The sequence below is a fragment of the Spea bombifrons genome, chromosome 1 (assembly GCF_027358695.1).
Source record: "Spea bombifrons isolate aSpeBom1 chromosome 1, aSpeBom1.2.pri, whole genome shotgun sequence".
In the NCBI taxonomy this organism is placed as follows: domain Eukaryota; kingdom Metazoa; phylum Chordata; class Amphibia; order Anura; family Pelobatidae; genus Spea; species Spea bombifrons.
The window spans coordinates 58,868,810-59,157,167 of NC_071087.1; the positions used below are offsets into that span (position 1 = coordinate 58,868,810).

Below are 288,358 nucleotides of genomic sequence, written 5' to 3' on the forward strand. Positions count from 1 at the left end.
TTGCTGGAGTCAGCTGACTAGGCTCAGCCAATCAGGGGCTGCCCCTCAGCCCTAGCCTCCTGATTGGTGGGTGATGTCACCTGACCAGGGCTGACCAATCAGAGAGAGGGGAAACTGGGCAGGCTCCTGATTGGTTGCCGGAGTCAGCTGACTAGGCTCGGCCAATCAGGGGCTGCCCCTCAGCCCTAGCCTCCTGATTGGTGGGTGATGTCACCTGACCAGGGCTGACCAATCAGAGAGAGGGGAAACTGGGCTGGCTGCTGATTGGTTGCTGGAGTCAGCTGACTAGGCTCGGCCAATCATGGGCTGCCCCTAAGCATTAGCCTCCTGATTGGTGCGTTAAGTCACAGAGAGAGTTATCATATTGCATGGCACTTTATGATTATTTAATAATTATTATTAATTATTAATTTGTTAAATGAATCATTAATAATGACAAGTTTTTTTAGCCACTTGAATTTACGGGCACCAAGGTAATTACAACACAGTTAACAATTACCACGCCTGACCTCACTGGTGTGGGAACAAGCAGGCAGTAGCCGGATTTGAACTTACGAGCATTGGGGTGGAAGTCCAACACCTTAACCACAACTCCAAGTAAGAGACACTGGGAGTCACGTCTCTCTGTAGCATATTGGGTTTGGTGTTAGCATGTTCTGCCCCTGCAAGCCACCATACTTTAATTCATATAGTGTGTTTGATTGCAGATCTTATGTCTAGTCTCTGTAGCCTAATGGCTTAAGTGTTGGACTTGATGTTCTGAGTTCAATTCCCCTAGGCTTCAACTGTGGCTCTTCAGTTCTTTTTTTTTTTTTTTTTTTTTTTTTAACTAAGCCCATAGACCAAAACATAAACCATCTTGTCTTTGCCCTTACAAGCCACCCTTCTTTAGTTTATTTAGTTTATTTAGATATGTCCAGGCCAGGGCTTATCTTTGTACAGTATTTCCCCTGTCTCTTCTTTTGTGTTTTAGTTTTTTTCCTGCCTCCACCTTTGCTATCCCAGTTTGGAGTTAACCAAAGTATGGAAAATGCTACACCCAATCACAAATGGAGTCTTGCTGAGCCAATAGAGACGCAACTCCCACCTAGGAAGTGACTTGACGTGGCGCATTAAGGAACTTCACATTTTTTATCCTTAATGGAAATAAAATTAATTATTTAAGTGTGTGTGTGTTATTATTATTATTTTTTTATATTCCTTTGGTACGTAGTTGACACTGCAGATTGTAGGAAGTGCTATTGCCTGTACCTTTAGAGGGAGGCTATAGAGGGAGGCTATAGAAAATGCTAATTTAACCAAAATGCTAAGTGAACCAGCTGGGTGAAGCCTTCTGCTTTCCCTCCTCCAGTGTGAGGATTCGTGGACTGTTGTACAAAAGCAAACATAGGGGTTTAATGTGAGTGAATTTGCAGCTCTGGGCAAGATTGTCCGGGCTATTTGTGGATTGTTGCTATAACAGACCACCTCAATATCCGAAGCAAGTCTACGGCAGAGACCTGATTTAAACTCCTTGACTTTGCTATACATTTTAATTTCCAGATTATTAATACGTTTCTGCTGGGTAAAGAGCTTGGCTGACCCTGTATAATGCATAGCTAAGTCAATCTGATGTCGCTGGAAAATCCCTGACCTTTTAATTACGCACTATACAGGAGCAGCTCAGCCATTCTAGCAAGAGGAACCTGTAAGTATGGGCCCTATGGACTCTCCCGTCAACCCTCCTTCCAGGGAATGCTCTCCAATTAAGGAAGTGACTGCTGGAGACTTTCTCCTGCCTGATGAGCCAAGACAGGCTTATCCTAGTCAAGCAGCAGCTGCCCCTCAGTCCTAGCTTCCTGATTGATGGGTGGATTTACATGACCAGGGCTGACCAATCAGAGAGAGGAGAAACTGGGCAGGCTGCTGATTGGTTGCGGGTGTCAGCGAATCAGGGGCTGCCCCTCAGCCCTAGCCTCCTGATTGGTGGGTAGTGTCACCTGACCAGGGCTGACCAATCAGAGAGCGTGGCAACTGGGCAGGCTGCTGATTGGTTGCTGGAGTCAGCTGACTAGACTCGGCCAATCAAGGGCTGCCCCTCAGCCCTAGCCTCCTGATTGGTGGGTGATGGCAACTGATCAGGGCTGACCAATCAGAGAGAGGGGAAACTGAGCAGGCTGCTGATTGGTTGCTGGAGTCAGCTGACTAGGCTCGGCCAATCAGGGGCTGCCCCTCAGCCCTAGCCTCCTGATTGGTGGGTGATGTCACCTGACCAGGGCTGACCAATCAGAGAGCGGGGAAACTGGGCTGGCTGCTGATTGGTTGCTGGGGTCAGCTGACTAGGCTCGGCCAATCAGGGGCTGCCCCTCAGCCCTAGCCTCCTGATTGGTGGGTGATGTCACCTGAGCAGGGCTGACCAATCAGAGAGAGGGGAAACTGGGCAGGCTGCTGATTGGTTGCTGGAGTCAGCTGACTAGGCTCAGCCCCTCAGCCCTAGCTTCCTGATTGATGGATTTACATGACCAGGGCTGACCAATCAGAGAGAGGAGAAACTGGGCAGGCTGCTGATTGGTTGCGGGTGTCAGCGAATCAGGGGCTGCCCCTCAGCCCTAGCCTCCTGATTGGTGGGTAGTGTCACCTGACCAGGGCTGACCAATCAGAGAGCGTGGCAACTGGGCAGGTTGCTGATTGGTTGCTGGAGTCAGCTGACTAGACTCGGCCAATCAAGGGCTGCCCCTCAGCCCTAGCCTCCTGATTGGTGGGTGATGTCACCTGACCAGGGCTGACCAATCAGAGAGCGGGGAAACTGGGCTGGCTGCTGATTGGTTGCTGGAGTCAGCTGACTAGGCTCGGCCAATCAGGGGCTGCCCCTCAGCCCTAGCCTCCTGATTGGTGGGTGATGTCACCTGACATGGGCTGACCAATCAGAGAGTGGGGAAACTGGGCAGGCTGCTGATTGGTTGCTGGGGTCAGCTGACTAGGCTCGGCCAATCAGGGGCTGCCCCTCAGCCCTAGCCTCCTGATTGGTGGGTGATGTCACCTGACCAGGGCTGACCAATCAGAGAGCGGGGAAACTGGGCTGGCTGCTGATTGGTTGCTGGAGTCAGCTGACTAGGCTCGGCCAATCAGGGGCTGCCCCTCAGCCCTAGCCTCCTGATTGGTGGGTGATGTCACCTGACATGGGCTGACCAATCAGAGAGTGGGGAAACTGGGCAGGCTGCTGATTGGTTGCTGGGGTCAGCTGACTAGGCTTGGCCAATCAGGGCTGCCCCTCAGCCCTAGCCTCCTGATTGGTGGGTGATGTCACCTGAGCAGGGCTGACCAATCAGAGAGAGGGGAAACTGGGCTGGCTGCTGATTGGTTGCTGGGGTCAGCTGACTAGGCTCGGCCAATCAGGGGCTGCCCCTCAGCCCTAGCCTCCTGATTGGTGGGTGATGTCACCTGACATGGGCTGACCAATCAGAGAGAGGGGAAACTGGGCAGGCTGCTGATTGGTTGCTGGAGTCAGCTGACTAGGCTCAGCCAATCAGGGGCTGCCCCTCAGCCCTAGCCTCCTGATTGGTGGGTGATGTCACCTGACCAGGGCTGACCAATCAGAGAGAGGGGAAACTGGGCAGGCTCCTGATTGGTTGCCGGAGTCAGCTGACTAGGCTCGGCCAATCAGGGGCTGCCCCTCAGCCCTAGCCTCCTGATTGGTGGGTGATGTCACCTGACCAGGGCTGACCAATCAGAGAGAGGGGAAACTGGGCTGGCTGCTGATTGGTTGCTGGAGTCAGCTGACTAGGCTCGGCCAATCATGGGCTGCCCCTAAGCATTAGCCTCCTGATTGGTGCGTTAAGTCACAGAGAGAGTTATCATATTGCATGGCACTTTATGATTATTTAATAATTATTATTAATTATTAATTTGTTAAATGAATCATTAATAATGACAAGTTTTTTTAGCCAATTGAATTTACGGGCACCAAGGTAATTACAACACAGTTAACAATTACCACGCCTGACCTCACTGGTGTGGGAACAAGTAGGCAGTAGCCGGATTTGAACTTACGAGCATTGGGGTGGAAGTCCAACACCTTAACCACAACTCCAAGTAAGAGACACTGGGAGTCACGTCTCTCTGTAGCATATTGGGTTTGGTGTTAGCATGTTCTGCCCCTGCAAGCCACCATACTTTAATTCATATAGTGTGTTTGATTGCAGATCTTATGTCTAGTCTCTGTAGCCTAATGGCTTAAGTGTTGGACTTGATGTTCTGAGTTCAATTCCCCTAGGCTTCAACTGTGGCTATTCAGTTTTTTTTTTTTTTTTTTTTTTTTAACTAAGCCCATAGACCAAAACATAAACCATCTTGTCTTTGCCCTTACAAGCCACCCTTCTTTAGTTTATTTAGTTTATTTAGATATGTCCAGGCCAGGGCTTATCTTTGTACAGTATTTCCCCTGTCTCTTCTTTTGTGTTTTAGTTTTTTTCCTGCCTCCACCTTTGCTATCCCAGTTTGGAGTTAACCAAAGTATGGAAAATGCTACACCCAATCACAAATGGAGTCTTGCTGAGCCAATAGAGACGCAACTCCCACCTAGGAAGTGACTTGACGTGGCGCATTAAGGAACTTCACATTTTTTATCCTTTATGGAAATAAAATTAATTATTTAAGTGTGTGTTATTATTATTATTTTTTTATATTCCTTTGGTACGTAGTTGACACTGCAGATTGTAGGAAGTGCTAGTGCCTGTACCTTTAGAGGGAGGCTATAGAGGGAGGCTATAGAAAATGCTAATTTAACCAAAATGCTAAGTGAACCAGCTGGGTGAAGCCTTCTGCTTTCCCTCCTCCAGTGTGAGGATTCGTGGACTGTTGTACAAAAGCAAACATAGGGGTTTAATGTGAGTGAATTTGCAGCTCTGGGCAAGATTGTCCGGGCTATTTGTGGATTGTTGCTATAACAGACCACCTCAATATCCGAAGCAAGTCTACGGCAGAGACCTGATTTAAACTCCTTGACTTTGCTATACATTTTAATTTCCAGATTATTAATACGTTTCTGCTGGGTAAAGAGCTTGGCTGACCCTGTATAATGCATAGCTATGTCAATCTGATGTCGCTGGAAAATCCCTGACCTTTTAATTATGCACTATACAGGAGCAGCTCAGCCCTTCTAGCAAGAGGAACCTGTAAGTATGGGCCCTATGGACTCTCCCGTCAACCCTCCTTCCAGGGAATGCTCTCCAATTAAGGAAGTGACTGCTGGAGACTTTCTCCAGGGCTGACCAATCAGAGAGAGGGGAAACTGGGCAGGCTGCTGATTGGTTGCGGGTGTCAGCGAATCAGGGGCTGCCCCTCAGCCCAAGCCTCCTGATTGGTGGGTAGTGTCACCTGACCAGGGCTGACCAACCAGTCAGCCCACCCAGTGGGCCTCCGTACCCGTCAGCCTGCCAGTGGGCTTCCTGCCGTCAGCCCACCCAGTGGGCCTCCGTACCCGTCAGCCCACCCAGTGGGCCTCCATAACCGTGAGCCCTGCCAGTGGGCATCCTGCATAGAGACTACTGCCTTTACTTGATGGTGATATCCTACATCAATACAGTACCTTTCCTCGTATTCTGTTGTGCTGTGTGTTATTTCGCCTGTCCGTACCACATCACTTACCGTCATGCATCGTGGGGTGCAAACAGAACCCCTTGTATCCCCTGCTACTGGGCTCCTACCCGACCTGCTTACCAGGGTCCTGACACCCAGTGAGGCGGTAACAGAGCAGGGTCACGTAACGTGAGATCACATGACCCTGCGGTTAGACTGCTTACAAGCAGCAAAGAAAACGTGCAGCTGAGCCAAGGAGGGGTGAGTGAGGGAAGAAGGAAGAAGAGAGAAAGTGGGAAAATGTATAAGTGTGAGCTAAATTATTTGGTTAAAAGCTATTTGAAAAATAATAGAAGTTTAGAACAGAAAACACATAAGGGAGAGAATGGTTTTCAAAGATGCGGTACATGTCTAGCATGCAGAACAATTCAAGAAAGTACTAGAAATAAGATAAAGACCTTCACTTCATTCGTAACGAAGCAAAAACATTACATTAAACAACAATTGACTTGTTATTCAAGAAATATTATCTATGTCCTCACTTGTCCATTTGGTTTACAATATGTGGGTCGTAACACAACACCATTACATATTAGGACAGAGGAACACATGCTAAATATTAAAAATAGTACCCACAATCACAGTGTACCTCTACATTTCACAACCCACCACAATAAAGATCCAAAACATCTAAAGTTTGTAGGAATCACCAAAATGAACAAATTCTGAAGAGGAGATTTTGCTCATTAATTAAAAACTTTGATACCAATGGGGTTGAATAACGATTTTGAACTCTGCCACTTCCTTTAAAGAATTTGATCTAAAGTTATATTTTATATATATTTATTAATTTCATTTTACATATTTATATTTCCAATCTTAGACATATTTCTCATGCACACAACACCTTTATAAATCCATTTCATACTATACGATCATTTTAAGTCATCGAAAATTGTTACTAACATAATTGTTACTTGTTAATTGCTACTTGTTGCTGATTGGCAACATTTTATATTTATATTGGAACAGTAGTGATGTGAATGTCTACGTGTTACCTGTTTAAGAAAATTACAATTAGATTCATCCAAAATAAGTATATAAATATTTTATTAGATTTTTCTCTGCCATATAACAAAATGCCACTACGAAACTACAATACTACTACTAATACTATGGGTTAATGATGTAGTAAATAGGAAGATTCTTGTTTTCGTTTGGTCCCTATATGTGTTTCCATTTATATAATTTACCTCATCAGAGTTGCTTTTTATACAGATGATTCTAATTAACTTGAATACCCAGGAACCCTTATAAATGAATACAGAAGGAGGTCCCTTCACGTACCTGAAGAAGTAGTACACGAAACGTGGCGTACATGCAGACACAGGAGGAGAGAGGAGCGAATTTTATTCTCCTCCGCTATATACATTGTTCGGACTCAGAGTTATGGAAGTTTGCGGGACGCAGTACATCTGAAGATTCCTGTTACACCGAACTTTTAATTTAATTTATCATATTAAAGTTTCTATTCTTACTACCGCCGACTCCGAATCTGTATTTGAGGTTCCATTTGCCATCACAGAGGAGAACACAAAAACCAGGGAGACGAAAAAACCCTCCCGCTCACTCACATCGCGATTTGGGCTTTTGAAAAGCCCCACCAAACGTAAGGGTCCATCTTTCCTTTATCATTTATTTATATTTGTTTGGCACATTACACTATTTAATTTGTATCTTCCTTTACATGATTCTGCTGGATACATTACTTGCATCATTTTGAATAAGATTCTGTTGGTATTATATATGTATCAATTTATTTATTTTTCACACACACTTGGTGTGAAGGGAGCCGTCACCTATGTATGTTTTTTTGGTCTATAAGGAAACAAATTGGGATTTGTTTTAAGGTGAACCAGCAGCATTTTCACAATTCCTGTTAATTATCTTTATTTTTATTCACATATTGATATCATTTTTGGCGCACCACTCAATTGATATTTTGCTTACCATTGATAGTATATTGGTTGTGTTTCCAGGTATTAATCTAGTCAATCGTCTACATATGGCCCACCTGTCAGTATACACAATGAGCGACTGCTGATTTATCCTCTATCACCTGTTTTGTGCAACATTGTTTCAGAATGAGGATCATAGGCAGCTGCAACCCATACTCACCCCTTACTGGTTATAGTGGTGGATCCATCAGTGAACCAAGCCTATTATCTTTCCTTCATTGTGAGACAGTTCCAAGCTGGTGACTCATTATCGTAGAGGTTGTCTCTCTCTGTCTCAGTTGATTCAGCTTTCATGCCATCAGCTGTTTACTGATGTAAGCTGGGCCCTGCCCTGAAATTCCTCCTCTGTCTGCCAAATACCATTTCCATTTTTGCTATGTTTGTTTTTGGGTAATTGCTCTACAAGGCGTAAGGCCTTCTTAAAGTACCAATTAAGCAAAAATCAGTTTGTGCGGTGGCTGGATACATCCAAGATAAAATGTTGGTTTGGTAAGATAGGGCCAAAGCTATTATTGGCACGAACTGCTTCCTTAGCCTATTCCAGTGTATCGGCCTGTTCTGCTCCCCATACAAACACAGCATTTTTGTGAGTCACGTTAGAGATCGGCTGCAAAATAATACCAAGGTGAGGAATGAAAGAGTCTGTTGGTTGGGGGAACAGAGAAAAAGGCCCTCGCCTATTCTACAATGACATGCCAATGTCTTACAGGCTGTGTAATCACCCCTAATAATGAGATCATGACGTTCACTGCTGTCATGCTACTTCATTCATTCCACTGTAGTCAATAGTCAACTTCCGGCTTCCATCCAACTTTTGTACTGGCCATACAGTGCTGTTGTACAGGCTTGTGGCATGAAGAAACACCCCTGCCTGCAGAAATATTTGTGATTTCCTTGCATCCACCAGGAATAAGATATTGTTTGACAGACTGAGTGGGTGGTGGAATGTATACTGGAGTCCACTTCACATGTTTATCTGGCAGACCTGATCAGTATTGTACCTGATAAGCAGGTGTACTATGCCCTTACAACCCATGACACATCCCTTTGTATATTTCATAATTCATGAGTTTCCCTGGATTAATGGAACCTTTGCCCCAGTGTCTAATACATAGGTCACGTGTCCCCAATATAACTATCCACTGCAACTTCAATGACTTGCAGTGCTGGGGACCTGCCTTCCCTTCATAATGGCTCAGAAGGCCATGTTTGTTGGTGTTCCTCCAATTTGCTGAAGCATAAGGATGACAAATGATGCAAGGAGTGTGTTTTGCACAGTGGGTGGGGCAGCTGGAAATAAGCGTGGTTCTCTATACCCCTCCACCACTTTGTCCCCACCTAAATCACTACGCTACCCGCTTGAGTCTGTCAATCTGTAACTTCAATCTTTCCTCAGTTGGTGCTCATATCTCACCAGTACATTAGTAGGTTCCCAAACCTATCTCTCCTTTAAGAACATTAGTTTGTGTGTTAACTTGAATCATGTACTGACCGGAGTCCCTCTCCTGTCTTTCAGTTTTATCTGGTGAACTGTACATGTCTTGGGCTGTCCAGATGCATCTAACTCAATTGAGCCATCAGAGTACAAGCCCAAAACACTATGGCAGCTGCTACTGTAAGGGTACTAACAGTAGTGGAAAGTGATGTTCAAATGTAGTGAGGTGCACTTCCTACAGGTTTATTTCCTATCCATGATTGAAACAGCTCAGTATTGGGCCCCACCCATTCTTCCTTCACTGTGTACAACCCAGCGGGGGAATTGTGCAATGGATCCCCTATTACCCCGTTAACATACACTCTTTCTCTCAATTGCTAGATATCATCCACACGTACAAGGGTTTCTTATCAAATTGTTCAGTAGGCGTTTCATGAACCTGTGATACAGAATCCCTCATCAAAGGTAACAAACAAAATACTTTGAGGTATCAGGCGTGCCTTGCATCTGCAAGCAAATGATAGGTTTCGGAAAACAGATACTCCCTAATCCTATTGCTTCACGATTTGTTAACATGATGTTGCCACCAATATCCCAGGCACACAGCAGTCAAGCCCACAAACCAAACTCCTAGTTCTGTAAGCTCCTCAGCTGCATAGCTACATGCCTTCTGTTGTAGACCCAGAGTCTGAGCTGTTCTCCTGATGCCCCCTTGTAGTGTGTGAGTGAGTGTCTGTCTATGGGATGGGCTCCTGCCTCTTCCAATTAAATCCCATGAAAATCATTAACATCCCCTGCTTCTGCTAAAGTATATAATATCACCATACTATTATAGCGACCCTTGTTTCTTCCAACTTTGTCAGCACTAATGTACTGCTTCAACAACGTGGAAATCAAATGTATAACCCTGTCTTTTTTTTTAAAAAAATGTATTCTCGCACCCTTTAGAGCGCCAGTTTCAACATCCATTCCACAGCAGCTTTTTGCACTGCTGGGGGCAAGCCCTGTTTCAGCATCAACCACTGCCAACAGTTGAGAGAATAGAATGGCGGGACCTAAGTATGCAATCATTGTAGGAAAGCTTCAAATGAATAATTGTGTAACAGGTGTTTTACATACTTTCTAGATAGGGTGGTGACTTTGTGTACTTATCAGAACGGACAGTGGGCCAAGGTCCATCAAGCATCCTACATAAACCTTATGTCTGCAATACTATGATCATTTGCAAATATAATATATGTAATAGACCGTGTACAAATTAACAAGTAAAGCAAGAAGAAGAAGATAATGAACAGCTGCATAATCTCCAAGGATGCGTATCTATATGAGTACTAAAGAGCTATTTAAAAACAAACTCCCCATCATAAATACATACATACATAAAAATAAGGTATTGCAAGATTGTAAGCTCATTTGAGCTAGGCCCTCCTCACTTGTTATGTCCAGTCTACCCATTGTACAGCGCTTTAAAAACAATAAATAATACATACAGAATAAGTTTACCGTTTACCTTAAGACATGATATGGGAAGAAAGGTACAACCAGTTTCAAAATGTTTTGTAAATGGTTACAAAAGAGGAATCAAAACCAACAACGGGTAACTGTGACAAAAACAGGATACATAAATAGTGTCAAACATATACAGAGATGAGAAATTACAAAAACTATCCTATTGTGGCTTAATATCTGAATAAATGTTATCAGCAAAGTAATACAAATAAAAAAAACAATATATATCCACTTCCTAAGAGCTGCAACATGATTCTGTGTGTCCTCCATTGATAAAATGTTCTCAAAAATATATATAAAATACACAAGGGATGTCACTTTTTGATTCCTTACCCAGTTGCACAGCCTCAATTGTATGTGGTTATTACTTTAAACATACAGTAGCTTCAAGCATATCCAGGATTTGAACTACGTAATTAGATCAAATCAAAGATAGAATACATATCCATTTTAGCTGAAAAGGGATACCTTATGCCTACCATCACTAATAAAGGCACTTGGATTTGTATATCACATCAGCTTAACATCAGGTTTTTTGTTTTTTTTTTGCCTTCTGTATATATCGATTGACACCATGGACATCATGGACACATGCTGCTGTTACACAATTCTATTTCATACACATGTTGGATCCATTTTTATTCTCTTTTGTTCATGGGAGGTTTCTTCCTTGCAAACCTCTCCATTGTCTTCGCTGCTCTGGGGTGTATTCTGTATTCCATTATGGAATTTTACTTCAGTTTTTAAGGCTACATTGCATGGTTCTGTCTTGGTGGCAAGCTCCGTCCAAATAGGTATTTTCAAATCCAAAAACTGCATGAGTTGCTCCATCACCCCATCAACATATCCGTGAATCAATAGGTCAGCATGCCGGTCCTAAATTAATTCAAAGAGTAATGTATATTAAACAATAACTTCCATGTCTTATAGAGATATTACTAAATGGATGAAACTAAAGATTACTAGGGAAAATATTATCAACAAGGCAACTCTTGTCATGTGGTAATATAAAAAAAAAACATTTATGTGGAAACTACACAATATACATATTTGCTAAATGTTATTTAAATACCTATTGACCGATCAGCCATAAAATTATGGACCACCTGCCTAATATTGTGGAGGTCCACCTTTTGCCGCCAAAATAGCCCGACCTGTCGAGCCATGGACTTCCACCATGGAAGGTGTGCTGCGGTATCTGGCACCAAGACGCTAGCAGTAGATCCTTTACGTCTGTTAAGTGCGAGGTGGGGCATTCATGGTGCTATGTGGTCTCCAGGTTAGCAAAGCGCATGCACCCGACCATCCATGTGACATAAAAGAAAACGTGATTCATCAGACCTCCGTGGTCCACTTCCTATGCTCACGTAGGGCTTTCAACAGGGGTCAGCAGGGGCTACGCAGCCTCAAACTGCGATGCACTGTGTGTTCTGACATTTCTATCAGAACCAGCATTTCCTTTCCCATCAATTTGACCTACAGTAGCTAGTCTGTTGGATTTGACCAAACGGGCCAACCTTCACCCCCGCGTGCATCAATGAGTCTTGGCCGCCCATGACCCAGTTCATTGCTTTGATGGGTACTGACCACTGCAGACCGAGAAGTTACCACAAGAGCTGCAGTTTTAGAGATGCTCTGACGCTGTTATCTAGCCATCACAATTTGGCCCTCGTCAGTCGCTCAGATCCTTATGCTTGCCTGTTTTTCCTGCTTCTAACACATCAACTTTGAGGACGAAATGTTCACTTGCTGCCTAATATATATCACGCCAACATGACAGGTGCCAAGATTTTCAGTGTTATTCACTACACCTGTCAGTGGACATAAAGCTATGGCTGATCAGTGTATATTTAAAATGTGATAAAATATACACAAAATATATTTGTGGTAGGGGTAAAACGAGAGCGAACGTCCAGTGGGTCTGAAATGTGCCTAGACCCCCAAATCGCCGCCCTTAGTAGGTAAGATAGGGGCCAAAAAAGTATAATTTATTTAAAAACGGCTGTGTTAACCGTGATATAATTTGTGAGGGTCACATGAAGAAGCTGTGGTACTAAAGAGAAAAGAAAAAAAAAAAGATGAAAGTTTAAAATCTAGAGGGAGTTGGGATGTAATAGGTAAAAGTGCCATTATGTGATGGATCAGTCACACTAGTATTAGTATTGCAGGAGAGGGACTAGGAAAGGTGAGCTAAAGGGATATGGGAGGGCGTTAATATGCTAAGTTGTAAGCATTCTTTAAGAAGTGGGCCTTGAGGGATTTTTTTTTTTTTTTTAAATTTAATTTTATTTTTTTTGAAGGACCAAGGCAAAAGATGGATAGGCCGGGGAGGGCATTCCAGAGAATAGGGGCAGCCCTTGAGAAATCATGTTGGCGTGCATGAGAGCTAAAAATCAGAGGAGAGGATAGGAGATCATTGGATGAGTGAATAGACCACTTGGTATTTAGAGATGTGGATACTTTTAGGATTTAGGATGAGAAATTTAGTAAAAACTAGCGAAAAAAATGGAAAACAAAAAACTGATTTTTTTATATTCTCCATCTGAATCCTCACAAAATTAGGTAAAGTGATGGAAAATCCCATCCAAGTTTATCAATTCAGGTGTCCTTATTACAGAAATACCCAATTTATATAGATTTTCCATACTTTCCCTTTGCCTTCAGTCCTTCAAAAAAAAAAAAATCCCTCAAGACCCACTTCTTTAAGAACGCTTACAACATAGCATATTAACGCCCTCCCATATTCCTTTAGCTCACCTTTTCTAGTCCCTCTCCTGCAACACTAATACTAGTGTGACTGATCCATCCCTAACAATGGCACTTTTACTTATTACATCCCAACTCAATCTAGATTTTAAGCTTGTTTGAGCAGGGCCCTCCTCTTCCCGTGTTTCTTTAAGTCAAATTGTTATGTTATGTACTACTTATGTCCGGTCTACCCATTGTACAGCACTACTGAATATGATGGTGCTATATAAAACAATAGTTTACCTATTGTGAACTGCCCTACTACGTAAGAAAAATCTACTATGTAAAAAAAAAAAAAAAAAAAAAAAAAACTATAAAAAAGTGAAAATATAGTATGTATTTAAAATAAAAAAAGAAAATCCACACTGCATCAAGTATCTACTTACCACATAATTACTAGGTATCCTACTGAAAAATAACCATGGCGCACAAAGAAAAAACAGGAAAAAAAACTCAGTTGGAGCTCCCCTACAAAAAATACTGGATAACTACTGGATGACAACACTATTTTATCATCATCATAGCAATAGATCACGCTACTTGGTTCTTGGTGAAAAAAACGTATGCAAAAAGGTTGCAAGCAAGTGTACTTGTGCTTCTTTGACTTACATGTTTTGTTGGCTGAAGGTTAATAATCACCAACTTCCCACCATTTCGTTTGGTGAGGAGGGGAAGGTTCCCGCTGGGTTTGATCTGCAGGGACGTTCCAAGTGTGATTGAGAGGTCTGCTTCCCTGCAAACACAAAGAGACAATAGCAGCATGCAGATATATAACGGTAAGTATTCTAAGAAGCTAAGTATGTTTTTCTAGGTTACCTGCAAGCTGCATCAGCCATGTTAAGATCACGATCAGGTAAATGATCTTCCCAATCCAGGATTGTGTCTACCAGCTTCCCTCTAAAAGAGACAAGAAGATGAGCTGGTAAGTAATTAATGGCGATTAAACAATGTATCTTTCTATATTGTCTTTTAAATCCATCTATGCATGTGTTCCTATTCAGTAGAAAAAGTTATAAAACATGGGAAATTCAAGTTATGATTCAGTAAAGCCCTGCTCAAAGTGAAAACACATATAATACCACTCCGAAACATAACATTTTCAAATTTAGTCCACCTTTTAAAAATGTTCCCTCAAATGACTGAGGCTACCCGGAATGTCCTTACCTGCAGGCTCGTAAACCTCTGACCTTGGGGACATCACAAAGTCTTCCTGTTGGTTTTAATCCCATAGTGCCCACAACATAGTTCCGAACATATTGTCTTTTGATGATATGCAAAAAAAAAAAAAAAGTTGATATGTTAAAAATTACAGAAAGACATTTAATTTTGGCACATACCAAAAGTGACAGTGGAAATTAAAAATGCCCCAATAGTTTATGTAAAAGCTCATTATTTGACTGCCACCTAGATTATGTCTATGTATAGTTTTTAAAGTCACTCACTTGCCACATTTGCTACATTCTTCCACAAACATGTTTCCATGGAGCTCTGCAAGCTGCTCCCTATATAAGAAAATACATGCCATCAGTACACACAATGCATTTTAAAAACAGAGAAGAAATGTTTAAGGGGGGCACATACCTAGGGAATCCAGACCTCACATGTAGTCCATCAACATTTTGGCTGATAAGGAACTTCAGCATGCCAACTCTTTGTAACTGTAGTAGAGCCATATGGGTGGAAGATGGCACAGCATTCTCAAATGTTGTGTCAAATTTGGGGTCAAGACCCTTTTCCTCCATAGTCCATACGCCATTTGGGCCCCTGCAAACAGGTAGCATTAAATACATCTCAGATCTACTCATATGCAAATAATCTATTACAAATAGAGTTATTCAATTACAAAACAAAAAAACAAACTATACATACAATTATAACTTTTTGTCAGTGTTTGCTGGCAGCAGACATGCTCAAAACACCTACCTTCACATATATATACTCTTATAACCGCTTAATTAAATAACACACTTATCCTGCATCACTGACGGGGATGTAGTTTGAGCTTCTGTAATTGAATGCAACTCAAATTCTAAAGTCATTTAGCAATAAACTTTATACAATCTCTTGGTAGCCTGCTATACCGGCAAACATTTTATTTTACATTTTACATCATAATGCTATTTCTGTTTTAGTGTGCTGGTAAAGCAGTCAGATTAATAGATTAATACTAGCTTTTTCAATTTTGTCTGTTTACTTAAATAACAGGAAGTGCCACTGACCTGCAAAACATAATAAAACGCTGAACATCAGACTTCACAAATTGTTAATTTTGACAGGTAGGCCTAGGTCTAAAGCGGCATTAGCAGTGTAAATGTAATTTACTACTACATGGCTGTACTTGGCTTTGCATGTGGCACACCACATAGTTCAGCGCTTGGAATGAACACACTATAGATCTGCTCTGCACAAAACAGAGCACATTTGTTTGATGAGGTGGGTTCAACTGATATTCTTTGTCAAGATATTTAATTTGTCAAAAGGCAGCAAGGTCAATGTTAATGATGTGAGAGCAACTCATTTGATGGTAATGCTAGTAGGTATTACTCAGAATGCTCAGAAGTGTTTTGAATACATGTAGTTGCAGCAGTGATTTAGATATATAAGGGGGAGATAACAATAGTATAACTAAAATAAAGTACTTGGTTAGCTTGGATTTAGTGTATAAATGTATATTTTAAAAACATTTTAACTGTGCTTAAATAGATAGACTTTTGCCAGAAGTTTCAATCAAATTAGCCATTTTATAACACACTTTCCAACTTTGTAACAAATCAAAAAGGAGAGGGCCACTACCAATTATAAACATTTAAGTAGACTGGTCTTCCCAGTAGAATGCCCTGCAGGAGATGTATTTAGCTGATATTCTCATCTCCAGTCAGAGGAAAGTTGGGTACATGGGTCTGTAGTCACAGTGCACATGTGTGAAAAGTGCTGGCACTGGTTTAATGATTGCTTCAAACAGTACTCAGTACAGTTTCTTCTTTACAGAGGATATCATGGACATTAGACTGTCTCTTTAATCTTGCAACCTTTTACAGATGTCTAGGACTACTTTTTGTCAGTATAGAAAATGACTAATAAGTATCAATTTAAGATGTGCTAAAATTTTGCACATCCCATCATTTAACCATTTAGGTGAGGTTGTTTCCAATTGCTTTCTATGGATCTCAGTCTTAATTTAGCAAGTGTAAAGGTTTGGACAAGTAGTTGAAGCGCAAACCATGTTTTTTCCCCCACCACCATTAAGGTTTAGATGGACCACTGAACCTGTCCTTTCTCTGACCTAAAATCTGGAATGCCACACGAAGTGCTGACTCCTGCTCCGGTATGGAACACCACATATTTTGAAGTACGGATCATATGAGCCAGTTCCTCTGTTTTACGCTTCAGCTCTTCTGGTGTGTCAAAGATCTGGGTAAAAAGCATAAAAAAGAGAAAATGTTAAAAACTTAAATTGGTATCATATATTCGTTTTTACAAACACATTATATAGCTGGGCTTCGAACATCTTGCTGTTATATGTTTTTTGCCGGAAAAATGCTAACAATTGTGTTATACCTCCTATGTGACTAACTTTTCTCACTTAATTTGTCTTGCGTGGCTACATAAATAAATATATATATTTACAAATCAGGAGTTAACCTCTACTTGTACACCAAGTGTGAGCAAGATGCCTGAATGAAATCTAAGATACCGGTTCTTAGTAGGCAGCTGTCAACACTGAGGGACATAGGTACATGGACAGACTGCTGTGCTGGAATAGGCTTGTGATGATCCAGTGATCGTGTGTGTGTGTGTGTGTGATTATATATATATATATACATATATACATATATACACACACACACACACACACACACACACACACACACACATTGAAGCAGCCAATGAAAGTGGTCCCAATTAAATAAATGGGTGTACGGGGGTGAAAGTTAGACATACTCCCCCATAACAGTTGTCCAGCCAAAGCTGGTGCATGATGGTGCTAAGTATATCACCTGCCAGGTGCATTTACAAGGGGGGGCACCACATACATTTACGGACCTTACTTGTAAGTTTATTTACGAAAGATGGAAGAGAAACCGCAACAAATCAGGTTTTTGCAAAGCATGTATGCAGTACCACAAGAAAAATTAACGTAAGCTTTGGATATACCTCAGCAACTTAAATGCATATAGTCTTGCAGCGAATAAAATATTCTAAAATGCTAAATCATTTACATTGAATGTTATTAAGCATACAGGACACACTCATGTATTTAACAATGGAGAATTTCAGTATTGAAACTGTGTGTTTTTACATACCCACCAAAACGGTACGAATACATCTTAAAGCGCGATAAGTATACATAGACATACGCATCTCTAAATACTCACTTCGGGCAGCCCACATCGTCCTTTATCTGGATAGGGAGACAAGCCAGCCGCATAGTTAACAGACATCTTGGAAACTGTTCACTAAACAATAAAGCTACGTTTGTTGACACCATGAAGGCGCACTAATATGTCGTCACAGCAGGTCTCGCCCCGTTACTATGTCACGCGTTTCGTGTGGAAACTGCTTCTTTACATCAATCCTAACTGTAGTTTCGCCAAATATGACTTTAAAAATAGTAAATACCCGTTTTACGGGAGGGGTTTAATTCGTCCATTACGCTGCAGACACTAACACGTTGAACAAACTCTGCATGTGTATACTCTACTCCTCATCCTTTCCCACATTTAACCCTTTGTTGGAGTACTAGAGTTCATACCACTTTTTGACAGATTATGTTAGGTAGTACTGGAGGCTGACATTTTTTGGTACACTTTCTTGAAACTGAAGGTATGAATCTCCATAGTTCTCACTTGTTCCTCTGGGTAATTTATGGAGTCTTCCTGTCTATTCCTTGTTTGCCCCATTCAAAGGCACTTTGTAACATTAGGATCTGGATTCTGATACCCTTTTCACCAATAAGGAGTGTAACATCCAATTATGCAGAGGACCAGTAGGTTACAGACACCTATTTGGGGTCACAAATTTTAATTAAATTTGAAATTAAATTGGTATTCTGGGGGCTCCCCCAAAGACACCCACAAGATTGGGGCCCTAAACGCCCCTCCAACAGACCAACTGCCGAAGAGCAAGAGGACAGTCAAAGGGAAAGGTTGGTGGACAAGAGCAGTCCGCCACTAGGCTCTCCCTCACAAGAATCCCTGGAAGTTGGCGGGTATCATGCATCTTGTTAACTGTCACTGTGCACCAGGGGGAACCAGAGAGATGAACCAGACCGCCAACAGTTCCACCATCCCACATTTCAGCTCTACTATAAGGGCAGTAAATCAAAACCGCACACTTGGTGCACGTTGAGAGTCACACTTCGACACCGTACAGGGCGCCAAATAATCACTCAGAGGCCCAGCCCTATACATGCGAACTGGTAGACCAGGACACTGCTTGCCAGACATCTAAATCATACGACAGAACATTCAATGGAATTAATAAAAAGCACCAATGAGACCACAGACCTGGGAGACTATCCCTAACCCTCTGCTAGAGAAGCTTTATTTTTATTAATATTTCACCTACTGATACAAAAAAAAATATGTGGTTTATCCTTGCTGTGCACCATAGCATGCCTTTCACTACCAGGCAAATCTCATAAAATATGGACCCATGAAGTTACTACGAAAAGCCACTTTTTCTTCACAACCTTGAAGGTACACTGCTATCTACCGGCTGTTTTTGATATCTACAATGCTGAGTACTGACGACTCAGTAGAATATTCGTAGAATAAGTTCCCGTGTTCGGTTCAGGGGAATATTCGTACACGTTCTTTGTGTTCGTTTTCATCTTCGTTTTCACTAGTTTCCTAGCAGGGGTTAATATACGGAGTTAACAAACACATTGCCGCAGCAGCTTTAAATCCTGGCGCGATCCAAGGAGCTCCGAAGTGTTGCTTGGAGCAGTTGTCTTAGACTTAGACAAACGCTCTGAGCAACTTGGCCTTGGAGGAACGTGGATTATTTATCATATAACATCAATAGAAGTTGAATAATAGGCTTATTTTCCAATAACCTCAATTTGATAGGACAGGACTGATTAAAAACAGGACTGTCCCAGAAAAATAGGGTCTGTTGGCAGGTATGCGGATGGAAGAATGTGGGACAAAAACACGAAATAAGCTTAGACTTATAAGGCTAATGTAAGGTTAAGGATAGTAGTAGTGCACCGGTTTGGTTAAAGATCTATTATTAATATTATCTAATTTTAAATTTAATGGGTGTTAAAAATGAAGGGGTTAATTTCTTATTATATTATTAAAGTTATTCAACACTGCTGCTGCCAGCACTTCCGCTGGGGCTTCTATGAATAAGCACCGGAAGGTCATGTGACTCTGGTGCTCCATCATAGGAGTCCCGGCAGAAGTGCCGGCAGCAGCAGAGGTTGTCTGTGTGCATCACACAGACCTCCACCGGCTACCAGAGAGGAGGATCCGGGTCCCCTGCAGAGCTACGTGGAGTCTGGATCTAAGTCTTGTAGTCAGACGTCTATTTGAGGTCTGATTAGAAGACGACCTTGAATATAAGACAATGGTTATTTTTCAGAGTATTTGCTCTCAAAAAACCTTGTCTTATAATTGAGCAAATGCGGTATATACAGGAATACCCTTACAATGGGACTATCCACACGAAATATCCAAGAGGCTCATAAAAAAGGTAATAAAATAACGGAAAAAACATATGGTATGGTATGTCAAATTATTCACTTTAATCACTATCAAACAGGGCAGACCCTTACAATTTAAAGGGCATTAATATGCCCGTATGTTGAGTGTAATGGTCTCACAAGAACCCTGGGGTACTCTTCACACAAAGAGGCTTCTGTGAATGAAGAGGGTAGGCAGCGAAGAGAGTGCTTCGCTTTCTGCCTTTGTCTGGTGGATGTTTGTGACAGCAGCCAGTCTGGTCTGATTGGTGTAAAATCAATGTAAAAGTCAAACTACTGGTGCCAATAGTCCACCATGTTGGTAAGCCCTTATTATAGTTCATCTTATCAGACCCATATACACTCACTGGCCACTCTATTAGGTTCACCTGTTTATTGCTTATCAATAGTTAATCAGCCAATCACATGGCAGCAACTGAATGCATTTAGGCATGTGGACGTGGTCAAGACAACTTGCTGAAGTTCAAAACGAGCATCAGAATGGGGAAGAAAGGGTATTTAAGTGACTTTGAACGTGGCATGGTTGTTGGTGCCAGACGGGCTGGTCTGAGAAACTGCTGATCTGCTGGGATTTTCATGCACAACAATCTCTAGGGTTTACAGAGAATGGTCCTAAAAATATTCAGTGAGCGGAGTTGCGTGGACGAAAATGCCTTGTTGATGTCAGAGGAGAATGGGCAGACTGGTTTGAGATGACAGAAAGGCAACAGTAACTCAAATAACCACTCGTTACAACCAAATTATTATACCATCTCTGAACTCTCAACACATCCAACCTTGAAGCAGATGGGCTACAGCTGCAGAAGACCACACGGGGTGCCACTCCTCTCAGCTAAGAACAGGAAACTGAGGCTACAATTCGCACAGGCTCACCAAAATTTTTCTATACAGTCCAGCAATTACAGAAGGCGGCGATTTTTACTTGGGGCTATTTAAGGACACCTTAGCTGATCACTCATTGCCTGTCACAGAGTTTCTTTATTAGTACTCTGGCCTCTGTTTGCAGTTTTTGTGACTCTACAGTTTTGACCTCGGCTCGTTCCAGTTTACCTTGCCTGCTCCTGTCCTTGACCTCGGCTCAGCTTCTCGGTAATCCTGCCTGCTCCTACCCTTGACCTCAGCTTTGTTTTTGACTACTCTACCTGTGTCTGTGTACGCCTATCCTGGTATGTGTCCAGGGTCTGATTTGTGGATCCCCAGCTGCCGGTCCTGACCATTCCCTGCCGGCCTTGTACCAGCATTTCAGGATGGTGGTAGTGGTGTAATGGTATGGGGGACATTTTCGTGGCACACTTAGGGCCCCTTTGTACCAATTGAGCATTGTTTAAATGTGACAGCAATAATCAGTATTGTTGCTGACCATGTCCATCCCTTTATGACCACAGTGTACCATCTTCTGATGGCTACTTCCAGCAGGATAATGCACCATGTCACAAAGCTCACATCATCTCAAACTGGTTTCTTGAACATGACAATGAGTTCACTGTAGTCACCAGATCTCAATCCAATAGAGCACCTTTGGGATGTGGTGAAACAGGAGATTTGCAATCCGCAGCAACTGCGTGATGCCATCATGCCCATATTGACCAAAATCTCAGGAATGTTTCCAGCACCTTGTAGAAAGTATGTCACGAAGAATGAAGGTAGTTCTGAAGGCAAAAGGGAGTCCAACCCGGTACTAGCAAAGTGTACCTAATAAAGTGGCTAGTGAGTGTATGTAACAGAGTGGCTTATATACTATTAACAGCAATGATACAGCGTCCAGCCAATACAAAAAGTGTGTGCATCCTTAAGGACTAGGCTAGGAACCACTGTTCTGTAGAAAGATGTTAGCAGATGTCAAAAACAATTACAATAAAGTATATTTTGAGATCTAACATATACAAATGCACAGTTGTGGTCAAAAGTTATGAGAATGACACTGTGGTGTTTAAACCAAATATAAAAATATATCTCACAAAGGTTCGTCTACATTCAAAGGTATTTATTATAAGGTAACAACGCAGCAAACACATTTATCTCATATTCACACGCATAGCCAAACCCCACAGGACAAAAACCCCCTTTTATCTCTCTCTATACATATAACAATTCCCTTCAACACCATTTGATCTCACCCAATATTAAGCCTCCAGATCTGATAATAGCTCACTGCTGGGAGCTGACTCTTACCACATCCACCATGGAGGAAAAGGAAAAAGAACTGAAGGAGTCCATGTGTGGTATTATATACCCTTCATTTGACATCACGTCCTGTTTCATCACTTCCTTTAGTGAACTGTGGGAGGGAAGGATTCTAAGAATGCCCACCTTAACCTATTCCCTTTGTTTATGGGGACAAGACAAGTTACCACATTCCCCCACTTTACTTCCTCTATGTTGCTCAATTTTGTAATTATCCCTCTAGTAAGGAAAACCCAGTGGGAGCGAAAACCTGATATACAGGAAAAATTCAACCCACCGTCCTTCCGGAATAGTTCCCTCAGCGACATAAGTTCTCATGTGCTTTCTTATGGCTGTCAGTTCACATATTAATAGAGCTTAGGTGAGTGATTGTGTGTGAATAAAGCTTTGCAGTGTAAAACTTTACTGAAGGATGTATATGTTTGACAGAAGGAAGAGAGCACAGCAAACACATTTGTCTCATATACACACGCATAGCCAAACCCCACAGGACAACAACCCCCTTTTATCTCTCTCTCTATACATATAACAATTCCCTTCAACACAATTTGATCTCACCCAATATTAAGCCTCCAGATCCGATAATAGCTCACTGCTGGGAGCTGACTCTTACCACATCCACCATGGAGGAAAAGGAAAAAGAACTAAAGGAGTCCATGTGTGGTATTATATTATATACCCTTCATTTGACATCACGTTCTGTTTCATCACTTCCTTTAGTGAACTGTAGGAGGGAAGGATTCTAAGAATGCCCACCTTAACCTATTCCCTTTGTTTATGGGGACAAGACAAGTTACCACAGACACAAATATTAATTTTCACAGAGTCTGCTGCCTCAGTTTAGATGATTGCAATTTGCATATGTTATGAAGAGTGATCAGATGAACAGCAATCAATTGCAAAGTCCCTCTTTGCCTTGAAAACAAACTTAATCCCCAAAAAACATTTCCACTGCATTTTAGCCCTTCCCCAAAAGGACCAGCTTACATCATATCACTGATTCTCACACTCTCTCACACAGGTGAGAGTGTTGACATGGACAAGGCTGGGAATCACTCTGTCAGGCTAGGTTTCCACATGGGGTTTTGTCCTGCGTTATTTTCTTGATGAAAAACGCCAAGAAAACTGCCACTGCATTTACCTGCGTTTTGGCGTTTTTTCTGGCGTTTTAGCCTTTCTGTGGAAATTGCTTTTTTGACCATAGGCAGTTTTTCCAGCCTTTACACGTTAGAATTGTCACCCAGCTAAAAGGGATTGGGATAAATGGCAAGTATCTGCCCCCTCCTGATGTCATTTCCTTGGTAGAGTTCTACTTAAACACGCCCCGGCGGACCCTTTTGTCTCTTTTCTGTGGTTTGTAAGGCATGCTTTATTCCGAATGTCTGCTCCTCTAGGAAGATTGGCACCAAATGATGGTGCAAATTGTTTGCTGTTGCTTCTGGCACACAGGGTCCAGTTGGGTATGTTTGTAATGGCATGTTTGTTCCAAATGGTGTAAAATTCAATATGAACTTTGTTTTGTGTGAAACTGTTTGTTTCCAGCCTATTTCTCGTAGGACACACAGATACTGGGTCCATCCTCTGCATTGTAACTGTGGGAAAAAACGCCATAAAAAACGCCAAGGCAAAACCCACATGGCTTTTTCATGGCGTTTTTTTCTCTCCCATAGACTTCTATTGGAGAAAAACGCCAAGATTTCCTTGCAAAAAACGCCAGAGTGTCAACATGCTGCAATTTTGAAAAACTGCCACAGAGCCCAAAAAAGCAGAAAAACGCCAAAGAGGACTGAAAAAACGCCAAACAGAAAAACGCCAAGTGGATATGGCATTGTGCGATTTCCTATTGAAGAACAGCTTACATCTGGCTGCAGCGTTTTTTCACTAATAAAACGTCGTGTGGCTGAATTTGCGTTATTATAGGCATTTTTGCAAAAAAAAAACCCAAGTGGAAACCTAGCATTATGCTGTTTCATGCTTTAAAAGGAAGGTGGTGCTTGAAATCATTGTTCTTCCTCCGTTAACCATGGTTACCTGCAAGGAAACATGTGCTGTCATCATTGCTTTACACAAAAACGGGCTTTGCAGGCAAGGATAGTACTGCTAGTAAGATTGCACCTAAATCAACAATTCATCGGATCATCAAGAACTTCAAGGAGAGGGGCTCAATTGTTTTGAAGAATGCGTCAGGGCACCCAAGAACGTTCAGCAAGCGCCAGGACATCTCCTAAATTTGATTCATCTGTGGGATCGGGACGCCACCAGTGCAGAGCTTGCCCAGGCATGGCAGCAGGCAGGTGTGAGTGCATCTGCAAGCACAGTGAGGCAAAGACTTTTGGAGGATAGCCTGGTGTCAAGAAGGGCAGCAAAGAAGCCACTTCCCTCCAGGAAAAACATCAGACTGATATTCTGCAAAAGGTGCAGGGATTGGACTGCTGAGGACTAAAGTCATGTTCTCTGATGAATCCCCTTTCTGATTGTTTAGGGCATCCAGAAAAAAGCTTATCCGAAGTAGTCAATGTGAGCTCTATCATTAGTCCTGTGTCATGCCAACATTAAAGCATCCTGAGACCATTCATGTGCAGGGTTGCTTCTCAGCCAAGGGAGTGGGTTCATTCACAATTTTGCCTAAGAACACAGCCATGAATAAATAATGGTACCAACACATCCTTCAAGAGGAACTTCTCCCAACCATCCCAGAACAGTTTGGTGGAGCATGATGGAGCACCTTGCCATAAGGCAAAAGTGATAACTAAGTGGCTCGGAGGACAAAACATCGAAATTGTGGGTCCATGGCCAGGAAGCTCCCCAGACCTTAATCCCATTGAGAACTTGAGTGGTCAATTCTCAAGAGGCGGGTGGACAACCCTCCCCCCACAAATTCTGACAAACTCCAAGCATTGATTATGCAAGAATTGGCTGCCATCAGTCAGGATGTGGCCCAGAAGTTAATAGACAGCATGCCAGTTTGCATAAACTTAATGTAATTGTCAATAAAAGCCTTTGACACTTATGAAATGCTTTTAATTACAGTATACTTCAGTATAGTATAGCAACATCTGACAAAAATATCCAAAAACACAGAAGCAGTGAAGTCCAATACTGGTGTATTTCTCTAAAATTTTGGCCAAGACTGTAATGCACCAATTCACTGATTAAGAAAAAAAAGAAAATTTCAAATAGAGAAAAATAAATGTTATAATCCCTATTTAATTGGAAGCTCCAGCCATCACATGCACTCCATACACCCCATACACATTTCTCCCTTTCCCCAACCCCAACTATTTGCCATGCAGGAGATGTGTTCATTATTATTATTACCTTTCATAATTATTATTATTACCATTTATTTAATTTATTTATAAAGCAACAACAAATTACACAGTGTTGTACAATTTAAGTGGGCCAGTTAACACATACATAACAAATATACATTAACACATACCATAAGGCTTGCCATCAAACCTTATGGTACTTTTACACAAAGTTCACGGCTTTGAGGGCCCCACTTATGACCTTTCAATCTAAGGAAGTTGTAGGCGTAATTGAAACAAAAGGTGAACACATCCCTTCAGGGGCGGGCTGGGCCGGGGGGCAGGGGGGCAATTGCCCCCCAGGCCGCCCTAAATCCGGGCCGGTGGGCCGGACGGACGACCGGCAGACAGACATTCAATGCGGCTGCGGCCGCAAAGTTAAAAACTAAGCGGCCGCGAGCAGGATTGAATGCGGCCGTCATGCGTACCTGGCGGGGGAGGGAGGGGGGCGGTCCGCCCCGGCTGCCGCTCATCTGAGGGGTGCCACCATGCCGGCACGCCTCCAGTTTCTGGAGGCGTGCCGGCATGGTGGCACCCCTCAGATGAGCGGCAGCCGGGGCGGACCGCCCCCCTCCCGTTTCGGTGCGCGCGGCAACAACACTGAAGCCACGCCCAACATTTTCCGCGCTCAGTGCACCGGAAGGACAGGAAGAAGTAGAAGAAGAGGAGGAAGAGGAAACGTGAGAGTGAAAGAAGAAAAGGTAGGAGAGAGTGGATTGAGAGTGATGGGTGTTATGCTGAATGTAAGTGTGTGAGAGTGATGGGTGTTATGCTAAATGTACGTGTGTGAGCAGGGGAGGGCTGGCAGCCTAAGGCCTGGGGGGCAAGTCTAGTCAACTGGCCCATTGCACCATCAAAGCGGCTGCGAGCGACATTGAAAGTGGCCGTCGTGCGGCAGTCACTCCACCAGTGCCTAATGAAATTAAAGTGGCCGGCGTGCAAACACCGCATGCCTCAGCTCTTCATCACACCCCTTTTAAGACGTGGGAAGAGGAGCTGAGGAATGGCCATTGGGTCTGACAGCCGCATGATGCAGGGGCGTACCTAGAGTATTTGGCACCTGTGGCAGACCCTGTATGTGGCACCCCCCACACACACTTTAAAACTGCATAGTTTCTATGGTTAGGCAAACATTGACAGGGGTACAGCATATTTGTTATCATTATATACTTAGGGATTACGCGGTACCACCGTCAATGTGTGACTGTACATTGAGCCAGACACTGACAACCCCTATCACTATATACTAAGCCAAACATTGATGTGGTGTAGGCTTACCACTTTAGTGACTGGCATAGTATATAGTAGTGATGCACCGAAATGAAAATTCTGGACTGAAACTGAAAATTCAGCATTCACTTGGCCAAAACAGAAAAAAAAAAACAACAAAAAAAAAAACTTTAAAATACTTTATTAAAAGTAACACCAAAATTAGACAAAAAAAATCAACAATAATATTAACACATATACATATATATATATATATATATATATATATATACACATATATATAACAACAATCACAATCCTATCATGCCCAGGTTCTAGCATGTGCTGGCTGACTTAGCATGATAGGAGTGTGATTGCTGTTTGCAATTATATATATCAATATATATATATATATATTAATACTGTCATTGAATTATTCTGTCCAATAAAAGTGTTAACACACCGAAGTTGGACCAAAAAATAATTTATAACAGCAATCACACTCCTATCATGCCTAGGCAGCCACTACATGCTGGAATCTGGGCATGAAAGGAATGTGATTACGGACTCCCTATGCCAAGCTATCCCCCAACACTTACACATCCATGCTATCTGAAACCCTCATTCACAAACATTCAGCATAACACCCATCACTCTCACACACTTACATTTAGCATAACACCCATCACTCTCACACACTTACATTCAGCATAACACCCATCACTCTCACACACTTACATTTAGCATAACACCCATCACTCTCACACACTTACATTCAGCATAACACCCATCACTCTCACACACGTACATTTAGCATAACACCCATCACTCTCACACACTTACATTCAGCATAACACCCATCACTCTCAATCCACTCTCTCCTACCTTTTCTTCTTTCACTCTCACGTTTCCTCTTCCTCCTCTTCTTCTACTTCTTCCTGTCCTTCCGGTGCACTGAGCGCGGAAAATGTTGGGCGTGGCTTCAGTGTTGTTGCCGCGCGCACCGAAACGGGAGGGGGGCGGTCCGCCCCGGCTGCCGCTCATCTGAGGGGTGCCACCATGCCGGCACGCCTCCAGAAACTGGAGGCGTGCCGGCATGGTGGCACCCCTCAGATGAGCGGCAGCCGGGGCGGACCGCCCCCCTCCCTCCCCCGCCAGGTACGCATGACGGCCGCATTCAATCCTGCTCGCGGCCGCTTAGTTTTTAACTTTGCGGCCGCAGCCGCATTGAATGTCTGTCTGCCGGTCGTCCGTCCGGCCCACCGGCCCGGATTTAGGGCGGCCTGGGGGGCAATTGCCCCCCTGCCCCCCGGCCCAGCCCGCCCCTGTGTGTGAGAGTGATGGGTGTTATGCTGAATGTAAGTGTGTGAGAGTGATGGGTGTTATGCTAAATGTAAGTGTGTGAGAGTGATGGGTGTTATGCTGAATGTAAGTGTGTGAGAGTGATGGGTGTTATGCTAAATGTAAGTGTGTGAGAGTGATGGGTGTTATGCTGAATGTTTGTGAATGAGGGTTTCAGATAGCATGGATGTGTAAGTGTTGGGGGATAGCTTGGCATAGGGAGTCCGTAATCACATTCCTTTCATGCCCAGATTCCAGCATGTAGTGGCTGCCTAGGCATGATAGGAGTGTGATTGCTGTTATAAATTATTTTTTGGTCCAACTTCGGTGTGTTAACACTTTTATTGGACAGAATAATTCAATGACAGTATTAATATATATATATATATATTGATATATATAATTGCAAACAGCAATCACACTCCTATCTTGCTAAGTCAGCCAGCACATGCTAGAACCTGGGCATGATAGGATTGTGATTGTTGTTATATATATGTGTATATATATATATATATATATATATATATATATGTATATGTGTTAATATTATTGTTGATTTTTTTTGTCTAATTTTGGTGTTACTTTTAATAAAGTATTTTAAAGTTTTTTTTTTTGTTGTTTTTTTTTTTCTGTTTTGGCCAAGTGAATGCTGAATTTTCAGTTTCAGTCCAGAATTTTCATTTCGGTGCATCACTACTATATACTATGCCAGTCACTAAAGTGGTAAGCCTACACCACATCAATGTTTGGCTTAGTATATAGTGATAGGGGTTGTCAGTGTCTGGCTCAATGTACAGTCACACATTGACGGTGGTACCGCGTAATCCCTAAGTATATAATGATAACAAATATGCTGTACCCCTGTCAATGTTTGCCTAACCATAGAAACTATGCAGTTTTAAAGTGTGTGTGGGGGGTGCCACATACAGGGTCTGCCACAGGTGCCAAATACTCTAGGTACGCCCCTGCATCATGCGGCTGTCAGACCCAATGGCCATTCCTCAGCTCCTCTTCCCACGTCTTAAAAGGGGTGTGATGAAGAGCTGAGGCATGCGGTGTTTGCACGCCGGCCACTTTAATTTCATTAGGCACTGGTGGAGTGACTGCCGCACGACGGCCACTTTCAATGTCGCTCGCAGCCGCTTTGATGGTGCAATGGGCCAGTTGACTAGACTTGCCCCCCAGGCCTTAGGCTGCCAGCCCTCCCCTGCATCCCTTGCCACCTGATAGTACTCTCTATTTCAATGATAACACTTTACTGTCACTGATTCGCTTCTACAAGGAGTAAGTCAGTGGCGTGAAACATTGCACCATGGAGGAGGTGCTTCATTGAACTTCTGGAGTTGCAGGTTCTCCTAAAGATGAGTTATTAATTCATGTTAAATGAATGCATATTAAAGTACTTACCAAATACTTTGATATACATTCTTTGTTCATGAGGCTACAATGGGGTTCCTTTTAATACCTAAGATATTAGGGTAAGGTATTTCCTTTTTAAGGACTTCCTCCAGTAAGCTATTGAATGGTTTGTGTGGGTCAGAACAACAGAAGCCTAAGTATCCTGTTTCAGTGTAACTATACCTGTAACTATATCTGTAACTAAGCAGTCCTGGCTGTGCAGTCAGTCTGCGAAGACTATTACCTGTATTGCTTAGGCAGAAAGCTTTTTGCAATGGAGCTATTTGTATGATCATTTTTTTTTTCTTGTCATAACCAGCAGCTACAGACGTTGTCGATTTTCTGCACTAATAAATCCTCAGGTATGTTCATTATTGTTTATAATGTATGATATATTTGTTACAGATCTCATGCAATAGTAAATGCAAACAAACAGACAAGGGAATGAATCCTGGAAATAAAGTATTACTATTCTAAAGAGAAACCTGTATAAAACAATTTGAATAGCATAATTGTACGTTCCGACTTCCTTCTAGCTAAGCCAAAGTTCATATGCAGAATTTTTGTCTCTAGCTTCTCATTATCCAGTGCAACACCTCTAACAATACATTATTCACCCAATTATGTATTGTGTGTATGCCGCCATTGTATTTGAGGAATGAAAGTCCAAAATATGAACAATTCAGTAAGCCCCCCCCCCCAAATTAAGGCGCTCTGAGCAGAAAATGTAAATAGAGAAACAAAATGTTCTGTATTTGTTTGTGTATTGGACATTATGTATTGCGTCTGCCCATTTATTATGCCCATTTTTCCCTACTGTAAAAAGCTCAAACTTTATTTCAGTCTTTGGCTTGCCATATGTTCAGTATAGTCTAATGCCTAGCCCATGCATGTATAAACCTCCTGCTGAATGGAGGTTTCTCTTACTGTATATCATTACGTTACATTATACTGAAGCCTCTGACTATTTCTTAACACCTCCAGTACTAAAGGTTTTTAGTACCCCAAAGACTGTTTAATAATTAAAATTTTAATTAAAATTTTTCTGTGTTTGATGTACCCACACACATTATACGTATCCCCATTTTTATAAATAAAAGGGCTTTGGAACCATAGAAAAAAATAATAATTTTGAGTGCTACTATGTTAAAACCTATACTAAAATTAAAAAGAATTTTTTTTTGCAATTTTGCTTATAATTTCTTCTACATAGTAGGTGCCATTGATGAACAATGACTCAATTTATGTTTGTCAACATCCCCTGATTACAGACATACCTCACATACATATTTTTTATGTTTTAAAGGGCCACAGTCATCTTTTACATAGTACCCAATAGGGTAGTATTTTTAATAATTTTTAATAAATCTGCCTTAAGCAGTTTGGAGTAGTGAATGGGGATGGGGGTTATACTTTTTACATTAGTGCTGGGGAAATGGGATGTCTGGGGTTTTAAAAATGTTTGTGTATAACCATATGCAATATGGATAGAGATCCATTTAGGGAGTCTATCATAGGGATTGGCTACACCTCAATGATGATGTGTACATTACTGCAGGAAAAATAAAAATAAAAAGGTAGCTAGGGTTGATTCAAATTGTGGAGGGTCAGTAAAAAATAATCTACAAAATGTTAAAATTTGCTTAACATGAAGCAAATTAACATAAACTGGTTGTAACCTGACATGTCCTCCATCAAATGCAAGAAGCTTGTCAAACAAAATGGGGGAACTACAGTTACGATTCTTTGTTTATACCATCCCCCAAAATGTTTACTATTGTACGTCTCTAAAATACAGCATTTGCTTGATTATAAGACAACCCCACAAAATCTGAATGTTAACTTAAAAAGAAAAAAGAAAAAGCCTGAGTATAAGACAACCCTATAGGAAAAAAGTTTTATTAGTTAATATTAATTTATTTTCCAACCTGCCCCCCCAGTTATGCACATCTGCTCCCAGGCTTGCCACTCTGTCTCCCTGATATGCCTTATACCGCCCTATATGCCACTCTGCCTCCCTGATATGCCTTATACCCCCTATATGCCACTCTGCCTCCAGAAATGCCTTATAGCCCCTTTATGCCACTCTGCATAATAGGGGGTTAAAAGGCATATCATGGGACAGAGTGGCATATAAGGGGGTATTAGGCATTTCTGGAGGCAGAGTGGCATATAGGGGGTTAAAGCGCATTTCTGGAGGAAAAGCCTTATGCCACCCATACAACACCCCCCCCCCCCGACTTACCAGTGCTTCTGACTCCCTGGTGTCTGGTGGGGGCAGCGGGTGTTCCGCCTTAACTTCTGTGAGCACCGGAAGGTCATGTGACGCCGGTGCTGCGTCATAGACGCTACGGCGGAAGTACAAGCGGTAGCGGGGGTTGTCTGTGTTCATTGAGGGGACGTTCGCCGGCTGGCAGAAAAGAGAATTCCCCGCAGCGCTGCAGGGAATTCTCCTCTCTGGCAGCCGGGGAAGGTATGCGCGATGCGTGTAGACATCCTCCGCTGCTTCCGGCACTTTCATCGGCGCTTGGTGATAGACGCCCTGTGTAAGTGCTGGCAACAGCTGAGGTTACCAGACAGGAGGATCCAGGTCCCCTGCAGCGCTACGGGGGATCTGGATCTTAGTCTCATAGTCAGACCTCATTTGAGGTCTGATTAGAAGACAACCTTGATTATAAGGCGAGGGGCATTTGCTCTGAAAAAACCTTGTCTTATAATCGAGCAAACACGCTAGTTCAAAGTTTTTACTATAACCTTCGTTTAAAGTTGTTGTTCCATATTTTCCCCAACTTTCCTAGATTCTCATATGCACTGCTCAGCCTGCCCATCTCTGACAAAAAGGGTATTATCTTTAAGTTTTTCTAGTTTAAAGGGCCTCACTACCTCACACATATCACACATGACTCCCATTATAGTAATCACACAAAATGCCAAACTCTTTCACACTTATAACACATCATAAAGAGTGACTGTTGGTGATCAGACTGTTGTGAGATAGGGGAGGCCTTTGGAGGAATGGTAGGACTCTGTTTTAGGCAACTGTGGTATGTCCATAAACTTTTAAACAGTTTTTAAGAGACAGGGAGAAAAACAAAATGTCAGGTTTCCTTTACTTCTGTCTACATGATGCAGCCCTTATCTAGTAGTTTAAGAAGCCCCATAGTTGGAACATGACCATGAAGATACATTGAAGGTCAGTGTTCATAGAAAAAGAAACGGGCTTCATTCACTTTTTTGTACTCCTACTATGTTTTTCTGCCTCAAACAGTATGGAGTGTGATCTGTAACACAGTTTTCAGTGCTGCTCAATAATATCGGTGAAATAAAGGCTGATCTTTTGTTTATATGCTGCAAATATGTCATCCTTTGCGGGGATCCTTTTCCTGGTTTTACCCCATCTTCAAAATGACCCCACATAGAAGTAGAGGGCTATGTGGTAAGGTTTTTCAACACAATAGAAATGACCGGTTGGGACAGAACCAATACCCAGGTCTACGGACAACTGATGCAAAAATACCCCCAAGTAAATCAAAACACAGGTTCGTGAATACAGTGTTCTTACATGGGAAAAAAACAAAGATGGCAGATGCTAAAGTATGAGCATGCAGCTCCCACACAGAGAGAAAGAAAATTATAAAATAGAAAATGGTTTGAAAATTAAGAAAAAGAGCCAAACATCAATGACTAATAAAAAGAGGCATAATGCTAAAAACACTGATACGGAAATGAAATACTTTATTGTTTAAGCGAAAAAGGAAATAATGTGATACAAAATAAATACAACAAAAAAAATTCTCTATTTTATTATATTAGGGGAGGGCTGGTAAGCAGTATAAAAATAAGTATTTTAAATATATTAAGAGACTGGAAATGAGTTTCTTTGGTTTATTCACACAAATTAATATAAATGTACTTAAATCATTGTTTACCCAAGATCATTTGCACACAACTAGTATAGTCGTGCATGACAACATATGTAAAAGTGCTTACATGTGTCTCATTTTTCACAGGGACGATCTCATGAAGAGTTTAAAGGCCAAGTTCAAATGGAACGAGGTGGGTATCCTTTATATGTGTGAAAAACCTACACTGTTACATATGTATGTCTATGTGTGTATTTTACTTAGAAACATAAAAACACGTGTTTCTGTCCTAAATGGTATAGAATGATTTACTGTAAGGTACGGTTTACCCAGGGGCAGGGGCATAACTAGAAAATTGTCCCAGGGCCCTCAACTTCAACAGCTGGTCAGTGCCATCATTAACCCCAAACAACCTGTCTGTGCCTTTTATGCCCCCCTTCCAACGTAGACATATGACACAGATATACAAACACATATGAAATCACACATGCATATAAATTCGAACACACACTCCATCTCACCCTATTTACACATGCACTCTCTCACACACAAACAATTATACATCCATGCTCACATACACAGAATTACACATCCATGTTCAGACACACACGTACACATCCATGCTTACAAACAAACACAATTAGACATCCATGCTCACATACATACATACATATACACAAACACATATACATACATCCCACCTCCTTCCCGCCCCTGCTAACCTCTCACTGCTCCTGCTCCAAGCAGCCTTGGTTTCACCGTGAGGTCACATGACGTGACGTGACCCCAATATGTTCCTGTCTCCCTGTGCCGGTTCAAAATAGTTTAGAAAGGGCCTTTCGGAGCACGAACAGTGCGGAAGGACTCCTTCTAAACAATTGCTTAAAGCAAATGTGTTAAGTGAGGTTATTCTATTCAGTAATTATTTCAAAACTGCAGACTGAGACATGACCCAACTTCAATGAAGCACATTTGCCAGGTTCCATAAAAATATGCATGTGGATTGCAGTCTACATAATATAATATATATATATATATATATATATATATATATATATGGGGAGCTCAAATCATGCCTCCCAATCAATCCTGGTTGGTTGGGAGGTTAAAATAACGAATCCCCTGCTTTCCTTGCCCTACCTGTTGGGGTTAAAAATATCTAAAATAATAAATATATATATATATTTCTTTTTTATTACCTACCCCCCCCAACTCCTAAACCCACCAGGTAAAGGTGGTTTGAGTCCCATCCAATCACCCAAGGAAATGGGCCATCAAAAATGAATAACTGGCTACATGGGAGTGTTTTTTGTACGGTTGTATACCAATAGCCTTTAGTGTTAGCAACATGTTTGGGGCCCATTAAAGTCGATGGAGGATGCAATACACATTTGGTGCATGTAAGAATGCACTTCATACCTTTTTTAATCTAGTACCATCAGGAAAAGATGGATTACTTGATTTTTTTGTTATAGTGGGGCCTGGTTGATGGACAATGTATTGATTAAGGCATATTCTATAGCAATGAACTATTGCTTCTTTTCAGGGCCCAGAGTGGGGCCGCCTGGATGATAAGCTGATGGCTGCTGTGACCTGTAATGAACCAGACAAAGTGGAGCATTTGTTAAGCAAGAAGAAGCTTCATCCATATAAAATTGGGCCTACAGGGAAATCAGCGTGAGTTTTCTTTTAACAAGAAATGTTCACCCACATAAGTAAACTTTAAGTGAAAAAAAAAAGTTTTTAACTTGAGAATAAAATACAGCTCTATACACAGTAGTGTAGGTTACCCTTGACAAAAATCTTGTTTTATTTTCTTATCCTCCAATTAGCTTCCTTTGTTGTTTGCAGTCCTGGATGCTGCCATTTTGTAAGTCATCTAATATTTTGGATATTTCTCTCCATGATCACCACACTAAGATGAATCTTTATGCTAATGCTATGAAGTCTTTTCCTACATAGAACTTTCATGAGTTAGAATGTCCAGCCTAGTGATTAATAATGAGCCATTATTTTGTTTCTCACAGGCAGTAATATAACAAATCAGTGTACATACAAATATGTCAAATAACATCATATTGAGCAAAATGAAGAAAAAAAAAAGGCAGGACAATATTTTCAAAATGTATTGAGAATCTGATACTAGTAATAAAAATGGTGGGCTATCCCATTTAACGGCAGTGTACATTAAGAGTAGCACTGCTCAATTGAAAATTTTACAGTAACAATTACAGATTTTCCTAGCTTATTGCATAAGAAAATATCGATTTTATTAAAGACAGGAGGCTAGTATTATGCATTATCCTTCTTAATTTACTCCCAGCAACAAATGGGTTAACAACAATCAATAAAACTAAAAAACACAGAAACACAGCTTGAGCAATCAGCCAAGTAGCAGTAACCAATCATATCACAGTGCACAGTATCAGCTGTCCATTAATCTTCCTCTATCTTGCTGCCAACGGATTAGGAACTACAACATAACTCAGAGAAAATAGCGACCAGAAAAACTCCACAAACTCCAAAATAACATCCACAAAGTCTTCATGTCAGAGAAAACAGGAACAGAAAAGAACTTCATAATCTTCATGATGTCTTCATGCTGAAAATATAAAGAACAGAGATGGGTTATCAGGGAAGGATAAAACTCGCCTCCTGTCTTTAAAAAATCTATATTTTCTTACGCAATAAAATAGGAAAATCTGTAATTTTATAACAAGCAGGAGGCTCATAAAATAGTAGAAGAATATGAGTATCCGGCTTGAAATAAAAGTTTTGAACGTGGACTCAGAGGACCAGTCTGCCGTTTTAATAATGTCTGTTAAGGAACCACCGGCTTGGTAGACCTTAGATGACATTGAACTCCTGGTGGGATGCGCACCGAATACAGAAATGTCAATACTTGCCATACTCATCGTTAATCTAAGCCATCTAGCCAAAGTAGTAGAAGGCACAGGTAAAAAAGGTTGAGAACAGTTAGAATTGCGTACAGTAGATGTTTGATTCTCATACTCCTTGAGACATTTAACCACACACACACACAGTAGGATGATCAGGAAACATGGGATAGAAAACAGATTTAATGTTAGTTTTAGTGCACCTATGGATGGGAAACAGAACACCAGAAGGGGAATATTGTCTAGAGGCCAGATCGAGGGTTTTAACATCTGACACATGTTTGAATGATATCAGGCATAGTAAGGTAGTCAATTTGAAAGATAACATTTTGGAGATAGAAGTTTGTTATCTCCCCAAGATTCTAATAATCGGAGGAGTATATTCACGTCCCATGTACAATGGTATTTGGGTTGAGGGGGATGTTTGAACCTTATATCTTTCATTAATTTACAAATTAAGGGGTGCCTACCTACAGGAATTGAGTCAATAGGTGAATGGTTAGCTGGTATGGCGGACATTAAGTGTACGGTAAGCCTTCCCCAAATCAAATTGGAAAGAGAGGAAATTTAGGATGTGGGCTATAGTGGAATGTAAGGGATCCACATGTCTTTCCATACACCAATGAACCCAAAGTCTCCAGGCTGAGTCTGAAAACTCTACCAGAGGAGTCTGTCTCGATACGGTCTATAGGAGGGTGTGTAAGAGCCTTTGTAATTGGATCTGTTGGATGTTGAACAGCTGGAAAAGCGGCCCCTGCCTTTTTCAGTCCTCCCAAAATAAAATCGTGTTTCCGCATTTCAGAAATTAGACCAGAAGAACAAAACAATGTGATGTTTATGTGGTCATTCGTGCTGGGATTCTCTCTTTTCTGTCAGTTGCACCAAGATTCTAAATAACAGGTATATAGTGTTGAAATTACCCAAACAGCTGAACCTAGTTCAAGACAGAAGGTCCAAAGAACATTCTGGTGTTGGTATGGCTACTTTGGATATTCCTCGCCATTTCTAATCCATACATTTCATGTTCCAGCTTTCACACTGCTGCAGCACTTGGACACAAGGATTGCCTCCATGTCATTCTTTCTCATCAAGCCCAGGTTATACTGCCGGATAGTGCAGGTAAGAGATGTAACTTCTCCTACAACGGCTCCACATTTATTTCTTCCCATCATATGATGTGTGGCATTTAGCTAGTAAAAGCAGAGGCACATCTTAATACATTAATTATTATTATATACTGAATTTCCTATTATCTACATTTTTATATTTTCTAACAATATAATATCATTTTAATTTAAGATCTATTTTTGTTTTAATATATATATTCTAGCAACATGGTAAGACAATATTTATGACCCCTTCCTTCATAAAGTGACACCTTGTAATTTTACGTGGCAGGCAAGTAAGTGGAGTGGAGAAAGAGACAAATGGGAAGGAGAAAGAAAGAAAGAAAATGACGGGGAGAGAGAAGGTGGAGAGGTAGAGAGAAACGGGGGAAAGAGAAAGATTTTTGTCCACGCCATTTTAATGACAGTCAAATATGGTAGCCGTATATTATAGTATTTAATTATAGTACTGTAACAAACTTTTTTTCACTGCAAAATATAGCTGTGCCCAGCAGTAAGCCTTATTTTACATAGCCCCTTTTTCCTGTAGGTCTTCTCGCTTTGCACCAGGCTGCACAGAATGGGCATGCTGACTGTATACTCCTGATCCTACAGGTATCTGACATCCCCACTCATTTCTATTATATGATTCACCTTGATGATGTTTTCCCACCTCTTTCATGCATCGTTATACCACATTTACCCCTTTTTTATTTGTCCCTATTACATGAAAATTGTTTAACTTTTTGCTTGCAGATGAATATTTTCCAAATTTCAATAGTTTGTTGTTTTTTAATACAGGAAGGATGCCCTGTGGATCTGTGTGATAGCCATGGTAGAACTGCCCTGCACCATGCAGGTCAGAATTATATATAACACATATCTAATCTGTTTTTCTGATACACTTAATTAATTTAGTTGCATTATGGCATATGTTGTCTCCCCAAAAGACATATTTCCCATATTACTTTGAATCTGTTTAGTAAGTAATTTTCCTATTTCATCTTTGTCCCCCTCTTCCTAACAGCTGTTAGTGGAAGTCTACATTCTGCTGAGATCCTTTGTGACTTCCAGGTTCCCATCAACACTAAAGACAAGGTAATATCCATCTCATCTTTCCAGACTGCCTCATCTATGTCTGAATATTTCTAATTTTTAAACTCTGATTTTTCACTTTAGGATGGGTCAAGTGCGCTTTCACTGGCAGCCCAAATGTGTGACTTTGAAATGTGCCATCTACTCCTTCAGCGAGGAGCTGAGGTTAACTGCAGGGACCAACAAGGACGGTAAGCATCAGAAAGGGAGGTGAGATATTTAGTTTTCACCCCATCCCTCTGTTATACGACTTTTTATGTATTGACATTCCACAGAAAAATCCATGTTTTCAGAGCAAGGATGGGCTAGCATGGCATACCAATATAATAGTTGGGTATCAGCAGAATGAGATGGAACATTATGGGGTTAAACTTTTGCCATGCTCATAAAAAGGGCTCATTAATTAGCTACTTATGTGGGGTTTATGGAAAGTAAAATCAAGCTGCTTTGCTTTATATTTGTAAGACAATCAATTGGCAGCTCAACACTACTATCGACACAACAAAAACACAGATGAAAATCTGATGAAAATCTTATGACAGTCTATGTATCCTAGAAATAGAGAAGAAACTACTCATCCATAACACCTATATTCAGCTCAGAGAACACAGCAGAGATTGAGAGAGGACAGTAGGTACTGACCATCAGAAGACTCCGCACAGACCTCCTAAGTTTTTCTCCCTTCTCCGGATGCCCATATGTTCATGTTGCAAGACTAAGAATACTGTAGCCATACCAGCCACAGCCATATGCTTTTATTCTCAAATGCATACAATTTTTTTTTTAGCACTCCATTGATGCTTTGCTGTGAGGGTGATAACATACAAACAGTTCACCTCCTCCTGACGGCTGGAGCCCAGGTTAGCTTAGTGGACTCCATGGGGCATAATGCTCTACACTACAGCAAAGCCAAAGGGAAAAGTCATGTACGGAGGATTCTCCAAAGTGTCAATCAGCCAGATGAACAGGATGACCTGAGTAATTGCATAGCCTATGGTGAAGGAAACCTTAATCTTCCAGAAATTAAGGACAGAAACAGTACCCCAAGGAAGAGAAAAGCTCCACCACCTCCTAATAAAGCAAAACCGGTAAGCATTTTAGCTCCATAATTCTATGAACTATTCTGCTACATTAACCCAACGCCAGTATATTTCTATGTGCCATATAAATTAGTGGAGTACATTTTACTGATCGTAATATTCCCTGTAATTTCCTAATTTCACTGTTTATGCCAATTTGACAAGTAAAACAGGATCAAAACTGTAGTGCTTATAATACGATTTTTTTATTGATATTATTACTACAATAATTTGTATAGTACCAACAGTTCACGTGATGCTTTACACAGTGACTTGACAAACTTGAATTATCATACATGAACTATAAGATGTAAGCAGCAGGCTATTGCAGCAATGTGGCAGAATATTTTGCTTTACTTGAAGTGTAAGAGCTTTGTATAAAAGCACCAGAATTAAATGATCCTTGAAGCAATCAAAGCAGGGCAAAAAGGGAACCTGCAAGTATGTGATATAGATTAGCCTAGCAGCTGAATTCTGTAAAGAATGCATGAAAGAGTCATACAAAATGAATGACAACTGGGGGGGGTGACAAATTATTTTTATACAGGTGTAACAGAACTCTGTTACTGAGTTATAAGCTATTAATGTTATTGATGTAACCCAATTCTTACAACCCCTTCTTACTGCACTTCTTAATGTCTTGTTGTCCTAGGTTACCTCATTTTTAATAAATATGTGAAAATTAAAAAATGTTGTGTTTTTTTTCATATAACCTCTGGACAGCCACTTTGGCGATGCTACCTTAGTCATAGACTGATTCACAAGGGCTATTGTTCACAGTAACCAGTAACCTTTTTTCTATTTTTTTGGGTTTCTACCCTTAGATCCTTAGTTGTTCCATAATACACCACTGAATGTGATTCATCTTTAAGAAATATGTTCACTGCGATCACAGCATTATAGGGGGTAATACCTGTTTTGTACAGGGCTCTACTGACAGACCAGCAACAGCAAAAAATAGCCCCCATGAGCCCTTTGATCACTCCTACTGGAGTAAAGTCTAAAATAAGTGCTAAATCTTCACAAAAATTCTCCCATGGAAAAAGTTTACATTACATTCCCATGGGGTGTGTAGTTTTAAAAGAATGTATGATTTGATGGGGTAAATCGAATTGGTCGGTTTCAAAGGTGTCCCACAAACGCGACAAACCCATGCATGGGGTTTATCACTGTACTCAGGAGATGTTGCTGAAAACATATTGGGGTTTTGTTTGACAGTTACAGATACCAGGAGCTTTCATACCTAAAGTAGAATGTGTGGAATAAAACACAAAAACATACTACAGCAAAAGTTAAAATACCAGTATTTGAAGTACTCTTGGGTATCTATTTTTCAAAAATATATGATTTGATGGGCTAAATTAAATTGGCGGGCTTCCAAGATCTCCCATGGTTGACATGGGGGCAGAATTTTCAACAGGTCACAATTCCAATTTGAAAAAAATGCACAGCTCCCAAATGTGACTTTTTAGTCCCCAAACAACCAAACAAACCCATGCATCGGTGGTATTACTGTACTGTTGTTGCTGAGCACATATTGATTTGTTGTTTGACAGTGAGATATATCTGGAATGGTAAATTCATACATGAAGTAAAATGTGTGTGAAAAAATGCAAAAGAATTACTACCACAAACTTACACTACGGCTGGTAGTAAAATTAGTGCATGGAAATGGTGAAAATACTACCATTTGAAATACCGTGGGATGTCTAGTTTTCAAACATATATGGTTTGATGACGGTCAATTGAAGTGGATGGAATGGTTTAATGATGTCCCAAATATGACATGGGGCCGTATGACCATATTTAAAAAAAGAAAAAAGGGTTTGAAATAGCTGTATGCTACTTATTGCCCTATAATGTGCGAAAAAACATAAAACATTGGATATTTCTAAACTCAGGACAAATATTAGAATCTATTTAGCAGCTTTTGTAGATGATTAAAAAAAATTCAAGTAAAATTCAGAAAAATACCTTTTTTCTAATTTTTCCAACATATTTTATACTTTTTTTTATAGTAAATTATATGATACAATCAAAATAGTGGTATCTAAAGAAAGCCCTTCAATATATAGCTTGCACCGTAGAAATGTTAAACCATTGTCATGTAGAGTGCAGATAATAAAATCAGCCATTGTCATGAAGGGGTTGAGTGATGGTGTTTTTGGAACGTTATATCACTTTCGCAGTCATTAAGGGGTTAAAGGGATGGCTGCAGCTAACAGGGCCCATGTAGCCCACAGCCACATGTACTACTGCTACATCCATTTCATTACGTTCTTACAAATTATTTTGTCCTCCCATAGTGCATGTATCCAGAGATGGCCCAAGATAACAAAGAAAAGAAGCGTGAAAAGGATTGCAGCCAGACTAAACCACAAAGGAAGGTAATATTTTGAAATATACTGGTTTCTCATGATATTTGGACTTTGCAGGACTTGGATCATGCCTTGTGCAAACTGGGATTCTCGCCTTCCATCATTTTTCTCCCTTATTTACGTATTCATTTAATATTTATTTCAGACCACTTGATTGACCATATTCCTCCTTTCTTTTCTTACTTTGTCAAGTTGTAGGTTAACTTTGTTAAACTTATTTGTCATATCAAATAAAAAGTTAATCCTATCGCTCTTAAAAGCAAGAACCCCTAGTAAATATAAATATGTGAATTATGTGCAGTTTTACATTCACGTTAAACAGACACAGAGCCAATGTCGGTGCACAGTATAGGTAATGTTTATACAACATGATTAAGAGTGGGCATGGGCGTAGGAACGGGGGGGGGGACGGGGGGACAGATCCCCCCCAGTAACTCATGTGGGGGGACGACCGATAATTAAGAAATCCCCCCCCAGGGCTGTAGGAATCCCCCCCCTGCTACTTACCTGTGGGAGGGTCTTCTGTACTGCACAGAGGAAGCTGAACCCAGCAGAGCTCACGTGACATCACATCACATCCTGCTTCCTCTGTGCAGTAACAGAGAACGCAGAGGGAGGCCGGGCCCCCTGCTGAAGTCTGTGAGCGGCATCGAGGAGCTGCAATGCAGGTAAGGGGATGGGGAGGGTGTTTGAAAAAGTATGCGTGATTGAGGGAATGAATCTGTGAATGAATGAATATATGAATTAATGAGTGTGTGTGTGATAGCATGGATGTGTAAGTGCTGAAACCTAGGCATGATGGGACTGTGATTGTTGTTAGCAATCACACTCCTATCATGCCAAGTCAGCCAGTACATGCTGAAACCTAGTTAGCTGCCCCCCATGTGTATTGATGCTGCCAGCAGTATGGGGTCTGCACATCACTTACAGCCACCCTGTACCAGCATGTACTGGCTGACTTGGCATGATAGGAGTGTGATTGCTAACAGCAATCACAGTCCCATCATGCCTAGGCTCCAGCATTTACTGGTTGGATGTGTAAGTGCTGGAACCTAGGCATGATGGGACTGTGATTGCTGTTAGCAATCACACTCCTATCATGCCAAGTTAGCCAGTACATGCGGAAACCTAGCTAGCTGCCCCCCTTGTGTATTGATGCTGCCAGCAATATGGGGTCTGCACATCACTTACAGCCAATTGTGGTGTGTTACCTACTTTTTTTAAAAAATTGAGTTTTTATTATTATTTTTAAAGGTGGGGTTTTGGTTTAGTGAACCGTGAATGTTTTGGTCCAGAATTTTAATTTTGGTGCAGAATTTTCATTTTGGCACATCCCTAGAATAAATAGAGCTATTTCATTTTTAATTATCCTGAGTCCTGAATTTGTAGTCACAGAACTTTCTAGGCCCAGAAATCAGTGAGAGGAAAAGTAAAGGTTTTGTGTCATTTACTTTATTTTAATCTGAATATTTTATTAAAGGCCATATTTTCTCACAGTGAAAAATGAGTGCAATAGGGAGAGGGTAGCTAGTGAGAAGGGAGGGTAGGGAGAGGGTAGCTAGTGAGAAGGGGGTAGGGAGAGGGTAGATAGTGTGAGAAGGGAGGGTAGGGAGGGGGTAGATAGTAAGAAAGTGGGAGAGGGGGTAGATAGTGTGAGAGGGGGGAGAGGGGGTAGATAGTGTGAGAGATGGGGAGAAAGTGGGGATCCCCCCCAAATTTTTAGGGGTTCCTATGCCCATGAGAGTGGGTTTATTTGACCTGCTTATACCAAAAGACATGAAACATAGACATCAAATGCACATTTCCAAAAGTACAACATAATTTTTGACATTATTTGACATGATCTACTCAATTTTTTGCAAACATGAAAAGATAAAAGCAAACATACTAAAACCCATTACCATTTGATACACATAGTTAAACCTTAAAATATCTTCAGTGTACTAAAAACAAAACACTTGAGTCCTTTATAATTTAGGAGAGCACTGTTCTGTAAACATATAATGCAGGCAAAAGAGCAGAAGAGAATAGTGATTAATTATAGGCTATAAAGGGGTATAAAATAAAATGCAGATAAATAAAGGGTAAACCTAGAGGAGCACATATCAGCTAAACTCAGCTACTAGTAAATAAACACGTTTCACCCAAGAGTAAAAGCAATAACTAAAATGATTTCAGTTTATTTTTTAAAGGCTGTATCCAAACTCCATGTATAGGTAAGCTTCATAGCCAGTCAAGTTAAAATTATTCAGGTTGTACATCAGTAATTTAGATTCCACTTTTTCATTCATGAGCATTAAGAAGATTGTAAATGATTTTTTAAGAAGAATGTTTTCTCATTAAAGAAATGGCAAGTCTGTTTCCAGACCTGGTTGAAGGAGCAAAAATGTACTTTATTTATACATACCCCTTGCTCGCTACTCTCTCCTGCTTACAATTCAGACTTCATATTATCCTTTTCACAAATTATACCTTTAGGGGCATTGCTTACATGGCCAAAAGTTCAGGGAAGGACAAGTGTCCTCTAACGCAAATCAATGTATTATTTTTATGATTTATACTAAACTTAGTATGTTTTTCAGAAGAAGAACAGTCCTGCCCTTCAAGAACAGACCATTCATATTCCTCAGGAACAGAAAACTCCCATTGCCCATGGAAACTGCATCTCTAAAACACAGGAGCCAGTTGACCCTGACTCCCAGGAGCAGATCAATCCTGAACTAGAAAAACAAGTTACGTTAGACTTAGAGGAAAGCATAAGCCAAAAAACTCTGGTGGCATTTATTCCTGATCTACAGGAAGAAGACATGTCTCACCGAATGGAGCCATTTGTCTCTAATCCTGAAGAGAAGAACACACCTGATTCACAAGAACAGAATGATTCTACTATGTATAATCCATGTATTCCTAGCTTTCAAGAACACAATGTAATAGACATATCCAACACGGAACAGGGCCATCAGCAGCTGCTGCTTCTACAGGTTAGTTATGCCACATACCTGTGCCATTACCTCTCTTAATTGCCCCTTGTTCTTTCAAATTCTATTTTACAGTAACAGTATAGGTGTATGAAGTGGCACTAAGCAATATCTTAGTAATAACAAAAAAGTGCTGACGCTCCAAACCTGGCCCCCACAGGTAGCCAAATTATTAAACGTAAATGTAGGAGTTGCACACAATACTACAAGTAAAGATTACCACAAGATAATTGTATACCAAACAATCAAAGTTTATAACAACATATTATAAAAAAAACAGACGTACGATAGGCAGTCCTGGTAAGATTCAGGATTTTGTCATGAAGAAGGTTCTCACTCCCGTTCCTCTAGAGGAATAAGGAAAGGCTCATACTTCCGAGTCTTTGTGCTCCCAAAAGACTCAGGGAAGCTAAGACTTATTATAGAGACCTACATTTTGTCAACCACTTCCAAAAGCGGATCCAGTTCAAGATAGAGACGGTCAGGTCTAGGTTGGGAATTTTGGGTATAAATCTATAAATTGGAGCATCAGAAATTCCTCAGTATAGCCATCCTTGGCGTTTAAGCCATTGGCCGTTCAGAGCCCTGCCCTTCAACCTTTCCTCACAAAAGTCTTTGTTGTTGTAGCCCCATACCTAACACGTCTGGGAGTGACGGATTATTCTTGTAAGAAATGACCTGATGATGCAACCAAATGGAGATGCAGACTCAAACATAATGGTTGCGTCATCAGAAGGTACCCTTGTTATTTCTTGTGAAGATACATTAAGTCTAGGTGTTAGATACATGAATAGATGCATTGGGTTTGACAACATCCTGACAGTGCCCCTAGAACATCATCCAGACACAATGTCAAAAGAATTGATGTTGAGCTAGAATGCTACCAGAATACAAAGTTCATTAGCGCCAGGGAACAAACAAACACAAAGCCCAAAGTGATTCCACCATGGGCTATGTGTTTGTCTGTTCCATGGCAAAATCAGGTGTGACAGGCTAAGAGGTGAAAGGACTTCAGTGACAGGCAGGAAAAATACATTGACACAAACTCCAGGGAGTCTCAGACCAATATCACAGGCAAATAAACCAAGTAAGGCATCTAACAACTAAGCACAGGTAAATATGCCATGGTTTATACTGATATTTGGTGCAAAACATACATGTCTGTGTTCCCTTTCTTATAAAGATGCATTAGGTCTATATATTAGACGTGCCCTGTGTAATAGACCTGTCATGGCACAACACATCATCTATTGCATCTATTCTGAACAGAAGCATTGCATATGAAACCATCCTGAGAGTTCCCCACTCAAGGTCATCTTACAGAGGCTACACCCCTTGGGCATTTCAAGGTGGGCATTATGAAAACAGGTAATCAAGAACAGGACATGAAGCCAGGCTAATGGAATATTTATTGGGAACAATGCACTTTCAGTATAGCAAGTGTTCCAAGACACCTTTACAATATCAGGAATGAAAGACCTCCTTCTTCTCAGCTATTTCTCAACAAGCAAGCAAGAGTGTGACCAAGGAAGGGGACTGGGTATGCAGGCTTGGTGAGGGAGGAGTTGAAAACTGAATGACTCTTGTACAATGGAGGAAAGTTCAACTGAAATGTGACAGGACTGAGTTTTAAGATAGAGAACCTCCACATCAGACAAGCAAGCTAACTGTGTGTAGACACATGCCTGGGATTTGCAATGGTTGCAGCACAACTGGATTACTAGCCCCTGGAGGTCTGCTCTTATTGTCTCCTTTGTCAAGCTTTGCTATAGTAGTAGTAGATCCATAAATCAATGATATTTCTATAAAACACCTCCCTTAAAACAAAAGTTCTCTTCTTTGGCTTTTGACATGTTCAGAGGTATAGAACCTTTGCTGTTGTAGCTGCTATCTTCTATTAACCTGGCATGCTTCCTTGTATGGTGGGACATGATGCTGTGTATTACAATACTGACCCTGTTAAGAAGGCTAAAGATTGATCTGGGGAGGTTATATACCCTTTTTATACAACTTAAATTTGCAGCCCTACATTTCATTGTTATCCAGGATGTGATGCAGCAAGCAGCCGATAATGCTGAAATGGAATATGACCTTGATATATTGGAGCCCCCAGCCGACAGTTCTGGAGCAGAGCGGAAATTTGATGTAATGCTGCCAGCAAGTGATTATTCTGGAACAGAGCATGAGTTGTTTATACAGAGTACAAATCATATCACAGGTATGTTCAGTGAAGAGTGTTTCATTAAGTGAAATATATGAGCAAGCCAGTGGTCAACAGCAGCCTTTGTCCTAGTTGTCTATTATGTCCCAGCAAGCAGTCAACCTTTAGAATTACCAGGAGAAAATGAGTGATTCCAGATATTGACCCATTGACAACAAGTACCCACAAGAAGTGAATAACACTTATATTGCTGTCAATACAAAGTTATGCAGTTATTCAGGTTGAAAAGTATAAGCCTATTAATTTCAACCCTACCTCATTTGTTTGATTATGAGACTGCCCTGGTTATAATAACCCCCCAATATTTGAATATTAATTTAGAAAAAAAGATATGCCTTATACCCCCCTATTTACCACTCTACCCCAAGAAATTTTACACTGTTATACAGGCTGTACACTCACTACTTTACATTGTAGCAGAGTGCCATTTCTTCAGTGTCGTCACATGAAGAGATATAATAAAATATTTACAAAAATGTGTGGGGTGTACTCACTTTTGTGAGATACTGTATATGACCATAAGTATATGGACACCCCTCATTAGTATTGCATTCAGGTGTTTCAGCCACACGCATACAATGCTAATGACAATTGACATGTCTGGCATGTCATGGGGTAAATGAGCTCAGAAAGCGAGCAATTATGCTTTTTCCTTATTGAAGGATCGTAATTGGCCAACTTTAAAGATGTCACAAATAGAAACAGGATGACCAGATGTCAAAATTCCAAAACTGAAAAATGCACACGTCCAAAATGTGGCCTTTTAGCCCCCAAACAACATGACAACCGATGCCTGGGTTATATCACTGTACTCAGGAAATAAGTGGTAAAATATCACCTTTTGAAACGCCCTACTTTACTTGTACTTACTGCCCTAGGGGCAAAGCAAAGAAAATCAAGGAGCCACCAGAGATTTTAGATATTAGAGAAAAGTGCTGATGAACCAGCTATCCATCACAATATAGGATGTGCAAGTGTCTTATCACTCACATGCAAGAAATGAAAGTTTATATGAGTTAAAAAATTGCTGCTGTGTGAGAGTGTGTTTATATAATTCTGTGCATAAGTAGCCCCCAGTGTTAGGGTATTACATCTACTGTTGACTTGAATGGGGCTCCATAGATCACCAGCAAATTCTGTAGCTTTATTACACGAGAGGAGTTAAAAAAATAAAATTGACAATATCCGCAAAAAAAACACAACATTAACACACATTACAGTTAGTAGAAGAAGAAAAGGACTTTGCTCGTGTGAGCTTTCAATCTATTAGGAGCCTGGGGTGGGGGTGATACAGAAGGTGAGGGACTGGTGAGGATGATGTTATGATGTGAAAATCAGATGGATAGGAAGAACATTATTCAGATTTCTATGTCCGTTGTTGTGTATTACTCTCCTAGATATATTTTATCTGTTTTTGTTTAGACAGGCATAACAGTTGACACATTTAGATGTATTGACATTCTGCTGAGCTTCTGTGTTAATCGACACTGTGGGAATACAACCTTTGTAGTAACTTACATGACTGGTCAATTATTGACAAGTCCACTGTGATAGTATTAATTGTTTTATGGCTTCTGTATACATATTTTTACTGTATATTTCTTTTATAATTGATATTAGAGTTTAAAACTCTTTGGTTTTAATTTCAGCTTGAAAGGGCAATAGAACAAGTGCCCTCTCTTACACAATAAAACAGTCTTATTCTCCACTCAGGTGTCACAGAAAAAGAACTGGAAGAGCTGCAGAAAGAAGTGCAATTTTTAAAAGAAGAGAACAAAGAGCTGCAAGAAAGGATAAAGGTATTTTGCTTAAAACTATATATTTTGCAATTAAAGGTAAAATTGGGATAACCAAAGTTCCATTGTCCTTTGACAGATTCTTGAGGACTATGAACGAGATGGTGGTGACATGGACAGCTCTGCAGACTTTGTTCCAGTTGTCTTATTTGACTCACTGCAGCGTGAATATGACAGAGTGCAAGAACAGCTTAGGGAAGCACATAATTCTTTGCAATCTCTGCAAAACTCAACAGAGTCTTTTACATATCCCTCATGTAAACTGGCCCCAACAGAAACTGTTGAACAGCTGGATGAGGTGCAAACCAACTACACTCCTACTCTCCTGGAGACCAACTATACACAGAAGTTTCAGCACAATGAGAGTCAGAAAAATGAGGATAAAGAGATGTCAGAAAACATTATAAGCCTGCAAGAGAGTACGAAGCAATGGGAGGAAGCAGAGAAAGAGTTAAGAAGGTTGAGAGAGAATGAAGAAAAATACAAAGTGATTGAAGAAGAGTGGAAAGAGATGCAAGTTATCAAACAGCAAAATACAGAAATGGAGGAAGAATTGAAGAGACTAAAAAAAAATGAGAAAAAGTATATGGAAATGATAGAAGCTCTGGAAAAATCTAAAGGAGGTGAGAAACTGGGCATATGTATAGAGGAGTTGGGAAACATGCAAGAAAAGGAGGAAATAGGCATAGAAAAACAAGATAAAGCAAGTGTGCTGCAGAAAAATGATGGGCAAAGCACGGTTAAACTAAAGGGTGAAATTAAAGCAATACAAGAACAAATGCATATTGTTACCTTCAACATGCAAAATGCTGGGCAAAACATGTCAGATGGATGGGTACAAGTGAGAGAGAAAGACATTGAACAGTTAAAAACAGTAACAGATAAGTATCAAGTACTGATAAAGGAAATCATGGATCAGTTGCAACTGATTCAAAGGGAAAGTGATGAGGCCCAGAAGCAGCTGAGGGAAGCACATGCAAGTCTGCTGTCCAAAGATAAGCATATCAAAGAGTTGCAGGATAATCAAAAAGAAGCAGAGGCTGCCATAAATAGTGAAGCAATCTTAAAATCACAATTAGAAACAGATTATAAGAGAGCAGAAGCAGAGCTGGTTAAACTGAGAGATTATCAGAATGAGGTACAGGATCTATACAAACTGATAGATAACCTAAGAAAGGAAGCACAGGATCTAAAGGATCAGCTAGAATGTGCACAGCTCAGTGATAAATGCCTTACAAGTCAACAGTATGATCAAAGATGCCTTAACCAAGTTGAAGAACAACTTGCGCAGACACAAGAACGACTCATGAAGGCTCTTCAGGAACTGCAAATCATGCAGCAGAACACAGTAACCATCCAGGAACACCATCAGATGCAGGAATCTCTGAGTTGTGAAGTGCAAGATCTGAAGATAAAAGTAAGGCAGCTGGATCAGAAGTTAAAGAGTCGGGAGAAAGAAATAGAGTTATTGCAGCGAGAGCTTGATGCTGTACAGATAAAAGATCAGACAAATGAAGCTCTAAAGAATGAAGTGAATTCTCTGACAAAGAAGTTGAGTGAGCTAAGCAAACAACATGAGAGAACAAGCACAGAAGTATTTCAAGTGCAAAGAGAAGCTCTTTTCATGAAAAGTGAGAAACAGGCAGCAGAGGAGCAACTAGAGAAAGTGCAATGTGAAAAGGAAAGAATTCAAGGACAACTTTTACAGCTACAAAAGGAGAAATGTCACAATGTAGAACAATCAGTGGAGACGGACAAGAAGGTAAGAAACAGGGCCCAGCATGGGGTCACTGTTGGGGTCACCAGACTGTTGTCTGGTTGAAAGAAGTTTTTGGTGCCCCCTCCAGGTAGGTGTGATAACCCTTCCCCTTAACAAACATAACACTTCTAACCACACCTCTTTGGGCTCCCCAGATTCACCAAGTAACATGTCACCCACTTCCCACAATGCCAGCATTGCCCCCAAAAAGCTTGTCAGTGCCGCCATTGCCCCCAAACAACTTACAAGTGCCATATTTGTGCCTGTCAGTCAGTGACATCTCTGTGCCCAATCTGTTTTTCAGTGCAATGTTTGTACCCAAATTGGGGCGCTTATGCAAAGGGAAAAAAAACTATCATGTAGAATGTCAAACAATGTGACAAATATATATAGTGCATGTGTGGTAAATGGACTTGTGCAAACATGTTCATCTGTAAAAAGCCTTTATTTACCCATAAGAACATAAGAGAAAGGAACACCAATGTTGCAGTATCCTCATAAATAGATAATTAATATATCCAGAACATAATGACGCAAGATAAAGAAAGATTTGTGACAATGACGCAATGTAAACAGTCCATTCTGAAAATCCAAAAGGTAAAGTCAGGTCACAAAGCAGAGGTCAAGGACGGCTACAAGAATAACTGGTCAAAATCACTGAAGAGGGTCTTCTACACGGGTAGTCAAAACAGCAAAAAAAGCTATGGACAGCTGTTTCGTCCTTAATGGGACTTGTCAGCATGAGCTTGTGATACTTAATACTTGAGGCTTGGGGTAGCTGAGAAATACCATTACATAAGTTATGGTGGGTAAAGGTGATGGAAAACCCTTCCACTTAAATTTAAGGGGTAGTTGAAGCATCAAATTGGTCTGCATGGCTGTCGTCCCAGAAGGAAGCCTCTTCTAAAGATGATGCACAATACGGTTTGCTGAAGGCAAGCAGACTAAGGACATGGACTACTGGAACCATGTCCTGGGGTCCGATGAGACCAAGATAAACTTTTTTGGTTCAGATGGTGTCAAGCGTGTGTGGCGTCAACCAGGTGAGGAGTACAAAGACAAGTGTGTCTTGCCTACACTTGCCTACAGTCAAGCATGGTGGTGGGAGTGGGCCTGCATGAGTGCTGCCGGCACTAGGGAGCTACAGTTTATTGAGGGAACCATGAATGCCAACATGTACTGTGACATACTGAAGCAGAGCATGATCCCCTCCCTTCGGAGACCGGGCCGCAGGGCAGTATTCCAACATGATAATGATCCCAAACACACCTCAAAATGACCACTGCTAAAGAAGCTGAGGGTAAAGGTGATGGACTGGCCAAGCATGTCTGCAGACCTTAACCCTATTGAGTATCTGTGGGGCCTCCTCAAACGGAAGGTGGGGGAGCGCAAGGTCTCTAATTTGGACATTTCTACTTAGGGGTGTACTCACTTTTGTTGCCAAGGTTTAGACATTAATGGCTGTGTGTTGAGTTATTTTGAGGGGAAGGCAATTTACACTGTTATACAGGCTGTACACTCACTACTTTACAATGTAGCAGAGTGTCATTTCTTCAGTGTTGTCACATGAAAAGATATAAAATAGTTACAAAAATGTGAGGGGTGTACTCAATTTTGTGAGATACTGTATATATATATATATATACAGTGTGTCTATCTATCTATCTATCTATCTATCTATCTATCTATGCAATAGTTCCACACAGTTGCATAGTGTGTAACATATTCCTCTTTCATTCACTTGTTTTTCTTACACAAGATTTCAGAGTTGTCCCAAGAGATTATCTCCCTAAAGGAAGCACTACAAAGAAACACATTGAAAGCAACAGAAAAAATAATTGATGACAATCAAAAAGAAGGCCAGCAACAACAAAAACTGTTAAAAGAAATGGAATGTCTGCAGCTCAAAATTAAAACCATGAAGCAAAATCAAATTGTGAGTATCACAATGGGCTGAAAACTGGTGAGTGTGTTGTAATTCAAATGGTATGGAACAAAGATGGATTTGGATCCAGGTGAGTCTGGTAGATGGCTAACATATCAAGAGATTATATGCTATAGAACTTGAGATGCTTTTATGGATTGTAGCGTTATCACCTTCCACTATAACTAGTAAAGCTGTATTCAACCAATGGATGAGTCTAACACCAGTGGATACCCAGGAGACTAAATCTCCTAGCACTCTGGGACTCATGTAACTTTTGCCTGAGTGCTTTTTAATACAGTGAAGTTATGATAAGACATATGAGTTCTAAATGCTAAATATGATAAATATAATATACAAAGTAGAAAATGGTCACAATCAGTCAGGTAGCAAGAGTATAGTAGGTGCGCTTAATGCATGGCGTGGCAATGGAAAATACATGTGCGTTATGCTGTGTTTCCATACTTGTGTAATGTAATTCATATTGCTGTAGGAGGAAGAAAGACACCACGGCTCAGTCATTGCGATATACAGGGATTACCTACTACGTGCAGTGCAGGTGAGAATAAAACATTTTGTTATCAAAATATAAAAACATAAAAATTTTGAAATTGATGGTAGATAAAAACTATTTGACCCATGTCCCTCTTACAAAAAGAGAAAAATGAAAGAAATACTTAAATTGCTAACTCCTCCACTAAACAAACATAACATTCTTTGGCACACCCGATTTCTCCAGGTAATATGTCACACACTTTCCATAGTGCCAGCTATATAAACTCCAGCAAAATGGTTGGCCTGTGTATGGACATTTGTTAAGCTACAGCACAGGCCTAAGGAGTGGAGGATATTTAGGACAAGAGTGTTGCGCAGTAAATTACACGTCATACACATTTGCATATATCACAAACAATGCATCCATAAGCAATAACAAGCACCTCATTTGGTACATTTGAAAGTCATGATGCTACTTGTAAGTGAACTTTGAGCACACTTAGTAATGTGTAAGTAGTGCAAGATTAGCTCTGTGGTTGATATGTGGTGCATAACGTTTTAGAATTGAAAGCATTTAACGTCATTAGTAAGGTTTATTTTTGCTTAATGGCAAATGCGCAGTGTGTATATTTAGTTTAGTCAGGTCTAGTGGAGGCTAGAGGAAGGATTTGATGGTCTGAAATGTACAGGCAAACATTTATCCATTTAGGTGCTCAGACACACTGCACAACTTAAGGGCAGGGTTTTATATGGCTTCAAGTAATTGATCTTGGTTTTATTACACTGAGGGAGAACACAAAGAAACTTTACAATTAATTAATAATATTCAAAATAATAACATAAATACATTTAAAACATACTGGTACAGAAAGAGAAGATCACTTACAGGCTAATAGACTGCACATACAATAATTGCCCCATTCATGAACAGTTGAAAAATACTCTTTTGGGCACTATAAAAGAAGCTATTTGTAAAGCAGAGAGGGAGTGGGATTATAATCAGAAAGCAAATAAGGATATGGTTTATAGGCATTGTGTAGTGGTTGAATAAAATATCTAATGAGCACTTGTGGACATTTTAGATAGGTACAATAAGTAATTTTTGGATTGCAAGAGTCATCTAAACTAAATAAGGCTACAAAGAGTGGGCTTCTCATATTTTTCAATAGCAAAATATTAAAGTGGATGAATTTAACTGTGTTGCTACTGGCAAAAATATCCTGGATACTTGTGCCACGTTTGGGCTTGTAAATAAAAGACAGCTTTATATGTTTAGTGAAGTTAGTTTGGGTTACCTGCCCAAAATAAGGAATAATAGAGGCCCAACACACAACTGCCAGCGCTTAATGAATATGTGTTTTTAAAGAAGTGGGTTGCTAAAACCATTCCAGATATACATAGGATTAGGGCTGCAACTAACGATTATTTTAATCGGATAAAAAATGTAAATTTTTCATTTATTTGAAATAATTTAATAAAGTAATGTAGGATGTTAAAAACAAACCGCAGAATAAAAAAAAAAAACTTTTCTTGTTTTTATTTCCCAACCTGCACATTTGAGCCAAGGCTTGCCACACTGCCTCCCAGATATGCCACATACCCCCAGATACGCCCCTTCCCCCCAGATACGCCACATACCCCCAGATCCGCCACATACCCCCAGATCCGCCACATACCCCCAGATATGCCACACTGCCTCCCAGACATGCCACACTGCCTCGCCCACATATGCCTTATATACCCCAGTATGCCTTATATATCCCAATATGCCTTATACCCCCAGGTATGTCACTCCGTCCTCCCCAGGTATGCCGTATACCCTCTGATATGCCATAGTGCACTCAAAGATTTGCAGACTCGTTCACAGACACAATACTTTTATAAATAAATACAGGGTTAATCTTCACTGGATTTAGATTCCCCTTAGTTTTTCCCCCTTTACCTCTAACTGTACCTTAAGTTAACCTTATTAAATTAATTAAATTAACCCTCAGTCCTCAGCATTTCATTAATCCTGAAGAAAAGATCCCATCAACCACAGCTGCCCCTAAATTAACCCTAAATACCCCATTAACTATAACTGCCCCTAAATTAACCCTAAAGACCCCATCAACCGCAACTGCCCCTAAATTAACCCTAAACAACCCATCAACCACAACTGCCCCTAAATTAACCCTGAAGACCCCTTCAACCACAACTGCCCCTAAATTAACCCTAAACACCCCATCAACCACAACTGCCCCTAAATTAACCCTAAACACCCCATTAACTATAACTGCCCCTAAATTAACCCCCACCTCCCCTAACTTTTAGCAGCCCAAATATTAATTTTATACTCGGTGAGATGAGTTCCTGAGCCATGTGGATGCTATAGGAAATGGGTGGGACCAGTGGGTAGTTTGGTCTCGCCCCTTTCTTTCTCCCTGTCCCTCCCTGCAGTCACTGTCGATTGGCCCCGCCACTTTATTTCTCCCTGTCCCTCCTTGCAGCCAATCGGCAGTGACTGCAGGGAGGGACTGTAAGTAGTAACTGCTGTGAGTCACAAACTGATTATAAAACGAGGGGTATTTTTCAGAGCGTTTGCTCTGAAAAAACCCTCATTTTATAAACTATAAAAATCGATTCAACTAATCGATAATGAAATTTGTTGGCAACGATTTTCATTATCGATTATTATCAATTAGTTGTTGCAGCCCTACATAGGATATCACATGGACATTAGATTTTCATCTACACCAACTAAGACAAAGTGCATGTATTCTCAGTATAATAAGTCAATGGCCTTTGTAATTAAATTAAACAAATCCTGTTAACATGCCTACTAGTCCTCATCGCCTGCAATTCCACATTAATAGATCAGTAGGATTCCCTACCCCCATAGAGCAATTCTGATGCTAGATACACTGAAATAGGTTTAGGGGCAGGCTTATTTTACTTACATAGCATACAGAACTATTAACCCCTTCCGGACCGGGACGTACCTGGTACTTCCTGATTAGATATCACCACCAGACCGCGACGTACCAGGTACGTCATCTCAAAAAAATGGCCCCACGTTGCCACAATCGTGGTGATCGTGGGGGCGCTGCTGCTGCTGTCTGCCTGGGTGTCTGAGCACAGCCACCCAGAGCCCGCCCCAGAGCCTTATATCATTCCCACAGAGTGGTTTTGTCGACTCAAAATCCACTTTTTATAAAATGCCGTGATTGCGGCATTGAAGGGGTTAACGCTGCACTGACGCTCTCATGGAGCGTACAGGCAGCTTCAGGCAAATGTGTGGACCTGCCACAACACTCCCCTGCTGCCTGATCGCTCCATGAGAGCGTCAGTGCAGTGTTAACCCCTTCAATGCCGCGATCATGGCATTTTAGGGGTTAATACCTGTTTTGTATGGGGCTCTGCTGCTGGTGGTTCCAGGCAGACCAGCAACAGCAAAAACGAGCCCCCACAAGCCCATTGATCAGTCCTGTAGGACTGATCAAAGAGACTCCTCCCTGCAATCTCCGGTCTACGGGAGATTGTGTCCCAGCTGACAGAGGCAGCTTCAGGGACAGGGAGACAGGGAGTCATTTTATGTACCCAGGAAAAAAAAAATACTTTAATACTGTAATACTTTAATACCAGCCCCCACCCCCTCCCTTGCTCAATTAACCCCTACCCCCTCTGTTACTCAATTAACCCCTTCAATGCAACAGCATTGCAGGGGTTAATATTAGTCCCCACAAGCTTCAAAAGCGCATTTTCTAGGGGGTTAAAATGAAATATGGGACGTCTACCGTGTTCCAGATGAGACCTGGACCTAGCAAACTGATCTGTCAAAATTCCATATTTGAAAACTGATGAAAATGTTCCAATTTTGAACCCACAGTGCCAAAGACACATGCCCTACCCATGTATATGGGGTATTCCTGTAGTTGGGGGGTGTTTCTAAATACAAATCACAAGTTGTCATTTTATGTACCCAGGAAAAAAAAAATACTTTAATACTGTGTTCAGATTAAATGGGTTTGTTAAAAATGAAAAAAATGAAAATTTACTGCAATGTTTAGGACAGACTGGCACTAAAGTGGTTAAATAAAAAGTGTTAAAATGCCCCAAGTAAAATACTTTGGGATGTCCTCTTTCAAAAAATATATACTTTTGTTGGGCAGTTTTTCTTTTTCTGGCCCCTATTGGGGCGCAACTCTCAGGATACCACATTTAAAAAAAATCTTGTTTAGAAACAGCAATGCGTATCATTCATATTTAACCCTGTAAGTGCCAAAATAAATGAAAATACCAGGCATATGAGGTGTTTCCAAAAACAGGACAAATACACTTGGAATTTTTTCTCATTTGCACTGGTTATATTAAGTTTTTATAGGTGAAACTGAAAATATTTCCTTTTTTCCTAATTTCCCCCACATTTTTAGATATTTTAACATGTTTATAGGTTTTTCCTTTGCTCTCTGGAGAATGGGCACATGTGCCATGACGAGCGACTTGGCACCCATTAAAAAGAGTCTCTCCAGAAACCCTGGAGGTTGAATCAGTTACTGCATATAACCATTCATGTAAATGTAGCCCAACCCAAATAAAAAAAAAATAATTAAAAATAAATTAAAATGTGGTAACATGTAAAAATCATTCCATCATGTAACCATCCAGTTACAACAAATTTAAAAAAAATATATACCGTATTTGCTCGATTATAAGACGAGGTTTTTTTCAGAGCAAATGCTCTGAAAAATACCCCTCGTCTTGTAATCGGGGTCGTCTTCTAATCAGACCTCAAATGAGGTCTGACTATTAGACTAAGATCCAGATCCCCCGCATCGCTGCAGGGGACCTGGATCCTCCTGTGCGGTAACCTCAGCTGCTGCCGGCGTCTATCACCGAGCGCCGGCGAAAGTGCCGGCAGCAGCCGAGGTTGCATACATGCGTACCTTCCTGCTCCCGGGATAGCCCGCCCACTGCGGGGAAGCAGAGCCGGTTGTGGAGACTGCTGCAGGACCGGGACCCGGAAGCACTGTGCCGTCCAAAAACAGATCCGGTAGACCTCTTCAATTTTCGGGAGGAGGCGGGGATTAGCGGGGTCACACAGCGTCATGCTGAAATCCCGTGGGAGCTGCAGCAAGCGCCTGCTGAGGCATCGCGGTGAGTGAAGTGCCTGAGTATATTAGTGTCTGGGTAGGTAGGTAAGTGTCTCGGTGGGTAGGTAAGTGTCTGGGTGGGAAGTGTCTGGGTGGGAAGTGTCTCAGTGGTTAGGGAAGTGTCTGGGTGGGTATATTAGTGTCTGGGTATGTAAGTGTCCCCCTATATGCCACTCTGTCCCATGATATGCCTTTTAACCCCCTATATGCCAGAGTGGCATATAGGGGGTTAAAAGGCATAACATGGGGCAGAGTGGCATATCGGAGGGTATAAGGCATGCCTGGGGGCAGATGTGCATAACTGGCAGCAGATGAGCATAACTTGGGGCAGGTTGGTAAATAAAAGGAAATTAAAAACAAAAAAAAATAGACATGAATTATTATTTACTAGTAAAACTTTTTTCCTATAGGGTCGTCTTATAATCAGACCTTTTCTTTTTTTCCTAAATTAATATTCAGATTTTGGGGGGTCGTCTTATAATCAGGGTCGTCTTATAATCGAGCAAATACGGTATATATATGAAAAAAGTTATAAGTAGTGAAATTAGCTATACCTTCACAAAAATACTGCCATTCTAAATGCACATGGGGTGTCTAATTTTAAAAAATATATGATTTGATGAGGTGAATAGAATTGTCCAGGTTCAAAGATGTCCCAAATAGGACATGGGCACAGACTTACCGGATGTTGAAATTCTAAAAAATGCAAACCTCCCAAATATAGCCTTTTACCCCCAAACAACCAGACAAACACATGCATGAGTGGTACCACTGTACTCAGGAGATTTTGCTGAACACATATTGGGGTGTTGTTTGACAGTGTTTTGACAAAGGCTTGTGGTAAAATAAGTGCATAGAAAGGGTTAATATACCTGCCTTTTAAATACCCAGGGTTGTTTAGTTTTCAAAAAAACATATGGTTTCATGGGGTAAATTGGATGTACCAGGTTCAAAGATGTCCAAAATAGGACATGGGGGCAGAATTTTCAAAATCTAATTCAAAAAGTTGAAAAACTAAATTAGTTTTGGCCTATTATCCACCCCCAAACAACCTGACAAGCCCATGGATGGTTGGTACCACTGTACTCAGGAGATGTTGCTTAACACTTACTGGGGTGTTGTTTGGCAGTGACAAACACCAATAGTTGTAAATTCATACCTGATTTATAATGTGTGTGAAAAGAAAGCGGAAACCAAATACTACCATTAAGTTTCACAGAGGCTGGTAGTAGAATTAGTGCATGGAAAATACTAGCATTTGAAATATGGTGAAATATCTTCTAAAAGATCAATCATTAGCAACGATTGTTAGTATTCCAAAATGGGAAAGAGAAATAAACATACAGATAGTACGAGAAGAATGGAATAGACATACGTATAAAGTTATAAAATGGGTACATGATTTATCTTTGCTAGAAACTATGTACCAACTAGATTAGCTTGTATGTTTCCACAAAACAATAAGATGTGTTGGAGATGTGAAGCATTTGAAGGAACATTTTTACATATTTGGTGGAGTTGTGAAAAAGTTAATAAATTTTGGAATAATGTACTAGACTATTTAAAGAGGGTTGGCAATATAATTATTCCTAGTTCCCCGGCTTCAGCTCTATTACATATGAATTGGCCTAGTCTAACTCAGTCCCAGACGGCATTTACAATACATTGCTGTTTAGCAACAAAAAAAATTATAGCTAGAGAGTGGAAGCAGAAGAGGGAATTTGAGTGGTTAAAGTTTACAAAGCAATTAAAATATCAATTCCAAATGGAAATGGGGATTAGCAGAATGAATATGATTTCCTTAGAAAAATATAAAATATGGGAGAATTGTTTGTTGATGCTACAGCAAGACGAGCTGCCCTGACATTAGAAATAAATTTATGTATTGCACTAGGTTTCCCCCTCTCTGAAACTCTGAAATTCGGAACGTTGGATGACATGAAGCTAGACAATTTAGAAATATATTTTCTCCTTCTTCTTCCATAAGCCTCTTTTTCTTTTTTTTTTTTCTCTTTCTTTTTTTTTTTTTTTTTTTTTTATGTTGATGTTTTGGTCGTTGTATTGTGAATGTGTGTTATTATATTGTTATAAGATATGAATAAAAAAAAAAAAAAAAAAAAAGAAGCACTATATCCCCTAATATCCAACCAATGAGATACTGTATCATCTGATATCAACCCAATGAAACACTATACCACTTAATATTCACCCAATAAAACACTATACCACTTAATATACACCCAATAAAACACTATAAAAAAAAAAAAAAAAAAAAAAAAGAAATATGGTGGGGTGTCTAGTTTTCAAACATATATGGTCTGAATGGGGTAAATTGAACTGACTGGTTTCAAAGATGACCCAAATAGGACACAGGGGCAGTATGAGCAGATTTGAAAAAACATGGTTTTGAAGCATAGCAATATACTACCTGTAAAAACATTGGGTATTTCTAAAATCAGGACAAATACTAAAATCTATTTATCAGTTTTTTTCAATAGATTGTAGATGAATAAAATGTTTTTCACTGTATTTTTTACTTTTTTATAGTAAATGATATTATAGGATAAAAATAATGACATCTAAACAATATATAACTTGTGTGGGTACGGTAAATGGGAAAAAAGAAAATTGCAGCTAAACATGAGCAGCGCAGAAATTTTTAAATATCACGAAGAGTGCAAAAAGAAATGATAGCTGTGTCATTAAGGGGTCAATATTCATGACATTTGTTACACAATAAACTTTTTAATTTCTGTTTTAGGGTCAGATAAATGAAGATGCCATGAGAATCATAAATCAAATATTACAGATGCATTTGAGGAGATGATGTGTGTGTTTGTATATATATATATAAGCATCAACAAATACTACAACAATACAGCAAGGAACTACAAAAAAGGAAGTGCTGAATTTTAAATAACGTAAACAATCACTGATTTCATTTTCACTCAATGCTCTTATGCTTGGAATATTTTGTCATGGGATACTATCATCAATCATGTGGTTAAATACAGTTTTTGGGTTGTCTAGGAGTTGATTTGTGAGATTTCACCACACTATTTTGAATGGCTAAATAACATTTTTAGAAAACTTGTTTTTGGATGACATAGCTAGTGCTACATACCAGCTTATTTAGAGTAATTAGAATAAATTCAGATAAAACAAACAAAAAACACAGATAGTCACTGAGACTCCTCAAAAAGATTATTGGATGGTACAATAAACCCCTTGAAACAGCACATAGATTATACATTTTCTGGAAAATTCTACAGTTGGGATTTTTGTATTTTATCTTTTAATATTGTTTAATTTGACAATATTCTCTCTTTTTATTTGCTTTATTGGCTGCAATTATATATATATATATCTATATATATATATATATATATCTATATATATATATATAGATATATATATATAGATATATATATAGATATATATATAGATATAGAACTATGTACACATTTGTTCTCATCTTTGTTTTTTAATTTATGTATGTATTAGTATTCTTACTAACTTTTTTGTTTTTGAGAGGGGGTTGGTTTTAAAATTTTAAAGTGTTTAAATATTATTTGCATAACATACACCAGGCCAATTTTCTTGGTTGCCCGAATAAAGTAGAGCTTTAATTCTATCTTGCGTTAGGAAGGGGTCAACGCAGACAATGTTTTTAAGATGTAAGTGGCGGGTTTTAGAAGCAAACCTAATATGAGCAGTCAATGAGACTCAATGGTGACATTAAAGTAGCAAGCATGCAGGCTAGGGTTGTTGCTAAGGAATGTTAGCACTGGAGAATTGGATTACAAAGTGACAATCAAAGAATCAATTAAACAGATCAGGGTAGAAATGTAGATATTTGTGTTATACATACATATGGTATGGTAAGCAAAAGTACAAAATAAGTTGGTGAAGGGAGGTGTAAAGTAAGAAAAAGAAAAGGTCCTAGAACTAAGCCTTGTGGTATACTAGCTATGAGAGGAAACAGTGCAGAGGAGTTACTGGAGAAGAACACATGGAATGTGCAATCAGAATGAGAACAAGAAAACAGGGGAATCATAGAGACTAAGGCTGTGAAAGGGTTGATGAAGAAGAAGGTAGTGGCATACATGCCCAGAATGATTAAAAGTGAGGCATAATATTTTCCACTTATGCATTGATGCAAATGCTTGAATGTTGTCACTCTATTGTCTGCAACATGTGAGAATTATGTGTGTACTGAGAAAAATGGCTGAAGTGGTCCTCCTTACTGGGAGGCAGTGGAATTTGGGTGTTTGCCAAGCACCTGACCCGGGAAAGCTGTCACCACAAGAGCAATGGCATATAAATGTTTGACATTCTTTTAAGTATTGTACTGACAATTTAAATTAAACCAGTCTCTGATTGCCAGAATGTGTTTACCATCCTTTTTCCTGTTTTCTCCAGTCCTCTGGCCCTAAGCCAGATGGTGTAGTGTTACTGAATATTATAAATGTAATCCCTGCAATTACTTTGTTCTGCTGCCATAGAATCATTAACTAGGCTGGAGGCCTGTTTGTTTTGTCCAATTGCACTTAGACATCTTGTTAAGGTACACAGTGGGGATAAGGTTATATTTTGGAATTTCATTATTGTAATAAGAGGAACAGGATGGGGGGCAAAACTCCCATAGGGCTTTTTAGCAATGCCTAGTCATGTGTCATTTTAAATCAAATCAAATATATAATGCATAATTTTGTCTTAACAAAATAACATAGTTTTTCTGTTTTGGGTTATGATTGTGACATAGGTAGTGCTGTTAGTTGTTGCCAACTGCTGTCAATGGTACAGTTTACAATATAGAGTGAGTTACACAATAGGTAAAGGTGCCACTGTTAATTGCAGGAGAGGGAGTAGGAATATGGGAGGAAGGGTGTTAAAGTGTAATATTGGAAGTGTCCTTAAACAAGTGGGTCTTGAGGGATTTTTTGAACGAACCGCAAGCAGAGGGGAAAGACGGATAGGCCAGGGAAGGGCGTTCCAGAGGATAGGAGTAGCCCTTGAGAAGTCTTGCAAGCGTTCATGAATGTTAGATAAGAGGACAAATGGTGTTTATTGGATGAGCAGAAAAATCAGTTAGGACTGGATTTAGAGATGAGTGATGAGATAGGTGAAGCACTATGAAGGGCTTTGAAAGTAAGAATCAGGATTTTGGAAATTAATCCTGAAGTGCTTAGGAAGCCAGTGAAGAGACTGACACAGAGAAGATCAATAAAGAAAAGAGGAAGAAGAAAGGAGAGAAGGGAAATAGTAGAAACGTGAGAGATGAATGTGATGAGTGTAAAGAAGAGAAGAAGGAAAGAGAGAAAGACAGAATAGAGAAAACTGGGGGTAGAGACTGGTGCAGCACACCTGCACACTCTAAACACACACACATCCACTTCTACTAACACAGACTGTGACACTAACCCACACATAGTAAAGCCCCAGTTTCATTTTAATTGCAGTAGAAAGACTGTCTCTTATAGGGTTGACAAAGATAGTGTAAGAGGCCAAGGTTCAAACTCTTCAGTGCTTCTCTGAAGCAAATTTACAGGGATATAATTACAAAGACTGGAGGTAGAATTAGTGTAGAATTAGTGCATGTAAAGAGTTAAAATACTAACATTTGAAATTCCCTGGGATGTCTAGTCTTCAAAAATATATGGTTTGATGGGGTAAATTGCATTGGATGGCTTCAAAGATACCCAAAATAGCACATGGGGGAAGAATTACCAGATTTGAAAGAATGGTTTTGAAATAGCAAAAAGGCAAATAAACTAAAAACATTGGGTATTTCTAAACTCAGGACAAATAGTAGAATCTATTTAGCATGGTTTTTTTATTAGCTTTTATAGATGAGCCTCTAATGGCATGGAACAAGTTTAAATACTAGCATTTGAATTACCCATGGGGTGTCTAGTTTTCAAAAATAAATGGTTTTATGGGGTAAATTGATTTGTCTGACGACAAAAAAAGGCTCAAATCGGGTATGGGGCAGGCTGACCAATTTTCAAAAAATAAAATGTGCACCTCCCAAATGAGGCCTTTTAGCCCCCAAACAACCAGACAAACCCATGCATGGGTGGTATCACTGTACTCAGGAGATGTTGCCAAACACATATTGGTTTTTTGACAGTAACATATACAAGCAGCTGTAAATTCACACCTAAAGTACAAAAACACAAAAAAAAATTACTACCATAAACTTATTGTTATTATTATAACTTGTAAAAAAAACCAAACTTTAAACATTGGGTATTTCTAAACTTTTGACTGAAAGACAAATAATCGTTTCTAAAGAAAGCCCTGCTTGTCCTGGAAAAAACGTGTGTGGGTGCACTAAATGAGAAAGAAGAAAATTACAGCTAACCAGTTATGCAAGCAGCACAGAGGTAAGCAGCAGCCCCTGCGGAAGTCTGCGAGCGGCACCCAGAAGATCTGCAGTTCAGGTATGGGGGTGGGGGACGTTGTATGAACGGGTATATGTTATTGAGGTAGTGAATGAGTATCTGTGAATGAATAAGTATATGTGAATGAGTGAATAAATGAGCATCTGTGATTGAGGGAATGAGTATCTGTGAATGAGTGAATGAGTATCTGTGAATGAGGGAATGAGTATCTGTGAATTAGTGAATATCTGTAAATGAGTATATGAATGAGTGAATGTTTGTGATTTACCGTATTTGCTCAATTATAAGACGACCCCTCTAAACCTGAAGATTAATTTAGTTAAAAAGGAAAAAGCCTGAATATAAGACTATCCTATAGGAAAAAAAGTTTTACTAGTAAATATAAAAAAAATTATATTTTTTTCCCCGCTTCTATTACGTACGTCCCAATCCGATACTTTCGACTCTGCTTGGGTACTGATACTCTCAGGCACCTCTACGACAGATCTGAAGCCTACCCTTCTGAGTCGAGTACCACAGCCACGCACATACACGCATCTTCCCACCCTACATGGAGAATACACAAGAAGATATTGATACATTATTTATACAAACTCCTACCGAAAGATTTGGGATGCGAAACTTCTACTTACCCCTCACAGGACATAACTTTTGATGCTTCTGCTACTCTTTATATTTTTCCCCCCTTTTTTTTGCCCTCCGGATGATTGTCCATTTGATGCCTGCAACGTCTCGGTCCGTTTGAACATTTATAGTTCTGTGGTTACCTCTTACTGATTTCAAGTGTTCTTTGACTTCCGTATACACCCCCCACCTACTCTGTAGGTTATGTTTGGTGCTCCTATTCTCCTAGCTATGGGACTGCCAACGCATAAAGGTTTCCTAAACCTTTGGTTTCTGTGTTTATGTTGGTTATTTTTGAAGTGCTTTGTTTCACATTTTATGTTTTCTCGCTCCCGGTGTTATCTCTCTTCTAATAGTGTTGTGTCGTCCTCATGCCGGCCCTTAGATTCTGCTCCCCTCTCTTGGAGAGTGGAGGTTGGGGTGCTGGAGGTGGGGGTCCGAGACGGGGTCACGCTCCTTGACAAAGCTCCTCACTGCTGGTATCTACATGCCTGACTTTCCTCCTATGGCTATGGTGCTTTGGAACGTGCGGATGCGGGGGAGGCGAGAGGGCAGACTGCAGTGATTCCACATATCTCTATGGGGTAGGACCCTCTTTCACTTTCTACTTCCCTTTATTTTATGTTTCTATCGTTATAAGCGACCCTTATAATTCTACTTACTCACAACATGTCTCTCAATATTCTGTCTCTTAACGTCAAGGGATTGAATTCCCCTTATAAACGTAGATTAGCATCGCAAGAGGCACTGACATCTGTTCCTTTGACTTAATGCACAAATACTCAGATCCCAAAGGTCGATTTCTCATACTCACTGGATCTTTTGATGGAGCTCTTATCACAATAGCTAACCTGTATGCCCCAAATTCCGCTCAAATGTCATTCCTTAGAGAAATGTGAGAAAACACGTAAAGGCCGATTGGTCATATGTGGAGACTTTAACTCTGTTTGGACTCTACATCCGCATCATCATCCTCTCATCCTACACGACACAATGTACATGTTACTCTACAACATGTTCTTTCCTCTCACATAGGCGACATGACGTGGTCTGACCAAGCCCCAATTCTGCTCCGTCTGCCCATCTCCACACCACTACCTGGCGATAGACGCTGGAGACTAAACGAATGCCTACTCCTGAAACCTGATATACTTCAAATGCTTCAAACTGAAATTCAATACTTTTTTTCGACAAACACGACTCCGGACATCCCAATCCTTACAATATGGCTAGCACACAAAGCCTTCGTGAGGGGCCTCTTTATACAACAGGGGGCTTGACTTAAAAAACTATATACTGCTAAACTTACGGAACTTAAAAAACAACTATGTTCCTTAAACACCCTAAATAAACTACAACCGTCTCAAGCATTAGCGCTCCAATTAGCAACTGTCCAGACACAATATAACCAGCTTTTACGTACCCAATCGGCCACCGCTCTGCGGAAAACTAAACAGCTTTTTTACTCAAAAGGCAATAAGGCTGACAGATTGTTAGCCCGTAAACTCAAAAAACAACAGGCTGCTTCTAGAATTCCCCTCCGGATGGCACACCCGTTAGAAATCCTGAGCACATAGCCAACGCCTTCGCCCGCTACTACGCTAACCTTTACAACCTAAAAGATGATACAGATATCTCTCAACCCTCTCTGTCCTCTATAGAAGATTTTCTGTCCTCTGTCCCATTGCCGCAGCTCCCTTTGGGCTAGCAGTCAGCTCTTACAGACCCCATCACTATACTAGAGATTAAGTTAGCTATTCGAAGCCTTAAGCCTCATAAATCCCCCGGTCCAGACGGCCTCCCTAACTCCTACTACTCCGCTTTTGCCGAGGTTCTTCTCCCGCATTTGACTGACCTTTTAAAAAAAAATTTCGTAACGGTAAAACTCCCCAGGAAATGCTAGAAGCTCTTATAATAACGATACGTAAGCCAGGCATTTGATCGCTTACACTGGACCTATATGATAGCTACTCTTAAAGCATTCCACAACCCCGATATCTTTATTACTGCTATGCGTGCCTTGTATGATTCCCCATCAGCCAAGGTTTTCTACTCTGGATTTTACTCTGGATTTTACTCTGGTTTTTCTATCACTAATGGTACCCGTCAGGGCTGCCCCCTATCCCCTCTCATTTTTGTATTGGCACTCGAGCCCTTAGCGGTTATGATTCGGAACCACGATCTTATTCACAGCTTTCCCTTTAAAGATCACACCTATAAAATTAGTTTATTTGCGGACGGCATTCTTTTAGTTCTTTCTCAACCTTTACAGTCGATCCCCCCTCTCTTACAACTTCTACAGAACTACAGCAAACTCTCCTACTATAAAAATAATGCCAGCAAGACGCAAGCACTCCCTCTCAATATGTCCCCCAATGCCCTTTTATCTCTGCAACAGCTCTATCAATTTGACTGGAGGAAAGAATACCTAACCTACTTAGATATTAAACTTACTAAAAGCTTTTCCTCACTGTTCCACACCAATTTTGTCACACTATGGCAGTCAATTAGGAGAGATATCCAGACATGGACCAAATTCAAGATTTCATGGTTGGGACGCATAGCGGCCGCGGAAATGCCTGCCCTCCCTTGATTAATGTATCTTTTCCGAGCACTACCGATCCCTATTCCCTCTGCCACATTACGACACTATCAGGCCACACTCACTTCTTTTATCTGGGGGGCAAAAGGCCACGACTAGCCATGGCTACCTTGAGATTCCTGAAGCGTAAAGGGGGGCTTTTGGTGGCATTTAAGGCGTCTGAACGGCGTCACTGGGTGGAACTGGAGTCTGCCTTCTCAGCACCTTACCATCTTACTGAAATCCTATGGTTTCCTCCTTCAATGTTCCCCAAATTGACACTGACTCTCCCTAGCACTGGTGGTCCTTAAGAATCTGGAGGGATATTATGTCCAGACTTTTACCTTTTCCATCTTCCCTCCCTAGCACCCCTTTATCGACGTTGGCTCATTTTTCCAGTGACCTTCCACTGCAGACTTGGACTCGTAGGGGTGTCCGTACAATCAGCCACCTAATGACGAAATCTAGACTATGTACCTTTCCAGAGCTCAAAACTCAAAACAATTTCAGAATAACTAGCATTTTGAATAAGGAGTTTGCCAATCCAGACTCGGGGGGCGATCGTAGGCTACTCGCCTTTCTACGATCTTCGAGATCTCCCAAACATGCTACCTCAATATGCTATGAACCTATTGTTACCCTTAATTATCCAGATAAATTACCATATATGGTAGCGTGGGAAAGGGAGCTACATACGGAATTTTCTAGTCAAATGTGGTTAGTCGTGATTTCTAACTTTATTGGAATATCTCGTTCCAATCATTTTGAGGCAAATAGGAAGGTGTTATTTAGGTCATATATGGTTCCGACGAAATTGGCTACTTCCCATCCTGCACCAATGTATGCTGGAGATGTCTGAGGGCTCCTGGAACGATGAGTCACGTCTGGTGACATTGCCCTATTCTTCAGGAGTTTTGGAGGATGGTTTTTGCTCTTCTCAATTCATTTATAGCCCCCAGGATACTCCCATCCATTGAAATAGGTTTGCTAGACATGATACCTAAAAGCGTTGCCTCCTGCTACAAACCTCTGGCCTTACACATAAGATGGGAAGGGATGGGGTTATGGGGTCATTTGGTTGGAGAAGAGGAAAGAAGAAGAGCATGTACATCCTCTTCAGTGACAGCAGAGAAATTAGTTAGTGTAGTGAGGGGAGAAGAGGTCAGTGGGTAAAGGGGTGCATAGTCAGAGGGAGGTGACTGTGTAGATATGTCATTTCTGATAGTTTGAATTGTATTACTGAAGAATGTGGCAAAGTCAGATGCATTAAGGTTAGTGGAAGGGGTAGTAGGGATCGGTCGAAGCAGGGAACTGAAAGTACTAAAGAGTTGTTTAGGGTTGTGAGACAGGGAGGAGATGAGGGAGGTGAAATAGGTTTCTTTAGCAAGGTTAAGAGCCTTAACCTCTGTCCCCTGATATGCATACTGCCCCAGATATTCCTTATACCTCCTATAAGCCACTATGCCCCCTTATATGCCTTACGCCTCCCTGATATTCCTTATGGCCCCCCTCCTATACTCCCTGGTGTCTGGTGGGGGCAGCCAGTGAACCTCCGCTGCTGGCCGGCACTTTCGCTAGAGCTTCTATGACTGAGCACCAGAAAGCCATGTGAAGTGGAAGGCAGAAGCGGAGGATGTCTGCGCGCATCGCACAGGCGCCCGCCGGCTGTCAGAGAGGATCCGGGTCCCCTGCAGCGCTGCGGAAGATCTAGACCTTAGTGTTATTATCCGACCTCTATTTTTGCTTTGAAAAAACCCTCATCTTATAGTCGATATAATCGATTCAACTAATCGATAATGAAATTCGTTGACAACGAGTTGTTGTTTCAGCCCTACATACCTGGGAACTCTCCGGGTTCGACCCGAATCCTCCTGGTTGCGAGAGCGGGGTCTTGACACGCCCCGCTCCCCGCCCATTGGACAGTCCTCACCACGTCCCGCAAGGGAAGGCTTCAGGTAGCCGGAGCCCAGAAGTTCCCAGGTATGCCCATGATGCTCTTAATCTGGCCCTGCCCAAAAGTATTTTTTATTTCATGGACAAAATGTGAGAAATAATGTATATATCATAGAATCACTTCATAAACACATATGGAATACACTGCATATATAGTGTGAAAGAAATATGCTTATAAAATATTTTTTTACAATTTGGCAATTAAAAAAAATGTCCCCAAATTTCATTCTAAAAATCTGGTCACCTTAGGCCAAGATGTACTACAAGTAAAAAACTGTCTTGTCATTAATGGGTTAAGATGCATTCCAAAGCAGTACATAATACTATAAAAATGAGTTGGGGAGGGGAAGTATCTATGTGGAACAATTAACGTGAACAGCCAACGCATTTAAAACCTAATTTAGCACAGTAATGCTCTGTGGCTTTGCACAATTTAGTGCAGTGTTGGAATAAGGTCTACAGGGGCAATCCGTCTTCCTCATTTGTATGCTTTGTTACGTCATCTGATTCCCGAGTAGTTAATGAGAAGTGAAAGAACAACCAATCCTTGTATTCTCACACAGAAATCCCCCTAATGTAAACAGCAAAAAAACCCAGAACATTTAAACTTTCTACACTTAACATACACAGAGTTTTGTCGAAAGGTGAGTGCATGTCTTCTTACCATAGATCAAAAGGGTATAGGAAACATAAATAGGAAAGTAGGTAACACAAGATCCAACAAATACTTGGAGAGCAATATAGTGAAGACATTTTTTTATATAAATGGATCCTAATACAGGTAAGAAGAACACTGAATAACTGTACTGGAATTTATGTAAAATTTTAAGTGTAACTGTACACTTTTTTAGGCTCGCTGGGTGCTGTAACATGTTTTCTGCTATCCCTGTTCTGATCCTATTAATGCTGTTCCAACTTAGATCCTTGGAAAATAAAGGTATGACAACATTTCTGTAGAACATTTATGTGCACATTGTATTTTTATTATTGTCAGAACTGCTAAGATAAAGTTTTATTAAATCTGTTTCATATGTAAATTAGAAGGTGTTACATTGAAGTTCTCAGTATACCATCACTGTCAAGAACTGTGCCACAACCTTCCTAAATTACTCTGTCTACACTTGAAATTCCTTGTTATGTTTCTATATACAATTAGATCCTACACTTAACTAATCACAGGAAAATAGACACACAGCTTTTTCGGTGCTTTAAGTTGTCTGTATTTCTGCAAAGGACCATGGATCTATCTGCTTTATGTTTTTGGGGGATAGATGTATGTACATCTTTGCATGTATCTACAAACAAAATAATATCTATGGTAATAAAACTGTTAAAACTGGTAGAATAAAAATAAAGAATCAGTAACATCTCAGATGCACAGGTCTGACAAAAGTAGATACCAAATCTGATTGATTCGGTTTTCTTTCCAGGGTGATCTTGGAGGGGAACATATAATAAAATCAAAATGAGTGGTTATAGGTTTTTAAACCACACAGTTTTGGTTAACTGTAACTGTTGCTACCAGGAGTCCAGGGCTTTTGTTATATAACATAGTTTTAACATAGTTGTAACATAGTTGTGGGTGGCATCAAATGTACTTGATATCTTCAGGCAGTAATATCTGGGGCACATGGGTTTCTATAATTCTTCTCATACATGTTCTTCTCAAGTTGAGGAATACCCTTTCCGGTATTTGTCTATTTCTTTGAACAGCTGGCCCAAGTGCAGTCATCGCCAAAAAAAGTTAAGGTTTGTGGGAAAAATTCTCAATGACATCCAGGATGTCATCCAAGTATGGGTGTCTCAACTACACCCACATATTGTGGACTGTGTTGCATGTGCCATGCCACATGCTTCTTTGTCCTAAAGGTTTGCAGTAACAGTCGTGTGAAAAAGAAAGTACAAATGGCCTCTTTGAATACAATGTTTTTTCATATCAGGACATAACAACAATCATCTGTTTCTAAAAATTAGGTAAATACAACCTCAGATGAGCAACACATGACATATTACACTGTGTCATGATTTATTAAACAAAAATAAAGCCAAAGTGGAGAAGCTGTGTGTATAACACACTAAGTACGTAAATCAATAGCTTGTAGCACCACAATTATCAGCAATACCTTAAAGTAATTGTTTTCTGTATAAGTTAATATTTTTTTCACATCTTTGCACAGTTCTCTTAAGGTCCCGCCACAGCAGCGGGTTGAGTTCTGGAATTTGACTGGGCCACTGCAACACCTTGATTCTTTTCGTTTTCAACCATTCTCTTGTAAATTTGTTGGTGTGCTTCGGATCAGTGTCCTGTTGCATGACCCAAGCTTTACCTGTTGATGAACGCACATTTGACTCTAGAATACATTGATACACAAAGGAATTCATGGTCAACTCATCGCCCCTCCACCACCGTGCTTGATAGTTGGTATGAGGTTTTTGTGATGGTATGCTTCACTTAGGGCAAGTCTGTCCAAAAGACACTGTTCCAGTTTTGCAATGTCTCTGAGAATTGCACCTTGGGGTGAATTTACAGGGTTGTCCACTGGGAAGATTGGCAACTGGCTTGAATGTTTGTATTTCTTTCTCACCGTAGAATGATGGACTTAAAATTGTTTGGAAATGACCTTATAACCCTTCCCAGATTGATGGGCACACACAATTGCTTCTCTAAGATCATTGCTGATGTATTTCCTCCTTGGCATTGTGTTAACACACATCTGAACGGTAAACTGCTGAAACATTGGCTTTTATAGAGGTGGTCACACTTGCTGATGATCAATTAATCAAGAGTATTTGATTTGCCCTTTATAATCTGCTACTTACACATGGCTTCTCCATTTTGGCTTTATTTTTGTTGAATAACAGTGTGATATGTCATGTGTTGTTCTTCTGAGGTTATAGTTACTTATTTCTTAAAACTGCTAAGGAACAGATGATTGTTGTGATGTCCTGATATTTAAAACCATAGAATTCAAAGAGAGTGTACTTTCTTTTTTACACAACTGTATGTTGTCCTAACAGTATGGTGCAGCAAGGCAACTAGAATTCTATTTTAGAGCAAGCTAATGTCACGAACCGGGTCCATACAGACGACTGTAATGACCCAGGGCGCCCAAAGATGGAGTTCAGGAGTTACTGTGCAGTAGCGGAGTTGGACAGGGCCTGGTGCAGGGCGACAGCACTTTCCCGGTGGGCATCTAGGGTTGTGCAGCCACATACCAGCGCCCTGACATAGCAGTGGATGTAGTCCAGAACGAAGTAAAGTGATATCCTGCAGGCACCCTGGAGCAGGCATGAGACATAGCACTAGAATCATGTGCAGTATGCTGCAGGCTGGGAGTGTGGAAGCTAAGAGAGTAACAGCTGAAACATAACAAGCAAGGGACAGGGAGACCAAGCAAGAAACATAACCAGACAAGATATACATAATACAGGGCACAACAGGGAACAAGACAAGGAATACTCAAGATCCGACAAACAGGACAGGACACCCCTCTACCGGGGATTCAGGACAGGACACCCCTCTACCGGGGATACAAGACAGGACACCCTTCTACCGGGGATACAAGACAGGACACCCCTTTACCGGGGATTCAAGGCAGGACAACAAAGCACAGAGCTGCCTAGACTAACCAGGCTACACATGACAAGACTACACAGATACCACAGGACCAAACAGGACTAGCCTAGGACTATAAGATAACAATTGGAGATTTTGGCACATCTTATGGCCATAGTATGCTTAGAATACTACTACGCCAAAGTACTCCAATATTCGGTGGGTCCTAATGCTAAACCCTGCCTATAGAGGTACTAAACAAACCAAACATGAAATATAGACACACTTCAAAGATACATACTTGTAGACTGCAGACAGAAACAAACATAACGGGTGGGGTACACCTTATAAAGGAAACAGAGCTGAAACAAAGAGCAGAACCGGAAGCAAGGAATAGAAGATCAAAACAGAGCATAAGGAAATCCAGGAATGGATTGAAGCAAAACAGATAAACTGTAGCAAGGCAGAGATATGCAGCTCCACAGCCTGGGTAGAATGTGACAGCTAATGAGTAAAAATCATTAGCACTTTAACACTCACTCTACTAGTGTTCACTTACATACACACACACTTTCTTTCTTCTGCTCCTTTTCTCCCCCTCCCAGGAACCACTAACCCTCACACCTGGCACTACAACACCATACGCTGCCACAAGAAAAATGGAAATAACATCATAAGCTGATAAACACACACATGCTAACAGCAAATACCAATACACATATACGTATGGTTTGACAATACACTTAAACATCCTATAACACACACATGCTAATGTCATATGATCACAAACATTAACACACACCCAATACACTCATGCACAGACATCCTAACCCCATTTGCAAATACACATACTCTAACACAACATGTGGATATACATACTCGTGCTAATGCCATACAATAACACATATAACACCATACGCACTTGTGAGATGTATGGTTGGGTCCCCCAAGCTCCTCCTACACACATAGTAACAAACTTACACACACATTAACATACTAACATACTTACACACATATACAGTAACATATTTTCACACACACTAACATACTTACACACACTAAAATACTTCTACACAAAGTGTAACATACTAACATACTTACAGTACACATACTAACAAACACATGGACATACTTACACACACAGAGTAACATACTTATACACACACATACAGTAACATACCTACATACAAAGTATCATACTTACAGACACATAGTAACATACTTACACTAACATACTTATACACATATACTAACTTACACATATGTACAAGTACAGTCACATACTTACACAGACTAACATTCTTACTTTCACACACACACACACACACACACATACTAACATAAACACATACAGCAACATATTTACACACTCTTGCCTGTGACACGCAGCAAGGGGCGGAATCCGGAACTGTTATGCAGAAGCACCCTAGTGTGGTCCCGCTATCCATGATTGATTTGATTCCTGGCTTGTCTGACTACCCTCTACCTTACAATTTTGTACCTTGGTGACCTGGTCTACGTACCATACCTGGCTATCCTAACTACTCGTTCTGTGTACCAACATTGGCTTCACCTGCCTACCTATTTAGTGAACTGAACCCTGCATTTAGATAACTACTTTGCTCTGCCCACCTGACCTGGCATCCTTTGGAACCTGTCCTGCCAAAAGGTAAGTATAATGAGAAAGGAGGGGAACACTTCCTAGAGTCAGACACCAGGGTCCTGGAGGTTTTGGTTATAACTTTTCGAAATGCTGGTAGAGAGTCCCGCTGACATTGGCAGGTGCTCCACTGTCCAGTGAGCAATCCTGAAGAAATTGAGTGGAGGGCTGGCAGCACATGCAGGAAAACTGCCTGTGGTTGCAGGGGAAGTGAGCAAGTGTGGGGTGTGCCCCCCGTGACCCAGAGAAGCGGAGCTTCGCCTGGAGTCTCTGTCAAACCTGGAGAGTTCCCTGTTATGGGCATACCTCAACATGAGGAAAACTAAGGCTTGGTATGAGAAAGTTGCAAGCGAAATGATGCAGGTTGTAACCCATAGTGCATTTTAAAGGTAAACAATTTTATACTTTTGCAATTTCACTTCCAGCGAAGGAGGGTTTTAGTGCAAGGTTATCTTACTCCTTTCGTATCTCAAGTAAATTATGCAAGAATTTGGGATGCAGATTTTGCAAAAACAGTGTGCTATCTGAGATTAAAAAAACATTTTTTACTGTCCTGGTTACCCTAATAAGTATGGCCTTTGCATTGGCAGCTGTTTTAAGCAGTACATAACAATTGTCAATTAATGAATCAGAATATTCAAATATTTTATGCATTCCATACCAATAACCAATTTGCTACCATATGGCCATACTGATACATCCATAAAAGGTGCGGCAAGAGAACATACTGTTAAGCCAGCCTTTTTTGCAGCAGCAGGGACATCTTGCCACCAGACACAGAGGATTGGCTCGCCACAGAAAAATCCCTCTGACCGAGGTAAGTCCTTACATCAAGGCCATGGAGCCATGCTTGCTGATCACAGTGTGATCAGTGCAGGGGAGATCAGAGGGAAGGGAGTGAGTAAAATGTTTCATCCTCTTTCAAGAAATGGCAAAAAAATAAAAAACAAATACTAAAAATAAAAAAATTATCAAATAAATAAACTATATAGGGAGCTCAGTGATGCAACCGTGACTTGTACTAATGCTCACTAACTCACTCTCACTCTTACTTACTCTCTAATTCTCAAGCTCTCCCAATGTCTCCCCTGCCTTTTCTACCAACCGCTTCCCTGACCCTTTCTCTTTTATCATAGCCTTGCTTTTTGTCTTGCATCTTCTCGTTCTCTGTCTTCTTTCTTTCTGTTAAACTGGCCTCACAGAGGGCTTCCGCAAAATTGCAGAGCCTCCAGGTACACCATCTACGCTGATTAGTTGAATGGGGGAGAGGTTGTCCCTGTGTGGGTGCTGTGGCTCCCTCCTTTTGCAAAAGTACTCTTTAAGAGGCCAGAATAATGCAGATGGTCCTGGGGAGAAAGAGAGGTGCAATAGCGCTTCTCTTTCTCCACAAATCCATCTGCATTCCCCCACATTCCTCCTCTCCTTTCAAATTACATATATATACTTTGGAATTCTGGCCATTTTCCAGGCATCCTAATGCTTAATATGACAGGTGAGTTTGTATGTTTTGAACAAAATATGGTACAAAAGCCTCATGGGTATTTAATGTATATTTGTCTTCTTAGTCAAAACCCAGCATTCTCTTTGTACTACTTTGTAGTAGATCTGGCATGTCTGCATATTAAATCTGGTAATTATTTTTGTTAGGTAAACCACTATTACATTAAAAGTAGTGGCACATATTCAGCTTTTTTTTTAGTTGGCTATAAATAACTTAAATACCAGGAGGACAATTAACTACAAAACCTACTTTCCTGAAAGGTTAGTGACGTTAGGGTGGTTCAATTTTTCTTTTTCCAGACCCTAAGTCTTACTCGTTGCAATATGGACGTGTGGGAGCAGACATAACAATTAACTGCAATACCACCTTATCTAACGTGGAATGGCAAATAAATGGAGAAATAATTCAGAAGAATGAGAACATGTATACAAATGGCACTCAACTCACTCTACTCCATGTGAACAGAGACCAGGAGGGCATCTATAGTTGTCATTTACCACACACCAAGCACATTGTGATGCAAACATATCTACAGTTGGGATGTAAGTCAAAGCTTCCTATCTTTATTAAACTGTCTATTGTTAGTTTAGGTGAGGGTAATGATTTTTTGTTTCATATTTTAACCTTAAATAAAAAAATAAATAAAAAAAAACAAAGAAACTCTATACTCATTGCTCTCTGGTCAATTTGACAAGCAGTGGAAAAGCTCTTGGAGTGGAGAAATAGCTAGTGGTATCTGGATTTATTTATAAAAGTAACCATGTTAGGTTCCATGCTGAAATGTTGCTTGGATAGCAGGGACAGTAAAGTAAACATAGATTATTTCTCTGACCCAAAGAATAGTATGACTGTACCTTTAAGCATAGTTTTTAATACTTTTTGGGTAGATATACCAATTTCCAATTATACTGGAAGTAGTTTTATTGATCATTTGGAACAATCATATCCACATCCAGGTTGGAATACCTGTACTTAAAAGGTATCAGTTATAGACACTGCTGAAGCCAATTAATTGCAAACATGTTAACTGTTTTCATATTAAACTGGCTTTCTGAAATTGGTTATTCATCAGACAGTTACAAAGGTTATAAGTAGTGTCCATAATATGATATTATGGCTGTAATTTTAATTTCAGGAAGCCCTTGATATAATATAGTGATACAAGCAGCTCTGTAATTGTATTATATTTGCCACTAAACATTATTATATTTCTAGATCCTCCAGAAAAGCTCCAGGTACAGTGTTGGGCCATGAGTTACCCAGAAAAGCTTAAGTGTACCTGGGATCTCAAACCTGATACCCTTCTGCACACCACTTTCATAAGCACCTACAGGTACAAAATGTATTTACTGCCATGCATCTGTACAGCTTGAACATGTTCTGAGAACATACAGTATTCTTACTCCATTGATGGATTTTTTTTGTCCGGCAGGTTGGGTTTGGAGAGTCATGAACCTTCTTGCCGCTGTGTCCAATTCAGACAAGATCCATATAGCTGCCTGATTAGTGAATTTCAGTTGTTTACAGATGTACCATATCTTCTCAATGTCACAGCCACCAACCCATTGGGCTCCATCACACAGGTTTTTCCTTTCATTGTTGAAGACATCAGTAAGTTTATAGTGTGTGTCTGCTTACACTTTACGCCAGCAGTGTAAACACTAAGTGAATTCGTTTTTAAAGTGAATGAACAATCATACTTGAATATGGTAAAATATTTATTGTAAAACATAAAATGTATAGCTATCATGATTTAATTATACTCAGAGTTAATATCTTGTCATGTTTAAAAACCACAAATATCAGAAATCTGGTTATACATAGTTTTGGAAGCCAGGACAGTCGGTGTTTCACCAGCGATAACTCACTTGCAAAGGGACCCATTAGTGCTCCCTTTGGTAATTTCCATGTTCTCCCTAAACAGAAAAAGCAATTTGATGTTGTTGCCATCTACCCTGGATTCATCCCTTCTCAACCTACTATAGTGTCTCTATAGTTGTTAAGAGAATCATGCTGATTGATCTGTGATTGATCCACAGCTTTTCTGTGTAAAAAAAAAAAAAAATCCAAAAAATTGCACTCTGCCAGGGGATCCGTTGGTCAGTACATATAGAGATAAATGTCTTATCCATGCTGACATCATGTATATATATATATATATATATATATATATATATAATATATAGATTGAAGTTGTATTGAAAGTGCCCCTTACTGTTTCCCCACACACATCTCACTTTACCACATACACACCACTCTCAGTCACACTGATCACAAAAAGCAACTTCAGTGAGCTTGACATCTGTAGAATTTAATTAGCAGGGGACAACATGGTTTTGTGAAAGACAGGTCTTCTATAAAGAAGTCAGTAAAAATATAGATCTAGCAGTGGAAGTAGATGTGGTCTATTTGGACTTGGCTAAGGAATGTGATATGGTTCCACACAAAGGGTTACTGAACAAATTGTCAGAAATAGGCTTAGGGGCAAATGTATATGATTGGATTGGAAATTGGCAAAAAGATTGCAAAAGGTGTTTATAAATGGGGAATTCTCAAAGTGGACCAAGGTATTAAATGAAGCTTCCCCCCCCCCTTTTTTCACTATCTACCTCCTCTCTACCCCTTTCTTATTCACTAACCTTGCTGAAGTCCTCCGGTGGGAGTGTGAGTGCTCCATCGTAGTGTTTGCCTTCACTGCTAAGCACTGAGATATGATGTTATATTCCTGAACTCACCATCAAGTGCCAGCACTGCAAACAAGACAGAAGTTAGGGCAGCACCAATGCGGGTGGCGGCAGGGAGCGGGGGATAGAGAGGGGCACAAAGTGGATGCTAAAAACTTTTTCATGAGTGACCACTCAGCACCTCTCTCTCTATCCTCCGGTCCCTGCCTCCTGGGTGCTCTCTGAAGAGAGCAGATTCCATACACAACAAAGGAAGGGATTCTTTACAGTAAGGGCAAAGGTATTGAATTCACTGCCAAGAGAGGTAGTGCCATCTAACACAATTTGTTCCTTAAAAAAGCCTGGATATTTTATTTTTAGAGACGCAGAGAATATAGAGGGCTATACATGATAGAATAAACACGAATACTTTAGAGATATCTGATTTCTTTAGGAGTCACAAAGATTTGTTTTCCCTAAGTGGCAAAATCCAAAAATTGGCTTCATTGGGTTTGTTTCTTTTTAAGCAGGAAGGATAAGTAGAAGGGTTGAACTTGATGGACTTAGGTCTTTATTCAACCTAAATAACCATGTATAGTTACTATCTCACTGGGGATGGAATGAGGGGGATGCATGATAATTCTATCATATCACCATGAGCTTTAAATAAACCCTCCCCCCAGTTAATAGGGGTGCTGGGGAACCAAGCTTATTTTAACAGGTTTATGTGGTATGGAGGTAGAAAAAAAAATCATTTTCAACTTGAATTTGCAACTTGAAGGATGATGAATATGCAAGTAGTTTCTTTGTATTTTGCATATACTCAACTGTCCTGTAAATTTTCTGCAAGTGCCAAAGTGGATTGGACTATTGTTTCCAACTCGTAACCATTTAGTAAATAAACCAATATACCATGTTTAAACATTTAATTAAAACTAAAAAAGTAAGTGCATATCCCCAATATATTAAAAATGACAAATCAAGCGACATTTAAAATAATTATTAATTAAATCATAATTGTTATATATATAAATGATCATTATTTGCATATATTAAATATGATTCCTCGTGTGCATGTAATAAGGGAGCCATTGCTAAACACTAACTAAATTCTACCACTACATCTGTTGTTTTTTTCTTCACTGAAGAAGCCGTCTACACTCCTCTCCCCAAGCTTGGCACATTTGCCTTGGCATTCAGACACACTCAGTCTTTTACAGGAAGCCTGACCATTATAACAAAATTCGTTACATACATTGCGCAAAAAGTTTCTTCTTTTTGGAACATATGTTCTCTGTCTCCCATTACTACCCTTCACACACCAACAGTAGCGTGTACTTGTGTGCGAGCTGGGACCTTCTGAGGAAATCTGAAAGCGAAACGCATTAGGGCTCCTGTGCTGCACTAGGGTTCCACCAGTTTGGTGTATTTATTTATACTATTATATTATATTTTAGCACTTGTATATTCATTACTAGGAGTAGTGGGAACAACTCTCTCTGGTGATCATAGCTGCTTTTTTCGCTCTCTCTCTCTCTATTTTTTTTCCCATATTGGTGCATGCCTATACCACATCCATCATTACTTCTACCAGGCAAGCCTGAAGACTTTTTTCCCATTGAAATCCTATAGTGCAAGGGAATTTGGACAATGAACAACTCTTTTACCTATTTATACATGGATCGCATGTCTGCCGTGCTAGACAGCTTTTAAACAAAGCCCAGGACAGAGGCCAGGTTACCACTCATGGATCTTTATTAACCTGATTTGCATATACCTACCTAGGATTTCTATGGCAAAAACAAATCTTCAGAAAGCTGATATACCTATAGAATCACTATAAAAATGAATCAATGGGTAAATTGAAGAAAAAAAGTTAAGCAACCCTATTACAATATAAAGGTCAGCCTCCAGCACTACCAAAAGTGTAAAATAGAGGGATAGTTACTAGAAGAAAAAACATGGTTAATTTTTTGTAGCGATTCTATAGGTATATCAGCTTTCTTTTTGGCAAGATAATCAAACAAAAGTAACATTTTACCTTTTTTCTTTGCACATCATTTATTTAAATAAAGGCTGAAACAGTAGCTATATGTAGAGAGCAGGCTAGAGGCCAGGAACTGACAGAATAAGGGGTGTGACAGAAGAGCCAACAGGAAGTTGAGAGCCAGGAAGTAATGCATGGACATGCGCAAAAACAGGAACAAAAAACAGGAATACAAAAGCAGCAAAATGATAGATTATATATTACAATACAAAAATTACTTACAAGCATTACACAGTAATTGTCTGAGCACCTGTGAGGTTTTTTTTTTATCTCCTTGGTCAAATAAAAAGTATTATCTCTGAGCACCATAGTGAAATTTCATTCACAGAATTTCTTTCCCATCATTTTCAGGACATTTTTAAAAAAATATTTATCCCAGGTTTTGTGTGCAAGGGAGAAGGGGAATTCATAGCATTTTTTAAATATTTAAAACTTGTACTTATCCACAGAATAAAAAAAATAGAGTTCTGTTTTTTTTTAAGGCGCAAAAGAGCTCAGGGAAAAGGTTTAACGCTAGATAAAGCTCTCTATGAACGTAAAAAGACTGGCGTGTAATGTCTTCATTGTTTTTAGATTTTATAGGATATGACATGGGGACACCATTTTTTCTCTGTGAATGATGGGTTTTAAAAAAAAGCCTCACGTAATTGTACCTAAGAGTCTATCATAAATCTTTCTTTGGTCATGCAAGGAGCCACCCAGTTTTTAGCTCAGAGTCACAAGTTGAGTATGGCCTTTTGGTCTTTTGTTCCGCCTTGTTAGTGGGTCGATGCCTTCTGTTCCTCATCATCTGCGTTTCTTGAATACTGATGTACAGGAATAAAGGGAAGGGAATGTCTCCGTTTTATTTTCTGAAAGGGGAGGAATTGTATAGGGAGAGGTGTTATGTTTTGCCTCAACCCTAAAACATACAGGTCTCACTTAACAGCCAAATTTCTGGTTGGGTTCTCCAAAGTCCATGAACATAGCGTCCCTTAAAAGGAAGCTGCTCCATACATGGAGTGTGAATCTCCAGTATAGGATTGTCTGTGCCTTTCCTCATTACACAGCCATCTTTTAGAGCCTTGATGTAGGGGTTGTTGTAGAAAGAGGTTCTCATCATTTGAGCCCATAAAGTGTAGAGCCTTCTGAAGGTGAAGTACCAGGCAGCTGAGCAGTGACAGTTATATGTGAAGTTCTGATGGGCAGAGACACTCAGCAGGCGGACGAAGGTCAGTTGAACCATGCCAACAGGGATACCGTCTGAGTTGACATATGAATTTGCTGTACCAGGTCTCCTTCTTCTACGAGCTCCAGGGTGACATCTTCTCAATGTCTTTGCTGAGGAAGATGCAAGATTCTCATCCAGCTGTAAAGTTACAGAAGTTACAACTCCTGGCATGTTCTGGCTGGATGTTCTTTGGTGTCCAATGGTGTCCTCATTAGCTCAATATATTTCTTGATTGCATCAAGAGAACAATAGATCTCCTCCAAGCCATCAGCATATTCTCCAGCTTGCTCACCCGACATGATCTGACTGGCATCAATTGAACGTGTGTTTTTCTTAGGCATCTGGAAGGGTAGAGGCTGAATCACCTCACCTGGAGGTCCCGGGGGCCCAGGTTGACCTTGTACTCCTTTATGTCCCTTGGGTCCAGCTTGTCCCGTAGCTCCTTTGGCACCCTTAGGACATGGAGGACCAGGGACACCAGGAACACCCTTCTCTCCTTTTGATCCAACTGTTCCCGAAGGTCCAGGCATGCCCCTGTCACCCTTCTCACCCTGATCTCCTGTTGGTCCAATCAGACCAATAAGTCCAGGATGACCCTTCTCTCCCTTGGGTCCGGTATCTCCATTTTACCTTTAGTAGTGTTTCTTTAGGGTGTCCAATCACTTTCAACTTTGAATGTAGTGGGTTACCTCACAGTTTGGATTGATTTTTTTTTTTAATAGTTCTTCCTAAGGTATTTTCAGTGTAACAGTTAAGATGTTGTTGTATTTCCATGTTTGTTCAGATAAAAACATAACTGTATTTATTTTGTCTGTCTACTTGTAGTTCGTCCAGATCCACCTGAGAATGTGACCCTTTCCTCTGTAGTTGGGGAAAAAACGAAACTACTCTTGTGCTGGAGTCCCCCACATTCATGGCCCTATCCAGATCATTTCCCCCTCATGTATATGATTCGTTACAAGAGAGTAAATGCAAAGACTTATAGAATGGTGAGATCCACTTATCTGTCCAAGCGTGAAAATGTTTTGCTTTGAACTTTGTTATAATGTTGCAACCCATGTAAAAAAAATATATATACATTTCACATGACGATAACTACTACAAGAATTTATAATCAAATTGTTGATTTGTAAGTATACCCATCCTACATACTTACCGATAACAATGTTACACTGTCCTATAAGGACTGTATTGTGTGTCATATTTTGGCAATTAATACATGAAGACTGTTGAATAGTTACATTTTTGATTATTGTGACATTAATTATTTTTTTTTATTCATTGATTTCATTTTACAGATTGGCCCTTATGGTTTTACATGCTTCATCTTGGTGGGAATCAGGCCTCGAGGAACTGTGCAAGCACAAGTAGCTGCAAAAGATTTCACAGACTATGGAGAGTACAGCAATTGGAGTGTGGCTGCAATAGGGCAACCATGGAGTTGAGGTCATCTTGCATAAAGATAAATCTATCGGTTGTGAAGATATTGTAGCTACTGAATATGGATGGGTATATATACACCACTCGAACCATCCTGCAATTTAAAGCCCACACAATGAATGACACTTGTGTGATTGGAGGGGTCCTCAACACAGATATCTGCTCAAGACTTCAAAATATACACATGAATACAAGAAGGAAAGCACATTCTTATGGATATATACTGTAGACACTACAGTTCAAACATTTGGGGTCACTTAGATGCTTTCATAGAAAACAACGAAATTTAAACATTTGGGGTTCACTTAGAGGCTTTCATAGAAAACAACGAAATTTAAACTTGGATGAGCTAACACAACATGCTGGCTGAATCGGCTGAAAAAGGGGCCTCCATACTCCTATGAAGATATTATATTACAAAATCCGCCATTACCTGCTACAATAATCATTTACAACAGTAACAATGTCTACACTATATCCACTTAATGTTATTTAACCCCTTTGTGAAAAGACTGAGTTTTTTAACCTACGTGGCAATGGGTGTTTTGCCATTTTTGCGGTGTTTGTGTTTAGCTGTAATATTCTTCTTTCATTTACTGTGCACACAAATTATATATTTTTTTCAGGACAAGCATATCCCATTTTTTTGATAATTTACTATTAAACTATTAAAAAAATTACTTATCTTCAAAAGCTATTTGGGATATCTTTGAAGGAGTGCTCGTAATCAACCTCCAGATGGAGCTTAGAGGTCTCAGGAGGGCCTACACACAGAACTGGGAACTCTTACTTTCTACTGGGTGCTGGCATCGTGTGAGAGGCAGTGATCACATAGGGCCCCTGTTAATGGACAAACATTGTTTTTGACTCATAAACAGGGAAATTTCTAAGTGACCCTAAACTTTCGAATTGTAGTGTGTATGTTTGTGTATATATATATATATATATATATATATATATATATATATATACACACATATATACATACACACATATATACACACACACATACACACATATATACACACACACACACACACACTTTATTAGGTACACCTTGCTAGCAGGGCCGGCCTTAGGGGTGTGCGACCTGTGCGGCCGCACGGGGCGCCATGGCAACAGGGGCGCCGTCCGGGACTTAAATTATAACATTGTTTGTTTTTTTTGTAACTTTATGCAAAAAAAACTTAATTTAACATGGAGGATGTTAAATAAAGTTAAAAAAAAAAATAAAACGGGGTTTTCATTTAAGTCCCGGGCAGGGGCGCCGAGCGGTTGCTCGTGAAGTTTTTTGCAACTGCTCGGCGCCCCTCACTCTCCGCGGCAGAGCGGGAAGATGGATGCCTCCCGCTCCCACCTCAGGACTCCGGCAACAAGGTAAGTAAGGATAGGGGGTAGATATAGTGATAAGGGGCAGGGGGGTAGATATAGTGAAAAGGGGCAGGGGGGTAGATATAGTGAAAAGGGGCCAGGGGGGGGCAGTGAGAAGAGGCAGAGGGGGGAGATTTTTTTCTCTCTTTTTTTTGGGATGGGGGGGGCAGAGGAGTAGTCCGCACAGGGCGCCAGAACACTTAAGGCCGGCTCTGCTTGCTAGTACCAGGTTGGACCCTCTTTTACCTTTAGAACTGCCTTAATTTTTGTGGCTTACTTTCTACAAGGTGCTGGAAACATTCCTCAGAGACTTTGGTCCATATGGACACAATGACATCATGCAGTTGCTGTTGATTTGTCAGCTATACATCCATAATGCAAATCTCCCGGTCTGCCATATCCCAAAGGTGCTCTATTGGATTGAGATCTGGTGACTGTGGATGCCATTGGAGTACAGTGAACTAATTTTCATGTTCAAGAAACTAGTTTGAGATGATGTGAGATTTATGACATGGCGCATTCTCCTGCTGGAAGCAGCCATCAGAAGATGCTAGTCATAAAGGGATGAACATGGTCAGCAACAATACTCACCTAGGCTGACGCGTTAAAAAGAGGCTCAGTTGGTACTAAGGGGCTCAAAGTGTGGCAAGAAAATATCCCCCATACCATTACAACATCGTTCATATCGTTGCCAATGAATTTCATTATCGATTAGTTGAATTGATTATAAAATTAGGGGTTTTTTTCAGAGCAAATGCTCTGAAAGATACCCCTCGTGTGACGTGTGATCTATGTGACTCACAGCAGCAGTTCCTACTTACCATTCCCTCCCTGCAGTCACAGGGAGTGACAGGGAGAAAGGGGCGGGGCCAAACTGGTGATTGGCCCCACCCATTTCCTATAGCATCCACATGACTCAGGAATTCATCTTAGTATAAAATTAATATTTGGGCTGCTGAAAGTTAGGGGAGGTGGGGGTTCATTTAGGGGCAGTTGTGGTTGATGGGGTCTTCAGGGTTAATTTAGGGGCAGTTATGGTTAATGGGGTCTTCAGGATTAATTTAGGGGCAGTTATGGTTAATGGGGTCTTGTCTTCAGGGTTAATTTAATGCTGAGGACTGAGAATTAGTGTAATTAATTTAATAAGGTTAACTTAAGGTGCAGTTAGAGGTAAAGGGGGGGCAAACTGAAAGGGGAATCTAAATCCTGGGGGCAGTGAAGATTAACCCTGTATTTATTTATAAAAGTATTTTGTCTGTAAAAGAGTCTGAAGGAGCGTGCACGATGGCATATCGGGGGGTATACGGCATACCTGGGGAGGACGGAGTGACATATCTGGGGGTATAAGGCATATAGGGTATATAAGGCATATGTGGGGAGGGTGGAGTGGCATGTCTGGGAGGCAGTGTGGCAAGCCTGGGCTCAAATGTGCATAACTGGGGGGCAGGTTTGGAAATAAAAACAAGAAATGCATTTTTATCAAAGCTTTTTTATTCTGCCGTTTGTTTTTAACATCATATGTTTCTTCTCCATTCTGATGCTCGGTTTGAACTTCAGCAAGTTGAATTGACCACGTCTACATGCCTAAATTAATTGAGTTGATGCAATGTGATTGGCTGATTAGCTATTTGTGTTAACAAGCAATTGAACAGGTGTACCTAATAAAGTGGCCAGTGTGTGTGTGTGTGTGTATACACACACACACACGGTACTATAAGAATGCATAGTTATGTATACACACTCATATGTAATGTGGAGAGGGGGGGGAGAAGGAGATTTATCACATGGATAGTAAAAAAAAAAATTATATATAAAAAAAAAAAAGCAACAAGGGTGTCATGAGACATGAACTTGCTTTGGCCATGTTTACATCATTGTTTTTTGTACTGACAGTCATCTTGATGTCAAATGTCTTTCTTGGGAAACAAATAAAGTTCCCTTTTAGTGCCTAATTTTGAAGTTACACGTTACATTTTTGGCTGGTTTTGCAGATATGTGCCTTCTTCTGTGGCACTTTTGACTTCATAAAAAGGTTAATATCCTTGAATGCTTATTCTAAAAATTAAATTTTGTTCTATACCATAGGGCTAACAGTGCTATCCTTTTCACATACAGTTGTGTAAAAAAAGAAAAGTACACTCTTTGCATTCTCTGGTTTTACATATCAGGACATAACAATCATCTGTTCCGTAGCAGGTCTAAACAACACGTAATATATTACAATGTGTCAAGGTTTATTCAACAAAAATAAAGACAAAATTAGGGCTGCAACTAACGATTATTTTCATAATCGATTAGTTGGCCGATTATTTTTTCGATGAATCGGAGAAAAAAAACGAATGTACATTTTTCATTTATTTAAAATAATTTAATAAACAAATGATGTTAAATACAAACGCAGAATAAAAAAAAAATACTTTGATAAAATGCATTTCTTGTCTTTATTTCCCAACCAGCCCCCCCAATTTATGCACATTTGAGCCCAGGCTTGCCACACTGCCTCCCACATATTCCACTCCACTCTACCCCCACATATGCCACTGTGCCTGATATGCCTTATACCCCCTAATACACCACTCCATCCTCCCCAGACATGCCACGCTGGCCTCCCCACATATGCCTTATATACCGTATATGCCTTATACCCCCAGATATGTCACTCCATCCTCCCCAGATATGCCTTATACCCCCCCCAGATATCTCATAGTCCCCTCAGAGTCACAGACCTGTTCACAGCACACTGACACCATACTTTTATAAATAAGTACTGGGTTAATCTTCACAGCCCCCAGGATTTAGATTCCCCTTAGTCTACCCCCTTTACCGCTAACTGCGCCTTAAGTTAACTTTATTAAATTAACCCTCAGGCCTCATTAAATTAACCCTAAACACCCCATTAACCATAACTACCCCTAAATTAACTCTAAATACCCCATCAAACACAACTACCCTAAATTAACCCTAAACACCCCATTAACCACAGCATCCCCTAAATTAACCCTAAAGACCCCCATCAACCACAACAGCCTCTAAATTAACCCTAAACACCCCATTAACCACAACTGCCTCAAATTAACCCCAAACACCCCATTAACCACAGCTACTCCTATATTAACCCTAAACACCCCATTAACCATAGCTGCCCCTAAATTAACCCTAAACACCCCATTAACCATAGCTGCCCCTAAATTAACCCTAAACACCCTATTAACCATAGCTGCCCCTAAACACCCCATTAACCATAACTGCCCCTAAACACCCCATTAACCATAGCTGCCCCTAAATTAACCCTAAACACCCCATTAACCATAGCTGCCCCTAAACACCCCATTAACCATAACTGCCCCTAAACACCCCATTAACCATAACTGCCCCTAAATTAACCCTAAACACCCCATTAACCATAACTGCCCCTAAATTAACCCCCACCTCCCCTAACTTTCAGCAGCCCAAATATTAATTTTATACTTACAGTTATGTGAGTGTCACAGCCATGTGGTTCTGGCCTTCTGGGAGAAGGAAGGGGCGGGGCCAGTTGTCACAATGATTACAGGGAGGGACTGGTAAGTGGGAGCTGCTGCTGTGAGTCAGACTAAATGGATTATATAACGAGGGGTATTTTTCAGAGCGTTTGCTCTGAAAAAACGCTCATTTTATAATCGATAAAAATCGATTTAACTAATCGATAATGAAATTCGTTGGCAACGATTTGGACCTCACTATAAACAGTAAAGAGGTTATATACAAAAGGGACTATCGAAGAGGTGACCCATGTACAAGAAAGAAAGACCTCACTTGGAGTATTGTGTACAGTACCGGAGACCGTGTCTCCAAAAGGATATAGATATATTGGAGAAAGTTCAGAGAAGGGCTACCTAAATTGTTCATGGAGTACAGGATACAATTTACCAGGAAAGGTTAAAGGATCTTAACATGTATAGCCTGGAAGAAAGACGTGACAAGGGGAAATGATAGAAACATTTAAATACTTAAAGAGAATCAACACAATAAAAGAAAAGAGTTTATTTAAAAGGTTAAAAGTAACATCAGGAAATATTACTTTACTGAAAGGGTAGTGGATGCATGGGATAGCCTTCCAGCAGAAGTGGTAGATGTTAATACAGTAAAGAAATATAAGCAAGGCTATATAGGTTTAAGGCCAGGAACTAAGGAAAGTATTCAGAGGTTGGACAGACAGGATGGGCCGAATGGTTCTTATCTGCCATCACTTTCTATGTTTCTATGTCCAAATTCCAAGTTGACAAACTGAAATACGCATTACCTAAATGTGGACCTTTACCTCCCAAAGAACCTGACAAAACAATGCATGGGTAGTATCACTGTACACGCTGAACACATATTGGGTTGTTTAACAGTGACATATACCAGGAGCTGTAAATTCATACCTGAAGTACAATGTGTTTGCGGGGGGGGGGGGCACACAAAAAATTAGTAGAATTATCTCATGGAAAGAGTTAAAATATCAGCATTTGAATTACCCTGGGGTGTTCAGTTTTCAAAAATATATGGTTTGATGGGGGGTAAATTGAACTGACCGGCTTCAAAGATGTCCCATATAGCAGTTGAGGCAGAATGACCAGTTTGAAAAAATAACAATATGCTACTTGCACTTATTGCCCTATAACTTGCAAAAATACAAACAAAAACATTGGGTATGTCTAAACTCAGGGCAAATACAATCTGTTAAGCATTATGTTTTGTAGATGAGTAAAATATTTTTCAAATATTTATATATTGTTTTTAATACCATCACAATTACGGTATCTAAAGAAAGTCCTTTTTGCATGAACCCCCCCCCCATAGTTAACTTGTGTGAGTTCAGTAAATGAGAAAGAAGATTACAGCTAAACATGAGCACAACAGAAATGTTAAACCCTTAGCGACCTTTGACGGTTCAGGGCTGTCACGCAAAAGCAGTCTGTTAACGACCTTTGATGGTCCTGAACCGTCATTAAATTAAATAAGCTTAGAAAGTGATCAACGATCACTTTCCTTGCTTAAACGGCATTGCTGTAATGCCTCGATGTTAAGGCATTCAGTAACGCCGAGATCGGCATCAGGGGCCATGTCTGGCCCCTCCCCGGGGCGTCAACATCCACCATACACTGTATGGCGGTGGACACCCGTTTTAAAAGAGTTTAGGAGGCGATCGACGATCACCTCCTAAACTTCAATCGTGTCACTGAAATGCCTCGATAGCGTGGCATTCAGCGACACCAAACACCCACCCTAGGACGCGTCGTGATCGCTCCGGAAAGCGCTCACAACCGCCACTGCGAGTGATTCTGCCACTCGCAAGATGGCGGATCCCTTTAAAAAAAACAATACAGTTGAGAAGAATCCTCAGGAGAGTCTCTCCAGACCCTCCTGAGAATCTGCCTCCACTTGCAGGTTGAATACAGGTACTGCATTCAACCATGCAAGTCAATGGAGCCCAGATTTCTAATCACAATGTGATTAGGAAAATATTCAAAAAATACTAAAAAAAAAAATAAAAATATATAATTATGCAGTCATGTCACCAGAGGAACCATCCAATACCAGCAAAATGTAAAAAAAAAAAACAAAAGTCCAAAAAAAAAATAACTAAAATAAAAAATTAAGTTTATTATTTTGAGCAAGTACTAAAATTAGCGCTTTATCTTCTCAAAAATCGCGACATAGAAAGAGTTAAAATAAAAGCATTTCAAATACCCAAGGGGTGTCTAATTTAATAAAAAATTAATGGTTTATCTGACCGGGTTTTGTCACTCCGCTCTGTGGCACATTCTACTGCTTTGGTCTGATGTTTGCTGACTTATGTCCCATTCTCCTCTCTTGTTTTTGTCCATGCATTTATTGTTAAAAAAACCATTAAAATTTCAAGTGACAAAAAAAAAAAAAAAAATGAATGGTTTGATGGGGTAAATTGGCATTGCCCGGCTCAAATATAGGGCATAAGAACAGACCGACCAAAACGGAGAAAAAAGCGCACTTCCCAAATGTGGCATTTTAAATCCTAAACAACCCATGCATGTGGGGTATCACTGCACTCAGGAGATGTTGCTGAACACATACTGGGGTGTTTGATAGTGACGCATACCAGGAGCTATGAATTCATTCTTGAAGTACAATTTGTGTGAAAAAGGGTTAAAATACCAGCATTTGAAGTACCTTGGGGTGTCCAGTTTGCTAAAATATATGGTTTGATTGGGTAAATTGAAGTAGCCGGCTTCAAAAGTCTGTGTTGAAAACCTGAATTACGCATGTCCCTAAAGTAGCCTTTTACCAATCCAAACAATCTGACAAACGTATGCATGTGGGGTATCACCATACTCAGGAGATGTTGCTGAACACATATTAGGGTGTTGGTTGACAGTGACATATACCGGGACCTGTATATTTATAACTAAATTACAATTTGTTTGACAAAGTGTGGTTGTATAATAAGCGCATGGAAAGGGTTAAAATACCAGCATTTGAAATACCCTGGGGTGTCTAGTAAAATTAAATGGTTTGATTTGGTTAAATTGAGTTAACCGGCTTTGGGAAAAAAGGTTTGGAAATCATAAAACGCTACTTATTGCCCTATAATTTACAAAAAAACAGCAAAAAAAAACCCCAAAAAAACATAAAAACATTGGGTATTTCTAAACCCAGGACAAATAGAAGAATCTATTTAACTAGTTTTTTTTTTTTTTTACTTCCTTTTTAAGTGGGTAAAATATGTTTCAAATAAGTTATAAAAGGTGTTTTTTTTTCAAAATGTCAGCATGTTTTATTATAGTAAATAAGGCGATATGATCAAAATAATGGTATCTGAAGAAAGCCCATCTTGTCCTGAAAAAAACAATATATAACGTGTGTGGGTGAATGAAATGGGTGAGGAGAAAATTACAGTGGAACACAAGCACCGCAAAAGTGTTAAAACAGCCTCGGCACCAAAAGGTACAAAAAGAAAAAATAAGCCCGGTCCTTAAGGGGTTAAAACAGCCATTGTAACGAAGGGTACAGAAAATTTAAAAAAAAAAAACAAAAAAAAAACAGGTCTCTCCTTAAGTGGCGAAACTTTTCACACGGAGAAGGAGAGATACCGGCATTAAACTGAAATCCTTACCTCATTAATTACCTATGCAAATCCTTCCACAATATGCCACAGGATAGCAGTTTTTAAATAATAATAAAAAAAAAAACTGTCCAGGGGTTTTGAATGAGTGTTTACACCAATACGGGCGATTTTTTTTTTTCTGCGCTCGTTTGATTTAAAGCAACTCCGGAGTTCGCTCGATTCCAGCATTTTAAATTTATTCACTTCCGTATTACATACTCAAGGTCTTCCCTCAAACAAATCATCGTTATAATAATTAACCCCTAAAAAAATAACTATAACGTTGCGCCTGTATAATATCTTACTATGTGTGCGAGCAAACAGCAAACACGTAACATGCTAATACGAAAAGACTTGTATGCAGTAGCGTCACTTCATAAGCGCGCACTATCAATGCGACAGCAGTGTTTGGTGACGTCATTCGTGTGCGCCTGCACGGAGGGAATTGTTGACTAGTGAGGTCGTCATGTCGGAGAGAAAAGTATTAAATGTATGTATCTTTTTTTTTTTTTTTTTTTTTTTTTTCTCGTTTGTATTGATGATATGACATTCTTACAGTGGGGATGCTATGAAAACCAAATACATTATTACTCTGGGGGTATTTAAATTTAAATCCAAGAAAAAAAAAATGCAACATACCCCTCATAGTGACCCCGTTTTGGTTTTCAGAATACAGGGAATTGGGGGAAATATATGCAGCAATAGCCTGAAAAGGGCTACTGTTTTCAGTTGTTTTATGCCTAGCTACTCGCTCTCTTTTGATAGCTGTCATTCTTATTTCTGTCTCTAATTGTTTTTTTCTTTAGAAATACTACCCCCCGGATTTCGATCCATCTAAAATCCCAAAGTTGAAACTCCCAAAGGATCGTCAGTATGTGGTGCGTCTGATGGCTCCGTTTAACATGAGGTAAAAAAAAAAAAACCTTTGCTGATTAAATTTTTTTTTATTTTTATTTTACAGAGAGGGTGGTGGGAAAATGGAACAGCTTCTCAACAGATGTGGTACAAGTTAAGACAGTAAAGGGTACTTAAACAGGCATTGGATACACGTATGGTTATCCTGAATCCAAGACTGATTAAGAATCGGCATCTTTACAGCAGGATAAAAGCTTGTGTGGACGTTATCTGCCATCAAACTCACCAGCTTTTCTTGTGTCCATAGGTGCAAAACATGTGGTGAATATATTTACAAAGGGAAGAAGTTCAATGCCAGGAAGGAAACTGTGCAAAATGAGCTGTATTTGGGACTCCCTATCTTCCGATTTTATATCAAGTGTACACGCTGCTTAGCTGAAATTACCTTTAAGGTTGGTTACTAGATCTCTTTGTGTGATTATGTGGTAATGTACGACACAGCTAAAAGTGTCATTAAGTGCCAAGATAACCTGACCCTTTATGTAATTTGGACACTTTGGCCATGTATAACAATGTAATTAACATTAAAATTGATAGTGTACAAATATTTTATGTATATATGTATATATGTAACACATATATAGGGACAGAAAAGATAATGTCCTGTATGTGTGTGGGGATATCTGAGGTGGGGGATAATGAATGGTTTAGAATGCAGGTTGATGGTGATTTTATGCTTCTCTGAAAAGTGGGGGAGTTTGTGAACAAAGTCATATGTATAAATTATGACTTTCCCCCTTTGCAAATTTTGTGTAGGAATTCAGCCACCCATGCCTCGGTCTCTTCCATCTCCTAGGCTTACAGGAAATGTATTCAGTCATGCATATCTCGTGCAAGAGTTTTTAGGGGGTCTAATGAGACCCCTCGCAGACATGCACAGCAAAGTGTTATTTTTTTTCCCCTTCAACACAGTTAATATCTGACTCTGTTACGAAGGCTTTCATTTTGCAAATATCTTTAATGCACAAACACATAAGAGTCTTTCCTTCTTCAGACAGACCCTGAGAACACAGATTATGCCATGGAGCACGGAGCTACACGCAACTTCCAGGCAGAGAAGCTGATTGAAGAAGAGGAGAAGAGATTTGTTAAGGAACGTGAGGAAGAAGAGCTCAATAACCCAATGAAGGTACTTGGCTATCACTAAAGAATACTGTAGAATCTCCTGGCTGTTGTACTTGGCGGGGAGGGGGTGGGTTATTTTTCTGACAGCTACTGCCTCATCGCAGGTAAACATTTGTTTTGTAAAGAGTCTCAGTTGCATGTTTTCACCTCTCGGTTTTTAAAATAATATACTAAAACAACAGATCCTCTCTGTTCCTGTATTTTGAACCTTACCTTTTTACTCCCCACATCTTTTTCCAGTCCTTAACAGAGTATGCCTCTCTCTTCTGTTTGCTCAAGTTTCTTCTCTTCCTATTCCTCCACTCCACCAATGTGTTTATTTATATCTGTCCCCATTCTTCCCCTTTAAAGTCCACACTTTCCTTTTAACACCTTCACGCCTTCCCCTCAAAGCACAGTGTCCCCGAGGGACTCTAGGGTTTGCTTTCCTTTCTTGTTATGGGAGGGGAGCGTCCTGCTTGGTGGTCTAGTAGCAGGAATAATACTCTGTGTCTTCAGCAGTAGCAGACTCTGCAGGTTTTTGCTAAATGTCAGGCACCATTGTTGGTGTGTCAGACCTAGATGTCTTTCAACAACCCTTCTGTGTGCGCATGGACACAGGCTTTTGAACTAAACAATGCAAAAAAACAGTCCCTGCCAATAGCTTTCTAGCTGAAATGTAAGAGCCTCATGGATCTCCGGGAACAGGCTAGGGAGATGTGAGTGATTTTGGGAGTGGACATGTTAAAAAATAAATAAATAAAAAGCAGCATTGACTACTGTTAAACCTTTAAGTGCCAGCTTTGTACATTGTGGCACTCTGGTGTAGCCTTTCCTTCATTGTGACATGCAGGAAAACCTTTCTGTAGGCTAGCAGAGGCTGCTGAGCTGACCCAGTAGCACTCTTTCTTATACCAGGCAGAAATCTTGCATGTTTAACAGCAAGATCAAGACAGAAAAAAATGCTGCAGATCTGTAAGGGACTAATCAGCAACTTCTCCAACGATGAAAGAAAAACTCACTGTGCTATATTGTGTGACCTTCATGGGCTGCTTGTGGAATATGTGCGTATGAAGAACCTCTTCTAAAGTAATGTAATCCTAATTTTAGGTCTCATTCTGTAATCCATGTATTTCCCTTGCCTAAAATTCCTTCTGAAAACAAATTATGCTAATCGTTTTTTAACCACCATATACTAGTCCGATCCCGTTTAATTGCATATACATGTCATCTGCCTGATAATCTTATACTTGTTCTAATATGTTTTTTTTTTTCTGGTTTGGTACCCAAAAGCTAGGCATAGTATGTAGTTTAAGCACAGAATAAGACTATTCTTATTTGATGAAAATAATAAAGTTAGGGGTACCCTTACTATCAACGTTTATCTGAAGAAATCCTAGTTTTAGAAAATACTGTATGCGGATCACAGAATGACTCTTTAATACTTAGGTCCAAAGCCTGAACCCAAGTATTTTATATTGAAAGAACATCTTGAGTGCTTAGGCGCCACTGTCCACACACAACAGCATCAGTGTCTGGAAAATGACATGGGTGTATTTAAAGGGAAACTGCAACCATCACATGCACATTCAATGCACTAAGAAGTTGTGTGGTGCCTTTACATTTCCGCGGTATTCCTTTTGCAAATGCATGGATGAATTCTGCAGAATCCCTCCATATGCATTTACCCCTTCCCCTGCTCCAGCTTTTTTTGTGTGCATGTGAAATCCATATCTGCATATCTGTAGTATGCCTTGGTGAACACTGAGGACAGAGTTCTATTCTTTGGATTATGCAGGAGGAGGGCACCTACAGTTTGTAGCTCAGGTAAGGATTTATATTTATTTTTATGCCAATAAGGCATAGTAAACTATGCATAGTGTACTTCAACGTGTTTTCTCTCTAGTGTAAGTGTCAGGGGCATTACACTGTCATTGTAGCGTATGTAATTGTGACATACCAGAATTAACAGGGTTTTTTTTTTTTGCCTTCATCTTAATTATGAACTCTGTGTACTTGTATTTTTTACCTCACTATTACTAGTTACTAATTATGCTAATATATATTATGTAATAAACCTGAAGAGTTTTCCCAGACCTTGCAAACATATATATTAAAATATATATATTTTTTTTTTATTATTTTTTTTTGTGCAATACTAGGTTCTTGAGAACCGAACTAAGGATTCTAAAATGGAAATGGAGGTTCTGGAGAACCTACAGGAACTGAAAGAGCTTAATCAGCGTCAGGCAAATGTGGACTTTGAGTCAATGTTGGAACAGTACCGAGAGACTGAAGAAGAAATCAAGAAAAGAGAGGAAGAGGAAGATGAAAGAGAGATGAGGTTAGTAGGTGAGATCAGTGTCTAGAAGTGTTTCATTTCAGTCTATTAGTTTGTGGTATTTCATTGGAAGAGGCTTTGTATTCAGCTTCTCTCTGGTTCTCCCTTCTATTTCAGGGAGATGATGGCTCAGGCAAATAAAAGAAGATTTATACAGGATTCTGACTCTGATGAAGAGCAGCACCCAGTAAAGGCTAAACCAACAGAGAAGACAAATGTAACTGATATACTAATAGTGAGTGTAACACGTCCTTGAACCTTTACGTTAGGTTAGGTCTATCTAGCAGGTAGTTTTTGAACTACAGTAGGACATATGCACTTTGTTGAGAGAGTTGCATGTGACTAGTAAAATCATTCTGCGTGTGGTCCACTTTGCAGAAGCATAGGGCATTCTGTAGAACCCTCCTAAAAGCAATTGACTTTCTACATTCATAGCTAAATGCGCTGCCAGAGATGCATTTGTTAGAGGTAATGCCTCAGACATCATATGTACTTCAGTGAATGTGATAGTCGTGTCAGTATTAACTGTTTCCAGTGACTGTGCCCATTCAGTGCCCCCAGCACCTTGATCACATCTCCTGCGTTTGTTAGCATTGCCATTAAAAATTAGCTCTTTGTGGTATCGAACGACAATGGCAACCTCCAGGTCTACAGGTGACTGAATACTGTATTGTATTTGTGTGCATATTTGCAGGTTCTGACAAAACCATAGGGTTAAGAACCCTAGTGTTCAGAGAGGTCTTTAAATTGAATGGGAATCTCAGTGGGATAAAAGTCAGTACAAAATTGGGGTACTTTGACATGCTAAGCAGTATGTTGCCGTATGGTTTAACGGTGTCCCCAATGTTTAAGATTGGTCCTTTTCAAGTGACATTTGCTGGGTGTGCCCTGATCTTTTGCTTAGTTCTGTGCCTCCCTTTCTGTGTTTTTCACTGTATTTATGCTGAAGGAGGGGTTCCCTTTTAAGAAAATTAAGGAGTAACTTTGGCTCCAGCATGGGCTAAAGGAAAACAGAATTCTTGCTTTGTCTTGCGCCTTTGTTTTACAGATTTATTAAATATTGTCGTTTTATGTGTATTTTATTTTTGTTTTGTATGTAAATGTTATTTAATTTACAGAAACAATCCACTGGGACATGTGAGAACAAGAGAACAAAACTCAATAGCCGAAAGCTGATATCGGACCTTGTAGTGAGAAAACGAGAGTGTTCGTTGCCCAGCAGACAACAAAATACAGCTTCCGCCACAGATGCCCTACAAGCTGATGGTTCTTTACGCAACATAAATCCAAGTAATGGCACGACTGTTTCACAGAGTTCTTCAGATGCTACAAATACTGGTATTTATCACTATTTACACAACACTTTTTAGTACATGATTAGTGCACACTTGAGGTATACACAAGCTGATACTTGGATTGTGTTCATGCATGCAAAATGCTTTAATTGTGGTGTCAAATGTGATGTGCAGATTTCATTTTTCATTCTGTATCTGCTTGCTTAATTATGTTTATTTATTTTGTGCTTTTTTGATGCAGAAATACAGTGTAGACGTTGTTAATGTTGTAAATGACTATTGTAGCTAGAAACTGTTGACTTTAACGGCCCTTTATCAGCAAACATCACATGTTAGCTTATCCAAGTTTAAAAGACTAATTGATCATTAGAAAACCCTTTTTCAATTGTTAGCACAGCTAGAAATGTCCTTGTTTCATATGAAAACAGCTAAGCGACCCCAAACATTTTGAATGGTAGTATACATTTCCTAGAAATTACACAATTACAGTGACCGGATTATGTTTCCTTTTAATGTTCTCTTAGGACATACTGTCATGGGTAATAGAGCTACTTAATACTCCTAACAGCAACTTTTTTTTTCTTCTTTCTTACAGGAAATCCCAGTGATAAATTCCCATGCAATCCTTCAAAATCAGGAACTTCTTCTCTGGCCCTTTTGGGATTGTACTCAGACAGCGATGGAAGTGATTAAAAATTGAATTAAAATTAAATATATTTTAGTCTCCATTTCATTTTTAGGACATGGCCGTATGCTGTTTCTTTTAGACATTACATTTTGATGGTGGAAATTTTGATTTTTGTGTATATATACTAAATTTTTGTTGGGTTTTATACCAATTTTAATTTCAGAGCTATTTCCTCCCTTATAAGTGTTAATGGATATTTTATGGTGTAAATATAAAGAAAATAAACAAATGATGGAAATATTACTATAGCATTGTTGATTAATTTGATGCTAACACCGTGTATCCTACAGATCGCATCCTGCCATAAAACGGAATTATTATCTTATTTATATAGCGCCAACAATCTACGCAGCAGTTATTGTATTCTAAAATTAAATTACCACCCTAATGACTTTTCTAGTATATGAGTCTGAATATTGTATTGGCTGTGTTAATGGCAGTGTTTTGCTACCGCAGTTAAGAAGCACATTATATACAGTCAGGGCTAGCCCTTAGCCTGTGCTACATGTGTGTTTGGTAATATAGCATTTATTGTAAGAGCAATAAATTCATTTTAAAGGTTTCTATGCTTTTAAATTGTTTTAATATGCACAGACTTTATGAATACTAAAGGGAACCTCCAGATAAAACTGTAATGTGCAATAAGGGAGGGCAGGCTCGTATACAAAATAAGAATGGGGACAAGAAAGAAAAAAGTGCAAAAAGATCTTACTTTACTGCTGGCGTAACCAGAACTCGGGTATTAGCGGTAGAGGTGGCTCAAGATGGGATGGGCCCTGGGACAACACTGTTAAAGGGGGCCCAGATTTTATATATAATATAATATACCTGTGGTAGTGGAGTCGATGCCTCAATGGTTCAGGGCTAACTTGGTGGCAAAAAATGGGCTCTGCACAATATTAGGCAGCTGGTGATAGTGTTATGGCTGTTCGGTGTATAAAATGTCTCCATGGGACTAGAATCCAGTCCTTTAGGACTGTACAGGCTGCCCTTTTGAGCCATTTCAGGAGAGATCACACTTCTAAGATGAATTCACATCGAGAAAATGTGGTTAAGGTTTAAAGTGGGTCCAATAAATCTAAGAGGTGTTGCTTAGTTAGTATTGGCAAACACTGCAAAAAGCTTTCATTAACAAAGCCCATACATGTACGGGCTCAAAATGCATTGTTTTCAATGGGTTTAGGGACCGCCCATTGTCCTTAAGGGGTTAAATAAAAGTACAAATCTCAGGGGTCCTGTGGACCTCAGGCTTCTTCGGCTAGGAGGCTGTTTCAGGCCTTCAGTCAAGTAAGTGTTCCTTACATTAAGTAGAACTTTATTACGTTAAATAAAAGTTAAAATCTCAAGGGGGCATAATTAATATGCAAATGACAATTTATGATTAGACAAGCAAGGAATATATTATAATTTAGTCAAGCTTCTGTTGCAAGCACCAAGTACACTACACCCCTCCCCTTTCTAATTTGTTTTCTCTGTGGCAGTACACTGTTCCACATACTGACCCCCCTTCTCCCCTCTCCTTACTCCCTTCTCCCACCTCATAGTCTTTGCTTCTGCAGAGAGAGACCAGAGGAGATCAGAAAATGGCTGGAGAAGGTAAGTGAGCAGGTGGGTGGGGGCAGATACAAGGCAGAGACAGGACTGAGGGACAGAGAGAGGGGGGGATTTTTTTTAGGCAACAAGCTTTGTTTGCAAATTTAAAAGAAAAACCACCTGTTTCAGAAAGTACAGTGTTCTGTAGCCCTAAAAAAAATACAATCATGTTTAAAGAAACAGTACATGTATTCATAAATTATGTTGCATGAATAAAATACCTTGTAAAGCCCTGCCCCTTACCACACCTCCTAAAAGAAATGTCACTCTTTGCTCATTTGGGATAGTTGTCCCTTTAACTAAAGCTTTTCCATCATATTTTATGATTTATTAATTAATCTCATGTTAGTTTTTAGTGAAATTAGTGAATTTTTAGATACTGTACAATGCAAGCATCATCCATAAACCATATTTGTACAGCCGTACCAAAAACAATTATTTTGATCCTCAACAATAATTTAAACCTGCAGATATTTGCATCAGACAGAAAGGATTTACCAATTAGCTTTACTTTATGTGGCTCAATATAGCAATTATCTTGACTGCAATCAAAGTTAAGGGGGATGGGGTTGGCTGTGAAAGAATCGACTGCATATGGGTAGGGGGGTGATTTAGTTGAATGTATTCAACTAAACCACAGCAGAATAGAAAGCGAACACACAGCTACCATATGTATTAAAGTGCATTTGTCCTTTTAATGTAAAAATTTAAATTTAGACTCGTGGAGAATCTGTTCTGAAGTTTTTTGATATATATCAAGAAAAGTATAGAAAACACTGATTTTTCTCCAAGTGTTCTCTATCATTCCCCTCTTCCTTTTTGACACCTGACACCTCCCCTCTAGCATCTGTTGGATAGATTTCTAGTAACAGCAGCTGCGTCTGCTCTTTTATTCAGATATTGATGTCTCCATTGTCCCTCTGTGCAAACATCACAAGTACCCTCCCCCACCACCTTCTTTTTATAACAGTCATTCTATACAACTTTAGTGGGACACGGATTCATGTGCAGTGAACACACAATCCTGCGCTCAAGGTTTGTGCTTTTCTGGATGAAGACAATTGGAATATGGCTTGCTTAATCTTTTAGAGATGTTCCGTGCCTTTTGGAACTGAATATTCATACTAAATTGTGTGTCTACTATCGCTACACTCATCTTTTGTTTGTTCTAGACAATACATGTCATTGGAATTGGCTACCGTTTCCACCCTTTGAACAGATGTCAGGGTGGAACTGAATCTCTCCTCCTAGTCTCTTGCTCGCTGGACTTGGTACCCATACCTGATTTTAAAGGGTTTACGAATAAAAATTCTAGATTCACTATATTTCTTATTACCCACGTCATCCCTGATCAGGAAATACAACTTGGTTCTCAATGTGTTTCGAGTATTGTTTGTATTGTCATCGTGCAAGTTCTGAAAGTTTAATCTGAAATGCAACTGTGTCAACACAGAAGAAGAGGACACTTAATTTGGAAGCAAATTTTCTGGGTAAGTCTGTTTTTGTTGTATCCCTGTGTAGACTATTCACATCTTAAAACAACTTAGCTATCCAAATCTCTTTCCCTTGGTTTTTCTTTGTTGCCCAATTCCATCCTATTCTTGTTTAGATCCTTCATTCTGTTTTTGCAATGTTTCTTCTTTTTTCTGTAAGAGCTTCTTAAAGTAATGTAGTTTTGTTATATATATATATATATATATATATATATATATATATACTGCCATTTAAAATATTGGGGTCACTTAGCCATCTTCATGCAAAACAAGAGCATTTGTTCTAGCTGTGCTAGCATAATTGCTTATGGTTTCCTAGGGCCTTTTAACATTAAACTTAATATTGCTAAGTTACCCCATACAGCTGTAGTGTGATATATATATGTATCTATCTATATATATATATATATATATATATACATATATATGTATACAGTATGTGTATATGTATATATACAATAGTGATCTTACAGTCTAGAGGATTGTGGATTGACACACACCATGTATTTTTTAGGTTAAGAAGAAACTGTAACCAGGCGTATTAAATCCAAAACTTCCATGGCAAAGTGGTTTAAAGAGTACCTCAGTTTTTGGAATAGGAGGACCCCACCACAACCTCCTAAACCAGATTACACTGAAAGTGAAATTGTACGTGCATACAGAGAACAGAAGAGCCTGGATTTTGAAGATCCATATGAGGAAAAACACAATGAGTCTGTATTTCATGAATCCATAGCTGTAACTGATAGGCTTCAAGGGACCACCATGTCTCAAAGACAGCGTCTTATAAAGGTGGAGCAGACAGAAAATGACCGGCACAGGCACACTGGACAGGCAGAGGATGGTGACATGACTAGTGAGGTCAGTAATGGATGCAATGGTTCAAGAGAGGAAAATGTTTTTAAAAGTTCTTAGGCCAAACTTATTATTTTGATACTGAGTATCAGAAGTTGATAGGAGTAAGTATGTTGCTTATAATGTGACCAGATCAATTTGAACATTTGGATATCCATTTTTAAAACGCCATTGAATTTGATGATGCCATAAAATATAACCATATTTAATTGATTTGACAATTAGATAACTTTTTTATTTTATGTTTTTTTGAAAGATGAGCGTTGGTACCGTGTTAGCCATAGAATTAAGGAGACAAGTGGAGTTTGAATGATAGCTTTATTGGCTAACTGAGTAAATATAGATTGCAAGCTTTCAAGACCTCTCAGGCATGTTATACAACTATGTAAAAGACCTCTCTTTAAGTAGCAGTCAAATAACATGGTTAAGAATGGGAAGCAGATAACATCAAAAAGTCTAAGGCAAGGTTCTTATTTTGAACAGTCCCATTAATATAGCCAGTCTGATGTCTCTGATAAATTTTGGCAAAAATGTTCTCCCACTGGTGTCTCTGCTCTCTTGTTGTTGATGTTGAATCTGTGTGAATTAAACCTTTTATGCAATAGCTGGCCTGTTTCACCCACATAGTGGGCTGTTGGACACTTTGCACACATAAGGTAAACCACATTAGAAGATTTGCAGGAGAAGGCACCATTGATCTCATGGTGTGTATTTGAATTTGGTATAGGCACCATGTCCACAGTGTGGATGCGTGTGCATGTTTTACACCTTCCTTGTAGGCAGGGGAAAGTGCCATTTTTGTGGACTTGTTCAGGGCACTCCTGGTTATCAGTTGTTTAAGATTGAGGGACTGTCTGAAGGAAAGTAGGGGAGGCTGTGGAAAAATTTCCCTGAGTCTGTCATCGGTGTGCAGTGTTGCTTGAAGTTCTTTAGATATTTTGCGTAGAGCTTCTACTTGGGGGTGGTAAGTGACCACCAGCGGCACACGGGTTCCAGTACGATGTTCTTTGTACTTTAGTAATTTTTTTCTGGGAATGTTGGTGGCTTTCTGTATCTGGTTGTCAATTATCCTGGCATTGTAGTCCTGGTTCATAAAGTCTCCCCTTAGTTTCTGGAGCTGTTTGTCACGATCTGCTGTATCAGAACAGATGCGGTTGTTTTTTTGTATGTTTAGGGTGGAAGCTGTTTTTTGTAAGGTAAGTTGGTCTGTCTGTTGGTTTGTTATACAGGGATGTGTGGATGGAATTGTTCCTAATGCTGATGGTGGTGTCCAGGAAGTTTATTTCTGTTGGTGAGTGGCTGATTGTGAGGTTGAAGTTGGGGTGGAAGGCGTAGTAGTTCTCGTGGAAAGTGAGAAGTTGCTCTTTGCTGCCTGTCCAGATGATTAGAATATCACCTATATAGCGAAGGTACACCACGGGTTTTGTTTGGCAGGTGGATATAAAATCTTCTTCTAATTTTGACATAAAAAGGTTGGCGTATTGTGGCGCCATTCGAGTACCCATCGCAGTCCCAGTTTTCTGGATGTAGAGGTCCTGTCCAAACCTGAAATAGTTGTGGTTAAGTATAAATTGAATAAGCTGTGTAACTGATTCAGTGTCCAGGTTGTGTCGGTTGTGTCGGTTCAAGTATTCCTGGCATGCTGCTATGCCATCTCTGTGTGGGATGTTAGTGTATAGGGATTCAACATCCATGGTGGCCAGGAGAGTGTTCTGTGGGAGTGGGCCCAGGTCAGCCAGTTTGTTTAAGAGGTCTGTGGTGTCCTGAACGAAGCTGGGTGTTTGTTGTACTAGTGGTTGCAGGGTGTTTTCTATCCAGCCAGATATATTCTTTGTCAGTGTACCAATTCCTGAGATGATGGGTCTGCCTGGGTTGCCTTCTTTGTGTATTTTGGGTAGCATGTAGAAGGAGCCCAGTTTTGGATCTTCAGGTATTAGGAGTTTTAGCTGGTCTTTAATGGTGTATGGCAGTTTTTGTATTTTCCTATTGAGCTGTTTAGCAAATTCCTTGGTGGGATCATCCTGTAGCTTCACATGGTGCCTTTCATCTGAGAGTTGTCTATTTGCCTCATGTATATAGTCAGTGGTGTTCATAATGACAACAGCACCCCCCTTGTCCGCTGGTTTAATAATAATATCCTGGTTGTCCTTCAGGGATTGAATGGCTTTATGTTCTTTGTGTGTCAGTTTGGTTGTTGGTTCACCCCGTTTCTCCAGTATTTCCACAGTGGCTCTGTTTCTGAAGCTCTCTATGTACCTGTCCAGTGTAGGGTTTCTGCCTGGTTTTGGGCTCCAAGTGGATCTTTTTGTGGGAACCTGGGTACTGTAATGTTGCTCTGTGGTGTTGGTGTCCTCTCTATCATGTCCTCTTGAGTCTTCTGAAGTATTCCTCCATGTCGCTGCATAGTGTAACCTTGTCCATAGGTTTAGTGAGACAGAATGACAGGCCTTTGGAGAGAACAGATAGTTCTTCTCTGCTCGGTCTGTGTGTTGAGAGGTTCACAATGCAGTTTTCAAGTCATATTATTTATGTAGCAGCATAGACTGTGTCTGTTTTCTATCACCGATTCCCAAGCATGCCTCTATCCAAAGGTTTCCTATTACAGTATATCAGGGATCTGTGCACTATTGCCTTTTTAGTATTTGACAAAATAGAACACAATAAAACAAGTGCTAAATACCACACGAATGATACGCTGTTAAATATAAATCCTCCAAAATTATTCATATAAAACTAGAACTCTGACAACTGCATTTTTCTCTACAGCAACATTACCTTTTCTTCTTTTTTCACAAACAAAAAACAATGGGAATAATAATGAAATTTTGGTTGTTGTACATTGAAGACTGGGTTAGAAACCAATGATCCAGCTAACAGTCCAAAACAAACTTTTCAAACTTTGTTACAGAATCACTTTTTATAAAATTTAACTGATGCCACATTATTAAATTATGTGATTGTAATTGCAATGTGTTTATGAATTCCATACAATTACTAGGGGAGGTTTGGGCCTTATGTTATTCTTTGTTGCTTAATTGATTTTGCATTTCTACAACTATATCATGTGATATATGGTTTGACCTTAATTGGTAATTTATGAGTAACTTAACTTGTCCTGAATTTTTTTTCTTTCTTGGCAAAGTGTTAGTTATTTATAAAGATGTTGGTTAAATATAAGTGTAAAAAAACAATGAAGATTGGCCTCCTAAAGACGGAATTGTGTCCAAAGCTGCATCAGTTAAAGGTGTCTCATGAGCGTGTCTCATTTATTTTAATTATTCCAAGAAAGCTGTTAGTTACTGGAATGCACATCAATGATTTTATTAAACTACCTGAGGAAGAGACCTAACAACTTGGTCTCGAAAGCTCGCTATTAAACTCTCAGTTAGCCAATAAATGGTGTCATTTTAACTATACTTTTCTCCCATTTAACAACCTGGACATTGACTGGAATGCTGGAATACGTAGCTCAGCAAATCGGAGCAAGTTTATGACCCTGCTAAATAACGGCACAAATGAGATACCAGAGAATAACTAATATCGTAGAAGTTTTGTCAAATATTTAAGTAAGGGAGCATTTGGGGACTACCGACAATAACATGGTAAAATTTAAGATGAATTCAGAAAAGCAGATTAGTAGAGGCTCCGGTAAAATGCTGATTTTTGTGAAAGGCCAACTTCAGCATGCTAAGGACATTCCTAGAGCTCATTGACGGAGATTAACTGTTCTCAGGGGGAGAAAAACACAGAAGTGGTGGGTTTTTTTATACGTAACATTAAATGGACAACTCAAGGGGAGTTATCACAAATAATAATGCATTGTAAAGTACTTTCAGAGTACTTTAATATGCATTCTTGAAAAGGTTTTCTTAAAAATACTTTCCTTGGGGAGAAGCTTAAGGAATGAACCTTACCACTTTTTGGCTGCTTGAAGCTGGCAATTAGTGGCAGGAAAGTACGTTGAAATCTCTTTTCCACTCATAAGCATGGGGGTCTTGTAAGACTCCCTCTGTGACATTTGCAGAGATACATTGAAGCATTGGCATATCACATGCCAGAGATGTGCTCAACACATCTCTTGCATGGCAAAAAGCCAGGGGGTGGCAGAAGGGGCAAATGCATAATCCCATTCTGCAAAATCCCTTAATGCATTTGCAATGTGAACATCACAAAATACAGAACAATCATTTCAATCCATAACCATAATTTGAACATGCATATATGTGCATCAGGTAGACTAGATTTACCAATCACTTTGTGTAGCTGCTTATAGGAGTTATTTCCAACCCAAGTTAAGTAAGTTGGAGAGCTGGGATGTAAACACATATGGGGGATTCTGCTGAATGAATTTCCAAGGGGGATCACACAAAAATATAAAGGGATCACTCAGCTATCATATATGTTAAAGTGTTCCATTAATAATCACAAAAAAATGAAAGAAAGAAACTGTTTGTCCATCAGAATAATTGCTACCAATAGAAGGGATCAAAATCTTAGCCTGGTAATCAGACCCGTGAGCTGGATATCGCTTTCTGTGAATAGTTGAGTAAATAATGATCAGGGTGTTTCAGTGAATGTGATTTATTTAGATTTTGCTAAAGCATTTGATACAGTTCCGCATAAAAGGTTAGTGTACTAATCAAAGGAGAGGCTTAGGCAACATACTACTGCTAATTGGATTTAAAACTTGTTCCAAGATGTTCTACCTTGAGGGTTCCATCCTAGGTCCACATCTATTAAATGTGTTTATGATCTTGTAGTGAGAATTAAAAGGCACTTCTCAGTATATGGAGAGCACAAAAAATAAAGGGTTTTATGAACTGGAAGGACTGGACAGATAAGATTTAACACTTTTAAATGACAAAAGATATGCAATTTGGGAAAAAATATTTTGCTTACTTTAGGGAAATCCTTAAACAAGAAGGGTTTATGAATAATTGTAGAAAATAGACTTAGCAACAGTGTTAAAAATCAGTCAGCCACTGCAAGGGACAGTTGTAAGATAATTGCAATGTATAAGAAGGAGTATTTACTCCTAAGCAAATATTATTTTGCCTTGTAATAAGTCAACGGTAAGACCTCACCTTGAATATGCCGCGCAGTTCTGGGCACTTGATGGGTTTTAAGCAAAATAAGAAAATACAGTGATATAAAGGCTAAGTAGCACATGCTGAATCATAGCTTATTGAGCGGAATCATATTGTCATTTTGGAGTCAGGAAGGAATTGTTCATATTTTTTAATCAGGGATTACTATGTTGAAATGCTACTATGTTACTATGATGTGATGTGGATAAGATTGAGCAGTGAATGCAATTGCAACTCTGTATTTATTGGTTTTCCACACCACCTTTGCTCCAGGTTGCAGTCAGCAATGAATATTCTGACCCTTTTGAAGTTAATAACACAGAGATTTCAAACCACAAAGAAACGGAAAACAAGAGTTACATGGGACCATACAAGAATTTGACACCGGTTGGAGGTATGTGGAATACATAGCATTCAATCTAAAATGTGCTTACTGCTTTGTTTCAAATTACCACATATCTAAACAGAACTTAATTATATATACTCTTGTGACCTAGCTGTGTTTATACACTGCTTACCATGAATTACCAGGACAGGGTCCTAAAACTGAAAACACCTTGCAAATTTCAATGATCAGGGCTGGCATATTGATTTATTTTTTAGAATTCGACAGATTGCTTAGAGAGTTATCAGAAAAGGTTTAAAAAGTTGAATTTATATCTTATGTCAGAGATTTACAAACATTTCTTCAGTGTTGCACTACTTTGTACAGAACCACAGTTAACCTGTCAGGATTCCACCCTACTAGCCCGGACCATGCAATATTTATTTGCTGTCATGTGTGTCTGTACACACTAGTGGCCGCTCTTCCCTCTCTGGAGCACCCGTTATTGATTGCTTGGGAGAGCTGAGCCTTATCACCTGAGTGGAACCCTGCCTATATAAACCTGCCCTGCCCTTCTGTCAGGGCTTTTGCATTAATGTGTTTGGACTGCTTTGCTCTGGCCCTGTACCTGACCCTGTGTTGTTCCTGCCGCCTGCCCTGCCAGTGGGCTTCCTGCCAAGAGACTTACCGCTTGTACTTATTGTTCCTGCCAACTTCTTCAATACAGTCCATTGCAAAGTATTCTGCCTGTGCCGTGTTTCTTTGCGCCTGTCCGTATCATCCCTCTACACGTCATGCATCGTGGGGTACAGACAGAACCCCCTGTATCCCCTGCGACTGGGCTCCTACCCGACCTGCTTACCTGGTTCGTGACATAACCCCTCCATGACAAAAGCTATTTTATAACAGAAAGACTCAAACATGTATGTTTAACCAATGGTTAAAGTCATAGTAAACCATATTCCTGTTAATAAATATTATTAGCACCAACATTTAAAAAGTAAAACAGTGAAATATGTTTGGCACCCCTCCTCCCCACCGCTTTTTATCAGAAAGCTAATAAATATTAGACCTGAATTTAAATCATGCTGAAACCAAACCAAATGAAAAGCAAGACCTTTCATCTAATACTTACCAACACACATGCACAAAACAATGAATAAAAATTACTGCTTAATCCTTTATAAATTGGGGCATGAACCTGTAACATCATATGCTCATGTGCACACATGCTAACACCATACACTAATACATGCTCTAACACTATATGCTAACATATGCACTCATGCTAATGCCATACTGTAACATATGGCGTTAGCGTGTATAGTGTTGTGTATGTTATTATTATTATTATTATCTTTTATTTATATAGCGCCAACAGTTTACGCAGCGCTTAATACAATACATAAATTCAAGGGATATGACAAGACAAGAATTGACAGACTAAGACAAACCGATACATTTGGTGGAGAGTCTGTCACAGGCAGAATACTTTGCAATGGACTGTATTGAAGAAGTTGGCAGGAACAATAGGGCTCTCTCCACCAAATGTATCGGTTTGTCTTAGTCTGTCAATTCTTGTCTTGTCATATCCCTTGAATTTATGTATTGTATTAAGCGCTGCGTAAACTGTTGGCGCTATATAAATAAAAGATAATAATAATAATAATAATAATAACATACACAACACTATACACGCTAACGCCACACTCTTATACCCATGCTCACACAGGCACTGGCTAACAATATACTTATCATGTACACATTGACTCTGGCACTAGACATTTACACACACTGAATCTGACACTACAGTACACACACTCACATATACTACTACCCCTCACTCCCCCCTCTCACCTTGTAGAGACCTGTCGCACTGCTGCTCATCTTCTGCCATAATGAATCCTGGGTCCCCCACAAAACCATATGGTGCCAGATTCAAGATGGTAGACCAGGCAAGTTTTTACCCCCTTGTCCTGCAAAACCCTGGTGGTTTGTGGTTCCCATGGTGACTGGGTGTCTGGGATTTGTCAAGCCTTCTCTTATGTAGTGTATTAGATAAGAGAACACTGGTTAGCACACAGTGAATACGGTTCATATTATTTAAACGTATTCACTGGTATCTCCCTCAGAAAAACAGAAGGCAGAATTGCTGTTATATCGCTGTCCTCATGAGAAGAAAAACTGGCCAACCTTCCATGACAGCTGGCAGCCTTCTGATGATGAGAGGCCTGCTGATGAATATGACCAGCCCTGGGAGTGGAAGAAGGAGAATATCAACAGAGCTTTTAAAGGTACAGCTAAAATATTCTTTAAGGATTAGTCCCATGGAAGAAATATTATTCTCTGTGAGCTTATGATGCTGCATACAGTACTGTAGGTTAGAATTGACAAATACCTGGTTTCATCTCATTTATTTTCATTAAACTAATGAAGCTCATTCCTCTATAGATTTTCATTAATCAGAGTTTCCAGTTGGATCGTTAACACTGATCAATTCTTTTGTTTACCACAGGCAGTAGGATATGGAGTCAGGGTGTTTAATAGACTAAGGGACAGAGCTGGAACACATACATATGACTGAAATGCAGCGGTCTGAAAGCATTATAATTGTTGGGTCCTTAGGAACACATTTGTCACATGAGATTTGGCTAATCATGTTTGCCTTCTAGATCTTGCATTAATTATTCTAAGGATTAAGGCACCGTATTCTATATCTGGCTCATAGTTCTCAACATTTGAAAAGAAATCCAGGCACACTTTTGCAGAACAGCTATTACTTGATAAATTACCACACCCACTGCCCCAAAGCTCCACCCACTTTATCAAACCCACATAATTAGCATAATTTAGCTTGGCCTATTTATTATTGTGCAGATTATATCACCAAGTTTCCACCAACACTACCATACATCCTTGGTATGCTGTTAATGCATTTGCAGCACAGCATCTATCTCAGGCAGGTGAATTTTGTTACCTTTACAGGGGTTATTTTCAGGAAAGTATATAAATAAATAATAACAAGGAAATTAATGACATTAGAGCTGCAGAGAATTAAAAATAGTAAACCCAGTGATTTATTCACACTTTGTGCTGATCGAGGCTTGAGCAAGTGTTTTGCATGAGCTTAGTGGGACATTCTACTCTCTAGAGCACTCTAGAGGTTGTGTACTACAAGCTGCATTATGCATGTGCAGTAGTTATAGCATAGCCCTCGTCAGTATGCAATTGGTCAGACAGATATGATACAGTGCAGCACATAGTGAACATAATTAAATAGTGAGTCTGACATATGCTATACAGCATAAATCCCATTACTATATATTCAGTCAGACACTGATGATTGTACTGCATAACTCCCATAATTATATATTGAGCCAGGCACTGAGGGTGATACAGCATAACTCCCATAATTACATACTGAGCCTGAAGGTGGTACAGTATAACTACCATCAATTTTTACTGAGCCTGACTGTGGTAAACCACAACTCATATCATTATATAGATCCAGACACAGATGGTTGTAATGCATAACTCCCATCATTATATATTGAGCCAGACAATGGCAGTGGTACAGCATAACTCTTATCATTACATTGCACAGATGGTAATACAGCATATTACTATATCATTATATAGGGATTCAGACAGACAGTGGTACAATATAAATGCTATAATTATATAACAAGCCAGACACAGACAGTGGTACAGCAAAACCTTTGCCACTAGATACTGAGCAAAGCACTGATGGTGGTTCACCATAACTCCCATCACTATATACTGAGCCAGGTATTGATGGTGGTACAACTGCCGGGCTCATCATAACTCAGCCCTTACTGGATGTTGGAGTCCAGGGCGCAGGAGTGTAAGAACGCACACAGTGATAGACACACACTTCACAAATGAGACAAAAGCTGAATGTTTGAATATAGGTATATTAAAGCAGATACATCTCACCATAAGCAGCAGAGTAGGAGGCATATCAAATTTACAGACTGCTGGGGAGTACAAAGTTAGAATAGTCCAGGTAAGAATCCAAAAGGGTTTTGGACGCATAGCAAACAAAAGGGGTAAATCCAATAGGCAGTCCAGGTCAAAAAGGTAACAGGCTGGCCAACGGGTAAATCCAATAGGCATAATTCCCATCTTCCATCATCATTTTTGTTTGCATTTCATTGCTTTTTACCTCTCACCCACTCTCTCTTACTCCAGCTTTCACACTCTCATGCTTTCACTCTCTAAATATCTCCCTTCCTTTTGTGAATGCCACTTCAGCATTCCTATGTCCTTTCCTGTTTCTTTACTTCTTCTATTGCCTTTCTTCTTCTGTCTTCTTTCTTAATCCACTTCTCTCTGGTATTAGCTGCATTAACTAGGCCTTCTGAAGCATTTTTGCAAAAGGGCGGAGCCTCCAACCACACCCCCTCAGATTCCCGGAGAAAGAGATGGGCAGAAACCTTTCTCTGTGAATCCATCTGCAATATTCTGGGTTTTGAAAAATGCTGGAGCCAAGGCACACACCATGTAGACAGCTTCTTTCCTGTTTCTCCCATTGGGGTAGAGGGTGTGCACAAAGGCACTGTCCTTTTACGAAAGCACTCCAAAATTGAGCTCATACCGAGGATAAGCGGACACAGAAAGTAGACAGAAGAAAGCAGAGAAGAAGCGGCACTGGGGGAAACAAGACAAGGACACAGAAGCAGTTAGCCAAGAAGGTAGAGAGACTCAGCCAGCACAGATCTCACACCTTGCTCTGCTAATTTCCTGGGACAGTTAGCAACTTTGTTGGCTCTAGACAGCTGCCCATTTTGCCTTGTGGAAAACAAAGCCCTAATTGAAATAGAACTAACAGTTCATTAAATGAAAAAAAAATATGTGAAATTAGACATGCACATGCAAAAGCCCCATGACGTGACAGGGACATATCCAACAAAAATGTGGTCTTTTGTGTCACATGTATTTTTTCCTTTAGTGCAGTTTGAAGGGTCAAGTTGGAAAAACAATTCTCACAAATATAAAGATCTACAACCTAGTTCTTGGAGTCTCAACCCCCCACAACCTCACAGCCCATGTTTCAACCCAAAGTTTAAGGAAGAAAATGAGTCCATCTCACAAGATACAATACATTCCTTATTTGGAGAAAACCAGGACACCAAACTATCACTACAAAGAGAAGCGTGAGTATCAATACCACAGCTCAGAGTACAGTTGTGAGCTGGAAGTAATATATTTTATAGTTCTATCATATCTTGCAGATGGTACCATGGAGAAATAAGCCGAGAAGATGCTGAGAGGTTGCTATGTGAAACTGATTTGGGCAGCTTTTTATTGCGCACTGAAAACGATGGTGTCTGTTACCTCTCTGTGCGGTGGGTACAACAATATTACACTGCATACAAACAATACAGTAATAATAACAATATTACAGTATTATATAGAAGTAGTAATCAAACTGCACAGCAGAAATCATCTCTAAATATATATAAGAGCCTTCTCAGAAATTGTCAGACACACTGGATGGGGCATAAAGTGCATTAATACTGAATCTGTGCTGTAAGCCTTGTCCAGCATGTCTGATTATTCATGGATGCCAGATAGTTTTGTGTGCAGGGAGAAGGGCTGCTAGGCACTGTTTTGTCTGGGATGATGAGGTTCAGCCAGATAGTGTTGTGTGCTAGGGGTGGATGTCACATGGGTGAGGGGCTACTGAGTATTCTTGGGGGGAGAGAAGAGAAAATGAAGACGAGAGAAAGAAAGAGACGAGAATAGAAAAGAGAGATGAGGGAGGAAGATGAATAAGAGAGATAGAGGACAAAACAGGAGAGGGAGAGACATGACAGAAGAGAGGGAGATAAGTGGAAGAAGATAGAAAGGACAGAAAAGGAAGAAGAAAGAAGAGAAATAGATTAAGAAGGAGCGTGATGAGGAGAGACAGGATTTGTGTGGGACAAGAGGAGATAGCGGGAAGAGAGTAGAAGGTAGGGAAGGAACTAATTAGCCTTCATAGATTAATATTTATTATTTTATATTGTGGCATCATATTCTGGAGCAATGTATAATGGAATTTTGGTCACTAACCTCAATTCTCTACTGTAGTATTCAACATGCTGAAACACTTAATTTGCAAAAAATGTTTTAAAGGAGATGTGTCAGATACACAAAACATTACCTGAAATTACCTACTTTGTTAACTTTGTAAACATAGATCTATCATTTATTCTGAAGGCTTTATAACATAAAAATAACAGAACCTTTCAAGCAGCTTTTTGAGTTATCAAATGGCAATATTCAGTATAATATACTGAAATATTATTATGCATTATTTGACAGAATTAAAGTATTACTTATGGTAAGGGTTTAGAAATTTAATAGCGCAAGAAACAATGCTCCTAATGTTGCATTTCGTTAGAAAAAATATATAAATTTAGCAAACTATTTGGAGCAAGCACCTCAGTTTTAAATTGTACCTTTAGTTTAATAGTGCAACAGCGCCAAGTCATATACAACACAAATGCAGTGTTCCGTAATTGTTAACATTTATGTACTTCTGCTATACAAAAATAATAATTGTATATTGGTGTATGAAATTACATCTCTTTGTTTACTAGGGGTTGTGAAAGCATACTTCATGTCAATGTGGCATGTGTAGAAGATCGTTTTCAGCTTGGTGACATTGGCCCATCCTTTCCATGCATTCAGGATCTGATTCAATATTATCTCCAAAGCCCACTTTTTGTCCCTGGTGAAGGACAAGTGTCTCTCAAGTGTCCAGTGGAAAGGTGACAGCAAGGTGATATCTGTACTGAGTGACTTTTTCAGTGACCTGCGACATGCTTTTTATTATTCTATTTAATATCTCATCTTTGTTTTAAGTTGGGGAAATAGAATTATTTTCAAAAAAATGAGTGGAGATCCCTAGGACACTCTATTAACCGAAGAGTGTTTCACCGCTTTACCCACCCTATGGGGTCCCTCCGCCCATTGTGAATGCTTTGTGACGAGGTTTATTAATATTTAATGGGAGAAGGGTCACCAATACATTTTTGTGATATATATGTTCATATATAGAACTTACATTTCCCTTTATTTTTCATCTACATGCTTTTATTGTAAATGTAACCAGATACTGTACTAAAATGAATAAAAATATTGCTAAAAAAGATAAACACCTGGCTGCAGGGCACTTCAGCCTCTGCACCACCTGCATTATCAATTTCCCTAGGCATCCAAGGCCATAACTAAATGACCCACCATACCCAGAATAAATTGTGTTTTGTTATGCCCTGCCAGGCCGCTGAATCCACTTCAGGATTGCATTTGTGAAAGTGACGGTAACAATAGCCTGTTGTATATTTTAACCCACCGTCCCATCCCATCATAGGCTTTGCAGCATTTGCAGCCCCTGCCAATTAATGTGAAGGTGCTATTGCATAGGCTTCCTGATGGTCATTTGCAGGCCCTGGTTCATCTGTTCATTTTTTCCCTTTTATTTCCCCTGCATATTTCCAAAATTCCAAAGTTGTTCTATAGATAAAGAGAGTGTATGTTTACTTGATGTATCTACATACAACACTGACATATACAGAGTAATGAACAAAATGCTGGTTGTTAGCACTTTCTGGGAAATGTCCTCCAAAATTTTACATTTTTATTATCTTTTATTTATATACTGCCAACAATTTAAGCAGCGCTTTTTACAATACATACATGCACGTGCCCCTTATTAGAAACATTTGTAAACAATACAGTGTCGCCCTGCCGCGCCACCCATAGGTATGCTCTATCCCTCCAGCAAGCCCTACCATACCATCATACCATAAACCAGTGGTGTTTTTTTATAGCATGCAGAAAAAAACAATTTCCAAAAATAGCAAAAATATATCCATGCCATTACATCTGTAGAAATGTATACATTTGGAAAGAGACATCATAAAACAACCAACCTGTTTAGGATTTCTCCCTTCCCACATTTGACTTGATCTTCTCTCATATCTCAAACACCAAAGTGCCTGAAATGAAAAGGAAACAAAGTAAGTGTTCATAGCTACAATTATCACATTAAAATTAGACTTTTACATTTATAAAAATCCAGGGGAAAAAAAATAATAAATGGCAGAGCTTCAAAATTCCAGCAACAGATCTAAAGACTGCAGATCAACATATATGAAAGCTGTAATGTATTTGTTGACATGACATCTTAAAATCCAGGCCTTTAACAATAATTATTTAAATTAATAATTTTGTTTTGTTCTTTTCCAATTTAATCCTATTCATAGTAAATCTCTAACAGCGGGAAGGGCAATTCAACCCATGATTCTCCAAAAATGTCCTCCAATAGATGGGGTTTTTACTCTTCTGCATGCTGAAGAATGATTCTTAATTCACATGTAAACTATTTTTTGATATTTAATAAAAACAATGATTGAGCAAAATGCATTTTGTGTTTTTATTTTCTTTTATTTGCCAACCTGGCCCCAGTTATGCACTTTTGCCCCCAGATATGCCTCACACCCCCTATATGCCACTCTGCCCCTAGATATGCCTTATACCCCCTTATTTGCCACTGCACCCAAGATATGCCTTATACCCACTATTTGCCACTCTGCCTCCCTGATGTGCCTTATACCCCCAGATTTATTTTTTATCCCTATATGCCACCTGCCCCCCTGATATGCCTTATACCCCCCTATATGCCACTCTGCCTTCCTGATATGCCACTCTGCCCCTCAGATATGCCTTATACCCCCTATTTGCCACTTTGCCTCCCTGATATGCCACTCTGCCCTCCCCAGGCTTACCAATGCCCAGACATGTTCCCAGTGCTTCACACTCCTCTGGCTTCTATGACTGAGCACCGGAAGTTCATGACATGCCGGTGCTCCGTCACAGAAGCCCCAGCGGAAGTGCCGGGCAGCAGCGGAGGTTGTCTGCTCACATCCAGCGGCTGCCAGAGAGGAGGATCCAGGTCCCCTGCAGAGCTGCTGGGGATCTGGATCTTAGTCTTGTAGTCAGACCTTTATTTGAGGTCTGATTATAAGCCGACATTGAATATAAGGCAAGGGGTATTTTTCAGCGCTCCCACCACAGGACTTCAACAAGGTAAGTGAACTTCAATGGGGGAGAGGGTAGATAATTAGAAAGGGGGAGAGGGGGTAGATAATTAGGCGGGGGTAGATTGTTAGGAGGGGTAGATAGGGAGACAGGAGTAAATAGGGAGAAAGGAGTGAGAAGGGGTAGATAGGGCAGAATGGAGTGATAGGGGAGAGGGGGTAGATAGGAGAGAGGGGGTAGATAGGGGAGACTGAAGAATGACTCTTCGTGAGTCCAGAGGCAGCTCCATCTTTAAACCATCGATACAATGTTTACTATTAAATAAAAAAGTTTGTTATCATAATTGTTGCTGTCTATGAGTAATTCTTTCAAAATACTATCATCTTTAGTTAAAATAGTATTATTCCAAAAAGTCATTGAAATTTGGTGTTACTGTGAAATAGACATCAAATGTTTTAGTTATTTATTGTAAAAACACATTTAACTAATTTAACACATCTATTAAAACTAAAGCAAACACAGTCGTTAGCTGAATGTGTTCAATGACAATAGCAAAAGGAACACCTTTGTCAGCAACTTTCTGTGTGACACAGATCCAGACGGGTATTGACAATGCCGGCACCGGTACTATTGTTCTTGTCTCGTTTACCATTAGTCGGAGAACTCGCTGCAGAAATTCTCTCCCAGTAAAACAGTACAAGAAGAAAAAAAAAGTAACGTCTACCAGGGTATCGATTATCCCAACAGTGAGGAGGCTCCAGAATAAATAAATATGTTAAAAAGATAGTTCTTGAATATGCCAGGTGGCTAGTCAGATGAACAGGGGTTAAATTCCAGAGCAGGTAGTCAGGCGGACCGAGTCATACACAGGACGGAAACAAATTCGAATCGCTGAGCAAAAGGAAGGTCAGGAACGCCAAGGGTCGGGAACATGCTGAACAACACTGCAGTCAACTTAATATCAAAGCGAGAACCACGCCAGGGTAAAGAGACTGGAACTTCCAGATTTTTTAATCCTGCGCCGGCTGAAGCCACGCTCCTCCAGCAGGGGAAGATCTCGTGAGAGAGGATCCCCTGCCCGCCACTCTCCCCTTACCCCTGACGCAAGGTATGTCTAGCAGGAACCCGGGAGCCAGGACACATTACATGAAGTGGGCGGTTGACCATCCCTGTTTAAATCCACTCACTGTAATATGTCCCACCAATTCTGCTGGGACACTATTCCATTTATCTACTACCCTATCCGTAAAGTAGAACATCCTTACTGTGATGGAGCTCCACCGTAGATGTTTTCCTTGCCACTGAAAGCTTAATTGCTCAAGTGATTAACCCTGTATATTCCCCCAAGCACTAGCCGAGACTTAGTGTAGGGGTAAAGCAGAACTCTCTTTATTGAGGACAACACACACACACACACCACACCACACACACACACACACCACACATATATATATATATATATATATATATATATATATACACACATACACATATATATATATATATATATATAAACACACATACACATACACATACACATATATACAGCAAACATGATGGGATTATACCTTTAATCCTATCACCCACCAGACAGCCCAGCGCCACCATGCAGTTTTATGGCCAGCAATGCGCACCCGACAAAGAGTCACTATTTCTGCGTGATCCAGAGAGAGTGGTGTCAATCCCGGGATACCGTTGGAGAGCTCAGGGTCCGAAGATTCGTTGATCCAAAAAGCAATGTGATCCGAAGTTGGTACCCTGAGCGACAGCATTTTAAAAATCCCTGGGAATAGTCCATGCGGTAGCCAGGCCAGAGTTCCATAGCCGCTGCTGGGTAAACCCCAGTCCTAGAAATTGGTAATTAAACCACGGTTCCCAAATGAGCTCCCTCTCTGTAACCACCACCGAGTGTTGCCCACAAGCTTAATGTACCCTCAAAAGAACTACTTGGTGGGGCAAAGGGCGTCCGTAGAAAGGACGCCCCCAAAGAAAGGACTGGGCAAGCAGGTAAGGAGTCTCCCCAGAAATCCAACAGTGCCCCCCTCCCACACTCAAAGATAAACCCAATGAGTCCTCAGCCTTAAAGGGTTAACGTGATTCTTACATTGCCCCTGAGCCTCTGTCCCTCTAGGTTTAGACTATGACCTGTTGTTCTAACATTGTTCTTCCTTTTAAATAAGCTTGCCTCTTCTACTTTGTTAATTCCCTTTTAAGTATTTAAATATAGTATAGTATAGTATTTATATATATAAAGATACTTTAGTCTTTCCTGATAATTTCTTGTAAACCACTAAATCTGCTATACAAGAGGGACCCTATGTACCAAGCAGGACCCCATCGAGGCCACCACCTCACCCGTTCATCCAATATTTAAAATGATTTTAAAAAAAGCTTTGGCTTATAGAGGGGTTAAAAGACATATCATGGGACAGAGTGGCATATAGGGGGTTAAATGGCATTTCTGGAGGCAGAGTGGCATAAAGGGGGTATAAGGCATTTCTGGAGGCAGAGTGGCATATAGGGGTTAAAGGCATATCAGGGAGGCATAGTGGCATAAAGGGGGTATAAGGCAAATCATGGGGCAGAGTGGCATATAGGAGGGTGTAAGGCATATCAGGGAGGCAGAGTGGCATATATGGGGGTATAAGGCATATCAGGGAGGCAGAGTGGCATAAAGGGGGTATAAGGCATTTCTAGGGTCAGAGTGGAATATAGGGGGTTAAAAGGCATATCATGGGGCAGAGTGGCATATATGGGGGTATAAGGCATATCAGGGAGGCAGAGTGGCATATATGGGGGTATAAGACATTTCAGGGAGGCAGAGTGACAAGCCTGGGGGCAGATGTGCATAACTGGGGGGGGGGCAGGTTGGCTTTTATTAAATATGTAAAAAAAACACTTTATATGAATTAATATTTACTAGTAAAACTTTTTTCCTTTAGGGTCGTCTTATATTCAGGCTTTTTCTTTTTTTCCTACAAGAATATTCAGATTTTGGGGGGTCATCTTATAATCGAGCAAATATGGTATGTGGGGCCCCACACGATCAAAGCCCAAAATGTTAATCCTTCAAAGTTCCTTACGTGTTAAAATTACCTTCTCCAAAGTTTCCCCGATTATTGAGCGCCCAACAACTACCATGCCCCAGATCCCCATTATTCCCAGGTGTTCTTCTGAAAAGTAAGGGGAAAAAAGGAAGCCCTTAATCTGCAGCAGTAAATTACAATGCCATGTAGTGTGTTCAAACATCACGTTTAATTTTTGTTGTATATCTTGAGATAATTTTTGTTGTATGTGTTGAGACTGTTTTAAAGTTTAATAAATGGTTGCCTAAGCCTTTTTGTGGAAAATGGCCTCCAATAAGGCAATTCTGAGCACAAAAATGAGTTTTACATATAGTAGCCTTATAGCAGGAGGTTCATAAATCCATTGAGGTACAACTGTCTTCTGTGCACCCATTAACCCTATGTCGACTAGTTTAGTACAGCATATTTGGATTGAAATTCTGATTCCAAGAATCGCCAAAGCTGGCATAACTGTAAAATTTGATAAGGTTAGTGGGTAAATATAAGTGGTGATTTCTCCCCCAAATAACTCAATCCCAGGGCAAGACCAAAAGGCAATGGTATGAATTTGGGACAATTAAAAGACAATTTGCTGATTAAAGATAATCTATGTGGTAAAATGTAGATCCTGTCAACTATACAGTAATGTAATCTCTACATGCATTGAGGTGGGCACAATTTTTATTCAGATCTGATGTCACATTTATGGTATCTTCACAGGATAAGTTTCCCAATGTCCTAGTCCATTGAAGAGGCAACATTTATGTCTGAATATACCGTATATGCTCGCTTATAAGACGACCCTGATTATAAGACAACCCCCAATAAATATTAATTTAGGAAAAAAAATAAAAGCCTGAATATGAGACTACCCTATAAGAAAAAAAGTTTTACTAGTAAATATTAATTCACATGTAAACTTTTTTCATATTTAATAAAAACTATGATTGAGGGAAATGCATTTTTTGTTTTTATTTCCTTTTATTTGCCAACATGCCCCGTTATGCACACCTGCCCCCAGATATGCCTTGTACCCCCTTATATGCCACTCTTCCCCCCTAAATGCCTTATACCCCCTATATGCTACTCTGCCCCAGATATGCCTGATATGCCACTCTGCCTCTGCCCCCCTGAAACCAACAACAGCAATTGCAGAAGGAGATGCGCGTGGTAGTAAGTCGCAAGAGGCAGGGTAGCTGTGCAAAGTATTCAGCCGCAGGGGGCAGGGTAGCCAAGTGTGGTAGTCAGCAGGCGGCAGGGAACAAATGAAAACACTTGGAGAAATAAATAACAAGAGCTTTTGCAAAGTGTTGGCCATATAGAAATACATTAAGGACAATGATTCCATCTTAATTAGGTAAATAAAGAAAGTGGTGGAAAGGGTGCCACATCTCGGATACTATATATTTACCGGCATGAGAAAAGGAAAAACAATCATCTTTAGAAGTGATGGCTTAATGGCCAATTACATTGAAAAATATATCAAAACATCATAGTGCAACATCTCAAGAAAAGAAAACAGTCTGTGATGAGTGTTATAGAAAATGCCCACTCGCTTTTTCATGAGCACTAACTACTAATTTAGCAGAGGACCATCAGCTTTCTGTATACCCCTTGAAGCAATACTCAATTCCAACAAAAAATGTATAAGGAATATAGATCAGTGATACATATTTTGTTTCAGATAAAAGAACAACATGAGTCCTTACATATAAAACACCAATCAATGTCCCAAAATGAAGGTAACAATACATGACTGATCCTACTTTCCCTATATGAAAGCTTGGTAGTCTATCAGTGATTCCCATATATAAGAATTATGCCCAACTATGCATAAAAAAGGACAGATGTGTTATTTGGCATGTGCAGCCATGCTATTCCACCATAATCCCCATGTAAAATAATAATTATAGCCATATTTCCATCAGAAGAAGGTCCGATGTGTTCCTTGTGTAACCATGATATTGCACCCATAATCCCCATGTTGAAAAATGATAGCCATATTCTTATCAGAAAAAGGCCAGATATATGATTTAGCATGTGTAACCATGTTATTCCACGCATAATCCCCATATATGAAAATAATTATACCCATTTTCTTATAAGAAACACATCAAATATGTTACTGGGCATGTGTAACCATGATATTCCACCCGTAATCCCCATGTAAAAAAATATACTCACATTCTTATCAGAAACAGGTCAACTATGTCCCTTGGCATGTGTAACCACTCTATTCCTCCCATAATCCCCATGTAGAAAAAATATACCCACATTCTTGTACCCACATGGATGTGTAAGCATATTTCACCCATAATCCCCATGTAGAAAAACATTTATAGCCATTTTCTTAACAGAAATAGATCAAATATGTTATAAGGCACGTGCAATCATATCATTCTATCCATAATCCCTATGAAAAAATATAACCATACCTATTTTCTTATCTGAAACAAGTAAAATACATTACTAGGCATCTGTAACCATTATATTCCACCCATAATCCCCATGTAAAAAATATTATACCCATATTCTTATCAGAAACAGGTCAAATATGTTCCTTGGAATGTGTAACCATAATATTTCACCCATAATCCCCGTGTAAAAAAATGATTATATCCATTTTCTTATCAGAAACGGGTGAAATGTGTGCTTTGGGATGTGTAACCATGATATTCCACCCATAATCCCCATGTAAAAAATTATTATAACCATATTCTTATCAGAAACGGGTCAAATGTGTTCCTTGGCATGTGTAACCATAATATTCCACCCATAATCCCCATGTAAAAAAAAATTTTATACCTATATTCTTATCAGAAACAGGTAAAATGTGTTACTTAGGATGTGTAACTATAATATTCCATCCATAATCCTCATGTAGAAAAATGATCATACCCATATTCTTATCAGAAACGGGTCAAATGTGTTCCTTGGCATGTGTAACCATAATATTCCACCTATAATCCCCATGTAAAAAAATATTAGACCTTTGACGGACGGATGGTCTCTGCCGTCAATAGTTCCAGTGATCTCCTACAGTTCCCTCGGTATACTCCAGACTTCCAGTAACCAAATAGTTACACTCCACGATGAAGTGTTCCTTGTCCCAAATCACAGACACAGACATGGTTTTAGGCTTGAACAAGTAAGAATCTCTTTTATTGTACACCAAACTTTATACATGAGACCATCTTGATAAGAACAGGGTGAATAATACATTAGCTTAACCCCTTCAATCCCCTATGGACGTACCGGTACGTCCAGCCCTTCGTGCAGCGTCAGGGACACATCCCTGGACTCCCCACTCCCCTGGACAGCCTGGACTCCCCACTGATAGCAGAAGCCGGCATCGCTTCAATCAAAAGGGGAGCTACCCTCCCTACCATATATGGATATCCAGGGGTGTGGCTGTAGCGACCAATAGGGAAGGTGCCTACCCAGCGACTAATTGCTACAGATGCTCCTGTGACAATACCCATATTCTTATGAGAAACAGGTTAAGTATGTTACTTGGCATGTGTAACCATAATATTTCACCCATAATCCCCATGTTTAAGAAATATATTCCCAGATAGTGCCAATCAAAACAGGTAAAATATAGTGTTTGCACATACATGTACCATATTAAATCAATATTTTGATTAAATAAAATTTTTCTATTATTTCTATATAATTTACTATGATTTCGTTATAAAACTACATATTTCATCAAGTAAATAGTTAAACATTTGCAGCTTCTTTTTGCAACTTAGTATATAGAACTACAGAAAAGAAGATACTTTGATTTACCATGAGTGTACTGACACCTAGTGATAGTGATGAGCATTGCAGCCAATCATCCCATCATCCCAATATGCTGTTTAGTACGTCCCAACAATAAATTTCATCAGTTTCATCATATCCTTTACATGTATGTATTGTAAGAAGAGCTGTACAAATTGTGGGTGTTATATAAATAAAAAATTATAATATAATATAATATGTAAAAAGGTAGCCCTGTACTACCTTAAATTTGTATATTTGTAAAAGTCAATAGCTTGGTTACCATAACATTCTATCGTTAGTATGTTCCCTTCTCGGATCCTATTCATCTCACATACTACATGTTAGCACCATGTGAAAAAACTACAGGGTCATAAAGCATGAATGCCCTGACAACAAACAAACAAAAAACTCCACAGTATTTCGGGACCGCCATCTTTATTGTCCTGTGTTTGAGGGTTAATTTAAATTAAAAAAAAAATTAAAAAAGGAACGGAAGTGTCTGGATCGCTTCTTCCCACAAAAAAACGCACCCTAGAGGTTGACATAATGCACCGTCTTCACTGTAAATGTCTCGGTCGCGTTATTCACGTATATTACACACCTAACACATCCCTTGACTGCGGGTAATATCGGTAGCTGACAGCTCGAAGAACGCCTTGCGGAAGTATTATGAAGAGTGCACTTCCTCCCTGGTCGCGCATGCGCAGAACAAGCATCGCGCCCTACAGTGTTCCATTGTGATAGTAAAATCTGCCGTGGAATGTTTTTTGACCCGAAAGCAGCAGGATGGAAGATCAGAAGGTGGCTCGTTGTTTGGTATATTCATATTCGTATTGTAGTTTACTTATGGGCATCACGTGTGCTTATGCAGAGGGTATGATACTTTTCTTTTCTAGGATGAGCTACGTAAAATCATCACCACTCTGGCCCTGAAAAATGAAGAGATTCAAAATTTTGTCTATAGTCTGAAGCAGATGTTGCAGAATGTTGAGGTAACATTTGCTCTTAAAACCAGGTCATACAATTTGGTCTCAGGCTGTCCATCACTCTATCAGTAAACTGTATCTTCTTACAGGATAATTCCACGCGTGTTCAGGGTGAATTAGAAGGGGAATTTCAGTCTCTCTATAGCGTACTGGATCAGCTAAAGGAGGGTATGCTTATGAAGATCAAGCAGGACCGTGCCAGCCGTATATATGAATTACAGGTAAAATAAAAGTGTATGGTGTTACGGGCCCATAGGAAAGCAGATCTAGGTTATCTATAAGGTTAACTGGTGGCATAATTAGAAATGCACCATGCAGGGCACCAGTGATTTCTGTGCAGTATGCATTTTTCATGGAAACTTTGACACCTTACGTAGACCTGAATCATTTGATCCTAGGATGTCTGCTCAGAATGAACATTGCGGTGTATGTTTGTTCAGAACATCATACGATATTCCGATGCCTGATAACAAATCTAATTGATGCTTCTTACAGCTTTGGTGACCAAATCGGCCATGCTTTCCAGAACAGGTATAATTGTCCCTAATCGCTTGCCAGCACAGGTAAGGCGCTGCCCTGCTCTGTGTGAGATGTATAAACTTATGAACGTGACTTACTCCCATAATTTGCAGGGTAACATTTTACCTGTGCTGGTAAGCGTTATATGAACATTTCTTTTCTATCCTGGAAAACATGGCGATGTGGTCACCCTACTAACAGTGTGCTGTTTACTGTGTATGTACTCATCTAGGATGTTTTATATGTGTGTTACGTCCTAAGACCCTGTTGCGTGGTTTGCATACCAAAAACCAGTTACATTTATTTGCTTCCCTTCCTTCATCTTTAGAATCAGCTGACCGCCTGCGTTAAAGCATTGGAAAGCTCGGAGGAACTCCTAGAAACTGCAAACCAAACCCTGACAGCATGCGAGACAGATGGCTTTTCTCAGGTACCTCATGGATGGAAGGGGAGTATAAAAAGGGAAGAGAGTAAATCCATTATATTTGTCTACATGGGTATATAGATCTATGGAATAGTTGCAAAAGCTGTGTACGTGTCCCAGGCACAAGCTCCCAAAAAACATCTGCCACAATGTAAACAGAGACGGGAAATATTATAGCGAGGAAGTGAAAACTACTGCCTTTGGAGGTGGTGTCAAAATATACTGTAAGTGATTTTAAGAATATACTGGATCTCTTTATGGGAAGACACGACATTTATTGATATGATGTCACTTCACCATTGGCTGCTGAGCCAGTGCTGGAGCTGACTCATGCTAAGCACACCACGTGGGCACAGGTAGTAGGAGATGTGTTCTCCTTCAAGCCTAGGAGCTGGAGGTAGGGGACAGAGACAATTACCGTATTTGCTCGATTATAAGACGACCCCGATTATAAGACGACCCCCCAAAATCAAAATATTAATTTAGGAAAAAAACAAAAACCCTGAATATAAGACTACCCTATAGGGAAAAAGTTTTACCAGTAAATATTAATTAATGTAAATTATTTTCATGTTTAATAAAAGCTATGATTGAGAAAAATATATTTTTTAAATTTCCTTTTATTTGCCAACCTGCCCCCCCCAGTTATGCCACTCTGCCCCCAGAAATGCTTTATACCCCCCTATTTGCCACTCTGCCCCATGATATGCCTTATACCCCTGTATGCCACTCTGGCATATAGGGGGTTAAAAGGCATATCATGGGGCTGAGTGGCATATAGGGGGGTATAAAGCATTTCTGGAGGTATATAGGCATATCATGGGGCTGAGTGGCATATAGGGGGTTAAAATGCATTTCTGGAGGTCCAGAAATGCATTTTAACCCCCTATATGCCACTCAGCCCCATGATATGCCTTTTAACCCAGCATGTACTGGCTGCCTTGGCTTGATAGGAGTGTGATTGCTGTTAGCAGTTTGATATATATATATATATATATCAAACTGCTAACAGCAATCACACTCCTATCAAGCCAAGGCAGCCAGTACATGCTGGAACCTGGGGATGATAGCAGTGGGATTACAGCCTCCATATGCCATGCTACAACCCCCACCCCCCTTACACATCCATGCTATCACACACACACTCACACTCATTCACAAACATTTAAATACTCATTCATTCCCTTAATCACACACACTTCACATATACTCAAAAACCCTCCCCCACCCCCTCACCTGAACTGCAGATCTCCCACTCGCAGACTTCTGCAGGGGACCGGCTGTAGCAACTTCTCTGGCCCCGCCCTCAGAGGAGGGAGGGGGGAGATAGAGTTCTGTGAGGACGCTGCAAGCTTCCTGCCCTGCTTCTAACAGAAGAGACGCTGCTCGCGACCGGTAAGCAGCATGGCGCCAGCATTTTTTTGGGGTCTGATTAGAAGACGACCCCGATTATAAGACGAGGGGTATTTTTCAGAGCATTTGCTCTGGAAAAAACCTCGTCTTATAATCGAGCAAATACGGTACATCTGTGTGGTGGTTAGGGGTTAATCTTCGTAATCTCGCCATGCAATTGCAAAGGAGACCACACAAACATGTAAAGGGACCACTCTGTTCTAATATGAATTGAAGTGCATAGGAAAGCTGAAGTGTCCCTTTAATGAAGAACAGGTGTACTTAGAGCTTTACAGTTTACAGTATAATAAAAGGGACGACACAGCAAGTGTGGTGATATAATTATATTAGTCTATAGACATTTTGTTTAGGGTACATTATCTCCCTGCCAGTAGAGCTTACAGTCTAAGTAGTGGTAGGAAGTGTGTAGGCATACGGGGGGAAGAGAGTAAGTGCAATTTACAGGAGTTCTGATGCATGCCAAGGTTTCTAGGTTATTTTATCCGTTTTAGGGTGGGAAAGGTTTTCTGGAGAAAAGAAAGAGAGTATTCTGGACTCTGCCACTAGGTGAAAATACAGTAGTGCAAACACATATGCAGATGCTAGTGCATACACATATGCAGAACAGCTTGACTGTGCTGCCCCCCAGGAAGCAAGCAGCAGCTACTAGTGAACATGCAGTAAACACTGCTTGCATTACTGTATGGAGTACATTACTTAATCTCACTGTTGCTTGTCTATTTAAACCAAATATATTCAAAACAGTTTCACGTTTTCACAATTACACAACCATATCTAGTTTTTATTAATACATGTTTTTGCCAAAGGTGAAAATGTCCCTTTAGGAAAGTGATTGAATTATTGAAATGATAACCAGAAATGAGAATGACAGAAGCAGTCATATATTATAATGAAGGAGGAATAAAATTGTAATGGCCAGGTACAAACCGTGTACAAGTGGTGCAAAGAAGTAGGCAATTAAACTGAAGAACAAATAGCAGGATGATCAAGTTGTTTGTATGGGGTTGGAGAATGTGAAGACAAGTAAATATATTTAAATTTGCTAAAAAAAAAACAGACGTTGTGGCAAAAAATTATACTTATTTACCGGTAAGAGAAAATAATTTTATTTATTCTAAGATTATATTTACATTAAGAGGCTTCTAATGCAATGCATGTTCAACTGTATCACACTTGGTTTCTTCTTCTTAACTCATATTCTTTCTGTGTATATTTTGCTTCCAAGGCTGCCAAGGAGATAAAGGATTGGTACAGTAACCTTCAGTTTTAATATAGAGTATAGCGAATGTGGTTAACATGACATTCATTTTTATTACTTTCATCTTGCATAACTCCTACTGCCATCATGCATAATTCTGTTGTCCATGCTTTCTTGCCATTTTCTGTTTTCTGTTGTTAATGGAGATGTCATCCTACCACAAAACATATGAAATTAAGCGAGGTGCCCAGAGCAATTTGTTACCAAGTGGGATTTCTTCCCATAAATTGTTTTGATGCATGCATCCTATAGATTTATGAACTATGTTAAAGGAGCACTCCAGTCATATATCCATGACAAGTACGTATTGGAGTCCACTGCATTTTAGTGCATTCTTGGTTATCTGAGTTAGAAAATGAGAATTCTGTCCTGTTTAACTTCTTCCCAGCTACTTCTGCTGAAAGCAAGGACCATATTGCAATATGGTGTCTAAACACGGATGTGTTGCTAGCATAATACCTATAAGTCACTCCTGCTCCAGTGTCTTAGATGGCAGTGCTACTAATAATGTGCAAGAAGTTTACATGCTCTCTGGTTTCAGTAGATCTGCATGTAGTAAAATGCCTTGGTCTCCAAACTGCATAAAACTAATACATTTGTGGGAACTAGATTATTCTTTTAGTTCTTTGGACATGTCGTTTTTCCTTTCGTTGATCCCAACTTTCATCGCATTGTGTGATTGCTAATTTTCTGTTCTGTTCCATAGTGTTACCATGGCCCCAGCATTCCGTCTGTCCCTAAAGGCGAAAGTGACTGATAATATGAGTCACTTAATGGTGGATTTTACGCAGGAGCGGCATCTGCTTCAGAAACTCCACTTTCTTCCTGGTAATGTCTGTGAATGGTGCATGTTGCATTCCGCCGCATGTTTACATGTATATACCTCCTTCATTACATTCACTCACTAGCACAGGGCTCGACAAACCCCAGGTGCCAGGAAGCCATGGTGACTAGAAACCTCTTCCTGGTGCCCAGGCTTTGCAGGATAAGGGGGGGTGGGGGTAAACTGGCAAGGACTGCCATCATAAATCCGGCACCCTATGCTTTCCTGCAGAGGCACGGCAGTGAGGTGCCCAGCAGGGTCACATAATGCACGTCCCAAAAATGGTAGTTTTATTTTGAACGTATTTAACATGAACATATGACTGGAGTGTTAACAATCGGGTATTCAACTGCACAGCATCTAATACTAGAGCGGCACTACCATAGTATGGGCATTTCGTATAAAGTCTGTCATGGTCACAGTCTACAAAACGGTGCCTCTTTCACAGGCTAATCATTCCTTGCTCATGCTCTTTTAATAGACGGGTTCCATTTTTCCCAGATTCCCAGCAGATGTCTAAACCATGCGCATACAGTTATAAAATGTATCATAAGCCCTACCCCTTCCAACGGCTTTTAGTTCTCTTGTTTGTTTGTTTTTTTATTTTTAATTTTTTTGTTTTTTTTTAACTCTATTTAATTCATTTTTAAAAAACCCCTCCCCCATCTATCTTTTTCTATCACTCTTTTTGCCTCCTCTCTAACTTTTTCTATTCTTCAGTCCCCAGCACACCAGAGATCATGACGTCTGAGTGTCTTGTCGCAGATAATTGTGTATCTCTGGTATGGAAAATGCCAGAGGAGGAGCATATTGGAATACAGCATTACGTTCTTGAACATCGTAAAACCAACTTTCCAGGACCACCTCGTGCCAAGGAAGAGCAGCCATGGATGGTGGTTGAGGGCATAAAGACAACTGAATACACACTGACCTGTAAGAGAAAATAAAGCCGGGGTGGTGATTTTAGATGTAAAGTGGGTTGAAAAGGCAGTGTGTAGGGATGAAAATGTTCCAATATCTAAAAGTTTTAGAGTAGCCCAGACTGCAAAAATAAAGCTGCTTGACAGAGCATAAAAAATGTAAAGTGTTTTTATGTCACACTACTGTTTTGATATGCTTTCTCAGAGTTTTCAAATTTTTAGTAAATTATTTACGCCATTTATATTCTGTCTCTTTTGCTAAGGTGCATTTGTAAGGGTAAATAATAACAATATTTGTAATAATGTTTACAGATATTTTTAAATCTTTAGCATCTGTAAATGTGTATTTTATGTGGTGGTGACTAATCTTTTGCTGATGGTGGACATACATGTACTTCCCCACAAATCCTGCATTTAACACAATTGGATGTCCAACCTGCGGCCCTCCAGCTGCTTCAGGGCTACATCTCCCATACTCCTCAGCCAGACCCTTAGCTGAAAAAGCATTATGGGAGATGTAGTTCTGCAGCAGCTGGAGGGCCGCAGGTTGGACACCCCTGTAATATGCTAAATGCATATGGTGTGTTGCATCAGGGAGATCAGACCTTCTATTTCTATCCTGACAGATGAATTATAAAAGCATCTTCACCAAGTGCAGTCACATGAAATGGGTTTTAAACTACCTGTCCATAAATCAGCAGCTGAAAAAAGGTGGAAATATTTAAGTGATGTAACAGTAAGGGACAGTGTCAATTAACATTAAAACTGGTGATATAGAATTTAACAATAATGAATCTGAGATATTACTGTAATGAAACACTACATTAATGTAATGAATACATTTATTGTCACGAAATACTAAAGCTTGTGAAAGAAGTCCAGAGTAAATTTTAGAAAGTAAATTGTGTAAGTGTACAGTTTTAATTTTTGAATGAAGCGTTCTATAGTAGTTTTTTAATGGACTAAATTGTGAAAAATCTGGGGGGTTTCTTTCCTCTAACCCATTTCTATGTTTATGTCCTAAGAACTGTATTGGATTATAATGTGTGTGTGTATATATATATATATATATATATATATATATATATATATATATATATATATTTGAGAATGAATGTATATGCATAATTGAAAATTTAAGTGAAAATGCCTTATTTTTTGTGGCTGAGGGTTAGTTATAGTTATCAAATCCTGAACAGAATACACATGGTGCTTTGTAAATTAATAACCAAGTGATGTTTGCTTGGGTGTTTGTATAAATAGAAACATTGAAACAGTGAATAGAGATCAGATTTCATAGATCAATAACATTTGCTTGTGCAACCTGTAATTATAATAACATAAATTACAATATATTAGGGGATCTAGTTGAGCCGCTTTGTATATCATCTAGGTTTTTGCAACCATAATATCCTCATATTTGAAAACCAGGGCATTGCTCTATTGTGTTACAAGCTATACGTTTGAAGTCTGACTAGTCATCCTCCTTTCCAGGTCAACGCTTTGACATGAAATATATGAGCTTCAGAGTCAAAGCCTGTAATAAAGCTGTGAGTGGGGACTTCTCTGAACCAATCACATTGGAGACTCCAGGTAATGAGGTTCTTTTAGAGGCACCACATCTGATCTTTTGAAGCTGAGGGTATAGCTACTGCCTCCTAGGAGCTCCTGTCATACCTATGCATAGAGGTTTACATATGTAGAAATAAATAATCCGGTGAACATTTTATCATGAAAGGGATCTTAATGTGTATTGCTTGGAGGAAAGAAGAGAGGGAGGGGATGTGATAGAAACATTGTTAAGGGATTTAACCTCTTCAGTCTCCGGGCTTTGGTACCTCAAAGCCCGGAGCAATTTTGCCATTTTTGCGGTGTGTCGGTTCTCTTTTCCTGCGAATAGTGTACCCAACTAAACTATATATTTTTTTTTCTTCTTCAAGAAGAGATGGAGCTTTCTTTTGATACCATAGTTAGATAATTAACTGAAATTTTAGAATGACAAATTTAGTAAAAACTAGCAAAAATTAGAAGAAGAATTTTATATATATATATATTTATATGACGGGATTGCAACTCTATAAACCAAAAATACACACAAAAGTATATATTTCTGTAAAGCAGACAACCCAGACTATCGTATCGGGGGTATTAGGTGACTCTTCATCGCTGTCAAAGGTGGCTGCAGAAATTATTTCCTGTGCTTTTTGTCACCAACAAACCTGGACAAGTTTTTTCTTTCTTTCTAGAGGGCTTTATCTCCATCCCTTACATATAGTACCCTATAGGGTAGTATTTTTTATACTTATAGCTTAACGGGTTTGGGCAATGGCATGTAAAATCTTTTCTTTTTTTTTTTTTATCTTTTTTTTTTGTTTTTTTGTTTTCCGTGCACTATGGTTAGAGGTCTTCTTAGGGACCTCTTGAACATGTTATTAATGCCAGTGATGTCACAAAAAAGTAGTGATTTTTTTTTTTAACAATAAAAAAAATCACTAAAATAATACAATAAATAATAATTAAAAAAACTGTTTTTTTGATCACGACCTGTGCTACTTTTTTTTTTAGACTTTTTAGCCTACTTCACTTTGCAAGACTGGTTTTATTTAATTGATGTTTAGCTTCAACAGGGCTGGCAGTAATTGTGGCTGGGTGTGTCTGATAAAATTAACCCTAATTATCAATTATATTTGGTTAATTGGTTGATTTAGTAACTCAGGGGGAATTACTTTTTCACATGGGGCCAGGAAGGGTTGGATAGTTATTTTTTCCTTCTGTATATAATTTATAAACCTGCATTGTGTGTTAACTTGGGGTATCTTTGTCTAATATTAAAATGTTTTATGATCTGAAACATTTAAATATGACAAATATGCGAAAATAGAAGAAATCAGAAAGAGGGAAATACATTTTGAGAGCACAGTGCTGTGTCTTTTTTCCTGTGTACCTTAAACACCAGCCCTAAAAACTGCAAATATCAGTTGCTACGAGTTCTCTGCATCTGTGACATGCTTGCCTTCTTTTGACATGCCATGTATACTTTGATTCCCACAAGCTTTCTGGTTTCGTTTGGATTCTGGAAGTTCTCATCAGAACCTACGAGTGGAGGAAACAAGCGCAGAGTGGGATGCCCTGGGAGGTAAAGTTCAGGATGTAAAGAACAGAGAGAAGGAAGGGAAAGCAAGGGGAGCCTCACCCTGCAACTCTCCTGCCAGGTATGTGCTGTGCTGTGCTGTGTGACATATAACACAAACGCAACACATGCTTCAATCATTTGCTTCAATCTTAGCTCAGATTTATCTTTCTACTTAATCACATGACATTCTTTATAACAGTTTTTTTTAAATGTCTTTGTCTGCCATTACTTTACATAGATCTGTCCAGTCCCCTAAAAGAATGTCGTCATCTCGTGGCGGTAGAGACAGATTCACTGCTGAATCCTACACTGTATTAGGTAAAGCTTATGCTAGTTGTCATGGTAACGTGAATATGATGTGAAAGCCATCATAGTGCAGTCAATTAAATGAAAAGTAGAGAAAGCTATCATTCACTTTTTTTTTTTTGCAGGAGATTGTTTAATAGATGATGGGGAGTGTTACTGGGAGGTGCGATATGACACAGACAGTAAGGCCTTTGCAGTAGGAGTGTCATATCGCAGCTTGGGAAAGTTTGACCAGCTAGGAAAGACTTCATCTTCCTGGTGCCTTCACGTGAATAACTGGCTGCAGGTAGCATTCACTGCAAAACACGGGAATAAAGCCAGAGTACTGGATGTACCCCTACCAAGCAGGATTGGGATCTACTGCAACTACCAGGAGGGTTAGTACTAAACGTTCTCACATTTCTAATAGACCAATATTAAAGGTGCTGTTCCATCTGATCTGCTGAATTTAGTGTGCAAGTTCGAAACATAATACCTCCTACCTTCCCAGAAAGTAGTCAATAATCCCTCATTCATATTTTTTTTAGGGAATCCTAAATTGTCATGAAACACAAAAGCTGGGATTAATACATTTTTATCTACCAAGGTGCATTTTCATAACATACTTGTCCAAATGGGATGGCAAATTTAAGCCACATTAGAAAACACAAGCACATGACTAGAAAAAAGTATGACAAATATAATGACCATATTAAGTCACAACCGGGTGAAAGAACCTTGTGATACGATCAAAGAGACTATCATATGTATTAAACACGTTTGGTTTTTCTGTGCTTTATTCTTAATTATTTGTATTCTAGCCCTCCCTCCCATTTCATAATTGATTAAACTTTTGGCAACCCCTGGCCACATTACATTTCCTTGTCTAATTGAAAAGTAGACACAGCCCCTGCAACAAACACATTCTGCAAGAAAAACAAAATCTACAAGTTATAATACACTGTTTATTTGCTGCATGTTACATTACAAAAACCAATCAGAATGCATTGTATGCAGTCTATGAATCAGTACTTATTAGCTAACACGCCATTTACAGAAATTGCCTCTTTTACCCTGTGTAGTTACTAGCTTATTATATTTGTTTAAGCCATAATTTATATGCATACACTTAAAAGTTTGCATTTCTTTGCAACACTTTTTTCTCATAACTACTCAATACATGTGAGAGATTACAAATAATCGTTGCAAATAGTTGGTAAAAGGAACTCAACTGAGTGACACTGTTTTGTAACTTATTCCTTAGGTATCCTTTCTTTCTACAATGCTACCAACAAGCAGATGTTGCACACATTTCGCGCAAAGTTCACACAACCTCTTCTGCCAGCATTCATGGTAGGATTTTGTTTGGATATGGGGCATTTAATTGTTTGTTTTAATATAGAACTTTTAGTTAAACCCCTTTATGATCAAGGATATTTTGTTCCTTAGTTATATCTTTATGCCCTTTTAATACTACATCTGTACAGTCATGATTCTTCATCTTCATGTTTAATGTAAAACAACGTTTAGTCTATTTAATATGAATAATATATTCAATTATTTTTTTAAGCATAATTATTACTAGTTTACAAAATGTTGTTATGTTTTTCCTTAATTTTTTCTCCCCCTAAATTCCTCTGACTACTCAACAAACTAACCTAACAATAAAATTAATCCATAAAGGTGAAAATTATTGATGGACAAATATAAATTTGTTTACGCTGGATGATTTTTAAAAAATGTTTATTTTAGCAATTGTGTGCTCTGACTTTTCCACATGGTTAACCGGCTCCATTTGGTTCTGGGACTATTACAAACCGGAGCCTGTAGTTATATAATACTTACTGCTAGGTTTTTCATAGGACATGCTACCCTGTCCTAGTGTTCATTGCAACCACTTTTTTTTCAGGACTTAACAAAATGTCTTAAAGAGGTTAATTGTATTTGAGATTTCATAACTTAAGTTACACAATAAATTATGATATTGCTTGGTATTGTATGAGCTATAAAGAGTTTATCTCTTTCTCACTTCAGGTATGGTGCGGTAGTTTCTCTGTCCACCCCGGACTCCAGGTACCCAGCTGTGTGAGAAGTCTCCAGAAGCGCAACAGTACTACCAGTAGCTCCACCACAAGCCTTACCTAACAACCAGAGCATAATGCTGTGTTATCCCCATTGCCAACTACCCCAAATCCACTACTTGATTTATCCCAATATTATTTTCCTGTTTTACAGAAATGTGAATGTTATTGGCTACTGCTGTGAGATTGTATTCCTCCAGCATTTACTCATAGAGAAATGCACAGCACCGCTACGGAATATGACGGCACTATATAAAACAATAAATAATAATTTATGAGCATACTCTGGCTTAACAAGGCAATGCTTAAACTGCTAGTGATTTGGGGTTCTTCTCATTCTCATACAGAAAATAAAATACTGTTTTGTTCATTTCATGGACATTTACAATATTTCTATTTATTTGCGCTCTATACTCCTCACGCATGCGGCATTCTGTTTATTTCGCGTATACATGGTCCTTTGTCTAGTCCATCCTTCTTTTTGATCAGTTTAAACAGTACTGCTTTCTCAAACACACAGTTGCCACAACTATCTTGAGACAAAAATTAGATGTTTTAGGAAATTGAATAAACATCTGATTTTTTGGGAGGGAGAATCAACCAATAAAACAGGCCTGATGTAGCTTCATCTGCAGATTCAGTTAGGATTGAATGTCCGTTCATTTATTTAACAACACCTTCAGTCTGCCAAAAGTCTTTGTGGTGGTCATTCGACCATAGCCCTTCTAATCTGCAGCTTCAACTTTAGCTCTTCATCCAGACCTGCAAAGAGGGCACAAACTTGAATACTTTTATTCTTCACAGTGGTCATAAATAGAAGTAGTGTGATCTAGTAGCAACTACATAATAAGTGTTACATATACGTAGGTATGAGTAAGAAAAGGCACGTGTAATCTGTTTTTATTGGGAATGTCCCACAATGCGATTTCCCACACACACACTCCAAAATACTTGTAATAATAGGGTTTATATGCGAGTGCCTTGTGTTAAAGCATTTCACTAATAAACTATATATTCTAAAGGGAAAATTCTGTGGAGTTTCTCTCCCATGAGTAATACCAAATTGACTATGTATCACATATAAGGTTGCTTACGTTGACTTAACTATGCGTTAATCAGGCCAACACTTCTTCACAATAGATCAGCTATTATTTTTTCAGCATTGCTACCATGGTAGCAAGCAGCCATATTAGGCTGCCCCCTTAATGCTCTGATGAAACTTTTGTATTTTTATTATTATTATTATATAGATGCTATGGATCAGTCTAGGACCATCCAGTAGCTATCTCTTACTCCGGATGAAGCCAGTGCCTTTAACATTAAACTCTGTGCTTTACTCTTATAGGAATTAATATCTAGACCTAAATATCCTACAGCTCCTCACAATATACAATGATCAAAAGGTCCCTGATGAATCAGAGATCCTTTTAAATTACAGATTTTCCTCATAAATTTTCCAAAATGTGCATTAGAGCAGTAATTTCTATTCAATAACAAAGAACTAATAATGTTATGGTCAATGTCAGAAAGATTGCAGAATGAGGATTTTTAAAAAAAATAAAAACAAAAGAGAGGCTCTTTCTTTCCTATAACCCCTTACTGACAAAGCCTGTACATGTACGGGCTCAAAATGCATGGTTTTCAATGGGTTTAGGGACCGCCCATTGTCCTTAAGGGGATAATGTAATTAGTAAACCAAAATTTATCATCACATTAAAAGTATCACTGACCGACCCCTATATCTACATAAATTGGTTCAGACTGGAGAATGAAATATTCATATGTTAGCAGAATTGTATATGTAAAGGAGGAAAAAAAGATCCTATCTACAATGACGCTACAATGCTGTTTTATATTATAATTTGTTAATTTGGTACACATTTTTTAGAAGACTCATTTTAAGTTTGATAATTACTCAGATGCTTTTTCATACCTCCTGTTGGCATGTTCAAAGCTGACAGCCTTTCATTTGTTTTCTTGCGTTGATCATGGAGTGGACGATCCCTCGGTAAGAGGGGAGGACCAATGCAGCTTGGGATGGGAACTGCAACTGGATAAATAAGTAAAATAGTTATTGCATAGATATATCACACGAGGCAAATTGGGTTCCGTAGTATAGCTAGGTATGTGTACTTTAAAGCTGACAAAATTTCATCACTAATCTCATGAAACGAGTATTGATTGTAAGGAACAAAGGCCACTGTAGGATATCATAAAGTGTGGAATAAGGTACAAAACTTTTTTAGTGTTGATAAACAAGAAAATATATACGCGAATAGGCCAAAAGGCTGGCACGCTTCCTTCCTGAATGTAATATAACCTCAGGGCCGAGTCTAGGGTCACTGAAGCCTGTGTCCAAAAAAGTACCCCAAGGTGGGAGTAGTAATATTTCTAGCTCCTCCCCTTAACAAACATAACCCCTCTAACCACACCCATTTTCTACACCTCTTTGGGCCCTCTGCGAAGTGATTGACATGTTACATGGTGAAGTCAAAGTGCCAGCTTTGTCCCCAAACAGCTTGCTAGTGTCATTTGGGCCCAAACAAGTCATCGGTGATATATTTCCCCAAAAAACAGCATTAAACTAAATGTGTCAGTGGCATCCGGTGCGCTGACAGAGCAAGAGGTGCAAACCCATAGCAAGCTCTTATTGCGCCTGAGGCAAGAAAAGAAAATTGTGCTCCCCCACTCTATCTTTGGAGGAAAATATATAAATTACAAGGATATTTAAGATTTTAGAACTGCAGAGAGTTTTAAAAAAATAGTTAAACAAATTTCACCAAACACAGTGATTTATTCACATTTTTACACTGAGGGTGGTACAGTATTACTCCCATCAACATATATTATATATATATGCAATTTTGTTTTGCCTAATAGGTGTTACTGGTCTGGATCTCAATTTAGTCTATTCTGTCCCAATAGGTGTCGCTGGTCTGGATCTCAATTTAGGCTATTTTTTTATTGCCTAATTGACGCATCGGCTGAACAGATTCAATATCGGCTCAGCAATCATGTGTCGTTAATTTTACATTCTAGCATCATCATGCTAAGCTCCTCCCATTCAAGCATCTGTTGCATGGTCACTGGAATGGGAGGAGCCTAGCAGGAGGATACTGCCTGAAATGGAACGCTCCGTTCCTGTGTCTTCAACGTCAGTCCCTCAGTATCAGCTAAACAGCATAGTCGATGGCGGGGTATCTGGCAAAAACCAATTTAGCGGAAGTATCAGCTTGTTCCGTTTCAGTCCCTCAGCTAAATTAATAGGTTTGTTGGAAACGTTATGGTCGCGTTCTCTCTGACTCTCATTGCACCTGTGCGGGCTACTCCTCTGGCACTCATCCACCCCACAAAAAAGATAGGAAAAACATCTTGTAACGGACAACCAATAATAGTTAGGTCATTTAGGTGCAAATGCAAACAAGTACAATAAAATATAACTGGAAGCACCAGTAACAATAATGTATGCTAAATACATTAAATATGGGGGGGGTAGCTAACAATGCAATCTTTGTAACAAAAACATTTTTTTGTAATATTAGACCCTAGGTAAGCATTTCCTTTGGCACACTCCCTAGCATGCAATTGCTCCCCCACGCTCCCACACCAAAAAAAAAAAATATTTGCCACACTGACTGCAGATTAGGGGATGAGTCAGTGCAGTCTTCCCTCCTTCTGACCACGGGCGTAGGAACCGGGGGGGACGGGGGGGACGGATCCCCCCCAGGAAATCATGCGGGGGGGACCGATAATAGAGAAATCCCCCCCAGGGCTGTGTGAGGTGAGTGCCATCTGTGCCCAGCTGCCCGATCAGCAGCTGCAGCGTGCAGGACTGGTTGGGGATTTCCCTAACCAGTCCAGCATTAAAGTAACACTTACCAGTCACTGAGCGCCGGGTGACGGGATATGACGTTTATATCCCAGCCCCGGCGCTCAGAATAAACAGCTGTGCGCAGCCGCACTGCAATGAGAGTAAGCAGCAAACCAGAGGGAAAAGAGGAAGAGAAAGGTAAGAGATGTGCAAAACGGACGGAGGGAGGGGGGGTCTGATGTGCAAAACGGACGGAGGGAGGGGGGGTCTGATGTGCAAAACGGAGGGAGGGGGGGTCTGATGTGCAAAACGGAGGGGGGGGTCTGATGTGCAAAACGGAGGGGGGGGTCTGATGTGCAAAACGGAGGGGGGGGGTCTGATGTGCAAAACGGAGGGGGGGGGTCTGATGTGCAAAACGGAGGGGGGGGGGTCTGATGTGCAAAACGGAGGGGGGGTCTGATGTGCAAAACGGAGGGGGGGGTCTGATGTGCAAAACGGAGGGGGGGGGTCTGATGTGCAAAACGGAGGGGGGGGGTCTGATGTGCAAAACGGAGGGGGGTCTGATGTGCAAAACGGAGGGGGGGGTCTGATGTGCAAAACGGAGGGGGGGGGTCTGATGTGCAAAACGGAGGGGGGGGGTCTGATGTGCAAAACGGAGGGGGGGGTCTGATGTGTAAAACGGAGGGGGGGGTCTGATGTGCAAAACGGAGGGGGGGTCTGATGTGCAAAACGGAGGGGGGGGGTCTGATGTGCAAAACGGAGGAGGGGGGTCTGATGTGCAAAACGGAGGGGGGGGCCTGATGTGCAAAACGGAGGGGGGGGGGCTGATGTGCAAAACGGAGGGGGGGTCTGATGATGTGTATGGGCAGTGTATATGTGTACGTGTGTATGGGCAGTGTATATGTGTACGTGTGTATGGGCAGTGTATATGTGTACGTGTGTATGGGCAGTGTATATGTGTACGTGTGTATGGGCAGTGTATATGTGTACGTGTGTATGGGCAGTGTATATGTGTACGTGTGTATGGGCAGTGTATATGTGTACGTGTGTATGGGCAGTGTGTATGTGTACGTGTGTATGGGCAGTGTATATGTGTACGTGTGTATGGGCAGTGTATATGTGTACGTGTGTATGGGCAGTGTATATGTGTACGTCTGTATGGGCAGTGTATATGTGTACGTGTGTATGGGCAGTGTATATGTGTACGTCTGTATGGGCAGTGTATATGTGTACGTCTGTATGGGCAGTGTATATGTGTACGTCTGTATGGGCAGTGTATATGTGTACGTCTGTATGGGCAGTGTATATGTGTACGTCTGTATGGGCTGTGTATATGTGTACGTGTGTATGGGCATTGTATATGTGTACGTGTGTATGGGCAGTGTATATGTGTGTATATAAGGAGTGTATTTGTCTTATAGTGTATACGTCTGTGTAAGTATGTGCAAGGGCAGTGTATATTTATGGGGAGGCATGTGTGTGTGTGTGTGTGTGAGCAGTTTATGTATGTTTGGGCAGGCGTGTATAGGGGTAGTGCATATGTGTGAGTATTGGCAAGTGTGTATCTGCAGGCAATTGCAGCGTAGATATCTGTTTTTGTGGGCAGGCATGCGTAAGAGCAGTGCATGTGTGTGTTAAAGGGAAGAGAATGATTCCCTGTAACACATGTTTAACTCAGGGGCACCTAGGGTTAAATCCAGGCCTATTTCTGGTTAAAATGAGTGTGTGTGTCACTGTATGTAGCATTTGGACACTTGGTCTAGGGCATCACTAATACAAAGCGCCACGTGTTAAATCTAGGGGTAGGCAGAGTAAGTGAAGGATGTGTTTGAATGCGTGTCTGGGTGTGATAGTGTATATTTGTGGGTATGTTATTGTGCACATCTGTTTTATGGGTATGTTAGTATGTTTCCAGGTGTATTATGGTGGGCATGTGTCTAGGTATATTAGTGTGGGAATCTTTTGGGGTGTATTATTGTGTGTGTGTATGTTAGTGTGTGCATGCGTGTGTATGTTACTCAAGTGTTTAAGTGTGTGGATATGTTCCTGTGTGCATGACGTGTTAGGAGTCTTAGATGGATCCTTCATTACATCATAGTAGTCTCTGTGGCCGTGTCCAGTCGGGTCTATCTGTGGTTGTAAGATTTTTCTGTTTCTGTGGGAATTTTCTCCCAATCATCCAGTAGAGCATTTGTGAGCTGTAGGTTATAAACCAAGACATTTTGGACAGCACTATGCTTCTAACTTTGTGGGAACAGTTTTGGGGAAGGTCTGTGCCCCAGTGTACAAAACAAGGTCCATAAAGGCAAGGTTGCAAAAATTCCCCACAGAAACACTCCAAAATCTTGTGGAAATTCCCAGAAGAGTGGAAGCCGTTATAGCTGCAAAGGGGGACCGACTACATATTAATGTCTCTGTATTTATAATGGATTGTCATAAAGTCGCTGTTGGTGAAATGGTCAGGTATACCCTACCAGTGAAAATGCTATCCCCCCCAGATTTTTAGGGGCTCCTACGCCCATGCTTCTGACCCTACTGCAACTTTAAGAGGGCCTCTCCCCCTTAATCATACCCTTTTCCTTCCTCCCTGTAGTTCAGGTATAGATTTAAAAAAACACATGTAAACAGCACTGCACACATGGGCGTAGGAGCCCCTAAAAATCTGGGGGGGATAGCATTTTCACTGGTAGGGTATACCTGACCATTTCACCAACAGCGACTTTATGACAATCCATTATAAATACAGAGACATTAATATGTAGTCGGTCCCCCTTTGCAGCTATAACGGCTTCCACTCTTCTGGGAATTTCCACAAGATTTTGGAGTGTTTCTGTGGGGAATTTTTGCAACCTTGCCTTTATGGACCTTGTTTTGTACACTGGGGCACAGACCTTCCCCAAAACTGTTCCCACAAAGTTAGAAGCATAGTGCTGTCCAAAATGTCTTGGTTTATAACCTACAGCTCACAAATGCTCTACTGGATGATTGGGAGAAAATTCCCACAGAAACAGAAAAATCTTACAACCACAGATAGACCCGACTGGACACGGCCACAGAGACTACTATGATGTAATGAAGGATCCATCTAAGACTCCTAACACGTCATGCACACAGGAACATATCCACACACTTAAACACTTGAGTAACATACACACGCATGCACACACTAACATACACACACACAATAATACACCCCAAAAGATTCCCACACTAATATACCTAGACACATGCCCACCATAATACACCTGGAAACATACTAACATACCCATAAAACAGATGTGCACAATAACATACCCACAAATATACACTATCACACCCAGACACGCATTCAAACACATCCTTCACTTACTCTGCCTACCCCTAGATTTAACACGTGGCGCTTTGTATTAGTGATGCCCTAGACCAAGTGTCCAAATGCTACATACAGTGACACACACACTCATTTTAACCAGAAATAGGCCTGGATTTAACCCTAGGTGCCCCTGAGTTAAACATGTGTTACAGGGAATCATTCTCTTCCCTTTAACACACACATGCACTGCTCTTACGCATGCCTGCCCACAAAAACAGATATCTACGCTGCAATTGCCTGCAGATACACACTTGCCAATACTCACACATATGCACTACCCCTATACACGCCTGCCCAAACATACATAAACTGCTCACACACACACACACACACATGCCTCCCCATAAATATACACTGCCCTTGCACATACTTACACAGACGTATACACTATAAGACAAATACACTCCTTATATACACACATATACACTGCCCATACACACGTACACATATACAATGCCCATACACACGTACACATATACACAGCCCATACAGACGTACACATATACACTGCCCATACAGACGTACACATATACACTGCCCATACAGACGTACACATATACACTGCCCATACACACGTACACATATACACTGCCCATACAGACGTACACATATACACTGCCCATACACACGTACACATATACACTGCCCATACAGACGTACACATATACACTGCCCATACACACGTACACATATACACTGCCCATACACACGTACACATATACACTGCCCATACAGACGTACACATATACACTGCCCATACACACGTACACATATACACTGCCCATACACACGTACACATATACACTGCCCATACAGACGTACACATATACACTGCCCATACACACGTACACATATACACTGCCCATACACACGTACACATATACACTGCCCATACACACGTACACATATACACTGCCCATACACACGTACACATATACACTGCCCATACACACGTACACATATACACTGCCCATACACATCATCAGACCCCCCCTCCGTTTTGCACATCAGGCCCCCCCCTCCGTTTTGCACATCAGCCCCCCCCCCTCCGTTTTGCACATCAGGCCCCCCCCTCCGTTTTGCACATCAGACCCCCCTCCTCCGTTTTGCACATCAGACCCCCCCCCTCCGTTTTGCACATCAGACCCCCCCTCCGTTTTGCACATCAGACCCCCCCCTCCGTTTTACACATCAGACCCCCCCCTCCGTTTTACACATCAGACCCCCCCCCTCCGTTTTGCACATCAGACCCCCCCCCCTCCGTTTTGCACATCAGACCCCCCCCCTCCGTTTTGCACATCAGACCCCCCTCCGTTTTGCACATCAGACCCCCCCTCCGTTTTGCACATCAGACCCCCCCCCCTCCGTTTTGCACATCAGACCCCCCCCTCCGTTTTGCACATCAGACCCCCCCTCCGTTTTGCACATCAGACCCCCCCCCTCCGTTTTGCACATCAGACCCCCCCCCTCCGTTTTGCACATCAGACCCCCCCCTCCGTTTTGCACATCAGACCCCCCCTCCCTCCGTTTTGCACATCAGACCCCCCCTCCCTCCGTCCGTTTTGCACATCTCTTACCTTTCTCTTCCTCTTTTCCCTCTGGTTTGCTGCTTACTCTCATTGCAGTGCGGCTGCGCACAGCTGTTTATTCTGAGCGCCGGGGCTGGGATATAAACGTCATATCCCGTCACCCGGCGCTCAGTGACTGGTAAGTGTTACTTTAATGCTGGACTGGTTAGGGAAATCCCCAACCAGTCCTGCACGCTGCAGCTGCTGATCGGGCAGCTGGGCACAGACGGCACTCACCTCACACAGCCCTGGGGGGGATTTCTCTATTATCGGTCCCCCCCGCATGATTTCCTGGGGGGGATCCATCCCCCCCGTCCCCCCCGGTTCCTACGCCCGTGACTGCACATGTAGATGAACTAAATGAGAAAATTTTTTCATGAGCAACCAATCTGTGCTTTTCTCCTCCGCTCTCTGCCGCCTGATTGCTGTGCACCCATCTCAGCAAGACCCTGTCTAACCCTTACTATTTAAAAGATTCTCCAGCCTGAATAGCGATTAGTGTTAGCAAGGCCCACCTGGTTTGTCCTGTGGGTATCTGACTGTAACTTCTCCATCTTCTTCATTTGCTCTGATAACACCTGCAATGTAAAAAAACAAGCAGTGCATGTTATGTAGACACCACAATAATATAAATCCAGTATTCCAACAATGTTTGGAAGTAATTTTGAAATTGGCCACTTGTAAATTGGCCACTTGTAAATATTTTCACAAACCCACTTAAAGATTATTCAGATACATATAAATAACCATAGAAGATATACCGGTATATATATATATATATATATATATATATATATCTTTTAATTATAAAATTAATGATTCTATGATTCTTTGCCATAAGGCATAAAATGCATTGGGGACTATTTGTTATGTCTTCTGCCTGCCAAGTCAAGATGAAAGGGATAATGTTTTGCTGTAAGCTGTAAGTTGTCTCATGTATGGTAACAGGTAGAGTGCTGCCATCTTCCAATGCTAATCATCCTACAGTATGGCTGCCTCCTAGATCCAAAACAAAGATGTCAAGCCCTCCCCTAAAGGCTCAACTTCTAAGGGGAAAGTGGATAGTGTAAAGAAACTCCGTGGGGGCACCATGATACACTGGTATATTTTTCTGACCCAATACCAGTTGCTCACATTCTTACAACAGACCATCTCCGGTCTACTGTGGTTGAGTCTAAAGATGTCTCAAAAGCTACTCAATTGTAGGGAATAACATGATTGGGGTCAAGTGGCCCATCAGCCCAGCAGGGTCTAATTGGCCAAAATCACAACATGGCTTTTTCCTGACTCCTTGTGTGGCAATCCTCGAGCACTGAACTGTGCCTCATTATTGATGATTCTATATTTCCTGCCTAACATGACTCCACACATCTGCTATTTATAAAATAAACACTACAACAAAGCTCCAAACAATGTTGTTTTATGTTATAATTTGTTAATACATATTCTTAATTTGCATATGATGCTGCATGTTAGCATACATGCTGTATAGATTCCTAGTGCCCTGTTTTCTGGTACACATTTTTTAGAAGACTCATTTTAAGTTTAATGATTACTCAGATGGATGCGCTTTGATACCTCCTGTTGGCATTTTCAAAGCTGACTGCCTTTCATTTGTTTTTTTGGGTTGTTCAGGGAGTGGACGATCCCGGGGTAAGACGGGAGGACCATTGCAGCTCGTGATGGGAACTGCAACTAGATAAATAAGAAAAATAGTTGTTACATAGATATATTACACAAAGCAAATTGAATTCCATAGTATAGCTAGCTATATGTCCTTTACGGCTAACAAATCGTCATCACTAATCTTATTATACAAGTATTAATTCTAAGGGGGGGGGTGCCACTGTAGGAGGATGTTAAGTTTGGAGTGAGACACTTTAATACAAAATGTGGGTAAACAAACAAAAAAATATAAAGTGGTACCTTTAGAGTAACAAACTAGTAAAACTACTCATTACCATGGGGGCTACATTGATGTAAAGTAATTAGCTAATGCGTTTTAGAACTTCCTGAGCTTAAATCCCTATTTAGGGCTTTTATACATAAATAGACCATAAGGCTGGCATACATCCGTACTGAATGTAATCTAATTGTTAATACTTAGAAGATTCTCCAGCCTGAACAGCAATTAGTTTTAGTAAGGCCCACCTGGTTTGTCCTGTGGATATCTTACTGTAACTTCTCCATCTTCTTCATTTACGTAAATAACTTCTGCAACATAAAAAAAAAAAAAAAAATCAACATATAAAATCAACTTGTGTGTTTTATGTAGACACCAGAACAACATAAATCCAGTATTCCAATAAAAATAAGGACTCCTGAGGAAAAAAAAACAAGGGTTTGATGTAAAGATGAATAAAGAACTTCTGACATCATTGTATTTTATGTACAGCAAAGAACGTAGTGGAGGATGTAGCAATAGTTAATAATGAATTATGCACTGTCAAAGAAAAAGCTAAATTTAAACCATGATATTAAAGAGTTTTGGTACAGATCAGGGAAGGAATTCAAAATTAGGAATTTCACTATTCCCACTGTAACGGACCGGGCAGGGTAGTAGGAGATCCGCAATGCAGAACCTGGACACGAGCCAGAGCAGGCGAGCACACAGGAGAGTAGTCACAAACAAAGCCGAGGTCAAGGATTGGAGAAATCAAGATCAACGGGAGACGAAAGCCGAAGTCAGGACTGGAGCAAGCAGGACAATCGTGAAGCGAAGCCGGGGTCTAGGATTGGAGAAATCAGGATCAACGGGAGACTAAGCCAAAGTCAGAATCAGAACAACACAGAACTGCGTTCAGAGCCCAGAGCAGGAGATAAGAATCTCTTTGACAGGCAATCCATGGACAGCTAAAACGCCCTTAAATAGCCCAGGCAGATAACCCCACCTCCAGCTACTGCAGGGAAAAACAGGTACTGTTCCTTTAAATTGTGGGTTGTACTCAGGTGAGTCGCTGCAGCTGGACCCGGTACCCGCAGACAGAGGGTACTCGGGTGAGTCGCTGCGGCAGGGTCCGGCACGCGGACCCCGACAGCTGGACCCGGTACCCGCAGACAGCGGGCACTCGGGTGAGTCGCTGCTGCGGGGTCCGGTATGCGGACCCCGACAGCTGGACCCGGTACCCGCAGACAGCGAGAACTCGGGTGAGTCGCTGCGGCGGGGTCCGGTACGCGGACCCTGACAATTATTAACCGCCGGCTTGAGCTGGGAAACATGAACCGAATCAGAGATCTTCATTGTGACGGGCAGGTCCAGCTTGTAGGACACATCATTTATCCTAGACCGAACCGTGTAGGGACCAATGTATTTGGGACCCAGAGTCCTGGAATTCTGCCGCAGGCGAAGATTTCTGGAGGAAAGCCAGACCTTATCACCAGGCCGAAGACACGGAGCAGGAGAGCGAAGACGGTCAGCTGCCCTCTGTTGTTTCTGTTTGGCAGCAGCGAGAAGTTGTCGAGTAGTTCGCCATCTGTGAACAATGTCCTGTGCCAATGAGTCTGCAGCAGGTAAGTTGGATGGTGTCAGGGTAGAGGGCCACATGGAAGGATTAAAACCGTATGCCACAAAGAACGGGCAGTTCTTTAGAGATTCGTGAAAGGAATTATTATAGGAAAACTCCGCTAAATTAAGTAACTGGGACCAATTGGAGTGATCTTCGGATACGAAGGAGCAGAGGTAGTGTTTGAGGACTTGGTTGGTCCGTTCAGTCTGACCATTGGATTGAGGATGATACGCAGATGAGAGGTGCGTAGCTACGCCAAGATGTTTGCATAAAATCCTCCAAAAACGAGAGATGAATTGAGGGCCGCGGTCAGAGATGATTTGTTGTGACACACCGTGGAGGCGAACAATGTCTCGCAGAAAGATGTTAGAGAGTTCTTTGGCAGAGGGTAACTTGGGTAAAGCAGTAAAATGAGCCATCTTGGAGAATAAATCGACCACCACTAAGATTACGTTGTTGCCCTCGGATCTCGGTAGGTCTGTAATAAAGTCCATAGCTATGTGGCTCCACAGTCTATCAGTTATAGGCAAGGGACATAATAACCCAGACTTTTTGGAACGTGGGACCTTGTGATGAGCGCAGACCAAACAGGCCCGTATGAAGTCTTTGAAGCGGGTGAAAAATAATGCCCTCCGAGCTTGTCTAGGATTAAGGCGTTTGGCGTTTTCAGGTACGTAAGGTTCTTATGATCCGCGTAGACCACAATAGGAGTTTCAGAACCCTCCAAGGAGGTGAGGCCACTCTTCAAATGCCAATTTGATGGCTAACAACTCTCTGTTGCCAATGTCATAATTACGCTCTGCAGGTGAGAAACGTCTGGAAAAATAGGCACATGGATGAATCCTATTGGAAGATGGATGTCTTTGAGACAGCACAGCCCCTACGCCTAATTCAGAAGCATCCACTTCTAAGCTAAACGGTTTGGTTGAATCGGGGCGTTTCAGGATAGGTTCGGATGCAAATGCGGCTTTGAGACAGCGGAAAGCTGTGAGGGCTTCTGCAGACCATTTACGGGGGTCTGAGCCTTTCTTAGTTAAGGCGGTGATGGGAGAAATGATTTGGGAGAAATTCCTGATGAATCGCCGATAGTAGTTGGCGAAACCTAGGAAGCGCTGGATTCCCTTCAGATCAGTAGGAAGGGGCCATTGGGTAACAGCGGCCAGTTTATTGGGATCCATCTCCAGATGACCTTCAGAAATTACATAGCCCAAAAAGGTGGTGCATGATTGTTCGATTTCACATTTCTCCGCCTTGGCAAATAAGTTGTTCTCTCTCAGCAGTTGAAGCACTGATCGGACATGTGCACGATGTTCCTGCAGAGTCTTGGAATAAATCAAGATGTCATCGAGATAAACTATCACATGAGACAGCAGCATATCACGGAATATGTCGTTAACAAAACTCTGGAATACGGCAGGTGCATTACACAACCCGAATGGCATCACGAGGTACTCATAGTGACCGTACCAGGTATTGAATGCAGTCATCCATTCGTCTCCTTGGCGAATCCGGATTAAATTGTAAACCCCACGGAGATCTAGTTTGGTTGGTCATATAATTCAGAGATCAGGGGTATAGGATACTTATTCTTTATGGTGATGCTGTTCAATCCCCTGTAATCGATGCACGGACGGAGGGAGCCGTCTTTTTTCTTAACGAAGAAAAAACCTGCGCCAGCTGGACAGCACGATGGCCGAATTAACCCCTTCTGGATATTCTCCTCAATGTATTGAGCGAGAGCACGGTTCTCTGGTTCAGACAAGGGATAAGTTCTTCCAGGGGGTGGTGAAGTACCAGGAAGAAGTTGGCCCTCTGTTTAGAAAAGACATCCAGGAAGTCATGATATTGCGGAGGAACAAGTAATCGGGGGTTCTCTCCTGGAGACTCAAGCACTGCGTGGGTGGCACGGAAACTCTGGAGGCATGAGGTTTGGCAGGAGGCACCCCACGCAGAAATCTGTCTTGCTTCCCAGTCAATGGTAGGATTATGAAGAGACAGCCAAGGTAACCCCAAAATCAATGGTATGTGGGGACTGTGAAGAACGTCGAGAGAAATAGACTCCTCGTGAAGAACTCCTAAGGTCATCTGGATACATATAGTGGAGTGAGACACAACCCCTGACCCTAGAGTAGAGCAATCCAATGCGGAAATAGGTATAGAATGGGTACAGGGAATAAGTGGAATACCCATGCTTTTAGCCCAAGTGGAGTCAATAAAGTTCCCGGCTGCGCCCGAATCTATGAAGGCTTGTGTGACCACTTGGTGGCCTGTCCACTGGAGAGTAGCAGGGACTAACAGTCTGTTTTGAACGGGAGGTGTGATGGAAGAAATGCTCAGTGGACCACCTCCGAATTCCACTAAGCCTTGGCGTTTCCCTGCCTCCGGGGGCAGGATAAAACTCTGTGACCCTTCTGACCACAGTATAGGCATTGTCCTAGAACCCAGTGGCGTCTCTTCTCCTCCTCGGACAGATGCAGAATGGGACCAATCTCCATGGGTTCCTCCCCAGGCGCAGCAGCGTTATCAGGAGAAGGTGGCGAGTATACAGAAGACCGAAAGGGACGAGGTCGCTTCTCCCGTTCCCTCTCCTGCTTACGTTCTTGGCCTCGGGCATCCAACTTGAGACAGAGGGCAATGAGATCTTTTAAATTCTCTGGAAGGTCCCGGTAAGTCAGGGCATCCTTCAGATCGTCGTTAAGCCCTCTCCGAAATGCCGCTCTTAGGGCCTCATTGTTCCACTTAGTCTCATAAGCTAGGGTACGGAATTCTACAGTGTACTGGGCGACAGTTCTTCTGCCTTGCTGTAAGTCCATAATAGATCCTTCGGCATTATCACGCCGGCCTGGAGCGTCAAAAACAGCCCGAAAGGCAGAAATAAACGAGTCAGCATTGTCCATCAAAGGAGAGTTCTGCTCCAACAGCGGGGATGCCCAAGCCAGAGCCTCTCCTCTTAATAGGTTGATGATGAAGGCTACCTTGGTGGCATTAGAGGAGAAGGTCTGTGACTGGGTCTTGAAGTGTAGCTGGCACTGATTGAGGAACCCTCTGCATTCAAGAGAGTTACCAGAAAACTTATCTGGCATAGGCATCTTAGAAGGATTGGCAGGAAAGCTGGAAGCAGCGGAAGCCACGGTGGTGGAGGCCGGAACAGGAACCGGAACAGACGGAGTAGTAAGGGCCCGAAGAAGATCAGTCATCGTATCCAGCTTCTGTTCCAAGGTTAGCAGGTGAGAGGCATGGGAAGCCAAAATATGGTTGTGTCGTTCCTGTCGAGATGATAAATGACTGAGGTCTGCGGGATCCATGTGGGCCTGTAAAACTGTAACGGACCGGGCAAGGTAGTAGGAGATCCGCAATGCAGAACCTGGACACGAGCCAGAGCAGGTGAGCACACAGGAGAGTAGTCACAAACAAAGCCGAGGTCAAGGATTGGAGAAATCAAGATCAACGGGAGACGAAGCCGAAGTCAGGACTGGAGCAAGCAGGACAATCGTGAAGCGAAGCCAGGGTCTAGGATTGGAGAAATCAGGATCAACGGCAGACGAAGCCAAAGTCAGAATCAGAACAACACAGAACCGCGTTCAGAGCCCAGAGCAGGAGATAAGGATCTCTTTGACAGGCAATCCATGGACAGCTAAAACGCCCTTAAATAGCCCAGGCAGATAACCCCGCCTCCAGCTATTGCAGGGAAAAACAGGTACTGTTCCTTTAAATTGGTTGCACATGTGCAGTAGTAGCTAGTCGGCCATCTTGGATGTGGCATGAGTCTTCAGGTTCCGGCGGCCATCTTTGGAGTGGCGCACGCATGCGTGTAGTGCACGACAGGAATGGCACGGTGACTCGAGGCTCTAGTGCGGCGGCGGGACACTGTTATGGCTGTAGTAGTTACAGGCTGGGTGGTTACACCCACTGCATTTATCCATGTGTTATAGTTTAGATTGATTCCTCACTTGGCAACCTTTGTGCACTAAACTGTGCCTCATCACTGTGGGTTCTATAGGTCCTGCTTACGTGGGACCTGAGTCTTGACTCCATATCTCTGCTACTCATAACTTTATGTATTGACAGACCAAAGGTGGCTGAATACCTTGAGATAAAGGGGGTGGTAGTAGGTAAAACACTACCAGCAAAAGGATTCCTAGGTTCCAGGTCTATCTCTGAATTCAATTCTTAAATATGGCAACTTCTGGTGGAAAGGTCTAATTTGCCTGTGTTACCTGTAGGCAATTATTAATACTACTGCTGAGGCTGACAAATATTACAAACTTAAATTGCATTATCCGATTCTTCTGTACAACTGCTGCATCGTCTCCTGCCCTGTTAAAGCATGTTAGTGTACAGAATATCACAAACAGGATTTTGCCTGACATCCTGGACAGGTCCTTGACCAAATGGCAAATCTGGTGCCCCCACCATCCAACATGTGAGTATGGTTAAAGGCCAAAATTATGCCAATTTGCCATGTACTTTTCTTTGTATACTTGAGGGTCATAATAATAAAAACATAGTAATTTAGTACCAGCCCAAGGGACAGCCCCCCGCTCTGGCCAGCCCCATGTGGCCTGTGAATATTGGGCAACCTTAAATATACAATCTTAACTTATTATGAGTTTTCATAGATAGTTTGATATTATTTTGTTAACAAAATTATATTTTAAAATTAAGGATATCTGGAAAAAAAATGAAACTCACAACTCAAAAATACCGTATTTGCTCGATTATAAGACGAGGTTTTTTTCAGAGCAAATGCTCTGAAAAATACCCCTCGTCTTCTAATCGGGGTCGTCTTCTAATCAGACCTCAAATAGAGGTCTGATTAGGAGACTAAGATCCAGATCCCCCGCACCGCTGCAGGGGACCTGGATCCTCCTGTCTCACCCCCCCCCATCATACACACACTTACCGGTGCTTCCTGCTGTATTGCCGGGGCAGCGGGTTGACGTCTACGCGATCCGCGTAGACAACGTCCGCTGCAGCCGGAAGGAGGTGTGGCTAGCAGCGGGGGTTGTCTGCGTCCGTCGCGTAGACCTTCCCCGACTGTCAGAGATCAGACGGGGAAAGTATACGCAACGGACGCATACAAACCCCCGCTGCCAACTCCACCTCCTTCCGGCTGCAGCGGAAGGCGACGTCAAGCCACTGCTCCGGCTGGAAGCACCGGTAAGAGAGGGCTGAGAGGGGTGAGAGGGGAGAGAGAGGGGGGAGAGAGGGGGGAGAGAGGGGGAGGGGGGTGAGAGAAGGGAGAGGGCTGAGAGAGAGAGAGTGTGTGTGTGTGTGTGTTAGTTAAATGGGGGTATAGGGTGTGTGTGTGTTAAATGGGGGCATAGGGCATTTCTGGAGTGGCGTTAAGGGGGCATTTAATAGAGCACTCTGCCTCCTGAAATACCTTATACCTCCCTATATGCCACTCTGCCCCATAATATGCCTTTTAAGCCCCTAAATGCCAGAGTGGCATATAGGGGTATAAGGCATTTCTGGAGGCAGAGTGCTCTATACAATGCCTTTTAACTCCCTTAATGCCACTCTGCCTCCTGAAATGCCTTATAGCTCCCTATATGCCACTCTGCCCCATAATATGCATTTTAACCCCCTAAATGCCAGAATGGGATATAGGGGTATAAGGCATTTCTGGAGGCAGGGTGGCACATAGGGGGTCAAAAGGCATACCATGGGGCACAGTGGCATATAGAGGGTTAAAAGGCATATCATGGGCCACAGTGCCATATTGGAGTGGCAAGCCTGGGGGCAGATGTGCGTAACTGGGGGACAGGTTGGAAAACACAAGAAATAAAAACAAAAAAAATATTTTTCTCAATCATAGCTTTTATTAAAAAAAATAGTTTACATGAATTAACATTTACTGGTAAAACTTTTTTCCTTTGGGGTCGTCTTATATTCAGGCTTTTTCTTTTTTTCCTAAGTTAATATTCAGATTTTGGGGGTCGTCTTATAATCAGGGTCGTCTTATAATCGAGCAAATACGGTACATGAACTTACCAATTCTGTTCTCATAGTCGTTGTGTTTCTCAAAAGGAATCAGGCAGTTGTTAGTACTCTTTACAAAGTGATTGACAACGTGGGCGAGTGTGCGACAGATAACCTAGAGAAACACATTGTTTTACACATTGTTTGAATAAGTGTGTGCTATTAGAAAATAACATTTTAAGAATATTGTAAAATAATCCTAATAGATTGTAAAATTGCAAGAGCTGGACCCTCCTCCCCTTCTATACTGGTAATTCTTATGAGGTGTCAATCATATTGTCAAACTGTATGTTGTCAGGGTTAATGTTACTTTTTACTGACCCTGGAATCTGCTGGTGCGCTATAAGTAAATGTTTTGCAATATAATGCAGAGGAAACGTACTTCAGCATACAATTGCTGTGTGGAACGTGAAACCGGGGACACTAGAGAAAGCAGGACTTTGTGAAAAATAAAAGAACAATGAAAAGTTACATATGTCCCATTAAGTGTAGGTGATCAGCGCACACTTCCTCTTTCATGCTGAGTTTATAGCTAACAGAGTAATTACTCACTGTCTAGTAAACCATGAGAATGCACATCTTTCTGTTAAAGGTGAAATACTTCTGTTAATTAATTGGTCTCAGCTCAAACCTCTCCCCATTTGGGGTGATTTTGCCTTATCCTATCTGTATATTTAATTCCATATATAAATTATTAATTATACTTTGCAAATACTAGCAGATCTCTAATTGTATTATTTCCCCTGATAATAAAATCACATGAAGGTTGTACAAAAACTTGTAAAGGCCTTTGTAGTCTTCTATGTGGTTAAGGTTCAGCATTCAGGAGTCCAATAAATCTAACAGGTGCTGCCTGTTCCAATGCAACAGATATCTATACTGAAAAAATCAGATCACTCGTAAACTAAACTTTTGATCATATTTTGAAAAACCTCCACCAAAACCCCAACTTATAATAGAGAGGTGCAAAGTTGAAAATAAATAAAAAAAATAAAAATCTCTGAGGTTCTTTGGACCTCAAGCAACTTCTGCTTGGGGGTGTTGTTCAACATATCCACCACCCTCTCAATAAAAAGAATTTTTTCCTTACATTAAGTAAAACTTTCATATGTTAAATAAAAGTAAAAACCCCAGGGGTTCTGTGGACCTGAAGCCACTAGAATGAAATATTACTTTGCGCTACTGCTGTGGGAGATATCTGAGGGAACAACAAGCCTTCTGGCTTGTCTGGTGGCTGTAGATGAGTGTTTAATAATGCTTCTACATACCCCTAAATTTTAGTGGAAGGGTTTTCCTTTACCCACCATAACTTATGTAATGGTATTGCGTGTAAAAGTAAATCTTACCGGTGGCTCCAACTGGATTACATAGCCATTCTGCTCCTGATTGACCTTGTAATGCTTGAGGACAAAGCTTCTGCAACAAAAGGAGCCATATGATACAGTGCCAATTGTGACCATGCATGGCTTTAGCCTACAGCTTAGTTTACTCAAATAACAGTTACTTAAGCTTAATAAGTCTTCTTTTCTTATTCAAATGTATGTATAGAACATATCCATTATTTTCATGAATACACCACTAATAAAGTATTGGTGTGGCATACATGCCTATTCTATTCAAAAAACCATTCGACTTGCTGGACCCATGCAGGTTAGAAGGAGAAATATTTGGAGGACAATGCCATCTTCCCTAAATTTACCTTACATCAGATATCTGTCATTTGACTCAAACCTTGCTGCATGAGAAAGCATAACAGTGTTGAATTTGTATCTACAGCATTGCAAGTGAAATCTGAAGATTTGACTAAAGTTGATTGCTTTTAATTAACTGGAGGGACAAAGCAGCCATTACACGCACTATTGTGAATGCGTTAAAAAAACAGGATTTTTAAATGTCATTCTGGCATTTTGTCCTATTTATCTTTTATGGGATATAGATCATGTGGGTAGAGCCAACAGTGTCAGTATCATGTATTATGTTAAAGAGAAGAACAAACAATGTTTACCAATAAATACTCCTATGTTATTCATGACAAGGTTGATGGTGGGATTATATTGACTTCTTCTTGGAGTCATGATGGATTTTCCTCATTCGAGATAAATTGGCATAATCCAGTTTGGGTTTGACATTTGTTTTCATCTGGACGCCGTTAAAGATATGGCATGCAACATACTTATGTTTAGCACTTATACTTATCATCTGTACACAGTACATAATATGTATGAACTGAATCTGGTAGAAACTAGGTATATGAGTGTGAATTACATATGGATTGAGCAGGAGATGCAGGATCTGGCTTCATGTGCTAGTGTTGTGTATAGAGGTATCTATGCAAACACTACATCAATTTATACAGTACTAGGAATGTTCATCCTGGGGGAGCTCAATCAGATGTATTTCAGCCCTGCAGTGCAGACAAATATAGAAATTAAGCAGCGGGGGGGGGGGGCAATCTGCCCCTGATTAGCTTTAGAGAGGCTTCTTCTCATTTGTGCTACATGGAGTTATACAATTTACTACTAGATCAAGGTGTGTTGGCACCTGAAAACCTAACCTGAATATAACAAGCCCAGTTGGTTCCTGACATTATGCAGACAGGAGCATAAGTAGGAGCACAGGTACACACATGGCACTGTGGGTATTTGCCCAAACGTTCAGAGATCATTTACCTTGTCATTGGTACGCTAGACTGTGAGACAAGTTAGGGTTCCTGCATTACCAAAGGGGACTTGGATTTAAAGCATAACATTTTGAATAATAGTAAATACATATAAATATGAATTAATTTAATTACCCCAGTATCATTACCTGTGATTCTGTTGGCAAGTAGTTACAGATATGCTCTGTTGGTTTCCTCCAGGACGTAACAAGATATTTCCACAGTCTGGATTTTCTTTCAACAAAGTCTCAGCTTCCATTCGTGACACATGATAAAAACAGCTACAGATGATATGCAAAAAAGTAAGTTTGTGCAATGAGTGGTATGTAAGAAATCACCATGAGAAGAACCTTCATTATATAAAACATCACAATTAGGTAGCACAAAAAAGTTACTGATCAGCAGAAGATAAATCTAACTAAAACTCAATTTATGAGCATTCATACAAAGATTTTAAAATATGTGATTCCTCCTCACTTCTTACCTGGGGATTTCCGTGTCTTCTAACTGCATTTGTCTCTCCTTCTCTTTCTCCAGAGCCTCCTTTAGTGCAAGCATAGGTCCTGGGAGTAGAGTAAGGCCTGGTGGTATACTCAACTGGAGAAGCAGAAAGCAATAAAAGAGTATAGCAGGTGTAATGTTTTTTATTCTCATAGTTGAAGAGGTAGGTGTGCAAGGTCAAGGATTACAACCCCTTCTAGTTCAAAATATGAAAATATAAATTGGTTGGATGCAAGAGTTACAAGATGGAGCAATAGCAGATATAATAAAGCATGATTAAGACGTTTTATGGCTTTCTAATTGGGAATGCTGGAATTGGAAGTGATAGACTTGAGTGACTATAACAGAAAAACTGACGAAATGGAATACTTTTGCTGTCAATTACCTCTGCCATTGTGATTATATAAGCTCTCCACATCTCTCGACTCTCCTGGGATTGTGTCTGTAATAATAATAATTGAAGACATGACTGAAGAGCATAACTTTATGCATGTAAGCAGTATATATATATGTAAGCAGTAACTTGCTCACCTTGAAATGTATTTCCTTGTCTTTCAGACTCAGGGAAAAAAGAAATTCTGATGAAGATTTGGCTTTAGTTTGGATTGAAGGCACTTCAGTTGACACAAAATTCTCCAGAGAGATGCAGTCCACACACTAAGAGAGGCATAGAACATAGTTATACAAAAAGATAGATAGATAGATAGATAGATAGATAGATAGATAGATAGATAGATAGATAGATAGATGATAGATAGATAGATAGATAGATAGATAGATAGTACAAGCTTTCATTGTACAGTGACAACAAACCACTCAAATCTCATTTACAAAATTGGCATGTTCTTATCTTATTGTATACTAAAAACACAATTGTACCCTCAGATCCTTGTGGTTAGAGTAAAAGCGAAGAGAGTTTCCAAGGAGTCCAACCCAAAGCTTCTTGTAGACCTAGAAGAAAATACATGTCATAGGAAGAATGCCATTTTGAATTATAGATACTGAGTGCTTTAAGTAGACATTTTATAAAACTTGAAAGTTGGAATATAATTCTGAAAGTTCATGATCCTGTGGTGGCGACCATGTGCCCAGTTGGAGTTGGGTTACAAAGCTGGCTTTTTGGTAAAATGAAAGAGATATACCACAAACAAGCTTCAGTATGGAAGCAAAACGCAAGTAGGCATGTATTTTTTAAATGACATATACAGCTTCCTTACCTTATCGTTTACATCTTTTTTGTATAGGTATTCCTCATAATAGTGCTCTGGTGCTGGGTTCCTTAAACGAGACATGATCTGTATCCAGATTAATATTCAAGTGAACAAAATCACAGTTTCAGCTAGAGCTGCTCTTTGGAATAGCTTTTTTAACATTTGCATACACTTTGCTCACCAGGAAGCTGGAAGGTGTACAGGGCAAAGGGGTGGATCAGGGAGTTTACTTACATTCCAGTATCTCAGAGAAAAGATTTAACCCGGTCGTGACTACAGGTATACTGGCATTCATTTTCAGCAATTTTTTCACAAACACTTCCGTGTTGCTTGCGATGTTTTGTGGGACTACAAAAAGAATCCACAAAAACAGGTTCTGTTGCATTTTGGGACTACAGAAATACCTTACATGCGTTGTTTTTTATGCTTTTGCATTTTAGAATTTACAAAAAAATGCCGTCATAGGTTCCAAACCTGCAAATGTCACAAATTGTTTTGCCTATAGCCGTCAGTTCCAAATACCCCAAATAAAAGGTATATATTTCTCACAGATAACTGTGTAAATTGCTGGAATCATTTGCGTACTTGTCATGTAGCAATTTTGCCACCAATGTCTGTCAAAGTTAGCCTTAGCTTTCATTTTCTGCGTTTTTTTTCTCAGAGAAATCTACCAAAACATATTCAGCTACCTCCCCAGATTATGGGACTACCTCCCATACACAGGTTTCATATGCTTATGAAAGTCATAGAGCACTTTGTCCTGGCATTCCACTTGCAAGTGGTAGTCTTTGATGCTGTCTGCCATTGGTTCTCAAAGTCAAACCTAAGTCCATTATGACTGGACAACAAACACAGTATTTTTCTGCATGAGAGTTGTGGTTTCAACTAGCTCACTTCACTATTTTCTACATAGGGCTTGTGAAAGCCCATATGTTTGTCCCACATTTTATTTTGGCTCTGTTTTCATGTATCGCACCCCATCCCTATGTCTTACCTCCTCAGGGAAAGGAGTATATTCACCGACTTTCCCAAGGAGTAAGGGCTCATGGACCCTGTGTTCCCCTTGTGCTATTCCCTTTCCTCCCTGCCTGGAACCTGACTGAGACTTATCTGCTTTGGACATCCATTGTCCCACCACGACGCTCTTTAATGCGTACTATTCCCGGGGACGCTTCCAGTGCTGTTGCTCAGGTTCCCCGGGATTGACAATGCTCCCTTGGGATCACCCCGAAATAGTGTCGAGTGCAAATTGCTGGCCATAGAACTGTATGGAGGCGCAAGGCTGTCTGGTAGTTGATGAGATTACACTGCAGATCTAATTATATTTGTGTGTGAAAATATCTGTGCTGTTCTCAATAAACTGTTCTGTTTGCACCTAACACGAAGTCTCGACTAGTGCTTGGGTGAACACAAAGGGTTAATCCCTTGAGCAATTGACCTGTCAATAGCAAGGAAGATCTCTAAGGGGGAGCTACTCCGTCTCTGTCACAGGGTCTCTATCACAGGGTCTCTGTCACAGGGTCTCTGTCACAGGGTCTCTTTCACAGGGCTGCTCTTAGCAAATTTCTATTGCAATAAGGGCTGAAAGAGATGTCAGCGTGTAGCATGTATTTAACAAAGAGTGAGTAAACTGTCCCATATGATGCTTCCGTTCCATTTTCTACTCTACTACTACTTTATTCGATTAAACGTATGTTTAAACTCTTTATGTGCCAATAGATACTATTAATCTGATTCACCTTTGGAGTTGGGAAATCCCCAGAGAGAAAAACACTGCACTTCCTCTATTCAAAGTAAACACATATGTCACTTGCCAAATATACATAATTAGTAGACATGCTAAGGGCCACGGTGCCAAATGAATGTGAAAAAATTAACTACAATGTAAATATCATTTTCACAGGGCCCAATGTGACTGGTGGATGTCTGTATGAGAAATGGCTAGTTACATTAGCATGCACCATTTATAAAACTGGCTAAAATTAGTAAAAGCTGTCATGATTAACTCATAGGATATAATGGGTACATGGAAGGGTAATCCAGCAGAGGTGGTTCATTTCTTTGTGTAAGCATTCAATAGGTTAATCTGATGTTGATTTAAACCAGTTTCTTTGTGCATGCCCTCTGTATCTGTTCTGGCAAGAAGTGTCATCTTCCCAGAGGACCCCTGTGGTGACTCATGGACCAGGGCTTAGGGGTGTGCGACCTGTGCAGCCGTACAGGGCACCATGGCAACAGGAGTGCCTGCCCGGGACTTAAATTAAAACATCTGGCTTTTTTTAAAAACTTCATTTAACACGGAGGATGTTAAAGTTAAACCAAAAAAAAACTGTGTTTTAATTTAAGTCCTGGGCAGGGGCGCCAAGCGGTCGCTCGTGAAGTTTTCAGCAACCCCTCGGCGCCCCTCACTCTCTGTGACTCTGTAGCGGTGCCGGCGTTTCATGCTGAGCACCGGAATTATTCTGGCTCTCAGCTGTGAAGCGTGCACCGCGGCAGAGCGAGAAGACGGACGCCTCTCGCTCCCACCGTAGGACTCCGGCAACAAGGTAAGTAAGGATAGGGAGGGGGGTAGATAGTGAGAAGGGGCAGTGAGAAGGGGTGTGGGGGGTCGATAGTGAGAAGGGGCAGAGGGGGGAAGGCAGTGAGAAGGGGCAGAGGGGGGAGATTTTTTCCTTTCTTTTTTGGGGGGGATGGGGGGCACCAGAGCAGTAGTCCACACAGGGCGCCAGAACACTTGAGGCCGGCTCTGTCATGGACCAACTGATCCTGAGTTACAAGAATTCCATTCCTAGCTTAAGTGGAGGGGTTTTCCATCACCTTTACCCCACCATAACTTTTGTTATTGGCAGATAAAAGTTGGGAATTAGTTATTGGAAAAGAAGGTGTCATGTAATTAGTCTTTTGGCCAGAGGGGTGTTTTCTTTGCAAAAGAATCAGATTTAGGAGCAATGTAGAGACCTCAAAGAAGAACTCCACAATGTACTCACATTGGAACAACATCGAAAGGAACGGCGCTTTATAAATAAATGTAACGTTATGTAATCTGGATTTAAGGAGTTTCCACAGGCCTGCTTATTGTTGAAACTTGTGATTGAGCGTCATTGTTTTTTTAAGAACTATTTACCTGTTTAGTTTTTCTTTTGTATGTCTTGTTTTTCTGTAATTGTGGCACTGTGTAACATGTCTTTTTGTTATTAAAATGTTAATAATCCAAACTGATATCCACAAACCCTAAGAGAGGATAACAGGTTACCAAATTGTTATTTTCAAATTTCTAGAGGATATATATATATACATATACATATACATATGTTGTTTTCCCAGGGTGGGTTGATATATATATAGAGAGAGAGAGAGAGAGACAGATACTTTAATTCAGATATCTCACAAATCCAGTATCAAAATCGACAGTGATGGCGATACAGGCAGGATTTGGAGGTTAATTTGGTATAACGTATGCCTTGTTAAGGGGCCGAAATCTAATCTAAACGGCTGCTGGGTGCTGATGCCGCCGGCCGGCGCTACTTTAATACTTTTTTTTTTTTAATTTAATATAGCAAGCCGGATCAGCTATTAAATGAAAAAAAAAAGTATTAAAGCAGCGCCGGCCGGCGGCATCAGCACCCTTAGGCTGCCAGCCCTCCCCTGTTAAGGGGTAAAGTTAGTAAATCCAGAGGCCTGGTGCTATTAACCCCTTCATGTCCATGCCCTCATCACCGTCACGGCTTGGCAAGTAGTCCTGACCGTGACACAAGCTAATATGAAAAATGGATCTCATGGTACCACAATTCTAGATCTAAGTATTACCAGTAGAACTGGTGAAAGGATATAAAATGTGATAGACACATTTTGCCGTTTGCCTACTCATTTGCCCATTCATGCCTAATATACATACCTGGGAACTTTTGGGCACCAGCTACCCAGTGCCTACACTTGAGGAACACGGCTAGGACTACCTACTGATGTTAGTAAGTGGTCCCATTGACGTTGCAGGACACGTTACTACCGTGTTTCCCCGAAAGTAAGACAGTGTCTTACTTTCTTTTTATCCCTAAAAGCCCCACTATGTCTTACTTTCGGGATATGTCTTATATTGGGAAAAAATTGAGAGTGATGGGAGTTATGATGTACTTTTAGAGCATAATTAGATCATGAAAAAGACATTGGAAATGGTACAGCATAACACCCATCACTCTCACACACTTACCAATCAACACATATACCAATCCACACATATACCAATCCACACACATATACACCAATCCACACGTATACACAAATCCACACACATATACACTAATCCACACACATATACCAATCCACACACATATACACCAATCCACACACACATATACACCAATCCACACACATATACACCAATCCACACACACATATACACCAATCCACACACACACATACACCAATCCACACACACATATACACCAATCCACACACACATATACACCAATCCACTCTCACTTAATGCTTTCCTACCTTTCCTTTCTTCTTTCAGCTTCTTTTCCTCCTCTTCGCTCCTCTTCTTCAGTTCTTGTCTCCTTCCGGGTCAGAGGGCACGGACAGCGGTGGGCGCGGCTTCAGTGTTGTGCGCCGGGATCTGACAAGAAACCCCGGCGCACAACAGCTGTTGCCGCGCAGATCACAAGGGAGCGGTATCGGAGGTCATTAACAGACCTCCGGCTCCCTTGAGTGATTTTAAGCCGGGTTGAACCCGGCTTAAAATCACTCAAGGGAGCCGGAGGTCTGTTAAAGACCTCCGATACCGCTCCCTTGCGAGCCTGCTCCTCCAGCGGCGGACATTACTGTCCGTCTCTGGAGGGGTGCCGGGTGCCGCAGGTTGGCACCCCCTGGAGTGTGGCGCCCTGTGCGGTCGCACACCCCAAAGGTCGGCCCTGCTCTAAGGGGCCGGCCTTAGGGGTCTGCGGCCGCACAGGGTTTAAATAAAAACATCGGGGTTTTTTTTCAACTTTATTTAACATCCTCCATGTTAAATAAAGTTAAAAAAACTTTATTTAACATGGAGGATGTTAAATAAAGTTAAAAAAAAACCCCGATGTTTTAATTTAAATCCTGTGCGGCCGCAGACACGTAAGGCCGGCCTTGGTGGGGACTTCCCGGCCCCTTAGAGTGGCGGACCCGGCAAATCCCCCGTGTTTCCCCGAAAGTAAGACATATGTCTTACTTTCGGGGTACGGCTTATATTAGCCGACCCCTCTGAAACCCCCGATACGTCTTACAATCGGGGGTGTCTTACTATCGGGGAAACACGGTATTTTAGGGGGAAATGGGAGAGTAGTGGGGCATGTCATGATAATGCTCCCACGACCATGGTTACACTGATTATACATCCCCCAATACCTGTAACATTATTATTAACAGATTGTTATAATAATATTTTCTTCACATTTGATAATACTCATCTAATTTTGGGTGGCAAATTTAATCAATGCTCAACTCATTTGGTGGGATGGGAGGTCTGTACCTGAGTTGTCAGCCTTTATGTGAAGGTAGGAATTTTTGGACAAACTTACACTGAGAGACCCCACTGGATAGGTTCTAAACACATTTTTCCAAACTTTGAAAATTCACTTTATACCATTAAAACTTAAAACCATTTTAAAACATTTTAGAGCGTAGATAGGCTGAGTTCCTAGATGATAATCCACAACAACTAGACACTACTAATTTACCATGGCTTACTTAAGCAGTTATATGCTGACAGATGATTCCATAGTCAAAAACAGAGATTGGAATGACAGGTTCACTAAAATAAATAGAGCTGACCAAGTCTTCGTGTTCGTCTTCATGACAAAAAAACTCCGTATTCCACAAATATTTGCCATTCCCGTGTTCTTTTCCGGTGAATATTCGTCTACCTTCCTCGTGTTCGTTTTTTCTCTTCATTTGCTAGCAGTGGTTAATACAGGGTTAACGCGGTAACAGTACACAGCAGCTTTGGCGCCAGGATTTCAAAGGTCCGTAAGAGCGTCTCTATTGGTCGCTGGCAGGAGCCTCCTCTGGCGTCAACCAATGAAGGGCAGCTGCTCTTCATTGGTTGATGCCAGATAAGCCCCTGGCGGCGACCAATAGACTCACTCTTACAGACCGCGTTCTATAGGAGCCGGGATTGAGGCAATTGTGGGAGCAGAGGTCAGTATAAAAAGACCTTGTTGTTTATTTGGGGTCGATTAGAGGAAGATGTATGATCCTCCCGACCGGCCCATATCCCTGAATTTAGACTCTGTGGCTAAAATATGCATTCGGGACTATGAAGTTTGGATTTGGGGCTTCGGCGATGCCACTGCATGAAGGTCTGAGCTGGTTCTGTATAAGTCAATATACACAGGGGTAAACTCCCTGCAGCAGAAGCTCACTAGGGTTGGACCATATAAAGGACATAATGCATACTTGCATACTATGCATTCTTCAAAAGATGAACTGACTTATTGCAAAGGTGGCATCCTATCACAGTACTATGCTTGAATTCACTGAGCTCTTTAGAATGACCCATTTTCACAGATGTTTGTAAATGCAAACTGCATGGCTGGGTGCTTAATTTTATACAGCTGTGGTCTGATCAAAACACCTGAATTCAACAATTAAGAGGTGTGTCCCAATACTTTTGTCCATATAGTATATCACTTGTAGAAAGATATGTTAGGCCGAATACATTGCCAGGCACGTCACAGAAAAACAGTAACTTAATCTGGCACATCACAACATTAAACAAGCTTAGAAAGCGATCTACAATGATGCTGATTTAATGCTTTGATATGGACGCATTCAGCAACATTAAGATCGGTATCAGGGGCCTAGTGTGGCCTCTCCCCAGGGCATCAACATCCACCAACATCCAACATACACTGCATGGCGGCAAACGCCCGTTTTAAAAGATTTTAGAAGGTGATAAACGATCGCAACCTAAGGTTCAATGGTGTCACTGAAATAGCTCGATAGCGAGGCATTTAACGACACCGAACACCCACCCTAGGATGCATTGTGACCGCTCCTGGGAACTCAGGTACTGCATTTAACCATGCAAGTCAATGGAGCCAGGCTTTCTAATGACAATCTGAAAAATGGCTTTAAAAAATATAAAAATGTGGTAACATTTAAAAAATTAACACTCTATCTTCCCAAAAATCCTGACTTGGGAATAATTAAAATACTAGTATTTCAAATACCCCATCAAAATGAATGGTTTGATGGGGTAAATTGTAGTGGCTGGGTTTAACCCCTTTAGGACAATGGGCGGTGCCTAAACCCATTGAAAACAATGCAGTTTGAGCCCGTACATGTACAGGCTTTGCCATTAAGGGGTTAAAGATGTCCCAAATAGAGAATAGGCACAGACTGACCAAAATAAAAAAGGGCATTTGACATCCCAAACAACCTGACAAACCCATGCATGGGTGTTATCACTGTACTCTAGAGATGTTGTCAAACACATAATACATGAGGTGTTGTTCAACAGTGACGTATACCAGGAGCTAAAAATTCATACCTGAAGTACAATTTGTGTGGGGAAAAATGACTACCACAAACATTGGGAAAGGCTGGTGGTAGAATCTTGTGCATAGAAAAGGGTTAAAACACCAGCATTTGAAATAGCCTGGGGTTTCCAGTTTTCACAGATACCGTGTTTGCTCGATTATAAGACAACCCTGATTATAAGACGACGCCCGAAATCTGAATATTAATTTAGGAAAAAAGAAAAAGCCTTAATATAAGACGACCCTATAGGAAAAAAAGTTTTACCAGTAAATATTAATTCATGTAAACTATTTTTTTTAATAAAAGCTATGATTAAGAAAAATAGTTTGGTTTTATTTCCTTCTATTTTCCAACCTGCCCCCCCCAGTTATGCACATCTGCCCCAGAAATGCCTTATACCCTCTATATGCCACTGTGCCCCATGATATGCCTGTTAACCCTATATGCCACTGTGCCCCATGATATGCCTTTTGACCCCCTATGTGCCACTCTGCCTCCACAAATGCCTTATACCCCTATATGCCACACTGGCATTAAGGGGGTTAAAAGGCATATTATGGGGCAGAGTGGCATATAGGGAGGTTTAAGGCATTTCAGGAGGCAGAGTGGCGTATAGAGCATTAAAAAGGCATTTCTGGAGGCAGAGTGGCATTAAGGGGAATAAAAGGCATTTCATAGAACACTCTGCCTCCAGAAATGCCTTTTGCCCCCCATTTAACACTCCCCTGCCCCCCCCCCAAACTTACCGGTGCTTCTGACTCCCCTGTCATGCAGCCAGGGCAGCGTGTAGATGTTTACGCAATTCGCGTAGACAACTTACGCTGCAGCCGGAAGGAGGTGTGGCTAGCAGCGCAGGTTGTCTGCGTCCATCGCGCAGACCTTCCCCGACTGTCAGAGAGAATTCCCCGCACCAGTGCCGGTGCCGCACCGGTGCGGGGAACTCTAATCTCTGACAGCTGGGGAAGGTCTGCGCGATGGACGCAGACAACCTGCGCTGCTAGCCACACCTCCTTCCGGCTGCAGCGTAAGTTGTCTACGCCGGGCAACAGGTCAGACCAGTTGTTCTGATGATCCGAAATGTAACAACGAAGGTACTGCTCCAAGCCCTGGTTCGAGCGCTCTGCGGCTCCGTTAGATTGTGGGTGGTAGGCCGAGAAAAAGGAAAGGCGTATCCCCAACTGGAGACAAAAGGCACGCCAAAAGCGAGACACAAACTGACTCCCTCTATCCGAGACTATTTCTTTAGGTATTCCGTGCAGCCTAAAGATCTCCCTCGTAAAGACGTTTGCCAATTCTTGCGCAGGCGGGAGTTTCTTAAGTGGGATACAGTGGCACATCTTGGAGAACCGATCCACTACCATCAGAATGACAGTATTGTTCTGGGAGGGAGGGAGTTCCACAATGAAGTCCATGGAAATGTGTGTCCAGGGTCTTTCGCCATTGGGAATAGGTTGCAGTAAACCCACAGGAAGATGCCTGAGATCTTTACTTTGAGCACAGGTCTGGCAGGAGGCAACAAATTCCTTAATATCATTACGGATCTTGGGCCACCAGAACCGACGGGTCATACCCCAAATCATTTGATTCTTACCAGGGTGGCCCACGGCCTTAGAACAATGGTAAGTGAGCAACAAGGAATGTCGGAGGGGAACAGGTACGTAGCACTTGCCAGGCGGTGTGAACGGTGGAGCCTGATTTTGTGCAGCCAGGATTTTCTCCCCCAATGGGGAGGTCAGACTGGTACGGATGCTTGCCAGGATGTGATCGGGAGGAATAATCGGTGTCGGAGGCACTTCTTCTCTGGAAGAGGAAGTGAATTGTCGAGATAAAGCATCCGCACGTACGTTTTTCGAGCCCGGGAGGTAAGATACCAGAAAATTAAACCTGGAAAGGAATAAGGCCCACCGAGCTTGCCGAGGGGTCAATCTTTTGGCCTCGGAGAGGTAGGTCAAATTCTTGTGATCTGTTAAAATCAAAACAGGTGTCGTGGTCCCCTCAAGGAGATGACGCCATTCCTTGAGTGCCAGAATTATAGCCAGAAGTTCCCTATCACCAATCTCGTAGTTGCATTCGGCTGGAGAGAGTTTTTTTGAGAAGAAGCCACACGGGTGTAGCGGGCCTTCAGGTTTAGGACGTTGAGACAGGAGGGCGCCTACTCCTGTCTCAGACGCATCTACCTCCAGGATGAATGGTAGTGTCGGGTCTGGGTGGACCAAGACGGGAGCGGACGCGAATGCTTTTTTCAAATCCTCAAACCCCTGAATCGCAACCAGAGGCCATCGTAAAGGATCACCATCTTTTCGGGTGAGGTCAGTAATGGGTTTGAAGTTGAGAAGTTGCGCATGAATTTGCGGTAATAATTAGCAAAACCGAGGAAGCGTAGGACAGACCGAAGACCAACAGGACGAGGCCAGTTAAGTACCGCAGAAACCTTTTGAGGGTCCATAGAAAAGCCCTTATCAGAAATAATATAGCCCAAAAATGCAACCTGGTTTTTATGGAACTCGCATTTCTCCAACTTACAGTATAAACCATTCTCTCTGAGGCGTTGGAGGACACGTTTGACGTCACTGATATGGGTCTCGAGAGAAGGCGAGTGTATGAGTATATCGTCAAGGTATACAACAACACACTCCTGTAGCATATCTCTGAGTACGTCATTGATAAACTCCTGGAAGACAGCAGGGGCATTGCATAAGCCAAAAGGCATAACCATATATTCATAGTGCCCACTTCTGGTATTAAATGCTGTCTTCCATTCGTGTCCTTGCTTAATGCGTACCAAATTGTAGGCCCCACGTAAATCCAACTTGGTGAACAGCTTGGCCCCTTTTAACCGATCAAAAAGCTCAGTGACGGTATTGGATATGCATTTTTGATCGTAATTTTATTCAGACCTCTGTAATCAATACAGGGCCTAAGTTCACCCCCCTTCTTTTGTACAAAGAAAAAGCCCGCACCAGCGGGGGAAGTGGATTTACGTATAAATCCCCTAGCCAGGGCATCGGAGACATAATCCTCCATGGCCTTATTCTCAGCAACTGACAATGGGTAGACTCGACCACGAGGAGGAGCAGCGCCTGGCTGGAGTTCTATGGCGCAATCATAGGACCTATGGGGAGGTAGTGAACCAGCCCGAACTTTGTCAAAGACATCAGCATAGTCCTTGTATCCTTGTGGCAACACCGAGGTAGCATCAGTACAAAGGACCTTGATAACTTCGCAAAGACACTCCTTTTGGCAAGAAGGCGACCAGGCTAACACCTCAGACTGCCGCCAGTCGAGGGTAGGATTATGTTTTTGTAACCACGGATAGCCCAACACCACAGGAAAGTAAGGAGAGGAGATCATCTGGAACTGGATCTTCTCCTGATGGAGAGCCCCGATGGACATGGAGAGAGGAATAGTCTCCTTGGTAATGAGCGAAGGCTGCAGAGGCCTACCATCAATAGCCTGGACAGCCAAGGGCTTCTCCCTGTTTATAACAGGTATACAATGGTTAGCCACAAAGGAGGTGTCAATAAAGGCATCGGCAGCACCTGAGTCTATGAGCGCTTTGGTAACAATCGAAGCCACTGGCCATGACAAAACAACCGTAACTAGAGGCTTGTTTTTGAAGATGTTAGGGGACTGGGTAAGCCCACCTAGAGTGTGTCCCCGACCGGACCCTAGGTGCGAGCGTTTCCCGGGCGAGTTGGGCAGGAACGTAGAAAATGCCCACTTTGGCCACAGTAAAGACATAGGCCCTCCCTCCTACGGTACGCTCTCTCGGCCTCAGAGAGCCGGGTAGCCCCCAACTGCATGGGCTCAACGCCCTCCGGCAGGACATCCACAGGAGGCGCGGGAGGAGAGGGAGGAACGGGTGGGTTCAAAAAGGTTGGCGCCAACCTAAAAGGATGCCTCCTCAGGCGTTCCTTGAAAGAGGGTCTCTCCCTAAGCCTTGTATCAATAAGGGTCAGGAAGGTGATTAAGGCTTCGAGGTCAGTAGGGAGATCCTTAGCTGCTACTTCATCCTTAATGGAATCGCTCAGACCATGGAAGAAAGCAGCCACTAGAGCCTCATTGTTCCACCCGACCTCTGCTGCCCAGGTACGGAACTCAATCGCATAATCAGACACAGTCCTAGTCCCCTGGCGAATGGACATAAGGTGTTTGGCAGCAGAGGTAGCGCGGGCCGGAATGTCGAAGACTCTACGGAAAGAAACCACAAACTCTGCGTAATTTTGCACAACAGGCCGATTCGCCTCCCAAAGTGGATTAGCCCATGCTAGAGCTTTGTCGGTTAGTAGTGAGATCAGGAAACCAACCCTGGCCCGCTCGGTCGGAAAAGCCTGAGGCACCAATTCGAGATATATGCCAACCTGGTTCAAAAAGCCACGGCACTGGGTGGGGTCCCCTCCATAGCGATGGGGCAGAGGAGCAGTACCACTCATGCCTCTGGGAGCCAGTGGTTCAGCTGCAACAGCTGGTGCAGGAACAACATAAGGAGCCGGAGCTATAGGTCGTGCAGGTGGTGGTTCCAAATGTGCAGTACGGTTAAGGAGTGTCTGTACTGCAGCAGCCAACTGGTCCAACCTGTGATCCTGTTGGTCCAACCGGGTGAAGACTGTAGGAACAGGAAGAGTACCAGTACCATCAGGATTCATGGCCCTTTCGTAATGTCAGGGTACCAGTGAATCAGGACGGAGGCAAAAAGGTACTGGTCAAAATGTTTATTAAAATAAAATAATAACAAGAATCCAAAACATAAGACAAGCGGGTGGTCGTAGAACAAGCCAAGGTCAGGAGCCAGAACGGGTAGTCATACGAGCCAAGGTCAGGAGTCCAGAAATCCACGTAGTCCAAAAGCAGGCAGGAGTCAGCACCAGAATGGGAGTCGGACAGGCCGGGTCATACACAAGACTCAAACACTGGAAGGAAGCACGCACTCACAGGTCCGGAACCACGAAAGGGCAACCAGCAACTGAACTAGCTGGTTAATATAGTCACAGCCTGCAGGAAGAGGAGGGGTTAACTTGGACATAAAGTTGGAAGAGGAAGGGGGCGTGGCCTAACAAACAGAGAGCCATGAGGAGGAAAGCCAGTGCAGGTAGGCCGAAACCCTGACAATACCGTATTTGCTCGATTATAAGACGAGGTTTTTTTCAGAGCAAATGCTCTGAAAAATACCCCTCGTCTTTTAATCGAGCAAATACGGTATATGGTTTGATGGGGATACATTGAATTAGCCTGCTTCAAAGATGGCCCACTTAAGAAATGGATGCATTAGGACGAGATGTCAAAAGTTCCAAGTTGAAAAATTCACAGTTCCCAAATGTGGCATTTTACCTCCCAAACAACCCAACAAACCTATGAATTGGTGGTATCACTGAACTCGGGAGATGTTGCTGAACACATATTGGGATGTTGTGTGACAAACCCCCCCCACAAAATAAATTACTACCACAAAGTTTCACAAAGGGTGGTAGTAGAATTGTGGATGGAATGGTTCGAATACCAGCATCTGAAATACTTTGGGGTGTCTAGTTTTCAAAATTATATGGTTTGAGGGGGTAAATCGCACTGACCGGCTTCAAAGATGTCCCAAATAGCACATGGGGCAGGATGACCAGGTTTGGAAACAATGGTTTTGAAATAGCAAAACACTACTTGTACTAATGGCCCTACAACTTGCACAAAAAACCCCCCAAAAACATTGAGTATTTCTAAACTCAGGACAAATAGTAGAATCTATTTAGCAGTTTTTTTTTCATTAGCTTTTGTAGACGAGTAAAAGATTTTTTCAAATAAAAGTCAGAAGTGCTTTTTTAAATAGGAAATTAGATGATATGATCAAAAAATGGTAGCCCTTCTTGTCCTGAAAAAACAATGTATAAGTTGTGTGGGTACACTAAAAAGCAGAGGAGAAGATTACTGCTAAACACAGGCACCACAAAATTGTTAAAACAGCCTTGGTCACAGAGGGTACAATGTGCAAAGTGCATATGATTGCTGGAGGGCCCCTTTAATTATGTATAATAAAGTCAGGATGCTAGAACGCAACTCTCCTTTAACTCTCCCTTTAGTGAATAAACTCCTATGGGTATTCTTAATTTTTTTTCTCTTCTGTCATTTATTTTAGTATGTCCTTTCAATCGAGTCTGGTCAATTAAACTTTAACTGCACTAATCATTAGACTTATCGGTTCATTTCCTGACTGGTGCTGAATACCATACACCAACAAACAACGCAATCCATTTATACACGAGAGAACACCTTACCATACAGATCATTATGTTTTGTACCAGATAACCAAATACATCATGTGATGAATTAAACCAATATACCCATAACACCGTGCGAACGAGTACCACTGCGCTCTATAATAAAGGGGGGTAGCAACCAACCAGGCAGATTCGTCTTCCGGTTGCTATGGGTTAATACGCGGTTTTTAAAGGGGGTGGAGCCAGGCATCGCTCGGCGTTCTAATCTTGAATAAAGACTAGTAGTCGCGCAGCTAATATAAATTAACTATTTCATGACTAAACAGGCAAGCATAAGCGGCTGCTGGGACATGTAAGCGCCTCTCATGTGTCTAACGCTTGCAATTTAATTACCCCCCGGCTATCGGACTACTTAGTCTTTTGTCTATAACACTCCATAGATTATTCCTTCCGTACAAGGAAGCGAAGCTGTGGGAAGTGACATCAGTACGGCAGTCGGTGAGGGGCGGGGACACAGGTATTTCTTACATTATGGAAATTGTCATTTGTCCTAGAGATGTGTGTTGTGTTTGTTGTTTTTAGTGTGTAATTACATGTATCATAGGATTTTCTGTGTGTGCCGGGGATGATATTTCACAGGGTTTGTTATGACCCTTAATATTTCTTTGTTATAAACCACCATGTGTTTGTATATTATGTATATAAAATACACAGTATGTAAAACAGGCATAATAAATAGGTTTTATTTTCTTGTTAACAAACGGACGTAGAACGTCTTATCGCAGTCGGGGAGGGGGCACACACCCTGGACCTGACTCCATGTTCTACTCTGATGATATCTCATCGTGTGTAATAATGGAAATTCCTGATTATACTCGTATTGTAATTTGTGTCTAGTATTTATACTTATTACCATTTATTTTGTTTAGTTTCATGGTAATCTTCTACATGAACGATTCTTTTATGAACATAAGATACAGATTTTTAGTGTAAGAATCAGATTATTAAAATATGATTTATTATGAGTATTAATCATTGGGTGTTCTACCTACCAGTGTGGTAGCAATAAAAAGGGAGCTTGGTTTGAATTGTTACCAATATTGCTGTTGATGGAATTTGTTTACATTTATGTAAGGAAAAAGATCTAGAACACACAGAGAAGGAGATTCTGTGATCAGATGGGGACATATTTAACCCCTTCACTACCAGGGTTTTTCATATCCGGAATACCGGAGCTATTTTGGCATCTCTGCATTTTGTCAGCTCAACCATTGTTCCAATTTTCTGTGAATAGTGTACCCATGTAAACTATATATTGTTTAGTAAAACATTTTATTTAATTTTTTTTTTTTTTTAAAAAACTAAAGAAAAATAGAACAATTTTTTATCACATTTTCTTATGTAAATCTTCACTAAATGGACAGAAAGTACCCCTTAAAATTTAACAATTAAGAAGTTGGAAAAACCTCAGTTAAATAGAATTTCTATACATTTCAAGCAGTTATAGGGCACATATTATAAGGTGTGTGTCACAGAAGCCCGAACACAAGAGTGGAACCACTACCTGCCTGCCGGCTCTCGCTGTGATGTGAAGGGGCAAAGTGGGCACAAAAGGTTTAATGTAAAAACCAGACCGGAGGTTCATTCGCCGTTCTCTGTGTAGGGCCAAGAACAACTACACCTTAAATCTTATAATCTTCTTTGATATGATACACTGTAAAACAATAATTGAAGCCGACTCCAGGCAGAGAAGGGCAGTGGTACCTGTACCACCTTTTCAATACCGACCCTGCATCTTTTTTATGTAGTGGATGATGCACTGTGGTTTTAGGACCTGTGCATCCCCCTTTCCTCTTACATCTACAGGCACCACTTGTCGATCCTTTCTTCACCATACACAATTAACATCTTTTTTGTCCTGCCTAAGGGATAGAATTTCTTAATTGCGCAAAACACTTGAGCCCCCTTTCTGTTTAGGGTAAGCTAATTGTTTGGGGCAACTTTTTTGTTGTTTCACTGTACCAAATTACCTGGGAACCTTGCAGTAAGCGGGTAGAATGTCCCAATGCTTCATCTGGAATCTATGTGGCAAAACCTGGAGAGTTCCCATATATGCGTGCTACAAGCTGGGGTGTCAAAAAGATATAAAACTAAAATAACTATGGGGTCATATAGTAGCTATCTATCCAGAGGTTTTTATCCAAAAAGGTCAAGAGGAGATCACACAATATTTTGTCACTTGTTCTGAGTCTGGAAAATCAGGGAGATCTTCCACTGTATATCCTGTACCGCTTTCACAAAGTTTAGAAAACGTTATGCTATATCTCAACCACTTTGATGGGATAGTCTGCTCGGGGGTGTAAATTTCCAAAAATGTATTCGCAAAGAAACTGATAATCTGCCTTAATTTATATATTTGGTCAAATTGTGGGTCATCATTAGGGGGGGGGGAACTGGGCATTGTTGTTGAAATGCATGAATCTTAGCTCAAAAATCATAACAGAAAAAGGGGCTTGATAAAACCGAGTATGTGCTCCAATAGGCGCATATGGTGTTTTTTTTCACAAGATCCATCAAGGCCCAAAATGTTCTTATTTTGTACGGATCAGTGGGGTGCTATAGTTAACTGCTCAAAAAAGAATGGGAGGGGAAACATTTACGCCCCTGGCGACAAATGACATGCCAGACATGTCGCGGAAAAACCCGTTGGTGACAATTGACATACCTAGCACTTCATTACTTTAAAAAGGTGTAGAAAACGATTGCCTTCTAAGCTTAAACGTTCTTGCTGAAATGTTTCAATAGCGAGGCATTCAGCGACGCACTGTGAATTTGCTTTTCGCAAGATGATGACGCCCATTAAAAAATAAGTTCTTAGGAGGGGTCTCTCCACACCCTCCTGACAACCCTGCAGGTTGAGTACAGGTACTGCATTCAACCATGTAAGTCAATAGAGCCTAGCTTATAAAAAAAAAAAGTTTCAAAAAAAAATAGTAAACAAAAATAAATTGGTAACATGTAAAAATTAACATAATGTTTGTGGGAATAAAAATGCAAAAAAAGACTGGTTGTAAAATTAGTGAAAATTAGTGCATGGAAAGGGTTGAAATACCAGGATCTGAAATACACTAGGGTCTCTAGTTTTCAAAAAATATATACCGTTAGTTTGATAGGGTAAATTGAACTGACCAGCTTCAAAGATGACACATGAGGGCAGGAGTACCACATGTCAAAATTCCAATCGGAAAAAAAGCACACTTCCCAAATGTGGCCTTTTAGCGCCCCAAAAACCTGACAAATTCATGCATGGGTAGTATCCCTGCACTCGGGAGATATTGCTGAATACATATCGGGATGTTGTTTGCATGTACCAGGAGCTGTAGTACAAAAGAATTACTACCACAAAGTTTGACAAAGACTGGTAGTAGAATTTGGACATGGAAGGGGTTTAAAATACTAGCATCTGAAATATCCTGGGGTATCTACTTTTCAAACATATATGGTTTGATGAGGTAAATTGAACTGACCAGATTTAAAGATGTCCCAACTAGGACATGGGGGCAGAATTTCCAGCATGTCAAAACTCCAAGTTGAAAAATTGAATTGTGGATGTCCCACACACAACCCACGCATGGGGGTATCGCTGTACTCAGGAGATGCAGCTGAACACCTGTTGGGGTGATGTTTGACATACCAGGAGCTGTAAAATGTGTGTGAAAGGAGAGCACAAAAAAATGACTACTGTAAAGTTTGACAAAGGCCGGTGTTATAATAAGTGCACGGAAAGACTTCTAGCATTTGAAATACCCCAAGGTGTCGCCATATTTTATACTTTTATAAAGACAAACACAACAACATGTCAAAAAGGGTATAAAAAACCCAGCTCCTTAAGGGGTTGAAAAAATTAACTGGCTCATTGACATCAATAAATATAATAAAATAAATGTATATAAATGGGGGGGGATTTCAGGCTCCACCATATTTGAGGGGACCCAACAATGATCGACTCTCCCTCTCTCTCCCCCAAATCACAAAGATAGAGGAGGGAAGCGAAGTGCCTGGTCTAAACATCATTGGTGATCACAGCAATCCTATGACTCTAGTGGCCACTGATTGGTTCTTGCAGGACTGTTTCAGTTACCAGGCAGTCCCCTGAAGCAAGAACAAGCTTGCATCAAAGGACGCTACTGTATTTTCTATTATACTTACTGGTACGTCCAAAGGGGAATCTTGGTTTATCTTTTATTGACGTACCCGTACGAAGGTGTTAAAGGGAAAATTCACTATCCTCGCCATCCCTACAAAGAAAAATACATACTAAAGTATTCTGTAAGTACTTTAATATGCATTCTTCAAGAAAAGAAACAAAATAAAGAATCCTCTGTGGTTTGATTCTTGCCACTGCTCAATGTCTGTTCCTCATCAATCAGCAGGAAAAGGCATTTATTCTCCAGATCCACATAGCATCAGAGAGGCTATTCTTCATCTACCATTTAATGTCCCTTCATTTGCTCAATGTTTTCCTCCATTAATTTCCACAATGCTCATGTCTATAATAGCAGCTCATTGCAGAAAATGAAGCGCCAGATTTATAACGAGCCACCCGTGAAGCCTAACCACAGGCTACTTTGATGCCCTGTTTCAAAGCATTCTTAGTTTAGTAATGACCACTTGTAAGAGGTTAGGGCTGTTTATCAGTTTAGTGAATAACAATCCCCTCTTATTTTTCTGTTGATGATATTGGAATGCAGAGCCTTTGTTCCAGGAGGGATAGAACATTTAGTAGTAAAGATAATGGATTTGAGAAACCTGTATGTGCCCACATGAAAAAACCCTCTCTACATTCAACTTATTTTGCTTGCCGTTTAACTTATTTTTATGTTATTGGGTTTTTAAATATTTTCCAGTAATGATTACAAAAAAGGATACAAAACAGGAAAACCTTGTTTATGTTGAAATTTTCTGTATTTTGTTTGTTGCATTTGAATATTCTCTTAACCCCAATAGGGGTTGCTGATGGAATTGCAGTCCTCCTGGGGAGAGGAGGGATTGGAAGAAGATGATGAAGAGCTGGAAGATCATGATGTGGAGAGCTCAGGAAGAGTAGTTACACCAGGGAGAGCAGGCAGCTTTCTGACCAAGAGGGGTATCACTCTAAGAGTCCTAATGAAAGATGGATTGATAGAGGCTGGACAGGGGGTTCTGTCTATACATTACCTGGTAAGCACAACAGCAAGTGAGGTGTGTGTTTATATACTACCTGTTATAGAGTATAGTGTTCCGTCATATGTTTACCTCTTTGTAAAGGGTATAATGTTCTATGAAATTATAGTAGACCATTGGATAAAAATAAAAAAGTCTTTCAATTTCAACTCTGCTGTTGGTCCAGGAGAAGTAAAAAAAAAACCCATAGTGAAGAATGTGTTTCAAAAGGGGAATAAGTTCCTCCAAAGTGTAATCTGATTTCTCACTGTATCAACAAACTATTATCCTGTCCTTATCACCTGTTATATCCTTGTGTATTCTTATTTCCTAAACAAAACACACCATATATCCTCCAGCTCTTATACATAATTTACATTTGTAGGCAGTGCATTTTTACTTCCTTTATTGTTCTTGCTTTAAAGAACCATTTTCCCTGCTTTAGGTGGCATCCTGTTTGTACAATCCTGAACATACATGGTTTGTGTTGTGTGCCATCAAATTACCAAGCTCCTGAAGAGTATGTGAATTGTTGGGCTTTCAATGTTACTTCTCGCCAGCTTATGTGAAGTGTGTATCAGAATCATAAAATGTTAAAGATATCCTTAAACAGTCGAAAGTACACAATACATCATATTGCTTATATAGAAACCACAATGTAAAATGTTCAATATTATAATTCAGTGGGGAATTATTTGACCATTTACAACTCTTTTCCTCAACAGGGTAGAAAATTCCAGGGTGACTTACTGGTGGATGGAAAAATCAGATGGCAAGAGAATGGGCAGGCTTTCAACTCTCCTAGTGCATGGGCCACCCACTGCAAAAAACTTGTCAACCCTGCCAAAAAGTCTGGTTGTGGATGGGCATCTGTTCGGTACAAGGGCCAGAAACTTGACCAGTACAAGACTGCATGGCTTAGGCAGAATCAGTCCCATGGGCCAGCTGGTGAAGGGGTTAGTTTCATCCTTCAAAGTCTTCTTTGGCTAACCTTAGATACTGTACCTATCTTACCTTCTTATATTGCTTAGCAGAGTCCACCTAGTGAGGGCGAGGAGGATGATCTAATTGATGAAGAGGAAGAGGAAGAATCTCAAGACTGGAAGACTAGTAGTATGGAACCAGTTGGAGGCAAAAAACAGCAAAGCAAAAGTGGTGTAGAGCATTTACAACGTAAGGATACTCCGGGTTGCTGTAAGCCAGGGCAAAAGTTGAAGTTGAAGCATTTAAAAAGGGTGCATTTTACCCACTTGGTAAATGTTCCTGCCACATTTACTTTAAGAGCCCTGTGTCTAATTTTTTTTTTAATTATTTTAAACTGCTTAAGACTGCTAAGACTCCCTAGCCTCACAGTTAAGTAACAACTGCATGACGTATATGCATTTAGTGGATATAATTCTGAATTTGCTCACAGCAAACACGATAAGCCATCTTCAATTTGAAAACACAGCTTTCTTGGCAGATCAAAGCAAAGCTCTGGACAGCCAATTGAGATCAGTTATTGATTTATTTATTTGTAGGCCCTGTATGAATTACGAGTATCACTAGTCAGTGCTTCCGCTGGCAGCTTTCTGCCACTTTAATTACCCACCTTAGAGCATTTGTTACCATAGTAGACAGCATCCATATTGGCTGCCTAAAGGCAGCAATCCAAATAAAATTTTAACTATTTCATGGTGATGTATCATAGCAAGATAAGTTGTGCTCTTGGCATTATATATGTGGATTTCCTTTTTAATGGAAGTCAGACTGTGCAAGACTTCTTTTAAGGGATGCAATAAAGTACTGCAACTCCACTATAACATTCCTTGCCTCCTGGATACAATGTTTCTTGCCTCCTGGGTATGGTGCCTAAAGCTGTCATAACAAAGAAACAACTCACAAAAGTCAGATGCAGGCATATGCATTTCGTCCATTTTTGATGGACCTAATCATAGGTATGAGGGATCCCCAACAAAATGAAGAAAGAGAAAGCTCTGAATATTCATTTGAAATTTAGGTTTTTTTGTTTTGGTTTGGTTTTTTTTCTCTCTTACTTTCTCCGTCGCTGCTCCCAGCAGAGGAGTGGATTATAGGTTGCCCAAGATGTGTGTGTGCGAAGGCTGTGCCCTGTTGAAGGGATACTTGAAGGAGGCCAGAATAATGCAGATGGAGCTGTGGAGAAAGAGAGAGAATAATTTCTGAACATTATTCATAAAGTTAGGAAATAAAATGTCATGGTTTGTATTTATTTTCTGTCTTTGTTCTGTAGTTGCATCTAGTAGAAGCAGCCTGGCTGAGATCAGAGTTCCTGTGAAATACTCTTCATTAGGATGTCGTGATTCTGCAAGGTAATGGACATCCAGATATCAAAATGTCATCTAATCAAAGACAGTATCACATATCCCTTGCTGTACTGGTCAGGTCCCCATTCACCACCAAAATCACATCACATAATATGTGCAAAATGGAAACCACACATGACGTTATAGCTAAAACGCATGAAATGAAGGATCATTTCAAACCTTTGCCTAGCCCTAGACTGGGCATGAATGTAGGTACCACAGATGGGGCTGGTGCTCCAGTAGGAGTGGATGCAGGGCTTTTTAATGATGACTGCTTAGCATTGTAAGTGCCTAGACTTTAATAAATTCTGACACATCAATGGGTGTCCATGGCTCCTTTGCCAAAATAGAGTTAGGGCTTGCAGCACAGAACTGCTGGGTGTAACGGTTAGATTGGGGGACAATGTCCCCTAATAAATAATCTCCCAGAAAAAGCTGCACAAACTGTAAGGGGGTGTATCCTGTTATCAACATTGATGTAACAGGTAGGATAGCTAGCCCATAGGGATTCTGCACTACCCACTTCTCAGCAGCACTGCCACAACTACTTGTGGCAGGTGAGCCAACACCCGCAGATACATCACAAGATGTATCTATGAACTGACCAATGTGTGCCATAGTAGAGTGCAGGAAGCAAAAAACAGGTGTTTGAGAACCCAATTTTACATTTTCTTGGAACTGGATGATTCCCTTTATGGTGGCATCACTGGAGTCTTATTTTTATTATTTTACTTTTTAATATATATATATAATTTTTTAGGTTTAATTGCCCTGCTGATCGCAGTGCCCCTTTCCTTGTTTCCTGGGGGCAGAAGGGCGCCGCCATTTTGTTGCTCACTATGAAGCTTGTAATCACTCTCTTTTGGTGCTACTGATATCAGCTGAAATGGGCTGAGCGAAAAGAAATGGATCTTTTGTCGCTTTTTAAGCTCATTTAGCCCCATGCTGTGCCAGGCTGTATGTTTTTCTGTGAGGTTCGTGGTGACACTTGCAGATGTCCTGCCTACAATTACTGTGAGTGATCCCCATTCCTTGTTTGTAGTGTGGGAATGCATCTGCTTCACATTTTTGTTACCCCCCGAGGTGGATAAGAAAAACATGCAGATCGATCTGAGACCAATCCTGATCTTTGCTGCCATGTGGGGTTGAGGACTGCTCTACAACAGTGATATATTCCGTAGGCTCTCCATAGTCTCATTTAACTGAGTAGTATTAGAATCTGGAATTAGTAGTATTAGTAGTATTACAATCTGGAAGTATTGGGATTTGAGGAGTGGCACGCCAGGCAATTGAATTAAATTAATTAAATTCTTAAAATAGGATTTGAGAGTATTTGTTTTTATTAGTTAACATTCCCAAAGTGGGGGGACTTCTGTGTCCCTGGTGGCCTACCACTTTTCTCCAAATGTGACCTGATGTAAGCTCCTTTGAGCAGCGCCCTCCTCACCTGTTGTTTTGTTACGTTACATACTACTTGTTATGTGTACCCATTGTACAGAGCAATGGAATTTGATGGCGCTATATAAAACAATAAATAATAATAATGTGCCTATTGCTATGTACCCAGGGCAGTAGTTGCTTTGAGACTGGTGGACCTAGCTGGGTAGCTTGAGATAAGCGTCCCCATGCTAAGGTTAGAGTGACACCCAGAGGACAAATTTTAATACTGTCCAGCTGATTCATTTTAAAATGGAGAAGTATAATAAATAAAGGTTGTTTTATAGTTTAACATCCATATATATGTATTTATATGTGTACTTCTTTATATACAGTATATAATATATTTTTTTATATACAATAAGGTTCCAGCAGTCTCAGTCCAGAACCATGAAATTGCTATTTATATGAATATCCTCTTCCCAAACTGTTTATACATTTTCAAAACTGCGACACTATATTTCACACTTGCACACATGTAAGTTGTATTTGTTTTTTTTAATTTTTAACACACAATATTAATTTTGTTATTCTGGTCCTGGTAGTGCTTCTGCTACTGCTCCTGTTAGCATCTTTGTAAAAAGACATCGGTTGAAATTTGTAATCATGTCAAAGAAGCATTGACAGGCTGTGCTTAAAACTTTCCCTGGACCAAATGCAGCTAATCTTAATATTTCTAAGGGGCAGTCTAATGCAAACTGAAAAGATTTTCTATAACCAAATGTGCTAATATTTTTTTTTTCCAAGGCAAGACCAGATGGACTTGATATGCTAGTCCTCTGATGGTACGGTCATATTAAGTTAACACCCTTGTACAACTGTTGCATAATTTCCCCCTCTCTTGTTTAGTTTAACCACACAAATGATATTTATTTATTTTTTTCTTTCGGGATAAGTAGGGCTTTTAAAAATAAATAGATAAACCATCACATATTATAAAATAAATATTTAAAACAATTAGGAAAACAAAACATTGTCATGGGTGTATATATATATATATGACCCATCATATTCCACAGTGCTGTACAGTGGGTAAACAGGGCATAACAAGTAATATGTAACATAACAATTTGACTTCTGGAAACTACATATTGTAAATGTGGGATCAGAGCCCTCTTTTCCTAATATATCGGTTTGTCTTAGACTGTCTATTTTAGTCTCGTAATTTCCCTTGAATATACATATTGTAAGCGCTGTGTAAGCTGCACTATATAAAGAAAAAAAAATATATATATATATACGGTATATATGTATGTATGTATTCATTCTGATTTTGGAAATGCCATGAATGCCATGGTATCTCACCTTTTTTTCAACGTCAGAAACCTTTTTTTCTCAATGTTAGAAGGGGCATTTTTTTGTAGAGCCATGGTATTGCAGGTCCATTTTGTGGGGCATTATTATTATTATTGAAATGCAGAAATCTTAGTAGCCTTTTCTCTCTCCTACCACTCTCATACGAACATATGGGAAGCATACGGGAAGTTATTTGTTTTTTTTTTCTTTGATAATCCGCTTCAGCAGGGTTATTGTCAAACCTTTTTGAACTCCTGCAGGTCAGTGAGCTGCAGCCAGGCCTCACTTCTACTCACTTTCTTCAAAAAGATTAAATTTTGCATGCAATAGCAGAACCCAATACAAATGAGGCAATTTCAAGGACCCCTAGTTTTGGGAGTGCCTAACCATCATCAATAAGCACAGGATCAGTGGTTCCTAATTTTGGTGCCAGCGGATTAAGCAGCACTTTTTACAATAGACTAGAGTGAAAAGTAAGAAAAACTGGAGAAGGTATTGCTTGTTGTCAGTACCTTATTTTGTTTTATTTCAGAGATCCCCACACTTTGGTAGAAGTGACTTCTTTTGCAGCGATCAATAAGTTTCAGCCATTTCACGTATCCATCTCCAGTAATGCTTTGCTGCTTTTGGTGAGTCTGAAGTGTACTTAACTTTTTATTATTATTTTTTTTTTAAACATGTGCTCTACTTATCTGTGCTGTAACATTATTTTCTTTTCCTTCTAGGATTTCCACAGCCATCTGACGCGAAGTGAGGTGGTGGGATATCTAGGGGGAAGATGGGACACCAGCAGCCAGTGTAATATCCCTTTGCGCAGTGTGGTGAACAAAAATATAGTTTTGTGTTTGCTTTCTGCATGTGGTAATCATACCTTCAATCTATTTGCAGTGTTGACTGTGATTCGAGCCTTCCCTTGTCGCTCTCGTCTGAAGGACACTGAGTCTGCTGCAGCCGTAGAGGAGGAGGTAACATTTTGGTAGATGATTTAGGATGCATGTGGTTGTAAGGGATATATAACCAACCTTAATTAACCATAATAAAAAAAACACATAACATTTGGATATAAACAGGCTGTGGTCTTTTATATAGCTTTTTCATAACATTTACAAAACATTTCACTTATAAACATAATTAAACAACTGTATAAACTTGGCCCAAAACCAGAGTGAAACAAACTTTTAACCTATTTCAAACCATCCACTCTTAAGCCAGAAAACTAGTTCACCCTTTAAAGAACTTTAACCCCAATAAAAGCCACAACAATAGCCTTAGGCAATGGCTCGCACCCTTGATTTATAAGGTATTTTCCCGCCTTTAGTGCAGCACAAGCCACCTGCATGTGCTAGACGGGCAAAGCACGGGCATGGCTTGTTAGCGTGAGCGCAATTAGAAAATTCTAAACTTTCTTTCTTTAAAACTTTTGACCCAGCCTCAATGCCTGACCTTTATTTGAACCCCTATCCCCACAACCACATGCAGCCCTTTCCTTAGTTGCAGTCAGGGCTATTCAGCATTAGAAATGGTCTGCTTTTGCCCTGTATGTGCTCAACAAATGCTGTTTTTCTGATTTGAGCCTCAATTTACTTGCCTCCAGATTTACCAGTGTCTATTCCTACGTGGCCTCTCCTTGGTTGGCTGGTATCATAGTCATCCCACAACTCCAGCTCAACCATCCCTGCAGGACATTGATGTTCAAATGGATTATCAGCTTAAATTACAGGGCACCGAAAATAGCTTCCAGCCTTGCTTGGGCCTTATATGTGGTAAGACTTTTCATTCATTTCTTTTTGCAGCTGCCCTGTGAACATTTTACTTAGTAACATTTCCTTTTCAGGACCTTACTTACAGGGAAACCAAGGAATCCAGTCCACCATCTGTCCTTTTTGGGTGATGCCACCAGCTGAGGTGAGTGACATTGTTCATATAAAGGCCAGATGGAAATGATATAGGAAAAAACTATTTACATCTAGGCATTAAACTTTCCTTCAACTGCCATTCATTAAGATAAGTCAACAGAACCAACTCCTGTTCCTCTTCTGCCTTTTTATTCTTGTGACCTGCCAACCCAAGTTTTGAGCAAGCGGCATTAGTGTTAGTTTGGCAGAGGTCACTGTTTTAAGAATAAAGATGCTTCAATGGGTTTACTAAACATTGTAATTGGTTTATTAAACACTCAAGCGTTAAATGACGGCAATCCACTTTATTGTATTTGCAGTATTCTCAAGCTGTCTAACGTACGCAAATTTTAAAATTATGCTGCGCAGTTGGCTTTGTAGTAATTATGCTCTAGAATTCCTCTAGTTGGCTGGGGTAAAGAAATGTTACTAAATAAACCAAAATTTCTATCACTTCCTAACAATTCTTTTACTATAGTAGTAGGATAGGAAAGATACAATATTATAGTGTAAATCTGCTGTACATTTTTATAAACTGTAACATAATTTTATATTTTATGTTGTGTACGTTACAGCACCGCCCAAATGATTATGGAATTCCCATGGAGGTGGAAGTGACATATATTCAGGATAGCTTCCTTACCAATGAGATTGTTCATGAGATGGTGAGATTTCCCCGTGTACTCACACTTTAGAGAGAGTGCGTGTTGCTCTTCTGCCTTCCATGATCAGTAGGGAAGGTGTGAAGATTTGTAACCATCCAGTTGTCAAGGCACACCAATAGTGCAGGTTTTATAAATCTCATTATTTAAGATAAGTGTACCTTGAGGATTAGGTACCAGCATGGATGATATATATCTTTGCATAAACAAGTGTGTTGAGCACTAATACTATCCAAGTACTAAACTTTGAAGAGAAATCCATACAAATCTTAGCTGCAAAGGACGGTATTCTGTAATCTGTAAAGTGATCGTGGTTTTTCACATTAGGTTAGTGCATTTACAGTCCCACCTCGTGTGCTACCTTTTTCCTACTCTGAAATATGGTTTCTCTTATACTTTAACCCCTGTATTTAAGTGTTTTCTCCTTTCTCATTCTTCCCCCTCGTTATACATGCTTTAATGCCTGAGTCTTTTCTTATCTTGTGATGCCCTTTGGAGATGGGGTCTCATGTAATGTACACAATACCCTGGGTGACATAATCCTTCTTTCTGCTGCTAATGCCTCACACTATATAATCTAGCACTCGTTTAAGAAGTCTTTTTTTATATAACATTTTATGTAATATCGCTCATAATACTTGTATTTTTTTGTTATACTCTAACCCATTTCTGTTTGTCCAATGCACTTGTTTCTCTGATTTGTTTTAACTCAGTTTATGCTGGTGGATTTTTATAAAGGAGCCCCAGACTTGATTCCTTTCCAGGAAAGGTGGAACGAAGAAATAACTTATCTGGACAAAATAAAGGTACCCCAGTGCTACTGTAACCAGAAAAAAACCTTCCTTTATTATACTTGTACCCCATATTTTATGACAATAAGATACAGTGTAACAAATCAGCTGTTTGTTGAAATGCAAATTTGACACAATGTTGGATGAAACAATTCTAAAATTATCGACTCTTGTAGGTAGGACAGGAAAACAAGACTTCTACAAAAATCCATAGTGGTAACATCACTCTCATTTAGAACTAGGTTCTTACAGGTGGTGGGTATGGGCACAAGAATATAATACACTCTCCAACCATTAATTTCTGGGTTAGATAATGCCAGTCCTGCTAGTGTGTGTTACATGTGCAATAGTTGGGGGGGGGTCAATTTACTATAGGATACAAAAGTAACATTATGCAACACGTGTGTGTGTGTGTGTGTGTGTGTGTGTGTGTGTGTGTATATATATATAATTTTTTTTGCAACTTTTTGATAAATTTCTATAAATATAAGCTTCTTGCATTTATTGAACTAGAATAATACACAGGATAATGTAACCCCTAGGTCTATAGCCTTAATGATGCAGCAAATTCCATGAGTATACACTTACTTGATCGGTTATCACATTCAAATTCCATGAGTATGCACTTACTTGATCGCTTATCACATTCAAATTCCATGAGTATGCACTTACTTGATCGCTTATCACATTCACTAGATGTGTGTGTGTATGTATGTATTGTTTCAGGCTAATCAAACAAGATTTGTTGTGCCAAACCATTTTTTTCAGAACCTGAATGGCCTGGAGAATGGCCTGTACACTCACTACTTTACATTGTAGCAGAGTGTCATTTCTTCAGTGTTGTCACATGAAAAGATATAATAAAATATTTACAAAAATATGAGGAGTGTACTGTATTTCACATAGTTGTAGTGTTTTTACAACTGGAAAAAAAACCTTGTATCTTAAATATGTTTAAATATCATTTACTGAACAGATATGCTACAGTGTAATTCCCATCACTATACACTGAGCCAGACATTGATGGTAGTGCAGCATAATGCCTATCACTAAACCTATACCCATTTTTGGGCCTACTAAGTCTCCTTTCATTTTCTGATAATGCCTCGGTGGTGGTGATTTTTTTTTTACCTGTAAATCCAGCCTGTTTGGCTAAACAGGAACCTTTTGAGTAGCAATAGATCTCCCATTTGTTTACCATCATATATATGACAAAAACCCAGGGAGTAACAGTTAGGTCTGCCCTAAAATTTACGATAGCAATATGCTGGCAACCTTAGATCTTTAGGATGCATATCTTGCCATTGTGATTATTCCTTACAATCACAACACCGATCATTGCTATTTTTGATAAGTTACCTTTGGTCTCTCTACCACATGGTGCACCTTCACAAATATAGTAACTTCTGAAGCCCATCTGAGGAACAAAAATAAAGGGACAATAGAACTCCAAGTCTCATGTACAGAGACCACAAACTCAGGGCTAATCTACATCAGTCAACACAGCCAACTAGAAGTCATCAGATTAAGGCTCTAGTCCCCAAGACATTCTTAAAGGGAAGATACAAATCTCACAGCCCTTCTTTTAAGAGGAAACTGGTAATTATGAAGCTCAAATGGGAATTTAGCATTATATAGGTCTATCACTGAAAGTGATCAAGATACTATTATGTACTTACAAGAAGGTAAAGTTCAAACTAAAACTGACTTCAAGCTATTTCCTGTTAGAGAAAACAACAGGAGATAAGACTGGCTTCTTCAAAGCAAATAAGATAAAAAAGGTTGCAGGAGTACTCTATATCCTGCAGGGAGAATCCGTATGGTGTCAGTGGGCTTAACATCTTAATTCAAATGAGGGTAGCAATGTGTACCCCTGCCTTTTTAAGCCATGTTTCTTCCTGTGGAGGCAATTTTGTAGATTTTCTTCTGACCGTTGTGCTGGTAGTAGCGCACAAACAATAGCCAACCTCTAATGGCACATTAGCAGATCATTTAAATCTTGTTAGTTGCAAGGTGGCACCTCCAAGCATCCTGGTGTTCTCAAGTGACGCACGTGCAGCCGGCCCATGATTCATTAGACCACGCCACCTTCTTCCATTACTCTGTGGTCCAGTTCTTCTGCTCACATGCCCATTGTAGGTGCTTGCATTGTAGCAGTGGACAGGGGTCAGCACGGGCACCCTGACTGGACTGGCCTCCGGCAACGCAGCCGCATACGGAACAAACTGAGATGCACTGTGTTCTGACACCTTTCTATTAGATTCAATTCAAATGGATGAAAAACTCACTAAATTGGGAAGATTAGATTTGTCATTTATGAAATTAAGACCACTTCTGACAAGCAGGCACTCACATACACTGACCCAATGGTGGTTCGTATCTATCTGTTATTTCTGAGGTAACTAAGCTTCACTTTCTATGAATTAATGTTTCAGTTAATAAATGTATGTACATTTGTGTTTTATGTACGTGAATTAATCTGTAGTTCCCTGTACCGACGCCTTATGTGTTTCAGGGTTCACTGTCAAGTCGAACACCAAAGGACCAAGGCTTTAGCCATCTTCTGGACCAAGTGTACTTACTTCTCAAACAACTTGGCTGAGAGCAATTCCAAACTCCAAGACCCCCCCCCAAAAAAAATAGCACGCTCTATACTCTGATCTCTAATCAAGGGATAGAAGAATGTGTCTGAGAAACACTTTTTTTGTACGACTCTCCTGATCCATACCAGTTTACAAGGTATATCTAGTTCATCATATTTGTTTGTAGTTGCCACAAAATAAAAAAAAACAAAAAAAAACTGATTTTGGATTTTTTTTTTTTATTTCAAAAGATTATAAGTAGTATATATTTTTCTTGGTAGTGGCACTTAATTGTGGAGTTATGCAGCTTCCCAAGAATAGATTCTCACATATATACCTTTGTGATATCCTGCTGAAATAGTGTTTATATTGTGATGTCACACTACACAACAAGGCAGTGTGTGACGTGAGCCCTTTGTATCCAAAGTTTACTTGCCTTCTAACGTTCAAGCAATGACAATTTTTATTTATAGTGATCTCTTACCATCATTCACAAGTCTGTTATCCTTTAGATGGAACAGTCTACTCCACAAAATACAAACAGGCTTTTTGTTTTGGCATTGCTACTTTAACACTGGCCCAGCCAGGTTTATATATAGAATGGAGAAAGATCACTTTTTTTTGTAGTCTACTAAATCTCTGCAGCTGGGAGCAGAAAATGTTAAAAAGTTAATGTTCTTTACAGTTAAACTGATACAATGTAACAACTATAAGAAATGGGTAATAAAGCATATAAAAGGTTATACTTTTATATATATATGTATATACACTGGATATGAGTTTATTAACACCAGGACCAGATAAACCCAGAAGAGAACCACTAGAATAACACTGTCCTGGGCGAAAAGATTTTATATATATATTATATATATAAAATCTATATATCCATAGATATAAAAATTAGTGTTATTTCATAATTCACATGCATTGGAAAACGGGGCATGTAACAAAAGAATTGAAAAAAGGGAAGAAGAGAAAAGGACGGAGATCGGTTTATACAACAGCTATTGTTCTGTAGTTTCTTATGTATAATAATAAAAAAACTGTGGTCTTCAACATGTTTGCCCAAGACTGAAGAAGATAGTCTCAAGATTTTGGTCCTTTGTGTTTGCAAGATGGTCGGATCATTTTTATCAACTATGAGTGTAACCCTCATTGCGGTAATGGGACCATGACTTCTACATAGTTGAGAGGAAAAAATCCAGATTGGCCGTTAATCATTCCTTCGTACCAGTTCTCATCAATCTGATTAGTCAGAGTGATGATATCACCCTCTCGGAATCCAAGCTCCCCATCGTTTTCTGGTTCAAAATCATACAGCGCTTTACAGCATGGCTGATCCAATGGGGCTATAAAATAAAGAGAAACAGAAAAATAAGTAATTGTAGGAGAAACAAACAGTCAAAGTAAATAAAAAGTTTGAAACTTGCAAGGAAAATAAACCAGCATGACAGTGGAAGACAGGAGAACAGGCAAGAGAGGTAAGAAGTGGTACTTACTGGAGCTGCGGTTACTGGAGGACCTGGCAGGCTTGTCAGAACGGAATGAGGAGGAGGATGCTGCATAAATATAACAGAAGTAAATGTTTTGGACATTCTTAACTATAACACACAAGAAAAAGCACTGTGGCCACCTGTTGATTAATAATCTTACCTGGAGGTTTGGAGACAGGGTTGCAAGGAAAACCGCCATTAGAATGTTCACCTTCATAGAATTCATAACTTTCTCGTGGCTTAGGTCTGAATTCCCTCTTCGGCTGAGAAGAGGCTTCTTGCACTCTATCCTTAAGCTTATCAGACAGTTCATCCAAGATCTGCACAGCCTGTTTATGGTAATCCAGCTGGGCTTCCACCAATGCCGAGAGTTGGCTCACCTGTTCCACCTGCCAGAAACAAAACTTTTACAAACCTATAGAACACAATATATTTTTGTTAATACATGGCATTTGCTGTTAGCATGATTTTTATGAGTTACTTTAAATTCTTGAAGGGGTACTAGATTCTGGCAAGGAAAGTAACTAAGAATTGGTATTCCTCATGAACATTCTCCACTTATCTAGGTAATGAATAATCAAATGAAATGCCCAAAATAGATCACGATAACTAAAATGAAAAAATAAGGCGGTGTGGCAGATGGTTTTTCAAAACCACAGCTTTGCAAATCTGAAGAGACAACAGTTAGCTAGTCTTGTGTCTGTAAAGACATATCTTGAAGCTGAATCTTTAGTGTAGCCTGACAAAGGCCTCTATTCAAACCAGGCTAAGTCTAATAGAAGTCAGTCCTCAATCTGAACAGAACATCAAAACCCATAAGGAAAAGTAAAAAGGGTGCCATGACAGAAGATGGCTTAACCAAAAAACTCACATGTGCCCAGCATGCCACCTCAAACTCCACGGGCCAGCAATAATTGTAATAAAGTAACTTGGAGTGCCCCAAGGGTCATCCCCTATCACCCATCGTAGTTAACATCTTCATCAAACCTCTTGTGGATCTTTTCCGATCAAGAGGACTACATTTCCATCATAGGTAACCCTCTTTTCACGATAGGTCAAACACCAAGAGCAGTAATGGATAAGTTTTCACTAAAACCTCCAGATTAAGGCCACTAAAAAAACTGCCCTGAAATCACTGCACATGCAATAGCACACATCTTTTACATAACTAGTCTCTTCAGGTCTAGACTGCAACGGCCTATAGGTGAGCATGCCAGATTATCTGTTCTCCTCATTACAGGCAATACAGTTGAACGGAGGAAACTACATTGACTACCGGCGAAGCAACAAGCAACTTTCAAACTCCTCAAGGTAGACTTGACACTACGTAAACGTAGGCCATTATATTAACTGGAGATATTGACTCTACACCCTTCCCGTAGAAACCTCCGCTTCTACTCAACTGCTCTTACAAAAAGCGAGAAATATTGCAAGGAAAAACAAAGCACTAAGTACACAGTTCTGGAACACCCTCCTTCCACCTACAAGGACAACAGAAGACCATCCCACGTTCAGTCAGAAGCTAAAAACTTGGCTCTTCCAACAAGGCATTCTCAACTGTCACCTCCTAATCCCTTTTAGCAGGAAAGCTTTTTCACACAGAGTGCTTTACAATCTCACTTTACTAACTTGACCATGGGAAAAGGACATTTCATATAAATACTCTGGCTATGTTAATCCACAATAATGAAAGCATTGTAATTTGCTGGTCAGGTGGTAGGACTGCAAAATTGTTTGCACTTATTGATCATAGGAAATAAAGGACGTTTTGCCGTAAATACCTTGGCTATGCTACTGGTTGAAGCAGAAGTCTCTACTAACGGTGAAAAAGTCTGAACAATTTAAAAATGGAAAAGAACAGCTTAGAGTTTTCTTGCTAGCCTTCTTGTATCATGGCGTTATTTTTCTTTTTTTCCTCATTTGATGGTCATTTGGGGGATGTTACTGGGGTACTGTGTCATTGCGCAATGTATATTTTTTCTTATTATATTGTACCCTGGTTTCCTTGATTTTATATTTGAAAACTCGATAAAAATGTTCAAAAGTAAAACATGGAAAAGAAAAAGACTGATTTGATCTTCCATGCAATTCCCTGTCTTTTCATTCTCCTTAAGGCAGCACACAAATGTGCCTGTAAATCAAAGAAAGAAAACAGGAACAAAGGAACTCGAGCAAAGCTTTATGGAAGCTTTCCTGCTGTTCTGCTTCAAGTAACAAAACATGCCTAGCACTAAGCACCCTACCGTGAGTTTTTACTATAATCATATATGTAATAAAATGACACAGACTGTCTTCGCTCTGAATATGAGCAGGGCTCTCTCCACCTAATGTATCGGTTTGTCTTAGTCTGTCAATTCCCGTCTTGTCATACCCCTTGTATATATGTATTGTATTAAGCGCTGCGTAAATTGTCGGCGCTATATAAATAAAAGATAATAATAATGATAAATATTTCCAGCAAATTACATTATGTGACAAGTATTCCTATAAACCTGTACTTTGTGGAAATGTCCAAGACTACCCAATTAAGCATTGAACTGCTGACCTTCCGCAGACTCTTCAGTTTAGCGACAGCATCTCTTATATATCTTATATGTACAACTTACATCAGTGTCAAGAAGATTTAACATGCTGGTCTCAGCCACTTCCTTAGACTCTATAAATTTCTCCATTGCCTGCTTAACTTCGTCATCAGGGATCTTTCCCTGGCGTTTCTTCTTATAGTCATAATCTAACCGCCTGCCTTCCAGCTTCTTCAGATGGTGCTAAAAGAACAAAAAGTGTGACATGTACTTAAAAAACAATGGGAGAAATTCACTAAGCACAGCTAAGCCACCCCCCGCCCCCAAAGTAAGCACTCCCAATTTCTTCAATTAATTCATCTAATTTCAAAACCATTTAAAAACTAAGCAAACACTAAGAGAGAAAAAGAGCTTCTTCACTAAAGCACACGTTTAAAGGCGAGCTTGGAAGAGAGTTCATTTTAATTCACTCCTTTAATCATTCGTTACAAAAGGCCCAACACTGGCAAGGATCAGTGTGAGCAGATGCTTTAGAAAGTTATTTAATTATTATACAGGGTAAACTCAGCTCTACTTGTAGTAAAATCTTCAACTGTCCTATTTATTAAATGTAGTCAACTCCCAGCTTAGTGAATATACCCCTTAACACCAGAGTTCCCCAAGAGCTAGAAGATTTTTTTTTTGCCGTGCTTGTTTTATATACCTGAATTTCCTTAAGATCTTTGTCACACAGGTTCTGGAGAGGATCTAGAAAATTTTGCTTGACTTCTATATCCAAAGAGTCTTTCACCTCTGCCAATCTCTTCATCGACTCCCCAGCATCCAGTAAGGCTTCCCCTGTGCACAGAGTGTCAGCAAAGGACTAGTACGCAAATGCATAATCATACAGCAAGTGTGAAATGCATTTAAAATAATAATAATATATATATATAAATATATATTAATGCAGTAGCATAAATCAAATGTTCACTGCTCTACTTACCAAAGTTTGAATCTTCCCCAAGCTCTTTGCCATATCGAATCATGCTTTCACCTAGGAGACCTTCTGGTTGGGGGTATCCCGGATTCTTTACTTGTCCACGGATCTTAGACACAGTATTCAGCATAGACAACTTGGCACGAGATGCTGAATTGTAAAAGGACAGACAGAATATATGTTGGGAAAAATAAGTAAGATGAGATGCCTACGCACAAGAGATTAAAGGTATATTTACCAAGCTGCCACTTTGACATTTTGGCAAATTTTACTTCTCATTTTACTGAACTATTAGTATTTTATTTCCATTTTCGCCCTCTGTGTATAACAAGTTATACTTAGTGAAAGCCAAATAGTCAATGTTTATTCAAATAGGGTGTTTTCCAGCATGTTTTCACAAATTGCGACCTCTCCCACTTGCTGCACACCAGCTTTAACAAAGAATGGGAGTCACATTCAAAACAGTTCAGAATGTAAGACGTGAAGTAGAGAAGACCAAAGAAAAATATGTGCATCATACAAGACTTTCCTCTTTAATAAACAGCATCAAATCTAACACATCTGCTGGAGAACTATAATTGAAGATCCTATTGCCTTTCAAGATACCAATTGACAGTTACATGTAAATGCATTATATAAAAAAGCCCCCGATTCCGATACAACTGTACAATTTTGCACAATGTATTTTTTTCTTTTCATTTTCTCCAAATTATTGAAGTCTGGTCACTACATATGCATATATTTCTAAGGTTAATATAACATTTCCTTTGTCTATGGAAACACTCCCTGAGGGAAGAGCCACTGTTATTGATTATTTATTAGCATATTAAATACCTATGAAAAATAGTGAAAAGGAAAAAAAAGATTAATTTAGTGCTTCTTACAATTAAACACAATGAGCTTAGCTTAAGAAAAACACCCTATAACATTTATCCCCATGCAAACTAATATTTACCCCCAACAAAGTAAAGGGGAAAAAAAAGCTGCCTAAAGCTAACCTACACCCCGCTCACTAAAAAAAATAAATATTGGCTGCTGTGAGTGAACCATAGCAATCACTGTTCACACAACATTATCAATGTTTAATCAAGTAGTCAACATTATTGGTTTTAGTGGTGCTATCTATAGAACAAGGCAACCCCTGCACTAGGAACCTGCCAGTAGCAGTGCACCCAGGAGACAACCAATTACTTTAAGACACGACATTCAACGCTGTCACAAAAATCATGACTGCAGGGAAAGCCGTGATGAAGCAAAGATGTTAAAAGAGACAGTTTAGTGTCCCTGACAGTTCAGTACAGTACAAAAAAGTTACCCGAGGTAGAAGCTGCAGCTGTCACTTCTCTACTGTGGTCTATCAAATGCATATGGAGGTATTCTACGGAATATACCCAGTAACTTACAAGGCATACACACAAAAAATTGAAGGGCCTACACAGTTATGCATTAAAAGTGCTTGAGTGTATGTATATTGTCTTCACTGCTTTCTGAGGGTAAAAGCTTGTTATACTGGACACGCCTATTTATTGGGATTTATTCACAAAAAGGAGAGCTGACAGGAAAGTTTGGACAAAAGGAGATTCTTCTTCACTTCACTAAATATTATGAGAGTCCAGACCCAATGCGTTTCTACTACTGGAAAAGCCTGGTAGGCCCTGTATAAAGCATACTTAAAGGGGAACTTCCACATTTTTTTTTATATTGAGTATCAGATTAAAAGTAAATTTTCAAAGTAAATGTTTTCTCTCTCAAATTTACACAAAATGTTTACAGGCAGTTGCATAATACCCATCTCTATGTGATCTTGCTCTGTTATCTTAGCTCAGTTTAGTAGACAATCACTGTGATAAACAATACAACGGCTCAAATCAACTTCATAGCATAAAACTTTTCTTGAAATACTGCAAGCCTCCGCTACTTTTTGATCCAAAGGAATCAGTTTGATGCTGCCTTAACACAAGGTTCAATTATTTCTTGCTTTATGAAGAACTTTAAAATATGAATTAGTCAGTGAGTAAGGTCAGCTGTGGGCCACAAAGGTTCACTTAAACCAACCCTTTTCCATACATTGACCAGGATCCAAAAGGACCATGGAAACCCTCAGTTACGCTATAGCCCAAAGATGGACTCGCCATATAATAGCAAATGCATTTTAAACTGCTAGCACACGTTGGTGAGGCACCCTTAAACCTAGGGCCCTCCCAATGACAAATGAATAGGCTCCTCCAGATCCGAAAATAGTTTTTTCTCCATTAGGTAAAAGTATTTAAGGAGGTTCACCAGGTTAGTTTTCCCTTACCTGGGTTTGGCTGTAGATATTCAGTGGTCTTCGTCAGAACTTCAACCACAGCCTTACTGGTGATATCCACTTTCTGCAGAGAAACATTGTGTCAGGTACAGATCACTTCCTCACTAACATCATAACTCCCTTTTAAACGTCATACGTGTGATTATATAATCAACAAGTTTGCAAGGAATCCCTAAAATGTTCAAATCCAATCCCATGTACGCCACATAGGAGCACTGCTGTTTTGCTAGCATACACGCGCTAGGCTGCTGCTTCGATGACACTGGGCAAGAGGCTTACCAGCCAATGGCTCGTGGTTTCAGTAGATAGTAGTTTAACGAAACGGATGTTTCTTAAGAATACCTGCTGCAATCTGCATAGAGTGCAGAGTGCATTAAAAATTCTAAGTATTTCTGGGGGGAATAGACTGTTCTTTTAAGGAAGGCTTGAAATCATTATTTTAAGAATTCATAGTCAAACAGTACTGTATGCCTGTAGTAATAACATATGTATAACATCCATTGCACTCATGTTTTCTGTTTTAGTCCTACCTTCTCCATTTCTTTAAAGTCATCGTCCAATTTTGTCCCTTCCGCTCCTCCCACTTTTTCACTTACCAGCTGGAGAAATAGAAATAATAATATTGTCTATTATCAAACAAAGCTTTTCTCTTAGCTCAGCATTAGCTAATGCCTATTTATTTTATGTATTTTTTTTATTTATTTATTTTTTTTAAACACTCTGCTCTTGGGCCCTTGTTCTTCTAGCTCCCAACTATCTCACGTGCTTTCGCCTGTCAACCGCACCTAGCAAACAATTCAGCTCCTGCTGAACTACAACTCGCTTAGGTAAATATCCAGTGGATCAAAGGCTGCCTTGCAAGCACAGGAGCTGGACGTCATTAGCAAAATAGCTGTTGACTAGGCCTAATATAGAGCTCTTGATTTACACTATTATATAAATAACAAAATCCACAAACATAAGGATTTAGGGAGCAGCACAAAAAAAAAAAAATCAAACAGATAAGTGATAACAGATGAGTCACATATTTCACCCCTTTGCATGTTTCCAATCCAATGATTTGCCAGAAGACAATAGAAAAAATTAGATTAAAATTAACAAATCGGAACATTTTTCCCCCTAATACAGGTAAGAGCCTACATGAATTTGTACATGGACAAGAAGAACATTCTTTGAACATAATATGTATGTACTACTGTGATGCATGCGCAGCTATTGGTGTTGGGAGCACCATCGGTGGTGAAACACAAATACAAGAAAATATACCTGGGATGTGATTTTGTTCCATGTCTAACAAAGGTGTTCAGGTTCAGTAACACTTTATGATCCAGGCAAATTACATTTTATTGAACAATTAGCATTAAATTACAAAAAGCATTCTTTCCAGAGGACAAGGTGTACTCAATTTTACATTCAATGTAAGAATAGATGTGAAAAAAAACAACAAATTCACTACATGTGGCATCTGGGTCCTAATATTACACATAAGATGAATTTTACATTGTCTAATTTATGTTCGTGCTGTTACAAGATAGAGGGGAGTTTGTTACATACTTGGTGGGATTGTTCTAAAAAAAATAAAAAAAAATAAAACAAAATAAAAAAAAAAATCAAAATCTAAATCAAATTTCCTTCCTCAAAAAAATAATAAAAAAAATAATAATAAAAGCCACAAAGATGGTAACAACAACATAAAAAACCTGAGCTGGGAAATTGTTTAAAATATCAATATAAAATGGAGTGGAAATATTAGAATATGTAAGAAAAGATGGTTGCTGTGCCTAAATAAAAATCCTACTGGTTAATTACATGTTGTGGGAACCTGAGCAAAAATTCGAGGCACAAGTTTTGGATATACATTCTGGATGTTTGAAATGACTATACTCCATGTTCTCTAAATATTATATTTAATAGGAAAATTAAATAGACCTGATGTATAGGTTTAAGTTAAATATTTTGTTAATGCTTGTACATGTCTTAAAAGTTATTAGTATGTTTTAAAATGTTTAATAAAAGAAAAAAACAAACAACTGCTACATAGCATTTTTTTTTCCACAGAAAGCCTTCAATCATCATGATATATTTTTTTTAGTGAGGGAGAAAAGGCAGGAAACCATTCAAAAATGCATGTGGGGGGGCAGCCAAAGGGAAGATGTGGAACAGCAAGTAAGCATTTCCTGTTTGACCATCCTGATGATAAAGCCGACGCTGCTCTGCTTACTGCACTCGCCTGTTATGCAAGTCTGTGATAGGTTTCTAAACAAACCTTTTATTAAGAATAATTATTAGTGTACAAAGACTGTATTTAGTCTTAAGTATTACCTTTTGCTCAAGATAGTTTATCTGCCCCTTGCTTGCTTACATTGCCTTAAAATTGACCATTTCTTCTGGAAGGTGAGCGCGCAGAGAAGAATACTTTCTTACATCACATCTAAGCCTCTGTCAGACCTGTTTGCTCAGTCTGTAGCATCTGCATACAAAAAGATGGTCCTACCAACAACAAGCCTCTGTTTTTACCCCTTAAGGGTACATTTTTAACATCGAAGCATTTTCTGTACTTTTGCTACATCTATCCTGAACCGGAATTTCATTCTAGCCAGTTTAGGTTGTCCCCACAAATTATATAGTACAAGTGTTTGTTGAGATTCTTGAAGCACCTCATATGCCTGAATTTTGATAATTACAAGGCAAATATGAAAAGATGCATATCACAGTTTCCCTGTTAGAAGGTTTTCCAATAATAATACCCATTGCCATAATAACGTTCACAAACCGTCCCACAAAAGTAAGCTTCCTAAAAGAGGACAACCAAGGCTGTTCCAGAATGGATCATCCCACCTTGTTTCATGCAGCCAATTCACTGTTAATATCTTCAAGCCATGTGACAAAAAAAAAAGAACAAAACCGTGCATTGGTCACATAAGAAGACACTGTAATGGCAGTGGATTATCGATCTATTGCTTCAGACAGCTTCTGTCACTTTGTGTCATATTTTTGGGCAGATGGGTCCATTCCATGGGCTGAAAATAAAGGTTCAACATTTTATGAAAACTCTGGTTGGACAATGGATGTTATTGTAGGGTTTAGCAGGTTGGACCCTTCCAGGCAACACAGAGGCTGGAGGCAGAAAGTAACAATAAAAAAAAACAAAACAAAAAAACAAAAACATGATTGTTTTAATAAACATGAATGAAGAGCATGGAAGCAACAGACCTCCCATAAGGTGTCATAGATTTCTGTCTCAGAAGAGACATTCAGGAAAGGCAAAGTATAATCCATGAATACAGATGGGGGCTGGGGAGACAGATGTGAAGTGAAGAAGACATCCTCTTGTTATATTGTGTGTTTCTAACACCATTGTTCCTTCGAAGCCATCAGTGGTAGAAAATCCCACAAAAAGTAGGCGGACAATGTACAAAAAAAAGAAGAAAAAAACAAGAAGCTAACAATTAAATCAATGGACGTTTTAAAGCAGAGATCTGCATAAATAAAAGCAACCTACGCAGCTCATTCGATGAAATAAACCAGATTTCCCTAACAATAAACACTAGATCGTTAACTCCAACTCTGGCTCAGAAATAAAGTTCGTTTTAACCACAGCCACTGGCCAACTCAACTCACACATTTCTCACACGAAGCGGACCTATTTCCCGTATTACCCAACAGCAAAATAACAAGCATATTGTTAACCATCTCGCACATGATCTCCTAACGTCGCTTCACATCTTGTCCCGAAAATCTCCCGCGTTCTCTCTTAAAGCGGGTTTTCTTGCGCAAAAGCCAATTTCTGCATTCTATACCATGGCATTAAGTACGCGGGATTGACGGAACCACAGCACGACCCTATAGACTAATATATAATATATATAAAAATGTAACAACAAAAAAAGAGGGGGTAACGCAGTTAGGCAGGAGCAAATGATGGATTTCCCTCACCTGACTGGCCTTGTAGAACTGTTTCTTAAGACCGGCCACAGACATGGCTAAAGCCGGCGACACTCAATAGAGATACTTGAGCTTACAAATACCGTCTCAGCCTCCTGGGGTTAGTCTCAGGAAGTTACATGGCAACCAGTCAGTTCCTGTAAGAAAAAGGAAATGAGAAAGCACGGGTGGAGATAGACGAACTTCCGCACCAGCCTTCTTTGTTCTGGGCAAAAGAACCAAGAGTGCTGGAAGCAGCCATTTCTGATCAGGGCAAGGATGCCGGAAAGCGAATTTCATGTATAATTTGAAAAGAATTCTTAAGAGCCGAAACGTGATACCAGTCACATTAATATAGTGGCAATTTTCACGCTGCTTCGTTGCCATAAACTCTATTAGGTACACTTGCAAGCAATATACGGATTATTTCTTCGCCAATAAAAATGACGTGCTTCGCTCGTAAATTAGAAGGGCTGAGCGAAGTGACCAATCAAAGACACTAGTTCAGTGACAAGCCAGTGAAGTAGGTGGCGGGTTACATTATTTGTCGATTACGTTCATGTGTAGGTTTTCAGCCAATAGTTTGCGAGGGCGGCCTGTGACTGATTCCTTCCCGCCAAATACAAGGGAAAGTTATTGAGCGCGGTGGGTGAAGTAGTTTATGTGTACTGGTGCAGAACAGGACCGTATACAAATCGTAGATACACGGATTAAGCTACGGTTATCAACTCGGTCATACGTCCTGCAGTTTTTGCGGGGCGTGTTAAGTCGGGAAAATGCTGGGGAAGGGAGACACAGAAGACGGGTCCAACACCCAGGAAAGGAGAAGGAGCCCAGCAGGTGAGCTTTAGGGGGTTCGGCAGATGTGCCGCTTTTCACATGCCATTGCTTATTTTAGCGTGTAGCCAAGGATGGTTGTCGTCCTATGTGCTTTTAGGCGAGTACTTTACTTTTTTTCGTTGAAGCAAAGCTGTCAACCTGAATTCTACATTTAGAACGATTAAAGTGTATATGTACTATAGAGCCAGATAATGAATATACCATGGGGGCAGCCATCTTAACCGCTCTACGTGATTAGTTATCACCTCCTGCTATGATGCAGGAGGTGATAACTAATCCTAGTGCATGCAAACTTTGTAAAAATAATTAACCTTAACATGCAAGTCGGCAGGCAATGTCGGCCCTGCCACAGGTTGCCATTTACCTCAGCTTTCAGGAGGTGAACTGTTCCTTTTAAGTAGCCGCAGGCCAATTACACTGTCAAACAAGACTATGGAAGTGAGAGCTTTGCCCAAATGGCGTCTATGCTTTTGATGCATTAAGTTAATCTGACATCTGTGGTAATGACAGTTATCTTTTTAAACATGAGCTTCCACATTTCAGCAGAGCTAAACTCCTTTATGAAGCTTCATGGCTTCTGCTCCATTTTTGTTAAGTAATTGAGATTTAAAAGTTCCCATTAACAGTAGCTGCGTAATGTGAATGGATAATAATGGATATAATAGTAATTTAAGGTACCCCTCCCCCATTGTGTACACAATATATTTAATATCGGAACTGAAAATGCAAGACTTGATGCAGCTGGAAAAATCTGCTTTATGGTAGGATGGAGTGGTACTTGTCTATCATCTGCAACCTTGGTTTCTTTGGGATTCATTCTCCCTATGACGTAAGGGGAAGAAGCCTCTGGGACCAATCATTATTCTCTTCATACTGCTGAAATCAAGCTTCTCTTTGATATCCAGGGTCTCACATACAGCAATATTTGCGTTGCTTATGTCTTTTTATTATTATTATTATTTTTTTTTTATTTTTTTTAGGGTCATTATTACTTATTGTTTTATATAGCGCCATCAAATTCCGTAGCGCTGTACAATGGGTAGACGGGACATAACAAGTAGTAACATAACAAATTGACTAACAGAGACAACAGGTGAGGAGGGCCCTATTCAAACGAGCTTACAGTCTAGAGGGAGTTAGGGTAAAACACAATAGGTAAAAGTGCCAGTGCATGGACCAGCCACACTAGTGTAAGTATTGCATTAGAGGGGCTAGGAGAGGTGAGCTAAGGAAATATGGGGGGTGTTAATATGCTATGTTGTAAGCATCCTTAAAGAAGTGGGTGTTGAGGGATTTTTTGAAGGACTGAAGGCAGGAGGAGAGACTGATAGGCCAGGGGAGGGCATTACAGAGGATAGGGGCAGCCCTGAACCACGCAGGCATCCAGTGAAGAGACTGACAGAGGGGATCATGTCCAATATGGCTGCCTAGATCATGCACAAGCTAATCCTCAGAGTAACGTCTGTTTTATTCCATAATGTAGTATGTGCGTCAGAGAGCAGAGCTTTCGGCTGTGCGGTACGGAGGCCTTTGGGTGTGCTCGCATCATACCCTCCAGCTACGTTTGTCATTTTTTTAACCTATATATCGGAAATCTCATGACATACAGGTTTTATGTTTTTTGTGTTTTTACCTAAAGCTTAACCCACCCATAAGCTTTTTTTTTTTTTTTTTTTTCTTTTTTCCTCAAATGAAGAAAGTTTCAAATAACATAAAGCCCCAACTGTCATGTAAATGCTTTTTCATGTTGGTTCATTTAACTGTCAGGTTTAGATTCAGATGTTTTGACAGCTACCTACAACATCAGTTTCGTTAGGTGTTTTCAGCTTTGTATATTGGGATACCTCACACAGCCATACACACTTCACAAGACCAACCTATCCTAAAAACTGGAAAATAATGCACATGAATGCAGGCTATCTATGTTAAAATTGTATGTATCTACAACTACATTGGTTGGTGCTCTAGAGAAAAGTTTAGGTTTTGTGTCACATATGAAGTAATAGTGAAGCTTTTTATTTTGTCTTTGTACCGTTTAATAACAAGTGACCTGCCTTTTATTTTTGAATAGCTTGCCCTGTCCTAACTAGTTTTTAACTATGTATAGTGTTATTTGGTTGTTGCCTACGAACTACTTTTACTGTCTCTGATTACATGTCATGTAAACTAAATATATGTTTTCCTCTCCAGCCGTGAAAGCCTCTTCCAAAATCCCCTCAAAGAAGATGATACAAGGTATGGAATGAATGTTTGTCCAAATATTGATGTTTGCATATTTATCTTTACATTTGTATGGTGTAATAGTTCAGTGATAAACATTGTATTACAATGTTAATTTGCACAGATTTAGAAGGCTTGATCTGGGCTATGTCCAATCCAGTAATATTTCTCCGACTTTTTTTTGTTTATCTTTTAGCTCGATTACCATTCAAGCGTATGAATCCTGTCTGTAAAGAAAATGATAGAATTGAGGAAGGAAAGAAAGTCAAAATCGCCCAAAATGTTTCTCCTCCGAATAAAATACACCTGCTTGATGCATCCATGGAGGACCAGGAGAATGACTATGTGATGGAAACAGAGTTGTTACTTCCTCTTCCAAAAACTGTTAATGGTAAAGGACCTATAGACCAGTATCTTACAAAAACACTGAAAACTACCCAAGTCAACAAGACTATTACAATTGACCTAACGGAGGATTCAAACAGTAGCATTTCTGAACCATGTCCTATAAATGGAGGTTCACAGATGCATTTGACAGATAGAACTGTGCTTTCAGAGTGCAAACCGCGCAGCCCAACGCCACAAGCAGAAATTGACACTTGCACAATTTCTGTGAAGACACCAGAGCGAATGGATAATATGCGTATGTTAGGACAGTCACCCAACCAAAGTGTATTGGGCGATGTGAAAGTACCTCTTGGGTCTCAGAATTCCATCAGGGGGATATCCCTTGAGGAAACTGCATCAAGTAAATTGTCGGCAGATATGCTTAAAGAGATTGACTCCTCCGAAGAAGACTCGCCTCCCCCATCTTCTACGTGTTCACCTGTTTCAGTCAGCTCCCCTGAAAATCAAGCTGATCCTCAAGAAAAGCACTGCAGTCCCTCAGCTGCGGTATCTCCTGAAAGTAAAGTAAGTTATGACCCGTCCAGGAAAATAGGGTTAAAGTATTAGCTTGCATGTAGTAAAGTAAGTGCAGATCTTGGCTCATAAATCAGTGTTGTTCACTTGCTAATGTACTGTATTTGCCTGAATATAGGCTGCACTTTCCCCTCCACAATTTTTTTTTTGGGGGTGGGGGGTTATCCCTGCTGCGGGCAAGGAGCAGGTTTAGGATCCGGGTTCCCCCCTCAATGCTGCAGGGCGCAGCGTTGTATATGTATGTATGTATATATATATATATATATATATATATATATTAGGGCTGCAACTAACTATTATTTTAATAATCGATTAGTTGGCCGATTATTTTTTCGATTAATCGGATAAAAAAAAAACAATATGCAAATTTTTCGTTTATTTAAAATAATTTAATGAACTGGATGTTAAAAAACAACTTAAAATTTACATTAACATTCTTATTTTGTTATGATGTAATAAAAAACAATATTTTCAAAGTACAAGAACCCAAACACAATATTTATGAAACAAAATAACCCCAAACATTCTGAAAAGAGGTGGACTATTACTGTTCAAGAAACTTTGCCCCAGCCCTGGCACTTTGCACCCAGCACTTTGCACTTTCCACCCAGCACTTTGCCCCCAGCACTTTGCACCCAGCCCTGGCACTTTGCACCCAGCCCTGGCACTTTGCACCCAGCACTTTGCACCCAGCACTTTGCACCCAGCACTTTGCACCCAGCACTTTGCCCCAGCCCTGGCACTTTGCATCCAGCACTTTGCACCCAGCACCCAGCACTTTGCACCCAGCACTTTGTACTCAGCACTTTGCACCCAGCACTTTGCAGCCAGCCCTGGCACTTTGCAGCCAGCCCTGGCACTTTGCAGCCAGCCCTGGCACTTTGCAGCCAGCCCTGGCACTTTGCAGCCAGCCCTGGCACTTTGCAGCCAGCCCTGGCACTTTGCAGCCAGCCCTGGCACTTTGCACCCAGCACTGGCACTTTGCACTGTGCCCCTGCACCCAGTCTCCAACTCTGCCCTGCACCCAGCCCTGCCCCCACATTCTGCCCTGCCCCCCCACTCTGCCCTGCACCCACTCTGCCCTGCACCCACTCTGCCCTGCACCCACACTCACACCCTGCCCTGCATCCCCACCCCCACTCTGCCCTGCACCCAGTCTCCCACTCTGCCCTGCACCCACACTCACACCCTGCCCTGCATCCCCACCCCCACTCTGCCCTGCACCCAGTCTCCCACTCTGCCCTGCACCCACACTCACACCCTGCATCCCCACCCCCACTCTGCCCTGCACCCAGTCTCCTGCCCTGCACCCCCACTCACACCCTGCCCTGCATCCCCTGAAACCCCACCCCCACCCCGCCGTGGACCCCCACCCCCGCGAATCGCTCTGTGCGAATGGAGCCACTCGCACAGAGCGGTTATGGAGCCACTCGCACAGAGCGAACCGCTCTGTGCGAATGGAGCCACTCGCACAGAGCGAACCGCTCTGTGCGAATGGAGCCACTCGCACAGAGCGAACCGCTCTGTGCGAATGGAGCCACTCGCACAGAGCGAACCGCTCTGTGCGAATGGAGCCACTCGCACAGAGCGAACCGCTCTGTGTGAATGGAGCCACTTGCACAGAGCGAATCGCTCTGTGCGAGTGGCTCCATTCGCACAGAGCGATTCGCTCTGTGCGAGTGGCTCTGTGCGATCTGTGCACATAGACATGAAGAATACTTACCTCCGGAACGCGTCACATCCGTCACGTAGTTAAAAGAAGGCGGAGACTGCAGAGCGTGTAGCAGAAGCGGGGAACGCTCGCGGAGGTAAGTAAAAGGAGCCGAGTGCTCCAACAACGAATCGATCACTCGATTAATCGATAACGGAAATCGTCGACAACGATTTCCGTTATCGATTATCGATTTTATCGATTCGTTGTTTCAGCCCTAATATATATATATATATATATATATATATATATATATATATATATATATATATATATTATATCTCTCTCTCTCTCTCTATCAGGGCTCGACAAATCCCAGGTCGCCATGGCGACAGAGTTTTGTCCTGGCGCCTAGGTTTTGTCAGCCTCTTACATCCAGAAACAAATGTGGATGTAAGAGGCTGAGTCACCACACGGGGGCGCTGCTGCTGTCTGCCCGCCCCCGAGCCTGAGATCACTCCCACTGAGTGAGCCTGTAGGCTGAAAACGCGGTTGCTGGAAAACCAGCAATTGTGTTTTCAGCTGCCACAAGCAACTTCAGGGAAGGGGGTTGTGTGTTGATTGGGTCCCCACACAAGTGTGGGGACCTGACCCAACACCCCCCAGCTGCCTGATCGCTCCATGAGAGCGACAGTGCAGCGTTAACCCCTTCAATGCCGCGATCGCGGCATTTAGGGGTTAATTCCCGTTTTTTACGGGGCTCTGCTGCTGGTGGTCTGCCTGGAAGCCCAGGCAGACCAGCAACAGCAAAAACGAGCCCCCAGAAGCCCTTTGATGATTCCTGTAGGCATGGAAGCCTACAGCAGTCATCAAAGACTCCCCTCCCTGCAATGGCTGGTCTAAAGAGCCAGAGGCTATATAGCCAAAGGCAGCTTCAGGGACAGGGGAGAGGGTTCTTTGGTCTCCCCATGAGTGTGGAGAGCAGCCCCAACATCCCCCTGCTGCCTGATCGCTCCATGAGAGCGACAGTGCAGCGTTAACCCCTTCAATGCCGCAATTGTGTATGACACATTTGTGGCATTGCAGGGGTTAACATTTGTCCCCACAAGCTTGTGGGGACTAAATATCAGTCAATGCTGTGCTCCAATAGAACATCAGCATTGAAAAAGTTAAAAAATAAATAAAAAATGAATTAAAAAAAACCCAGCACTGACCTGAAAGTCCAGGGTGCTTCCAGGTCAAACGCTGTGAGTTTAGTAAGTGGGCTGATGATGATCAGATCCCTCCTGACCAACTGTTAGTTTAAAAAAAATCCTGGCTCCTAACTTTTTTACCTGGCGCCTAGATTCACAACAAATTTGTCAAGCCCTGATACGATAGAGAATATATATATATATATATATATATATATATATATATATATATATTTCTCTATCGTATGCTGACTAACTGCATAATGGATACCAAGAATGTTAAAGTACATGTATTCCTGTGTATTGGGTAAAATACTGTTTTACCATTCCACTAATGTGTATTTTTTTATTTAAAAATTAATTTTTCTTTAAAATAGCACCAATTTTTTTAGGGTGCGGCCTATATTCGCGCCAATATGGTATTCTATTTTGTCTAAATGCCCATTAACGCTGCTGTCTTCCTCTTGTGAGATAAAACTGACTTAATTATACAACGTGAAGCACCAGCCCAAGCTCTACAAAGTTCATATACAATAGTATCTCTGCACATTAGCTATGCATTATGTAGGGGGGAGCTAGGCTCTCTCAGGCTTGCCAGATTAGGCTTTTTGCAGTGTAAGTTAATGTAGTTGCATGGAGTGTCTCCCCTTGCAAATCAATCGGGTAATTCTGTACAATTCTTCATATACATTGACCCCTTTCCCTGCCCCCATAATTTGCTGTGCTGTTTCAACTGAACAAGTCTCCCAACATGAGCTGCCAAGCACCTTCTGCTACCGATAGCCCTTCACCCGCCCTGTGTGCATTCACGGACACATTCCCATTAATTTTAATGGTAGGGCTTTCCTGACTAAGTGCTGTAATTAAAATCTGCCAGACGGATAGGGGTAACTAAGATAGAAGATGTGTTCAAGTAGTAGTGGTTTGTGCATGTTTTTGTTCATTAGTCACGTTCTGTGCAGAAGCCCTCTAACGTCTAGAAGACTTGTGCGGGGCCAGGGCTGTTGCCTACGATAGGACAAGGCTCAGTGTAATGGCAGATAATGGTTGTGTTTCGCAGCATATGCCATTGGGCTCTGTCGACAACTGCTTGAAATAAGATCTGCTAAGGTCTTAAAGCCCATAGTCTTTATGAGGGCATGGGATGTTATGGAGGCACACAGCAGTTGAAAGGAAAACAAGAAGCCCTTAAAACCTGAAAAATCTTCAGCATAAAATACAGCGAATTGGGCAAAAATGTAGATTAGCATGTTTTTATCTCCTTTTGTTTCAATAAGCATACCTTTTTCTGCAGACCTGGATGCTGCCATTGTTATCATGGGATATCTTAGATGACAGCTGATTCTCTAGGGCAAAGTCAAATGCATTCGTCAACATCAGTATTAAGTATTTTTAATCTGATGCTAGTATATGTTACTTTTTTCTGTGTTCTGTGGGTTTTTTGCAATTTATCCATAAGTGCCTCAGTTAATGCTCATACACCAGTTTCCCTCTTGCATCATGTATTGGCCGGTGCACATAAGTTTCAGATTGGCACCTTGCTTTTGGGGTTACATAATGTCGTTCTTCTAAACAATGATAATGTTTCAAAAGAAACATTTTTAAACATTTTGGAGTTTTATTGCCAGTGCAACTAATGGAATGTTCCTGTTTAATCTGTTGCTATAACAGTGGGACTTTCACACTTTACACCAGAATCCCACTTTATGCATACACACTACTATTTAGTTCATGATAGTGGCTCATGATGTTCCTGTTTTGATTACTGCATGTAAATACTACCCAGCTTCACACACCAGTTGGATATACAGTCTGCCATTTGTATTTGTGTTTTATTCACTGAATGGACAGTTTACAGGCCCTCTTTACTAGTGCCAACACTGGTAAGTTTTCAAAGTGGCTGAGCTGGCCATGCATAATTCAATGGGTGTGGAGACTGAAGAAATCTCACTGATGTAACCATCCTTTATACAGTGCCAGCCAAGCTCTTCACTACGGCTATACCTTTATAACGTATAGTGAACATGAGTTGAAAACAGAACGCATTCGTACCCTCCCTTTAGTGAATGGACCCCTTTTGTTTTGATCCAGAGTAAGTTTGGCCATCTCTTAAGTTACTAACAGTCCAGTTTTTAAGTGTATGGACCTTGGATTTACGTTAATTGATAATTCGGTCTGAGTTTATCAATCCAAACTCATCAGTAGACCAGTTCAGAAGAATTAATAACCTGTTTGTCGCCTTTACTTGCACCCACAAGGTCAACAAATCTTCCAAAAAGTTTATATGAAGACCCTAACGCTGCAGCTATTTGGTAGAAAAACGTTAACATTTATCTACCCAAGCAACCTATTTTTTTCACAAGTAATGCTTGAAACCATTGATAGTTTCTATAAATATGATTTAGTATAAGAAAAGCAAAACGTAAACAAAAGAAATGCAGAAAATATTTTTCACTTTTACCCATTATAAATCCTGCATGCTAATGAATGCTGCATGTAAAATCCAGAATCCACTTATATGTGCAAAAGTGCTCTGGTTGGATTTGAAAAGGCAGTTTGGAGCTTCTAGAAAATTAGTTTCCATCAATTTTACTATTTGGTTTGAATTTTTGGAGGAAAAAAACTCTCCTAAAAGACAAAACTATTTTGTTTGTTTTTTTTTTTGTCCTTTTGTAGATGTGTTTTAAATATTATGGTTTTGTTTGGTTTTTAAAGCTGTATTTTCTTCCAGATTCCTCTGCCAAAGCTGTCCTCAGAGAAGAAGAGACTGAAAGTAAGTCATAGCAAACCCTTTTCTTGAACAGCAACAGAACTCTAGATTTGCTACTACATCCTTATCTTGTACCATAGTATATAATAAAGTTTACAGTTAATGCTTGCACAGTATCTGTGACTTTAAGAAACCTACATTACGTAGTCTCTCTAGGACATGCATGTGTATGCCTCTATGTAATCATAACATTTGGGTAAGTCTTGAATGTTTAACCCCTTCAATCCCCTACGGACGTCCCGTGACGTCCAAAAAACGCCCATTAAGAAACCCCTATGGACGTACCGGTACGTCCAGCCCTTCTTGCAGCGTCACGGACACATCCCTCCCGCTGCACGGGAGATCAGGCTGTCGTTTGACAGCCTGGACTCCCCCCTGGCAGCAGAAACCAGCGTCGCTGGCTTTCTGCTGCCCGATCTCCTGTAACGGCTTCCGGCGCGAAGCCGGAAAACTGTTACAGATAGAAATGCCCGATCGGGCTTTCCCTTCCAGGTCGCGTCACCTGCAGTGGCGTCTCCAGCTTTCATATTTATGGGGGGCCAATTATAAAACAATACACATACACACACACGTTAGACGTGCATTTTTAACTACATAATATGCACTTATCTCTCTGAAGTTAGCCCCTGCTGACAATATATATAATTAGCCCCTGCAGCCAATATATATTAATATTAACCCCTGCTGCCTATATATATATATAATACTAGACCCTGCTGCCAATATGAATATAAATACTAGACCCTGCTGCCAATATATGTTAATATTAGCTCCTGCTGCCAATATATAGTAGCCCCTGCTGCCGATATACATTAATATTAGCCCCTGCTGCTGGTATATATTAATATTGGACCCTGCTGCCGATATATATTAATATTAGACCCTGCTGCCGATATATATAGTATTGGTCCCTGCTTCATATATATATTAATATTAGCCCATGCAGCCAATATATAAATATTAGGCCCTGCTGCCAAAACATATATAAATATTTGCCCCTGCTGCCAATATATTTTATAGTGAAAAAATTGGACCCTATCCAAGCATTTCCTTGGGCCCCGCTCAACGCTTCCTTGCATGCAATCACTCCCTCCGCTACCATACTAAAAAAAAGAAATATTTCCCACACTGACTGCAGATCAGGGAAAGACCGTGAGACTCAGTCCTACACAGAGAGGTCCTCTCCCCTGTAATCATCCCCAGAGTCCCTTTATCCCCTCATTCACTAAACCATACCGCTCTTTTACTTACACCCTGTAGTTCAGGTATAGATCAAATAAACAACACATGGAAACAGCACATGCAACTAAATGAGATATAAAAAAAAACAACTTGTATTTGCAGGTATACATAAATAATGTATGGAAACATAGCATTGCAGTTATAAACCAACAGAACACACAAACCCAGCATTGCAGGTATAGATCAACTGGAAATCACATGTACACTCAGCACTGAAGGTATAGATCAAACAAACAACACATGGAAACAGCACTCCAGGTATTGATCAACTGAATAAGACATGCAAATCCTATATTTGCAGGTAAACATAAATAATGTATGGAAATATAGCCGATACAGATGAACAGAATGACACAAAACCCATCTTTGCAGGTATAAATCAATTGGAAATTACATATAAACTCTGCATTAAAGGTATAGATAAAACACCCTAAATTACAGGCATAGATCACTGGTCACACACCCCAAAGCCAACCCTGGCGTCCTCACTGCCCACATAAAACCCGACCAGCACCCAAATTACATATTGTGTCAACTTTGTCCCCAAACAGCTGAACGTACGCCAAGTTTGTCCCATAAACACCTCTCCCTCCTAATCTATCCCATCTACCCCCTCTCCCTCCCAATCTATCCTATCTACCCCCTCTCCCTCCCTATCTACCACCTCTGCCTCCCTATATACCTACTCTCCCTCCCAATCTATCCCATCTACCCCCTCTCCCTCCCAATCTATCCAATCTATCCCATCTACCCCCATCTCCCTCCCTATCTATCTATCATATCTATCCCCTCTCCCTCCCAATCTATCCTATCTATCCCCTCTCGCTCCCAATCTATACCTATCTATCCCCTCTCCCTCCCAATCTATACCTATCTACCCCTTCTCACTTCCTATCTACCTCTTCTGACTCTCTAACCCCCTCCTAACTTTCTACCCCCCTTTGAAGTTCACTTACCTTGGGCTTGTCCAGCGGTGAGATCGCGAGGTCTCTGTATCCCTGGTTCTGCAGCGTGCGCGGCTTCACTGCCGGGCGCCGGATATGACGACATATACCGGCTTGAAATGCCGGCACTGCGACCAAGGCAGAGGCCTCGCGGTCGCGGAGAAGAGTGAGAGGCGCCGAACGGTTGCTGAGAACTTATTCCTCAGCGACCGCTCGGCGCCTCTCTTTCTCTCCTCCGGGTCTATTTAAAAAAAAAAAGCCGGCGTTTCAATTGGGGGGGCACACCGGGGGGCACAGCATGATGTTGGGGGGGCCATGGCCCCCTCTGGCCCCCCCCTGCCGACGCCACTGGTCACCTGGAAGTCACGGGAGGGCAGGGTACCTGTAACAGTTACCGGCAGTCCCCCGGTGCCACACATCCGGCAGTAACGTCACATGATCGCTGTGATGACCAATCACAGCGATCGTGTGACCGTTACTGCGGATGCTCTTCCTCTCTCCTCCATTATTGCGATCTGAGAGAGAGTTTTAGAAATTGGGTGGGTAGGTGTAGTGTGTAATGGCGCAACGTGTCTTCAGCGCTGAGGAGGCTTATGACTTCCTCACTCAGTCTGATGACGAAGTCACTCTGACTGCATCAGATATTGACCCGATATCTGAATCTTGCTGTGCGTCAGATAATGACGAATCAGAGTAAGATGATGATGGCCAGGTTCCATCTGCTAAAGCCAAGCGTGGAGAGCCTGACTCTAAATATAATTGGGTGCCCCCAAATATGATAGACCCAGTAATCCCTGCTTTTACTGGGACTCCTAGCATCAGATGTGACATTGATGCTAGTGAGCCAAAGTCTTTTTTCAGTGTCATGTTTGCCCCCGAGTATTTTGAGCTGCTAGCAGCTCAAAGAAACATCTATGCAGCCCAGTGTCAGGCAGCTGACCAAGGAGGCAGAAGCCAGACCTGGTACCCCACTGACCCCCATGAAATTAGAAAATTTTGGGCCCTGACCCTTATGGTGGGCATTGTGAAAAAGCCCACTATGCGATCATATTGGAGCACAATATTCCCCAAATAATGCCCGAGACAGGTACTTTGAGCTCCTAAAATGTTTACGTGACAATTCCCAATGCCCCCCTAGAGAGCACCCCCAATTTGACAGTTTATATAAGTTGAGGCCCATTATTTTTTTTCCCCAGTAAGTTTCCTGAAATTTATACCCCTGATAAAAATGTTGCTATAGACGAGTCCCTGGTCCTATTCAACGGTAGACTGAACTTCAAACAGTATATCCCGTCCAAGCGCTCAAGGTACGGTGTAAAGTTATATAAACTTTGCAAGAGTGGGACGGGATATACTCTTTCCTTCGGAATCTACGAAGGGAAGGACAGTCGCCTTGATCCCCCTGGCTGTCCACAATCTGTGGGTACTGGTGGGAAGATAGTGTGGGTCCTGCTGTCCCCCTATTTGAATAAGGGCTACCACCTTTTATAGCAGCCCAGATTTTTTTTTTTTTTTTTTTTTTAGCGCAGACCCCAGCGTGTGGCACTGTTAGGCCAACCCGCAAGGGTTATCCTAAAAACCTAACATACCCAAAGCAGAGGCGCGGCACTACCAGTGCTCTGCGCAGTCAGGAGCTGTTGGCCCTCAGGTACACTGACAAGAAGGATGTGTATATCTTCTCCGCTATACATAATAAGAGGGTGGTACCTGTCAGTGTACGTGGGGAAGGTGATGCACAGGGGCTCAAGCTTCAGTGCATCGCCGATTACAACAGGAACATGGGGGGTGTAGATCTTTCTGACCAGTGTCTGCAGCCTTACCTGGTGCTGCGTAAGACCAAGACCTGGTACAAAAAGGTGGCCATTTACCTCACCCAGGTTGCCATGTACAGCATGTGTTGTATAAGAAATGTGCCACTGGGAAAATCTACACCTTCCTAGAGTTCCAGCTCAAAATCCTGAGGCATATCCTCTTTGAACAGTCAATCCCTAATGTGCAGGATGAGAATGTCCTGCATCTTACCGGCAGGCATTTCCCTTGTACAACCCCCCCACACTGGTGCCAAACAGAAACCTCAGAAAGGATGCAGAGTCTGTTACAAAAAAGGGTATTAGGAAGGACTCCAGGTACCACTGCCCTTCCTGCCCCTCTTTTTGCCAGGAGTCTGCATCGACGAGTGCTTCATGATCTACCACACCAAGGTAGATTATTAAATTTCTGTTATACTTTTTTTTTTTGTTAGGGTGAGCCATAAGGGGGGTATTTTTAATTGGCACAATTCCATAAGTTTTTGTCCTGCAAATTCAAAAAAACATAAATAACCATATGAATAAGAAACCTATGCGTGTGGGGTATTTCCGTAATCAGGAGAGGCGGCTGAACACTTTAGGCTGGATTTCTCTGCCATAATGTATACCATGTGCATTATGTGTTGGCGAAAAAAGCGAATTAAATTATTGCTACGGCTGACTTTGGCAGTGATTGATGGCCGAATGGCTGCATGGAAAATGTCCAAATGCTCCTGGTGAAATACTCTGGTAGACTGCTTTCCAAAAACGTATACTTTTATGAGAACATGTTCTCCTGTGGGACTGCTAAGCTGCTTCATAGATAGCATTGGCTTAGCACACACCGTGATCCAGTATGCCGGCACGTTACAACTTATGCCCTGTAATGTTCAGAAAACCACAAAAAAAACTAGGCATGTGGGGTATTTCCGTAATCAGGAGAGGCGGCCGAACACTTTAGGATAGACTTCTCTGCCGTAACACATACCCTGTACAAAAAATCCTAAGAATACTACAAAATACTAAGACGCGTTGGTGAAAAAAGTGGAGGAACTAATTTCTGTGGCCACCTTTGACAGTGATTGGTGGCCAAATACCTGCATGCAGAGTGCCCAAATACCCCTGATAGGATAGCCTGGATTGTCTGCTTTACAGAAATATAGACCTTTTTGTGGGTGTTTTATTTGCTTAAAATTAGAGTTGCAGTCCCATCATACCTGAATTGATAAACTTGGATGGAATTTTCTGTCACTTTACCTAATTTTGTGAGGATTCCGAGGGAAATTTTAAAAAAAATTAGTGTTTTTTTTCACATTTTTGCTAGTTTTTACTAAATTTCTAATTCAAAATTTTCAGCTAATCATCCAACTATGGTATCAAAAGAAAGCTCTATCTCTCCTTGAAAAAACAATATATAGTTTACATGGGTACACTATTCACAGGAAAAGAGAATAATCGCTGAACCGACATAGCGCAAAAATGGCACAATTGCTCTGGGCTTTGAGGTACCAATAACCCCTGGGATTGAAGGGGTTAAATTGCCCCATATATATTTTGAAATCAAATATACTCTGGTATTTGCATGAGGAGGCTTATATCACTTGTATAATTATAAGTATTTCACTATTGACAGGAAAAAGAACATGAAGAAAAGAAGCGAAAACTACAGTCAGAGAAGGAGGAGAAAGAGCGGGCAAAAGAGGAGGCCAGGGCTGCCAGAGAGAGAGTAAAAGAGGAGGCAAAGAAAAAGAAAGATGAGGAACGAGAGCAGAGGGAAAAAGAAAAAAGAGAAAAAAAGGAAAAAGAAGATAGAGAGAAGGCTGAGAAACTTAGACTAAAGGAGGAAAAGAAAAAAGAAAAACTGGAAGCGCTTGAGTGAGTATCTATGCGCAAAATTTTTTCATTGTAATATTTACAGATTTAATATAAAAACAAAAAATACATTTATACCATTGGGGTATGACTTGTAGAAGGACATATCAAATTTGTTTGGGTAATCTTGAATAGGTCTTTTTGCATGTGTGGCTTAATATCAAACGCCTATGTTGGCACATGTATCTTGTGGGTGTCAGTGACCTTTTAAAGGTGAATACTGGTTATACTTGATTGCAAATGTCATGCTACTGGTGTGAGGAAAACACTAAATGTGCGTGTGTTTGTAAAAATAAATTTTGGCCAAATCCTTTTCTTCCAGAACACACGTACTGTCTGTATGACGTGTTGTGCTTTCTTCTGGGGTGCAGCAGCTGGTGGGTTAGGTCCCCTCTGTCTTTACAGTCCTGCAGGCCAAGGTTTTGTACCTATTCAGTCCTTATTGTTATCGAGGGCTTAAAGGGGTCATTGCTTGATGGGCCTTATGAAGATAAGTGAGGTGGAAGAATTGTTGAATCAGTTTCTCCCTTAGGGTTTTTAGATAAATGAAGCTCTCATCTACATCAGAAGGAATGAGTGCCTGTAAAGGGCCCCTACTCTCTTGGTTAATAGGTATACATTTTTATTTTGGGGGTGCATATCCTTTAACAGCTCAGAGATTAGTGAATCTGCAAATTGTTTTCAGAGCGTTGTGGAGTCTGGTAAGTCAAGTTAACGTTTGAATTGACTGTTCCAGTTGAGAATTTTTTTTTGTCGTGTAGACTGGTCTAGGAAAAAATAATTTGAACTTGTCTAATGTCCAATATGCAACTGGCTGAAGACAATACAATAAAAACTTTAATGGTTTGAAAATAACTTATTTGTGTTTTGGTTTCTTGTGTCTCCAACAGGGCAAAACAAGAAGAAAAACGCAAGAGAGAAGAAGAAAAACGTATGAAAGAGGAAGAAAAGGTAACTACCGAGACTCCTCTTGGTTTAAGTAATTCCTACTCTATAATGTGGTTTAGCTGGATGGATGAATGGCTAAAGCCTATTTCAATATGTATAATATAAATTTTTTTTTCTAGCGCATGAAGGCAGAGAAGGCTGAAATCAGAAGGTTTTTTCAGAAACCTAAAATGCCTCTGACTCCTAAGGCAAGTATTTATCCTTTGCAGTGGAATTGACTGTTAGAATGCTACAAACACACAATTATAATGATGTAAGTGCAAGAATGAAATTCCTAGCCAGTATGTAAATTTGTCCCAACCTTTGATCTTCCTGTTTTCAAAATATACATACAGTGTTACTTTTGTTTTATTCAACTTGGTCAATAGCATTTTTAAGTTCATCATTGGGGTGGATAAGTCTAATGGTGTACAGACTTTAGAGGCTAGATGCCATTAGTATGCAACTGGGACCGCACATGTATACTTACAATGTCTAGATTCTGACTTACTATGCACCTGATTTATTCTTTGCCTTAGAAATCTGCATAAAAGTAGTAAGATTTTAGTTCTGTTAGCCGTAGTTGTTTTTTTTATGTCATAATGAAATTGGTAGTTATTTTACGTCTATAACATTGGCAGTCGTTTGATACGTAAGTCATCAAAATAAGCATCCCTTTTACATGTGTTCTGCTCACTTTTGTCTTACATTCATTAATCTCACAATCTTTCTACAGACCATTGCTAGCTTTTGTGGAAAATTTGCTCCATTCGAAATTAAGAAGAACATGGCTGTGGCCCCACTGTGCCGTGTTGAATTTAATACTGATGCTTTGGAGCAGCTGGACAAGTATCTTCAGGATCCAAATTCAGAGCAGTCCTTCTTAGATGAGCTAAAGACACGCAAACCACGAAGAATGGGGCGTACTGTCGTGCCACAAGTAACCGTCATGAACAGGTGTGCAGTCTCAGTGGGTTTTGGGAACTTATAGCTTTAACTTTTAAAGTACATTTGTCTTCACCATTCCTTTTATCACTGCTGATAAATGCAATTTATATAGTGTGGCCAAGTGCACTCTGTAGTTGGTAAATGTGTGTCCTTTCTGTGGCACCCTACCTCCACTGACTCCAGAGCTAGCTTTCTACTGAATTTGGCAATATGTGCAAGTAGCTTCTAATGCAAACTCACAAGATCTGTGACTTATAACTGTCTAACGTAAAGCATTTTTTTTCCTTCTCATTTGTCCCGTACTATCCTCATTTTGGCAGTGATATGATTTGCAGTTATGTGGATGAAGTGCAAGTTGTAGAAGATTCAGATCAAGTTCCATGTAATGAGGAGCTTGTGAAACAGGCTAGTGTCCCTGAGCGTCAGCCATTTGGGAGAATGAAGCTGCTTCAATTCTGCGAAAATTACCGACCAGCCTACTGGGGAACATGGAACAGAAAAAGCGGCGTTATCTGTCCACGCAAGCCATGGGCTCTGGACACTGTGAGTCTCATTTGAAAACCCAGGCAAATGCCACAATTCTCTTTCCAAATATATAACTTCTATTTTCTTTTTTGCTTTAAGAAATTATGCTATTAAGGAATTGTAATCCAGTACCATCAAAAGGAAGAAAGCGGTTCCCTCTAGTTTGCCACAGCTCCTATGAGCTTACTATTCAGGACTGTTCCAGTATCGCTGGTTTATTTATCTGAAATTGTTACTATCGAAGTATAGTTTTTACAGTGTGAAATTGATAAGCGCAGTGTTTGTTGTAGAATGGAATTTGCCACACAAATCTCTGAATAGTATGCTTGGAGAACATAGACTATAATACAGATATAAACATGGATGGGGGTGTGCTGCTTTTGTATAGATAATGATTGAGAATCTGTAAATATACAGTTCAGTTTGTAGTGCATGTAATCTGTGCACTATAAATGCAGTGGATACGATGAGCCATGACTGTATGAAGCTAAAACTTACCTCATTGTTTGCTGGATACTTATTTGGGGGGAATACAGTGATCGCAACATAGATGTAGTTGCCATGAGCTGTCATCTTGAGTGGACCCACGTCTTGTTTTATGTGTGATGCAGACATTTAGTCTGTTTAGAATTGATTAAGGCTTTTTTTTTTTTTTTTTTTTTTTTTTAATCCTATAACTTTAGCGCTTATTTTTAATTTAGGAAATAGTTGGTTTTCTTTTAGTATGAGTTATGCCAAGTGTTGCCTTGTCTCTAAAGAGCCATATTTAATTAGAGGTAGTAGAACTTAATGTGGAGCTAAGCTATAGCTGGTATTGGAGACTGTGCCACCTTTCCCTTAATGATCTTATTTCTTTTGTTCATACCTACGTGAGCTTTTCATGAAAAAAATTGAATAGGACTAAATTTAACTTGTGTATAGTTTCATTTTTGGTTACATCCATTTTTATTTTGACTATTACATGTAGTGCTGTCTGTGTAATTCTGTCTGCTACTTTTTCATAGAGGATTTTGTACTAAGCAGGAAAAATCAGCCTATTCTGTGTTTAAGTCTGTTTATAAGCGAGGAAAGTGCTGCATGGATAAATGACTGGCACCCTAAATCCACTTTGCTTGTTGCGTACGTGATTAGTCCCTAAACCTAATTTTCCTCTGCTTGAATCTACTGAATCCGTGAGCATATTTCAGTACTCTATGAATGCAAGCTCAACTATCAGACTTGCAATAGGGGATAGGATAGTGTTAAAGAATAAGAAGGTTTCTTCTCTTTAACTGCAAGAGAAGGTCAGACCCAAGGGAAATTTGACTTGTACATTTCTAAAAACAAACTGTATTACATTTTATATTAGCAATGTTGTCAATAATGGCTTAATGTTTGCAACCATTGGATAGCTGTCAAAAATAGTCTGAAAAACACCAAGCATATCTTTAACATTCTTTGATATGTTTTTATAGAAACTACTGGATTATGAAGCGGACAGTGACGAAGAATGGGAAGAGGAGGAACCTGGAGAGTCTTTGTCTCACAGTGAGGGAGTGAGTGGAAATGTGGAATGCCAAAAAATGGAGAATGCTTTGCAAGGAGTTGATCAAAAATTTCCTGTAGTAGATGTCTCTATTTTATCTCATTGAATATAAAATAGTGCTGTATACGGTAATGTAGGCAAGCATTGACAAAAACATGGTTTTATGTCACTTTTATTCTGCTAAACCTTTCCTTATCTGCATACCCGGAGGTTGCCATTGTTGTGTGACTTTACCTACTCGTACACCATGCTGACCTGATTCATTATAGCAAAGCTAATGAAATGTCTCCTTCCCTAGATTTTCAAATTATCAATTATCAGTCAAATTATCTTGCTGAGTGTTTAACAATGAGCCATTGTATTTAACACAAGCAGTATAAGGAGGAGCCAGGGTTTATTCTAGGAGAATGAGTGAAGATAAAACAGCTAGAACATATATAGAATCTCTAATGTGCAGCTATCGTGTAATTTTAAATTATGGATCAACTAGAACTGCATTAAGAAAGGCATAATGCTTTTGAAACCTGTTCCACTAGTTTTGTTATGCTTTTGTAAGTTTGGCTTTAGATTCCCAGCACACAATGTTAAGTGAGCTGTAAAAGGGTGAGTGGGCTGAAAAGGGAGGGATATCAGTGGATGAAAAGCTCCCCTAATGTCCGATTCCCTTTTAGCTATCGTTGTTCACCCAACCTATTTAAAATGGTACATTTTGGAGCAGTTTCTGTAGAAATCAGTGGAAAGCTACTGTTTCAAATTTTAGAACATTTGCTTTCAGCCTTTGTAAATACAGTACACTGTTCACAGACAAACATAAAAACAGTCTATTTGAAATTGCATAATTAACTCAAATGATTTGTCTCCCTGTCTGAAGGATGATGACGATGAGCCCAAAGAGGAGGAGGAGGAAGATGATGATGGGTTTTTTGTGCCTCATGGTTACTTATCAGAGGATGAAGGGGGAGCATCTGATGAGGTTGGTACCAATTAATGATGGTCACAAAAACCAAGAATTCATGCAGTTTTGGTATTTACAGTATTTTCAAATCTTCCTGTTATAATGCAGGGGTAATCAAGTTCTTCTTGCCAGAGGGATTACCTGTTGGCCCATCCTAATGCAAACTTCTGGTTTTGTTTTTTTTTGCTATAGTTACGTTTAGGTGACAACCCTAGAGACAAGTCACACTAACTATGAATAGTTTAACTTCCGTAATATAGATAATTTTTAAAGATGCCTCATATAGGATGAGCCGTTCTTGTAATCGCATGATATACAGTGGTTAAAACGCCAAAAAAAGACCCAAAGCATATGTTTTGTTTTTCTCCTGTTTTTTCCCCTCAAACATCTAAACCACAGTAAAGAGAGAACAAAACATTCTCTTCCACTCCCTTTAGTACCGTATTTGCTCGATAACACAACCCTGATTATAAGATGCCCCCTGAAAAAAATGCATTTTGTTTTTGTTTCCTTTTATTTGCCTACCTGACCCTCAGTTATGCACATCTGACCTCGATATATGCCTTATACCCCCTTATTTGCCACTCTGCGTCTCCTGATATGCCTTATGCCCCCAGACTTGCCCCCCCAGTGACGTGGGGGCAGCTGGTGGATGTCTGCGCGATTCATGTAGACAACCTCCGATGCTACCTGGGAATTCCGCAGGGGCTTCTATGACTGAGCACTGAAAGGTCATCTCATGCCGGCTCCCCAACGGAAGTGTCGGGTAGCGGTGGAGGTTCTGTTCACGTCGTGCAGACAACCTCCGGCTGCCAGAGTGGATGATCTTATACCTCAATAAAATTGTAACTGTGTTCTACAAGAATGAAAGATAATATAAAAACAGGGTACTTAGCTTTTTCACCCTTCTATTCATTCATTGGAACACGTATGTGGTAGCTTCTCCAACGACTCTTCCTTCAAAAAGCACCTTACAACAGATATATGGAAAAACAGAACAAATTATGGGGATACAGCTTTAACCCCTTAATGACAATTGCCGGTCCTGGCACGGCACGGAAAAGCATGTGCTTTACGACAATTGACGTGCCAGGACCGGCACGTCTTTAAACGGGTGCAGAAAGCGATCTACTATCGCTTTCTGCACCCAAAAAGCGTTGCTGAATGCCTCGACCTCGAGGCATTCAGCAACGCCGCGATCGGCACGAAGGGGCCATCTCTGGCCCCTCCACGGGACGTCAACATCCGCCATACTTTGTATGGCGGCGGACGCCCGTTTTAAAAGCGTTTAGGAGGCGATCGACGATCGCCTCCTAAACTTAAATGGTGTCGCTGGAATGCCTCGATTAGGAGGCATCCAGCGACACCAAACACTAACCTTTTGATGGGCTGTGACCGCTCCGGCTGCCGGCAATCTTCGCCATCAAGGAAGATGGCCGCCGTCCTGTAACAGGAACCACAAATTTTAAAAGTTCGCTAGATGGTCCAGACCATCTAGAGAACTTTGGCTCCACTTGCAGGTTGAATACAGGTACTGCATTCACCATGCAAGTCAATGGAGCCCAGCTTTCTAATCAGTGTGATTAGTAAAAATAAATTAAAAAATAAAATAAAATTAATAATAATTAGAAAAAAATAGTAAAAAAACAGTAAAATGTAAAAATCATTTCCCACTGATGTCACTATCAGGGGAACCTCCAAGTTGAAAAAAAATGTTATATTTTTTTTAAAAAAAAATAATAAAAAAAAAATATATATATATATAAAAAATATATATTTTTGTGAGCAAGTCCTAAAATTAGCATATTAGCTTAAAACAATTCTCGCATGGAAAGAGTTAAAATACTGGCATATTAAATGCCCGTGGGGTGTCTACTTTTAAAAAATGTATGATTTGATGGGGTAAATTGAATGGGCCAGGTTCAACAACGTCCCAATTAACACGGGGGAAAGGATGGCCACACATCTAATTTCCAATTAGAAAAATGCACACGTACCAAATGTGGCCTTTTAGTTCCCCCCAAAAATGACACACCCATGCATGTGGGGTATCACTGCACTCAGGAGATGTTGCTGAACACATTATGGGGTGTCGTGTGACAGCGGCATATACCAGGAGCTGTAAATTCATACATACAGTAGGTGTGTGTGGGAAAAATGCACACACAAAAATATTACTGCAAACTTTGAAAAAATGCTGGTGGTAAAATGTGTGCATGCAAAGAGTTAAAATACCAGCATTTAAAATACCCTGTGGTGTCTAGTTTTGAAAAATATATGGTTTTGTTGGGCACACTGAAATGGCCCGACTCAAAGATGTACCAAATAGGGCATGGGCAGTGGATCCCAAATGCCAAAGTTCAACATTGAAAAAAGCGCATGCCCCAAATGTGGCCCTTTTGCCCCAAAACAGCCAGGCAAAATCATTCATGTGAGATATCGCTGTACTCAGGAGATGTTGCTGAACACATATTGGGGTGTTTTGTGATAGTGACATATACGAGAACATTTTAATTCATACCTGAATTAAAATGTGTGTGGAAAACCAAATGCAAAAAAATGACTACCACAAAGTTTGACAAAGACTGGTGGTAGATATGGTGCATGGAAAGAGTTAAAATACTAGCATTTGAAATACCCTGGGGTGTCTAGTTTTCAAAAATATATGGGTTTATTGGGCACACTGAAATGGCCCAGCTCAAAGATGTACCAAATAGGGCATGGGCAGTGGATCGCCAAATGCCAAAGTTCAACATTGAAAAATGCGCATGCCCCAAATGTGGCCCTTTTGCCCCCAAACAGCCAGGCAAAATCATTCATGTGGGGTATCGCTGCGCTCAGGAGATGTTGCTGAACACATATTGGGGTGTTTTGTGATAGTGACATAAACGAGAACATTTTAATTCATACCTGAAGTAAAATGTGTATGACAAAACAAATGCAAAAAAATGACTACCATAAAGTTTGACAAAGACTGGTGGTAGATATGGTGCATGGAAAGAGTTAAAATACTAGCATTTGGAATACCCTGGGCTGTCTAGTTTTCAAAAATATATGACTTGATGGGGTAAATTGCATTGGCCGGGTTCAAAGATACCCGAAATGGCACAAGGGGGGAAGAATTACCAGATTTGGAAAAAATGGCTTTGAAATAGCAAAACGCTACCTGTACTTATTGCCCCATAATGGGTAGAAAAAAGCAAAAAAACATAAAAACATTGGGTATTTCTAAACTCAGGACAAATAGTAGAATCTATTTAGCAGGTTTTTTCATTACCTTTTATAGATGAGTAAAAGATTTTTCAACTAAAAGTTAGAAACAGTCATTTTTTTCTAAATTTTTCACCATATTTTATAATTTTTTTAATAGTAAATAATATGATACAATCAAAACAATGTCATCTAAAGAAAGCCCTTCTTGTCCTGAAAAAAACAATATCTAATGTGTGTGGGTTCAGTAAACGGGAAAGAAGAAAATTACAGCTAAACACAAGCAGCGCAGAAATGTTAAAAAGGCCATTGTCACAAAGGGTACAAAAAGTAAAATCAGCCTTTGTCTCGAAGGGGTTAAAAGTACTCTGTAAAAAGAATAAAAACCACAAATGGTGCAATAATGTTTAGAACAGCCCCCACTAGTTGTGCCACACTCACAAGATTGTATTTTTAAAGCTGTATCCCCAGAATTTGTTCTGTTTTTCCATGATTATAAGACTACCTCAAATATATACGAAGAGGGGTATTTTTTTGAGCATTTGCTCTTGGAAAAAACCTTGTCTTATGATCGAGCAAATACTGTAAGTACCTTAGATTTGGTAGTTAAATGTAGATTGCGCACACACAGCCCATGTAGGTGTCGGTGAATAACACAATTTAATACAGCTTAGGCATGCACAAAGTGATTGTATTAAACAAATATAGGTAAGAAATACACGTATCCAAGTATGGCACCATGGTGCCCACCCTCTTATGGACTACAATTCCCATTAGTCTTCTCTTGTCACTATGGTAGCAAGCAGCTATATTGGCTGCTTTCGTTATGGAACTGACGGCTTAGTGCAGTAAGGTTCTGCTGAGACACTTATAAAATTTAAAAAAATCTTAGGATTCATTTCACATTAAACAGAATGCTTATAGTGATATTGGCCAGGAAAAATGTAGTGTGTGTAACATAACCAAGAAGTAAGCTTTTTGGAACATCAGAGTAATAACTATTTGGGTCTGTGGGGGGTAAAAAAAAGTCTGAAGTGTAGCATGTTTGTTTTTTTTTATTTGTCTTTGCAGGAACGTGCAGACCCAGAGAACGAAAAGGTGAGACAGTGCCTTAAGGCAAAAGAGTGGGCTGAGCTTCTATCTAAAGGAAAGAAATTCCGTGTGCTGCAGCCTGTGGTGATTGGCTGTATATGGCAAGATAGCCGTGAAGCAGAGGTTAGACGGCTACAGAAATTCACTGTCTGTATTCTGGAGTCTCCCTCAGCTGAAGAGGAGGTGACACCGGAAACAGTTTCCTGTCGGAAACTGAATGATCGACAAAGTAAGTGGTTGTGGTGAAACTCTATAGTCTATAGATCTATTACTCAAAACATGCTGTAATAAACATGTCGAGGCATAAAAAGTAACACATTTCTCTTCTCTGTGCCAAGTTCTATCCCAGCTTCTTCCTTTACTTCATGGAAATGTCAATGGCAGTAAGATGATCATCCATGAGTTTCAAGAGTGCTGCCGTATGGGTCTATTTTCGGAAGCAGACACCAGCATCACAACAGAAAGTGTGGCTACAAGTCCCAGCAGTCCCAACTCTGCAGCACCTCAAACACCCAATATCACAATTCCCTCTAAAGCTCGTTTGAAACGCATAATCTCTGAGAACTCTGTATACGAGAAGCGTCCAGATCACCGTATGTGTTGGTATGTCCATTCAGAAGTTCTAAAAAGCTTTGAGCAAGAACACTTGCCTGTGCCCTGCCAGTGGACTTATATTACCCACGTGAACAACTCTAAGGAGGACTCTGGTACACCTGTTGCCTCTATGCAGATCCAAACGGTCTCTAGTAAGAGGAAATCTGCAGGCAGTATGCCTATCACTAAATTCATGAAAAGAGCCAAGGAGATAAGTAAGGTGAGTAACTGATACTTAATGCAAAAAGTTCCAGTTTTCTGCAGGTGTAGAGCCTACATCCATACTACTGCCTTATCTAAAGAAAAGAAAACAAAAAAAAAACTAGTGACCTTATCACCTTTTTAAGAACCTGTTAAGTGTAAAATACCAGGGCTTATTTTCCAGATTCTGTTATATTTATATATATATAGATTACTCCTTTTGTAGTAGGAAGGTTTTCTCTCTATTTAATCAGCCTATTGACACGCTTAGTTTTTACCAAATTTTACGTTGGCTCTGTCACTTTTCAGAATGCAGATTTTTACAGTTCTATACCCTCAATAAACCTAATATGTTCGTAGCTCTGAACTGAAAATATTTTAAAAACGTACTTAAGATGCATACCAGAAGATCAGTGGTTATAATTGGCTAATGTGACATGCATTGTAGCTCTGTATAAGGAGAACTTCAAGATTGTAAATTAATGCTACATAAGACATTTTTCACATCTACCTAAAACATTTGCAAAGTAAAAAATGCTTTTAAAATTTGATATATATTTTTTCTAAATGAAATCAATATTTGATATTACCACCATTTGTCTTTAAAACAGCATCAAGTCAGAAATTTTAGATGTGTAATTAGGTGCATAATTAAACTGTCTTCAGCGACCTCACTTGGTTTAATGTCAAGTCTTACACCATGTCAAGACTGAGCACAGCAACAAGACACAGGGTAGTTATACTGCATTAGCAAGGTCTCCAAATCATACATTTTAAGGCAGATGGAGGTTTCAAGATGTTTTGTTGAAGATGTTGAATCACAAAGGGCAAAGTTGAGGACTGTAGAAGCAGTGGTCAGCCAAGGAAACGCATCATGCTTGCTTCCCTTTGCAATCGGAACATATCTAGCAGTACCATCAGCTCCGCAAACACTGGGACCCTGGTACATCCATCTGCTGTGTGGATGAATCTGGTCCTAAGCAGTATTCATGGAAGACTTGCAGCCAAAAAGCCATACCTCCTGATGTGGAGACGAGGCCAAACAACTCAACTATTCATGAAAACACAAGAACCGGGGTCTGGAAAAACGGCAAAGCTAGTTTTTTTTGGCTAAAGGGCTGGAAAGCGTTACAGGAATGAGTTTGCAGGTAACTGTAAAGCATAGTGAAGTTTCCTAGCAAGTTTGGGGCTGCATTTCTGAGAATGAAGTTGGGGATTTGGTCAGAATTAATGGTCCCCTCAATATTGAAAAATATAGGTACTCATCTATCATGCAATACCATCCTCTGATTGGCCCTAAATTTACTATGCAGCATGACAACGAGCCTACACATACAACCAGAGTCGGCATAAAGAACAAAAAGTCCTGAAGGAGAAGTGATGTATGGCCCCCACAGAACCCTTATGTCAACATCATTGAATCGGGTCGTACATGGAAAGAGAAGCAACTGAAGCTGGTTAAGTCCACAGAATAACTGTTTACCAAGATGTTTGCAACAACCTACAGTGGGTATAAAAAGTCTACACACCCCTGTTAAAATGCTGGGTTCTTGTGATGTTAAAGAATGAGACAAATCATGTCAGAACTTTTTCCACCTTTAATGTGACCTATAACATGAACAATTCAATTGTAAAACACTGAAATCTTTGAGTGTTGTATAAGTGTGCAAACACTTATAACTGGGGCTGTTTTCAGAATTAACCAATCACATTCAAACTCATGTTAAATAGAAGTCATTACATACATGCCATCATTTAAAAGTGACTGATTTAATCACAAAGTTCAGCTGTTCTAGTAAAATATACCTGACATTTGCTTAGAAGAAGGGTATAAAAGAATTTCCAAAGCATTAAATATACCATGAAACACGGTAATCATCAAGTGGAGACAATATGGCAAAACAGAGACATTACCAAGAACTGGACGTCCCTCCAAAATTGATGAAAAGACGAGAAGAAAACTGGTCAGGGAGGCCTACTGCAGCAATCTCCTGCAAGTAGTGGTTGTGTGCTACATGTGACAACAATCTCCCCTATTCTTCATATGAATGAGCTATGGGGTAGGATGGCAAGATGGAAGGAAGCCTTTTCTTGCAAAGAAAAACATCTAAGCCCGGCTAAAGTTTGCAAAAACAAACCAAGTCCCCCAAAAGCAGATGGGAAAATGTGTTATGGTCTGATGAAACCAAGGTTGAACGTTTTGGCCATAATTCCAAGAGGTATGTTTGCTGCAAAAACACTGCACATCACCCAAAGAACACCATACCCACAGTGACGCAGTGGCAGCATCATGCTTTGGGGCTGTTTTTCTTCAGCTGGAACCAGGGCCTTAGGGTGGAGGGAATTATGAACGGTTCCAAATACCACGCAATTTTGGCACAAAACCTTCAGGCATCTGTTAGCACACATCCAAATCCAGTAAGAAGAAGATTAATGTTTTTGGAATGGCCCAGCCAGAGCCCAGACCTGAATCCAATTATTGAATCCAATCCAATGTTTGTAGGGTTATCTGAAGAGGGCTGTGCACAGATGTCCTCGCAATCTGACAGATTTGGAGCGATTTTCCAAAGAGTGGGCATATATTGCCACGTCAAGATGTGCCATGCTAACAGAGGAGGCCATTGGAGTACAGTGAACTCATTGTCGTGTTCAAGAAACCAGTTTGAGATGTGAGCTTTGTGACTGTGGTCATAAATGGATGGAAATGGTCAGCAACAATACTTGAGTAGGCTGTTGCGTTTAAACGATGCTCAATTGGAACTAAGGGGCCCAAAGTGTGCCAATAAAATCCCCCACACACACACACACACACACACACACACACAACCAGCCTGAACCTTTTGATACAAGGCAGGATGGATCCATGATTTCATGTTTATGCCAAAGTCTGACCCTGCCATATGAATGTCGCAGCTGGAATCGAGACTCGTCAGACCAGGCAACGTTCTTTCAGTCTTCTATTGTCTAGTTTGGTGAGCCTGTGTGAATTGTAGCCTCAGTTTCAGGAGTGGCACTTGGTGTCGTCTTCTGCTGCTGTAGCCCATGTGCTTCAAGGTTCGACGTGTTGTGCGTTCAGAGATGGTATTCCGCATACCTTGGTTGTAACAAGTGGTTATTTGGGTTATTGTTGCCTTTCTGACATCTCGAACCAGTCGGCCCATTCTCATCTGACCTCTGACGTACACAAGGCATTTTCGTCCACACAACTGCCGCTCTCTGGATATTTTGTCTTTTTCGGACCATTCTCTGTAAACCCTAGAGATGGTTGTGCTTGAAAATCCCAGTAGAACAGCTGTTTCTGAAATAGTCAGACCATCCTGTCTGGCACCAACAACCCTGCCACGTTCAAAGTCGCTTAAATCCCCTTTTCTTCCCTATTCTGATGCTTAGTTTGAGCTTCAACAAGTTGTCTTGAAAACATCTACATGCCTAAGTTGCTGCCATGTGGTTGGCTGATTAGCTATTTGTGTTAAGCAATTGAATAGATGTACCTAATAATGCAGCCAGTGAGTGTATATTCTCTATCAACCATCTTGGCTCTAGGCTACATTTGTGAAAGTACACATTTCACTTATTTTTTTATTTATTTTTTTTATGGCTTGCTGTCCAGACGGTCATTACCACAATAATAACAAATATAAAATGTTTTTCGTTTAACTCCTTCTGTACCATGTGGACATACTGGTACATCCAATAAAGCCCTATAGGATGTACCTGTACGCTCTGGGCTCCTCCTGTCAACAGAAGCTAGCAGTGCTTCCTGCTGCCAGTGTGAGCGCCAGTAAGCTGTTGCATAAGGAATGCCCAATTGGCCATTCCCATCCAGGTGACCTCATTAGATGTCCTCTCCGGACAAGATATCCCTGCAGGCTCTGTCTGGGCTCTCACACAGAACAAAAGGCAGGAAGCTGCACAGAAGCCAAAACAAAAAAAATCTGGTTATCCAATATATAATCACTATCGATAGTCCTCCACATTGACCTGCAGCAACAGTTTCACAGTCCGCATGGGAGACCTGATAACCGCCTAGTGTTACTCATCATGTCTCCTGTATAACTTTGTAACCCGCTGCTACATATCAATCTGGTGGGCTGTCGATGTTATGTGGAGATAGATTCTTTATTGACTCCCGTGGAGTACTCAATCTTCCTGCTGTTTGGGTATTGGGGATTCCAGGGAAGTGGAATAGATCTATGCTGCAATTCTGATTTTGCCTGTCTTAACTCTGCTGGGATATTAGATTGTGTTTTTGTTTACATATTGTCGTACCCAGTACTGAAGGTGCCAAGCATAATGTTATCCATGTATTGGTCATGTTACCTTCTCTTATTATGGTGCATAATTTGTCACCTTAGACAACTGAAGTTTGAATTTGGTTTGATAAAGGTATGGGAAAATTACTCAATATTACCGGTGAATTGGTCCTAATCAATTAAAAATGCCATGCGACTGAAATGTGTATGTTTAAAAAGGACATCATACCATGTTTCTAGATTGTTCTCCATCTGTACTCTTGCTTGCAGTCCTCAGTCTAAGCAAATGCAGCATGTCCATGGATGTAGCCTACCTTGGATATAACCGCAAACAGGACATTGTTTTTAAATATGCAAGCTTGAGCGCATGCATCTCGACTACAAATGAAACTACTTGTGTTTCAATGATATGTAGAATTGCTGGGCTGTTTGTAGCCCTTGAGGACCCAAGTTGCGCAGCCCTGCCCTAACCAGTCTTTTCTTCACTAATTGTTTAATTCACTAAAGGAAGGTCCTGTTGAGTTAAGATTGTAGCATCCTTTTCACACTTTACCAGTCTAGTTTTACATATTATGCAACTAGGGTTAATAGACACTGATTTGCAGTTCCCAAATTCCACTGCCTTGCCCCCTTAAGATATGTTTAACCCACTGATCCTGACACACACACACACACACACACACACACACACACACACACACACCTACCTCCTTGTCAAATATCAGATTATTTGTTAGTCATAGTCTTCTATGTTTAACTCTGGTGGTAACATTTCCCTTTTCACATGTTTTTTTAATTGTATTTCACAGGAGGATGTAATGGATATTGATGGCTTCCAGGCTGATACAGAGGAAGAGGAAAACGATGACTGCATAGTTGTGGATGAGCAGCAGAATAAGGGTAATAATAAACTTAACTGAATAAGTTTAAAAAAAAAAACAAAAAAAAACAGGATGTTTGAGGATTATCTCTTGGGATGAATTGTTTAACCCCTTAATGACCAATGAGGTGCCTGGTACATGAGTTAAAAGAGCAACTAAGTCTTTCTTCTCTCAATGTTGAGGCATTCAGCAACACCAAAATCTGCTCCAGGGACGCCTACCCTGATTGGTTTATTAGGGTAATGAACCATTATTGTGAATCCTATACTTAGGGGTATGTTTTTAGATGCTATAGCTACTGTGGTAAATTCACTCTAGGCTTTGCAGAGTAACTGGGCATCTATTCTCGGATATCATTCCTTGTTATAATTAAATTCATATTTTCTTGTGTTCCACAGTTGCAGAGGATCCCAGTACAGCATATGATGTGGATGTCTCCCTAGGTGATGCAGCGGTCACTGTATCTAGCCTAGCTTGAAACTCAATACTTATGAATGTGTAGACTGGATGATTTTTTTTTTTTTTAAATATAACATTAAACAAAAACATCTGAGGTATATGTGTGTCTTTTTTTGTATGAGATTTAAATCGTCAGTCTAAACGAGGCAGCACTTTCATGCTAAATATTCCAAAATCAGGCTGGAATGAATGCATTGTTCTAGGGTGTAACACTTCTAATTTGTCTGTAATAAAGCATTCAAATTGAACAATGTTGTATACTTTCTACCAGCATGTTTAAATGTGTATGCTGGCTTCAGGGAGCTTGGAAAACACATGGATACAAGTAGGTTTGTAGCTTGAGCCATGTGTTAGTTTTTTTTGTGTTTTTTAATCTAATTGTAGCTTTGTACATTACAGTTGGTGCCTCATTCTTGAAAGAAAACAATCCTTAATAATGCCACTGGTTATCACTTCACTTCCACTTCTGGTTAAGCTTAAGGTTACTTTTTTCTTTTCTTTTTGTCTTCTAGAACATGAAAATGGAGTGAAAACAAACCTTTAATTTGTTAGATCACATGTTATCACACATGAATAGCTGCACTTTTGCTTACCTGTACTTTGTATATATGTTATTGTTCAAGGAAATATATTGCACAATAAATGTACTGTGCCAACAAAATACAGCAGCCATGAAGGTGTGACTAAAGACTGAATTTTTTTTTTTGTTTCTCTGTAACTGGAGTTTTATTTTTAGCAGTTAAAGTAAAAATGAAGCTAACGTTAATGTATGGGGGGTTTCCTGCATCATTCCCAACAGCATGTGCAAGAGGCTTTTCTATCTAGTTAGGACAGGGAATACCTTTTTAAGGATTGAAAGCCTCCTTCCCCCATAAACCCAATGTTTTCCACAAACCCGTATTCATTGATCCAGATGGAGGCAACAAAAACACTGGGTCAGTAATGTCGTCTTAAAGGGGAAAACATTACCTTATCTACTTTTAATTGTCTGTTTTATCTAATTTAATTATAACCCTGTATGCATTTCATATCTAGAAAAAATCAAAATGCTGAATACTGTATTTGCTTGAATATAAGACAAGGTTTTTTTTCAGAGCAAATGCTTGTATTCGAGGTCATTTGATTAGAAGACCTCAAATATAGGTCTGACTACAAGATTAAGATCCAGATCCCCTGCAGCGCTAAAAGTGCCAGGTAGCAGCAGAGGTTGTCTATGCGCATATATGTCCACTGGCTGCCCCCACTAGACACTTGGGAGTCTGAAGCATGGGGGACAAGAGCAAGACGGGCAAGTCTGGGGAGGCATTGGTAAGTGTGGGGGGGGCGGCAGAGTGGCATATAGGAGTATAAGGCATATCTGGGGGGGGCGCAGAGTGACAAATATAAGCAAACAAAAACTAAAACAAGAGATGCTTTTTTTTCCTCACTCAGTTATTAAATATGACAAAGGTTTACAAGTGAACTAATATTTCCTAGTAAAGCTTTTTTTGTAAGTTACATATTCATATACATATGGTATATTGGTTGAATTGACCAAAATGACTTCAGATAGCAGCCTATTCTAGAATTTAACCCCCTTTCTTTCCAATTATAAGGCATACCCACTTGTTGTCCAGAAGGTATGATTTATAAAAAGATCTCCAAAATATATTTTGTATTGACCTTCAGTATTTCTCATATCCTTGTGTATTTTCTTCAGAGAAAACATCCCAGTAGGGACAGCCTTTTTTCCACATGTGGTGCATGAACTGGTCACAGAGACTGTTAGAATGAGTGTGTGATTGAGGGAACGAATCTGTGAATGAATGAATTTGTGTGTGATAGTGCTGGAACCTAGGCATGATGGGACTGTGATTGCTGTTAGCAATCACACTCCTATCATGCCAAGTCAGCCAGTACATGCTGAAACCTGGCTAGCTGCCCCCCTTGTGTATTGATGCTGCCAGCAGTATGAGGTCTGCATTTACAGCCACCCTGTACCAGCATGACTTGGCATGATAGGAGTGTGATTGCTAACAGTAAAAACAGTCCCATTATGCATAGGATCCAGTATTTACTGATTGCCTGGGTATGACAGGAGTGTGGTTGCTGTAAGCAATCACACTTCTATCATGCCAAGTCATTGTTGATTTTTGTCCAATTGTGGTATGTTACTTACCTTTAATAAAAGTGTGGTTAACACACCAAAATTTGACAATGAATACAATAACAATATTAATTTATATATGATTGACAGCAGTCACACTCCTATCATGCCCAGCCAACCAGTACATGCTGGAATCTGGGTATGCTTGAGGATTGCTGTTAACAATTACATTTTTTTGTACAATTTTGGTGTGTAACTTTTTATTAAGTGTGGGATTTTTTTTTATTTTTAAAGGTGGGGGTCGTTTTCGGTTTCAGCTAAGTGAACCCTGAATTTATGGTTTTGGTCCAGAATTTATTTTGGTGCATCCCTAGAATAAATAGAACTATTTCATTTTTAATTATCCAGAATCCTGAATTTGCAGTCACAAAACTTTCTAGGCACAGAAATCAGTGAGAGGAAAAGTAAAGGTCTTGTGTCAGTTACTTTATTTTAATCTGCATATTTTATTAAAGGCCATATTTTCTCACGGTGAAAAATGAGTGCGGCCCTTGCACGTATTCAATTCTGATGAAGTGGCCCACTACAGAAAAACTTGGACACCCCTGCCTTATTGGCTATACGTCCTGACCTCTCTGAGCTTGTTTCCGCAAAATTTCTAAGGACATCAATTGCAAAATCAGATTTCCAAAGCCTATTCTGTCTCAAGAGAAGAACCATCTGTTGGCAGGCATTATTCCATCTCTTGTCTGCAAAAGCAGCAATATGGAAGAATATCTACATCTGCGGCAGAAGTTATCTAGACATCAGTAGTACTTTTCCCCCACTATATTTATATTGCATTTTTTTTTTGTTTCCTGTTAGTTGGAACGGTAGACTACCCTGTGAGAAGAGTATACTTCTTTCTAATGCTTTTGCATCCCCTTACCTCTGAAGCCTTTAAACATTGTTCTTCCTATATTCTTCCCTGTTCTTAAGCACACAAAATACTTACATTTAACCTCATTCTTTGCATATCCAAGGGAGGGGTTGGCAATTTCTAAATGCGCAATATCGATATGGATTATCCTTGCCATCCAAGAAGCTTAACAGGCAGATGGAAAAGATTCAGTAAGCAGCGTCTTGGGTCGAACGAGCTGGGTTTCCTTGGAGCAAGCTTTTAAGACATCTACTTGGAAACCCCATCCATTAAACATTACATTTTGTACCTTTTTCCCCACAAGAAGGCTGCCTTTTTATATAAGAGTCTTGTATGCTGTTGTGCTGGCTAATATTCTAAAGAAATTGTGAATTCTTAACCTATGAATTTCTGTTCTAACATATATACTAAATACTATTCATACTAAGTGACAGACTGTCAACCAAAAGCACTATTGGTCCTTGAAAACAATATTTAAATGGTGCGCATCTATTTTGTGTGGACTCCAGTGTCTTTACCTGCATGTGACTCTGCAGCCATTTTTTGGCTATTAACATTTGTCCCCCCAGCTGCAAGCACTTAAGCTATTAAGATACCCAGACAATTCATGCTGTCCCTTGCAGTCAACACTGCCAGCGGAATCCCTCAACACTATGTATCATGTCCACTGCCTCAAAATCAGAAGATTGGCAGAGGACACAGACGAAGTTGAAGTTTACTAACATGTAAAACATGGTAAACTTGTAGCTAGTTTAACTATGCATTATGCCTAGTAATGTTACATTGTATAATACAACCCAACCATCGGCACAATTTTAGGTTCTGCAAGAAATTGCTTATTTTAATTCATCAGTTGTCAAGTTCTATAGATTTTAATGCTATAAATTTGCAACACAGTTCTCAGACATGGATTTCTAAGTGATAAGGTTTTTAAATTTAGTAAATTATTTCAAGTATGATAAGACATTTCTTTATTCATGTGTGCTTCAAGCATTAAGGCACTCCAACTCTTCTTCTTCTCCTTCCTTATAACCTTTCATGACCCTAACACAAATGTGCATTACAAATCAAAATGAACAAACAAATGAATAATATGTCACACTAGATTATACATCTGATCAATGAGTTCAAAGTCATTTCACCCGTCCATGTTTTGGGCAGATGGTATTATTATAAACAAAAAATTTAAAACTGTAAATAAGCCATGAAGTTATATTCAATTGTATTGTTTGGGAAGAAGAAGAAAAGAATAATAATAAAAAAAAAAAATCGCATACAAATATTTTGTACTACTTGTGATTAAACTCCTTAAGCAATTTAAAAAAAATTGAGTTAGAAGCAATGGTCACTTTCGTGACCTTCATAGTCAATCACTGGATGTACTGTATGACCAATATTAAACTCCATCTTCCAAATTCAGATTAGATTTCAGGGTCTAGATGTGAAGACCCACACTTATAGAAGTGATGTGAGGTTGATTATTTGTAGTTTCAGTAGAAAAGGTTCACCGTGCCCAGTGCCACCTTTTAGTGCGCTTATCTTATTGGCCCTTTTCAGGCTGTTAGCCGATTCATATGTGTAAGGGTTTCTCCTGATAATCGGGGCAGACCTTTCGCATTTAGAGGCCTAATGGAAGACTCTCAGGGCCACTGTGCTCCTCCTGGATAGCTCGGTACCGTGGGATACTGTGGCAGAGTAGGGCCTGCAAAGTTTGAGTACTGCTCCTCACGGCTTGGAGCATTCTTCCAAGCTCCACTGTGCCACTCGTCTTGGGCTTTCTGGAAGCTTCCACCGGCTCCTCTATACAACCGATGAACCTTTAAAGGAACACATTTTTAATCAATTAAAACAATGTGACATAATGGTGATTACAATACCCTTTCCCCTTAGTTAATTGAATGTTAGTCTGTTTTCTACTTGCCGTCCTGAATCTACATTCCCCATGCCCATAATTCATTTTGCATAGATCATGTCATTCCACATCTCAAGGTCATTGGTTACCCATGGCAGTTCAATAGAAACCAATTACAATTTTGGGGATTACATGATGGCTGTGATTAGTGAGTGTTGAGTTATGGGAGGAACTCCCACCATTACCCCCCCCTCCCATATAGGGTACCTAGCCAAGTATGTTTTCCTTACCTGAAGCAGAATAAGGAAGTTAAAAAGTGATCACAAATCACATAACTACCTTACCAATGGCATCACTAGTAACATGAAAGATTTAGATCCAGTACTTTTACCTAGCAGCACCACCACAAATCACCTGGCAACACTAACACGTATTTAAAGCTCTGGTATCACTTCAGTTCCATACAGAGCATGGCAATGATGTAAATGCACATGCCTGTCGGACACCAACACATGCACCAACTAGTTGTCTTGTAGCAGCTAACTTTAAAGATTAATATGTTTATTCCTAATAGTAACAATACACCAGTAACCAGTCAATGCCAAAAATAAAAATGTACTGCAGTTGTAATTTTACAAAAAATACAGAAAGGGAAGCACACCCTTAAAAAGCATTCACATTTAGATTCCCTGGTACTGCTGAAATGACCAACATGTGCACACAACAAAGCAAAAGATTAGAGTGCACCCACTAAATACTATTTAAAAGCAACTGAGGCATACATATTGGGGATTCAATTATACTATGTGGCCATATATTGCTTAGACTGCCGCTATTTTAAAGTACCATAATCAATGGGACTGCACTGGACTCTCATGCAATTTAAAGCCCTTTCTGGGCACCATTAGTGAGGTACCTGCATGGTAGGTCAGGCTGCTTCACCCAAAGGTTTGGTCAGTACTTTCAAATATGCACACAAAATACAGAAAGTGAAGCATGAATACACATTTAGATTCCAAGGTGCTGCTGTTGTGTGTGCATGTCGGTGTGCGCCGACCTTTTGCATTGTAGTTTTCATAATCTAACATCAAAAAACAGTGCCCTTGATAGGCCTCTCCTGGTAGTTCAGCAGCATTCCAGAATTAAATCTAATGTTGCATAAGATAATAACTTTCACTATATCATTAATGATAAAAAAGAAAAAATGGCTCTCCATTCAACTCCCAGGAAGCTGGGTGTTAGCAGGAAAAAAGGGACAGCATAAACCCTCTTGAAGCACACGAACAAAGAAAAGGATTTCTTTTCTTTGTTTATATCATTAATGATGTCATTTGCACAAGCAGATGGGAGCATGAACTTAATTCAGAAGAACCTTTACTGCCTTTTGTGTGTTCGGGAAAATAAGTTTGGAATCAACAAGTTGTTGTTTTTTTTTTGCCATTTAATTACTTTCGGCTCAAATGCTATTAAGTAATGTCACATGTAAGAAATATAGGGATGTCTGGTGAGCAGGTTTAAAGGATCTGGCTTTCTCAAGCACACTGTCAGAGCATAAATGTATATACAGTAATTCTGCAGCTTATCCAATTAGCATTGAACTAGGGACACTGCTCTAGGCTGCCATTTGTTTTGTGGAAAAATATTTAAAGTATTTATAGGAAATATAATCCAGGAAGGAAGGAAGGAAGGAGAGAGGTCAAGGAGGGGAAATGTGTGTCTTTAAATGTAATTGAAAAAAATCTGACAATTTAATTGGTTGTGGTGTTACATTTAGAATGATTTAACTAACTCCTCTTTTCCTTAGGCATTTTCTTTGGGAACGTAAAGTGTTAAATGATTCTAACAGGTTAAATTGATCTTTCACAATAAAAATATTCTTATTGCTAATTGATGGATTGCACCAGAGTAGCGATTGCAGTTCTGTGGCACTGCAGGCATTACCCTCTGTAATGGGTTGAATCTGACCAGCGTAGTGTTTGCAGCCTCTAGTAAGTTAACTGGGGGGAAAAACGGTTTTGTTTTTCAACTTTGGACATTTGAACAGCTCTGGATTTACAGCTTTCATTTACCATCTTAAAAAAAAAAAATAGAGCTCAACCTAGCCCTTCTTTGTGGTGACTTTGGAGACGATCTGTTGCAACAATTTACTCCATAACGAGGATTTGAAAACAACCCCCTGGACTTTGAAAAAAGACTTTCATACGGACTTGCTTTGTTGTCACTTGGCACAAGACAAAACCGGATTCGTCTTTCTGCATACTATAAATGTGAGCAGATACATCGGAATAAGAGTATGTAAACGTTATGATTACTTCAACATCTCCTTTTTCTTTGTGCCTGAGGTCAAGTCACAAAGCAGCCCTTTACCTCTGGGGAGAAACTATGTTGAAGACCCTGAAAATACAGTGTGCTTGTGAGTGCGATATATACTAACAATTTATACAATTTATCGGTATACACAATATGTTTCTGTTTTGTTACATGTAACTACATTTCAATTTCTGGAAGAAAAACAAAGTTATCTTTAGTCAAGTTATTTAAAACCCATTATACTACAGTCAGCCAATAAAGTTAGCATTTTGGGACTGCGCAAGTCCTGATGGAAAGGGCCTTGCCCGATTCCATCTCCATTGGTCAGTCCCTCCGTGCATTTAATATGCACCGAGGGATTGATGAATGGTGTTCGCTGGCCCAGTCCACCCCTGTAAAACACAATGTTACGAGACCCTACAGCAGCTTGCACAGAGCGAGCTTGTGTGTCAGCATATGGTGCTGATGTGCTCTTTGCATATAAGTCTATGTGTAAGCGTGTATTTCACATGGGAGGGAAATTGAAATCCTGCACCCAAGCATCAGTAACCATTTTTATATAGACACACAAAGGTTTTTTGAGTTTGCCATTGATGAAAGTATTAAACTAAATATTTGAGAATTATTAAGTTTATTGTATTATATATTTTGGCGACACTACTCTTTTTTAGTTCTTGTATTTTGTAGGCAGTTGCCTTAGTATTGCAGCACGTTAGTTTTGGTTTATAATATTTAGCAACTTTTCTCTTTAAAACCCTAGACCGACCAATTTGGTCATCACAAATTTATAAAATGCGCTGGTGTTTCCCACTGGCCTCTAGACATATTCAACTAGAGCCATCAGACAAAAATCTCCACCACTCAAATAAGAAATAAGGTAAGGTCATAGAATGGAAGAATACCTTCACCTTTACAAAGGCACTATAGGTTGGACATTTCCTTATCAGCAAAGGCTATGTTTGGAATGAGAGTCATTCAGGTTGTGGTGTCCTAGCCCACCCATTCCCCCTTATGGTATGCTTTTCTGTTACTGAAAACATAAAAAGTTGATTTATCCTACAAAGTTAAATTAAACTCTCTTATTTACTTCTACCAACACATGACAAAGAAGTACTCAGGTAAAATGATTCTGTTTTATGTCTGCCCATATTGACTATACACCGTCATATATTTTTTAAAAAAACATATTTTGTCTTAAAAGGATAGAGCCTCATATTACTTACCCGGATTAGTGCCAGAGCAGTAACTACAGCAGACACTGTAAACATCACAGCTGGAAAGAGCATTACTATCGCAGCCCCTACATTGGTGCTGAAAAAGCTCACTGCAGCTAGCCAGCCACTGAAACACAAACAAGAACGAACTGGATGAATATTAACTTATTAAGGCAATTGATAAATGTTTTATGAACGACTTACATACTCTCCATAACATTAAAGGGGGATGTAGCTCAGGGGGAGCAGGACCTAAAGGCGCCCAGGACACGCTAGGGAAAATAATAATCCTTTCCCATGTACCAACAATTCCAGTAGGTAGTGAGCCTCATCTCTAACTGGCGACTAGACAGATCTCTGCCTCTGCTACCCCACACTTTAAGCCACAGAGTCTGGTAAATGAGTGTATACAGGTGTCAGTTTGTAACACTGGTAGACTGAAAACTAGTTATTTAGAATGGCCTATTACTAGAAAACAGTGGGTAGGTTTTACATTCTCTTTATTCCCTTAAGGATAAGGGCTATATGTGCTATGTCTTTCTTCAACCATTATTTCCATCTTTCTCATTTATTATTCCAACACATATATACATTTTTCTATTCATATAAGTATATATTCTGTATCTATGAATTAAAAAAAAAGATATTCACAGTTTTTCCAGGCATAGAATTTATACACAACTGGTTTAAATGGGGGGGGGGAACATACAACTTGATTTGGATTTTAGAAAATGGACATTAAAAGTAACTTACCCTATCTTACCTAATTCCCCACCACATATACATATAAAAACTATGTATAAAAGATTAACCACTTAGAGTTAAGGTACATTTTTATTTTTCGGTATTGCGATTCCGGGAATCACTGTTTCCTACTATTTTTGTTTCTCTCCAGCTCACGATCACAGTGACAAGAGAGGCAGAGCACAGAGACTCAACAACAACAGAGACCCAATGATCACGGCTAAAGAACCGGTGATTGAACGGTTAAGGTTGCATTGTCTATCTATGAGAACAATTGCTTTGAGAATATTTACATGCCCTGCTGTTCAAAGTAAGTTCTTTCCTGTATGTTCTTTTCCTGAATAGGCTACTATCGGTCCTGTGTGTATGCTGCGATGGGGTGCCTCACCATTACATATGGCTCCTGAGGACTATGTGTGTGTCTATCTCATGATTTGCACTGAAAGGGTTAAAGATACTAACCACAGGTTAAAACCAACTGAACAGACACAAAGTAACGTACAGTCTATAGTGCTCTTTATTTATATAGCTTATATTGTTAAACAAGGAAAACACATTTGAAGAAGAAATAGGTCTGTGACACATCAGGAAAGTATTATATAGAGAAGTGTTTTTATAAAGTAGGATCTTACCATGCTCCCCATCCTGAGAATCCGATTGCCTGGATAGTAGAGAGAATAAACTGGGCCCCACACACAAAGAAGAAAGTCATGAAGTTAAACGAACTGTCAGACCTAGAGAAAGAAGGGTAGCAGCACTTAAGAGTAAACAGTGGTAAGAGTAAGCATGTGAAGAATACATTTATCATCACCCCACAACCTTAAAACTGAGAAGTTCATTATTTTAATTTCTTTGAGATGCAAAAACATAACACAGCTCCTATGTCGTCACTTACCTGAAGGCTTTATATGCAGGACGAAACCAGCAGACATACCCACATGGACTGAACAGAACCAACCAAAGAATGGCCAGGCCAAAATTCACACCGTAACCTCCAGCGATCCACCAGGCCAGACAGGCAACCAAGTTCACAGCAAGCGAAAGGCAATAAACTGGAGATGTAACAGAAGCTGTGAGTGACATTGGTTTTGGAGCTCCTCCCAACAGTACAAATAGTTAACCAATTACCTCCCAAAACAAAGAACATCCCAATAACCTGCTCAAGGTAACTAGTTTGCAATCTTTTAGGATTCTTGAACTTACACAGCCTTAGTTACCCAGCAGATTTATTACACAGAATACTATGGTGAACAAAAGAATAGTGTAAAAGCAAGATACATCCATGAAGCTGCCCAATAGCTACAGTTCAGGGTACTGTATAACAGTAAGATGTCATGATTTCTGGAACAGAAACATATACAGAATCATCTCAACACTAGAAGAACCAGATCCATGTCTTCATGACTCTCTCTTCCTTTTAAAATACTTTTGTTAGTACGGAGTCTACAAGACCCAGGAACTTTATACAATGAACATCAGGAATAATTTCTCCAAGTTTACAATTCAAAAAGACTCTAACATCTACAAAATTAAGTTTACACTATTTTGGAGAACATAACTTGTCCCCAGTCCCTAAATGCACTGGCTTATTTGATGGTGAAATCTTCCATAGATCATGATCCAATGCCTTGGTAGCCAGATTTTTCCAGGAGAGATTCTAGTACTGCTCCAAAAAAGCGCTCGGACCTAAAATATCATGATGCAAAATAAAATCAAGGATGCTGTATCTGTATGCCAGGGTCATAGTCAAAAGGCACTTCTGGCTGAGACATTTAAGGGCTACAGTTCTGTCAGAGAAGCATATTTTCTATGGAGGCAACACAAAAGAAATGCATCACAAATCTTATAGTGGCACTACTGCCCAGGGAATCAGTAAACCCTAAAGTCCAACTGGCCACTGAGACAAAGGCAGAGTTGTTTTTCTTGTTGCATGCCACAGTGCCTACATCTCAGCAAGTTCTCATGAAAAGGAAAATGCTTCTTATGACTCTTACTCTGAAAGTTTCCATTCTTTAATAGTTGCTCTTAAGAAAGCGCCATGGCCAGGAAAGTTTATTACTGTGGAAAAAGTGCAGAACACAAGAGAAGAAGTAGCAAGCCTCTTCCCTACCTTTGAAGATGGGGTTACTGTTATGCAAGCGTTGCTTAAGTTAATTAGAAAATAGTCTCTATAAAATGAAGGAAATAGATGGCTTTATTAAGTGTGCTGTAGCTGGGATGAAACATTTCATCTCACTGACTTGACATTAATCAGTAGTGCAGCCGAATACCATAAAATCCCATAATATCCATTTGTTTTTTGTTTTAACCAACGGTGGATTTGTTTTATATAGAAAATTTCTGAAACTACAACCTGGATATAAATCTTCACTGTGACTTTAGTTCTAAATTAAAGATGCATATTGTATCAGATTTTCCCACCCACCATGTACAGATATTTATTATCTGCAATAATACATTTGCACTTACATTTCCTGTTACTGCCGCTGACGGTTAATATATCACATTGTCCTGATTATAGGTCACACCCTTATAGTTCCATTTAAAAGAAAAAATACAGATTTTACAATAGGGTAAAACAGTATTTTAATTAACATGAACACGTATTTTTAACATTTTTGGTATGATTATGCAGCCCTGCTTTAGGCAGGCCATGTTTTTGAGGTGCCCCCTTAATTCATGCTACATCCTCTAAGGGTGCAGCGTGCATTAAGGGGGAACCCTAAAATGTTTTGAGGGGTTTTTTTTATTATTATTATTACGGTAGGAGGCTCCAACCTCCTTAACTAAACTTTAGCCAGAGGAGACTCAACTCTTCTCTTTGTCAGCTGTGTCGATGAGGAAAACAGGAGCAGGAAATGGAGGTCACATCTGCTACACTACCAAGGAATGAGCAGTATAGGGCGGAACTAATTATATCAGCTTGTGTTGTTGGGGGAATGCGCTACCGTTCCATTGGGCTGAGTCTGTTAACACCGGTAAAAAACAAAACAAAAAACTCTGATTATGGGCTGCACCCCTAATTTAAAGATTTAAATTGGGGGATTGCGGTCAATAATCAGGACAACACTTTAACCTTTGAACTACAGTTGGGCAACAGTCAGGTTTTTATATGACCCTTTTAGTAAAAACTACTGCTTTTACTGGACTTTTCGGCACAACTGACCCATAAACGCAGAGCTTTTTCATGCGCCTGCTCCATTTTATAAAAGCACAAGATTCTGAGTTTTGATGGATGCAAGAGTGCAAACTTAGTCACTTAGTCTACCTCCCAGAGGTGGCAACGTCTTTCTTACAAACAAACTAATCATTCCATTCTCACCAGTTTGTTGAAGCTTATCAAGGTCTCCCACAGCCCATACATAACACGCATTGAAATTCATGCCTTAATTTGCCAATCCATTTTTCTCAGCAGGTTATAGACATTATGCTGTCTATATTTTCTGAAGAACCCAGCTTTGTTCTAGGACCCTCAAGTTCAAATTCTCAGGACTCTGTTATATCTTGGTATTTATTAACCTGGTTCTACTCCTAGCAGTCAGCTTCAGGTCCTAAATACTGTATTGTTTTTCAGTTAAAATTAATCTTCCTGTTTAATTTCTAACCTGCACAGTTTGTGTTACATACCTTGCAATGATACAATATTATGTTTTTTGTCTTGGAAGGATAACTTATTAAAAAAAAAAAAAAAAAAAAAAAAAATAAGCTATATCACTTTACTACAGACCTTTTAGGTTTATGAGTAAGACATATAAAGCCCCGTGGATTGGCTACCATTTATCAGCACTCTATTCATTTAAAAAAGCTCTGCAATTTTCAAGACTTGATCTCTGGGGTCAATTATTATCTTATTTATTATTTATTAAGCAACTCTGTACAATTTGAATGGGGCAGTTAAAACAGATATACATTAATACATACAAACACATCAGGAGTTGAGAACCCCTGCCCATGTGCCATGTAGCCTCAAAAAATTTCCTGGCAGGAACAGTGGGCTTTGAAGGCCCCACTCGTGAGCTTACAATCAAAGGGAGTAGTATGGGTAATTGAAGCAAAAGGGACAGGTGAAAAGATGGAGTAGTAGCTCTCTGGTGGCAGTAATTAGGGCTAAGTGGTTTCAGCACGCAGTAGAGGATGGATAAATAAAGTGAACAGAAGGGTTGGTGGGTTAGTGCTTCATTTTGGAAGGTGGCTAGCACACAGCTTGGGATGTAACAGACAGCTGCCCCCCAGCTCTTTTGCCCTTACACACTGCCTTTACACACACATACACGCTGCGTTAACACACACCTGCCCATTAACAAGCGTATATGCATACACTGCCCTTATACACGACTACCCATAAACACACATACACTGCCCTTACACACACCTGCCCATTAATACGCATACACATATACACTGCCCTTACACACCCCTGCCCATTGACACGTATATACACATACACTGCCCTTACAAAATCCTGCCTTACACATATACCAGCTTACAAAAATACAAATACCTACACTGCTCTTACACACACACATATATATATACACATACACTGCCCCTACACGTGTATACACATACATTTCCCTCACACTCCTCTGCCTTTACACACACACATATACACAAATACCTACACTGCCCATACACATACACACACTGCCCATACAAACACACCAGCTTACAAACACACACATATACACACCCCTTACACCCCTTTCTCATCTTCTATCCATGCCTCTGCTTTAGTGCTCCCTCATCACTACGCGTCGGCTATTGATGCAGAGCGCCAGGGTGACGTCATATCCGGCATCATTTGCCGGCACGTAACCCGGAAGCCGAGGTCTGAATTGACAGACCTCGTACTTCCTAATGTTCGGCTGGTTAGAGGAAGATTGTGAATGCCCCAACCAGCCCTGCTAAGCAATGTGATTCACCATGGTGCCCTGTTGAGCTGGTTAGAGAGATCCGTGATCTCCCTAACCAGTCCTGGAGGATGCATCGGCTGATCGGGCGACTGTGCGCCCCCTCACAGCTGCGCCCGAGTGCCTCCCTTTCCTCCGGCCCTGGGTGAATACCAACATTTGTCATGAATACAGGAAAACATGCACAATTAGAAGGTACTTTATATACCTTGCTTACCAGTGATTCTTGCCACTGATTGACAGCTTCAAGCAGCCAATCAGTGGCTCCCATTGAAACCGACTTGCGTGTGTTTTCTGCATGGAAAATAACAGATGGATGGAGGAAAGGAGCAAATGCATAGTCCAACAAGTATTTAGCTCTTTTTTGATCAACCCGGAATTATATTTTATTCTCATCTTAACCATACCTTCTGAGATAAAAAACGTAAAAAGCGACAGCAGATGAGAGCCATTCAGCCAATCTAGTCTGTCCAACCTCTGAATACTTTCCTTAGTCCCTGGCCTTATTTTATATCTAGCTTCACCTGATGCCTATCCCATGCTTGCTTAAACTCCTTCACTGTATTAATATCTACCACTTCTGCTGGAAGGCTATTCCATGCATCAGTTACCCTTTCAGAAAAGTAATATTTCCTGATATTACTTTTAAACCTTACTTGTCTAGCTGAAGACCACGTCCTCTTGTTGTGGTAGCATTTCTTCTTTTAAATAAACTTTCTTCCTTTATAATGTTGATAGCCTTTAAGTATTTAAATCATATCCCCCTGTCACGTCTTTCTTCCAGGCGATATATGTTAAGTTGATTAACATTTCCTGGTAAATTTTATTCTGCAATCCATGAACGATTTTAGTTCCCCTTCTCTGAAATTTCTCCAACATATCTATATCCAGCTGGAGATATACTTACTGTACACAACACTCCAATTGAGGTCTCAAAAGTGCTCTGTACAACAGCAATATCACTTCTTTTTAATAAAAATATTAAAAAGAATAAGTCCAAGTACAGATCCCTGAGGTACCCCACTGGTAACAAGACCTTGCTCTGAATATTCTCCAAAATTCAGAGATTGCAGCCTTACTGAAATCTTGATACACAATGTCTACTTGATCAATTATTTTAGTCACGAAGATTAAGATTAGTTTGGCATGATCTTCCTGAAATAAACCCATGTTGTTTTTTATTTTGAAACCCATGTGACTTTAGATGCTCAACAATCCTATCCTTTAACACAGCTTCCATTAATCTTTTCACGATTCATAGGCCTGTAGTTGCCAGACTCCACTCTACTGCCTTTCTTGTTAGTGGGCTCAACTTTTGCTAATTTTCAATCTTCTGGAACTATTCCCATCAATGATTGGTTAAATAAATCTGTTAACCGTTTTGCCAGTACACCAAGCTTTTTTTAATAATTTGGGGTGTATCCAATCAGGCCCCATCGACTTATTTGTCTTTACCTTAGACAGCTGAATTACAACCCCTTTCTCGATACACTTATATGTTTTCATCTGTAAAAACTGAACAGAAACATTAATTGAGGCAGTATGCTAGTCTAACTCATCCTTGTTTTACTTTCCTTTTCTCAGTTACGCATCTAAAAACGTTTTATCTCTCTTTTTTAATGACTGGGCAATTCTCTTTTCTGCCTGTGCTTTTGCGCCTCTTATAACTTGCTTTGCCTCTTCCTGCCTAATCTTATAGATCCGTCTATCTTTCTCACTTTGGGTTTCTTGCACTTACTAACTGCTAACTTTTGGGGTTTTTTTTACTATTCTAGACACTTCTTTGAAGTACAGTAGTTTCTTTAATTAATTGATCTTACCAACAATCCCAATACAATACATTTTATTTTCTCCATACGGACCTAGTACATCTCATAGTAGCATAATAAACAACATAAGCTCTACGCAACTGAACAATTTATGTCACTGTATTGATACCACAGGCACAAGTATTCCAATCTTTAACCGTTAACTACATTTATTTACCCTGCCTCCCCTTTTTATATTGCAATTCTGTAACTCACCAAGTTGTTTTATAGAATTCCAACCCCATGAGGGTAAGCCGGCTAGATGCATACAGTTTTTGTTTGTTTGTTTGTTTTCTGAGAGGGGCTAAGAAGCATTATGGGGTTGGGCTCCTAAAACAACTGGCTAATTAATGAACTAATTCCCTTGCTCTATGAAGCTCTGGAAATCAACAACTATGTTTTAAACTAAAGTAGCAAAAAGGTAAATCACAATGATGATGATGATGATGATGATGATGACAAATAAAAAAACTCACATAGCCACAGATGATAGATCCTCCTCACCAGGGTCCTGTGTTCTGCAGGAATGTCTTCCTCAAAATTCTGATAGAAGCAGGGCCGCAGGGGGATGAATTTAGGCAGCGGTGGGAAGTTATTTGGGCGATCTAATAGAAGTAGGTCGGTGGAAGAAAGTAACATTAAATACATTCACAGAATGGACATTGTACAATTGATCTGATAAGATAAAGAGAGCTCTGATTCTGATCAGTTGCTGATATCGTTGGGGAATAACATAATTTAGCTCTCAGTGTAGGAGCCATTAACAATACGGTTTTTAGGAACTAGCCTTCAACCGCATCACTCCGAGCCATCTCCGATAAACAGCACAAAAAATGGCTGGTCTACATGAAAAGATGATGGCAATGCATCACTCCCAATATATTTGCCATAGTAATTATACTAAACACTGTCTCTTTGAGCCCCAGCAACAGGTAAGCAATTCGGTTTTATAACTAGAGCAGCGGGGCTCCACACTGCGATGATGAATCAGCAGGCAATCAGGATGGGTAGTGTATTAAGAAGAGTTATGTAGCAGAAAACTCTGCGGGGAATTTCACGCCAAAACGATACAGCATCGCGACGTGTTATTCTTTTTGAATCAAATTAGGATCCCTTACCTGCCATTTCGCTCTTCTCTGTACAAACTACAGCGCCTACAAAAATGGCAAACGGTAAATAAACAACATGTGTCGTGTGGTCTGATTTCCCCCCAAAGCCGTATTTCTTCCCCCCTAACTGGTCCCGTCAACGCTCCTCCTTGCAATGATGAAATTCCTACCCTAGCGGCGATCTACTTTCCGATCTGATGATTCAGCTGCATTCAGCCGTCAACGGGACTGATCAGCAGCCTCCCACAATGGGAAGCAGTGTCCTCAAGCATCCAGTTAGCACAGCTCGGTACTTCCTGTATGCGGATCAGCGCTTCCCCACGCAGCTGGAATGTGTGCGGGATAACAATCTGTCACGGCGCGTGCAACGCAAAATCACTGGAAAAAGCGCAGAATGAATGGACAGACCTGAATGTATAGTGTGGTGTCTACGAATAGCAATTGCCAGAAAAATTACATTGTAAAGAACGAACGTCTATTCCGTCTGTATGATGCCACTTTAACTATAGCTTAAACATACCAACCCACTCAGTGGACGCTTTTATATATATATATATATATATATTTTTTTTTTTTATTATTTTTTTATATTTTTTTTTTTATTGTTTTGTTATTGCTTTTACGCATGCGCACCTAATTTAGGATGCAACAACGCCTTCAGGCGGGAGCCGGGAGGAGGTGCTCCGCCCCGGATACTCACCTATGCGACAGGGGACAGGCGAGTTGGATGAATGGGGTTGTCTGGGAATAACTTTGGAGTCTGACGGATGGTTATTTTAAAATAGACAGTCTAATGTCCCACACAGACAGACTAATGAAGAATGCCTATTAACCCCATTCGGGCCAAGGCAATTTTCTTGTTTTTGCTATGACTTTCTTCAGCCCTTATTTATCTTATTTTGCCATTTAGTGGATGTACACTAAATATGCTATAAGTATATAAATATATTTGACTATAATTTTTTTATTGCGCTAGTAAGGCGTTTTTTACTCAAACAAAAGATTATTTTGTGCTAGTAAGGCTTTTTTTACTCAAACAAAAGATTATTTTTATTCGATTTTTTTAAAAAAACAAAACCTTATTTACAGTTTCACAAGTATGGAACAAAATACCACAAATTTATTAATTCCTCTGATTTGGGATCCATCCTGCCCTGTATTCCTATATCATTTTCATTATTTTAATGGCGTTATGTACCGTTAAGAAAAAATGTGCCCTTTCTCTGTGCCTTATGTTTGTCACCCCATTCCCTCAAGATTGTAAGCTTGTGAGCAGGGCTGTCTCCACCTAATGTATCGGTTTGTCTTAGTCTTGTCATACCCCTTGAATATATGTATTGTATTAAGCGCTGTGTAAACTGCGCTATATAAATAATAGATAATAATAATCCGGGTGCAGGGGACTGCCTTACCCCTGAGCCAGTCCTTGGAAAGAGTCATTCACCCTCCCTGAGCCTATGACATGATCAGGCGAAAATTCCTTTATGAATGAACGGGCTGATGAATCTGGAATATAACTCCTATCACCCTTAGTCAGACTGATAAGCGTGATGGGAGTTGTGGCCCACAAATGCATGTGCAAATATGGCAAAAGGCTGCCATATTTGTGAAACTTTATGTTTTTAATCTAAACTGTGTTTTTATAGTGCATTATGATTTAACTCGTTATTTTGTGGGTGCCTGCCCAGCCTTATTGTGTGTGCTGTTGCACAATGAAATGAGCATGCCATGTAGTGTACCCTGAAGATTTAAAAAATATATACAAAATTTATGCATGTGGGGTATTTCTGTAATCTGGAGATTCAGTTGTGGCATGATACGATCCTAAGGAACATGGAAAGGTTGGTGAAAAAATGCAACATTTAATGTTAATGCTCCCTTTGCTAGGGTTTGGTGACCAACTGGTTGCATGATAAGTATCCAAATCCACCTAGTGAAATACCCTGTGTTGTCTTCTCTTCAAAAATATATACCGTATTGGCTCGGATATAGGCCGCCCCCGTATATAGGCCGCACCCTAAAAGTTTGGTGCTTTTTTAAAGAAAAAGTTTTTTTTCTTTAAAAAAGCACCAAAAAAAACATGCTGCCACTCTGTCCTCCCTCCCCGAGATATGCTGCCATTGTCCTCCCTCCCCGAGATATGCTGCCGCTGTCCTCCCTCCCCGAGATATGCTGCCACTGTCCTCCCTCCCCGAGATACGCTGCCACTGTCCTCCCTCCCCGAGATACGCTGCCGCGGTCCTCCCTCCCCGAGATACGCTGCCGCTGTCCTCCCTCCCCGAGATATGCTGCCGCTGTCCTCCCTCCCCGCGATACGCTGCCGCTGTCCTCCCTCCCCGCGATACGCTGCCGCTGTCCTCCCTCCCCGCGATACGCTGCCGCTGTCCTCCCTCCCCGCGATACGCTGCCGCTGTCCTCCCTCCCCGCGATACGCTGCCGCTGTCCTCCCTCCCCGCGATACGCTGCCGCTGTCCTCCTCTGCCCCCCCTCCTCGACTTACCGGAGCAGACTCCCGGGTGTCTTGCGGGGCCGGCGAGGGACATCTACGCAATACGCGTATGCAACTTCCGGTACCGGAAGTTGCATACGCGTATTGCGTAGATGTCTCCCGCCGGCCCCGCAAGACACCCGGGAGTCTGCTCCGGTAAGTCGGGGGTGGGCAGAGGTAAAACGCTTAGATAACCTCCCGTGCCGGCACCCCCCCCCCGTGGGAAGTGCTGGCAGGGGAGGCTGTCTGAGCGTATCGGGGAGAAGGATGCAGGTCCCCTGCACCGCTGCGGGGGATCTGTATCTTAACCCCGCTGCCTGCCCGGCGCCCGGGACTGCATGTCCCGGGCGTCGGGCGCTAGACCCCGAATATAGGCCGCACCCCCACTTTAAAAACTTAAAGTGGGGGAAAAAAGTGCGGCCTATATTCGAGCCAATACGGTACTTTTATGGGAGTATTTTGACGTATGGACTGCTAAATAATCCCAAGTGAGACATAGACTTGGGGCACAGTTGGGGCTTTTTTTATAAACATACCACATGAGTGTGGAGACCAGCCCCCCCCACCCCCTCCCTTGCTCAGTTAACCCCTACCCCCCTCTTCCTCAATTCAATGCTGCGATTGTGTATTACCCCCATCGCAGCATTGCAGGGGTTAATATTAGTCCCCACAAGCTTGTGGGGACTAAATATCAGTCAATGCTGTGTTTCAATGGAGCATCAGCATTGAAAGAGTTAAAAAAAAATGTTAAAAATAATAATAAAAAAAAATTAATAAAATAATAATAATAAAAAAAAATTAACAGCACTGACCTCAAAGTCCAGGGTGCTTCCAGGTCAAATGCTGGGCTGGGCTGATCAGATCGCTCCTGGCCAATAGGAGTGATCGGATCATTATGGCAGCCCACGGATGACCCTGCTCTACAAAGAGAGAGGGGTCATCTAGGTTAATTATGAAAAAAACACAAATTATTAAGAAATAAAAAAATCATAATTATTACCTGATCACTTGTCGGTGACATTTTAAGTCGCTGATTATTGATCGGTCTCCCTGATTGATGTCAGCGGCCTAAACCTGTCACTTACAAGTAATCTGATAAAAAAAAAATTAAAAAAAATGTAAATGTACATGTTCCAGTTTTGCCCTCATAGCTTCCTCAAAAAATGCATGAACCATGCATGTGAGGCTTTGTTGGAACCGGGGGATGTTGGTGAACAAAATGTGGTGTTTTCTTCCAGTGTTACACATATGCTGTGCAAGAAAACGCAATAAAATAATTTCCCTGTGAAGTTTGGCAGACTTCAGTGAAGAAATGGCTGGCTGAAAACTGTCAAAACTACCCTAGTTGAACACCTTGACTTGTCTACTGTTCATAAATATATACTTTTATGGGGTAATTTACAGTGGGGGGCTTCCAAAATGTCCCAAATGGGATATGGGCCCAGGAAACCAATTTCTGAAAATTCCAAATTTGAAAACTAAAATGTGCATGTTCCAGTTTTGCCCTCATAGCTTCCTCAAAAAATGCATGAACCATGCAACACAATTTGGTGTTTTTTTCTGCAGTTGCACATATTCTATACAAAATATAATATAAAATCTAAAGCAACATTGCAACAAATGCAAAAAAAAACAAAAACATATAAAAATACCTCAAAATTTGGCAGCAATTGGCGATAAAATCCCTGTTTGAAAAGTGTCAAAATGACCCTAGTTGTACACCTTGACTTATCTACTGTTCATAAACATATAATTTTGGGGGGATAATCAGTATCTGTGACAACTATTGAAGTTATTAGACTACCATGCCAAATTTGAAAAAAATTACATTTCAAAAATGTGATGCATGCCTTGCAATATTTGCCCTATACTGGTCAAAATAGATAAAAATCCTGGCCATATTGGGTGGTTTCCAAATCAGGACAACTTAATAAATATATATGGGGTAATTTTTTCCCATTGGTTCAATGTGTGTACAATTTGTATGTATACAAAACTGTAAAAAAATGCGTTTTTTTCATTTTTTCCCCACTTTTTCCAGTTTATTTCAAACAAAACAATGTACTACCCAGCTTAATATGGTTTCAAATAAAAGCCCTACCTGTGCTGAAAAAAACAATATATGATTTGTGTGGGTGCACCAATTGAGAAGAGAGAAATTACAGTTGAAGAAAGACATGGCAAAAACACAGAAACGGCTCCGGTCCTTTAGCGACACGTTAGTATCAAAATCCCGGTCCTGAAGGGGTTAAGTGACTTTGAACATGGCATAGTTGTTGGTGCTGTACGGGCTGGTCTGAGTATAATCTACTGGGAATTGCACGTACAACCATCTCTAGGGTGTGCATAGAATGGTCCGAAAAAGAGGAAATAAACAGTGAGCGGCATTTGTGTGAACGAAAATGCCTTGTTGATGTCAGAGGTCAGAGGAGAATAGGCAGACTGGATTGAGATGACAGAAAGGCAACAGTAACCCAAATAACCACTCATTACAACCAAGGTATGCAGAATACCATCTCTGAACGCACAACACGTCAAACCTACAGCAGGAGAAGACCACACCGAGTGCCACTCCGCTAAGCACAGGAAACTGAGGCTACAATTTGCACAAGCTCACCAAAACTGGACAATGGAAGAGTGGAAGAACATTGCCTGGTCTGATGAGACTTGATTCCAGCTGCAACATTCAGGTGGCAGGGTCAGACTCTGGCATAAACATGAAAGCATGGATCCATCCTGCTTTGTATCAATGGTTCAGGCTGGTGGTGGTGGTGTAAAGTGTGGGGGGGACATTTTCTTGGCACACTTTGGGTTCCTAACTACCAATTGAGCATTGTTTAAAGCAACAGCCTACCTGAGTATTGTTGCTGACCATGTCCATCCCTTTATGACCACAGTGTACCCATCTTCCAGCAGGATAATGCACCATGTCACAAAGCTCACATCATCTGAAGCTGGTTTCTTGAACATGACAATGAATGAATTTTTTTTCTGGAAACTAGGCAAGCACCCATATTTATTCTAGCATGCCTCATGCCACTGTTTAAACACCAACATCTTCCAAAGGTGGTAAAAAAAATATGCTTTTTTTAACATACAATTTATAATTTAGTCATATATTTTCTTTGGTGGATACGCTTGATGCAGTCAATCAGTGGCAAAAAAAGTCCTCCCATTGAAATTAGAGTGCTTTCAACACATGCACATAGGGGTATAAGTAACATTTGCTAAGCCAGTGCTGGAGCTGACCGGACTTAAATATATTATTTGGCGAAAGCAGTTTTCAGCGGAACACATGCTCACAAAATAGCATGTGGGGGGAGGGGTGACAAGGTGCAAATGCACAATGCAGAATCCCTCTATGTATTTTCAAAAGGGATATCACATAAATGTAAAGGGACCTCTCTGTTATGATACACACACGTTTTGTTATTTGAATACGGGCTTAAACTGCAGTTGCTCAGCTTTAATTACAGTTCTTTAATATGTAGCCCTCTCTTTTTCAATGGACCAAAAGTAATTGGACAATTGACTCAAAAGCTGTTTCATGGACAGATGTGTGCTATTCCTTTATTTCTTCATCAATTAAGCAAATGTCTGGAGTTGATTTGAGGTGTGGCATTCCAACAGCCTACAAGGTGTGGTCAAAGGAGCTCTTAATTTAAGCAAAACAGGCCCTCCTTAGGCTGCAAAAAAGAAAACATGCATCAAAGAGATAGCCGCAACATTAGGAGTGGCCATATCAAACGTTTGGTAGATTCTGAGAAGAAAAAGAACTCACTGGTGAGCTCTGCAACACAAAAACAGTGGTGGATAATTGTAGGATCTTTTCCATGGTAAAGAAAAAAACCCACAACATCCAGCCAAGTCAAGAACCCTCTCCACGAGGTAAGCATATTATTATCAAGTCTACCATAAAGAGAAGACTTCATGAGCACACATACAGAGGGTTCACCACAAGGTGCAAACCATTCATAACCATCAAGAATAGAAAGACCAGATAAGACTTTGCCAAAAAACATCTAAAAAGCCAGCCCAGTCTGGAACAGCATTCTTTGGACAGATTAAACTAGGATCAAGATCCGAAGCATACCATATCATCTGTAAAACACGGTGTAGGCAGTGCATGGCTTCCAATGGCACTGGGTCACTAGTGTTTATTAATTATGTGACAGAAGCAGCCGGATGAACTCATAATTTTATTGGGCTATATTGTCTGCTCAGATGGCAGCGTCCTTTAAAAAAAAAAAAAAAAAAAAAAAGACAAGCTTCCAAGAGGAATGCAGACAGGTACTGCATTCAACCATGTAAATCAATGGAGCCCAGTTCTCACAGAAAAATATTTGGTAACCATAATGGGAACCATCCAGTTCCAACAAAATTTAAAAAGGGTAAATGGTTTTAAGGAACCGTTGCAGCAAACATGGGATTGGCTGACACAAGAAAAAGTGCTCAAGCAATTAAATACTGTTAAGGTAGACAAGGCCCCTGGACCGAATGGCCCAACCATTATTACTAATCTTTAGGGATTCTTTCAGCTCGGCATAGTTCCATTAGATTGGCGCAAGGCAGAGTGTTGTGCCCATATTTAACTCCTTCGTGACAAAGGCTGATTTTACTTTTTGTACCCTTCGTGACAATGGTCGTTTTAACATTTCTGCGCTGCTCGTGTTTAGCTGTAATTTTCTTCTTTCCCGTTTACTGAACCCACACAAGTTATATATTGTTTTTTTCAGGACAAGAAGTGGCTTTCTTTAGATGACATTGTTTTGATTGTATTATATTATTTACTGTTAAAAAAAAGTATAAAATATGGTGAAAAATTTAGAAAAAAATGACTTTTTCTAACTTTTAGTTGAAAAATCTTTTACTCATCTATAAAAGGTAATGAAAAAACCTGCTAAATAGATTCTACTATTTGTCCTGAGTTTAGAAATACCCAATGTTTTTATGTTTTTTTGCTTTTTTTCTACACGTTATGGGGCAATAAGTAAAGGTAGCGTTTTGCTATTTCAAAGCCATTTTTTCCAAATCTGGTAATTCTTCCCCCCATGTGCCATTTCGGGTATCTTTGAAGCTGGCCAATCCAATTTACCCCATCAAATCATATATTTTTGAAAACTAGACACCCCAGGGTATTTCAAATGCTAGTATTTTAACTCTTTCCATGCACCATATCTACCACCAGTTTTTGTCAAACTTTGTGGTAGTCATTTTTTTGCATTTGTTTTGTCACACACATTTTACTTCAGGTATGAATTAAAAGGTTCTGGTATATGTCACTATCATAAAACACCCCAATATGTGTTCAGCAACATCTCCTGAGTACAGCAATACCTCACATGAATGATTTTGTCTGGCTGTTTGGGGGCAAAAGGGCCACATTTGGGGCATGCGCATTTTTCAATGTTGAACTTTGGCATTTGTGGGAAATTATTTTTACATTTTACTGTTTTTTTTTAACTATTTTTTTCTAATTATTATTAATGTTATTTTATTTTTTAATTTATTTTTACTAATCACACTGTGATTAGAAAGCTGGGCTCCATTGACTTGCCTGGTTGAATGCAGTACCTGTATTCAACCTGCAAGTGGAGCCAGAGTTCTCTAGAGGGTCTGGAGACCATCCAGCGAACTTTTGCATCTTTATTATTTTTTTTCCCGGGCCGCTGCCATCTTGCGGATGGCGAAGATTACTTGCAGCTGCGGCTGTGACCGCTCTCCGGAGCTCTCTCTTTGCCAGATTATCTAGTCATGTGGTGGACATTTCCCAGCAATGCTTGTAGTAAAGGAATTACCGTATTTGTTTGATTATAAGCCGAGGTTTTTCAGAGCAAATGCTCTGAAAAATACCCCTCGTCTTATAATCAGGGTTGTCTTATAATCAGACCTCAGGGGACCTGGATCAGCCTGTCTCCTGTCTGGTGCTTCTGACTCCCTGGTGTGTAGTCGGGGCAGCGGGTAGACGTCTATGCGATTGTGTAGGCAACTTCCGCTGCAGCCGGAAGGAGGTGCAGTTATCAGCGGGGGTTGTCTGCGTCCACTGCGCAGACCTTCCCTGGCTGTCAGAGAGGAGAGTTCCCCGCACCGGAATTCTCTCTGACAGCCGGAGGGGGTATGCGCGATGGAGGCAGACTGTCATAAAAAATAGAGACTACTAATCTGGCAACGTGGGCCACATGAGGCATGGAATGGGTTCGCAAAGAGGGGGGCCTGAGCCTTGGAACATAGCATAGTTCTTGTAAGTTCCAACTATGGGCTGTACCCATATCAACAGCAGCTCTCCAAGATGAACAGCTTCTAACAGATTAGTAAGGTAAGTTGTTAAATCAGATTCATAACTTCAGGATAAGGATTGGATTTAAGGGTTGGGTGTATGCAGCTATCATCCTGTCTTGCTGTCAACCCTCCTCTTTTATTCCATGAGGGAGGGTTGGCAGATGAAGCATGGCGTAGGGGAAATGTCCCAGTCCCCATCTCATGAACCAGTGGTCAAGGGACTCAATGAGGAAAGCTGACCTAGTAAAACTTGACTCTAGTCTGTAAGTACGAAGAGACATGAGAGGTGTATGACAACTGGGGTGCCGCCAGTGAAAATATCTGTCCTGTCGGATGACAGGTTAAGTTTACGTTAAGCTGCAAACCTCAGGGCAGCCAAAGGGTGTCTGGAGGGATGCCTTTAGGACAAAGGTGTAGTGCTTTTTCTCCACAGATGATTTTATGGATTTTTAACCCCCTCCCCACAATAGGCATAGGATCAGGAGCTGTTCAAAAGTATGTTTGAATACTCCCCTCACTCAAAAGGTTATAATTAAAAGGAAATAGCCAATGGCTAATGAATTCAAGACAGCAATAGAAAAACAGATCTGGGAATAAGATAAAGTATCAGAACTCATGTTTCTTAAAACATATGCTTTTTTATTTAACTTATACCTTAAGTGATTCTATTATGAATCGTAGTTACATACACATAGTATCTAAAGTATTTGTCACAGTAAAGCAAAAATGATATTCTAATACATTTTTCTTCTGATAATTATTCCATCCAATGTTGCATACATTCTCAATCTTTTTTAAGACTCATCTATTTGTATGGGTTTTCTTTTTTTTTTATTACAAAAATATACAGTCTGCAACAGTAAGATGCATTAAAAAAATACCACAAAGACAGTCAGAACTTTCACTTCGACAAAATATAAATATTTATTTTAGCTTCTGGTCATTTTTATTTTATCAGTGGAATAATCACATTTTAAATATCCCTTCTGTCTTCCACTGTGTCAATATCCATACATTGAGGGACTTGCCACACTAGGGTAGCCAATGCTATTGCCTTTAGCCTGTAATATGGCAGGTCTTGCTACAAGATACTCTTCTGTAGCCTATAGGTGCTTCACCCAGAGTTCAGTGGAGCGTTCACAGAGTAGGCTGGAGCAGTGGCTTCATGTGGGGGTGTGGGTAGACACATGAGACGTGCCCTACCTTTCATTAGCTTGGAGAGGGAGTGGCATGACTAACCACCATGGCCAGAGAAAGAGGAAAAAGAGACCCAGAGGCTGGAGAGTTCCCAGGTATGGCTATAAGCCACGCAAGGCCATATATGCTAACTGCGGAGATCTAAGTGCAAGGTGAAAGAGACAAACCTGGACACCCAAAGTGATAATCTGTCTAGCACCCTCTAGAGGAAAGGATCACTATACTTGGTGATCATTCACCATGGTGGGCCACTGCTAAATGGGCCTGTTGCAGCATCTTCCATAGCATGTACCCAGTACTACAAAACCCTTAAAGAGGCAGAATGATGTGATAAATGTCATATTCTTGTGCTCAACCATTATAATTGTGGAGGCAAGTCTGAAGGGAAGCCTTGAGCAGCACCGAGGATTAATAAATTGCGGGAGCTAGCCATGTCCTTTTTTCCTTCAGCTCATATGCTGTGGGAAGGAGGGAGATTTAAAAACCTAACCCCTGTACTTCTTAAGTACCACAAGAAGGGGGTGATGAGGTCTATCCAATTTGGGAAGAAAATCAATGAAAATCACTATCCACCTCCTTGGCACCCAGTAAAAAATACTTTTACTCCAACTACTTTAATGGCACTCATTAATGTCATCTTTTTGGCATTCAGCCATTAACAAATCAAACGTGCAGTCGAGTAAATGTAACTCAAGTTAACACGTCATGAGCAACTTTGCTACTGCAAATTCTCCTCAATTGCGTTTGACGATTAGTAAATTCATTCATATGTCTCAGCTTCCCTATTTCTGTTAATGCTGTGTTTTGTTTGAGGGATTGACTCCAAGAGCAACGGCCCATCTTAATTATAGATAGTGCTTTGGACTGATAAAGTCAAGCTTTTTAAAAATAAGACAATTCCAACATTCAGTGTACAAATGTTCACATCAACAACATTAATTACTTTTTTATAAAAGAATATACATTTTTGTCTGACATTCACAAGAATAAGCATATTCATAAAATAGCTTCTTGTCGAAAACACAGTGCTGGGTTTTGGTTTTAAGTGCATGCCCCAAAGAAGGAGCCACAAAACACACCATAGCCATCCATCGTAAATAAAATCCTCAATTTTTCATTGAAACAAGCATTTCAGTTATCAGGAGTAACATTAACATTGTAGTATCTTTCATAAAAACAGCCTATTGCAAATATTTTATCTGCCATCTGCAGTAATTGTAATGTAGAAATGACTAAAACGTTAAAAAATACATTTTTCTCCCAGACATATCCATCTCAGGTGTTTTGTTGATATAGAACAAAAACATGCCTTCTATAAATATGGATTGAAGGCATCATTTAAATGTAGGTATTTTTTTCATATAGTATACTGGAAACAACCGCGTCTTGGGTTTTCCGGACAGAAAATGGTTGTGTATTTTGTGTTTATAATTTTCCTTTAAGCATAAGAAAAAGCTTAAAAGTCTTGGATGGATGAGCTCACTTACTTGCAGTGGGTAAAATTAACTGACAATTCAACATAAGTTATGATAAGCAAATTCAACAAAATCACTATGGACAAAACTGACATTTCTTCAATGTCTCAACACATCTTTTCCAACCTCTCTGAGGTTGGTGAACATCCAAAGGGAGGGGAACATCTATATACACATGTACAAATACATATATTATATATATTTCTGTTGAACCTCAGTCTAACTTTCCCGTAAATTAGTATACTGAAGCTCAGAACTAAATACTTCTTTATACAGTGGAGGAAAGGTGTGAGCTGTGTCGGGATGTAGGAGCCGGAAAAACTCCAACTTGTCTGAGTGTAGGTTACAGATGGTTTTCATCAGTGGCAGCTTGGAGATCATCTGTCAAGAAGAGAGGATGCAAAGAGTTGTAAGCATCTTCTGGGATAAAGAAGAGGTTACAATTTAAGCTTAGAAAACAATAATTTTGAAGTATGCTGATCAAGGACAGAACTTCCAGAAAAGTACAGTACCATATTTTTTAAAGTTTTGCTAGTCATATTAAAAAACAATTGTCTTTGTTTAGGGATCAATGAAGAAAAGTAAGATTATCTTTGTTATTTGAATGAAATCCAGTGTCAGTGTTATGCTTTAGTGAATTCCTACCATATAGTATCATAGCTGCCACCAGTACTGGCAAGGTGGTCCCAACCCCTAAAGCAATGGGATTTAATATTTTTTTTTATAAAACATTTTAGGGATCTCTTGGGCATTGGGCATTTCAACAGTGTTCTAGCGCCACACCCTTTAAGGACGTAAAATTGGGTTAAATTAGACAGCAGGGGGGATTTATAAATAAGCACCACAAGCATATGATAGATGCAATGCCTAAAAATGATTTCTATAAACGGAAATATCAGCCTGTACTCCTATTTAAGATGTTTTCAGATGGCCTTATCGCCTATGAAACGTCAGGAAAATCTTGCAAGGATGAATGTACTATTACGTTGAAAGGGTAGTCTTGACCCTTCTTGTGGATTCAACAGTTTTCCCATAGGGTCATTAAGAGGTTAATGTTTCTGCTCTTCAGTGAGTTATTTTTGTATAAAAAAAATCATTTTAATTATCAGTTGCTTATGTGATAGAGGATAGAGAGTGATACTTAAAAATACTAATACAGTGTCTGATTTTGAGTTGGGAAAAGTTTGGACGTAGAAAAAACCCCACCTTCGCTAAAAGATCATCACTGCAGTGCCTCTTCTGTATTTCTCTTTGTAAGGCCATAAATATCCTGTCTTGAAGCTTCTGAACTTTGTTGGATTCTGTTAGCCACGGACGATCTAAAATGACAGAAATATTATGGAACATGTAGCTTTCAAACCTCTGTGCGCAAATGTGTGTTATTTTTGCATAAGTCTAGCAGTTCAACTTACAGTGTGATTCTGTTTATGTATATTTGTGCACTTCCCAGGAATACTAGCCTGGTGATCTTCCCATCCCTTTATAAGCTGGAGTCAGGAGTGGGCAATATACAGAATTAAAAAGGCATATGTAGCTATTGAAGCGGGAGACTAAGTGGGTCAGTGGAGCACCAAGATAGTTACAGTGGGTTCATTGCACCCAGGTGTCCCTGTAACCAAGGTGCTCAGTGGGGTAATACAGTATCCCGGCACCTTGCACTGAAGACATGGCTCTGTGCAATGTTAGAGAGTGTGAGCGAATTCAGGAGTGTGTAAGTATATGTTTTAGTGTATGGTGCTAGAGTGACTGTGTGTGTGTTAGCATAAGGCATTAGAGTGAGTGTACTGTTACGGTCAACATTATTGGCATCCTTTAATATTTTGTACACCATATACAACATCTCCTGAAACATTGTGTAGTGAAATAGCTTTGGTCTATGTAAAAAAGAAATGAGAGGAAACCATATAAAAATGGAAATATCGCCATGACAATATTTCTTTTAAAGAATTCAAATCAGTTTGAAAAAAACTAGTAACATAGTAACATCGTTCATAAGGTTGAAAAAAGACCAAAGTCCATCAGGTGCAACCTATATACCTATTGTGTCCCTACTGTGTTGATCCAGAGGAAGGCAAAAAACCCTTATGAAGCAGATGCCAATTGCCCCATACCAGGGGGAAAATTCCTTCCCGACTCCAAATATGGCAATCAGAATAAATTCCTAGATCAACATTCTGTCCCTTTTAATCTAATATCCATAACTTGTAATATTATTGCTTTCAAGAAACACGTCCAGGCTCCTTTTGAACTCTTTTATTAAGTTTACCATTACCACTTCCTCTGGCAGAGAGTTCCATAGTCTCACCGCTCTTACTGTAAAGAACCCCCGTCTGTGCTGGTGTAGAAACCTTCTTTCCTCTAGCCGTAGAGGATGTACCCTTGTTATAGATACAGTCCAGGGTATAAATAGGACCTGGGAGTGATCTCTGTACTGTCCCCTTATATATTTATACATAGTTATTAAGTCCCCCCTAAGCCGTATTTTTTCTAAACTAAATAACCCTAATTCTGATAATCTTTCTGGGTACTGTAGTCCTCCCATTCCCCTTATTACTCTGGTTGCCCGTCTTTGAACCCTCTCCAGCTCCACTATATCATTCTCGTACACTGGTGCCCAGTACTGTACACAGTATTCCATGTGTGGTCTGACTAGTGACTTGTACAGTGGTAGAATTATTTCCTTGTCGTGGGCATCTATGCCCCTTTTGATGCACCCCATGATTTTATTTGCCTTAGCAGCAGCTGTCTGACACTGGTCGCTACAGGTAAATTTACTGTTAACTAAAACTCCTAAGTCCTTTTCCATGTCAGTCTTCCCCAGTGTATTCCCATTTAAAACATATTCCCAGCCTGGATTTTTCTTCCCCATGTGCATAACCTTACATTTATCTGTGTTGAACCTCATCTGCCACATCCCAGCCCAAGCCTCCAACCTATCCAGATCCATTTGTAACCGTGCACTGTCCTCTATTGTGTTAACCACGTTAAAGAGCTTAGTATCGTCTGCAAAGATTGATACTTTACTATACAATCCCTCTACAAGGTCATTAATAAATATATTAAAAAGAATAGGACCCAAAACTGACCCCTGTGGTGCCCCACTAGTAACAGTCACCCACTCAGAGTATGTACCATTAATAACCACCCTCTGTTTCCTATCACTGAGCCAGTTACTTACCCACATACACACATTCTCCCCCAGCCCAAGCATTCTCATTTTATGTACCAGCCTTTTATGCGGCACCGTATCAAATGCTTTGGAAAAATCATGATATACGACATCCAGCGATTCACCCCGATCCAGTCTTGAGCTCACCTCCTCATAATAGCCGATCAGGTTAGTTTGACAGGACCGATCCCTTGTAAACCCATGCTGATATGGAGTCATACATTTATTTTCATTGAGATACTCCAATAGCATCTCTTAGGAAACCCTCAAACAGTTTACATACAACAGAGGTTAAACTAACGCCTATAATTCCCCGGGTCACTTTTTGTCCCCTTTTTTTAATATTGGCACAACATTTGGTATGCGCCAGTCCTGGGGAACAGACCCGGTCACTATAGAGTCCTTGAATATTAGAAATAGGGGTCTGTCTATTACATTACTTAACTCCCTTAGAATGTCATGGTTGTTAAATTAGACTCACATGTGATAAATTGTCAGTGCTCACACTGCTTCAATTAACAAATGATGGCTTTAATGCTTAAAAAGGCCATTTTTATTCCCTGTTCCTTTTTCCCAATGTAAAGACAAGAAAGCATCAGAAACACTATTATCAAACATTAACATTCTATAGGGTACTAGGTCATCTCCAAAGACCTTGGTATTCCTGTTTCAACAGTTTGTAAAGCGATTAAGAAGTTTGCTGTTCATGGGACTGCCATGAACCTCCTCTTGTAGAAAAAAACCTGCAAAAACACACACATCAGACCTGTGCGATCAGAAGGGTTGGCTTCAACCTATATCATAACGCTGCAGTTTCACACTGCCGAAAGCTAATACATAAAAAGGTACAACAGATCTTTGCCAAAACCTACCTAGTGAAAATATAGTAGAGCTCTTTGGACATGCAGACCAGCGATATGTTTTTAGGTGATGAAATTAAATTTATAAGGGGAAAGAACACCCTACCTACACAGTATTATTCTCTGAAAGTTTACTCACATGAATACAATACAAACGCTTAAATAAACTATTATATGCTCTTTAATACATATTATAGCTGAATGTCTTCTTTTAATTAGTTAAAGAAAGCAAATGGTGCAGATATACATTGGCTACTTCACTGTGTTTGATGAGCACAAATATCCCAAATACACATTTTGTTTTATATGGAGGTTTGGTTCACCCTCTCTTAGTACCTGGGGACATCAGAACTGCGGCGCTAAAAAGAGCAATTTCTTCATCTGACAGTTCCAAGCAGCACAGGGTACGACCCAAATCAAAGATGGCAGATACCAGGTCATCACATCCTGAAGAAGAAGACAAAATAGGTAATATTCCTCCAGGAGTATAATAAAAAATAGAGTTTACTCTACAAGACAGTTTACTCACCAAGAGACCGAAACATCTGAATTCCTCCAAACTTTCCTTCAAAAAAGACTGTGTTGTGTAACGGGTTGAATACGCGGGTCATCCTTATGAGAAGGACTTCCAGACACCCTAATGCAGAGACACATAACAGCCAGAGGGGTGTGGAGAGGGAGTGTAAGATATTCCCGGCAACCCAGGAAAAGAAAATAAACCAATACATTTAGGGATTATGTTTTTAAATACAAATGCAGTTGTTCCCCAAGTTAATGGACAGAATGTTTAATTATAAACCCAAGTAATTGGGCTCCCACCCGCAACCCATAAAAAAGGAATATGATTTTTGGGGGAAATAGTGTGGTGGAGATATGATATAAGAATTGAGCACCAAGATTAGGAGTACAATTCAGTTGAAAGGGGTTGGAGGGTGATTTATATAAGATTTGAAGCAAACAATAAAAAAAAAAGGGGGAGAAGAGGAAGCAATAGGTTAGATATATCAGAAAACAAAGAATACTAATATTTTAAGCTTATGTGAAATAAAGTTCCATTTGAAAACTACGCTACCTCTAAACAGATACCCATACAATTAATGCATTTTTTCATTTTCTTTTCTAAACTATCCTGAAACTAATCAATTAGCTCCCTGACTACCAATATTTATCCATCCAACTTTACTGTATGCATGCTAATATTAGACTGTCTATACCAGTGTAAAGTACCAGTGTAGTTAGATGTTTAATGCATTATTGACTGGGCCCCATTATAAGAGCTATCACCCTGACGGAGATTCTGTTGCTCATCCCTACAAGCCATTTAAACATCCTTACCTGCTTTAAGGAGGACAATTTGGTCATTTTGACAAAGTTCCATGAACCCATCCAAACGTTTGGCAAACTCCACAACATACTGGACAGCATTGGAGAGATGAATAGCACAAATCTGCCACATTTCCTCACATGACTGAGGAGAAATAGGAAGACAAGCTTAATTAATTTTGTACCAAAAGTATTAAAGTAAAGCTTAGAAATGTATTTTACTATAAATAAAACATGTTTGTGGACTTAGCACCATAGTAGTAGCAATGGTTTTGTGGGTGGAAAAGTACAGCTGAAAATATCCACATTCTCCTATCATACTGCAGAAAAATACATTACTGGACACATGTCTCAGTTATTTCATAAAACTGTATGAAGAATGGAAGACCAGAATTTATTTTAGTTGGTGTAGGGATTAGAACATATTTTAGAACACACTAAAGTGATGAAAGTAAGGGTCATTTAGAGAGTAAAAGATGCAAGGGCTTTTATTGGTTGTTCTTTAATATATTTAATCACATACATTTTTTTCCTGTTTCATGAATTTGTCAGGAGTACTTAACTATATCTCATTCTCTTACAAGTATGACTTTTGTCTGAACCCCTCATCTCCTGCTGTAACCCGTTTCCACTTGGTATGACTATCCCATATTTCGTCTGAACCCCTCATCTCCTGCTGTAACCCGTTTCCACTTGGTATGACTATCCCATATTTCGTCTGAACCCCTCATCTCCTGCTGTAGCCCCTGTTTCCACTTGGTATGTCTTTATCCTGCATGTCTCCGTACCCTGCTGCTTTCAAATGGTTAAATGTGGAGCCCTCTAGTCTAGCTTAATTGCATTTGTTAGCCAAGGTGTGAAACATCTGCATCCTGTATGTAATCACCTTATCTGACCACTTGTGAGGCAGCCCTATAAATTCCTAGGCCTCACTTGGAAACAAGCTTCTAGGGCTGCAACTAACGATTATTTTAATAATCGATTAGTTGGCAGATTATTTTTTCGATTAATCGATTAATCGGATAAAAAAAAACAATATGCAAATTTTTCGTTTATTTAAAATAATTTAATGAACTGGATGTTAAAAAACAACTTAAAATTTACATTAACATTCTTATTTTGTTATGATGTAATAAAAAACAATATTTTCAAAGTACAAGAACCCAAACACAATATTTATGAAACAAAATAACCCCAAACATTCTGAAGAGGTGGACTATTACTGTTCAAGAAACTTTGCCCCAGCCCTGGCACTTTGCACCCAGCACTTTGCCCCAGAACTTTGCACCCAGCACTTTGCACCCAGCACTTTGCCCCAGCCCTGGCACTTTGCACCCAGCAAGCACTTTGCACCCAGCACTCAGCACTTTGCACCAGCACTTTGCACTTTGCACCCAGCACTCAGCACTTTGCACCCAGCACTTTGCCCCAGCCCTGCCACTTTGCACCCAGCACTTTGCCCCAGCCCTGGCACTTTGCACCCAGCAAGCACTTTGCACCCAGCACTCAGCACTTTGCACCAGCACTTTGCACTTTGCACCCAGCCCTGGCACTTTGCAGCCAGCCCTGGCACTTTGTACCCAGCACTGGCACTTTGCACCCAGCACTTTGCACTGTGCCCCTGCACCCAGTCTCCAACTCTGCCCTGCCCCCACATTCTGCCCTGCCCCCACACTCACACTCTGCCCTGCACCCACTCTGCCCTGCACCCACACTCACACCCTGCCCTGCATCCCCACCCCCACTCTGCCCTGCACCCCCAGTCTCCCACTCTGCCCTGCACCCACACTCACACCCTGCATCCCCACCCCCACTCTGCCCTGCACCCAGTCTCCTGCCCTGCACCCCCACCCCCACTCTGCCCTGCACCCACACTCACACCCTGCATCCCCTGAAACCCCACCCCCACCCCACCGTGGACCCCCACCCCCGCGAATCGCTCTGTGCGAATGGAGCCACTCGCACAGAGCGAACCGCTCTGTGCGAATGGAGCCACTCGCACAGAGCGAATCGCTCTGTGCGAGTGGCTCCATTCGCACAGAGCGATTCGCTCTGTGCGAGTGGCTCTGTGCGATCTGTGCACATAGACATGAAGAATACTTACCTCCGGAACGCGTCACATCCGTCACGTAGCTAGAAGGCGGAGACTGCAGAGCGTGTAGCAGAAGCGGGGAACGCTCGCGGAGGTAAGTAAAAGGAGCCGAGTGCTCCAACAACGAATCGATCGCTCGATTAATCGATAACGGAAATCGTCGACAACGATTTCCGTTATCGATTATTATCGATTTTATCGATTCGTTGTTTCAGCCCTACAAGCTTCCTTGTATATGTAGCTGCTGTGGCCTCTTCCAAAGTGGTTTCATCATAAGTGGATAGTTAAGAGTTACACTGGAGTTAAACCAGAGGAAAACTACAAATGACATACCTAGTACCATTGCAGAAAGCGCTGCACCCCTCCTGTGAAATCCCCTTCCCCGTTCTCAACTTTCAAAACCTCTCTGAAAACCCACCTGTTCAGGGAAGCGTACGACATTCTTTCCCAGTACTCCCAACCATCATCATATTCAAGCCATCTGAATAATCAACAGCTTCAACACATCATTGGAACCAGATCAACTCATCCCCATCCAAGCAGTCCTCTCCTGTTGTCTCACTTCCCCCTCAACCACTGACTAGATTGTAAGCTCGCAAGAGCAGGGCTCTCTTCTACGTTGCACCAGTTTGTTATTGTATGTGTTATTGTATGTGTTTCTAAATTGTTCTTCTGTAACAGCGCTGCGGACTCTGCCGGCGCTTTATAAATAAATGCAATGTAATGTAACTATGTGACATAAAAGCTGATACAGTATGTTGTGTTTGTGTTAAACTTTCAGACAAAATATAATGACAGGTCTACTGAGGTTTATTTGCTTAACATACTACATAGATTATACAATGTTTTTGATGTTTTGTGTCAATGGAACAGCAGTTATTACTGTAGGCTTTCAACCCAGAACACATGGATATTACCTTGCTCTGTAAGATGCGCACCTCCTCCTGTGAGTGAATATTCCAGGTCATCCTGCGGAGCTCATCACTAGTAAACTGACAAGTATCTAGATGGGAACGGATGATGTTTTGGGTTACTTGTTCTGTGGGGAGAGGGTCAGAATTAAGGATAGTAAACTTTACTTCTTCACTTTTAACATTTTCACTTTTATTTCTTAATTCTTCAGTTTCATATGCTGTTAGAACTAAAGATGTCACTGCTGTATTGGGAGTTTTTAGTTAACAATGTCAACTTTTATTGAGTCAACATAGAAAACTATATACATTTTTTAAACGTTTGAGAGCTCAGAGGTCCTTTCATCTGAACTCCAAAAGTTTATATGACTTTCCACCTCTTTCTATGTTGGCCCAATAAAAAGATATCCACTTCAACTTCTGGTTCCATATGGAGTTAGAGAAAATAATTTTTATATGATTTGTAGAGACATTGGCTATAATTCAATGAAGTGATATAAAGTACATAACCAAGCTCCAAAATACAACTGACTTGTTAATGCCAGTCATGCTGGTTAGCATGCTACAGCAGATGCAAATAGTCCTAGTACAATTACCGTCTATATAGTTAAAAAAAACACATCCTATGAGCTTAACAAAATGGTACCCAACAAATGTGCATTCCAGCCTATCAAAACAAAAATAAAAAAACAGACTCAGAAGTAGACAGAGACGAGCGACAGAAACCTCTATCACTTTTTTGGATACCTAAGGGCTCATTTCAGGGGCTTCTACACCTTGTCCCTTGGTAAATTATTACTCGCATTATTTAGGTATACTAAATGAGGAGGGAAATTAGGGTTAAACTAAATTTCACTAAAATTGCTCTGATCCTGTATACATACAATAGCATTGGTCCATCATCTTTAAGGGTGAAAGTAGCCTAGATATGGAGAAACCTAGATATTGTGGTTGTGTTCATCATAATCTGTATATCTGGATTGGTATATTCATAAATTTGCACTGCATGCTAGTTTCTGTTGACCCTAGTGTGTGGGTGAAAAGAAAAAGACTGTGCTTGAACAAAAGCCCCAAACACCTGAAAACATTGTATTGAAAATAAAATGGCATATCAGTGTGTGATGACATTTAATCAGGCAAGCTAATTTCTTATGTTGTGCGAAGGTAATGGGATTAATAGTGTAAACATTTGTGGTCGACATTGTGGTTTAAATCTAGAACAGAGTGGTCTTGTATAAGAAATTGGTTTATTATCTGGTCATTTTTATAGTCTGTGGTGTATTCTAGTCTAGGGGAACTAGGGACAGCAAGTTCAGGAGGCAGCAGCCCTTCTCCCTCGAAACAGGGACCATATCGCCCTCTTGGGTGATCAGGGTCCAGTAGAAGCACTGTTTAACTAGTGAGATCAATGATCTCCCTTTTAGCCAGCCCACTGACACTAAGGAGACCTCCATAGTTCACCTATGACGGCGCTCAGCTGTAAGGAAGGCAGCGGGAACGGGGCGGCTCGTGGAGCTGCCCTGAGTTAGGCCTACGGCAGGGCTGAACATTGATATGCCACTGGTTATAGTGCCAGTAAACATAAATAACTTTGGCTTCTTCAATGCAAATGTTTTGCATAGCCTACAGATACACATATATCTGACAATTACACTTTACTCCAGTAAAGCTACATTCAAACATGCAAATGGGGATCTAGATACCGGTAATTAGAGTTGTGGCATTAAAAGCTAAAAGATTAATTTATTTATTGGTATTCCCAGTCTCCCAAATATGTACATACCTATATCTGTGGGGATGATGTCCAGCAATCTCTTTTCCTCTCCCAGTCCGGGGAGGGGGTCTGGTGTGGCCACATGGCATGGGTCTGGGGAATGCTGTGTGGAGAGTGGGAGCTCCAAACTGTAGTATGAGCTGCTTCCTTCAGGTGTAAGGGGAAAATCAAGGAGGATGCCATCGGACAGAGCACTCAGATCATCTAGGTCAGAAAAACCACTACTGCCGCTAGTGGAATAACCTCTAGAGACAGCATCTGCCCCCTCCCTGCCCAACACTTGCTCCTGGTTCTGTTGGTGCTTCTGGACCTCAGCATACAAACTGTCCCTTTGCTTCTTGGACATGCGACCAAACTTCACAGCTGAAGAGAGTTAAACAGAGTACATGTATGAGAACAAATCTTATGAACAGTGAGCAATGTTACTGTAATTCTCATATTGCACTAATTAGGGTACTCTAGCATTCTTAATAGGTAAAATTGTAACATTTTCCTCCACTATGCATTTCCCCTTACCTCTTCCCAACTGGTTTTCTTTCACATAATCCCCCCTTTCCACATTAACATTAAAAATAATCAAACAGTTGTTATCCAGTCTACCTTCCTTCCCTCAGTAGCTCAATGTCATACATTAATACTTACTTATATTTACCCTGGCACCCTTCAAAGAATGGCTACCTGGTTCTTATAAACAGTGCATCTAGAAAATAAATGCATTAAGAAGTCTAGACACCAGATCTTGCAATGAGTGACCTAGTACCCACCATCTCTGGACATTCCCAGTTCAAGGCACTTTTGAAGACGACAGTGCTGGCAGCGGTTGCGATTTGTTCGATCAATTAGACAGTTTCGTTGGCGAGAACATGAGTAACTGGCATTGTTTTGCTGGCTCCTCCGGAAGAAACCCTGACAAGAGATTATTGAGGATTATTGAGACGTCAAATCATTATTTGTGGTGCAGCCAGTGGGTTAAAGGAATTATAAACACTAAAATAATGGATGGACATTTTTATCTGATGTTACTAGTTGAAGTATGTTTTATAGACCTTTGATGCATTAACCCCTTAAGGATCGGGCTCTTTTTTAATTTTTGTACCCTTAGCACACGACCCTGCAATTTTCTACTCTCGTTTAGTGTACCCACATAAGTTACATGTAGTTTTTTCAGAACAAGAAGGGCTTTCTTCAGATGCCATTTTCCTGCAAAAGCTAATAAAAAAATAGATTCTACTATTTGTCCTGAGTTTAGAAATACCCAATGACTTTATAAGTTATAGGGCAATATATTTTTTTTCAAACCTGGGAATCCTGTCCCCATGTCCTATTTGGGGCATCTTTGAAGCCAGCTAATTCAATTTACTCCCACCAAACCATATATTTTTGAAAACTAGACACCACAGAGTACCGTATTTGCTCGATTATAAGACGACCCTGATTATAAGACGACTCCCCAAAAATCTGAATATTAATTTAGGAAAAAAAGAAAAAGCCTGAATATAAGACGACCCTATGGGAAAAAAGTTTTACCAGTAAATGTTAATTCATGTAAACTATGTAAACTATTTTTTGAAAATAAAAGCTATGATTGAGAAAAATGTTTTGTTCCTTTTATTTTCCAACCTGCCCCCCAGTTATGCACATCTGCCCCAGGCTTGTCACTCTGCCCCATAAATGTCTTAGACCCCCTATATGCCACTGTGCCCCATGATATGCCTTTTAACCCTCTAAATGCCACTGTGCCCCATGATATGCCTCTTAACCCTCTATATGCCACTGTGCCCCATGATATGCCTTTTGACCCCCTATGTGCCACTCTGCCTCCAGAAATGCCCCTATATGCCACTCTGGCATTTAGGGGGTTAAAAGGCATATTATGGGGCAGAGTGGCATATAGGGAGGTATAAGGCATTTCAGGAGGCAGAGTGGAGTATAGAGGGTTAAAAGGCATTTCTGGAGGCAGAGTGGCATTAAGGGGGTTAAAAGGCATTTCATAGAGCACTCTGACTCCCGGTGTGTTGTCCGGGCAGCGTGTAGACGTCTACGCGATGCGGGTAAGCAACTTCCGCTGCAGCCGGAAGGAGGTGCGGTTAGCAGCGGGGGTTGTCTGCGTCCATCGTGCAGACCTTCCCCGGCTGTCAGAGAGAATTCCCCGGTGAGGGGAACTCTGATCTCTGACAGCCGGGGAAGGTCTGCACGATGGACGCAGACAACCCCCGCTGCTAAACGGAAGGAGGTGTGGCTAGCAGCAGGGGTTGTCTGCGTCCATCGCGCAGACCTTCCCCGGCTGTCAGAGAGAATTCCCCGGTGAGTGGAACTCTGATCTCTGACAGCCGGGGAAGGTCTGCGCGATGGACGCAGACAACCCCCGCTGCTAACCGCACCTCCTTCTGGCTGCAGCGGAAGTTGTCTACAGGGACTCAGAAGCCCCAGTAAGTTGGAGGGGGCAGGAGGATCCAGGTCCCCTGCAGTGTTGCGGGGGATCTGGATCTTACTCTCATAGTCAGACCTATTTGGTCTGATTATAAGATGACGGGTATTTTTCAGAGCATTTGCTCTGAAAAAAACCTTGTCTTATAATTGAGCAAATACGGTATTTCAACTGTTGGTATTTTCTTAGACTTAACTTGACACCAGCCTTTGCCAAATTTAGTAGTAGTGTTTTTTGGGGTTTTTTTCCCACACAAATTGTACTTTGGGTAAAAATGTACTGGTATTGGTATGTGTCACTGCCAAACACACATGTATGTGTTCAGCAACACCTACTGAGTACAGTGATACCACTCATGCATGGGTATGTCACATTATTTGGGGCTAAATTTTGATATCTGGTCCTGGTATGCTGGTATTTTAACACTTTCCATGCACTAATTGCATGGTATTTTAACACTTTCCATGCACTAATTTCAACACCAGCCTTTGCCAAAGTCTGTAGTAGTAATTTTTTTGTGTTTGTTTCTACAATTTCACACAATTTGTACTTTATGTATGAATTTAGAGCTCCTGGTATATGTCAATGACAAACACCCCAACATCTTCTGAGTACAATGATACCACCCATACATAGGATTGCCTGGTTGTTGCCTTATGAGGGCCATGGCTAGCCATGCTTAAGGGTGGACCTAGCCCTAGGCATGCTTAAATGGGCTGAAAGTAGTAGGAGGAATGAGTGTGGACAAACGCTGGTCGCCTACCCCCAAAAAAAGCCAAGAGGGAACAAGGGCTTCACCCAGAGAGTTCTCAGGTAGGATGATGAGGGGGCTGCTGTACTTGGGGAGAAGATGGTTAGAATGTTGGAGGAGATTGTAAACTAGGATCTGAGGGGATAAAGGGGTAGCTAGCATAGATTAAAGGCAGAGCTTAGCTTCAGAAAAAAGGTGGGGTGTTTGGATCAGCACAGAAAGCAAGGCTGCTATATGAAAACATGTTTTAAGTTTCTTTACACAGGGTGAATTATCAAAGATGGGAATCTACACACTATGTTAAACTTTTTAAGCAAAATGAGGAAAGTACAGCGATGGTGAATACAGGGCTATGGAGAGACGCAAATAATATATTTTTTGACAAATTCAATAAAAAAAATGCAAAATAGGGAGCAATGCAATTTCACAATGAAACCACTGGCATCCATAAGTTATAAAAGAGATCCCCAAAGCAAATCTCTTTCCATATTGCAAACAGATAAATACAAATAAAGAAAAAAAAACTATAAGAATGTGCCCTAATACCCTTCTTAGTTCTACCACTAAAAAAAAATCAAAAGAATTTGCTACCCCCATCCCATATGCCTTAAGTCATAAAAAAAACTATGTATGTAATCAGGGAATGTTGCCAAACAAAAATTGGGTTATTGTACAGCAGCGGAACCAACTCAATAGAAGAAATCCTAATTGAAATTGCAAAAAACATGGTTTTATATTTTTTGTACATATATATTTACAAATATTAGCACTAATGATTGATTTTTATTTGATATGCATTTCTATAATTTCAAAAGGAGGTCAGGGGTGTCCAACCTGCGGCCCTCCAGCTGTTGCAAGACTACATTTCCCATACTCTGTAGCTAAAAGAGCATTATGGGAGACATAGTCCTATTGTCTTAGTAAAGTTTAAACCACAACTCTCCTAATAACTCATTTTATAGTGGAAAAATTCTAAAATGATAAAAAGGGAAGGGGTTATCGCTCTTCTCCTCAAGCAATGCATATGATTGCGTGGACCCGTTATCAAAAAGTAATATGGTAGATGACGGGAAATTAAGATACACACACACCGTATTGGCCCGAATGTCCCCCCCCACACACACTTTAGGTCTTTAACCCCTTAAGGACAATGGGCGGTCCCTAAACCCATTGAAAACAATTCATTTTGAGCCCGTACATGTACGGGCTTAGTCTTTAAGGGGTTAAAGTAGGGGTGCGGCCTGTATTCAGGGTTTTGTGCAGGGATGCGCAGTTCCTGTCGCCTGACGCCCGGGACATGTAGTTCTGGGCGCCGAGCAGGTGTTTTTGTTCCATTTTCATGTATTCCTGCTGCAGGGGACCTGGATCCTTCTCTCCAGCAGCCGTGGACGTCTGCGCAATGATGGTAAGTCAGAGGGGGGGTGGCACTTCTAGTAAGCACAGTGGGATATCAGGGGGGCAGAGTGGCACCTCTAGGGGGCATAAAGCATATCTAGAGGGCAGGTTGTAATTTCTAATGGGCATAAAGCATTTCCTGGGGGCAGGTGGCCATTTCTAGGGGGTAGGTGGGCATTTCTATGGGGCATAAAGCATATCTGGGGTGTCAGAGTGGCATATCTGGGGGCATAAAGCATATCAGGGGCAGAGTGGCATATCAGGGGGCAGAGGGGCATGTATGTAAGTAAGGTGCATTATGAATTAAGGGGGGGGGCTTAAAATGGCTATTGGTTTTCTGTTTGTATATAACATATGCTGACAAACTGATAGATACCAAAAATGTTAAAATACGTGTATTCCTGTTCATGCATTAGACAAAATACTGTTTTACCATAACACTAATGTGTATTTTTTCTTTAAAAATATTTTTTCTTTAAAATAGCATCAAACTTTAAGGGTGCAGCCTATATTCGAGCCAGTACGGTATATATATATATATATATATATATATATTGTGGCAAAGTAATGGACTCTGTGTACATAAGTGGCAGATTGGAACGCTCATTATTCCCAGCATGGGGAGGGTTAATTGCTGGAGGTCAGCAATGTGGAGCCAATTAACCTGAACTCAGGTGCTTAAAGGGGCGGCCGTTAGAGGCATTAGATGTCTGGGAGTAGGGTGAGAGGCAGGCAAGCCAGAGGCCCTCAGACTGTATGAAAAGGATTTGTTTTTGCTTTGGTTTATTTACACTATGAAGTGCATTGCTGTGGACTGTACAATTCTGCAATAAACCACATCTTGCTTTTATTCTGCTGGTGTTCGGAGTTTCTTGTTTTGATCGAGCCATCCTGCCACAAGTGGTGTCAGAAGTGGGATATTGCTGTTTGAACCCTGTATCAACATGGAGGATGTTTTAAAGGCCCTCCTGCATGCTACTACAGTGCAACAGGAAACCAACCGGCTGATAACTGCTCAGATGGGAGCTATGATGGAAGCACAGCAAGAGGACAGGATTGTCCTAAAAGAGATTGTACAGCAACTCTCAAAAACTACCACAGATGAACAGAGCAGCAGTCCAAAACCTATCCATGCAAGTCCGTATCTGCAAAAGATGACGCCGCAAGATGATGTGGAGGCCTATCTAACAGCTTTTGAGCGGACTGCCATCAGAGAGCAATGGCCTCGCACTCAATGGGCTGGTATAGTTGCACCTTTTTTGCTTGGTGAAGCTCAAAAAGCCTATTTTGACCTAGAGGAAGAGGCGGCTGCTAGTTATGATATTCTTAAAGCAGAGATTCTTGCAAGGACTGGCGTGACTCCAGTGATCCGTGCCCAACGGTTCTATAATTGGAAATACCAGGAACAGAAGGCACCAAGATCACAAATGTTTGATTTGATTCATCTGGCCAGGAGATGGTTAAAACCAGAGAGTTCAACGCCTGCTCAAATAATTGAGACCTTGGTTTTGGATCGTTTTTTGCGAGGATTACCCCAAGGCCTACGAGAGTGGACAGGGCAGGGAAGCCCTACCACTTATGATGCAATGGTGGCACTGGTTGAACAATATACAGCAGTGAGAGAGTTAAAATCTACATCACAGACTAAAATGCAACACAACCAAAGACTGCTCACAAGCTCAAGGCCCTGGAACTATGGAAAAAATCAAGTTGTGATCCGAACTGGAGGCCCTGAAGTTTCTCCGGATGGAAACCAGGACTATAAACCCTCAAAGGGATGGCAAACCAGGAAACCTGCAGTTACTTGCTTTGAGTGTGGGGAGCTAGGTCACATAAAAGCTATGTGTCCTCATTTGCAGGAACCTATGGAATGTGGGTATAATGCTATAAATGACTTTTGTGGACTAATCTGTTTGGTTGGGAAACAGACCGAAAAATGTGTGTTTGATAAATCTGTTTTGTTAAATGGGAAGGAAACCGTAGCGCTTGTGGACTCTGGGAGCGATATTTCCTTAGTGACAAGCAGTCTCATTCAACCGTCTCAGTTGCTCCCAGGTAAGAAGGTTGGGATACTCTGTGTACATGGCTGTACTGTATCATACCCTACTACCTCTGTAAACATAGGCTATGGGGGCCAAACATTTCCAGTAGTGGCTGCAGTGGTACCTAAATTACCCCATTCCCTTATTCTTGGACGTAATTTCCCGGCGTTTCAAAGCATGATTCAAAACCCGTGGGAGTCTGTAGAGGAGAACCCGTTTTGTGTTTTCCCATTGGTACACCCAGATTTGTTTTGTAAAAGGCGCAAGACAAGACGTGAGAGAAGGGAAGATAAGCATAGGGGTACTGGGGACTTACAAATGGCTTTGATAAATGAAGGTGTGACCTTACAAGATCCGAGCACTAGTTCCAACCCTTCAACCGAAATACTGGTTGAACCCCAGGGCCAAACCCGAGAACAGCCTACTATTGTGGATTTGGACGTTGGTTTAAATCAGTTTGGAAGGGAACAAGTCAATGATTTAACATTGCAAAATGCCCGTAACCAAATTGTAGAAGTTAATGGGACCATGGTCGATGGACAATCCAGAGACAGGTATCCTCATTTCATTCTTAGAAATGACCTACTTTATAGAGTGATCAGAGAGGAGGGGCAAGAACTTGAACAGCTCTTAGTACCAAGGTCCTTCAGGAGAAAGGTGTTGGAATTGGCCCATTCTCATTTGTTTGGGGGACATTTGGGGGTAGAAAAAACTCAGGAAAGGGTTTTAAGGCGATTTTTTTGGCCTGGGGTATATGAAGAGGTAAAGCGGTACTGTGCCTCATGCCCAGACTGCCAGCTAGCGACCCCAAAACCTCGTCTAAGAGCACCCCTAATCCCATTGCCAATTATTGAAACCCCTTTTGAGCGAATTGCTATGGATTTGGTGGGACCAATAGAAAAATCGGCTAAGGGTAATCAATATATTCTGGTCATATTGGATTTTGCTACACGCTACCCAGAAGCTATTCCCCTCCGCAATACTGCCTCCAAAACCATAGCGAAAGAATTGCTTCAAGTATTTTCTCGGGTAGGGTTACCAAAAGAAATTTTAACTGACCAAGGTACCCCTTTTATGTCCCGATTAATGAAGGAGTTGTGTCATTTGCTACAAATAAAAGCTTTGAGGACATCTGTGTACCATCCTCAAACAGATGGGTTAGTTGAAAGATTCAATAGGACCCTGAAACACATGTTACGTAAAGTGGTTGATAGAGATGGGAAAAATTGGGACACTCTCCTACCGTACTTACTATTTGCTATTCGGGAGGTTCCCCAATCTTCTGTAGGGTTTTCACCTTTTGAGCTCCTTTATGGTAGGCATCCAAGAGGTTTATTAGATATAGCGAAGGAGGAGTGGGAAGAACAAACGGTACCAGGACAGAATGTCATTCAGTATGTGGAGCAACTCAAGGGGCGCATTACACAAATTTCTCCTATAGTCAGACAATATCTGGAGGAAGCTCAAAGAAGCCAACAGGTTATTTACAACCGCCAGGCTGCAGTACGTTCTTTCCAACCTGGGGACCGAGTTATGGTCCTTGTTCCCACTGCCGAAAGCAAACTCTTGTCTCATTGGCAGGGCCCATATGAGATTATTGAACAAGTAGGCCCTGTAAACTATAAAGTTCGACAGCCTGATCGCAGGAAAGTCGAACAGATTTACCATATAAACCTGCTAAAACCCTGGAAGGATAGAGAAAGTAGTTTGGTTGCTATAGATAAATCCCCAGACCCAGATGTTAAAATATCTGCTGATCTCACCCCTGAACAGCAGAAGGAAGTTAAAGAAATGATATCAAGACATAAAGATGTCTTTTCTAGTATTCCTGGCAGAACTAGTGAAATCTGCCATGATATTATCACAGAACCAGGAGTTACAGTAAAAGTAAAGCCCTATAGAGTTCCCGAGGCAAAAAGGAGTGCAATACAAACAGAAGTAGCAAAAATGTTAGAACTGGGAGTCATTGAGGAATCACATAGCCAATGGTCTAGCCCCATAGTTCTAGTACCTAAGCCAGATGGGGCAGTTCGTTTTTGCAATGATTTTAGAAAACTTAATGAATGCTCTAAATTTGATGCCTATCCTATGCCTCGGGTTGATGAACTCATTGAGAAACTGGCACAGGCCAGATTCCTAAGTGTATTAGACCTTACAAAGGGTTATTGGCAGATCCCATTGACAGAAACTGCTAAAGAGAAAACTGCATTTGTGACCCCTGAAGGCCTGTACCAATATACAGTTTTGCCATTTGGGCTTCATGGAGCCCCAGCAACCTTTCAGAGGTTAATGAATAAACTTCTAAGACCTCACTCCAATTATGCTTCTGCATACTTAGATGATGTAGTCGTCTATAGCCGAGACTGGGACTCCCATTTGGGAAAGGTAGAAGCGGTTTTAAATAGTATTCGGAAAGCTGGTCTTACTGCTAATCCTGCCAAATGTTCTATTGGCTGTATGGAAGCCAAATATCTTGGTTATACTGTAGGGAGAGGACTGGTAAAACCTCAATTCACTAAGGCTGAGGCTATTGAACATTGGCCACGCCCTCTAAGAAAGAAACAGGTCAAAGCTTTCCTAGGAATAGTTGGCTATTATAGACGCTTCATACCCCACTTTGCCACTCGAGCTGCACCTCTCACTGATTTGATTAAAGCAAAGGCACCAGATACAGTGAGATGGAATGATGATGCAGAAAAAGCTTTTGCAGACTTGCGTACAGCTTTATGCAGGCACCCTGTTTTAGTAGCCCCGGATTTTAAGGAACATTTCTTTTTGCAAACGGATGCTTCTGATGTGGGCCTGGGGGCGGTATTATCTCAAATGATAGGAGAGGAAGAACATCCTGTGTTGTTTTTAAGTCGTAAGTTGTTGCCAAGGGAGCAGAAGTATGCTACTGTAGAGAAGGAATGTTTGGCCATTAAGTGGGCAACTGAAACATTAAAATATTATTTGTTGGGCAGATCTTTTACCCTCATCACTGACCATGCTCCACTACAATGGATGCAGAACAACAAAGACAAGAATACTAAAGTCACACGTTGGTTCCTCTCTATGCAACAGTTCAAATTTGTTGTGAAGCATAGGGCTGGGCTATTGCATGCCAACGCAGATGCATTGTCTAGGGTGCACAGTTTCTTGTCGAAGGCCGCTTCACACACCTGTGTTAAGCTGAGGGGGAGGGTATGTGGCAAAGTAATGGACTCTGTGTACATAAGTGGCAGATTGGAACGCTCATTATTCCCAGCATGGGGAGGGTTAATTGCTGGAGGTCAGCAATGTGGAGCCAATTAACCTGAACTCAGGTGCTTAAAGGGGCGGCCGTTAGAGGCATTAGATGTCTGGGAGTAGGGTGAGAGGCAGGCAAGCCAGAGGCCCTCAGACTGTATGAAAAGGATTTGTTTTTGCTTTGGTTTATTTACACTATGAAGTGCATTGCTGTGGACTGTACAATTCTGCAATAAACCACATCTTGCTTTTATTCTGCTGGTGTTCGGAGTTTCTTGTTTTGATCGAGCCATCCTGCCACAATATATATATATATATATATATATATATATATATACATACACACACACACACACACACACACATTGGCCACTTTATTTGGTACACCTGTTCAATTGCATAAATAGCCAGTCAGCCAATCACATGGCAGCAACTTAATTCTGAGGGCATCTGATGACAGAGTAGCCGTGTGCAAAAAATGGATTACACCTTATGATTCAATAGCTTGTAGAACCCCTTTAGCAGCAGTAACCTGAAGTTATCGTTTCCTGTATGACTATCAGTCTCTCATATTGTTGTGGAGGAATTTTGGCCCACTCTTCTTTACAGCGTTGCTTCAGGTCTTTTATGGTCCCGCCACAGCATTTCAAATTGGGTTGAGGTCTGGACTTTGACTTGGGCATTGCAACACCTTGATGATTTTCTTTTTCAGACATTATGTGGTAGATTTGCTGGTGTGATTGGGATCATTGTCCTGTTGTATGACCCAATTTCAACCAAGCTTTAGATGTCGTACAGATGGCCTCACATTTTGGCTGTAGAATACTTTGGTATACAGAGTTCATGGTCGTCTCAATGACTGCAAGGTTTCCAGGTCCTGTGGCTGCAAAACGAGCCTGAATCATCACCCCTCCACCACCGTGCTTGACAGTAAATATGTGATGTTTGTTGAAAACGAAACACAGCATATCGGCACAAATGTAGCGCTGTGCATTATGGCCAAGCATTTCCACCTTGGTCTCGTCTGTCCAAAGGACATTGTTCCAGAAGTCTTGTGGTTTGTTCACATGCAATTATGCAAACCTAAGCCGTGCTGCGTTCTTTTTAGAGAAAAGAGTCTTTCTCCTGGCAACCCTTCCAAACAAATCATACATGTTTAGTCTTTTTCTAATGGTACTGTCATGAACCTTAACATGCTAACTGAGCCCTGTAGAGTCTGAGATGTAACATTTGGGGTTTTTTTCAACTGTCTTGAATGTTTTCCACATTTGAATGTCTGCTACTTAGCATCTTAATTCCTATGGAAGGAGTAAGGGTTTTTCACACGCGGCTTCTCCATTTTGGCTTTATTTTTGTTTGTAAAATATAAATCATGACAGTGTAATATGTCATGTGGTGTTGTTCATCTAAGAATGTAGTTACCTAATTTTTAGACCTGCTAAGGAACACACTATTGTCATTATGTCCTGATGAGAGAGTGAGAGAGACTGTATATATATATACATACATACCAAGATCTTATTTTGGTCCACGTAGCACAGTTAGCATGCAAGCAACCTAAATCTATGGAAAGATAATGGACGGCACACAATAAAGTGACCAATAACTTTTGTTTAGGAAAATTAGTATATTTTCCAAATTACAACACAGATTCCCCAAAGTAAAATGGTACTTGTTAATCATGAATTAGTATATAATGTAGAGTACACTTACCTTGCATCCTTCACAGGTAATCACCCCATAATGAATCCCCGAGGACTTATCGCCACAAATTTTACATGGAATAACTTCTATCTGAGCTGTAATATAGACAAAAGGATTTTTTAGACTGCAATAATATCATTATCAAAAATGATAACAACAAATATGTAATGTATATGCATATGCTGTAATTACCACATGGCAAAGGGGATTCTGCTTAGAGCCCTTGCAAACTCAAGGCCCATCCAGCTGTCTCTTTCCCAAGTATTGTCTTTCAATAACGTAACGGAGCAGGTGAAGCAGAGAACCAAGCTCTTAAAAACAAAGTTGAATCTTGCTGAGATCTAAATTTGCTATCTAGCTTGTGTGTAGAAGGAAATGCAATATTCTACCTTTACTAATGTGGTTCAAGAATTGGTATGGCAAGTAATGATGATTCTCTCACTGACATGGTCTGAGCAAATGATAGTATTACTTTATAAACAATTATCTGTAAACCCAATTAAAGCTATAACTCACACATCTTTTTTCCCATATTTGAGTCATCATTAGTGAGAGGGCAATAAAGTGGCATTTTCCTATTTAAATACATGTAAATGGCTGGAACACAGCTACTTAATACATTGTTACAATTTTTTGAGATGTCTCATACTTCTCAACATTTTAAGTGGTGAGCAAAGTGGTACATAAGGATACGATTCCATCATACTTGTGATGTTCAGTGCATGCTTAGAGCATTTTCTATGATCTTGAGGGCCTTTGATGTCTGCACATTTGAAATGTGAGAAGTTCCAGTACATTTCTGGTTGATGGGATACAGTGAATGTTTTATATGGAGTTCAGAAGTAACCTTCTCACTGCAGAGATGGTGTGGAGGGAGCATGATCCCATTCATCCTTTGGGGAATCTGACCAACATCCTGGAGAGTGAAAAGCATTCTAAAAAGCTTCAGGAGCATAAAATCTATACTCTTAATAACCCAACAATTTTAGTCCAGTTTAGAGATCTCAGGCCACTTCACTACTAGACCTCTGCTACAATCAAATCATCTTTTGCTAAAACAGCTCCTTACTTTTTGTCTTAATCCTCTTTAACCTCCTAACAGATAAGGTGTTTCAAGAGCTCTTACTCCAGTATGTCTAAAGTTTGTTCATTTTATTGGTAACTTTATAATGAACTTGTAGTTGTAATTGCACAATGAAATCTGCTGGTATTTGTTAATAAAATCTAATAATAATCAAAACAATAATAGTAATGACACTGTCCACAAGATGTCAGTGGTAAACCACAGTTTTCTGTAGGTGTTCCGGTCACAACATTTTTCGTAGCTTTTAGCATAACAGTCCTTAAGTTTTCTCCCTTCTCCTTACCCGCCCCTACATAGGCTGTCTACTATCAACAACAATCAGTAACTTAAAAAGGGGAAAATGAAAGTTGATGAGATCATGCTGATGGAACAGAAAGTTAACATGACTTCTCCCATGGTATAGTCTTCCTTACAATATAACTAGTGTACAATGCATCTTTAATTGGGTTCTGGTGGGAGTTGGGGGGCACAGAACAGATTGTTATAATATCATGTCTGGGATATTTACAGAGTTACTACTCCCTTCTTTCTCAACCCAACATTATTGTTCTGTACACTACCTCTACACTTACTGAATAAAGTAAAAACCTCACTTAGCCGCTCTTCCACCTTTACCTTGCAACGTTACAGTTTCCATTACACCACCATAAAAATGTAGCTGCATCAAAATACTCTCTTGTTTTAATTTTAAACAAAAAATATATCTGGTAAGCCTGCATTGATTTCTGTTATGACCCCACTTCTGCGCTTGATATTTCTGTTACAGTGCAACCATTACAACACAGTAGTAATTCCCTCAGGACAAATCCCAAAAGACAGATGGCCGAGACTCCCTATATTATGCTGCTTTGGCCTGGCATCATACTGATGTCTCCGGGCAAGCCTCCTTGGCTTCTCTAGAATATTAAGCCGTTGCCTACAACTGTTTGGCTTCCAAATACATTTGTCCAGCCCTTCCTCAAGGTTTAATAGTGACGTTCAACTTAGTACTGGCATCCAGCACAGCCTGTTTCTCTGGGTGGCAGGCCTTTGGCATGAGGAAGTAGAGACAGCACACTAATTGCCAGTAGCAGTTGGTATCTATACCTTCTGCTTCAAGTATCGGTATGTGCTTGTTATTACCTGTCTCACTGTTATTAAAGGGTTGCAGATAATAAACCATGTATAGTAGTTTCTCATCCACCCTGTGTCCTGTGACTTTTATGGCTCACATCCATCTCTGTTCATTCCATTATTCCTCTCAATCAGTAAGTCTCCCTTTTCTCTACCCCTAATTTTTAAGCCCAATTTGAAAAGTTTTCCAGGTTGCTTTATGTTAGCCTACCCCAGTCACACAGTCTGAGACAGTAATCGCTCTTGTTTTTACACCTTCATTTCTATGTGGCATTTGGTAGGTTAATGATCAGTAGATTCCCCAAAGGCAATTACACCCTAGGCAGTTGCCTCTTTTGAACTTGGGGGGGGGGATGACTTTCACTGTCTGGTGTCTACCCTCTCTCTCATCCCATTATATTGAACAGCAGATCCCCTACTATCCCAATTTTTGCACCTTTTCCTTCCTAACTCACATCTCTCTCTCTCATCTTCACGTCTTCATCTCTACTCCCCCTTCTCTTATTGATCTCTGCCCCCGATCCTGTGACTCACTTCTGCTCTCTATCCACGTCACTGCTGTGTGGGCCCTGTTATGTAAGGTTCAAACCTGAGGGTACGATTAACTACTTCTCTGCTAACGAGCTGCGGTGAACCTGTCACTTTTCTATGTAACAAATTCAAATTGCTGGTGTATTAAACTGAGGGGTACTATGGCTTTGTGAAGCCTGTAAAGCAACTTATCTGACCATTCATATACAAACATTTTACAGTGATGCTGAAAATAGTGATCCAAAAAATATGGACTACTCATTTTAGAGAGGATAGCATAATATGTGTGTGCACGATAAGAGCACTACTACCCCCTGTGTATCATTTCCATAATACATGTTTACTAGAGATATGTATATATCAGTATACTTGTTTATGATTGTATGGCGACCTCTTGTGCTGTGCATACACCAAACACAAGATGATATATTGTTTCCTGGACTAGGTTTCCACTCAGAACATGCTTATAGGTGTGTGAGGGGGCGGAAAATTTATATCAATTAATACCTTACATTAACAATGAAACATTCTGTTCATGAGAGGACAAGGAGCCCTATGAGACTCTTAATAAAAGTGCATAAAAGAGGTAATTAGCAACAGAGTTGTTAGTTGGCACGCTCCATCCCTCCCGATTAATCCTTCTGGTTATATAAGAGGCATCTGCTATGATTATGTGGAGCACAGCCTAGAGACTAGTCCTAAGAACTGATTGGTTAAACAGGCTCACTGACTCTTTGTGATTGGTATACTAACCGGTCTGTCAGACTCTCTGCCCCACTGACACACTTTATTTGATTCCGTGTTTTGTTGCATAATCCAGAGATTAGTATGAGATTAACCCATGTCATGCTGCAGAGATGAATGAGCATGAATAACTGCTCCAAAACATTGCATCCTATGAACAGATAGATGTAGGAGGTCACATTTATTTCTACGTAATGGCAACCTTTTTCATGTAGGTTACTTATATAACACAAAAAAAATGTATGGTGCTCAAATATATAATGAAAACTGGTCTTATTACAAGATTCTAGAAATATATACCGTATATGTATCTATATATGTATCTATATATATATATATATATATATGTATCTATATATATATATATATATATATATATATATATATATATATATATATATAAAATCTGTGTCAGCATACAGTATATTGGTTTTGTTCGTGCTACCTATATTCTATACACCCAGACATCAATACAGGTCTGCATTTTTATTTACATAAAAATCACTGCGATGAAATGTATTTGCAAGTCACAGACAATTTTTGACAGTGACCAGACACAAGTTACCCTTGACTAGTTTTTAGTAATTGCAAATAAGTCTTTACAACAAGAGACAGTGAAAACAAACAGATTCGCGAGACTCAATGCTTCAAGCTCTGGTTAGCCTCCCAAAACTGGGATGGAAAAATAAAGATCCCACAATTCCTCAGCCTGCAGTATCAGGTGCCAAAACCGCACCCTTTAACACAGCCCGCATCACTGGATATGTAAAGAGGTGAAGGGTGATTTTTGGCTTGTTGTAATGCAAGGTGCCTATATTCAAGAGATGGTAAAAGGGGTGGACAAGGCATCTAGCACGAGTACCAGAAAATATAACCTTTCTTAGGCCAGATCCTGTAATAAAGTTATGAGTTATGTCAAAAATATATAGTAGAATTGTGCAAGATGTTCTGTGCATCAGTGTTCCCCCAGAATGACAGGAAACATGGCATGAGAGGCTAAACTAGCTTGAGGGTACCTGTACATTTTTAATAACATGGGGACATGATCACTAATGCACTAGGTGCTTTTAAAATATTTTTATGACCTAACTTTTTCTTTTTATACGGAATTGACCATTTTTACTTAGATTAAATATAAATTAATCAGTTTTGTCTTTGTGCTCCAATTTTGAATTTGTAGTTTTCGGTAATAGCCTTTGAGGTCGTGGTTTGAACACGTCAGGGTTATAGGATGTTCCTTTAACATTTTTAGGCCCACGGTCTCCTAGCATCATGGTTAATTGTGTAAAAACAAGTTTTTACAGATCTTTTGACGTATCTTTTGGCACAAACAGGGAAACTCTCTGTAGGCATGGAGTTATAACTCTTCCTCCATTCCCTTAAAGCATTAAATGAATGTTTGTGGGCATTTTTGTTTGATTTTGTTTATTGTACCTTGCATAATAATAAAAAGTGTCATAGACAGTGGTGGATTAGGATTTAATAAATCATGTGTTCCCAGGTCAGCATGTTGGTGATAACTTTTACTCGCAGTCCTTGGTCTACATGCTTGCTATTGGTGTTTCTATTCATGTTTTGGCTGTTGCTACCACAGATCTGGGGTTGTTGGCTTCATTTGTACCATATGATTTATACCTCTCCTGGTTTGGTAGAAAGGGTGCTCACTGCTACATGCCATTTTCTGGGGGTCACTGTTAACCCTGTACCTGCTGCAAGTCATTTACTACCATGAAGAGTAAAAACTGTGCAACCTATACATATGTGGATGACTACCTTTGAATTGTAAATCTCTATAAATTGAGTTACCTGCTTCAGCCTCAAATCCAGGGATGAGCAATTCACTTTTTGCTAGCTCTTTTAGTGTGGATACTTAGACCCTGTTCTATGGTACATGACATTTGCAGATGGTAAGAGGATGATTCACATTTTTTTCTGCCAACACCCTAAATACCTATAAATAGTGGTTAAAAGGGTGAGGCACAAGAGATATACATATATTTATACATGCATACATATAAACACGTTTCTATAAGTATGACCTCGATATAAGTTTACAGCATTGTCCAGGTGTCTTGATATGGTTCATAGACATATGGTCTTCTACACACATATACTTACCTATAAGCATACATGGAAACTCTTGATTGAGTGAAACGCCACCTCCCAGGACATCAAATCTCTGGGTCTCAGAGTTTAGGCGTGCACCACTCCCCACTCATTTCCCTTCTCAACCCATACAAAGTTTTTGGGCTATTCCCACCCACTATCAGTGGACCAGCACACCAGCCTTGCCGGACACGTTCTTCGTATGGGTAGCCAGAGCCTATAAATTCACAGGCATGCCTATAAGAAGCTTAGGCCACCCACTTGCAGACATTCCCTGTTCAACATAAAGAGTTACCTGAAATCTCACAACTTCAATGTACAAAATACAGAATGTGAAGACTTTGGCCCTTATTTACAAACAGTGAAGGAAAAATTATTTGATCCCCTGCTGATTTAGTATGTTTGCCCACTGACATGATCAGTCTATAATTTTAATGATAGGTTTATTTGAACTGTGAGAGGCAGAATAACAACAAAAAAATAAAAAATAAGACTGCAACTAATGATTATTTTCATAATCGATTAGTTGGCCGATTATTTTTTGATTAATCGGATAAAAAAAATAAATGTACATTTTTCATTTATTTAAAATAATTTAATAAACAAACAGGATGTTAAAACTAATGGCAGAACAACAAAAACTTTGGTAAAAATGCATTTCTTGTTTTTATTTCCTGACCTGCCCCCCTGCTATGCACATTTGAGCCCAGGCTTTCCACACTGGCTCCCAGATATGCCACACTGCCCTGCCCACATTTGCCTTATATACCTTATATGCCTTATACCCCCTGAAATGCCACTGTGCACCCTGATATGCCTTATACCCCCAGATGTCACTCCGTCCTCCCCAGATATGCTTTATAACCCCCAGATATCCCATAGTGCCCTCATAGATTCACAGACTTGTTCACAGCACACTGACAATACTTTTATAAATAAGTACAGGATTAATCTTCACTGCCTCCAGGATTTAGATTCCCCTTAGGTTGCCCCCCTTTACCTCTAACTGCACCTTAAGTTAATGTTATTAAATTAACCCTCAGTCCTCAGCATTAAATTAACCCTAAAAACCCCATTAACCATAACTGCCCCTAAATTAACCCTAACAACCCCATCAACCATAACTGCCCCTAAGTTAACCCTAAAAACCCCATCAACCATAACTGCCCCTAAGTTAACCCTAAACACCCCATCAACCATAACTTCCCCTAAATTAACCCCCACCTCCCCTAACGTTAAGCAGCCCAAATATTAATTTTATACTTACAGTTAGATGAGTTGCTGAGCAGTGTGGATGCTATAAGGAAATGGGCGGGGTCAATCATCAGTGTGACTGCAGGGAGGGACTATGAAGTAGTAACTGCTGTGAGTGACATTGGATGAACCGGATTATAAAACGAGGGGTATTTTCACTGAAAAAAAACCTTGTTTTATAATCGATAAAAAATCGATTCAACTAATCCAGAACAACGCATTTCCAATAAGCTATACATTGATTTGCATTTTCTCAGTGAAATAAGTATTTGACCCATTTGCAAAACATGACTAAGTACTTGGTGGCAAAACCCTTGTCGCGAATCACTGAGGTCAGACGTTTTTTGTAGTTGGCCACCACGTTTGCATATATCTCAGGAGGGATTTTGTCCCACTCCTCTTTGCAGATACTATCCGAGTCATTAAGGTTTCGAGGCTGATGTTTGGCAACTCAAACCTTCAGCTCCCTCCACAGATTTCTATGGGATTAAGGTCTGGAGACTGGTTGGGCCACTCCAGGACCTAAATGTGCTTCTTCTTGAACCACTCCTTTGTTGACTTGGCCGTGTGTTTTGGATCATTGTCATGCTGGAATACCCACCCACGACCCATTTTCAATGCCCTGGCTGAGGGAAGGAGGTTCTCACCCAAGAATTGACAGTACGTGGCCCCATCCATCTTCCCTTTGGTGCAGTGAAGTTGTCCTTTCCCCTACCAGAAAAACACCCCCAAAGCATAAAGTTTCCACCTCCATGTTTGACGGTGGGAATGGTGTTCTCAAGCATTCCTTCTCAAGTGTTTTTTTTCTGTTCTACATAGGTAAAGTGATTCTTGTTTACTTAAGGTATCAAGGAAATACCAACTATAACATTCCCCTACTACATACTACATATAATATTTTGGTAACAAACAGTACAAAAAAACAAACAGGAAAATGTTTAATACCGGGTATACTTAGTTAGAATTATCAGTTACTAGGGTACATATAAAGGAAAAATGGATATAGCAGTATTACCTAAAATGAAAAGTTTTTGTTGAAGTTGA

At 40.5% G+C, this 288,358-nt stretch overlaps 12 protein-coding genes and 1 long non-coding RNA gene across 23 annotated transcripts; 8 read left to right on the plus strand and 5 right to left on the minus strand.

The window, feature by feature from the left end:
- Nucleotides 1-10,487: 10,487 nt before the first annotated feature.
- SIRT6 (sirtuin 6) lies at nt 10,488-17,764 on the minus strand. The gene is made up of 8 exons (XM_053461758.1): nt 17,643-17,764; nt 16,550-16,677; nt 14,848-15,030; nt 14,709-14,768; nt 14,431-14,526; nt 14,083-14,163; nt 13,876-13,999; nt 10,488-11,394 (listed from the first exon to the last, which is right to left on the minus strand). The coding sequence occupies exons 1-8, from the start codon at nt 17,706-17,708 to the stop codon at nt 11,134-11,136; spliced, it is 999 nt and encodes a 332-aa protein (XP_053317733.1). The 5' UTR covers nt 17,709-17,764; the 3' UTR covers nt 10,488-11,133.
- A 21,419-nt stretch (nt 17,765-39,183) lies between these two features.
- ANKRD24 (ankyrin repeat domain 24) lies at nt 39,184-61,165 on the plus strand. Its single transcript, XM_053461740.1, has 9 exons — nt 39,184-39,467; nt 41,765-41,845; nt 44,419-44,817; nt 46,861-47,032; nt 48,749-48,834; nt 48,911-50,593; nt 52,350-52,526; nt 53,008-53,073; nt 60,903-61,165. Exons 1-9 carry the CDS (start codon nt 39,258-39,260, stop codon nt 60,966-60,968), a joined length of 2,940 nt encoding a protein of 979 aa, XP_053317715.1. The 5' UTR covers nt 39,184-39,257; the 3' UTR covers nt 60,969-61,165.
- A 9,116-nt stretch (nt 61,166-70,281) lies between these two features.
- EBI3 (Epstein-Barr virus induced 3) lies at nt 70,282-83,950 on the plus strand. Of its 4 annotated transcripts, none has more exons than XM_053461755.1 (8): nt 70,282-70,350; nt 70,558-70,643; nt 75,674-75,739; nt 76,723-76,965; nt 77,639-77,756; nt 77,856-78,034; nt 83,169-83,332; nt 83,642-83,950. In XM_053461755.1, exons 2-8 carry the CDS (start codon nt 70,577-70,579, stop codon nt 83,786-83,788), a joined length of 984 nt encoding a protein of 327 aa, XP_053317730.1. In that variant the 5' UTR covers nt 70,282-70,350; nt 70,558-70,576; the 3' UTR covers nt 83,789-83,950. The 4 variants fall into 4 exon arrangements, with proteins under 4 accessions (XP_053317730.1, XP_053317731.1, XP_053317732.1 ...); XM_053461756.1 differs by having other exon boundaries at nt 75,677-75,739; XM_053461757.1 differs by lacking the exon at nt 75,674-75,739.
- An 8,713-nt stretch (nt 83,951-92,663) lies between these two features.
- Nucleotides 92,664-99,167, plus strand: YJU2 (YJU2 splicing factor homolog). Its single transcript, XM_053461753.1, has 8 exons — nt 92,664-92,752; nt 93,069-93,169; nt 93,425-93,569; nt 94,172-94,306; nt 96,444-96,625; nt 96,740-96,857; nt 97,741-97,960; nt 98,513-99,167. Exons 1-8 carry the CDS (start codon nt 92,729-92,731, stop codon nt 98,608-98,610), a joined length of 1,023 nt encoding a protein of 340 aa, XP_053317728.1. The 5' UTR covers nt 92,664-92,728; the 3' UTR covers nt 98,611-99,167.
- Nucleotides 99,168-101,590: 2,423 nt separating this feature from the next.
- Nucleotides 101,591-114,846, plus strand: SHD (Src homology 2 domain containing transforming protein D). Its single transcript, XM_053461752.1, has 7 exons — nt 101,591-101,688; nt 102,206-102,552; nt 107,907-108,027; nt 110,091-110,252; nt 112,931-113,135; nt 113,214-113,327; nt 114,567-114,846. The coding sequence occupies exons 2-7, from the start codon at nt 102,250-102,252 to the stop codon at nt 114,739-114,741; spliced, it is 1,080 nt and encodes a 359-aa protein (XP_053317727.1). The 5' UTR covers nt 101,591-101,688; nt 102,206-102,249; the 3' UTR covers nt 114,742-114,846.
- Nucleotides 114,847-124,544: 9,698 nt separating this feature from the next.
- Nucleotides 124,545-135,967, plus strand: FSD1 (fibronectin type III and SPRY domain containing 1). Of its 3 annotated transcripts, none has more exons than XM_053461742.1 (13): nt 124,545-124,643; nt 124,739-124,834; nt 124,918-125,049; nt 125,676-125,777; nt 128,410-128,432; nt 129,149-129,270; nt 129,986-130,198; nt 131,680-131,778; nt 133,238-133,397; nt 133,557-133,636; nt 133,750-134,001; nt 134,868-134,956; nt 135,638-135,967. In XM_053461742.1, the coding sequence occupies exons 1-13, from the start codon at nt 124,629-124,631 to the stop codon at nt 135,746-135,748; spliced, it is 1,494 nt and encodes a 497-aa protein (XP_053317717.1). In that variant the 5' UTR covers nt 124,545-124,628; the 3' UTR covers nt 135,749-135,967. The 3 variants fall into 3 exon arrangements, with proteins under 3 accessions (XP_053317717.1, XP_053317716.1, XP_053317718.1); XM_053461741.1 differs by having other exon boundaries at nt 124,559-124,658; XM_053461743.1 differs by lacking the exons at nt 124,545-124,643; nt 124,739-124,834; nt 124,918-125,049 and adding an exon at nt 125,324-125,391.
- A 251-nt stretch (nt 135,968-136,218) lies between these two features.
- STAP2 (signal transducing adaptor family member 2) lies at nt 136,219-158,441 on the minus strand. Of its 5 annotated transcripts, none has more exons than XM_053461750.1 (13): nt 158,284-158,438; nt 157,946-158,017; nt 157,598-157,723; nt 157,452-157,508; nt 157,050-157,162; nt 156,715-156,846; nt 155,253-155,322; nt 153,919-154,021; nt 146,567-146,629; nt 145,994-146,104; nt 144,931-144,993; nt 137,618-137,734; nt 136,219-136,446 (listed from the first exon to the last, which is right to left on the minus strand). In XM_053461750.1, the coding sequence occupies exons 1-13, from the start codon at nt 158,356-158,358 to the stop codon at nt 136,391-136,393; spliced, it is 1,158 nt and encodes a 385-aa protein (XP_053317725.1). In that variant the 5' UTR covers nt 158,359-158,438; the 3' UTR covers nt 136,219-136,390. The 5 variants fall into 5 exon arrangements, with proteins under 5 accessions (XP_053317725.1, XP_053317724.1, XP_053317723.1 ...); XM_053461749.1 differs by having other exon boundaries at nt 137,618-137,728; nt 145,994-146,110; XM_053461748.1 differs by having other exon boundaries at nt 145,994-146,110; nt 155,253-155,319; nt 158,284-158,437.
- A 13,801-nt stretch (nt 158,442-172,242) lies between these two features.
- MPND (MPN domain containing) lies at nt 172,243-188,380 on the plus strand. Its single transcript, XM_053461763.1, has 13 exons — nt 172,243-172,509; nt 177,000-177,212; nt 177,920-178,150; nt 178,229-178,346; nt 179,446-179,524; nt 182,784-182,880; nt 182,977-183,049; nt 183,140-183,216; nt 183,846-184,014; nt 184,086-184,156; nt 184,722-184,811; nt 185,522-185,614; nt 188,115-188,380. Exons 2-13 carry the CDS (start codon nt 177,009-177,011, stop codon nt 188,199-188,201), a joined length of 1,389 nt encoding a protein of 462 aa, XP_053317738.1. The 5' UTR covers nt 172,243-172,509; nt 177,000-177,008; the 3' UTR covers nt 188,202-188,380.
- A 23-nt stretch (nt 188,381-188,403) lies between these two features.
- On the minus strand, nt 188,404-199,655 carry SH3GL1 (SH3 domain containing GRB2 like 1, endophilin A2). The gene is made up of 9 exons (XM_053461765.1): nt 199,417-199,655; nt 196,011-196,079; nt 195,472-195,544; nt 193,179-193,322; nt 192,900-193,033; nt 192,281-192,439; nt 189,835-190,063; nt 189,681-189,740; nt 188,404-189,530 (listed from the first exon to the last, which is right to left on the minus strand). Exons 1-9 carry the CDS (start codon nt 199,459-199,461, stop codon nt 189,334-189,336), a joined length of 1,110 nt encoding a protein of 369 aa, XP_053317740.1. The 5' UTR covers nt 199,462-199,655; the 3' UTR covers nt 188,404-189,333.
- A 347-nt stretch (nt 199,656-200,002) lies between these two features.
- Nucleotides 200,003-231,075, plus strand: CHAF1A (chromatin assembly factor 1 subunit A). The gene is made up of 15 exons (XM_053461762.1): nt 200,003-200,244; nt 202,435-202,479; nt 202,661-203,376; nt 208,961-209,002; nt 214,606-214,847; nt 215,735-215,795; nt 215,912-215,980; nt 216,508-216,728; nt 217,040-217,262; nt 218,699-218,779; nt 219,641-219,742; nt 224,006-224,255; nt 224,365-224,840; nt 229,884-229,974; nt 230,354-231,075. Exons 1-15 carry the CDS (start codon nt 200,181-200,183, stop codon nt 230,431-230,433), a joined length of 2,763 nt encoding a protein of 920 aa, XP_053317737.1. The 5' UTR covers nt 200,003-200,180; the 3' UTR covers nt 230,434-231,075.
- Nucleotides 231,076-234,389: 3,314 nt separating this feature from the next.
- Nucleotides 234,390-247,664, minus strand: SCAMP4 (secretory carrier membrane protein 4). Of its 2 annotated transcripts, XM_053461760.1 has the most exons (7): nt 247,537-247,664; nt 247,376-247,411; nt 246,734-246,862; nt 240,435-240,591; nt 240,172-240,273; nt 238,805-238,922; nt 234,390-235,236 (listed from the first exon to the last, which is right to left on the minus strand). In XM_053461760.1, exons 2-7 carry the CDS (start codon nt 247,380-247,382, stop codon nt 235,060-235,062), a joined length of 690 nt encoding a protein of 229 aa, XP_053317735.1. In that variant the 5' UTR covers nt 247,383-247,411; nt 247,537-247,664; the 3' UTR covers nt 234,390-235,059. The 2 variants fall into 2 exon arrangements, with proteins under 2 accessions (XP_053317735.1, XP_053317736.1); XM_053461761.1 differs by lacking the exon at nt 247,537-247,664 and having other exon boundaries at nt 247,376-247,512.
- Nucleotides 247,665-250,972: 3,308 nt separating this feature from the next.
- Nucleotides 250,973-251,692, plus strand: LOC128489748 (uncharacterized). The gene is made up of 2 exons (XR_008353908.1): nt 250,973-251,075; nt 251,421-251,692. It is a non-coding gene; the product is annotated as an uncharacterized LOC128489748 (long non-coding RNA).
- A 7,136-nt stretch (nt 251,693-258,828) lies between these two features.
- On the minus strand, nt 258,829-280,578 carry LOC128489716 (nuclear receptor ROR-beta-like). The gene is made up of 9 exons (XM_053461764.1): nt 280,492-280,578; nt 269,699-269,840; nt 268,944-269,297; nt 267,167-267,288; nt 264,170-264,302; nt 263,364-263,471; nt 263,171-263,281; nt 260,012-260,124; nt 258,829-259,186 (listed from the first exon to the last, which is right to left on the minus strand). Exons 2-9 carry the CDS (start codon nt 269,709-269,711, stop codon nt 259,025-259,027), a joined length of 1,116 nt encoding a protein of 371 aa, XP_053317739.1. The 5' UTR covers nt 269,712-269,840; nt 280,492-280,578; the 3' UTR covers nt 258,829-259,024.
- Between the last annotated feature and the right edge of the window lie 7,780 nt (nt 280,579-288,358).

Coding starts and splice junctions, on each gene's coding strand:
- SIRT6 (XM_053461758.1), bottom strand. CDS start 17,708: ATGTCTGTTAACTATGCGGCTGGCTTGTCTCCCTATCCAGATAAAGGA. Junction 16,678..17,642: donor GACGATGTGGGCTGCCCGAA/GTGAGTATTTAG, acceptor CTTTTTACCCAG/ATCTTTGACACACCAGAAGA. Junction 15,031..16,549: donor TGTGGCATTCCAGATTTTAG/GTCAGAGAAAGG, acceptor ACCTGTTTGCAG/GGGCCCAAATGGCGTATGGA.
- ANKRD24 (XM_053461740.1), top strand. CDS start 39,258: ATGGGGCATAATGCTCTACACTACAGCAAAGCCAAAGGGAAAAGTCAT. Junction 44,818..46,860: donor AGCAGCTGCTGCTTCTACAG/GTTAGTTATGCC, acceptor ATTGTTATCCAG/GATGTGATGCAGCAAGCAGC. Junction 53,074..60,902: donor ACCTACTACGTGCAGTGCAG/GTGAGAATAAAA, acceptor TTTCTGTTTTAG/GGTCAGATAAATGAAGATGC.
- EBI3 (XM_053461754.1), top strand. CDS start 75,571: ATGCATTCCATACCAATAACCAATTTGCTACCATATGGCCATACTGAT. Junction 77,757..77,855: donor ACTTTCATAAGCACCTACAG/GTACAAAATGTA, acceptor TTTGTCCGGCAG/GTTGGGTTTGGAGAGTCATG. Junction 83,333..83,641: donor ATGCAAAGACTTATAGAATG/GTGAGATCCACT, acceptor TTCATTTTACAG/ATTGGCCCTTATGGTTTTAC.
- YJU2 (XM_053461753.1), top strand. CDS start 92,729: ATGTCGGAGAGAAAAGTATTAAAT. Junction 92,753..93,068: donor CGGAGAGAAAAGTATTAAAT/GTATGTATCTTT, acceptor TTTTTTCTTTAG/AAATACTACCCCCCGGATTT. Junction 96,858..97,740: donor ATGTAACTGATATACTAATA/GTGAGTGTAACA, acceptor TTTAATTTACAG/AAACAATCCACTGGGACATG.
- SHD (XM_053461752.1), top strand. CDS start 102,250: ATGGCAAAGTGGTTTAAAGAGTACCTCAGTTTTTGGAATAGGAGGACC. Junction 102,553..107,906: donor ATGGTGACATGACTAGTGAG/GTCAGTAATGGA, acceptor CCTTTGCTCCAG/GTTGCAGTCAGCAATGAATA. Junction 108,028..110,090: donor GAATTTGACACCGGTTGGAG/GTATGTGGAATA, acceptor TATCTCCCTCAG/AAAAACAGAAGGCAGAATTG.
- FSD1 (XM_053461741.1), top strand. CDS start 124,629: ATGGAAGATCAGAAGGTGGCTCGTTGTTTG. Junction 124,659..124,738: donor AGAAGGTGGCTCGTTGTTTG/GTATATTCATAT, acceptor TTTCTTTTCTAG/GATGAGCTACGTAAAATCAT. Junction 131,779..133,237: donor AATCACATTGGAGACTCCAG/GTAATGAGGTTC, acceptor GATTCCCACAAG/CTTTCTGGTTTCGTTTGGAT.
- STAP2 (XM_053461746.1), bottom strand. CDS start 158,358: ATGTCTCGTTTAAGGAACCCAGCACCAGAGCACTATTATGAGGAATAC. Junction 155,323..156,714: donor ACTTGCCAACAGAATCACAG/GTAATGATACTG, acceptor CTTTTGTTGCAG/AAGCTTTGTCCTCAAGCATT. Junction 154,022..155,252: donor TAATCCAGTTGGAGCCACCG/GTAAGATTTACT, acceptor GTGTTTCTCTAG/GTTATCTGTCGCACACTCGC.
- MPND (XM_053461763.1), top strand. CDS start 177,009: ATGGAATTGCAGTCCTCCTGGGGAGAGGAGGGATTGGAAGAAGATGAT. Junction 183,050..183,139: donor ATGGGACACCAGCAGCCAGT/GTAATATCCCTT, acceptor ATCTATTTGCAG/TGTTGACTGTGATTCGAGCC. Junction 184,157..184,721: donor GGGTGATGCCACCAGCTGAG/GTGAGTGACATT, acceptor TGTACGTTACAG/CACCGCCCAAATGATTATGG.
- SH3GL1 (XM_053461765.1), bottom strand. CDS start 199,461: ATGTCTGTGGCCGGTCTTAAGAAACAGTTCTACAAGGCCAGTCAG. Junction 193,323..195,471: donor ATATCTACAGCCAAACCCAG/GTAAGGGAAAAC, acceptor TTTACAATTCAG/CATCTCGTGCCAAGTTGTCT. Junction 189,531..189,680: donor CTCCAGTAACCGCAGCTCCA/GTAAGTACCACT, acceptor TTTATTTTATAG/CCCCATTGGATCAGCCATGC.
- CHAF1A (XM_053461762.1), top strand. CDS start 200,181: ATGCTGGGGAAGGGAGACACAGAAGACGGGTCCAACACCCAGGAAAGG. Junction 214,848..215,734: donor GAAAAACTGGAAGCGCTTGA/GTGAGTATCTAT, acceptor TGTCTCCAACAG/GGCAAAACAAGAAGAAAAAC. Junction 217,263..218,698: donor AGCCATGGGCTCTGGACACT/GTGAGTCTCATT, acceptor ATGTTTTTATAG/AAACTACTGGATTATGAAGC.
- SCAMP4 (XM_053461760.1), bottom strand. Junction 240,592..246,733: donor GATCTATCATCTGTGGCTAT/GTGAGTTTTTTT, acceptor TTACATCTCCAG/TTTATTGCCTTTCGCTTGCT. Junction 240,274..240,434: donor CCTGCATATAAAGCCTTCAG/GTAAGTGACGAC, acceptor TTCTTTCTCTAG/GTCTGACAGTTCGTTTAACT.
- LOC128489716 (XM_053461764.1), bottom strand. Junction 263,472..264,169: donor AATTGTCCTCCTTAAAGCAG/GTAAGGATGTTT, acceptor TCTCTGCATTAG/GGTGTCTGGAAGTCCTTCTC. Junction 263,282..263,363: donor TCAGATGTTTCGGTCTCTTG/GTGAGTAAACTG, acceptor CTTCTTCTTCAG/GATGTGATGACCTGGTATCT.